The sequence below is a fragment of the Mobula birostris genome, chromosome 14 (genome assembly GCF_030028105.1).
Source record: "Mobula birostris isolate sMobBir1 chromosome 14, sMobBir1.hap1, whole genome shotgun sequence".
NCBI classification, from domain to species: domain Eukaryota; kingdom Metazoa; phylum Chordata; class Chondrichthyes; order Myliobatiformes; family Myliobatidae; genus Mobula; species Mobula birostris.
The window spans coordinates 89,422,106-89,710,463 of record NC_092383.1 but is presented as its reverse complement, the minus strand read 5'-3'; the positions used below and the strand labels follow the sequence as shown (position 1 = coordinate 89,710,463).

General features: G+C 43.1%; 2 protein-coding genes across 4 annotated transcripts; both read left to right on the top strand.

Annotated features, from left to right (window-relative positions):
• The first annotated feature begins 63,069 nt into the window (after positions 1-63,069).
• Positions 63,070-216,983, top strand: LOC140209543 (solute carrier family 26 member 9-like). Of its 3 annotated transcripts, none has more exons than XM_072277804.1 (21): positions 63,070-63,176; positions 117,343-117,483; positions 118,564-118,703; positions 125,609-125,719; positions 130,869-131,044; positions 133,929-134,093; positions 134,192-134,344; positions 138,108-138,190; positions 142,076-142,223; positions 144,453-144,566; positions 150,887-150,964; positions 153,551-153,646; positions 157,011-157,117; positions 169,520-169,589; positions 175,980-176,072; positions 178,250-178,360; positions 182,023-182,295; positions 187,824-187,878; positions 197,361-197,494; positions 209,665-209,742; positions 215,321-216,983. In XM_072277804.1, exons 2-21 carry the CDS (start codon positions 117,362-117,364, stop codon positions 215,372-215,374), a joined length of 2,361 nt encoding a protein of 786 aa, XP_072133905.1. In that variant the 5' UTR covers positions 63,070-63,176; positions 117,343-117,361; the 3' UTR covers positions 215,375-216,983. The 3 variants fall into 3 exon arrangements, with proteins under 3 accessions (XP_072133905.1, XP_072133906.1, XP_072133907.1); XM_072277805.1 differs by having other exon boundaries at positions 117,241-117,483; XM_072277806.1 differs by lacking the exon at positions 134,192-134,344.
• A 32,913-nt stretch (positions 216,984-249,896) lies between these two features.
• Positions 249,897-282,839, top strand: LOC140210079 (hyaluronidase PH-20-like). The gene is made up of 4 exons (XM_072278873.1): positions 249,897-250,016; positions 261,662-262,634; positions 276,681-276,770; positions 278,635-282,839. Exons 2-4 carry the CDS (start codon positions 261,684-261,686, stop codon positions 278,926-278,928), a joined length of 1,335 nt encoding a protein of 444 aa, XP_072134974.1. The 5' UTR covers positions 249,897-250,016; positions 261,662-261,683; the 3' UTR covers positions 278,929-282,839.
• The last annotated feature ends 5,519 nt before the right edge of the window (positions 282,840-288,358 follow it).

Below are 288,358 nucleotides of genomic sequence, written 5' to 3'. Positions count from 1 at the left end.
ATTCAGATCGGAAGGTTGGTCGCTGAAGTCAAAATTTGCTTTGTCTCTTAATCCCAAAAATGTCCTAACTGTCCTTCCTTTTGTCCATCCGGGACAAAATAAAATTATATCAGGAAAGGCCAATCTTTAGGAGGATCTACTCAAATAGGGCAGCAGAAATGTCCTGCTCAGAACCCTCCCAATTACTCTATTGGATCTATATCTGCTCTATCATCCCTAATGGCTACCAACAAAATGCTAAGCAAGGGGATTGTTCCAGAAATGTGAACAACAAGTCTTTAGAAAAGCAACATTATTCGAATGCCTGTTGGCTCTTTCCCTGCTGGCCGATTGCAGCTTAATCACATTCCTTGTCTTCACCCTTTCATTCTCTGGTAGCTAAAACTCTCCCTTTCCAGGGGCACCAGTATGGTTAACGTATTGGGCTCACAGGCCCTCTCATCGATGAACAGGAAGGGATTGAGGTGGTCTCTATTTGAATGACTGTAAGGACAACTCCCCAGCAGCACCCCCTTCCATTCAAACTGTCTAGTCAATTGGTGGCCTGACTGCTGAAAGGACCCAGCTCATTTGTATTCACTTCCCGTTCAGGCAGGGGGTGACTGCCTTCAGACTGCACGTGCAATCTTTCTCAGTCTGCTATGTCATCAAATTTGTGGAACCTGCTGTCCCTGCTTTAACTTAATCCCTCCCCAATATCTTTTCTATTCTATGCTATTCAACTAATTATCTACCTTCAGCAACAAGCCTTCATTACAGAGTACCGTTACCATTACACTTTACACGCTATTGACAGATTTCTGTCACACTCTTGGTGTCTTCTGCCTTCGTGTTTGCTGTGAGTCTATTTCCATACAACTGTAGTCAGGTCTGGTGTGGCCGGCTGGTGTTCATCTCTTGGGTTGTCTGTAATTACTAGGTGCACTTGATCCCCCACTCTGTCTGTGTGGGCAACAAGGTGGTGAGTCATACGGTTTAACCCGAGTCCAGTGCTTCCACTGGCTGCCTTGCCGAGTCTGCAAGTGGTGTTTGTTAAAAGTACCGTCTGTGGTTCTATCAATCTGAGAGCAAACCCTGCCTTTTCAGGCAGCACCCTCACCATGATTTAGTCACCCGGCTGTCTTTAGTCACCCATCTCCTTTCCCTGTGGCTCTGTGAACAGCAATGTGCCACTGTTGTTTTGCTCCACCCTGCACATCTCCGTGTAACCTTATTAAATTGGTGGTTGTAGTTTCTTCCCTCACACTTGTAATTTCTGTTGCTTCTTGTTCTTCTACTGCCCTCCTCACACTGATGTCTGCTCACTCGTTCTCTTTCTGTTCCTTCCTATCCCTTTCCTGGTGAGTCTTTACTGTAATCACTTCAGGCAGTTGTACTACTTTGAACAGCTCCTAACTGTGCTCGGTCCCTCCCCTTGGGACCTCATGATATGATTCCTGCACATCGGCTCGTTTCTCCTCCCTGCTTGAAGCTGCGGTCTCTCTGTGGGTCATGTTAGCCATTTTGCGGGTCTCACATGTTCGTCATCTCTGTCTTGTCCGAGTTATTTCTCCCTTTGCTGAATCTGTAATGGCCCCTGCTTCCCTTAGGATATCTATTCCAAGGATGGTACGTTCATTGTTTGGGCACACCCAGAAATCTACAGGAAGCTGCACTCCCTCAATCTCAAGTATCCAGGGCTGACTTCTCTCCACCTTCATTGTTTCACCTCCTGCACTGGTAATGTAAATCACCTCTCAATTGTGGCCAAGAGTAGACCAGTTATCAGTGCTGACGATCCCGTGTCCACTAACATTTTGCATTGCTGGCCCCCTGATAAGCCTCTTGTGTACGTCGGTGGATGACCACACTGGCAACAGAGACAGCTGTCAGCCGTTTGACTGACTTCACCAGCTCTACAATCTGCTCAGCAGCCAAATCAGAAAGAGAGGGCGCTTCTGTGGACTCTGCCGGCTTCAGTAAGTGATTTTTACCCTTCCCTTGTCTTTCAGAGCAACAGTTCCTTACTACATGCCCTGGCTGTTGGCACACAAAGCAAGTTTTCTGTGATGTCACAGCAACCTCATTTGCTGCAGCCACGTTACGTTTTCTCTTGCACTTCCTTTGGTCTGTCGCACTGACCCATGGAACTATCATGGAGTAGGTTGAGCCCACTGCTACCCCCAAATCTAAAACTTCCTGGTGGGCTGAGCTCAGGCCTTCCTTCAGCATTTTCAGGAAGACTGAGTCATCCCTCCCTGGATTATCTAAGCCTGATTACTCCTTATACGCCCGATAATTACATTCTCCTCAGGTCTTTGAATCACTGCTGGCATAATTTACATATTACTATTTAACTGTTTATGGTTTTATTAATATTTAATTATTTATGGTGCAATTGTAACGAAAACCAATTTCCCCCGGGATCAATAAAGTATGACTATGACTATGCTATTATCATTCCCCAATTACTCTCACCACCCTCCAGTTGCTGCCTCACTTCCCCTTCAAAAAGCGATATCTCTCTTCGTTGCTGGCATTTCAGGTAGTTGCCCATGTGCCATCCTGCACCCCCTGGGCCATACTGTCCCACATATCCCTTGGGCACTTCGCTTTTATCAACATATGTATTTCTTTAGGGTGCACCTGGTGAATTTCAACCATTTCCTTGATCTTGCGCCGGAATTCTGAATTCCCACATGCAACGTTAAGTGAGGCCAAATCTGTCAAAAAGCTCTGTTTCTTCCTGGGGGTGAAGGGCTTATGAATGGTGGTAATCAGGGTCAAGGGCTGGGATGGGGCTCCAGTGTTCTCGACCTGATGTTGCCTGACTTCAATAGGTGCAATCCTGGCAGATAAACCTGCATAACTTGCATCGTAATTACCCCGGGGTGCTCTCTTCAGTTACCTGATGAGGTAACTGTAGCCTTTGGACAGGATCAGATGTCATCAAGTGGTGCCCAACCTTCCAATTGGCGAGTAAAACCTCTCCCTGAAATATCTCCACACTAATTCTCACACAATACAAAATATAAATGATGGATACAAATTAAACAGTACGCACTTAAAACCACAGAGTATGTACTCTGAAGGTCTCAAAGCTATCCGCTTCTTTTTGCATTCCAGACCTAACCACTTCCCCTCTACCACCACTCTGCTCTGTCCAGTGGAATTAGTCCTTACTCTTAATAATCTCTCCTTTGGCTCCTCCCACTTCCTCCAAACCAAAGGTGTAGCCATGGGCACCCATATGGGTCCAAACTATGCCTGCCTTTTTGTTGGTTTTGTGGAACAATGTATGTTCCAAACCTATTCTGGTATCTGTCCCCCACTTTTCCTTCGCTACATTGATGACTGCATTGGCGCTGCTTCCTGCACGCATGCTGAGCTCATTGACTTCATTAACTTTGCCTCCGACTTTCACCCTGCCCTCAAGTTTACCTGATCCATTTCCGACACCTCCCTCCCCTTTCTAGATCTTTCTGTCTCTGTCTCTGGAGACAGCTTATCCACTGGTGTCTACTATAAACCTACTGACTCTCACAGCTATCTGGACTATTCCTCTTCTCACCCTGTCTCGTGTAAAAATGCCATCCCCTTCTCGCAATTCCTCCGTCTCCGCAGCATCTGCTCTCAGGATGAGGCTTTTCATTCCAGGACAAAGGAGATGTCCTCCTTTTTTAAAGAAAGGGGCTTCCCTTCCCCCACCATCAACTCTGCTCTCAAACACATCTCCCCCATTTCATGCACATCTGCTCTTACTCCATCCTCCTGCCACCCCACTAGGAATAGGGTTCCCCTTGTCCTCACCTACCACCCCACTAGCCTCCGGGTCCAACATATAATTCTCCGTAACTTCCGCCACCTCCAATGGGATCCCACCACTAAGCACGTCTCTCCCCCCCCCCCCCCCGCTTTCCGCAGGGATCACTCCCTACGCGACTCCCTTGTCTATTTGTACCCCCTCATCCCTTTCCACCGATCCCCCTCCTGGGACTTATCCTTGTAAGCGAAACAAGTGCTACACATGCCCTTACACTTCCTCCCTCACTACCATTCAGGGCCCCAGACAGTCCTTCCAGGTGAGGTGACACTTCACCTGTGAGTTGGCTGGGGTGATATACTGCGTCCGGTGCTCCCGATGTGGCCTTCTATATATTGGCAAGACCCGACACAGACTGGGAGATCATTTTGCTGAACACCTACACTCTGTCCGCCAGAGAAAGCAGGATCTCCCAGTGGCCACACATTTTAATTCCACATCCCATTCCCATTCTGATATGTCTATCCACGGCCTCCTCTACTGTCAAGATGAAGCCACACTCAAGTTGGAGGAACAACACCTTATATTCCGTCTGGGTAGCCTCCAACCTGATGACATGAACATCGACTTCTCAAACTTTCACTAATGCCCCACTTCCCCCTCGTACCCCATCCATTATTTATTTATATACACACATTCTTTTTCTCTCTCTCCTTTTTCTCCCTGGGCCTCCTGTCCCATGATCCTTTCATATCCCTTTTGCCAATCAACTGTCCAACTCTTGGCTCCATCCCTCCCCCTCCTGTCTTCTCCTATCATTTTGGATCTCCCCCTCCCCCTCCCACTTTCAAATTTCTTACTAGCTCTTCTTTCAGTCAGTCTTGACAAAGGGTCTCGGCCCGAAACGTCGACACACATAAAAGTTGCTGGTGAACACAGCAGGCCAGGCAGCATCTCAAGGAAGAGAAGCTGCCTGGTGTGCTGTGTTCACCAGCAACTTTTATGTGTGTTGCTTGTAATTCCAGCATCTGCAGATTTCCTCATGTTTATTCTGCAATCTGCCACTTTTGTGCATCTGAACTCATGATGCCTGCTGTATTCCCTTGCATCTAACTGTTAAACCAAAGTACACACAAACACACTCACAAATGCATACGCTAAAATACAGCTCCCGCAACGAGAATACGCACCTCCACTGGCATTCTGAACCTTCAATAATCACCCTTCACAACTGGTGGCCCCGTCTCACCAAATTAACACACTAAGTTTTGTCTCTTACATATTCACACTGCTTTTATATCTACCAATTCAGCTTTTTATGTTCGTGATACCTAGTGTTCCCATGTACCACTGCCCTGAACAGGTCCAAGTGTGAATGCTAATTTTAAAAATACTCACCCAGTTAGACTGCTAAGATCTCTGGCCACACAATGGGTCACAAAAAGGTATCCCACTCCTGACATCGAATGTTGTTGCATGAATGCAGACACCAGAGAGAAGTACTGGTAGACATGAAGCAGTCTCTGTATTCGAAAAAATATCACAAATAAACTGACAGCCTTTGGTGTCATGAGAGAGAGGGAGAGAGAGAAAGAGAGAGACCCTTTTGGAGGAAAGAAAGTCTGGATGGCTCAGCCCTACACAATATTTTATGTGCTAAAGGTCAAAGAGAAATTCAGGTAATTCCAAATAAATCCATATTTACAATGATTTCTTTGAACTACACACTACAATTTCATATTTACAATGCTTCCTTGGAACAACACACCTCTTTCAAACCTCCCTCCTTCATGCTTCGCACCCATATTACATACACAGAAAATTCACACAACTTAAATCAATGTTGTCTGGCCTTCGAATTAACTGTGGTGTCTTCCAATTAACTTTGTTCACGGTTTTTTAGGAACCTATTGTTCAGAGTTACATTTTAGATTTAATCTTCAATGCATATTCAGATCTGAAGGTTGGTGGCTGAAGTCAAAATTTGCTTTGTGTCCTAACCCTACTACACCCACAATCTTTGTGTCATCCGTAAACTTTCTGATCCAGTTAACTACGCTATCATCTAGATTGTTGATATAGATGACAAACTACAAAAGACCCAGCTCTGATTGCTGCAGTTTACCACTAGTCACTGGCCTCCAGTTAGAGGGCAACCATCCACTACCACTCTCTGGCTTCTCGCACAAAGACAATGTCTAATCCAATTTACGACCTCATCTTGAATGCCAAGTAACTGAACCTTCCTGACCAACCTTCCATACGGGACCTTGTCAAAGGCCTTGCTAAAGTCCATGTATACAATATCCACTGATCTCCCTTCGTCAACCTTCCTGGTAACTTCTCTGAAAAACTCTATAAAATTGTTCAGACATGACCTAGCATGTATGAAGCCGTGCTGACTATCAGTCCATGTCTATCCAAATATTTATATATTTAGTCCCTCAGAGTACCTTCTAATAACTTTCCTGCTACTGATGTCAGGCTCACCAGCCTATAAATTTCTGGTTTATTTTAGAGCCTTTCTTGAACAGCAGAACAACATTGACTATCCTCCAATCATTGGGTACCTCACCTGTCACTAAGGATGACTTAAATATCTCTGCTAGTGCCCCGGCAATTTCTGCACTTGCCCCCTGCAGGGTTCGAGGGAACACCTAGTCAGGCGCTGGGGTATTATCCATCTATAGACTCTGTGTCCATCTCCTGAATAAATACAGATACAAAAAAAATTATTTAAGATCTCCCCCATCTCTTTTGGTTCCACATATGGATTACCATTCTGCTCTTCCAGAGGACTAATTTTGTCCCATGCAATCCTTCTACTCTTAAAATACCTGCAGAATCTCTTCTCCTTCACTCTGTCTGCTAGGGAAACCTCATGCCTTGTTTTAGCCTTCTTGATTTCTTTCTTAAGTGTTGTCTTGCATTTCTAATACTTCATAAGCATCCCATTTGTTCCTACCTGCCTATACATGCACCTCACTCTTTTCTTAACCAGGACTTCAATAGTTCTTTAAAACCAAGGTTTCCTACACCTGGTACCATTACCTTGTATTCTGACAGACACAAACAAACTTTATACTCTCATAATTTCACTTTTGAAGGCTTCTCAATTACCAAGTACGCTTTTGCTGGAAGACAGCCTGTCCAAGTCCATACTTGCCAGATCCTTACTGATACCATCAAAATTGGTCTTTCTTCAATTTTAAAATCTCAAACCACGGACCAGACCTACCTTTTTGCATATTTACTTTGAAACAAATGTTGTCATGATCACTAAATGCAAAGTGTTCCCCTACAAAAATTTCTGACACCTGTCCTGTCTCATTCCTTAATAGTTGATTAAGTATTGCACACTCTCTCACTGGGACTTCTATGTACCGATTAAGGAAACTTTCCTGAACATATCTGACAAAACTTTATCCCATCTAGTCTTTTTACAGTATGGGAGTCCCAGTTAATATGTGGAAAGTTAAAATCACATGCTATAAGAAACTTCTGTTTCTTGCAACAGTCTGTGATCTCTCTGCAAATTTGTTCCTCTACCTTCCTTGGACTGTTGGGTGGTCTGTATTATGTCACAGATAGCCCCATTAACATGGTTATACCTTTCTTATTTCTCAGTTCCACCCATAATGCATAACTAGATTAGTTGTTCAGCCTATCCTGATTGAGCACTGCTGTGGTATTTTCCCTGACTAGCAACGTCATCCCTCCTCCTTTAATCTATCACGTCCAAAACAATGGAACCCTGGTATGTAACTCAATGGACCAGAGCACTGAATTATACAGCACTCTGTAACTCAATGGCCTAGTGTTAAATTGAATTGTACCGGCTATCTGTAACTCAACAGTCCACAGTAGAATTGAATTATACCATCTCACTGTAATTCAATAATCTGGGTATCTCTAGCTCAACAGTTTGAGTGGAATTGAATTATACGATCTCTCTGTGACTCATTGGTATGAGTGGCATTGAATTATACTGGCTCTTTAAGTCAATAGATTGGAGTATCAGTGAATTATACTGGCTCCCTATAAATCTATAGTCAGGAGTATTATGATTAAATCAGTTCTTTGTAGCTCAGTAGTCTGGAGTAATATTGAAATATAATGTAATTCTATGATCTGGGGTAGCATTGAATTATATCAGCTCCCTTAAGCTCTGTAGTCTGCAATAGTATTGAATTATACTGGCTCTCTGTAACTCAATAGACTGGAATAGTATTGAATTATACCGGCTCTCTAGTTCAATGGTGTGGAGTTGTACTGAATTGTACCAGATCAGCTCATTATCATTAAATGGTCTGGAGTAGCTTTGAATTATACCAGCTCTCTGTAATTTAATTGTCCATCATAGCATTGAATTATACAGGCACTCTGTACTTTGGTGGTCCAGATTAACATTGAATTATAGGGGCTCTCTGTAAATCAATGGTCCAGATTAACATCAAATTATACAGGCTCTCAGTAATTACCATATTATACTGGTTCTCAGTAACTCAATGTTCCGGTGTAGCGTTCAATTTTACTGTCTCTCTATAACTCAGTAGTATGTAGTGGTATTGCATTACACCAGCTGTTTGTAACTCATTGGTCCAGAGTAACACTGAATTATACTGATTCTTTGTAATTCAATAGTTTGGTGTATCAGTGAATTATACCGACTCTCTGTAACTCAATAGTCTGGAGTATTATTCAATTATATCACCTCGCTATAACTGAATATTCCAGAGTCTCATTGAATTATAGTGGTTCTTTGTAACTCAATGTTCTGGGGTGGTCTCAAGTTATACCAGCGTTCTGTATCTCAATAGTCTGGAGAAGTATCGAGTTATACCAGCTCTCTGTAACCCAGTGGTCTGGAGTAGCACTAAATTATACCGGAACTCGAATTCAGTTGTTCTGTGTAGCATTGGACTATTCAGGTACTCTGTAATTCAATAGTCCAAATTAGCAATGAATTATAACTACTCTCTGTAACTCAATAGTCTGGAGCAGGATCAAATTATACTGAATCAGCTCACTGTATTTAAATAGTGTGGATTGTCATCAAATTATACTGTCTCACAGCTACCTGGACTATACCTCTGGGCTCCTTCTGCCCCTCTTACCCTCAACACAGCTACCCCTCAGGGTTGTGTCCTAAGACCCCTCCTTTACTCCCTGTATATCCAAGACTGTGTCGCCACTCACAGCTTCAATCTTCTAATTAAATTTGCTGATGACACTACATTGATTGGCCTTAACCCAAATAATAATGAGGCAGCCTACAGAGAAGAAATCATCACCCTGACACGGTGGTGTCAAGAAAATAGCTTTTCCCTCAATGTCACAAAAACAGAGGAGCTGGTTGTGGATTATAGGAGGAATGGAGACAGGCTAACCCCTATTGACATCAATGGATCTGGCGTTGAGAGGGTGAACAGCTTTAAGTTCTTCAGCATACACATTACCGAGTATCTCATGTAGTCTATGCATACTGGCTGTATGGTGAAAAAAGCACATCAGTGCCTCTTTCACCTCAGACGGTTGAAGAGGCCCCCAAATCCTGAGGACTTTTTACAGGGGCACAATTGAGAGCATCCTGACTGGCTGCATCACTGCCTGGTATGGGAACTGTACTTCCCTCAATTGCAGGACTCTGCAGAGAGTGGTGCGGACAGCCCAGCGCCTCTGTAGATGTGAACTTACCACTATTCAGGACATCTACAGAGACAGATACATAAAAAGGGCCCAAAGGATCACTGCGGACCCAAGTCACCCCAACTACCAACTGCTCCAGCTGCTACCATTTGGGAAAAGGTATCACAGCATAAAAGCCAGGACCAACATGCTCCGGGACAGCTTCTTCCACCAGGCCATCAGACTGATTAATTCACGCTGATACAGTTGTATTTCTATGCTATATTGACTGTCCTGTTGTACATACTATTTATTGCAAATTACTATAAATTGTGATTTGCACATTTAGACGGAGACGTAACGTAAAGATTTTTACTCCTCATGTATGTGAAGGATGTAAGAAATCAAGTCAACTCAATTCAATTCCATTCACATCTTGTCAGTTGTAAAAATTCCATCCTTTCTCTCAGTTCCTCTATCTCTGCTGCATCTGCTTCTCAGAATGAGGCTTTTCATTCCAGAACTAATGAGAGGTCCTCCTTCTTCAAAGAAAGGGGCTCTCTTTCCTTCACCATCCATGCTGTCCTAACACCATCCTCCCGCCTCTGCACCAGGGAAAGGGTTCCTCATTGGCCTCACCTATCACCCCACTAGCCTTTATGTGCTACACATAACTTTCTGTAACTTCTGCCATCTCCAATGGGATCCCAACGCCAAGCACATCTTTTCCTCTCCCCCACTTCCTGCTTTCCATAGGGATCATTCCCTACGTGACTCCCTTGTCTATTCGTCCTTCCTCAATGATCGCCTATCTGATACTTATCCTTGTGAGTGGAACAAGTGCCACACCTGCCCCTACACCTCCTCCCTCACTACCAATCAGGGCCCCAAACAGTCCTTCCAGGTGAGGTGATGCTTCACCTGTGAGTCTGTTGGGGTCATCTACTGTATCCAGTGCTCCTATGTGGCCTCCTGTATATCAGGTGAGACCTGATATAGATTGGGAGACTCCTTTGCCAAGCACTTAGTCTCTGTCCGCCAGGAAAATTGAAATCTCACAGTGGCCTCCCATTTCAATTCCACTTCCCATTCCCATTCCGACATGTCAGTCCATAGCCTCCTCTTCTGCCGCGATGAGCCCACACTCAGCTTGGAGGAGCAACACCTTATATTAAGTCTGGGTACCCTCCAACCTGATAACATGAACATCGATTTCCCGAACTTCTGGTAATTTCTCCCACCCCAGATCTCCTTCACAATTCCCATTCCCATTTCTCTTCCCAACTCTTTAGTTCACCCCTCCCCCTCTCCCGGTATAACCTATCACCTACCAATTTGTACTACTTCTTCCTCTCCTCCACCAATTTCTTCATCTGACTTCTTATCATTTTTTCCGTAGCATTAAATTATACCTGCTCCCTGTAACTCAATAGACTGGAGTTGCATTGAATTTTACTGGCTCTCGGTAACTCAATAGTCTGGAGTTGTATTGAATGACACTAGCTCACTGTAAATCAATTTCCTGGATTAGTATTGAATTATACCAGCTCTCCATAACACAATAGTCTGAGCGGCATTGAATTACACCAGCACTCAGTAATTCAATACTCTCAAGTAGCGTTGATTTATACCAGCTCTCTGTAACTCATTAGTCTGGAGTAGCATTGAATTACAACAACTTTGTAATTCAATAGTCTGGTGTATCAGTGAATTCTCTGGAGTATTATTCTATTATAACAGCTCTCTGTAACTGAATATTCTGGAGTAGTTTTGAATTATACTGGTTCTTTGTCTTCAATTTTCTAGGGGTAGTATCAAGTTATACCAGCTCTCTGTATCTCAATAGTCTGAAGGAGTATTGAATTACACCAGCTCTCTGTATCTGAATGGTCTGGGCTAGCATTTAATCACACTGGTTCTCTGATTCTAAATGGTCCGGAGTGGCGTTGAATGTTAATGGCTCTGTATTATTCAATACATTGGAGTGGCATTCAATTCCACCAGCTCTCTGTTACTCAATGATCTGGAGTAGCATTGAATGAGACTGAATCTCGGTAATTCAGTTGTTCATTATTGCACTGAATCATACAGGCAGTCTGTAATTTAATGATCCAGAATAGCAATGAATTATAACTGCTTTCTGTAACCCAATAATCTGGAGCAGCATCAAATTATACTGGATCGAACGGTCTGGATTATCATCAAATTTTACCACTTCTCAGTAATTCAATAGTCCAGAGCCAAGTTGATTTATATCGATTCTCTATCTCAATAGTATGGAGTAGTATAGAATTATACCAGCTCTCTGTACCTCAATTGTCTAGAGAAGTATTAAATTACACCAACTCTCTGAAGCTCAATTGTCTGGAGTGGCATTAATTTCTACTGGATCTCTGTAATTTACTTGGCCAGAGTAACATTGAATTTTACAGCCAGTCTGTAATTCAGTGGTCTAGATTAGCAATGAACTAGTACTGCTCTCTGTAATTCAATGGTCTTGAGTTGCATTAAATGTAAACCAAATCTCTGTAACACAATGGTCTGGAGTAAGCATTGAATTATAGGGACTCTCTATAAATCAATAGTCTGGAGTAGCATCAAATTATACTGGATTTCTGCAACTCATTGTTTGGAGGAGCATTGAAATGTATGGTAATTTGTAATTTATTGGTCCAGTGAGCAATTAATTCTACTGCTTCTCTGTAACTCAATAGCTTGGAGTAGTATTAAATTATAACAGCACCTTGTAACTCAGTAATCTGCTGGAGTATTGAATTATATTGGTTCTCTATAATTCAATGTACCTTGTAACATTGAATTATTTCGGCTCTGTACAACTGAATGTTCTGGAGTAGCAATGGATTACACCATCACTCTGAAATTTGATAGTCCTGAGTAGTGTTGAATTATATCTGCTCTCTGTAACTCAATGATCCGGGGTAGCATTGAACTATGCCAGATCTCTGTAATTCAGTTGTCCAGTGCAGCATTGAATCATACATACTTTCTGTAATTCAATGGCCCAGATTAGCATTGAATTATAAAAACTTTCTGTAACTCAATGATTTCAAGCGGCATCAAAATATGCTGGAATGGTTCTCTGTAATTAAATGGTCTGGATTATCATTAAATTATACCAGCTCTCAGTAACTCAATGAGCTGGAGTAGCATTCAATTATACCAGTTTTTCTTAACTCAATGTTCTGGAGTAGTATCAAGTTATACCAGCTCTCTATAACTCAACAGTCTGCAGTACTATTCAATTATATTGGCTCTCCATAAATCAATAGACTAGAGAAGTATTAAACTACACCAGCTCTCTGAAGCTCAGTTCTCTGGACATGCGATTGATTTATACTGGATCTTTGTAATTTACTTGTCCAGAGTAACATTGAATTATACAGGCAGTCTGTAATTCAATGGACTAGATTAGTAATGAATTATTACTGCTCTCTGTAATTCAATGGACTTGAGTCGCATTAAAACTATATGGCTCTCCATAACACAATGGTCCAGAGTACCATTGAATTATAGGGGCTGTCTATATGTCAGTAGTCTGGAATAGCATCAAATTATGCCAGATCAGCTCTCTGTAATTATATGGTACAGATTAGTATAAAATTCTAGAGGCTTCAAAGGTCTGGAGTAGCATCAAATTATACTGGATTTCTGCAACTCAGTGTCTGGAAGAACACTGAATTTCCAACAATTTGTAACTTACTGATCCAATGAGTAATGAATTATACTGTCTTTCTGTAGCTCAATGGTCCAGAGTAGTATTGAATTATACTAGCTGTCTGTAATTGAGAGTTCTGGAGTAGCATTCACTCTCTGTAATTCGATAGACTGCAGTTGTATTGAATTATACTGGCATCACCTCTGATCTGGGCCGACATTTACAGCCGAGCGGCACCTAATTAATTAGCTTGTTTATTTCTGCTTTTTTCTTAAAGGTGTGCTGGGTGCGTCCCGGCTATCGCTGCATGCTTCACAGATCGGTATCGGTCGGTGACCTGGAGGTTGGGGTCCACTGCACCACCCCAACTTCTGACGACTCAGCCTAACACACCATCATCAGTGTGCTCGGCGCTGTCTTCTCAATTCTGGTAAGTGATACTACACTGTACATACATTATTTCTACTTTATATAGGCTGTGTAATTTTATGTGATATTTGGTATGATTTGGCAGCTTCATAGCTTAAAGGTTACTGGAAAGAGTGTTTCTGCCGAGAGCGCTTGTGTGAGATTTTCGCTACGGTTGGCAGTTTGGCAATGATTGTAGAAAAGTATTTCTACTCTATGTAGGCTATGTATTTATTATATCATTCGTGCTTTTACGATATGTTACTGTTATGTTAGGTTTTATGTGTTATTTGGCATGATAGGTTTTTTTTGGGTCTGTGAACGCTCACAAATTTTTCCCATATAAATAAATGGTAATTGCTTCTTCACTTTACGACATTCCGGCTTACGAACCATTTCATAGGAATGCTCTACCTTCGGATGGCAGGGGAAACCTGTATTCCATTGAACAGCTGCTGCTAAGTTAACAAATTTCATGACACATGCCGGTGATAATAAACCTGATTCTGATTTCTGATTGTCTGTGTAACAACTTGCCAATTAACTTTCCAGGTCTTAGCTCCATCCCTCCCCCTCCTGTCTTCTCCTATCATTTCGGACCTCCCCCTCCCCCTCCCACTTTCAAATCTCTTACTGTCTCTTCTTTCAGTTAGTCCTGACGTAGGGTTTCGGCCCGAAACGTCGACTGTACCTCTTCCTAGAGATCCTGCCTGGCCTGCTGCGTTCCACCAGCATTTTGTGTGTATTGCTTGAATTTCCAGCATCTGCAGATTTCCTCGTGTTTGTGGCATCAAAATATACTAGCTCCCTGCAATTTATGGAGTAGCAACAAATTATACTGGCATTCTGTAACTGAATAGACTGGAGTACAAGTAGTATTGAATTACACCAGATCTCCGTAACTCAATGGTCCAAGGTAGCATTGAATTATACCAGCTCTTGGTAACTTAATAGTCGGGATAGCTTTGAATTCTATCGGTTTTCTGTTACTCAAGGCTACAGAGTAGCATTAAATTATACCAACTCTCGGCAACTGAGTATTCTGGAGTAGCATTGCATAATAACAACTCTCTGTAGCTCAATGGTCCAGAGTAATATTGAACTATATGGGCTCTCTGTCACTGAATGATCCCGAGTTATATTGAACTATACTGGCTCTCCGTAACTCAATCAACTGGAGTAGCATTCTGTCCGCCAGAGAAAGCAGGATCTCCCAGTGGTCACACATTTTAATTCCACATCCCATTCCCACTCTGACATGTCTATCCACGGCCTCCTCTACTGTAAAGATGAAGCCACACTCAGGTTGGAGGAACAACACCTTATATTCCATCTGGGTAGCCTCCAACCTGATGGCATGAACATTGACTTCTCTAACTTCCGCTAATGCCCCACCTCCCCCTCGTACCCCATCCGTTATTCATGTTTATACACACATTCTTTCTCTCACTCTCCTTTTTCTCCCTCTGTCCCTCTGACTATACCCCTTGCCCATCCTCTGGATCCCCCCCCTTGTCTTTCTCCCCAGGCCTCCTGTCCCATGATCCTCTCATATCCCCTTTGCCTATCACCTGTCCAGCTCTTGGGTCCATCCCTCCCCCTCCCACTTTCAAATCTCTTACTCACTCTTCCTTCAGTTAGTCCTGACGAAGGGTCTCGGCCTGAAACGTGGTCTGTACCTCTTCCTAGAGATGCTGCCTGGCCTGCTGCGTTCACCAGCAACTCTGCTGTGTGTTGATTAGATTATTGCTGCTCTCTGTAACTCAATGTGCTGAAGTATTATTGAGTTACGTCATTTCTCTGAAATTTAAAGGTTCCGAGTTGCATTGAATTATGCCGGCTCTCTGTATCTCAATGGTCCGGAGTAGCATTGAACTAAAGGGGCTCTCTGTATGTCAAGTACTCTCTCTATATGTCAAGTAGTCTCTCTGTAGGACTGTAGTAGTATTGAATTATGCTACCTCGCTTTATCTGAATGGTCCAGATCTCCATTGAACTATACCGGCTCTCTGTATCTCAATGGTCTGGAGTAGTATTGAACTAAAGGGCTCGCTGTATGTCAAGAGACTGTAGTAGTATTGAATTATGCTAGCTTGTTGTATATGAATGGTCCAGAGTATCATTGAACTATACTGGCCCTCTGTAACCCACTGACCTGGAGTAGCATTGAGTTATACCAGCTCTCTGTCACTCAGTAGTCAGGAGTGACATCATGTTATAGTGGCTCTTTGTAACTCGATGATTTGGAGTAGCATTCAATTGTACTATTCCCTACAACATTATGGTCAGGAGTAGCATGAATTACACCGGCTCTGTAACTCAATGGTCCAGAGCAGCATTGGATTATTTCCTTTCTCTGTCTGAAAAACCTGGAGAAGCACTGGATTATTCCTGGTCCCCATAGTTCAATGTTTTAGGTAGTATTGAATTTCAATGGCACTCTGTCATTCAATGGTCCAGAGTAGCATTGAATTACACCGGATCTCTGTAATTCAATTGTCTGGAACAGCTTTGCATTTTACCAGCTCTCTGTGACACAATGGTCTGGAGTAGCAATGAATTACATCAGCTCTCTGTAACTCAGTGATTGGGGGAAGTATCAAATTATCAACACAAGAAATTCAACACAGAAAGTGCTGCAGTAACTCAGCACAGTGACTATTCATCATGAGGTCTAGGTTACGGAACTCACTACACAACTCTTAATTAATCAAATCTCCCGCTTTATTGTCTCTGCACAAACAATAACAGAACTTCTGTCTGTCATCAATATCTGGATGATAGTGTGATTAACTAATCAGCAAATTTGCGAATGACTCCAAGATTAGGGGTGTAGTGGACTGCAAGGAAGGCCATCATGGCTCGCAGCGGGCTGAAAATCTGGACCAGCTGGAAATGGGCTGAAAATGGTAGATAGAATTTAATTCAGACAAGTGCGAGGTGTTGCCTTGTGGTAGGACCAATCTGTCTTAGACAGTGAATGGCAGGGCACCAAGGAGTGTAATAGAACATGAGGATCTGGGAATAATCTTTCCTCTCCCTCTTCAGCTCTTCTTTTTCTCTCTCTAACTCTTCCCTACTCTTACACAATTCCTCAGTCAATTTCTGTTTTTCTCTCTTCACTTCAATTATTTCTTCCAGCATACATCAAAGTACATTTCAAGTACATTTACATTTATTATCAAAATATGTGTACATTATACAACCTAAGATCCATTGAACAGGCAGCCATGAAACAAAGAAACCCAAAAGAATCCGTATAAAAAAAGACCATTGAACACCCAATGTGCAGAGAAAATAAACATATCATGCAAGCAATAAGTGCAAGTAAATAGCGTTCCGAACTGAAGTCTGCAAAGAGTCCCACAGTTCAACACATAGCTGAGTTGTGCAGCGCCGTCTGAACCACCCCACCCAAAGCCCTGACACTCTGACCTTTTCAATCTGGCCCAGCACCTAAATTGACGTCAAAACACTGAGTTCCATCGCCTTGATAGGCTCTTGGGCCAGGACCTCACTGTCTTGATTCGGCCAGTATCTGTCCTTTCCGATTCGACCCTGCGTTTAAACCTCCATCCAAACAGTGAGTTCAGTCACCCTCACTACATAACTCTTAATTAATCAAAGCTTGCACTTTATTGTCTCTGCACAAACAGCAATGTAACTAGGTTGACCCCAGGCCAACAACTTAAAACATGAATTCTACTGTTCCCTCTGTACCAATACTCACTCAGACTACTTCTCCAGCTTATAACACCGAAATAGAAACCCCCCATTGGCCAGACAATTGATCCTTCTTCTCCCACCTCCTGACATGGTGTTCTTCTTTGCAGTAGTTAGTCTCTGGAGTTTTTACACTTTGCATTTGAAGCCCTTCCATTCTTAAAGGCTCTCGCTTCAGTTCAAATATTACGCTTCAATCTTGTTGGCTCAATGTCATCTGACTGACCTGTGACAGATTTTCATTGGATGTAGTCCAAGGCCAAGGGCTACACAACTTCATGACTTAGGTGCCTTCTTTTGTTCTATTGGATTCTGGTTCAAATTAATCAAACCAGGACACCCAGACACAGGGCCGAGATAACAAGATTACTTCCACAAACCTGCCATTCTATACAAAACACTGCTTATCTGAGAATGATCAATAATGTTCCACATTCAATTGCTCTGATTAAGTTATCCCAGAGCAAGAATCAGTTCAACAAACAGTTCAGAAAATGAAGGCTACAGAGCAGCTCCACAAAATAGCAGCCTCCATATCTTCAAACATGGCAAGAACAAAGAAAATTGGTTTGTGTACTTTCACTGTCCTTGACCTATTCAAGTCTGATGTTTTCTTCCATACTTTAATACCTTCACGGCCAACAAGCAGGTCAGGCAGCAACTATAGAAATTAATAAACAGTTGACATTTCAGACCAAAACCCTTCTTCAGGACTGGACAGGAAAGGAAAGGAAAGGATACAAGGACAAATTGTGGGTGCAGGTGAAAGACGATACTTAGGGAGTAGTAGAGGGAGGGTAGTTAGAAGGTGGTAGGTGAAGCCAGGTGGGTTGGAAAGTTAAAAGAGTCGAGAGGAAGCATTCTGATAGGAGAGGAGAGTGGACCATAGGAGAATGGGGAGGAGGGGACCTGGGAAGAGGTAGGGGAAAGTAAGAAGCCAGAATGGGAAATGGAAAAGAGGAGAGGGGAGAGGGACACTTTTTTTAACTGGAAGGAGAAATCAATATTCATGCCATCAGTTTGGAGACTACCCAGACAGAATATAAGGAGATGCTCTTTCACCCTGAGTGTGGCCTCATAATGGCACAAGAAGAGAGTATGGACTGACAAGTCAGAACAGAAAAGGAATTTGGAATTAAAATGCTTGGCCACCGGAACGTTTCAGTTTTGGCAGATGGAGCGAAGGTGCTCGACAAAGCGGTCTCCCAATTTATGAAGGGTCATTAAATTACTCATTACATAAAGCTAGCATCAAGTCATACCGGCTTGCTGTAACTCAATAGTCCAGAATGGCATTAAATTATTTATGTAACTTAAGGTCCAGAATGGTATTGAATTACACAAGCTCCATGTAACTCAATGGTCTGGAGTATCATTAAATAATACATGCTCTCTTTAACTCAATAGACTGGAGTAGAATTGAATTAGACTAGCACCTCTGTAAATCAATGGTCCGAAGTAGCATTGAATCATTTCGTATTTCTGTAACTCAATGGTCCATCTCTCTGTAACTCAAAGTTCTTGAGTAGCATTGAATTATATCGGCTCTCAATAACTCAATAGACAGAGTAGCATTGAAATAAAATGGCTCTCTGTAATTCAATGTTCCATAGTGCTGTTGAATTATACCAGCAGCTCTCTGTATTATAATTGTCTGGAGAAGCCTTGAATTTTACTGGCACTCGGTAACTCTAAAGACTGGAGTTGCATTGAATTATACTGGCTCTCTGTATGTCAATATATTGGAGCAGTATAGAATTATACCAGATCTCTCTACTCAATGATGTGGAGTTGTATTGAATCATCAACTTCTGCAATGCTGGAAATCCACAGCAACACACACAAAATGCTGGAGGAATTAAACAGGTCAGGCAGCAACTATGGAAATGAATAAATAGTTGATGTTTCACGAGGAGACCCTTCTTCAGAACAGGAAAGGAAGGGGGAAGACACAAGAATAAAAATTTGGGTGGAGCGGAAAGAGGATATCTACAAGGTGTGATAAGTGAAGCCAAGTGGGAAAGGGCTGGGGAAGAAGGAATCTGATAGGAGAGGAGAGTGGGCCCTAGGAGAATGGGGAAAAAGAGGGGACCCAGGAGGAAGTGATAGTCAGACGAGAAGAGGTAAAAGTGTAGAGTGGGGAATGAAAGACTAAGGGGAGGGGAAGGGATTTTTTTTGTTGGAAGGAGAAATCGATATTCAGGTTAGAGTCTGTCTAAACGGAATATAAGCTGTTGCTCCTCCACCCTAAGGGTGGCCTTATCATGGCACGAGGAGGCCATGGACTGACATTTCGGAATGGAGAAAGGGAATTTAGAATTAAAACTTTCCTCTTTTGGCGGATGGAATGGAGGTGCTCGGCGAAGCGGACTCCTAATTATTGACAGGCGATTAATTTACTAGTTACAGCGAACCGGAATTAAATTATACTGGCTCTCTCTAATTCAGTGGTCTCCCATTGCAGCAAATTATATCGGCTTTCTTTAACTCAATAGTCTAGCATAGCATTGAATTATATCAGCTCTCTGTAACTAAACGGTCTGGAATAGTATTCAATTGCACCATCTTCCTGTAACTCAACGGTTGGAAGTAACATTGATTTTGTATCGGCTCTCTGTAGCTTAATGCTCCGGAGCAGCATTGAATTATACCGACTCCATGTAATTCAATGGTCCGATGTAGTATTGAATTATACCTGCTCTTTGCAAATTAATGGGCTGGAGTACCATTGAAGTGTAGCTGTTCTCTGTAATTCAATATTCTGGAGTAGCTTTGATTTGTAGTGGATCTCTGTCACTGAATAGTCCAGGGCAGTATTGAATTATACCGGATTTCTATAACTCAAGTGTCCGGAGTAGTAATGAACTTTACCGGCTCTCTATACATCTACTACTACTACAACTACAACTACTACTACTACTACTACTACTACTACTACTACTACTACTATTACTACTATTACTACTACTACTACCATGTATATATCAATACATGGCAATAGTACTGAATTACACCAGCTCTCTGTATCTCAGGGTAGCATTGAATTATGGGGCTGTCTGAAATTCAATGGTCCCGATTAGCATTGCATTATACCGACTATATGTGACTCAATAGACTGGAGTAGCATTGAATTTTATTGGCAGTCTGCAATTCAATGGTTCGGTGTAGTACTGAATTATCCCAGATCTCTGTAACGGAATGGTCGGAGTAGCATTGAATTATACCGGGTGTCTGTAATCAATAGTCTGGATTGGTTTTGAATTACACCGGCTCCCTTAAACCGAATGGTCGGGAGTAGCCTTTAATCATACTGGCTCTAGGCAATTCAATGGTCCGGAGTAGTATTGAACTATGCCAGCACTCTGTAACTCAATGGTGCTGAGTAGAATTAAATTATACCGGCTCTCTGTAACTTAATAGTCCGGAGTAGTATTTAATTACACCAGCGCCGTGTAACTGAATGGTCTGGAGTCGCATTAAATTATACTAGCTCTCTGTAACTCAATGTTCCATAGTACCATTGAATTACACTGGCTGTCGGTATGCCAATAAACTGGAGTAGTATTGATTTACAACACCACTTTGTAAATCAATGGTCCGGAGTAGCCTTGAATCACACCGGCGCTCTGTAACTCCAGTGTCCGGAGTAGGTTGTTTTACACCGGCCCTCTGTATGTCAATAGACTGGAATAGTATTGAATTATGGCTGCAGTCAGTATCTCAATCGTCCAAAGCAGCACTGAGTTATATTGGTGCTCTGTAACACAATGGTCCGGAACAGTGATGAATTATACCGGCTCTCTGTTACTCAGTGTTCAGGAGTAGCAATGAATTATAACGACTCTCTGTAATTCAGTGTTATGGAGTTGCATTGAATTATGCCGGCTCTCTGTAACTCAATGATCTGTAGTAGTAGCAAATTATCATTAAGTGAAATTCTGCTGATGCTGGAAACCTAAAGCAACACACACAAAATGCTGAGGAAAATCAGCAGGTTAAGGAGCATCTACGGAAATTAATAAACAGTCGGAGTTTCGGGCCGAGAAACTTTTTCAGGACTGGAAAGGAAGTGGGGAGACACCAGAATAAGAACGTAGGCGGAGGGGAAAGAGGATTAGCTAGATGGTGATAGGTGAAACCAGTTGAATGGAAAGATAAAAGGCCGGAAAGGACGGGATCTGATAGCAGAGAGGATTGGACCATAGGAGAAAGGAAAGGAGGAACGGACCCAGGGGGAAGTGATAGGCGGGTATTGAGTTACGCCAGCTCTCTGTATCTCAATGGTCCAGAGTAGCGCTGAATTATTGCGGCTCTCCGTAATTCATTGGTCCGGATTAGCATTGAATTACACCGTCTGTCTGTAACTCAATAGTCTTGCGTAGCATTGATTTCATTGTGGCTCTCCAAAGAAATCAATGGGCTGGTCTAGCATTGACTCTCTGTAACTCAATATTCAGGGGTGGCGTTGAATTACACCAGCTTTCTGTAACCTTATGGTCCGGACTCGTATTGAATTATATTGGCTCTTTGTAACTTAACGGTCCGGAGTATTATTGAATTATCCCGTTTCCCTGTATCTCAATGATTCGGTATCGCATCGATTTAGATTAGATTATGAGAACACTCAGTCCTCCTTTATTGTCATTTAGAAATTTACACCGACCCTCTGTAACTCAATGTTCCGTAGCATCATTGAATTATACTGGCTGTCTATATGCCAATAAACTGAAGTAGTATTGATTTATACCAGCTCACTGTAAGTCAATGGTCCAGAGTAGGTCTGAATTATAGCGGTGCTTTGTGAGTCAATGCTATGAAGTGAGTCATCCTGCTGATGCTAGAAATCCAAAGCAACACACACACAAAATGCTGGAGGAGCTCAGCAGGTCGGGCAGCATCTATGGAAACGAAACACAGTCGACGTTTCAGGCTGAGACCCGTCTTCAGAACTGGAAAGGACGGGGGGGGGCGTGGGGGGGAGACGTCAGTAGAAAAAGTTGGGCAGAGCTGAAGGAGGATACCTGGAAGGAGACAGGTGAAGCCAGTTGGGTCGGAAAAGTCAAGGGTGGGGAGAAAGGAATCTGAGATGAGAAGGGAGTGGACTATGAGAGAAGGAGCAAGAGGAGGCGACCCGGGGGGGGGGGGGTGATAGGCAGCTAAAAAGAGGTATGAGGCCACAGTGGAGAATATGAGAGGGGGAGGGAGAACACGATATCCCAGCACCGGGTTTGAGGAATATAAAGTACTAGGGTGGTCATGCACCGCCAAGTCAGAACGGTAAAGAGAATTGGAATTAAAATGATCGTTCACAGGGGCATTCCAGTTTTGGGCGTATGGGGTAGAGGTGCTCGATGAAGCGGTCCCCCGGTTTACGACGGTTAATTAAATTACTCGTTACAGAGAGCCAGCATCAAATTATACTGGCTCTCTGTAATTCAATGGTCTGGAGTAGCATCAAGTTGTACCAGTGTTTCTAACTGAATGATCTGGAGGAGCAATGATTTATACCTGCTCTCTTTATCTCCAATAGATTGGAGTGGAATTGAATTACACGAGCGCTCTGGTCTGGAATAGCGCTGGGTTATACCGGCTCACTCTAATTCAATAGTCTGGAGTAGTATTGAAAGATACCGGCTCTCTGGCACTGAATACTGTGAGCGGCATTGAATTACGCCTGCTCTCTATAACTCAAATCATCTGTAGTAGCACTGAATTACACTGGCTCTCTATAATTCAATAGAATATGCAGTATCATTGAATTAGACCAACTTTTTGCAACTCAATTATCTGGTGTAGTATTGAATTAAACTCAGTGGTCCGGAATGGCATTGAGTTATACCAGCTCTCTGTAACTCAATGATCCGGAATGGCATTGAGTTATACCAGCTCTCTGTAACTCAATGATCCGGAATGGCATTGAGTTATACCGGCGCTCTGTAACTCAATGATCCGGAATGGCATTGAGTTATACCAGCTGTCTGTAACTCAATGATCTGAATAGCACTGAATTTTATTAGCCTTCTGTGACTTAATGTTCCGGAATAGCATTGATCTAAAACGGTTCTCTCTAATTTAATGGTCTGAAGTGGCGTCAAATTAAAGTAACTTATTAGAATGGAGTAGCATTCAATTATACCAGCTTTCTGTAATTAAGTGGTCTGGATTGGCATTGAATTATAACAGCTCGCCATAGCTCATTGGTCTGGAGTAGCACTGAGTTATATCTGCGATTTGTAATTCAATAGTCTGCAGTAGCATTGAATTACAGGGGCTCTCGGCAACTGGACAGACTGGAGTGGCAATGAATTATAAAGGTTTTCATTAGTTCAGTGGTCTGGAGTAACATCAAGTTCACACCAGGTTGCTGTAACTCAATAGACTGGTGAAGGATTGAATTATGCCGGCGCTCTGTAACTCTATGCTCCAGAGTAGTATTGATTTATACCAGCACTCTGTAATTCAGTTTTATTTTAGGAGGTTTGAGTTATATCGGATCTCTGAAATTCTATGGTCCAGAGAAGCAATGAATTACAACGACTCTCTGTAACACAATGATCTGGAGCAGCATTGAAGTATACAGGCTCTCTAACTCAATCGTCCAGAGTATCCTTGATTTATACTGCTCTCTGTAGCTTAATGGACAGGAGTAGCATTGAATTACACCTGCTCTCCGTAACTCAATGGTGCGGATTAGCATTGAATTATACCGGCTGTCTGCATAGAGTGGAGCTGCATTGAATTATAACGGCTCCTTGAAACTTAATGGTCCGACGTAGATTTGAATTATACCTGCGCTTTGTAACTCAATTGTCCGGAGTAACGTTGAACTATAGTGACTCTCAGTGTGTCAATAAACTGTAGCAGTATTGAATTACACAAGCTCTTGGTAACTCAATGATCCGGAGTGGTACTTAATTAAAGCCGATCTCTGAATTTCAATGACCCGGAGTGGCATTGAATTCTACCGCCTCTCTGAAACTCAATGATCCAAAGTATCATCAAACAATAAACACGAGAAGTTCTGCAGATGCTGGAAATTCTATGCAAAACACAGAAAATGCTGGAGGAATTTAGCAAGTTGCAATTCGCCTATCGCCACATAGGTCTGCAGCAGACGCGGTCCCAATGGCTCCTCACGCGGTCCTATATTACCCGGACAATACAAACACCGATGCCAAGATGCGTTCATTGACTATAGCTCAGCGTAGAACACCATCATTCCTACAGTCCTGATCGATAAGCTACGGTACCTGGGCGTCTATACTTCTCTCTGCAATTGGATCTTTGACTCCCTAACCAGAAAACCACAATCTGTGCGGATTGATATGTATCTCCTCGCTGACGATCAACACTGGGGCCCATTGCTCTACTCTCTCTATACCCACGACTTTGTGGCTCGGCATAGCTCAAATGCCATCTATTAATTTGCTGATGCCATTAATTTGATGCCATTATTGGCAGAATGTCAGATGCAGACGAGAGGGCGTACAGGAGAGAGATATACCAGATGGTTGGGCTGTGTCGCAGCAACAACTTTGAATTCAACGTCAGTAAGATCAAAGAGTTGATTGTGGATTTCAGAAAGGGTAGGATGAGGGAACACGAACAAATCCTCATAGAGGGATTAGAAGTGGAGAAAGTGGGCAATTTTAAGTTCCCAGGTGTCAAGATCTCTGAGGATCTAACCTAGTCCCAACATATCGAGGTAGCTATAAAGATGCCAAGACAGAAGCTATATTTCATTAGGAGTTTGAGGAGTTTTTTTTTGTCACCTAAAACACTCAAAAACGTTTACAGATATACCATGCAGAGCATGCTGACAGACATCACTGTCTGGTATGTGGGGAGGGGTTGGTTACTGCACAGGATCAAAAGAAACTATAGAAGTTGTAAAATTAGTCAGCTCCATCATGGGTACTGGTCTCTGTAGTATCCAATACATCTACAAGGATCGGTGCCTCAGAAAGGCGACATCCATTGTTAAGGACCCCATCACCCAGGACATGCCCTCTTCTCATTGTTACCATCAGGAAGGAGGTACAGAAACTTGAAGTCACAGATTCAGCGATTCAGGAACAGCTTCTTTCCTTCTGCCATCTGAATGCTAAATGGACATTGAACCCATGAATACTACCTCACGTTTTAAATTATTTCTGTTTTTGCTCTATTTTTAATTTATCTACTTAATATATGTACGTATATATACTTAATGTAATTTACTTATTTTCTCTGTATTATCGTGTATTGCTGCCACTAAGCTAACAAATTTCACGACATATACCAGTGTTATTAAACCGGATTCTGATTCCAAAGTCAGGCAGTATCTATGGAAATGAATAAGCAGTCAACATTTTGGGCTGAGACAAAATGGAAAGGACTGGAAAGGAAGGAGGAAAACATCAGTATAAACGGCTGGGTGGAGGGGATAAGAAAGTGATAAGAGAAGCCAGGTTGGTAGGAAGGAGTCTGATAGCGGAGGAGAGTGCACAATCTGAGAAAAGGAAGGAGATAACCAAGGAAGAGCTGATAGGCAGCTGACAAGATGTAAGAGGCCAGAGTGGGGATTAGAAGAATAGGGGATGTGAAGGGACTTCTTTTAACTGAAAGGAGAAATTGATATTCATGCCATCAGGTTGGAGGGTACCCTGATAGAATATGAGGTGTTGCTCCTCGGAAGGAGGAAGACGCCAGAGTAATAAGGTGGGGTGAGAGGAATAAGGATAACTAGAATTGATAGGTGAAGCCAGGAGGATCAGGAAAGTAAACGGCTGGAGAACAAGGAATCTGATAGGAGAGGAGTGTGGACCATAGAAGAGAGGGAAGGAGGAGGGCACCCAAGGGGGATGAAGTAGACAGCTAAGAAGCCAAATTGTGGAATACAGAAAGAGTGGTGGGAGAGTGGGAAATAGATATTCATACCATCAGGTTGGAGGCTACCCAGAGGGAATATAAGGTGCTGGTGATGAAGTTGGTAAGATAATAAGACCATAAGATATACAAACAGAATTAGGCCATTTGGTTCACCTCATCGAGTCTGTTCCATCATTTCATCGTGACTGATCTATTTTCCCACTCAGCCCCAATCTCCTGCCTTCTCCTTTTGCCCTGACTAATTAAGAATCTATCAATCTCTGCCTTAAATATACCCAATGACTTGGCCTCCACAGCCACCTGTGGCAACAAATTCCATAGATTCACCACTCTCTGATTTAAGAAATTTCTCCTTGTATCCATTCTAAAAGGTTACCCCTCTATTCTGAGGCTCTGTCCTCTGGTCTTCAACTCTCCCACCATAGGAAACAACCTCTCCACATCTACAGTATTGAAACATTTCAGCATTTGATAGGTTGTAGTGTGGACACCTCTCATTCTTTTGAATTCCAGTAAGTACAGGCCCAGAGCCATCAAATGCTCTTCATATGACAAGCCTTTCAATCTCAGAATCATTTTTGTGAACCTCCTTTGAACCCCCTCTGACATCACCACATCCTTTCTTAGATAAGGGGACCAAAACTGCTCACAATACTTCAAGCGAGGGCTCACCTGTGCCTTATAAAGCCTCGACATTACATCCTTGCTTTTATTTTCTAGTCCTCTTGAAATGAATGCCAACATCACATTTGCCTCCTCAGATAGACTCAACCTGCAAATTAACCTGTAAGGAATCCAGCACAAGGGTTCCCAAGTCCCTCTGTACCTCAGAGTCTTTAATTTTCTCTCCATTTAGAAAACAGTTTACCCTTCTATTTCTTCTACCAAAGTGCATGACCACATGCTTCCTGACACTATTCCATCTGTCACTTAGTTGCCCATTCTCCTAATCTGTCTAAATCTTTCTGTAGCCTCTCTACTTCCTCAAAACTACCTATTCCTCCGCCTATCTTTGTATCGTCCACATACTTGGTACAAATCCATCAATTCCATCATCCAAAGTATTGACATTTAACGTAAAAAGAAGTGGTCCCAACAGAGGCCCCTTTGAAGACCACTAGTCACCGGCAGCCAGCCAGAAAAGGCTCCCTTTATTCTCAGTTAACTTAAACTGCTCATTACAAAGAGCTGGCATCAAATTATACTGGTCCTCTGTAATTCAATAGGCTGTAGTATCATCAAATTATACCAATCTCTGTAACTCAATTATCTGGATTAGTATTGAATTACACCAGCTCTCTGCAAATCAAAAGTCTGGAGTAGTATTGAACTATATCAGCTACCTGTAGCTCATGGTCCTGAATCGCATTGACTTATACCACCCCTTTGTAACTCAAAGGCTCAGAGTATCATTTAATTCATCTCTCTCTCTGTAATTCAGTGCTCTGTTGTAGCATTGAATTATACCAGCTCTCTGTAACTCAATTGTTCTGGATTTGCATCAAGTTACACCAGCTCTCTGTGATACACTGTTCCAGAGTGCCATTGAATTATACTCCCTCTCTGTAAATCATTTGTCTTGAGCAGCATCAAATTATACCTCCTCTCCCTAACTCAATTGTCTGGAGTAGCATTGAATTATACTGGCTGTCTGTACCTCAATAAAAACTCTAGAAATTCTGCTGATGCTGGAAATCCAAAGCAATACACGCGCGCGCACACACACACACAAAATGCTGGAGGAAATTAGCAGGTCAGGAGTATCAATGGAAATGAAGAAAAGGTCGATGTTTCAGGACTGGAAAGAAAGGGGGAATATGCTAGAATAAAAATATGAAGGGAGGGGAAGGGGGATAGCTTGAAGTTGATAGGTGAAGCCAGGTGGGTAGGACAGGTAAAGGGCAGCATGGAATGAATCTGATAGGAAAGGAGAATGGACTATTAGAGAAAGGGAAGGAGAAGGGGAACCAGTAGGAGTAGTGATAGGCAGCTGATAGATAGATAGATCATAAGATCATAAGACAAAGGAGCAGAAGTAGGCCCTTCGGCCCATTGAGTCTGCTCCGCCATTTTATCATAAGCTGATCCATTTTCCTATTTAGTCCCACTCCCCCACCTTCTCACCATAACCCTTGATGCCCTGGCTACTCAGATACCTATCAATCTCTGCCTTAAATACACCCAATGACTTGGCCTCCACCGCTGCCCGTGGCAACAAATTCCATAGATTCACCACCCTCTGACTAAAAAAATTTCTTCGCATTTCTGTTCTGAAAGGGCGCCCTTCAATCCTTAAGTCATACCCTCTCGTACTAGACTCCCCCATCATGGGAAACAACTTTGCCACATCCACTCTGTCCATGCCTTTTAACATTCGAAATGTTTCTATGAGGTCTCCCCTCATTCTTCTAAACTCCAAGGAATACAGTCCAAGAGCGGACAAACCTTCCTCATATATTAACCCTCTCATTCCCAGAATCATTCTAGTGAATCTTCTCTGTACCCTCTCCAACGTCAGCACATCCTTTCTTAAATAAGGAGACCAAAACTGCCCACAGTACTCCAAGTGAGGTCTCACCGGCGCCTTATAGAGCCTCAACATCACATCCCTGCTCCTATACTCTATTCCTCTAGAAATGAATGCCAACATTGCATTCGCCTTCTTCACTACTGACTCAACCTGGAGGTTAACTTTAAGGGTATCCTGTACGAGGACTCCCAAATCCCATTGCATTTCAGAACTTTGAATTCTTTCCCCATTTAAATAATAGTCTGCCCGTTTATTTTTTCTGCCAAAGTGCATAACCATATACTTTCCAACATTGTACTTCATTTGCCACTTCTCTGCCCATTCTTCCAATCTATCCAAGTCTCTCTGCAGACTCTCCGTTTCCTCAGCACTACTGGCCCCTCCACCTATCTTCTTATCGTCAGCAAACTTAGCCACAAAGCCATCTATTCCATAATCCAAATCGTTGATGTACAATGTAAAAAGAAGCAGCCCCAACACTGATCCCTGTGGAACACCACTGGTAACCGGCAGCCAACCAGAATAGGATCCCTTTATTCCCACTCTCTGTTTCCTGCCAATCAGCCAACGCTCTATCCACGTATATAACTTTCCCGTAATTCCATGGGCTCTTATCTTGTTAAGTAGCCTCATGTGTGGCACCTTGTCAAAGGCCTTCTGAAAATCCAAATATACAACATCCACTGCACCTCCCTTGTCTAGCCTACTAGTAATTTCCTCAAAAAATTGTAATAGGTTTGTCAGGCAGAATTTTCCTTTAAGGAATCCATGCTGAGTTCTGCCTATCTTGTCATATGCCTCCAGGTACTCTGTAACCTCATCCTTGACAATCGACTCCAACAACTTCCCAACCACCGATGTCAAGCTAACAGGTCTATAATTTCCTTTTTGCTTCCTTGCCCCCTTCTTAAATAGCGGAGTGACATTTGCAATCTTCCAGTCTTCCGGAACCATGCCAGAATCTATCGACTTTTGAAAGATCATCGCTAATGCCTCCGCAATCTCCACAGCTACTTCCTTCAGAACACAAGGGTGCATTCCATCTGGTCCAGGAGATTTATCTACCTTTAGCCTATTCAGCTTCCTGAGTACTTTCTCTGTCGTAATTGTGACTGCGCACACTTCTCTTCCCTGCCACCCTTGAGTGTCCTGTATACTGCTGATGTCTTCCTCAGTGAAGACTGATGCAAAATACTCATTCAGTTCCTCTGCCATCTCCTTATCTCCCATTACAATTTCTCCAGCATCATTCTCTATCGGTCCTATATCTACTCTCACCTGTCTTTTACTCTTTATGTACTTGAAAAAGCTTTTAGTATCCTCTTTGATATTATTTGCTAGCTTCCTTTCATAGTTAATCTTTTCTCTCTTAATGACCTTCTTGGTTTCCTTTTGTAAGGTTTTAAAAACTTCCCAATCCTTTGTCTTCCCACTAATTTTTGTTTCCTTGTATACCCTCTCCTTTGCTTTAACTTTGGCTTTGACTTCTCTTGTCAACCATGGTTGCATCCTTTTTCTACTCGAAAATTTCTTCTTTTTTGGAATATACCTGTCTTGCACAGTCCTCATTTCTCGCATAAACTCCAGCCACTGCTGCTCTGCTGTCTTTCCCGCCGGTGTCCCTTTCCAGTCAACTTTGGCCAGTTCCTCTCTCATGCCACTGTAATTTCCTTTACTCCACTGAAATACCGACACATCAGATTTCGGCTTCTCTTTTTCTAATTTCAAAGTGAACTCAATCATGTTATGATCACTGTCTCCTAAGGGTTCCTTCACCTCAATCTCTCTAATCACCTCCGGTTCATTACACAGATAGATAGATAGACATACTTTATTGATCCCGAGGGAATTGGGTTTCGTTACAGTTGCACCAACCAAGAATAGAGTATAAATATAGCAATATAAAACAATAAATAATTAAATAATAATATGTAAATTATGCCAGATGAAAATAAGTCCAGGACCAGCCTATTGGCTCAGAGTATCTGACCCTCTAAGGGAGGAGTTGTAAAGTTTGATAGCCACAGGCAGGAATGACTTCCTATGACGCTCTGTGTTGCATCTCGGTGGAATGAGTCTCTGGCTGAATGTACTCCTGTGCCCAATCAGTACATTATGTAGTGGATGGGAGACATTGCCCAAGATTGTCTGAGAAAAATTAAGAGGCTAGAGTGGGGAAAAGAAGAAGAGAGGAGGGAGAAGGAAACTTTTTTGTACTGGAAGGAGGAATCGATATTCATGCCATCAGGTTGGAGGCTATCCAGACAGAATATAATGTGTTTTTCCTCCACCCTGAAGATGATGTCATCTTGCCACAAAAGGAGCACATGGACCAACATAGCAGAATGGGAATAGGAATTGGAATTAATATGCTTTGTCACTGGGAAGTTTAGTTTTTTTGTGGATGGAGTGGAGGTTCTCGACAAAGCAGTGCCCCAATTTATGTCAGGTCATTAAATGTCTCATTACAGAGATCTGGCATCAATTCGTACCACTTCTCTTTAACTCAATAGTCTGGTGTAGAATTGAATGATACCCGCTCTGTATCTCAATGGTCTGAAGTAGCATTATAGTATACCACCTCAATGTAACTCTAATTCTGGAGTAGCATCATATTTTACTAGCTCTGTGTAATTCACTTATCCAGAGTGGCATTGAATTATACTGGCTCTCTATAACACAATGGTCTGGAGTAGCATTGAATTATACCGGCTCTTCTGTAGCTGATTGGTCCAGAATATCATCAAATTATAAACACGAGAGGTTCTCCAGAAGCTGGAAATCTAAAGCAAACCAGGCAGTAGCTGCGGAAATGAATAAACAGCTGACGTTTCTGGCCAAGACACCTCTTCAGGAGTGGAAGGGAAGGGAGAAGATACCAAAATAAAAAAGTGGGGGAGGGGAAGGAGGGTAGCTAGAAGGTGATAGGTGAAGCCAGGTGGACGGGAAAGATAAAGGGCCGGAGAGCACAGTATGTGATAGGACAGCGGTATAGACCCAAGGAGTAAGGGAACAATGAGTGGACCAGGGGGAGGTGATAGGAAGGTGAGAAGCAGCAAGAAGCCAGAATGGGAAATAGAAGAAAGTGGGGGTGGGGGGGGGAGAAAACATTTAACTGGAAGGAGAAATTGATGTTCATGCCCTTTGTTGGAGACTAACCAGAGGGAATATAAGGTCACAAATGTGAGAAAATTTGCAAATGGTGGCAATCCAAAGCAACACACACAAAATGCTGGAGGAACTGAGCCGGCCAGGCAGCATCGATGGAAAAGAGTAAATAGTCGTCATTTCGAGAGAAGTCCCTTCATCAGGACTGGAAAAGAAGATGAAGTCGGAGTAAGAAGGTGGGGGAGGGGAGGAAGAAGTACAATGTGGTCGGTAATAGGTGATGGGGGGGTGAAGTAAAGAGCTGGGAGGTTAATTGGTGAAAGAGATATAGGGCTGGAGAAGGGGGAATCTTATAGGACAGGATAGAAGACCATGGAAGAAAGGGAAGGACAGCAGAGGGAGGTGGTGGGCAGGTAAGAAGAGAAGCTTTGAGAGAAAAGCAAGAATGAGGGAATGGTGAATGAGACGAGTGGGGAGGGCGTTTAACTACCGGAATTTCGAGAAATGGACGTTCATGCCATCGGGTTGAAGGCTACCCACTCGAAATAGAAGGTGTTGCTCCTCAAACCTGAGTATGGCCTCATCGTGGCAGTACAGGAGGCCATGACATCGGAACGGAACTGGGAAGTAGAATAGAAATGGGTAGCCACACTGAAATCCCGCTTTTTGTGACTAACGGAGCGAAGGGGCTCGGGAGAACGATGCCGGTGTAGGTTTGGAGCATGGACTGTTTCAGGTAGCCGACGAAAAGGCAGGCCTAGCTGCGACCCATGCGAATGCACATGGCTATATCTTGGGTTTGAACGAGGTGAGAGGAGCCGAAGGAGAAATTGTTGAGGGTGAGGATCAATTCCGCCAGACGGAGGAGAGTGGTAGTGGAGGGGAACTCGTTGGGTCTGTTCTCCAGAAAGAAGCGGAGAGCTTTAAGGCCCTCCTGATGGGGGAATAGAGACTGGGCATGAAGTGTTGTTCTTCCATCCTAACTGTGGTCTCATCGTGACACCGAAAGGAGGTCATGGACCGACATGTCGGAACGGGAGCGGGAATGGGAATTGGAATTAAAATGCTTTGACCCCGGAAGTTCCGCTTTTGGCGGATGGAGCAGAGGTGCGACGAAGCGGTCCTCCGATTCACGACGGGTAATTAAAGTACTCGTTACAGAGACCAAACATCAAATTATAGCGGCTGTCTGTAACTCAATGGTTCGGAATAAGGTTGAGTTATACCGGCTCTCTGTAACTCAATGGTCCGCAGTAGTACTGAATTATACCGGCTCTCGGTTACTCTATGGTCCGGCGTAATTTTGTTTTACACCAGCTCTTTGCAACTCAATGGTCGAGAACACTGAATTATTTATTTATCGTTTATTTATCGAGATACAGCGCGGAATAAGCCCTTCCGGCCCAACGAGGCACACCACCTCCAATTTAACCCTTGCCTAATCATGGGACAATTTACAGTGTCCAATTAATCTACCAACTGGTACGTCTTTGGACTGTGGGAGGAAACCGGAGCACCCGGAAGAAACTCACGTGGTCACGGGGAGAAAGTACAATCTCCTTATAAGCTGTGGCGGGAATTGAACCCGGGTCGTTGTGCTAACTACTACGACCCCAATTTACACCAGCTCTCTGTATGTAAATAAACTGGAGTAGTACTAAATTACATCCGCTCTCTGTAACTCAGTGGTTCGGAGTAACCTTGAATTATACGGACTCTCAGTAACTCCGTGATGCGAATCATACCAGCGATTTAATAGTGTGGAGCAGCACTGAATTATAACGGCTCGCTGTAACACAAATACCGGAGTAACACCGAAACATACCGGCTCTCTGTAACTCGATGGCCTGGAGTAGCATTCAATTATACCGACACTCTGTAACTCAATAGACTGGAGAAGCATTGAATTGCACCAGCTCTCTGTAATTCAATGATCGGGAGTAGTATTGAATTCTACTGGCTACCCGTTTCTCAATGGTCTGGAATCGCATTAAATTATACCGACCCTCTGTAACTAAAGCGTGCAGAGTAGTTCGAATTATACTGGCACTCTGTAGCTTAATGGTTAGAAGTATTTGAACCAAACCAGCTCTCTGACACAATAGACTTGAGTAGCGTTGAATTATACCGTCTCTCTGTAATTACAGTTTATTGTCCATCTGTGATTAAATGGTCTGCGGTGGCATTGAATTATACCGGCTCACGGTAACTCATTAGTCCGAATTATACTAGCTCTCTGAAACTAAGTACTCTGGAGGGACATTGCTTGTTGCTTGTAACTCTTTGGGCCGGAGCAGCATTGATTTATAATAGAAATCTGTAATTCAGTAGTCTGGAGTAGTATTGAATTGAAGCGCCCTGTAACTCAATGATCCGGAGTAGCATAAAGGCTGTCTGTAACTCAATAATCTGGGTGGTTTTGAATTATACAGGCTCGCTGTTCCTCAATTGACTAGAGTAGCAAAGAATAATAGCAGCTGTGTTTATCTAATTTGCATTGAAGTATAGAGAGAGATACTATATATATCCCTCCTGTAACTACGTGAGAGGGAGACCAGCAGCTCGCCGCCGTGATGTTACGCCGTGTCTCTTGTCCGAATTCCGCGACTCGAGGACCAACAGACTCTCACTCACAATCAAGGGAGAGAGAGAGAGAGAGAGATCGCTCGAGTGCAGGGGGCTTCACACAGCAGCGCATACCGCCTGCTGTATCGATGTTTCAATCTCCGGCGACACCGGTGAGGAATCGGGTCGCCCACGGGGCCGCACTCCGCAGACGAACACCTTCCAGGCCACACCTGGAGATGTTGAAACGCCGGGTCACGCGGCAATTCCAAGAACGAGAGGCCACCATCCGTGGAGAACCGTAGTCTGGAGTTGCATTGAATTGCACCAGCTCCCTATAATTCAACGGACCCGAGTAGTATTGAATTATACCAGCTCTCAGTAACTCGCTGGTCTGGAATGGCATCAAATTATACCTGTATTCTGTAATTCAATGATCTGAAGTAACCCCAAATTATATTGGCCGGCTCTCTGTGTTTTAGTAGACTGGAGTAGCATAGAATTATAACTGCTCTCCATATCTTAATGGTCCGAGTATCATTCAATTACATTAGCTCTCTTTAAATAAATGTTTAGGAGAAATATCGATCTATACCGCCTCACTAACTGAGTAGTCCCGAATTGCATTGACTGATACAGGCTCTTAGTAATTCAATAGTCTGAAGTAACATCAATTTATACAGGCTGTATGTACTCAATAGACTCGAGTAGCATTGAATTATACTAGCTCTCTGGGACTCAGAATTCTAGAGTAGTATTCCATTCTACCCGCTCTCGTAACTTAATGGTCTGGAGTAGAATTGAATTATATCGGCTCTCTGTAATACAATATTCTGGAGTAGCATTCTATTATACCAGCTCTCTGTAACACAATTGTGTGGAATAGAATTTAATTATACCAGCTCTCTGTAACTTAATGCTCTAGAGTTGAATTATACTGGCTGTCCGTAACTCAATGATCCGGAGTGGTATTGATTTATTCTAGCTCCGTATTACTCAATGGCCCAGAGCGCTTTGAATTATACCCACACTCTATAATTCAATGGTCAGAAGGAGCATCGGATTCTACCAACTCCCCGTAATTCAGTGGTTGCAAGCAGCATTGAATTGTATGGGCAATGTATACTTCAATGGTCTGGAGTAGCTTTTGCAGTATACCGGATTTCTGTTATTCCAATAGTCTGGTGAACCATTGAATTATACCGCTGTCAGTAATTCAATGGTCCGGATTAGCATTAAGTTATACTGCCCCGTGTAGTTCAATGGCCTGGTGTAGAATTTAATTATACCGGCTCTCTGAAGTTCAGTGGTCTGGACTAGCACATTTTGAAAGTTCAAAGTCAAAGTAAATCTTATTATGAAAGTACATATGTGTCACCATATACAACCCTGACATTCATTTTCCTGTGGGCAAACTCAGCAAATCTATAGAAGAGTATCTATAACACGACTACGATAGTCGATAGCAGAGGGATTTGGGGGTACATGTCCACAGATCCCTGAGAGTTGCCTCACAGGTAGATAGGGTAGTTAAGAAAGTTTATGGGGTGTTAGCTTTCATAAATCGAGGGATAGAGTTTGAGTCGCGATGTAATGATGCAGCTCTATAAAACTCTGGTTAGGCCACACTTGCAGTACTTTGTCCAGTTCTGGTCGCCTCACTATAGGAAGGATGTGGAAGCATTGGAAAGGGTACAGAGGAGATTTACCAGGATGCTGCCTGGTTTAGAGAGTATAGATTATGATCAGAGATTAAGGGAGCTAGGGCTTTACTCTTTGGAGAGAAGGAGGATGAGAGGAGACATGATAGAGGTGTACAAGATAATAAGAGGAATAGATAGAGTGGATAGCCAGCGCCTCTTCCCCAGGGCACCACTGCTCAATACAAGAGGACATGGCTTTAAGTTAAGAGGTGGGAAGTTCAAGGGGGATATTAGAGGAAGGTTTTTTTACTCAGAGAGTGGTTGGTGCGTGGAATGCACTGCCTAAGTCAGTGGTGGAGGCAGATACACTCGTGAAGTTTAAGAGACTACTAGACAGGTATATGGAGGAATTTAAGGTGGGGGGTTATATGGGAGGCAGGGTTTGAGGGTCGGCACAACATTGTGGGCTGAAGGGCCTGTACTGTGCTGTACTATTCTATGTTCTGTGTTCTATGTTCTAGGATCAATGAAAGATCAACCAGAGTGCAGAAGACAGCAGACTGTGCAAATGAAAAGAAAAGTGAATAGCAATAATTAACGAGAACATGAGGTAATGAGGTAAAGAGTCCTTGAAAGTGAGATCATTGTTTGTGGTAGCATTTCAATGATGGGGTAAGTGAGCCTGATTGTTGAGGAGCAGTAATGGTTCTTGAATCTGGTGGTGGAAGCTCTCAATAACATTACAGTCCAGAGTAGTATTAAATTATACTCGCTTTCTGCAACTCAGTGGTCCAGAATAGTACTGAATTACACCGTATGCCTGTAACTCAACATTTCAGAGTAGCGTTGAATTATACTGTCTCTCTGTTACTCAATAGTCAGGAGTAGCATTGAATTATATTGCCTCTCTGTCATTCTATAGTCTGGAGTAACATTGAATGATACCAGGAATGTGTTATTCAATACACTGGAATAGCCTTGAATTATACCAATCTCTGTAATTCAGTGGTTCAGATTAGCCTCAGGTTACACTGGCTGTCTGTAAATAAATGGTACAGATTAGCATTGAATCGTACTGACTCTCCGAAACTAATGTTCTAGAATAGCAAAAAATTATGGGCAAAGAAATGGCAGATGTCTGGAAATGTATGGTCATAGAGTCATAGAGAACTACTGCATAGAAACAAGGCCATCGACTCATCTAGTCCATGCCGAAACCATTTAAATCACTAATGGCCATCACTGGGACCATAGTCCTCCATATCCCTACCATCCATGTACTGTACCTATGCAAACATCTCTTAAACGTTGAAATTGAGCTCACATGGACCACTTGTGCTGGCTGCTCATTCCACACACTCATGACCCTCTGAGTGAAGAAGTTTCCCTTCATGTTCCCCTTAAACTTCTCACCTTTCACCCTTAAGACATGACCTCTGGTTGTAGTCCCATCCAACCTCAATGGAAAAAGCCTGTTTGCATTTACCCTATCTATACCCCTAATAATTTTGTATACCTCTATCAAATCTCCTCTCAATCTACTATTTTCTAAAGAATACAGTTCTAACCTATTCAATCTTTCCTTAAATCTCAGGTCCTCCAGACCTAGCAACATCCTTGTAAATTTTCTCTGTACTCTTTTAACCTCGTTTACATCTTTCCCATAGGTAGGTGACCAGAATTGCACACAATACTTCAAATTAGGCCTCACCAGCACCTTATACAACTTCAACATAACTTCCCATCTTCTGCACTCAATACATTGATTTATGAAGGCCAATGTGCCAAGAGATCTCTTTATGACCCTATCCACCTGTGAAGCCACTTTCAATGAATTATAGACCTGTATTCTCAGATCCCTTTTTTCTACCCAACTCCTAGTGCCCTACCATTCACTGTGTAAGATCTACCCTGGTTGGTCCTTTTAAATGCAAAACCTCACAGTTGTCTGCATTAAGTTCCATCAGCCATTTTTCAGCCCATTTTTCCAGCTAATGAAGGTCCCTCTGATAGCCTTCCTCATGGTCCACTACACCCCCAATCTTGGTGTCATCCACAAATTTGCTAATCCAGTTAACCAAATTATCATCCAGATCATTGATACAGATGACAAACAACAAAGGACTCAGGACTGATCCCTGCAGTAAACCCCAAGTCACAGGCCTCCAGTCAGAGAAGCAACCCTCTACTACCACTCTCTGGTTTCTCCCACAAAGCCAATGTCTAATCTAATTTACTACCTTATCCTGAATGCTGAGCGACAGAAACTTCTTCACCAGCCTCCCATGTGGAACCTTGTAAAAAGACTTGCTAAAGTCCATGTAGACAGCATCCACTGCCTTACCTTCATCCACTTTCCTGGTAACTTCCTCAAAAAACTCTATAAGATTGGTTAGAAATGATCTACCACGCACTAAACCATGCTGACTATCTTTAATCAGCCCATGTCTATCCAAATATTTATATATCTGGTCCCTTAGAATACCTTCCAATAACCTTCCTAAAACTGATGACACACTCACCAGCCTACAATTTCCTGGTTTCTGTTTAGGGCCATTTTTAAATAACAGAACAACATTGGTTATCCTTCAAACATCCGGTACCTCTTCGGAGAGGATGTTTTAAATATCTCTGCTAGGGCCCTGGCAATTTCTGTACTTGCCTCCCGTAGTGTCTGAGGGAACACCTTGTCAGGCCCTGGACATTTATCCACCCTGATTTGCTTCAGGCTACCAAACACCTCCTCCTCTGTAATCTTACTGGAAGTTATGCTACTTTGCCTCACTTCTATAGACTCTGTATCTCCCTCCTGAGTAAATACAGATGCAAAGAGTGCATTTAAGATCTCCCCCATCTATTTTGGCTCCACACATGGATTACCATTCTGGTCTTCCAGAAGACCAGTTTTGTCCCTAGCAATCCTTTTGCTCTTAACATACCTGTAGGAATCCCTTAAGATTCCCTTTCACCTTGTCTGCTAGAGCAAATTTGTGGCTTCTTTTAGACTTCTTGATTACTTAATCAAGAATTCTCTTGTATTTCTTGTACTCTATAAGTACCTCATTTGTTTCTATTTGCCTATATCTGCTATGCACCTCCTTTTTCCTTTTAAGCAAGGCCTCAATATTTCTTGAAAACCAAGGTTCCCTACCCTTATTATTTTTAACTTTTATTCTTAACAGCACATACAAGCTTTGTACTCTCAAAATTTCATTTTTGAAGGCCTCCCACTTTGCAAGTACACCTTAGCTAGAAATCAGCCTGCTCCAATCCACATTTACCAGATCATTTCTGATACCATCAAAACGGGCCTTTCTCCAATTTAGAATCTCAACCCACAGACCAGATCTATCTATGAGCATATTTATATTTTGAAGCTAATGGCAATGTGATCACTGGATACAAAATGTTCTCCTACACAAACTTCTTTCACCTGCCCTGCCTCATTCCCTAATAGCTGATGTAGTATCACATATTTTCTCATTGGGACTTCCACGAAGGAAACGTTCCTGAACACATTTGACGAAGTTGACAAATTTGACATTTGACATGCACTTTAGTAGAACAAATAAAAGTGTAGACTATTTTCTAAGTGGAGAGAAAATTCCAAAATATGAGGTGCAAAGGGACTTGGGAGTCCTTGCGCTGGATCCCTTCAAGGGTTAACTTGCATGTTGATTCAGTGGTGGGGAAGGCAAATACAATGTTAGCATTTGTTTTGAGAGGACTAGACTATAAAGGCAAAGGTTTAATGCTGAGGCTTTAAAGGCACTGGTGAGGCCTCACTTGGAGTATTGTGAGCAGCTTTGGGCCCTTTATCTAAAAAAAGATGTGCTGGCGTTGGAGAGAATTCACAGGAGGTTCACAAAATGATTCTGTGATTGAAAAGCTTATCATATAAGGAGAGTTAAAAGGCCTGAACAGATTAGATATGGCAAAGTTATTTCCCGTGGTAGGGGATTCTAGGACAAGAGGGCACGACTTCAGGATTGAAGGACATCCTTTTAGAACTGAGAGGCGGAGAAATTACTCTAGTCAGAGGGTGGTAAATCTGTGGAATTTTTTGCCACGAGCGGCTGTGGAGGCCAAGTCATTGGGTGTATTTAAGGCAGAGATAGATAGGTTCTTGATTAGCCAGGGCATCAAAGGGTATGGGGTGAAGGTAGGGGAGTGGGGATGACTGGAAGAATTGGATCAGCCCATGATTGAATGGTGGAGCAGACTCGATGGGCCAAAAGGCCTACTTCAGCTCCTATATCTTATGGTCTTATGGAGAGTTTGATAGCTCTGGGCCTATACTCACTGGAATTGAATTGAACCCTATCGAATGGTGAAAGGCCTCGGTAGAGTGGATGGGGAGAGGATGTTTTCTACGGTGGGGAAGTCTAAGACCAGAGGACACAGCCTCAGAATAGAGGGTCACCCTTTTACAATTGAGATGAGGAGGAATTTCTTTATCCAGTGAGTAGTGAATCTGTGGAATTCGTTGCCACAGGTAGCTGTGGAGGCTAAGTAATTGGGTATACTTAAGGCAGAGTTTGATAGATTCTTGATTAGTCAGGGCATGAAGTGAGACAGGGAGAAGGCAGGAGATTGGGGCTGAGAGAAAAATGGATTAGCCATGGTGAAATAGCGGAGCAGACTTGATGGCCTAAATCTGCTCCTAGATCTTATGGTCTTATACTGGCTCTCTGTAATTCAATGGTTGGAGTAGCTTTGAATTATTTTGCCTCTCTGTAATTCAATAGTCTGGAATAGCATTGAATTACACTGGCTCTCTGCTACTCGACATTCTGGAATAGCATTGATTTATACCGACTTGCTGTAACTCAATGGACAGGTATAGTACTGAATTATATTGGCTTCCTGTAACTCAATGGTCTGGAGTAGTATTGAATTATACTGTCTCGCTGTAACTTAATGTTCTGGAGTAGTTTTGAATTATACTGGCTCTCTGTAAATCAGTCTTCCAGATTAGCATTGAATTATGCTGCCTCTTTGAACTCAATGGTTCAGATACACCAACTCACAAATCTCAATGTTTTGAAGTAGTACAGAATTATACCAGCTCTCTGTAACTCAATGATGTGAAGTAGTATTGAATTATACCGCATCTCTGTAATTCAATAGTCTGGTGTAGCACTGATTTTTTTTCTGGCTCTCTGTATCTGAATGGTGCAAGGTAACATTGAATTTTATCAGCTCTCTGTAATTCAATAGACTGAAGTATTGATCAATTATACAGGCTCTCTTTAACCTAATGGTCTGGAATTGTTTTGTTGTTCCTCTTGTGACCTGTGGCACATCGGCTGGCAACTTTGCCGTTTCTTTAGCATTTCTCTGTTTTTTATGAAGCTGGGTTGCCAGCTCGACGCTCAACCCCCACGGATAGAAAGCGTGCAGGGAGCCAGCCAGATTCGAACTTGAGGCCATTTGCCTCGAAGTCTGGTATAGATGCCAATACACCACTGGCTGGCTTAATGGTCTGGAATAGCACTGAATTATATTGGCCCTCTGTAACTCAATGGACTGGAGTATCATTGAATTATACCAACTTTCTGTAACTTTGTGGTCTGGGGTAGCATTAAATTACAAACATGGGAAATTATGCAGGTGCTAGAAATCGAAAGCAACAAGTACAAAATGTTGGAGGAACTCAGCAGGTCAGGCAGCATCTATGGAAATGAATAAAGACTTAATATTTTGATCAGAGACTCTTCTTCAGGACTGAAAGGGAGGGGGATGACACCAGAGTAAAAAGGTCGGGGAGGGAAGTTGAAAGAGGATAGTTAGAAGGTGATAGGTGAAGCAAGATGAGTTGGAAAAGTAAACAGCTGGAGGGGAATGAATCAGGAGAGCGGACCATAGGAAAAAGGGGCAAAGGAGGGGTTGAAGGGGAAGGTAATAGGCAGCGAGGTGAGGGAAGGGGCCAGAGATGGAAATAGAAGCTGAGGTGAGGGAGAGGGAGAAATCGCTATTCATGCCATCAAGTTGGAAGTGTTGTTCCTCCACTCTGAGGGTGGCCTCATTGTGGCATGAGTGGAGGTCATGAACCAACATGCTGGAAATGGAAAAGTAATCGGAATTAAAACGTTTGGCCACTGGGAAGTTCAGCTTTTGGTGGATGAAGCAGAGGAGCTCGACCAAGCGGTCCCTCAACTTACGACAGGTAATTAAATTAGTCATTACAGAGAGCTGACTTCTCATTATAGCAGCTCGCTGTAGCTGAATGGCCTGGAGTAGCATTAAGTTATACCACCTATCTGTAATTCCATGGTCTTTTGTAGCATTGAATCTCCCTCACTATGGTCCCATGTAGCACTGATTTATACTGACTGTCTGCAACGCAATAGTCCACAGTGGCACTGAATTACACTGGCTTAGTGTAATTCAATAGACTGGAATATCATTGAATTAAACTGGCTGTCTATAATTCAATGGACTGGGATTAGCATTAAATTATACTGGTTCCCTGTAACTCTGGTCCAGAGTAGCATTGAATTATACTGCTTCCTGTAACTGGAGTCTTGATAAATGTTCCTATTCCGAAACGCTGACTGTTTACTCTTTTCCATAGATGCTGCTGGCCTGCTGAGTCCCTACAGCATTTTGTGTGTGGGCTGGTGTAGGATTCGATTATACCTGCTCTCTGTAGTTCAGTGGTCTGGAGTAGCACCATTTAAAAGTTCAAAGTCAAAGTAAATTTTTTATCAGAGTGCATATATGTCACGATTTTCAACCCTGAGATTTATCTTTCTGGGAGCACACTCAACAAATCGATAGACTAGTAACTATAACGGCAACAATGAAAGATCAACCAGAGTGCAGAAGACAACAAAGTCTGCAAATACAAAGAAAAATAACTAGCAATAAATTACCAGAACATGACATAATGAGGTAACGAGGCCTTGACATTGGTTGTGGGTATGTTTCAACAATGGGGCAAGTGAAGTTGAGTGTAGTTATCGTCTTTTGTTCAAGAGTCTGATGGTTGCGGAGTAGTGACTGTTCTTAAACCTGCTAGTGCGAGCTCACTGTAACATTGTGGTCTGTAGAAGTGTTGGATTAACCTGGCTCTCTGTAATTCAATGGTCCAGTGTAGAATTGAATTACACTGGGTTTGTAATTCAATGGTCTGGAATAGCATCAAATTATAATTGAATTATACCGGCTCTCTGTAACTCAATGGTCCAAAGTAGTATTGAATTGTATGAGCTGTCTGTAATTCAATAGTCTGGAGTAGCATTGAATTATACCAGTTCTCTTGAACTCAATGGACTGGAGTAATATTGAAATATACCAGTTCCTGTGCCTCACTGGTCCAGAGTAGCAGTGAATTGTACTGGCATTGTGAAACTCAATAATCTGGAGTAGCATGAAATTATACCAGCTCTCTGTAATTCAATGGTCTGATGTAGCTTCAAATTATACCACTCTCTTTAAGTCAATAGATGGGAGGGGCATTGAATCATATCAGTTCTCTGTAATTTAGTAGTATGAATAGCATTGACTTATACCATGACGATTAAATATTTTTTATATGTTTTTGAGAATTCACCATCACTGTTCATACTGTGACTGAATAGGTTTCTTGCAGGTGATCCAATTGCCTCCTTCATCCCAAAGAAATCTGGGTTGTTTGACTAATCGGCTAATGTAAATTGCCCTAGCGTGCAGGTGAGGGGTAAAATTTAGGGGGAATGAATGGAATTGTAAGGAGATTCAGAGTAAGAATCAATGTTATTATCACTCACTTAAATGAAATGAAATTTGTTGTTTTATAAAATAAGTAAGTGCAAAGGTATAGAATTACTATAAATTACAACAGCAGAGGAACAATGTGTTAGTGTTCATGGATTCATTAACTATGCAGAAATTTGATGGTGGAGGGGAAGAAGCTGTTGCTGAATTGTTGAGTGTGTGCTTTAGACTCCTGTACCTACTCTCCGATGGTAGTAACAAGAAAGTGCTATGTCCCAGATGGTGAAGGTCCTTCGTAATGGATGCTGCCTTCTTGAGGCACTGCCTCTTGAGGGTACCCTCAGTTATGGGGAAGGTTGTGCTGGAGATGGTGGAGCTGGCTGAGTCTACGACCTTCTACAGAATAAAATGTAATCAGTGTAGAATTCAAAGTTCAGAAGTTCAATGTTCAAAGTAAATTTATTGTCAAAATACATATATGACACCACATTCAACCCTGAGATTCATTTTCTTGAGGTCATACTCAATTAATCCAATAAGCACAATAGAATCAATTAAAGACTGCACGAACAGGGCAGACAACCAGTGTGCAAGAGACAACAAGCTGTGCGAATACAAAAGAAAAAACAGAAGTAATGATTATAAATAAATAAGCAATAAATATTGAGGACATGAGATGAATATACTCTCCACCATGCATCAATTGAAGTTTATCAAAGTTTTAGATGCCATACTGAATCTTCACAAATTACTGAGGAAGTAGAGGTGGTTTCTTCACAACTGGACTTAACGTATGGGGCCCAGGACAGGTCCTTTGAATTGATAATTCAGAAATTTAAAGTTGTAGACCCTCTCCACCTCTGATCCCCTAATAAGGACTTGCTCATGGACTTCCAGTTTCCTCCACCTGAAGTAAATAATTAGTTCCTTGGTCATGCTGACATTGAGTGAGATGTTGTTTTGGCACCGCTCAGCCAGATTTTCAATCTCCCTCCTATATTCTGATTCGTCACCACTTTTGATTCATTCAACAACAGTGGTGTCATCAGCAAGCTTAGATATGACATTGGAGCTGTGCTCAGCCACACAGTCATAAGTGTAAAGCACGTAGAGCAGGACCTCGTCGTGCAGATGAATGTTTTTAATGTCAGTGCGGAAGCTCTGTGAATCGGTGACTGCCACATCAGCTTTAATTGTCTGTTCTTCTTTGTCCTTGAATATTAGAAGTCGTTAAAGGTAATGACATGGAGCACATAAACTCACCTGGAAGTTCCAACATCACCTGATATTAAACATCGGAACAGTAATTGCAAGAAACCGCATTGAACCTGTAGAGATTTCAGCGTGAATGTAATATATAACCAGTGAAAAGGATTAGAAACCTTGGAAGGAGTCAATCTGTGAAGCACCATTACTGGAAATTCCTGGCAATGGAAAAAGGAGGAAAAGGTAGAGGAAGAAGCAGAAAACAGACCTGTTGGAGATCTGTTAGAAATTTTGTCAAAGCTGTCAACACTCAAGCAACAAAGACAAGATTTTCTTCAGTTTTAACAATTTTTGTCTCTCCGTTCATGTTCAGGACTAAGGGCTGCCATCTTCTTACCCACAATTTCCCCCCTACCCCTTGCATGTATGCCCATTACAGGGAAAGTGTGCATCTCAACTAAATGTTTCCATAGCCCAAATGAACAGAATTCAACAATGTTCCATCCCTTTTATGTCTATTGAAAAAAAATTAAAAAAAATAAAAATCAGTTTAAACGTCCATTAGGATATGGGAATTAGTTCTAACCTTTGATGTTGATACTATTCTTAAGGTACCAAATGCCTTGACTAAGTGCCTTCAGCAGCACAAGAGCTGGTGCTCCCTTCTTTGTGAAACAGTCATCCAGTTGTTCCTATGTAGCTGACCACAAGACGTGATGAATTTTCTGTGCTTGGCTGAGTTCCTTGAGGCTACTTATCTTTGGGTGAAGTGTCTTCCTTGTAACTGACTTGGTGGATTTGATGGCATCAACAAAAGAGTGGTTGTCTGTGACATAAGTTTTTTGAAAAGTGTTGTTCTTTGGGTCAGAATAGAGTGTGACCAGATAAACGGCATTGTCAATACCTTCAGACCTTGCAAGCGTTTCTCCTGCTAGCGTCCTACGTACAACTCTTCAGAACCTTTGATTGCAGCAGGGAGGTGAAAGTCTTTCCTCTTCTCCCATCAGTACAATAAAATGTCCCCCTTGAGTACCCTCATCGGGAAGATTTTGAAGTGAAACATCACTGAAGACAAGGAGCCTCAGTGAGTCATCTTTTCCAGGCTGTTTTAACTTCAAGAACACTTTTGCAGATAGAATTTTGCACACTGTCTTGTTTGCCTCGTGTGAAGTTTATACTAAAGCATTTTTGGTGCTGGATGCCAAGTTGCAGTCATCCAACATGCTGTCAAGTCTGCTCTGTCTTGCCAACCCTAGAACCTGACCTATCTTTGACCTGAGTTGCTCAGATTCAGCTTCAGTGAGGGGTGCATCCCGCTGTATGGCATGTGAGGATTCAATGCGCATCCCACTGTATGGCATGTGAGGGTTCCATGCGGATTGTCTGAAGATTCCTTATGTAGTCTTCCTTGATGCGTGCAGTGCTGAAGTATGTTTCCCAACTCATTCACTCCTTGCAGTGCCCTCTAGAGCAGGTAGCTTGTTAGCCAGTACAGAGAGAAGGTTTGAATTCTGGCCAACACAAGCTGATGTGGGCTATAGCCATGTACATTGTGCATGGTATTCTTCGCCATAAGGGCCCAGTCCAGGGCTGTGTTCCAATCACAGCCATTGCTTTTCTTTACCTTCAGCATTATTTCAGTAAGCATTTGATTGTGTCACTGCAGAAGACCATTACTTCAAGGACTATATGCCGTTGTTGCCTTTGTTTCAATGTTAAAGTTTTCTGCTATTTCTCTGAATATATCATTATTAAATTCGCCACCATTATCACTGAATACTTTCCAAAGTGGACCATGTATACTCATCTAGGAATGGATGAAGTTTTTCACTATCTCTGAGAGTTTCTTTGTGTTTACAATGCTACCGGCTCTGAAACATGTGAACTCAGCAATGACGTAGAGATAACATGCTCATTGCTCCAGTTCAAGTAGATCTACGGCTACTGTTTCATTGTATCTAGATGCTAGTGGCAGCCCAACCACAAGCTTGGGTTTGGGCTTTCCAAACTTTTGGCATGTCTCACAGCTGCCAGCTATCTTCTTTAGAATGGAAAAATAGCCTGCATCTTTGTTGCATGAACTCCTGGGCAGTTTTTGAAGTCTATCAGTTGAATCATGTCCAGACTGCTCATGAGGCTTGAGCAACACTTTGTGTTTCTCATATGTGGTCATGTTCTTTGTGACAGTCAGCACTTCATTCTCAGATTGATTCTCAGTAATGTTCTTATCTAGAATTTTCACACAGTAACGTCCAGAGCAGGTGAGCTCAAGAGGCATTGGCTGTTCAAACATTGTTGTCTGATCATTCTCCACATCCAGTGCTACCCCTGCTTTCTTTAGGGAAGTTTTATTCAGGAGTAATGGGATGTTCAATGGTACCACCTCTGTTTCAATGTAACATTTTGTCTGCCTTATTTTTGCAAGAATTTTCACTCTTTTGGTAAAATGTACAATCTTTCCCTCTCCAAATTTGAATGCTTCGTAATTGGGTGTATCTGTACTCACCAGTTTATGCACTTCATTCTGGTTGAGTTCACTTACAGAGCTTTCAAGCTATTTTTCTCCACACACTGTGTACGTACAGGTTGTATCAATAACAGCAGATGCTAGAGATTCTATCATCAAAATCTCTGCATCAGTTGTCTTTGCATTAGTATGTGATTCCTTTGCAAACAATGTGATATGGCACTCTTCTATACCTTCAGATTTAATATTTTCTTCATTTAGTCTAACTTGTTCAGTTCTTTTTGGACAGTTTCTTGCCCAGTGGTAAGTACTTTGACAAACTGCACATTTCAATCTCCTGCCACACTTGTTTAGTGAATTTATGCCACTTAACCTTATGCCTCATCTGGTCACTCTGAGACCTACACGTGCTTCACTCTCGTTTCTGCTCCGCGAAGTTTGCTGTTTCCTGACTCAAACTAATTCCAACTGTTGTCTTGGCAGCCTTTTCTCCAAAAATCTTCTTCGGTGCCAATTTCATATAAACAAATGTAAGTTCTGTAGATACAGTTAACACTAGCTGTCTGTCCTTTATGTCTAGACATGCAGTATCCAGCAATTTAAAAGCTTATACTGCATAAGGAAGTTCCATTTTATATTTACACATATGACTGTACTTTTGTTCAAAATCAATAACATAATCAGCCATATTTCTAGAACTGTCTGTGGAAGTTTGTTAAAGTCTGAGTATGTCTCATAAATCCGGTCCTCTTCTTCTTTTTGAAACACTGAGTCAAATGTGTTTATTACTGTATTGATACCATCACCTTTGATCAAATTTTCCACTGAAATTCCCATCCCAGTCTCTCTCGCTCATCCCAAAAATGACAATACAACTGCAAGGGCCTGCTTCTTCTTCTTGAGCTCTGTAATACGTCCATATTCCAATTTCATTTTTCCAGCTGTCGTCGAATGCTGGTGGGATCCTAAAGCTGGAAACCATCCTCTGCTATCACTGTTAATGCTCAAACAACAAAGTCAAGATTTTCACTCCTTTTAACAACTTCTCTCTCTCCGTTCACATTCAGTATGTAAAGGTTGCCATCTTTTTACCCACAATCCCCTTTGACCTTCGTACACATGCCCATAACAGGGAGAGTGCACATCCCAACTAAATTCTTACATAGCCAAGTGAACAGAACTCAACTGACTGATCTTCTTCTGACTGTTTTACCCATGGAGAGTCTGAACTCCCTTCCACACAAATAGGAGAAGCCTCGAGATCAACCTGCATAGAGATTTTTCAGGTAAATTAGGAAATATGCGAAATTGTCACCAAATGCTGGTGCTGGGAGAAACAGTAAGATGGATTCTTGACCTCACAATCTACCTGACTATGATACTGCACCTTATTGTCTGCCTGCAATACACTTTCTAAGTAGCTGCTGTACTTTATCTGCATTCTACTATTGACTTACTTGTTCTACCTCAATGCTCTGTGTAATGATTTGATCCATACGAATGCTATGCAAGATAAGCTTTTTATTGCATCTCAGTACATGTAACAATAATCAACCAATTCCAGTTCTATCACCACATATACTTCAGATGTTTCCTTGAGTCCCACAGAAGCCATGGCAAATGTGCCTCTTTGACAGCAGATCTACAGGTCCAGTGAGAGGTTCCACATTTATCAATTCAAAAAGAGCAGGAGTAATTTGCATATTTACTAATTTAATGAAAAACCTCCACACACATTGATCTACAGGAAACCCGTTGCAGTGTGAAATTATTCAGAAACAACTTCTTTCTCTCTGCGATCAGAACCCATGAAAATGACTTCATTATTCCTTTATCTGCACTATTATTTATTTTGGAATTTCTGGTTACTTTTGTATAGGTTGTTCTAGCCGGAGGTGGTAATGGGGATAAGCTCTCACTGCCTACTAAATGGTCCCAATGGTGTGCGCCTCAAATAGTCTCTGACAGTCAAGTTCGGCTCCTGGCCTTCAGAGGTGGCTTAGCAACCAAGACTGGTAGAGCCACTTCTAATGGCAAGAGAAGGGGCAAAGGCACTTTAAAACCAGTCACGTCAGGCAGGGCTTGTCAGCCATGGTAGGCAGGAAAACTCTGATCTCAAGCCTCCACTGCCTTGTGGCTATACCCACTCATGGGGAAGGCTTCAGGAGTAAACCCCAAGGGAAAAGTCTAGAGCAGCAGTCCCTAAGGCAGCCCTACATTGAGTTCAAAGTGGACTGGAAACTCCTGAGACAACACGGGTGCCAAACTGTATCGGTCTCTGGTTTTCCTTTGGGTTTCTCAGCTGCATGGAGAGGTGGAGTTTGCTACATGGCCAGCAGCTTGCTCTCTATATTGTACTGCCCTGGCTTGCATATCCAGACAGTTGGGGTGCAGCATCCATGGTTGACGGCAACCAACGGAGGCCAACACAAAAGTAATTTTTGTATTGTTGCTGCAAAAGAGCAAATTTCATGTTGTAAGGCAGTGATAGTAAATCTGATACTGATTCTAATTCAGATTTGGATTTAGATTTTGATTTTGATTCTGATTGTGAAAGGAAGCTCGGATCTGTCATGATTAAAGCAATTTGGTAGACACGTTTGAGCACTTCTCCAACAGTGCGTTACCTCCAATGCAACACACACAAAATGCCGGAGGAACTCAGTGGGTCAGGCAGCATCAATGGAAAAGAGTAAACAGCCGACATTTCAGGTCCCTGCTGACCCCATAGTGCGTTACCTGTAGTGAATTTGTTATATAGTTTGCAATGGGGCAGATTGACTTGGGTTTTTTCGTGGCTAGCATAGTTTGTCAGCTGTCTTTGCCACCTTGTCAGTCTATGCAATAAGACCATAAGACATGGGAGCAGAATTAGGCCATTTGGCTTATTGATAGATAGATAGACATACTTTATTGATCCCGAGGGAAATTGGGTTTCGTTACAGTTGCACCAACCAAGAATAGAGTATAAATATAGCAAAATAAAACCATAAATAATTAAATAATAATATGTAAATTATGCCAGATGGAAATAAGTCCAGGACCGGCCTATTGGCTCAGGGTATCTGATCCTCCAAGGGAGGAGTTGTAAAGTTTGATGGCCACAGGCAGGAATGACTTCCTATGACGCTCTGTGTTGCATCTCGGTGGAATGAGTCTCTGGCTGAATGTACTCCTGTGCCCAGCCAGTACATTATGTAGTGGATGGGAGACATTGTCCAAGATGGCATGCAACTTGGACAGCATCCTCTTTTCAGGCACCACCGTCAGAGAGTCCAGTTCCATGCCCACAACGTCACTGGCCTTACGAATGAGTTTGTTGATTTTGTTGGTGTCTGCTACCCTCAGCCTGCTGCCCCAGCACACAACAGCAAACATGATCACACTGGCCACCACAGACTCGTAGAACATCCTCAGCATCGTCCGACAGATGTTAAAGGACCTTAGTCCTTTATCAAGTCCTCTTCATTAATTCATCGTCCCCCTCAACCCCATTCTCCTGCCCTCTCCCTGTACCCTTTGACACCCTGATTAATTGAGAACCTATCAACTTACGTTTTAAATATACCCAATGACTTGGACTACACAGCACTCTGTGGCAATGAATTCCACATATTCACCATGCTCTGGCTAAGGACATTTTTCTCATCTCTGCTCTAAATGGACCTCTCTCAATTGTCTATTTGCCCCCGGTCCTAGACTCCTCCACTACAGGAAATCTCCCCACATCCATTCTATTTAGACCTTGCAAAATTCAATAGGCTTCAGCGAGATCTCCCCTCATTCTTTTAAACTCCAGCGATTACAGGCTCAGAGCCATCAAACGCTCCTCATATGTTATCCCTCCCATTAATGGCATCATTCTCGTGAAGCTCTTCTGGATCCTCTCCAATGCCAGCACACCCTTTCTTAGATAAGAGGCCCAAAACAGCGCACAATATTCCAAGTGCAGCCTGACCAATACCTTATAAAGCCTCAGCATTATATCCTTGTTTTTGTATTCTGGTCCTCTCAAAATGAATGCTAACATTGCATTTGCCTCCCTTATCTATGATTCTATGACCTCTGACTCAACCTACAAGTTAACCTTTAGGGAATCCTGCACAACGACTCCCAATGCCCTCTGCACCACTGATTTTTGAATTTTCTCCCCATTTAGAAAATGGTGCATGCCTTTTTTCCTTATGCCAAAGTACAAGACCATGTACTTCCCTACATTATATTCTATCTGCCACTTATTTGCTCGTTCACTAATCTAAGTCCTTTTGCAGACACCCAGGTTCTTCACCACTGCCTACATCTCTACTCATCTTCATATTGCCAACAAACTTGGTCACGAAGCCGTCAATTCCTTCATCCAAATCATTGACACATAATGTGAACAGAAGCGGTTCCAACACTGACCCCCATGGCCCACAACTAGTCATGGGCAGCTAATCAAAATAGGCCCCCTTTAATCCCATTCGTTGTCTCCTGCCAGTCAGCCAATCTTCTATCCATGCTAGCATCTTTCCTGCAATACCATGGATTCTTAGCTTGTTAAGCAACCTCATATGGTGCACCTAGTCAAAGGCCTTCTGAAAATCCAACTAAACTACATCAACCAACTCTCGTTTGTCTATCCTGCCAGTTATTTCCTCAAAGAATTCCAACAGGTTTGTCAGGCAAGATTTCCTCTTTAGAAAACCATGCTGACTGTGGCCGAATTTATCATGTGCCTCCAAGCACCCTGAAACCTCATCCTTAATAATAGATTACAAAATCTTTCCAACCATTGAAGTCATGCTAACTGGCCTATAATTTACCTTCTTCTGCCTCCCTCCCTCCGAAAAGGGCAGAGCGATGTTTACAAGTTTCCAGTCCTCAGGAACCATGCCAGGAACTATTGATTCCTGAAAGATCAATACCAATGCCTCCACAATCTCTTCAGCTACCTTCTACAGAAGGTGTTCAGAACCTGTGCATAGTCTATCTGGTCCAGATGACTTATCTATCTTTAGATCTAGCGGCTTCCCAAGCACCTTCTTAGTAATAGCAATGACTCTCACTTCTGCCCCCGACACTCTCTAATTTCTGGCATTCCATCATTGTATTCCACAGTGAAGACTGGCACAAAAAATTATTAAGTTCATTCGCCATTTCTTTGTCCCCTGTTACTACTTATCCAGCATCATTTTCCAGCAGGCTATTATCCACACTCACCTCTCTTTTACACTTTAAATATCTCAAAAATCTTTCTGTATCTTCTCTTATGTTATTGGTTAACTTACCTTCATATTTCATCTATTCTCTCTTTATGGCTTTTTAATTGCCTTCTGTTGGTTTTTTAAAGCTTCCCAGTCCTCCACTTTCCCAAACACGAGGAAATCTGCAGATGCTGGAGTTTCAAGCAACGCACATAAAAGTTGCTGGTGAACGCAGCAGGCCAGGCAGCATCTCTAGGAAGAGGCACAGTCGACGTTTCGGGCCGAGGGTCCTGACGAAGGGTCTCAGCCCGAAACGTCGACTGTACCTCTTCCTAGAGATGCTGCCTGGCCTGCTGTGTTCACCAGCAACTTTTATGTGTGTTGCTCCACTTTCCCATTATTTTTTGCTATCTTATATGCCCCCTCTTTTGTTTTTACACTGTCTTCAACTTCCCCTGTCAGCCACAATTACCTCATCCTCCCTTTAGAATATATCTTCATCTTTAGGATGTATCTTCCCTGCACCTTCTGAATTTCCCCAAGAAACATCAACCATTCCTTTTCTGCTGTCATTTCTTCTCGTGTCCCATTTCCAATCAACTTTGGCCAGCTCCTCCCTCATGCCCCTGTAATTTCCTTTACTCCACTATCATACTGATATATCTGACTTTATTTTCTCCCCTCAAAATGCAGGGTGAATTCGATCATATTATGATCACTGTCTTCTAAGGGTTTCCTTACGTTAACCTTCCTAATCAAATCGAGTCATTACTTAACACTCAATCCAGTATTGCCATTCCAGTAGTGGACTCTCTAAAAAGCCATTCTACAAATTTCCTTTCTTGGAATCTGGCAACAACCGGATTTTCCCAATCAACCTGCATATTGAAATCCTCCATGACCATTGAACCATTGCCCTTTTTAACATGCTTTTCCTATCTCCCATTGTAATTTATATCGTACATTCTGGCTACTGTTTGGAGACCTGTATGTAAGTCTCTTCAGTGTCTTTTTATCCTTGCAGTTTCCTAACTCTACCCACACAATTCTACATCTTCTGATCCAATGTCACCTCTTTCTAAGGATTTGATTTCAGTTTTTACCAACAGAACCACCCCAAGTCCCTTGCCACCTGCCTGTCCTTTCGATACAAGATGTATCCTTGGATGTTGAGCTCCCAACTATGATCTTCTTTCAGCCACAGCTCAGAGCTGCCCACAACATCATACCTGCCAACCTCTGACTACCCAACAGGATCATCTACCTTATTCTGTATGCTGTGTCCATTCAAACATAACACCTTCAGTCCTGTATTCGTCGCCCTATTTGATTTTGCCCTCTTGTTACACTCTAGCCCATTGTACTGACTGCAATTTTGCCCTATCATCTGCCTGTCAGTCCGCACAGTCTCACTACACACTGCTTCTACTTGTGTACCAACCTAACACTCTGATTTCCATCCCCCTGTCAATTTAGTTTAAACTCTCCCCAATAGCTCTTGCAAATCTGCCTGCAAGGATATTGGTCCCCCTCAGGTTTAGGTGTAACCCATCCCTTTTTTAACAGATCATACCTTCCCCAGAAAAGATCTCAAAAATCCAGAAATCCGAAACCCTGCCCCATTTACAAATTCCTCAGCCATGCATTCATCTGCCAGATCACCCAATTCTTATTCTCACTGGCATGTGGCACAACAGCAATCCAGAGATTACTACCCTGGAAGTCCTGCTTTTCAGCTTTCTGTCTAATTACCTGTTTTCTCTCTTCAGGGCCTTCTCCCTTATCCTACCAAAATGCAACATGATTTCCAGTTGTTCACCCTCCCCCTTTAGAATGCTGTGGACCTGATTTGAGACATCCCTGACACTGGCACCTGGGAGGCAACATATTATCTGGGTAATACACACACAAAATGCTGGAGGAACTCAGCAGGCCAGGCAGCATCTATGGGAAAAAGTACACTTGACGTTTCAGGACGAGACCCTTCGGTCCTTCGAAGGGTCTCGGCCCAAAACGTTGACTGTACTTTTGTCCATAGATGCTGCCTGGCCTGCTGAGTTCCTCCAGCATTTTGTGCGTATTGGTTAGCTTTCCAGCATCTGCAGATTTTGTTCAAAGTATATTTATTATCAAAGTATGTATACTATATAGAACCATGGCTGCCTGCAAGAAGACAAATCTCAAGGTTGTAGATAGTATGGATACTTTGATAATTTATACACTTTGAACTTTGATTATGGAATCCCCTATCATTACTGTACTCCTTTTCTTCCACCTTCCCTTCTGAGCCACAGAGCCAGAGACCTGCTTGCTGCAACTTTCCCTGGTGGGTCCCACCACCCAACAGTATCCGGAGTGGTATACTTGTTATTAAGGGGTACTCTGCACTGGCTGCCTATTCCCTTCCCCTCTCTTGACAGTCAGCCAGCTGGTAACTAACACAAGGTTGATTCAAACCCACTTGCAGGCAGAGAAGACCCAGCCAATCTCCCAGGGCACTGTTTTGAAGAGTTATCCACAATGACATGGACAAAATGTATTACTGTCATGCTTTCTTAAATAGGAGAGTACGTGGTTGTTTATACGATCTTTAATTAATTATTAGTTAATTGCCCATTACTCCACTGGCATTTAGGGCAACAATGAAGATCCTCCATCTGTCTGTCCTTGGCCACATAAAAGGAATCTTCATTGCTGTTTCTGTGACAGTTTCTTTTACCAGTCAGTGTTGTTAGTCCTGAGATGAACCCCCAAACCTGAAGCACCAGTGGAGCACTTTTAATCTAGTCTCTACGTTTTGACCTGCTTGGCATGGGTGACCCTACCAAGAGCCAAAGCATAAAGCCAACATTGCTTTCTGTGTCATTGAGGCATGATTGAGGCCTCCAAACCCTATGACAAGCTTGTGGTCCTCTTGGAGGTTATAGAATCTTAAACATAGAACATAGAATATAGAATACAGGCCCTTCGGCCCGCAATGTTGTGCCGACCCTCAAACCCTGCCTCCCATATAACCCCCCACCTTAGATTCCTCCATATACCTGTCTAGTAGTCTCTTAAACTTCACTAGTGTATCTGCCTCCACCATTGACTCAGGCAGTGTATTCCACGCACCAACCACTCTCTGAGTAAAAAACCTTGCTCTAATATCCCCCTTGAACTTCCCACCCATTACCTTAAAGTCATGTCCTCTTGTATTGAGCAGTGGTGCCCTGGGGAAGAGGCACTGGCTATCCACTCTATCTATTCCTCTTATTATCTTGTACACCTCCATCATGTCTCCTCCCATCTTGTGTGAAAATTGGTAACTCAGACTTGGTCATTACATTCAGAAATGTGTTACTAGATATAAAGCATGTTGCCAAGTCCTGAAAGTATTTTCTAATTACCTCATAGATATACAAAAGATCATAGGGAAACAGAGGCATGTATTGAATCTTAATAAATTTAACTCTTTAGATTTAACAGTGAGAGAGAGGAACTCAGCAGGTTGAGTAGCATCTAAGGGGCAAAAGAAATTGTCACAGTTTCAGGTAAAATCCCTACATCGGAAAGAATCGACAATTCCTTTCTTCCACAGATGCTGCTCGACCCGCTGAGTTCTTCCAGCAGATTGGATGGCGCTCCAGATTCCAGCATCTGCAGATTTTTATTTTCTCTAATTCACTGCAGTATTGGTTTATTCTAATCATTGACTCTGGGGGTGGGGTTGACTTGAGGAAAGAATAGAGGGGACACCTATTGCGATTCCCATTTCTGTTCTGACGTGTTGGCCGATGGCCTTCTCTTGGGCCAAGATAATGCCACACTCCGGATGTATGAGTAACACTTTATATCCTGTCTTTGTACTGTGCAACCTGACGGCATAAATATTGATCTCTCAGTCCAGTAACCAAATTACACCCCCCCCCATTCCTCTATTCTCCATTCTGACCTTCCTCCTCACCTGCCTATCACCTCTCCCTGGTGTCCCCTTTCTCCTATGGTCTACTCTCCTCTTTTATCAGATTCTTTCTTCTCCAGCTCTTTACTTTTCCTACCCACCTGGCTTCACCTATCACTTTCCAGCTAGCCACTTTCCTCTCACCCCTCCTTTTTTCCTGGTATTTTTCCCCTTCCTGTTCAGTCCTGAAGAAGGGTCTTGGCCCAAAACTTAGACTGTTTACTCATTTCCATAGATGCTGTTCCTCCAGTATTTTCTGTGTGTTGCTTTAGAACAGGGAGGTATTTCACAGGCATACAAGAGATTCTGCAAATGTTGGAAATCTTGAGCAACACACCCAAAGGCTGGGAGAGCTCAGCAAGTCAGGCAGCATCTATGGAGGGGGATAAAGAAACAGCTGATGTTTTGGGCCGGATCCTTCAACAGGATGAGAAAGGAAGGGGGCAGAAGCCAGAGTAAGGAGGTAGAGGGAGGGGGAAGCACAATCTGGCAGGTGACAGGTTAAACTAGGTGAGGTGTATGAGTGAGGGAGGGGTTATGATGTTTATTTTATTTAGAGGTGCAGCGCAGATCAGGACCTTCCAGCCGAATGAGCTGTGCTGTCCCAACAGCTTACCTATTTAACACGAGTCTAATAACAGACAATTTACAATGTCCAATTAACCTACTAACTGGCACGTCTTTATAAGAAGCTGTGAGGTGATAGGTGGAAGAGGTAAATGTCTGATGAAGAAGGAATCTGATTGGACAGGACAGTAGCCATGGAAGAAAGTAAAGGAGGAGGGGCACCAGATGGAGGTGGTGGGCAGGAGAAGAGAAAGAGTAAGAGAGGAGCCAGAATGGAGAGTGGGAAAAGTGAAAAAGGGGAGGGAGGAGAAGTTACGGAAAGCTGGATAAATCAATGTTCATGCTGTCAGTTTGGAGATTACCCAGATGAAGAATGAGGTGTTGCTCCTCCAACCTGAGAGTGGCCTCATCGTGGCAGAAGAGGAGGCCATGGATAGACATGTCACTATGGAAACGGGTATGCGCATAGGTAAAGGAATTTATATCTTGGTTTACTCTAATGGAAGAGGGCCTGTGATGTCATTCTATGTCTGTAGGCGAACAACTTTTGAGGAAAAAAATCCAAAATGCCAGCTGCTGAACATATAGGACTGTAATCAAGGTGTTTGAATTTTGGTGGGGCACATCTGTGAGCATAATTCTCACATACTCAAAACTGTGAAGTTCTATGACAAGTTTGTCTTTATAAATCCATTGGTGACATTTTGCTGGAACCCAAAATATATCATTCAGGTATTCCTTTAGAACTTCTGTAATAACTTTCAGCTCATGCATTTAATAAGTAGAATGCCCATGTTTTTAATGATACAATATATGACAAATAGAAGTGCGGGGACCATGGACAATCAACTCACAGATGGTATAAGGTATCATTACTTTTGGAGATATCCAGACTGGCTGTATCATGGTCTGGTGTGGCATTGAAAATGCATAGGAAGCTGAGTAGATCATGGACTCAGCCTGATAATCAAGATCACATTCCTCTTCATCATTGGTAGTATCAAAAGGAGGAGCTGCCACAAGAAGGCAACATCTATCATCAAAGACTCCCCCCCCCCCCACCCCCATCTGGGCCATCTTCTCATAGCTACCATTGGACAGGAGGTACAGAAGCCAGAAGTCACACCCCACCAGGTTTAAGAAGAGCTACTTCCCTTCAACCGTTTGCTTCTTGAAACATCCAGCACAACCCTAATCACTACAGTTAAGCATAACTATAACTACATTGATGACTTCGCAGTAAATTGCACTTTGTGATTTCTTTTTGTCTTCTTTCTTGTAAAATATCTGTATAATTTACATTTGCTTTAATTGTGAATGTTATTTATCTGATGATACATGCCTGTGATTGAAAGATGAGCTTTATTTGTCACATGCACACCGAAACATACATTGAAATGTGTCAATTTGCGTCAACAGCTGGGGATGTGCTGGGGGGCAGCCCGCAAGTGTCGCTACACTTCCGGCACCATCATAGCGTGCCCGCAACTCACTAACCTTAACTGTACGTCTTTGGAACGTGGGAGGAAACCGGAGCACCCGGAGGAAACCCATGCGGTCACAGTACAAACTCCTTATAGACAATGGGAGGAATCGAACCCTGATCGCTGATCACTAACGCTCTAAAGTGACCGTGCTCACCACTACGCTACCATGCCGCTCTAACCTTGCAGCTACCGTGTTGCTGCAGGTAAGTTTTGTTCATTGCAGCTGTGCATACACCTACTTGTGCATATGATAATAAACTCGACTCTGACCTAAAGCAGATTCAGAAAGGAAATTCCCTTCCCTAAGGAAAATTAGTGAACTAATCAGCATTTTTGACAACCCAGTGTCTGTCTCCCTCTACAGATTCATGACACAACACATCTGCTTAGTCAACACATCTTAGGCAACAAAAATGTTAATTGTCTGCAGTCAATCAAAGCTAATCAAATCTGAATACCAAAAGTTGATGGATAATGGACTTAAACCTGATACCTGATTAATGAAGAAATGTCATGTGTGTGCTTTTCTTAAATCTGTTCAAAGTTCAAATTACATCAAACCCCAGAACTATTTTATAATGCTTAAAAAGATTTTAAATGATTAGATTAGCTTTATTTGTCGCATTTACATTGAAACATACAGTGAAATGCGATGTTTGTGTCAAGGACCAACGCAGTCTGAGGATTGTGCCGGATTCAGCCCACAAGTGTTGCCATGCTTACGGTGCCAACTCAGCATGCCCACAACTTACTAACCCTTATCATCCTGTACATCTTTGAAATGTGGGAGGAAACTGGAGCACCTGGAGGAAACCCACACAATAACAGGGAGTGGCGAGAATTGACGGCCCAATCACTGATCGCTGGCGCTGTAAATGGTTGTGCTAACCACAACGCAACCGTGATGAACTTTAGATGTCCTAATCTCCCTTGCTGAGGATCTTGCACTATATTTGCCGACTATCACTGTACCATCTCTGTAATGGCAGCATTATTCTACCTTCCCTCAACACCTCCTTCCTTTTATTCTGCTCTGAGAATCCGTACCTTCAAGCCTTTTCACTTCCACCTATCATATCCCAGCTTCTGACATCATACCCATTCACCTGCCTATCACTCACTCACCTGGATCTACCAATCACCTGTCAGCTCAGAATCTAATACCTTGCCATGAAAAGACACCTGGATAGGCTAATGGACCCGTGTACCATGAACCCGCTGATGAAATTCTGAGCTTGTCCTGATTCATTCCACAGTTAGTAGGTGTCCTGATAACCTATGTCCTTAACAAGTTCTTCGACAGTTCTTGAGTAAACAAGAAAGCTGAGTGCAAACCCTTACAGTTCTCCCCTTGATGGCAGAGAGAAGAGAAAGGGCAGTAGCTGGGTGAGTTGCCTCCACTGAGTTCAAATCGTGAAACAGGAAGGCAGCAACAATCTGTACCACAAATAGGAGTGTTTCATTGACTAGATGCGTCAGTATCTGGTACAACAATTCAAAGGCACAGGAACGTAAGAAGCTGCAGAGAGCAGTGGACTCTACTCAATACGTCACAGGCACATCCTTCCCCACCATTAGCAGTATCTACAAGGAGGCGCTGCCTCAGATGGCTCCATAAAAGATCCCCACCATCCAGGTCATGCAGCTAGCATTGGCCAGGAGATAAAGAAGCCTGAAGTCACACACCACCAGGTTCAGGAGCACATACAGTACTTTTCTTCACCCATTCTGTTCCTGAGGCACCATTATAATCATTATCCTCGAATAGCAACACTATGAACACTTTGATTATGTTCCACAACTATAGACTTTTTTGTTCTAATTGTCTTCTTGCTTGTATAATTTATACTTCATTGGTATATTTCTTTCTTGTGAATGCTGCTTAAGTGATGATATGGGTCTGTGGGACGTGAAAGATTTTCACCCCACCCGTCCACACGTGAACTTCCGCAAATGACAACAAATTCAACTTTGACTCATCAGAGACAATGATAAATGGGTTTCAGCCCAGAACGTTGACTCTTTATCCCTCTCCGTAGATGCTACCTGACCTGCTGAGTTCCTTCATCATTTTGTGTGTGTTGCTCTGGATCTCTAGCAAATGCAGAACCTCTTGAGTTGACCATTATAACTGTGATGTTTTCCAATGGTTCCCAAACTTTTCTATGCCATTAAGCAAGGGGTCCATGGACCTTAGGCAGGGAACCCATGTAGCGGAGTTTTAGATATATATTTCCTGTAACATTAGTAATTATATAACCCAACTGTAACCCTGTTAACCTAGTGGAAATGTTACTTTTTCAGCCAGATGAGGTCCTGTACAATTTTTATCCTGCATCATCCCACAATCTCTTTTATCCCTTACCATCTTGTATCATAGCATTAGGACAAGGACTGTTAGGATGGGAAAAAGCTTCTTCCTTCAAGCCGGGAGACAAGTGAACTCCTTGCCACTACACAGGTCTCATCATGTTTGAAGTGCCAGTAGCATTATACTGTTTACTATTTCTCCTTCCCACCCTCCCCCCACCTTCTTTATGGGGCCTCTGCCCCTTCCCTCTTCACTCCTGACGAAGGGTTCTGGCCCGAAACGTTGACCGATCTTTTCCACGGATGCTGCCCGACCTGCTGAGTTCCTCCAGCGTGTTGTGAGTGTTGCTTTGACCCCAACATCTGCAGAGTATTTTGTGTTTACTGTTTACTATCTAACTTGTGTTTCAAATGCACCTTATGCTAGTCAATCTTCTGGAATGTATTTTATTATTTGTGGTTATATTACTTTGTGTGTTGTGTGTGAGTTATATGTACTATGTTGTGTACCAGAGGAATGTTCAAGTCAAGTCAAGTCACTTTTTATTGTCATTTCGACCATAACTGCTGGTACAGTACCCAGTAAAAACAAGACAACGTTTTTCCAGACCATGGTGCTACATGAAACAATACAAAAACTACACTGAACTACGTAAAACAACACAAAAACTACACTAGTCTACAGACCTATCCAGGACTGCATAAAGTGCACAAAACAGTACAGGCATTACAATAAATAATAAACAAGACAATAGGCACAGTAGAGGGTATAGTAGGTTGGTGTCAGTCCAGGCTCTGGGTATTGAGGAGTCTGATGGCTTGGGGGAAGAAACTGTTACATAGTCTGGTCGTGAGAGCCAGAATGCTTCGGTGCCTTTTGCCAGATGGCAGGAGGGAGAAGAGTTTATGTGAAGGGTGCGTGGGGTCCTTCATAATGCTGTTTGCTTTGCGGATGCAGTGTGTGGTGAAAATCTCTGTAATGGCGGGAAGAGAGACCCTGATGATCTTCTCAGCTGACCTCACTATCCGTTGCAGGGTCTTGCAATCCGAACTGGTGCAATTTCCGAACCAGGCAGTGATGCAGCTGCTCAAGATGCTCTCAATATGACCTCTGTAGAATGTGGTGAGGGTAGGGGGTGGGAGACGGACTGTTTCTTTTGGCGGTATACATGACAATAAACACGAACTTGATCGCACATCTCCTTGTTGTCACATCGCTCTCTGTGGCAGCTTGTGTACACAACATGGCTGCAATATTTCCCAGAATCCCATGTTGTCAGAACTTGGAAGCATGGTGGTTAGTGCAATCGTTTTATAGGGCCGATAATCAGTGATTGGGGTTCAATCCCCACTGCTGTCTGTACACTCTACCCGTGACCGCCTGGGTTTCCTACAGGTGCTCCAGTTTCCTTCCATGTATAACCATATAACCATATAACAATTGCAGCATGGTCCTTCTAGTCCACATCCCAAAGATGTATAAGTTATAGTTAGTGAGTCGTGGGCATGTTATGTTGGCGCCTGAAGCGTGGCGACATTTACAGGCTGACTCTGGCTGATTTGATTTGACGCAAATGATATGTTACACTGTATGTTTTGATTTACATGTGACAAATAAAGCTAATTTTTTCTCTTTATCTCTTTGCATTCTAAACCGAAACCTGGAATTCAAAAGCTGGCACTGGCCGCTTGATTATGATTAAACATCCCACTGACTTGTCATTAACCTTTATGGAACAAAATCTGTTTTCCTTATCTGTCCCTGTATTCATGATTCCAGCCTCGTATCAACTCAGTTCAGTCTTAACTCCTCTCTGATGTAGTTTGACCAACCCGGTAAGTCAGGTCCAACAGAAACTGACAAATGAACACCAGTCTGACAGTGACCCACACGCCAATGAATGCTTAAACAATGATACAAATTATTGGCAACATCCAAAAAAACCCATTCATCCATCTGTACATTCCTCATTGCTACATTTTGCATTTTACATATACTAAACCACTTACTCAAATGAATTATTAGAAATCATCTGTCATAGATAACGAGTACAATGTAGCTGGCATTCTTCATTGTCTTAAAATAGCCTGGAGCTTTCAAAATGATTTTTACTGGTTTTTACGGAACTCAGTTGAAAGAAATATACAGAGGCTGTGCTACTTCCCGACTCACAGGTCACCGAATGGCTTAGTCCTTTCCTCCTTAGTCCAATGCAGATCGTCATTTAAATAAAACAAGCAAATCATTTTCTAACTGCAGTATAAGCTACACTCTGACAGTGTACCTGATGACTCATTTCACTATTTAAGCAGTGATCAGCAGTCTGTGTGTTCCATTATACTGAGAGGTAATGCACGCTGATTTGTAACACCTGAGTACAAACATAGTCCACCAGAACTTGTTCATGTTTTGAGGTAAGTTAGTTCCTTGAGTATTTTTAAACTAATGGGATTTAATCCTGACTTAGTATGTATCTATTACATCTTTTATCAATAGTTCTTAAAGATATTGTTCAATCTACTTATAATAGCCATCAAAGTCAACTAGAATTCTATTTCTAAATTTTAAACCTCAGGGAATGAAACTTGATTCGTGGTTTTAAGCAAGCACATTGTATTTGTGTGTTGAATATTTATGCAAGACAGGTAAGAATTATATACTCCTGGCTCCTCGTTCTTGTGAATTGTTGGCATTGAAAGATTTATAGGGTTTGTGTTTTAATACTGAAACACGCTCTTATCCATTTTAACAATTGGAATATCCAAGGATAATCAGATTGCTTCATTTAATTCTATGTGTTATGGCACGATGGTAGATCATAAATCTGTGCTCTGCAGTGCTACCTGGCATTTGGCTGTTGTGTCTGAGAAGAAAAATGGGGTATTTGCATCTCAGGAGAAAATGTTTCAACTGGCGACGGTGCCAGCACAGTTCAAGCAACCCCTGACAGTCGTGAGACACCTGTCCTTCCAACTTATTTCTGCAGTCTCAATACTGACAATCAATTCAAAGAATGATCTGAAGAAAATACACACTCAGTAAGAGAACTTTGCAAAGTATTATGTCTGACTTTGAACAGGAAGGTATGGGAACAGCCACAGTTCCTCTCTCACTCTTTCTTTATAAAGACTTTTATTTATCAACTAAGAATTGGCAAGAGATACCTTTTTGCAAAGTCCTTTGAACAGGTCAAATGGAAAATACATACTATCGCACTTTTAAAAGTTTGCCAGTGTGTTTGTTCTTACTACAGGGAAAGGTTCTGCATTAGGAAATAAATCATTCATTCTACCTTCTGTCCGGTGAAGTTAACACAACTAATTGTACTGTGTAGTCCTTTGCACTCTGTTCCACCCATCAATTCCAGCTTCAAACGGCTGCCCCCTACTGCAACAATCAGATTGCCATAAATTAAGGTATTATATCCTGAGTGAGACTGGCAATGAATGTCTTAACATACAGATAGCTTTATTGCACCAAGTCCATGGAACAAGTATAATACCACCAAGCTTACTGCATGTAGGGTTCCTGTTGATAACAGAAATATGAGATTTGCAAATGACTGAGGCAACCACTCATCCATCAGGTTATAGGTAAGGTTTGATTCTAAGTTCCTTTATAGACATACAGTATTTGAAACAAGGTTGTACGATTCTAGGATTTCTACTGAGCGAAGGCTTTTGCAAACTCATTTAAAACTGTGCACGCTCCTTATTTAAGACATAATCGCAACAGTATGTTAGAATGGGAATTTTGTACCTCTGATCTCTTTTTTCTCCTTAAACATTTTTTCTTTCAACATTCTCCCATGGATGCTTGAGCATGTGTTAACATTACTTCATGAATTTTGCTTTGATGACTCACTCGGATGGCCATTGTTCAAGAATGAGAGTAAGTGATGAGTCAGTGTAGATTAACTATTTCTCCCATAGGAGTGTAATCATTGGCCATCTCCCATGTGCACATATTGTCCAACAGGGATCAGAAGACATATATCAACAAAGGTGAATAAGCAAAGTTTCTTCCTCCTAGTCCAGAGTTATTAGCGTCCAAAAATTATCCAGGTGTTGTGATATGAGTGCTGAGGAAAGTATAGTACCCATCAGATTTTGTACCAGAACAGCACATACGAAATGCTGGAAGTACTCAGCAGGTCAGGCAGCATCTGTGGAGGGGTTATAAATGAACGGCTGATGACTCTGGCCAAGACCCTTCATTGGGATTGGACACGAAGAAGGAAGAAGCCAGAAAAAGAAGTTGGAGAGGGGAAGGAGAACAAGCTCAGGGCATGTAGGGATACAGGGAGAAGGCAGGAGATTGGGGCTGAGAGGGAAATTGGATCAGCCATGATGAAATAGTGGAGAAAACTCGACGGGCCAAATGGCCTAGTTCTGTGTCTATATCTGATGGTGTTAAGCTGGCAAGTGAGAGGTAAGACCAGATGATGGGGAAGGCGGGAAGGTGGTGGAGAGGGGTTGAGTGTGAATCTGGGAGGTGACCATCCCTCCTTCCTCTCCCAGCTGGCTTACCTACCCCCTGCCAGCTTGCACTCCTCCCCCAACGACTTCTTATTCTGGCTTCTGTCCCTTTTCTTCTGAGTCCTGAGGAAGGGTCTCAGCCTAAAACTGGTGATTTTCTTCCACTGATACTGCCTGCCCTGCTGAGTTCCTCCTGCGTTCGTGTGCGCTGCTCTGGATTTCCAGCATCTGCAGAATCCCTGGTGTTTAACATTTGGTTCCCGTTCTTGCCCCAAAGCTTCCTGTTACCCTACACTTAAAACGTCCTCAGCATCCATTGCTCAGCTTCCTTCCTACTACAACATTGCCACTGCATGTATCCCTCAATGGCCTTACCTTCCTCTTCCAACGCCTCACTTCCAACTCTTAACTAATTCATTCTCACCCATGCTTGGGCACTTGGCAAATGAGCCAGGATGCCCCACATATTCAGCAGCCATCAACGTCTCTTCTCCTTTCTACTTTGCCACTTTGCATTGCTGCTCACAAGCATATTGCTCACTTTAAAATGATAACTTTGAGATAGATTTTGAAGTAAAAATCTCCCGGTGTGAGGTTTTACTTCAAAATTGTCTCAAAGTTGAGGCTATCTCAAAGCTTCATCAGTGGCCTCCTCCACCTTGGTGAGACCCAACATAGGTTGGGGAACTGCTTTGTTGAGCACCTTTGCTCTGTCCACCACAAAAGGCAGGACTTCCCAGTGGCCACCCATCATAATTCTTACTTCCAAATCCCATTCTGATATGTCAGTCCGTGTCTTCCTCTTCTACCACGTTGAGGCTGCTCTCGGGTTGGAGAGAAACACTTAATATTCTGTCTTGGTAGCCTCCAACCTGATGGCATGAACATTGATTTCTCTAACTTTTGGTAATTTCTCACCCTCCCCCTTCTCCCTTTATCCATTCCCTGTTCTGGTTCCCCTCTTCCGCCTTCTCTTCTCCTCACCTGCCCATCACCTCCCTCTGGTGTCCCTCCTCCTTCTCGTTCTCCTCAAGCCCACTGACCTCTCCTCTCCGATTCCTCCTTCTTCAGCCCTTTACCTCTTCCACCTATCACCTTCCAGCTTCTCACTTCTTCCCCTCTCTCCCGTGCATCCACCCTCCCCCTCATTTGGTCTTAATTAACACCTAGCAGCTTGTACTCCCTCCCCTCCTCCCACCCTCCCACCCCACTTCTTATCCTAGCTTTTTTTCTTGTTATCTCCCTTCCTTTCCAGTCCTGGGGTGAAGGGTCAGCTATTTATTTCCTTCCATAGATGGTGCCTGATCTGCTGAGCTTCTCCAACATTACGTGTGTGTTGGTCACAGTGTTACTAATAAACAGTTACCTCTACTTGGGCCATGACGTGGATAAATTTATGTTGCTGTCCAGCACATACAGGTCCTCTAAGAGCTGCTCAATAATGGTATCTCATCAAAAACTGGCCTTACAAATAACTGGGACAATGTGTTAGCATTACATGCTTGTTATATACACAATAAACACACCAAGAACAAATAGTCCAGTGCATTAGATACAGTCAAGCTATAAATCCACATTAACGTGTGATCTTGTAGGTTTTAACTGTTGCCAGAAATTTAAAAGATATAATTATTAACTATTGTGGAATTGGCTTAACCAATCAATGAAGAGGATGGGCGATGGAACATAAACAGGAAGTTGTGGGATGCAAGTGACCAGATTACATAGCAGGGATGATATGCAAATTTTGACGAACTTTAATATATCTCCTTCCTGAAGTCAGCACAACTCAACCTGGTGTCCTATCTTGCTCTATCATGCTGACAAATCACCAGCTGATATCCCCACCTCCAGCCGTGCCTTCTTGCAACTAGCATCGAACAGAAGCCTAAAGTCCCACACCACCAGGTTCAAGAACAAATAATTCCCCTCAACTATTCAGTTTATGTACTTATTTATTAACCACTAAGCTACCGTGCTGCTGTTCTTGAACCAACACATGCACCCTGAATCATTGCGATCACTTTGGTTGCTTTATACTAAAAGTAAGTTATTTTTTTTTCTTCTAATTGCGTTCTTTCTTGTAAAAATTGTGCATAATTTATGTTTTTCTTGTGAATGCTGCTTATCTGATGCTATGTGTCTGTGATGTTGCTGTAAGTTTTGAGTACACAGGTACTTGTGTAAATGACAATAACTTCAATTTTGACTTTAATATATCCCATAGACATTGAGACTTATGATGAGGAAAGGTGCAACAATAATGTTTCATTAGGAAATTCAGCCACGCAGACAGGAAAAAATGTTCGAAGTTCAAAGTAAATTTTATTCTCAAAGTACTCATGTGTCACCATTTACAACCCTGAGATTCATTTTCCTGTGGGCATACTCAGCAAATCTATAGAATAGTAACTATAGCAGGATCAATGAAAGATCAACCAGAGTGCAGAAGACAACAAACTGTGAAAATGCAATATAAAGAAATAGCAATAAATAATGAGAACATGAAGTAACAAGATAAAGAGCCCTTAATGTGAGATCATTGGTTGTGGGAACACCTCAATGGATGGGTAAGTGAGTGTAGTTATTAGCTTTGTTCAAGGGCCTGATGGTTGTGGGGTAGTAATTGTTCTTGAACCTGTTAGTGTGAATTCCAAGGCTCTTCTACCTTCTACCTGATGGCAGCAGCGAGAAAAGAGCATGGCTGGGTGATGGGAGTCTCTGATGATGGATGCTGCTTTCCCTCAACAACGTTTCATGTAGATACAGGTACAAGTACAAGTACAGATAGATGTCATTTCTAGTGAGCAAAAAAGCCAACTGAAGCATTATCATAAAAGAAAAAGAGATTCTGCAGATGCTATAAATCCAGATCAACTCACACGAAATGCTGGAGGAACTCAGCAGGTCAGATCTGATGAAAGGTCTTGGCCCAAAACATTGACTGTTTATTCCTCTCCATAGATGTTGCCTGACCTGCTGAGTTCCTCCAGTATTTTGTGTCTGTTAAATCTGTTATATGACTTTCTCTTATTGTCTCACTACTGGATATGTAACAGTAATTTAAGGAGTTAAGCTGAAGGTACTAAGCAAACGGGGATTTCTTGATATGTTATTTTTCTATACAAGACACCAGTCTTCCCCTCTTCCATTCCAGTCCTGCTGAAGGGTCTCGGCCTGAAATATCAATTGTATATTTCTTCCATATATTCTGCCTGACCTGCTGAATTCCTCTAGAATATTCTCTGTTCCTCAAGATTTCTAGCATCTGAAGAATCCCTTGTGTTTACCCTAAAAACATTTTTGTCCTTCTACAATGAATTAACAGTAATAAATCTAAGCTAAAATGAATAAGATGACTGTAGGGATGCAGGATTCTAGTCAATATACCTTCTAAATGGTGGGATATGAATTGTCCATCCTACAAAGAAGATGCTAGTGAAAAGTAATTTTTGTTGGTGCTATACGTTTCACTTCAGGGTGTTGAATGCATGTACAATGTATACCCTCATCGAAAGGAAGCTAATGAAACCCATTCTGGCTCTCAGTAGAGTAATTAGTCAATAGGAAGATATTGGGAAGGGCCTAATCATGACCCATGCTATTACGAATCTGGAGCAGATGATGGATGGGCTGGCATTTTCCTCGTCATTTTTCAGGATTCCAATTATAGAACCATGCAAGAAAGCAAGTACATTTAAACTGTTAAGATATAAAAATATATTTGAACCTTTCTTTAAAAAGGCTAATTAATATATGTTGCTAAAGTTCAAAGTTCAAAACAAATTCATTATCAATGTACATATGTTATCATATACTGTACCACCCTGATGTTAATTTTCTTGCAGCCATTCACAATAAATATAAAGAAGCACAATAGAAATAATTTAAAAAACACACGCAGCAAAGATGGACAAGCAAGCAATTTGCAAAAAAAAAAGCAATAGAATGTGTAAAAACAAAAAGAAAGAAAAAAATCATATTAAGTAAGCAATAAATATCGGGAACATGAGATGAAGAGTCCTTGAAAGTAAGTCCATAGAGTTTGGGAACAGTTCAGTGATGGAGTGAATGAAGTTATCTACTCTGGTTCAAGAGCCTGATGGTTGAGGGGTGATAACTGTTCCTGAACCTGGTATAAGCACCATTTCCAGATATTTGAAACTTTAGTTGATTTTAAATTATATTCAAATCAGCAAAATTAGGGAGCTTATTGCTTCTATAATGGCATGGAATTCACCTGAGATTTTCACCTTCCTCACCAGATCTGAGACACATTCCGTGCAGAGAAGAGTAAGCGGGACCAACAGCTAACAGAAGTAGTTCCTTTGACATAGAACATCCAATGTGGCAAAGTGCACAGAGTCACTTCATAGGAGTGATGTTAAATAGATGACAATATTATAGAGGGAAAAAATGGATCAGCCATGAAGAAATGACAGGGCAGACTCGATGGGCCAAATGGCCTAATTCTGCTCCTGTATCTTACGGTCTTATTGTAAATGAAGGTATGAGGATGGAAGAACAAATGTTCAGTCATAATGGGAGGTTGTGAACTTCTGGCAGTTTCTTCCTTGTTATTTTTTGGTATTCCAGAATCAGGTTTAATATCACCGGTATATGCATGCAAGAAAGCAGGACAATTTTAACTGTTAAGATATAAAGATATAATATTTGAAACTTTATTTATAGTGAGGGTCGTGGGGTGGAGATAAGTCTCTACCAAAGGAGGTGTAAGACGTTCCTTCCCTCCGTTAGCCTGCAAGTCACCCTTGGGCAAGGTGTAGCACCTGTTTAGCCCCCCGATCAGGGTCACATGAGTCATGGGAGCAGGTGGTGGATGGTCGTATGAGCAGCTGCTGGATATCACAAGTCCTGGTTATGTGACCACTGATGCCAGGCAGACAATCTCTGAAGAGTATTGATAATGACGGGGTCACCCATCTCGTAAAGGCACTGCCCAGAAGAAGGCAATGACAAATCACTCTGTACAAAAATTTGCCAGGAACAATCATGGTCATTGGAAGACCATGATCGCTCACGTCATATGACACGGCCCATAACAAATGATTGATTTATATATGTTGTTAGCATCATGTTAAGACATTTGAAACGTAGGTTGATTTTAACTTATGCAAAGTTAAGGAGCTTATACTTTCATAATGGCATAGAATTCACCTGAGGATTTTCACCTTCATTGTGATGACAATGACCTGAAATAATTCCTCCTGTGACCTTCCCTACCAGAGCTGAGACATGTTTCACTACTAATTCAGTTTAATTTTTATAAATACATATATTTTCATAATTTATAGTATATTTCATGTATCGTACCATACTGCTGCTGCAAAGCAACAAATTTCACCACATGTGTCAGTGATAATAAACTCGATTCTGATTAACTCAAAGATCACAAACAAAGCTACAACCCACAAGACTAGGAAACTGGAATTGTCTAAGTTGCGATTTCTGGCTAGAATGCTCACAACCGGCTGAATGGCCTCCTCCCGCGCCGCAAAATTCCCACGATTCTACGATTCTATGTTTTGTTCCACTGCCCTGTGGTGGGGGAAGGAGAGTTTCTGAATCCAGCTTTCTCGCTGGTGTATTTTACAACCAGCTGAGAGTTAAATAATTGTTTCCCAACTGAAGCACTTCTCTTTGAAGTGGGGTAGCAACAAACACAGATCAGGTAGCGTGTAATCTTTCAAGCATTGATTGTTTTCTTCAAAGCCCAATATAAACGTGTCAACAGAATGGAACTGTGAACACAAAGCTACGGGGAATGTGAAGTTTTCAAAATGTTGTTTTGATATACACACTTTAGAATAGATCTCAACTGAGCTGCCAGCAGATGTCATAGAAAAAACTGCAACAAGGGCATTGTATCTTTGCAGTATTAACCTGCTTCCTAGATTTCATTTCAAGAGGACTAGAATATAAAAAGCAAGGATGTAATGCTGAGGCTTTGTAAGAATCAAGCAGACAACATTTGGAGCATTGTGAGCAGTTTTGAGTACCTTACCTAAAAGAGGATGTGCTGGCATTGGAGAGGGTCCAGAGGAGGTTCATTGGAATGATCCTGGGAATGAAAGGGTTAACCTATTAGGAGCATCTGATGGCTCTGGGCCTGTGCTTACTGGAGTTAAGAATGAGGTGGGGTTCTCATTGAAGCCTAAAGGGCTAGATAGAGTGGACGTGGAGAGGATGCTTCCTACTGTGGGGGGAGTCCAAGACCAGAGGGCACGGCCTCACAATACAAGAATTCCCTTTAGAATAGAGATGAGGAGGAATTCCTTTAGCAAGAGGGTGGTGAATCTGTGGAATCCACTGCCACAGTCAGCTGTGGTGGCCAAGTCTTTGTGTATATTTAAAGTGGAGGTTTATAAATCCTTGATTAGTAAGGGTGTCAAAGTTCAAAGTAAATTTATTATCAAGTACCTAAATGGCATTATATACAACCCTGAGATTCATTTTCCTGAGGGCATTTACAGCAAAAACAAGAAGCACAATAGAATCAATGAAGGGCAAACAACCAATGTGCAAAAGGCAACAAACGGTGCAAATACAAAACGAAAAAAAAATTATTATTATTGAGCTGAGAAAATAATAAAAATAATAATTACTAGGCCATAATGCAACCGGTCAACATACTCTCCACCACACGTCAATAGAAGTTTGTCAAAGTTTTAGATGACATGCCGAATCGTTGCAAACTTCAAAGAAAGTAGAGGTGCTGCCGTGCTTTCTTCGTAATGGCACTTATGTCAAAGGTTAAGGGGGAGAACGCAGGAGAATGGTGTTCAGAGGGTTAATAAATCAGCCTTGATAGAATGGTGAAGCAGAATTGATGGGCCGAATGGCCTTTCTGCTCCTATGTCTTATGGTCTCATTTCTTCATTACTACCACAGCACTCTCCTGACAAAGAGCGGTTTGGGATATCCTAAAATTGTGAAAAGTGTGGCATTTAGGAATCGCTCTACCTCTCCATTGACTGTCTCCTGTTTCCACTGCCTCGGGAAAGCAGCCAACTTGATCACAGACCCCTCCCATCCCGGTCATTATTCTCTCCTCTCCCCTCTTGCATCAGGAAGAAACTACAAAGCATTGAGAACACACACTACTAGAATCAAGGACAGAATCCAAATCAAGTTTAATATGCAGTGAAATGTGCCGTTTTGTAGCTGCAGTACAGTGAAATAGATAAAAAGAAAAATTACTGAGGTAAAATAAGAAATATGGAAAATAAATAAGGGCAAAGACAGAGAGCGAAATAGTGAGGTGGTGTTCAAAGCTTCACAGACCATTCAGAAATCTGATGGTAGGGGGGCAAGTTGCTGTTCCGGGCACGGCACTGTGGCGAAGTGGTTAGCACAATGCTTTACAGTCCCAGCAACCCGGGTTCAATTCCTGCCACTGCCTGTAAGGAGCTTGTACGTTCTCCCCATGACCACGTGGGTTTCCTCCGGGTGCTCCAGTTTCCTCCCACAGTCCAGATATGTACTGTTTGGTAGGTTAGTTGGTCATTGTAAATTGTCTTGTGATTAGGCTAGGGTTATGGCTGGGGCTGCTGGGCAGCACGGCTTGAAGGGCCAGAAGGGCCTATTCTGCATTGTGTCTTAATAAATAAATAAATACAATGTTGAGGATGGGTCTTCAGGTACCTCCTCCCTGATGGTAGTAATGAGAACAGGCCATGTTCTGGGCAGTGAGGGTCCTGAATGATGGATGTCAGTCCTTTTGAAGATGTCCTCGATGGAGGGAGATGAGTGCCAATGCTGGAGCTGGCTGAGTTTACAACTGTCTATAGCGTCTTTTTCAACCCTGCGCAGCGGAGCCTCCACACCAGACGGTGATGCAACCAGTCAGAATACTCTCCAGGGTTCATCTGTGGAAATTTGCTAGAGTCTTTCGTCAAATTCTAAATTTACGCAGACTCCGAATGAAATGTAGCCACTGGCGTGCCCCCTTAATAATTGCATCAATATGTTGGGACCAGGATAGATCTTCAGAGGCGTTGATACCCAGGAACTTGAAGCTGCTCTCCATTTCCACTGATGAGGACTGGTGTGTGTGCCCTCAACTTCCCACTGTTATCAGACTGTTTGACAAATTTCTTTTGTGATGAACATGAACTCCTGGTCTCTCAATCGGCCTCACCATGCTCTAGCACTTTATTTGTCTGCCTGCCCTGCACTTTCTCTGCAACTGCAACACTTCCTTTTGCATGCTGTTACCGCTTTTCTTTTCGTAGGACCTCAGTGTGCTGAAGGGCCCTCCGTTGGTCAGGGTTGACCATGGAAGTTGTGACCCTGCTGTCTGCATAATACACAGGCTAGGGCAGTACAATATGGAGGGCACGCTGTCGCCCATGCAGCAGGCTTCTCCTCTCCACGCAGCTGATGAATCCAATGGGACGGCAGAGACCAATACAGTTTGGCACCAGTGGCATCGCAGGAGTTGCCAGTCAGCTTTGAACTCAATATAGGACTGTCTTAGGGACCACAGTGCCAGATTTTTCTCTCAGGGTTTACTCCTGAAGCCTTCCTCATGAGTGGGTATAGCTGCAAGGCAGCAGAGGTTTGAGAACAGAGCCCCCTTTCTCCTTGATGAGCTACCAACCATGGCTGACATGGCTTCCTCGTTTTAAGCTGCCAGTAACCCGCCTTTGGCCCTTTTCCTGTCAGTAGAAATGGTCCCACCAGGCTGAGTAACTAAGCCACACGTGAAGGCCAGGAGCTGGATTTGGTCGTCAGAGGCTATTTGAGACGCACACCATTGGGAACATTTAATAGGTAGTCGGAGCTTTGCCTCACCACCACTTCCGGCTATAACAACTTTAAGGAGTCAATGTACTGATTATTGGTTATGTGTCCACATGGCAAGCAATACAGAGCTTTCCCCAGCATCTCAGTATATGAGACAAAAATAAACCAGTTATTATTAACAATAATTACCAGTTATTACTTACAAATCCACTGGTAGGAGAAGTGAACCAATGTCATTTGTCCTTTCTCAGGCCAACATCCTCAGTACTGGGGCACTAGTTAACCCAGTTGGCTCTATTGGGTATGCCATGGTCACTTAACTCTGAACTCCTGAAATAGATACCCTTTTCCATGCCTTGTTGGTGAAGATAGATAGGAAGATTATACGATGTGCCCAAATCCTCTTCAAGAAATTTACCAACCCTCTGACTCCTGGTAATACACATAAAAATTGCTGGTGAACGCAGCAGGCCAGGCAGCATCTCCTGGTAATCTCCGGTCTTTGGCCATTCAGAATGGAGAAGGATAATTAAAAACCTCGAGGCCACACATCAGAAGAATACAGAAGCCCTGTTAAGTGACGAGAGAGAGAGAGACCACCTCACAAACCCCCCCCCACCCATCCCACCAGCCACCTCCTCCCCCATTTCATGAAGAGCTGAGGAACCCACATCGATAAAGATTTTTAAGAATAGCTTTATTTGACACATGTGCATTGAAACATATAATAAAATGTGTCATTCGTCAAATCAAATCAGCGAGGATTGTCCTGGTGGCAGCCAGGAAGTGTCTCCATGCTTCTGGTACCTCAACTCAGTAACCCTAACCATTCATCCTTGGAATGTGGGAGGAAAACGGAGCAGTCGGGACGAAACCCACGTGGTCACAGGGAGAACCAGGAAGTACAAACACTTTACAGACAGCGGCGGAAATTGAACCCCAATCTTCCTGCTCACACTCTAAAGCATTGCGCTAACCACTACACTACCATGGCACCCTGTATTGGTCTCATTAGCCTTCCACAAAACTGAAGTGGAAACAAGAGATCCTTGATTCTGATGGACTACCTAAGAAAGTTTTCGTGGGGAGAGCTAGGATGGTAACTGGTAACTTTTTATATTCAGTCCCCCGTGGTCAATCATTTAGGATAAGAATTATTCAGCAGGTTATTCTACGTTAGCTTCAAAGGAAGAGAACAGGTAAGAGCCCCTCAGAGGGTGATGCATGCACCATAAGGTGACACGGTAGTGTAGTGGTTAGCACAATGCTTTACAGTACAGGTGACCCAGGTTCAATTCCCGCTGCTGACTGTAAGGAGGTTGGACAATCTTCCCGTGACTGCGTGGGTTTCCTCCAGGTGCCCCGGTTTCCTCCCGCAGTCCAAAGACGTCCCGGCTGGTTGGTTAATTGCTCGTTGTAAATTGTCACATGACTAGGTCGGGATTAAATCGGGGAATTGCTGGGTGGCAGGGTTCGAAGGGCCAAAAGGGCCTACTCCGCGATTTAGCTCAATAAATAAATAAATAAATGTATTGTCCATCCTGAAGGAGGCAGGCAAGAGTCAATGACGTGGCTGAGTCTGGAGTCACATCTCGGATCAGAATCAGGTTTAATATCATTGGGATGTGCGGTGAAATTTGTTGATTTGTGGCACTAGCAATCGCTCTCACTGGAGGCTGGAACTACGCAGAGGTCTAAAAAGAGGAGAAGAGAAGCTGAGGCTTGCTGCTGAAGAAAAGTGCACTCATCAGAAAAACAGCACCAAGCCAACACTGGAGGGCAGCGCCATCAAGTGCAGTCGCTGCAGCCGAGACTGTCACTCCCGTGTGGGACTCTACAGCCACAACAGACGCTGCTCTAACACAGACTGAAGCAAGACTTTCCAGGCGCAGATCCATGGTCTCACAAGACTAATGGATGCCACCACACTGGTGGTTGTCCATCATGTCCAACAATAACAGGAACCCTGTGCGGGAGGGAGAGCTTTTAAAGTGGAAAAGCTGTTGCAATGGGGCAGTTCCACTTTCTTGTCCTCGGAATTCCAGGTACAGTGGTCTTCCTTGGTCGTAGTGGATGGCCATGATGTCTTCTGTGCCTTGTCATTTCCTTCGCTTTCCATGGAGCGTTGCAGTATCACCTTGCTAGCCATTGGATCTCACAGTAGATCTCATCCATCCAGTCCAGCAGAGCTGGCTTTGCGTGCTGGGACAGGCGTGTCCCTAACTCGCTGGGGTATGAGGCTGCCGGCTACCCTCACCTGCTTTAGTCCGCCTGTCGAAGTGGTGTGGCCACTGACACATGCAAACAGTTGCTAGGAGCCACAGGTGAGTGAGAGCCGAGTGTCTGGTGGGGATCAAAGGTGAGTGAGCTGCCTTGGAATGGACACAAGCCTCTTCATCAGAGGTGCTACCCCTCCCTGGACACACTATACAGGCCAATATATAATTTAAAAAAACTATAAATTACAATAAGAAATATATATATATATATATATATATAGTATTTTATAAATAAAATTAAGTCAGTAGTGTAAAAAGAGACCAAAAAAGAGAAAATTAGTGAGGTATTGTACATGGGTGCATTGTTCATGCATAAATCTGATGGTGGTAGGGAAGAAGTTGTACTTAAAACATTGAGCATGTGTTCTCAGGCTCTTGTACATCCTCCTTGATGGTAACAATCAGAAGAGGCCATGTACTGGGTGATCGGGGTCCTTAATGACGGATGCTGCCTTTTTTGAGGTATTGCCTATTGAAGATGTCCTCGATGCTGGGGTGGCTAGTGACCATGATGGAGCTGGTTGAGTTTGCAACCTTCTGCAGCTTTTTACAATCCTGTACAGTGGCCACTCCATAACAGATGGTGATACAACCAGTTAGAATGCTCTCCACGGTACACCTGTAGAAATTTGAGAGAGTCTTTGGTGACATACAAGTTTTCCTCAGCCTCCTAATGAAATATAGCTGCTGACTTGCCTTCCTTGAAATTACATCAATATGTTGGGCCCAGGATAGATAATCAGAGATGTTGACAACCAGGAACTTAAAGCTGTTCACCCTTTCTACTGCTGATCCCTCAATGGGGACTGGAGTGTGTTCAATCAACTTCCCCTTCCTGAATTCCACAATCAATTCCTTGGTCTTAATGACGTTGAGTACAAGGTTGTTTCAACACCACTCCACCAGCTGAAATATCTCACTCCTGTATGCCTCCTCGCCACCATCTGAAATTCTGCCAACAATAATAGTGTCATCGGCAAATTTATAGATGGTGTTTGAGCTGTGCCTAGCCACACAGTCATGGCTGCAGAGAGAGTAGAGTCGTGGGCTAAGCTTGAGGAGTGCCAGTGTTGATTGTCAGCAACCAGTTGGGGCAAGGGCTGTAGAATTCTTCTCTGAAAGATTCACGAGCTAGGGTTGCCATGACTACCTGATAGTTGCATGGTTACTGTTACTGAGATTTGTTTTCCTTTTAAATTCCAAACTGGGGTAACTTTTACAATGTGTTCCATGTGAATGAGGCAGGTACCTCATCATAAATGTGCTTTCTTGGAGTATTTTTTCAAAAATTTCCAATTAGTGGTCATGGTTTTTCATTGATTCGATTATGGTTATTGGATTTATTGCATATGCCTGCAAGAAAATTAAATTCAGTGTTGTATATGGTGACAAATATGTACTCTGATAATAAATTTACTTTGACCTTTGAGGTAACTAGCTCACCATTTGTTGCTTGACCCTAATTGCATCTAAGCCAATCTATTATTTCAAGGTCAATTACATATGGGTAAAGAGTCACACATGAGCCAAACCATGTAAAGTGACTTCCACTTCCCACCTTAGAATGCAAAATGTATCTTTAAATATATTTATAGCCATCATCGCTCATGTATATTGAATTAAATTGAGGATTATTAACTATTTTTTATTTTCATAGTTCCAGTGGTGGGATTTGAACTCAGATCCCTAGTTTGTTAGAAGCCCTTTATTGCCGATCCTGTGCCTTAACCACTACACCACTAATGTAAAGCAGGTTCTAACACAACTGGAATTCATTGCTTTTCCCAACTGAGTAATCAAAGATAAGTAAAAGGAAGATTTCCATTGCTCGGGAACTTTTCCCAGCATGGAATTGGAACTGGAATTGGTTTATTATTATCACGTGTATTGAGACGTGTATTATCCACAGTAGACAGACAAAGCTTACCATCCCAGTGCAATCCCTTGTTGAAGAGGTCAAGGTAGCCAAGGTGAGATCATTCTTGATGCCTCAAGACTCAGAAGACCCTGTCATCAAGAACACCCAGCCGGATGTGCAATCAGGCAGGAAGTGGTCTGCCCGTGTGGCAGTTGATGAGGCAGACTCTAGATTGAAGCACAAGGAGATGGTTGGAGCTATCCAGCTAGGCCGTCAGGGACGTAGATGGACAACCCACAAGTGGTGGTCATCTTCTATAGGTAAGGAGCGCCGTGAGCTTGTAACACAAGAAATACAAGAGGTAGAAGAGTAGGAGAGGTTAGCTAAAACAGCTGGCCTGGCCAAACAAGGGACTTGGACCTGGTGGGAAAGTGTTGAACAACGATACCTATCTTGGAATGTTCTGTGGCAGATGGAACCGCTCCACATTTCTTTTCTATGCAGAACAGCGTATGATCTGCTCCCAACACCTGCCAACCTCAGCACCTGGTATGAAGATAAGACAGACAGGTGTGCTGCTTGTGGTGAGAAGGGAACACTTCAACATATTTTGAGTGCATGCAAAGTCAATCTTTCCAGCGGCATGTACACTTGGAGACATAACAACGTTCTCAAAGTTGTAACAGAAGCGGTTAAGCAGAGAGTACTGCAGCACAAGTTATCTCATGCCCCATGCTGCACAGAACATCACATATCATTTGTGAAAGAAGGCTCCGAGTCAAGGGTGTACAGCGCAGGCTCACGATCAAGCATACTTTCTTCAGCCAATGATTGGTGTGTCAAGGCCGACTTGGATGGGAAAGGCAGTTTCCCGGAGCAAATAGCTTTCACCACATTGCGTCCAGATATAATTGTATGGTCTGACACCAGTAGAGAAGCGGTTATTGGTGAACTCACAGTCCCCTGGGAAGACAACACCGATGAAGCCCATGAGCGCAAGTTAACCAAGTATGCAGAATTAAGATCTGAGTGCAGAGACAGAGGGTGGAAGATCTCATGCTATCCATTCGAAGTAGGCTGCCGTGGGTTTATTGCGTTCACTTTCCCGAAGTGGCTGCACTAGAAGAGAGATCAAGTCAGCCAACAGGGTTGTAGCTGAGGCAGCAGAGACAGGATCAGCATTGGTGTGGACCAAGTACGTCCAGAGGGGCAGATAGTCGGACAGTGTATCTATCTTTTGCAAACCCTTCAGTAGTTGCATAGACACTGGAGAGTAGACTATCTGTTGGATGGAAGCGACCAACGACTCTGATGGAGGCAGTTGCCAAGTTTTTAAGCTCACCAGTGGGAGGTGGTGTTTTAGCACTGCTGGCCCACCACCTCGAGGGAGTCTTGATCATAAGCTGGCTAAAATTTCTGAAGACAGGCTGCAGATCAACTGATGATCCCACTGGTGATAGCACAGGACAGTTAACATCTTAGTCCACGTGTATTTTCAATTCTTTTATCAAGTGTATTGAGATACAGCTTGTCTTGCACACTATTCATACAGATTGAATTATCACAACAGTGCATTGAAGTAGAGCAAGCTAAAAAAAAATAACAGAATGCAGAATAAAGTGTAGCAGTTACAGAGAATGTGCAGTGCAGGCACGCAATGAGGTGCAAGATCATAACAAGGTAGATTGTAAGGTCAGGAGTCCATCTTATTGCATTCGAGGACCTCTCGATAGTCTTATAACAGAGGGCTAGAAACTGTGCTTGAACCTGGTGGTACACGATTTCAGGCTTTTGTAGACAGAGTTCATGGAGTTCTTTTAAAAATGCAAACAAGAGGAATTCTGCAGATGCTGGAAATTCAAGCAACACACATCAAAGACGCTGGGGAACGCAGCAGGTCAGGCAGCATCCCTAGGAAGAGGTACAGTTGACGTTTCAGGCCGGGACCCTTATTACTAGCTCTTCCTTCAGTTAGTCCTGACGAAGGGTCCCGGCCTGAAACGTCGACTGTACCTCTTCCTAGAGATGCTGCCTGGCCTGCTGCGTTCACCAGCAACTTTGATGTGTGTTTCATGGAGTTCTTTGTAGTTTCTTGTGCTCACGGGCAGAGCAGTTGTCACACCAAGCTGTGATATACCCATATAGGATACCTTCTATGGTATATTGATAAAAATTGGCAAGGGTTGACAGGGACATGTCAAATTTCTTTAGCCGCCTGATGAAGTAGAGGTGCTGTTGAGCTTTGTTGACCATTGCATCTATGTAGTTTGACCCAGACAGGCTATTTGTAATGTTCACCCCTAGGAACTTTCAGCCCTCTCAACCTCTACGCCATTCATGTAGGCAAAAGCATGCACACCATCCCCCTTCTTGAAGTCAATAACCAGCTCTTTTGTTTTGCTTGCATTGAGGGAAAGGTTGTTGTCATAACACCATGTCACTAAGCTCTCCATCTCCTTCCTCTGTTCTGACCCATTGTTATTTGAGATATGGCCCAGTACAGTCCACACTGAGGTGGGCCCCAAACCTTTCATAGCCAAAGAAGGGCAATTGAAATTGATGAACTCCTGCAATTTATAAAACACAGCAGCTAACTTGCACACACTAAATTCCAAAATAGTCTTGTTTTTGTGATGTTGATTGTGGGATAAATATTGGCAGGGCACCAAGGATAATTTTCCCATTCTCATTTGGAAGATTGCCCAAGAGATTTCTTGTGTCCACCTGAGAGAACAGACAGGCACTGGTTTAATGGGCCAGATCAACTTGGCATCAAGCTACACCTTACCCTCAACACCCTTCTTGCACTAATCTTCTGTGCCGAGTCCAGATCTTGGTGCTGTGAAAGAGACATGGATGGAGGTCTTCACACATTGTGTCTCAATCTAAGACCCTGACCCTTGTTGCCCTTTTGCCCGCTCATGGTGTCAAAGGCCCTGAAACAATGTCTAAATGTCTCTGATCATCAAAAGGACTTAACGTGAAAAGTTTTAGATAATTGTTCTATATTGTTTATTGCTATTGGTTTATTATTGTTACATGCACCATGATTCAGTGAAAAGCTTGATTGCATACTGTTTATACAGATCAAATCATCACACAGTGCATTGAGCTAGAATAAAGTAAAACAATAACAATGCAGAATAAAGTGCAAAAGCTGCTGAAAAAGTGCAGTGCAGGTAAAGGATAAAGTGCAAAATCATAGTGAGGGAGACTGTAAGGCCAAGAGTCAATCTTATCATGCAAGAGGTTCTTTCAAGAGTCCGGTAGCAGTGGGATAGAAGCTAGCCTTGAGCCTAGTGGTGTGAGTTTTCAGGTTTTTGTATCTTCTGCCCAAAGGGAAGAAAGTCTGCAGTGGACAGGGTCTTTGATTATGCTGGCTGATTCATCAAGGCAGAAGAACTATGGATGGAATCTATGGAGGGGGAGCCCATGGTTTAAGGACAATTAAGAAATGAAATCCGAGAAGAATTATCAGGAATCTATTTCCTCTGCTTTAAAAATATCCAGCCTTCATTCTCTTCCAGGAAGAGAATTCTGAAGGTTCATGATGCTCTAAAAGCCCCATCTCATTCAGCCTTAGTGTAAGTGACCCCTTAATTCTGAACAATCATAGCTTGTTCTAAGTTCTCCCAAGAGTGAAAATATCCTCCTATACACCCCATCCCACCCAAACCAAGACCTTTCAGGACCTTTTTCTTTTCAAGTTTCCTCTGCCTCTTCTGAGGGAGATTCTAATTTAATCAAAAACATTAATAATTTATTTTAAAAAGATGCAATAAGTACAGACCCGTTATCTATACAAACCTTTTCCAACCACATCAGTGCCACCATTTTAAGTAAATGGTTCTGTACTACAGCACTGGCATTACGCTAAGGATCCGGTTACAGAATGGATCCAGCGGGAATGAATTCTGCTCCTGCTCTCTGTGTTGTGCCATGGTGATCTTGGAGAAAAGATACATTAGCATTGACCTCCAGTCTTCTGCCGACCTCCGCCCAGCAGACACGGAAGGAATACACTGGCGGCGTTTGTCTACTGAACTGTTGTAAGAAGATAAGTGATTTTTGCCTCAATCTTTCATCCAGCTCCTTAAACAGTCTGGCACTCGCAGTACTGGGACACCACAAAGTGCAGAGTTTTGCACTGGACTGAGACACAATTACATAACATCCTGACCCGCAGCGAACACTTCATCAAAGTGTCACCTGTTCCGACAGCCTCACATTCCAGTAATTCAAACTCCTTAATTCAATAAAGACATAAGAATTGCTTGGCACAGGCTTGTCTTTCTCCATGTTTCATTGCAACAAAGAGGAGAGCAGTTCAACCCATCGAGACCATGCTAGCTCTCAGAGCATTCTCATAAGATACAGGAGCAGAATTAGGCTATTTGGCCCATTGAGTCTGCTCCGCCATTCTGTTATGGCTGATTTATTATCCCTCTCAACCCCATTTTCCCCCCTTCTCCCCATAGCCTTTGATGCCCTTACAAATCAAGAACCTATCAATCTCTGCTTTAAATATGCCCAATGATTTGGCCTCCTCAAACTTCTGTGGCAATGAATTCAACAGATTCACCACCCTCTGGCTAAAGAAATTCTCCCTCATCTCTGTTCTAAAGGCATGCACTTGCATTCGGAGGCTGTGCCCTCTGGTCCTAGACTCACCTACTATAGGAAACATCCTCTCCACTTCTACTCGATCTAGCCCTTTCAATAGGTTTCAATGAGATACCCCTCATTCTTCTATACTCCAGTGAGTACAGGCCTAGAACAATCAAACGCTCATCAATTCTATTCCCCCACATTGCCCTCTCACTGATTTCCTTTCCCCTATCCATCAGCTTCAGTCTGATTTGCCTACGGTAGACGATTCACTCACTAGCTCACACCTCTTTGCTATATGGAAGGAAATTAGGGCACCCGGAAGAATCCTCTGCAGTCACAGGGAGAATGTGCATACTTTACACACACACAACACCCAAGGTCAGGATTGAAATCGGCTGCTGGGGGTGTGAGGCAACAGCTCTCCCTGCTGTGTCACTGTATATCTCCTTGCTTTATACTGTTTGATACAGATAAATATAAAGCAGGGAGATGTGGTGAAAAGCAGCACCCATTCTCAGAGAGCCCCAACACCCAGGACATGCTCTCTTCTCACTGCTGCCATCAGGAAGAAGGAACAGGGGCCTCAGGACTCACACCACCATGGTCAGGAAGTTATTGCCCTTCAACCATCAGGCTTTTGAACCAGTGGGGATAACTTCACTCGCCCCCATCACTGAACTTTTTCCACAAAATATTGACTCACTTTCAAGTACTCTTCAGCTCTCGTTCTCAATATTTACTTATTTATTTTGTTTTTATTTTGTATTTGCACAGTTTGCTGCCTTTTGCACATTGGTTGTCCGTCCTGTTGGGTGTGATCTCTCATGGATTCTATTGTGTTTCTTGAATTTACTGTGTATGCCTGCAATAAAACAAATCTTAGGGTTGTATGTGGTGACATACATATATATATATATATATTGATAATAAATTTACTTTGAATTTTGAACTTTGAGCAAATTCTGAAAGAAGGTCATAAGGATTAAGGAACTTATAATAGGTCGTTCTGTCACTCACTCATCTTCTACCCAAGCACTACGGTAGAGTAGCAGTTAGTGTGGCTGTTTACAGTGGCAGTGATCAGAAGATTGGGATTCCATTCCTGTCACTGTCTGGAAGGAGCTTGTACGTTCTCCCTGTGACCACGTGGGCTTCCTCCCGATGTTCTGGATTCCTCCCACATTCCAAAGACACACGGGATAATGATATGTCAAAATGCTACATTGGCGCTGAAAGCGTGGCAACACTCACCAATTGTCCCCAACACATCCTTTAGAATGCATTGGTCGTGACTCATGAACGATGCATTTCACTGCATGCTTCAATGTTTTGATGTACGTGTGTCAGATAAAGCCAGACATCCCACCCTGCAAAAACTCATTTCATGGAGGTAGCACCGTCAATTTGCGGGAGACTTCCAGAACTTTCAGGAGAGGTGGGATGTCTGCAATAGAGTAGCTCCTTAGCAGCTGGCCAGCTAGCTTAAATAATGTTAGCTATGCTAATGAACGAATGACACCTGTTAAACTCACATCAACATGTCTTTTACAGACTTAACCCACCATGGGCCATAGAAAAGTCACTGTTGCAAACAGTGCCACAAGCAACACTGTCATTATTTTGACCCCTATTAGGCAGGCGTACACTTTAGTCTAGTTTGGGGTGACGTACTTTTTATATTTTCTTTTTTTGGAACACTGCCATGGTGCGCTCTCTCTCTCGCGCGCGTGCTTGCTCTCTTGCTCTCTCTCTCTCTCTCTCTCTCGTGGTCACTCTCACGCTCGCTCTCTCTTGCTCTCACACTCCCTTGCTCGCTCTCAAAAAAATTGATTTCCGGGATATTGTATATAATTTGCAGGCATCAGGGAGCCACTATCAATATGCGGAGACTCCCGGAACTTCCGGGAGAGGTGGGATGTCTGTAAAGCTAATTTTTAACTTTTATCTTTATTCTCATGCTTTAGCAACATATCCTTTGATCTGTTTTAATTTCCAGAAATCTATCAATCACAGTTGAATTCAGAAACTCCAAAACACTTTTGGACTAAGAATCCGAAAGATTCACCATCCTTAATTTGAAGAAATTTTTTGCTCCAGCTAAATATCACAGCCCTTGTTCAAGACTCACCCACGACAAGATTTGCATCTTGCCAGTCAGGCCCTCTCAGTGGTTTTTATGTCTCAATGATACCTCCCCTCACTCTTCTATGAGAATGTAAACAGGTCGAGTGTACCCCGTCTCTTCTTGTATGGCAGACTATTCATCCTAGAAAGCAGGTCTGATGAATTTTCACTGTGCTCGCAGGTCTTCACCCGTTTCCATCAGTGCTCCATTCCTGTCAACTGTTCGTAACCAAACAGTTTATAAGTCAGAAAGTTCCCACATGGCCAACCCACTGATCCCCAGACTTTCGTTAGTACTTTTGTAAGTTATGGTTTGTAATTTGGGGAGGACCTGTGTCTGCCAGTGGAGTACTACAGCACAGAAACAGGCTATTCGGCCCATCCAGACCATGCCGACCTGATCTTCTGGCTGGTGCCATCTACCCACACCTGGACCATATCCCTCCATACCTCTACCATCCATGAACCTATCCAATGTTGAAATCGAACCCACATCCACTTCTTCCATTGGCAGCTCATGCCACACTTGTACCTAACCTCTGAATGAAGAAGTTCCCCCTCAGATTTCCCTTGAATATTTCACCTTTCACCCTGAACCTATGACCTCTTGTTCTAGTCTCCTCCAGCCTGAGAGGGAAAAGTCTGCAAGCATCCACCCTATCGATACTCCTCATAATCTTTAGTCAACGAATCCTTCTTTAAGAGTGTACTGCGTATCTGAAGCAACTGTAAAACTGAGCTTCATTTTTTATTTGTTAATTCGTGGGATCTTAACATTGCTGGTAAGGTTAGCAGTTACGACCACCAGTCACTGGACTGAAAAGGCAGGGTGTCGGGACCGGAGGTGAGGGTTGGCTCTGCCATGTTTTGCTCTGCTGCGTGATGAACTGAGGCTGAGGCTGTGGGCCTGCTCTAGGCCGGCTGCCCCAGTCTTCCTGTGTCTATGGACTCACTGAGGCTGTGGGCCTGCTCCGGGCCGGCTGCCCCGGGCTTCCTGTGTCTACGGACTCACTGAGGCTGTGGGCCGGCTCCGGGTTGGCTGCCCTGGGCTTCGTGTGTCTACGGACTCACTGAGGCTGTGGGCCTGCTCCGGGTTGGCTGCCCTGGGCTTCATGTGTCTGTGGACTCACTGAGGCTGTGGGCCTACTCCGAGCCGGCTGCCCTGGACTTCATGTGGCTATGGACTCACTGAGGCTGTAGGCCTGCTCCGGGCCAGCTGCCCCAGGCTTCTCAGACACCCCACCTCTCCCGGAAGTTCCAGGAGTCTCCCACATATTGATAGTGGCTTCCTGATGCCCGCAACTTATATACAATATCCCGGAAATCGATTTTTTTTGAGAGCAAGCGAGCGAGCGAGTGAGCGCGCGAGAGAGAGAGAGCAAGAGAGAGTGCGAGAGAGAGAGAGAGAGCACCATGGCAGAGTGTTCCAAAAAAGAAAATATAAAACATACGTCACCCCAGACTGCACTAAAGTGTACCCCTGCCTAATAGGGGTCAAAAATAATGACAGTGTTGCTCGCTGAACTGTTTACAACAGTGACTTTTCTATGGCCCATGGTGGGTTAAAATGTTGAAGACATGTTGAGGTGAGTTTAACAGGTGTCATTCGTTCATTAGCATAGCTAACGTTATTTAAACTAGCTGGCTAGCTGCTAAAGAGCTACTCTATTGCAGACATCCCACCTGTCCCGGAAGTCTCCCATAAATTAATGGTGCTACCTCCCTGAAATGAGTTTTTGCAGGGTGGGATGTCTGGCTTCATGCGTCTATGGACTCACTGAGGCTGTGGGCCTGCTCCAGGCTTCTTGTGTCTATGGACTCACTTTCGTTCTGAACGCTGTTGGTTGCTTTTATTGTTTGAAAGATGTGTATTTTTTTTCTCTCTCTCTGCTCATTGGGTGTTTGTTGGCCCTTTTATTAAATGGGTTCTTTAGGGTTTCTTGTTTCGTGGCTGCCTGTAAGCAGACGAATCTCAACATCGTATAACTTATACATATTTAGGTAATAAACATACTTTGACCTTTGAACTGCTCATGGTGGTAGATTATAACTGCTAGCCTTAGAATCACATATAGGTCACTCAGGTAACTAATATATCCCTCTGTTATTGAACCAGCCAATGGTTTCTTGATACGCAAATAATAACACCATCATTATCACTGTTACTTAGTGTACTTTCTAGTTCTAGTTAGATCTGAACTTGTCAGGAACACTAACCCAGTACTTACACTTACACTTACTGGCCACTCACACAACGCAACGCAAAACACAAATACATTTATTGAAGTACTGGTTGCATTACAGTCTGGTCTGTACAGGATCGAAAAAGGCTGCAGAAAGTTGTAAACTCAGCCAGCTCCATCATGGGCACCAGCTCTTCCAGCATTGAGGACACCTTCGAAAGGCACTGCCCCAAGAAGGTGGAATCCATCATTAAGGACCCTGCATCACCCAGATGCCCTCTTCCCATTGCCACCATCACAGAGGGTGTACAGGAGCCTAAAGACACAACACTCAATGTTTCAGGAACAGCTTCTTCCCCTCCGCCATCAGATTTCTGAATGGACACTGCACCCATGAACTGTTCCTCACTATTTTCTTTTGCTTTTTCTTTGCACTACTTACTTAATTTAATATTATATAAATATGTCTTATTGTAATTTATTGTTTTTTATTAATTCGCATTGCACTGTATTGCTGCGGCAAAACAACAAATTTCACGACGTATGCCAGTGATACTAAACCTGATTTTGATTCTGTAACATGCAGAGGAGAGGATGTCATTGCTAATTTGGAGTCCAGGCGATTAAACAGATTAAGGGTGCAGGGTGCAGGTTCCCTGACCACAATTAAGACTTTGGCACTGCATGGAAAACCAGATTCAGAGGGGAGGGATATGGATAAGATGAAACAGGAATGCCCCCAAACCTGTTTTCTGGTTGTCTGGGTACAAATAGTAACAGGTGGAGGGGTTAGCCTCTGAGATTACACTTGTTCTCATATCACAGCTTCTTTTGAAGTTGGTCGCGGTTCAACATGTGTGTAGATATTGTGGAATTTATAAAGATAGCACTGGGTTGATAATAGTTTACCCACGAGCAATAAGGATTTCACTTCCAGCAGTCCCGCAGGGCTGCGAGGGAATGAGAGCAGGTTCAAAGCTCTTGGAGCAGCACTTACCTCAGGAAGGGTGCTTCAGGTAATTAAGTATTCTGATGCAACGTCACCACGAGCTGAATGCTACCTGTGTTTATAAAATAGAGAGCAGACAGGTAGCCAGCAGTAGAGGTGGGTCCTACAGTATTTATACTCCTGAAAGCAGTCCATTGAGGAAGGATTGGTGAAACTGGAAGGAGTCTCTGTCAAAAATTTAACACCGCATCCCATACGTAACAGGTAGGTGCCTTCTGTGTAACATTTCTCTCTTTTCTTTCTCGAGGCTCTTCGCCTTCAAATTGCTGAAAGCTGCTGACTGGTCGTCCTTTTATTTAACTTGTGTAAATACTTCCCTACCCTGGCCCGACCGGCACACCAAACACCTGTCTGCTCTCACTGTCTGAGGCTGCAATTGGTATTTTCTTTACAAAGATCTGGCTCTGCATTTGGTGTATTACAGTGGGTCGTGCGCAGTTTAATGGATCTTTTTTTGGCCGGCTTTGGACAAAGTTCAAGATCTTAGTTCAGAATTTACCCAGCAAAGTGTGTGAGATTGGCTGTGATGCAATGGTGGAGGTATGGGGGAGGGAGGGGTAATTGCTTTTACCCTGTATTGCAAATCCACAGACACTTTACAGTTAATCATGAGAACCATTCAAATTCAACTGTATGGAAAGAGACTCCTGTAATTTTCTGCTCAGGCAGAACTGCAGGGTTCTCACCCTGGTGGTCCACGGACCCCTTGGTTAATGGTAGGGGTCATGGCACAAAAAAGGTTGGGACCCCCTCATTTGGAGCAAACCTGTAAATTCTCAACACAGCAAAACCTTTTAGAATACTTAAGACTATTTAATCCTTTATCAATAAAATATTCCCTCATTAAACTCCACCAAACTTTACTATTATGTATTGGATGGAGCATCATGTTAATTTCAGTGGTGTGTGCAAATGGGACATTGGTAAATAAATTTAAACCATTCTTTTGCAGTCTAATTTCAACACTTTGGTGCTTCAAAAGTTTTGAAATTTAAACACAGGCTCTTAAAGAAATTGTATTTCAAAATATTATTTGGTTCAATTATATCTTGCGCTTTTTCATCTTCAAAGTTATATGTTATGGGAGATAATTGGAATTAAGTCTTTCTATCCTACTCTGACTGGATATGAAATAAAAAAAAGCAAATAGACACCATTCAGCCCATCTTGAACATACCAACTTTTGGAATGTGCCTTCCAATTTGACCCATTCCTCAGGTCTTACAACGGCCAAAAATCTTTTCCTTCTGGAATAATGTAATATTGTAATAATAGGGTAATAATGAAAAATTGTAATAGCATTCCTTGGCGAAGGGATATAATCTGCTCCAATGACACATTCAGGCAAAACCATTTATAACATTCCAGGAGAATTTTGTTGACCAATACTAATGTGTATTTTATCTGAATGTCCCTCTGATGCTGAGTTCAAGGTTGTGCTGTTGTTTGGATGTGAATTTCAGCTTTGCCCTGCTCCCCGTCTATCAAGTTTGTGTTCCACGAGTCAGTTACTTATTTTTAAATGTTATTTATCTTGCAGCCTGTGAGAAAACTCTCTTTCTTGCCAATACGTTAATATTCATAGATCTTAAGTGAAGGACCAGAGGAGAAGGTTGATCTTGGGCATTTGATAGGATGCATAACAACATTCATTGCAGAATCAGCAATAGCATTACCAGTAACTAAATGGGGATAAAAATGAAATTAAAGTGGTTAGTGGAAGGGAGCTGGAGAAAATACCACATATACCATTGCTCCACAGATCCTGCCAGTAACTACAGAATCTACATGACCTTTTGTTGTGTTCACAGTTTCTAAGGGGCAGATTTTCCCCTACAAACTTTCCATAATGCCCCACAGATTAATGAAGGGTCTTGGCCCGAAATGTCGACTCTTTATTCTTTTCTATTGATGCTGCCTGACCTGCTGGGTTCCTCCAGCATTCTCGCAGAGTACAACCTCTAGATAGTGTGGATCATGGCACGGGGGCTATTACAACATGATGTTGATCCATTATTTCTGGGGCACTCATCCCGGACATCGTCACTTCTCCCCACCCCACTCCTCCCATTGGCAGAAGATGTGAAAGCCTGACCGCTCACCACCAGGCTCAAGGACAGCTTCTAGTCTGCAATTTTGTGACTATTGAATGGTTTCCTAGTATGATGAAAAGGACTTTGACCTTACATCAATCTCACTTTGACCTTATACCTTACTACCTACCCGCACTGCATGTCCCTGTGACTGTAATAGTTCATTCTGCATTCTGTTATTCTTTTCCCTTCTTTTCTCAATGTAGTGTTGTTATGTATTGATATATATGGACAGTATACAAGTCAAATTTTTGACTGTGCCTCGGTACAAGTGAAAATCAGAAAGCAAGTTAGCAGTTTACTGATTTATTACAGTGTAATGTCAATCTCTTACAGACAGATGAATCAATGTTGATGCATTAGCACTTGGGAGGAGGCTGCTCACTTGAAAATATTGCTGTATTGGCATTGATGATTGGAGTAATCAATGGATTAATAGTAAGGTTTGGGATACTGGGTGTTGTTGATTCGTTAACAAGCTAGTCATGATAATATTCATAAATTAATACCAGGGAAACAGCAAGCACTAGATAATTTTGTGATGTTCATGTTGATTGGACATAGCAAACGCTGTGGGATATTGATGCTTGATATGGCCATGCCTGAGGTATATGGAAGTAGGTAAGATCAAGAACTTCAGGGCTATTGATCAAGGGTCGGCATGGTAGCGTAGTGGTCCCTGCAATTTTATTACAATGCCAGTGACCCGAGTTCAATTCCCGCCGGTGTCTCTGAGGAGTTTCTACATTCTCCCCATGACAGTATGGGATTCCTCTGGGTATTCCGGTTTCGTCCCACATTCCAAACGCTTGCAGGTTAGTAGGTTAATTGGTCACTTGGGTGTAATTGAGCGTCATGGGCTTGCTGGGCCGGAAGGGCCTTTTATCCTGGGGTATCTCTAAATAAAATAAAATTTAGAGAACATCAATGAGAGGGAGAGAGGATGGTTTGTTTGCTGGAACTTCCGTCATGAATCTGACGCATTTCCTCCAGTAGAAAAATCACCCCTTAAGATTTCCTGGTCTGAGTGGCCCAAAGACCTTGTCTTTCATGATAGTGCAGAAGGAGCCCAGTTTCTCCAACAGGGCACCAGTTCTTCCTGGTTTGGCATGGACAGATTATCAGCAGTTCCTCCTGGAGATTATCTCGCCCAGTCTCACATGGTCGAATCAGGTTTCTCTTCTATGAAAGAGCGAATCTGTCACGGGGTATGCTGCCATCTCACGGTGTTAGGTTCCAGCTTGCATACTAAGATATGTTTAGCTTTCACTAAGTATGCTCCATTGTCTTAATACTAACAGAGCTGCTGCTCACAGTTCCAGTGACCTGGGTTCATAAGAACATAAAGTCTCGGCCCAAAATGTCAAGTGTTTATTCCTTTCCATTAATGCTGCCTGGCCTGTTGAGTTCCTCCAGCATTTTGTGTGTGTTGCTTAAGAAAATAGGAACAAGAGTACAACACCCAGCCCCTCTAGTGTGCTTGACTATGCAATGAAATCATAGCTGATCTGTTCCAGGCCTCACCTCCTCTTCTAGGTCCGTTCCCCATTATCAAAAATCCGTTTACCTCCTCTTTCAATACCCTCAATGATACAATCTCCACAATCTCTCAACCTCAACTATCAGAATCATTTTCTATGTCTGTACCAATCGTAAATTGGTTCATTATTGCCATATGTATCAAGTTACAGATGTTGTGCTTACAATCCATACAGATCAATTCATTAGACAGTGCATTGGGGTGGTGCAAGGTAAAACAATAACAGTATGTAGATTAAAGTGAACAGGTACAGAAAATGTACAGTGCAGGTAGTCATTGGGGTGCAAGATCATGAGGGGGTAGATTGTGAGGTCAAAGGTCTATTTTATCATACTATGGAACTTTTCTATAATCTTATAACGGTGGTCATAGAGTTATAGAGCTATAAAGAGGTACAGCACAAAAACAGGCCTTTTGGCCCATCTAGTCTGTGCCAAAATGTTATTCTGTCTATTCCCATAAATAGCCCTCCGTACTTCTCCTGTCCATATACTTGTTAGTGAGAGAGAGCTTGTAGCATGTCGATCTGCTGGGTTAGGTAAATTATGCCAGTAAATTATGGACTGTAGTTTTTGATGGACTCTAGATTATGGTCTGCTTGGGGAGTTTTGCTAATGCCTATATGGTAGGTAGTGGGGGTCCTGATGCTTCCTACTGGAACAAGTTGGGGGAGGAAGGGGGGGGTTAATGCTTTGCTTCTGCTTGTGCGTGGGAGGGGGGAGATGAACTTTGGGGTTCTAACATTTTTCTGTCATTCACTCTGTGGGGTTTTCTTCTGTTTCGGGGATGTCTGTGAAGAGTAAGATTTTCAGGTTGTGCACTGTATACATTCTCTGATATTAAGTGGAACCATTGAACCAGTGAACCAATCCAAACTTCTCTTAAATATTGAAATCAATCCTGCATCCACCATTTCCGCTGACAGCTCATTCCACACCTGCGCCATTTTCTGAGTGATGATGCTCCCCTTAAACATTTCATCTTTCACTCTGAACCTATGACCTCTAGTTCTGGTCTCATTTTTCCTCAGTGGAAAAAGCCTGCTTGCATTTAACCTATCAGTACCCCTCATAACTTTGTGTACCTCTCAAATCTACCCTCATTCTCTTACCCTCCAGGGAATAAAGTCTTAACTTATTCAACATTTCCCTATAGCTCAGATCCTCAAGTCCCAGTGAATATTGATTCGCTAAATCATTAATACAGGACACAATTGCCCAAATTTAGGGACATACACATCATTCCAGTAAGTTATATTACCCCAATTTTTATTTTTGTTCATAGACTACTGCATCACTATTAAGGAAGTCAGTCATTTACATTTGCCGGAAATTCTGAGGCACAACAGGGAGAACAGTGGTGACGGGACAGTGCACAGTTCTGGTATATAGCTACTTCTCAATTACTGCAAGGATTAGAGGAGACATTTTTAAGCAGAGGATGATGAGGTCAGTCTTGAACTCTCTGCCGGAAAGGGTGGTGCTGACAAAAGCACTCACCACTACAAGAAGAGCAGGTTAAGAGGGAACATGACCGAAATGTGCAGAATTATAAAGGGCATAGATGGGGTAGACTGTAGGAATCTTTTCCTTTATCAGAGTTAGACAAAAACCAAGAGGACACAGATTTATGGCAAAGAGCAAGATGAAGGGTCTCAGCCCAAAATAACGACAGCTTACTCCCCTCAATAAATGCTGCCTGGCTTGTAAATTCCTCCAGTTATTTGTTTGTGTTGGTAGAGATTTAATAGACAGCACAGTACAGGTTCTTAGGCCCACAAAGTTTTGCTGACCTTTTAACCTACTGTAAGATCAATCCAATCCTTCCCTCCCACATAGCCCTCTGATTTTCTGTCATTCATGCACCAATTTATGAGCTTCTTAAATGTCCCGAGTGCATCTGCCTCCATCTCCATCCCTGGCAGGGTGTTCCATGCACTCACCACTCTGTGTAAAAGTACCTACCTCTGACATCGCTCATATACTTTCCTCCAATCACCTTAAAATTATGTCCCCTCGTATTAGCCATTTCCACCCTGGGGAAAAAAAAAATCTGGCTGTCCACTCTATCTGTGTCTCTTGTCATCTTTAGTGCCTGTATAAAGTCACCTCTCACCCGCCATCACCCCCCCACCCACTTCAAAGAGAAAAGCTGTAGCTTGCTCGAATTTTCCTCATTCGACATGTTCTCTAGTCCAGTCAGCATCCTGTTAAGAGGAGGAAACTTGAGGGGGACCTTTTTCACCTTGAGGGCACTGAATGCCTGGAACCCACTGCCAGAGAGAGCAGAGGAAGCAGTCAGTGACAGCATTCAATAGCACTTCATTTGCCAAGGCGGTGAAGTCTATGGCCAAGTGCTGGAAAACGGGATTAATGTGGGTGGGTGCTAACTGCTCTGTGTGGACGTGTAGGCCCAATGGTTTGTTTGCATGCTCAGAAGTTGTCTGCCAATTACTTATCTTGCCCTACAAAAGTATTTTTCAAATTAGTACTGTCGGGATGTAGAGACTGTTTTTCAAAGAATGTTTCAGTCAGATAAGGAAAGGTTATTGATAAGGTTTCTTTGAAGGGTAGGGAAATATCTCACAGTGATTGTTAAATAAAATGTTCCAGCAAAACTGAGGCAGAGAAGGAGTTAAGCAAAGACTCCAAGCAGCTCGTTTTACTGGATGAGTTTAGTTAAACAAAAGCTTTGTGGAGAAGTGATGGTTTGTCTAGTGTTGCACAAATGGAATCTCTCCAAGGTGGGAATAGGTGAGGAGGTTTCGTCTTTGACTAGTTCGGGAAATGAACGCAGAAAATGAGTTGAGGCCTACACAGATCAGCCATAGTCATCCTCCCTGGTAGTAGCAATGAGAAGAGGGCATGTCCTGGATGGAGGCAGTCCTCCTCTGCCACTCCAGGGAGGAGGTACAGGAGCCTGAAGACACACATTTGAAGTTTCAGAAACAAGTTCTTCTCCTCTGCCATCAGATTTCTGATGGTCCATGAACTCATGAACTCTGACTCATTATTTTTGCTCTCTGTTTGCACTAATTAAGTTTTTTATATACTCCTTATTATAATTTTTAGTATATTTTATGTATTGCACTGTACTGTTGCCCCAAAACAACAAACTTCATGACATATGCTAGTGATAACAAACCTGATTGTAAGCTTTTACTGATGCTGTGCACTGGCCCCGCCATACCAGTTAGCAATGAAACCAGCCAGAATGCTCTTCACAGTATATCTGTAGGGATTTGATAGAATCGTGGTGACGTACCAAATCTCCTCAAATTCCAAATGATATGTAGTCACTGGTGTAATTGCGTCAATATGTTGGGCCCAGGATAAATCTTCAGAGGTGTTGACACCCAGGAATTCCCAGTGATGTACACACCCTGTGGGTGGACACATTAGAAGTGTTGATATGGCACCTTTTGGAATGTTTCGCAGGGCACCACCAAAATTCAATTGCTTTTGGGTTCGTTCAAAGTGATGGGTTCAGGGAGGAGAGCAAAGAGCTGTGAGGTTTTAGGAATGAGTTCCAGAGATTGAGATTCAGGTGGTTGAAGTCACGGAGCAATGAATAGCACATTTGCATGAGGGGGCAGAATTAGAGGGGTGCAGATACCTAGTAGGGTGTGGGACGGGACCAGATTACAATGATAGGGAGGCTGACTCGATGGAGGAAAGGAAACGTTTAAATTATAGCAGTGCAAACAGTGAACGCTCTACATCTCGGCGCGGCACGGGACTGCACGGTAGCATTTACAGCACAGGCAACTGGGGTTCAAATCCCGCTGCTGCTTGTAAGGCGTTTGTGCGTTCTCCCTGTAACTGTGTGGAGTTTCTCCCACACAGTCCAAAGACCTACCAGTTGGTAGGTTTATTAGTCATTGTAAGTTCTCCCCTGATCAGGCTAGGATTAAATCGGGGAGTTACTGGGCAGCACGGCTCGGAGGGCTGGGAGGGCCTGGTCCACACTGTATCTCTATTTTAAAAAACTCATATTCTTCATATTTATTGCATATTTATTAATATTAACATTTTCTTTTTTTTTTGTAATTGCGCCGTTCGTTGTCTTTTGCACGTTGGTTGTCCGTATTTGTCATGCATGGTTTTTCATTAATTCTATTGTGTTTCTTGTATTTACTGTGAATGCCTGCAAGAAAATGAATCTCAGGGTGGTATACGGTGACATATATGTATTTTGATAATAAATTTACTTTGAACTTTGAACTTTTCACGTGAGACCCGGCTGACCCTGACTGGACCGAACAATGAACTGTGGGTTTGGGTTCAGGTTGGTTCAGGGATAAGTTTTGATAAAGTGCCTGGCTTTAGATCGCACCATGTTAGCCAGGCTATCAAGTAGAGTCACAGAGTCATACAGAACAGTAACAGACGCTCTGGCCCACATCATCCATACTAATTGGAACTTAAACTCGAATTAATTCATTGTTGTTACATGTACTGAACTACAGTGAAAAGCTTGTCTGGCTTACTGTTCATAGACAGTGCACTGAGGTAGCACAAGGTAAAACAATAACAGAATGCAGAATAAAGTACATCCACACTAGTCACTAATTTCTGATTCTGAATCTCATTTACCCACACTAGGCCTGATTCCTTCTGTGCCTTGTTTATTCCAGTGCCTGTTTAAATGTCTCTTAAAGGTAATGATTGTATCTGATTCCCTCACCACCTTTGGCAACATGTTCCAGATATCAGTCACTCGCAGTGTAAAAAATTTACCCTGACTGTCTCCTTTAAAACTCCCACCTCTCACCTTTAAACTCTGCCCTCTTGATTTTTGATACCCCTGCCATAGGGAAAAGATTCTGATGATCAACCCTATCGTCGCCTCTTGTAGATATATATACTTCTAACAGGACACCCCTCAGTCTCCATTGCTCTGAGGAAAACAAGCCCAGCTTGTCCAATCTCTCCCCATAGCTGAAATCCTGGTGAATCTCCTTCCCATATTCTCCACCACAGACACATCATACCTGTAGCATGATGACCAAAACTGTACACAATTATCCTATGCTTTGTAAAATTAGACTATAAGACCATAAGATAGAGGAGTAGAATTAGGCAACTTGGCCCGTCGAGTCTGCTCCACTATTTCGTCATGGCTGATCCATTTCCCTCTCAGTCCCAGTCTCCTGCCTTCTCCCCGTATCCCTTCATCCCCTGAGCAATTAAGAATCTATCAACCTCTGCCTTAAACATACCCAATGACCTGGCCTCCAGAGCCACCAGTGGCAATTGCTGCATAATCTCCCTGTTTTTACATTCTGTGCCGTGATCTATAAAGGCAAGCACGATATATGTTTCCTTTACCTTCCTTTCTACTTGGGTTGCCACTTTCAAAGAATTTCAAGGTCCCTCTATTCCTCAACATTCCTTAGCACTCCCCAAACCCATTTACTATATATGTCCTTATTGTTAGTCCCTCGAGTGCAGGAGAATGAGAGGAGATTTGATAGAGGTGTACATAATTATGAGGGACATAATTTACGGTAAATGTAAATGGATTAGATGGGGCGAAGGGCCTGTTTCTATGCTGTAGTGCTCTGTCTTTATGACTGTATGTCCTACCCCTAAATGCATCATCTCCCACTTCTGGGGATTAAATTCTCTGCCAACACTTTGCTCAACTTTCCGTCTGACTTATATCCTGCTGGAGCCTCAGACAATCTTCCTCACTTTATCCACAATCCCTCTAATTTTTGTGTTATTCACAAATCGAGGTAATTAATATACATATATCTCAAACAACCACAGTCCCTCTACTCATCCCCACAGTATATCACTGGTCTCGGACTTTCAATTAGTCAAGAGGCAGTACCCTCGGCTTCCTATGTCCAAGCCATATTTTGGATCTAGCTAGCCAGCTTGCTTTGGTTCCTGTGTGCCTTAACCTTCCAGGGGAGCCCTTCATGCAGGACTTTGTCGAAAGCCTTAATGAAGTCCATATAGCCAACTTCTGGGTGGTGAGATGGAGATACGTCCTTACCAAAGGAGGTGTAAGGTGTTCCTTTCCTCCACTAGCCTGCAGGTTACCCTTGGGCAAGATGCAGCACCTACGTATCCTCCCCAGTCAGGGTCACATTAAGCCATGGGAGCAGGTGGTGGATGGTTGTTTGAGCATCACAAGTCCTGGTTATGCGAGGCACACAATCTCTGAAGAGTACTGATAATGGCTGGGGTCACCCACCTTGTAAAGACACTGCCCAGAACAAGGCAATGGCAAACCAGTTCTGTAGAAAAATTTGCCAAGAGCAGTCATGGTCATTGAAAGACCACGATTGCCTATGTCATGCGACATGGCACATAAAGAATGAACGATTGATAATATTGACTGCCCTACCTTTATCAGTATTACCCATCACACAATCACTTTAATGAAATAATTGCTTTTCCTTTTCCTCACAGATGACTGCTATTATATAGGCAGTAAACTTTAGGTGGAATTAGAGTGCATCAGGATAGTGAAGAGAAAAAGAGAAGGCAGAAGAGTGTATTAATTACAGAGTAGACTATAAGACCATAAGACAAAGGAGTAGAAGTTGGCCATTCGGCCCATCGAGTCTGCTGCACCATTTTATCATAAGCTGATCCATTCTCCCATTTAGTCCCACTCCCCTGCCTTCTCACCATAACCTTTGATGCCCTGGCTACTCAGATACCTATCAATCTCTGCCTTAAATGCACCCAATGATTTGGCCTCCACTGCCGCCTGTGGCAACAAATTCCACAGCTTCACCACCCTCTGGCTAAAAAAATTTCTTCGCATCTCTGTTCTGAATGGGCGCCCTTCAATCCTTAAGTCATGCCCTCTCGTACTAGACTCTCCCATCATGGGAAACAATTTTGCCACATCCACTCTGTCCATGCCTTTCAACATTCAAAATGTTTCTATGAGGTCCCCCCTCATTCTTCTAAACTCCAAGGAATACAGTCCAAGAGCGGACAAATGTGCCTTATATGTTAACCCTCTCATTCCCGGAATCATTCTAGTGAATCTTCTCAAAACCCAACGCCAGCACATCCTTTCTTATATAAGGAGCCCAAAACTGCCCACAGTACTCCAAGTGAGGTCTTACCAGTGCCTTATAGAGCCTCAACATCACATCCCTGCTCCTATACTCTATTCCTCCAGAAATGAATGCTAACATTGCATTCGCCTTCCTCACCACCGACTCAACCTGGAGGTTAACCTTAAGGGTATCCTGCACGAGTACTCCCAAGTCCCGTTGCATCTCAGAACTTTGAATTCTCTCCCCATTTAAATAATAGTCTGCCTGTTTATTTCTCCTGCCAAAGTGCATAACCATACACTTTCCAACATTGTATTTCATTTGCCACTTCTTTGCCCATTCTCCCAATCTATCCAAGTCTCTCTGCAGACTCTCTGTTTCCTCAGCACATCCGGCCCCTCCACCTATCTTTGTATCATCAGCAAACTTAGCCACAAAGCCATCTATTCCATAATCCAAATCGTTGATGTACAATGTAAAAAGAAGCGGCCCCAACACGGACCCCTGTGGAACACCACTGGTAACCAGCAGCCAACCAGAATAGGATCCCTTTATTCCCACTCTCTGTTTCCTGCCAATCAGCCAACACTCTATCCACGTATGTAACTTTCCCATCTTATCTTGTTAAGCAGCCTCATGTGTGGCACCTTGTCAAAGGCCTTCTGAAAATCCAAATATACAACATCCACTGCATCTCCCTTGTCTAGCCTACTTGTAATTTCCTCAAAAAATTGCAATAGGTTTGTCAGGCAGGATTTTTCTTTAAGGAAACCATGCTGTGTTCTGCCTATCTTGTCATATGCCTCCAGGTACTCCGTAACCTCATCCTTGACAATTGACTCCAACAACTACCCAACTACCGATGTCAAGCTAACTGGTCTATAATTTTCCTTTTGCTTCCTTGCCCCTTCTTAAATAGCGGAGTGACATTTGCAATCTTCCAGTCCTCCGGAACCATGCCAGAATCTATTGACTTTTGAAAGATCATTGCTAATGCCTCTGCAATCTCCACAGCTACTTCTTTCAGAATACGAGTGTGCATTCCATCTGGTCCGGGACATTTATCTACCCTTAGACTATTCAGCTTCCTGAGTACTTTCTCTGTCATAATTGTGACTGCGCACACTTCTCTTCCCTGACACCCGGTATACTGCTGATGTCTTCCTCAATGAAGTACAGTGCAGCCAGACAAATACAATGTAGGGGCTACAATGTGATAGATTGGGATATCAAGAGTTCAACTCATGATAGCATAATGCTATCACATGGCCAGCGACCCAGGTTTAATTCCGCCACTGTCTGTAAGGCATTTGTATGTTCTCCTGTTGGTTTCCTCCAAGTGATCCTGTTTCCTCCCACATTCCAAAGATGCACAGATTAGCGAGTTAATTGGTCACATGGGTGTAATTAGGTGGCATGAGCTCGTTGGGACCAAAAGGGCCTGGTACCGTGCTGTATCTCCAAATAAAAGCTGTTGGCGTATGATAACAGTTGGATAGTTGCCCTTGAGTCTGATGGTTCTAATTGTCCTTTATAACTAACCTTTGATTCGATGCCAACAAAACAGTGACTCTAAATCAGCAAAGGTAATGGATGCCTCAAAAAAGTGACGTCCATCATTAAAGACCCAATCACTTAGGACATGCCCTCCACCCATTGCTAGGTCAAAGTGGAGGTACTGGAGCCTAAGGACACAGACTCAACTTATTCCCCTCCGCCATCAGATTTCTGAATGGACAATGAACCTGTGAACACAACCCCAGTCTTGCTCTCTTTTTGCACTCCTTACCTAATTAAACTGTTTAAACCTTGGAAATATATACTGTATATATCTATATAGATAGATCTCTTTCTCTCTCTTTCCCTATCTTTCTCTCTCTCTCTCTCTCTCTCCCTCTCTATAGGTATATAGATATAGATAGAGATATATCTGTATATCTATCAATAATATATTTCTTTTTATAGTTTATAGTATTATTTATGTATTGAGTGACAGTGCTGCCACAAAACAACAGATTTCACAAAATATATCACTGATAATAATTCTGATTCTGAGGTGCATCTGGGTTAATTTAGTTTACAACAGTCAGGTTTCCCCACCCCAAATGGAGATAAAAGTCAGGACTGAGGTATTTTTGAATATTCCTTTCTATTTTACATTACCGCGCAGACCCGAAGTCACTCCTTGGCGACCACCTCGCCTTTGCCTCTCCATAGTGTGTAAGGAGTAACTCCTGTCATCAGTATGAAGTGCTGGCACGTGGAGTTGGCCCTGCTAGACCAACCTGGAATTCTGCCTGGAGAAACAAACTAACGAGCTGTTTACTGGAGCTCACTGTGACCAAAGCCTAACATTGATCATGTGGCTTGTTCCATTACGTCTGATAAAGGAGAGGTGTCACCTTCAGGAACAAAGGGAAGGTCTGTGACAAGCTACAGATGAAGAAAAAAAATGCAGCTCTATGCTGTTATCATTCCTAAATGCCAGCTCAACATATATTTAAATAATAATGATAGTTTAAGATTAATCGAGGCTAGACTTGTGTATAGAAGATTAAGGTTGAGCCACCTGAAGTGCTTAAGAGATTAAAGGCTCAATAAATTAATGTTATAGAGCTGTAAAATGTTACACCATGAAAACAGGCCCTTTGGCCCATTTCGTCCATGCTGACCAGGATACTCATCCGAGCTGGCCCCCATTTGCCTGTATTTGGCATATATCCCTCTAAACCTTTCCTATCTATGTACCCATCCACGTGTATTTTAAATGTTGTTATTGAAACTGCCTCAACCATTTCCTCTGGCAGCTCATTCCCAGTAAAAAGGTTCTTATTAAATCTTTCCCGTCTCTTAGACAATAGACAACAGGTGCAGGAGTAGGCCACTCGGCCCTTCAAGCCAGCGCTGCCATTCACTGTGATCATGGCTGATCATCCACAATCAGTACCCCGTTCCTGCCGTCTCCCCATATCCCTTCTCTCCGCTATCATTAAGAGCTCTATCTAACTCTTTCTTGAAAGCATCCAGAGAATTGGCCTCCACTGCCTTCTGAGGCAGAGCATTCTACAGATCCACAACTCTCTGGGTGAAAAAGTTTTTCCTCAACTCCATTCTAAATGGCCTACCCCTTATTCTCAAATTGTGGCATCTGGTTCTGGACTCCCCCAACATCAGAAACATGTTTCCCGCCTCTAGTGTGTCCAGTCCCTTAATAATCTTATATGTCTCAATCAGATCCCCTCTCATCTTTCTAAATTCCAGTGTATACAAACCCAGTCACTCCAATCTTTCAATATATGACAGTCCCACCATCCCAGGAATTAACCTCATGAACCTCCGCTGCACTCCCTCAATAGCAAGAATGTCCTTCCTCAAATTTGGAGACCAAAACTGTACACAATACTCCAGGTGTGGTCTCACCAGGGCCCTGTACAACTGCAGAAGGACCTCTTTGCTGCTATACTCAACTCCCCATGTTATGAACATGCCATTAGCTTTCTTCACTGCCTGCTGTATCTGCATGCCTACTTTCAGTGACTGATGAACAAGGACACCTAGATCTTATTGTACTTCCCCTTTTCCTAACTTGACACCATTCAAATAGTAATCTGACTTCCTGTTCTTGCCACCAAAGTGGATAACCTCACATTTATCTACATTAAACTGCATCCGCCATGTATCTGCCCACTCACCCAACCTGTCCAAGTCATCCTGCATTATCTTAACATCCTCCGCACATTTCACACTGCCACCCAGCTTTGTGTCATCTGCAAATTTGCTAATGTTACTTTTAATCCCTTCACCTAAATCATTAATGCATATTATAAATAGCTGCGGTCCCAGCACCGAGCCTTGCGGTACCCCACTAGTCACCGCCTGCCATTCTGAAAGGGGCCCATTAATCCCTACTCTTTGTTTCCTGTCTGCCAACCAATTTTCTATCCATGTCAGTATCCCCAATACCACGTGCTCTAATTTTGCCCACTAATCTCCTATGTAGGACCTTATCAAAGGCTTTCTGAAAGTCCAGGTACACTACATCCACTGGCTCTCCCTTGTCCATTTTCATAGTTACAGCCTCAAAAAATGCCAGAAGATTAGTCAAACATGATTTCCCCTTCGTAAATCCATGCTGACTCTTTTGCCTGCATAGTAGGGTGGCATAGTAGCTTAGCAGTTAGCACAATGTTTGGCAGTACAGGTGACCCGGGTTCAATTCCCGCTGCTGCCTGTAAGGAGATTACACATTCTCCCCGTGACCGCGTGGTTTTCGCATGGGTGCTCCGGTTCCCTCCCACAGTCCAATGACATCCCGGTTGGTAGGTTAATGTTTCATTGTAAATTGTCCGGTGATTAGGCCAGGGGTTTTCTGGGAGGCACGGATCAAAGGCCCACTCCGCACTGTATCTCAATGAGTAAATAAATACAAAATAGTGGTGATTTTAAGCAATTACAGTGAATTCTCTGGACATAACATACTCAGGGTAAAAAGGTGGCCCCTCAGGTTCTTATTAATTTCTCCCCTCTTTTCTTTTACCTAGATCCCCTAATTCTTGATTTCTGAACCATGGGAAAAATTACTCTTCACATTGACCCTATCTATATTCTCCTGATTCTATAATCTCCATAAGATCACTTCTCAGACTCCTATACTCCAATGAATAAATGGCTTTCATCTACACCACTTCCTCACCTTATTCTCCTGCAAAAATACTATTCCCATTTCTCAGTTTCTTCACCTCTACCATATCTGTTCTCAGCGATGTCCTCCTTCTTTAAAGAATGGGGTTTCCCTCCCTCCACTATGTTGTTTCCCTCACCCGCGTCTCCTACATTTCCCGAACATCGGCACTTACCCCATCTTCCCACTGCCTTAATAGTAATGGAGTTCCTCTTGCCCTTACCTACCACCCCTTCAACCTCTGCGTTCAACACACTAACCTCCACAACTTCTGCCATTTCCAAAGGGATCTTATCACTAAACTTATCTTTACCTTCCTCCCACCCACCACTTTCTGCAGGGACTGCTCCCTCCCCAGTTCCTTTGTCTATTCGTCCCTCCCCTCTAATCTCCCTCCCAGCACTTATCCCTGCAAGTGGCTTGAGTGCTATACCTGCTCATACACCTCCTCCCTCACCTCCATTCCGGGCTTCAGGCAGTACTTCCAGGTGAGGCAACATTTCACCTGCAAATCTGCTGGGATCACATAATGTGTCCAGTGCTCCCAATGCGGCTTCTTCTATTTTGCTGAGATCTGTCATAAATTGAGGGACCACTTCATCAAGCAACCTCTGCACCATTCATCACAAGTGGGACTTCCTGGTGGCCAAACATTTTAATTCCAATTCCCATTCCCTTTCAATGTGCCAAGATGAGGTCACCTAAACTTATCTTCCATTTGGGTAGCCTCCAACTTGATGGCATGAGCATCGATTTCTCTTTCTGGTTAACAAATTCCCCCACTCTCCCACTTCTATCCCCCACTCTGAACTTTTACCTCTTTTCAACTGCCTGCTACTTCCTCCGGGGTCACCTCCTCCTTCTCTTTCTCCCATGGTTGGCTCTCCCCTCCTATCAGATTCCTTCTTCACCAGCCGTTGACCTTTCCCACCCACCTGATTCCACCAATCACCTTCCAGTTATCCTCCTTCTCCTCCAGCCTTCTATTTATTTTGGCACCTTCCCCCTTTCTTCTCAGTCCTGAAGAAGCATCTCGGCCTGAAACATTGACTATTCATTTCCAAAGATGCTGCCTACCCTGCTGAGTTCCTCCAGCAGTTTGTGTGTGTAGCTTTATCTTGGTAACTACTTCTTTCCATTATCTTAAAGGATGCCGTTAACCTTCACACTTACTACCATCTTAAATCCCCTGTTTTACTTCTTCTAATCTCAGCCTGTGGAAGGACCCCCATCACACAGGACATGCTCTTACTACCATCTGAGAGAATGTATAGGAAGACCCACATTCAACATTTTAGGAATTGCTACTTCCCCTCTGCTATCAGAACACTATCTCAATATTTATGTTCTCTTTTTGCACTAATTATTTAATATAATTTTTTATATATTTCTTATTGTAATTTATAGTTTTTTTATTATGTATTAGACCATAAGATATAGGAGCAGAATTAGGCTATTTTTCCCATCAAGTCTGCTCTGCCATTTCACCAAGGCTGATACATTTTCCCTCTTAGTCCCAATCTCCTGCTTTCTCCCTGTACCCCCTCGTACCCTGGCTAATCAAGAATCTATCAATCTCTGCCTTAAATATACCCAATTACTTGGCCTCCTGTGGGAATGAATTCCAGATTCACCACTCTCTGGGTAAAGAAATTCCTCCTTGTCTCTGTTCTAAATGGATGCCCCTCTATTCTGAGGGTCCATCCTCTGGTGTTAGACTCTCCCACCATAGAAAACATCCTCTTCACATCCACTCTACTGAAGCATTTCAACATTTGATAGGTTTCAATGAGGTCACCCCTCATTCTTCTGAATTCCAGTGAGTACAGCCCCAGAACCATCAAATGCTCCTCATATGACAAGCTTTTCAATCCTGGAATCATTTTCATGAACGTCCTTTGAAACCACTCCAATGTCACCACATCCTTTCTTAGATAAGGAGCTCAAAACTGCTCACAATATTCCAAGTGAGGCCTCACCTGTGCCTTATAAAGCCTCAGCATTACATCCTTGCTTTTATATTTTAGTCGTCTTGGAATGAATGCCAACATTGCATTTGCCTCCCTCACCATAGACTCAACCTGCAAATTAACCTTTAGGGAATCCAGCACAAGGATTGCTAAGTCCTTTGTGCTCAGATTTTTGAATTTTCTCTCCACTGAGAAAATTGTCTACCCTTTTATTTCTTCTAACAAAGTGCATGACCATACACTTCCCGACACTGGATTCCATCTGCCACTTCTTTGTCCACTTTCCTAATCTGTCTGAATCCTTCTGTAGACTCGTTTACTTCCTCAAAACTACCTGCTTCCCGCCACCCCACTTATCTTAGTGTCATCCGCAAACTTGGCCACAAAGCCATCAATTCTATCATCCAAGTCATTGACATATAATGTAAAAAATGCAGTCCCAATATAGTTCCCTGTGGAACACCACTGATCACTGTCAGCCAACTTTATTCCCACTCTTTGCCTCCTGCCAATCAAACACTGCTTTATCCATGCTAGAATCTTTCCTGTAATATCATGTATTCCACTGTACTGCTGCTGCAGAACAACACATTTCCGTGATAATAGACCTGATTCTGACTCTGACTTTGTTTGATGTCATGATCCAATGTCAACAACAGAGATTCAGCACAATTTGCTAAAGTTAATAAATGTTTCTGGTTCGTCTAGGGAGGATATTTGCATTACGCAACCTTGAAGTAAATTCCAGCATTTGCAGAATCTCTTGTGTTAGTGATGACTGAAGTGTATCTTCAGTGGCGGAGTTGTGGATGGTGTTGAAGGTTGTATTAGGTTTCATTTGGGCGTTGATAGGATACAGAACTAGGCTGTGAATTGGTAGATGTGTGTAGCTTTTCATTGATTCTATTGTAGTTCTTTGTTCTCCTGTGAGTGGCCGTAAGAAAATGAGTCTCGTGGTTTGATGACATTTCTGCAATTTGATAACAAACTTACTTTGAACTTTGAACTTTGAGATGGCATTCAATCCGGAGAGTGCGAAGTTATACTCTTTGGAAAGGTCGAACTTGAAGCCAGAGTACAGCGTTAATGGCAGGGTTCTTAGCAGTGTGGAGGAACAGAGAATTTTGCAACTTTATAAACCTCTACTTTGACCACAGTCTGGAATATTGTGTTTAGAAGGATATGAAACCTTCAGAGAGGGTGCAGAGGAGATTTACTAGGACGCTGCAAGATAATAGAGCATGTCTTATGATGAAAGGATAAGCAAGATAAGGAGCCACACACACAAAATGCTGGAGGAACTCAGCAGGCCAGGGAGCACTGATGAAGTGTCTTGGCCCGAAACGTCGACTGTTTACTCTTTTCCATAGATGCTGCCTGGCCTGCTGAGATCCTCCAGCATTTTGTGTGCACTGCTTGGATTTCTAGCATCTGCAGATTTTCTCATCTTTGAGCCAACTAAGGAGTCTGTCTTTGGCGCGAAGGAGGATAAGGAGTGACTTGATAAAGGTGTATAAAAGGCATAGACAGAGTGGACAACCAGCTCCATTTTCCCAGCATTGATTTAACTAATACCAGGAAGCATAGTTTAAAGCAATTGAGGAAAGTATTGGGGCGGGCGTCATGCCAGAGGTAGGTTTTTTAGATTAACTTTGGTGGAGACCTGATGAAGGGCCTTGGCCCAAAACGATGACTCTTCGTTCCTCTCCACAGATGTAGCTGGCATGATGAGTTCCTCCAGCATGAGGTATTATTCATGAACTGTTCAGAAACCTGATGGCAGAGGGGGAAAATACTGTCTCTGAACCTTTAGGCTACTGTACCTCCTCCCTGATGGTAGTGACAAGAGGAGGGCACGTCCCAGCTGGCGAGCGTCCTTAATAATGGGTGCTGTCTTCTTGAGGCACTGCCTCTCGAGGATGTCCTTGGAGGTGGGGAGGGAGCTGGCTGAGTTGACAACGCTCTGCAGCCTCTTGTGATCCCATGTCTTGGAGCTTCCCTACCAGGCTGTGATGAAACAAGTCAGAATGCTCGCTCCTGTACAGCTGTAGAAATTTGTAGGAGTTTTTAGTTACATACCGAATGTCCTCAGATTCCTAATGAAATATAGCCACTTGGTGTACCATTTTAATCACTCTGTTTTTCCTCATGTGCTGTCTGATTTGCATTGTATCTCCAGCTGTTTTTAATTAAGATTCCAGTCAGGTCCAATCTGACTAAAATGCAGTTCAGCTACTCCCACATCCCAATTCTTGGTCCATTACCCTTAGGCATTGTCTTTTTGAAATGCTTATCTAGATACTTGTTAAATAGAGTCATAGAGTCGAAGAGTACTACAGCACTGATACAGGCCCTTTGGCCCATCTAGTCCATGCTGAACTATTAGTCGGCCAAGTCCCAGTGACCTGCACCTGGACTATAGCCCTCTATATTCCTCCTATCCATGTATCTATCCAGATTTATCTTACATGTTGAAATCGAACCCCTATCCACCACTTCTGCTGGCAGTTCATTCCACGCTCTCACCACCCTCTGGGTGGAGGTTCCCCTTAAATCTGGCAATGATTTCTATTTCCACCACCCCGTCTGCTCTGCTAATAATGGAATGAAGGGATGAGAGAGTTCTGTTAAAAAGTAGCTGAGGTGTTCTCCTTGGAGCAGAGGACGTTGAGTGGAGACCTGTTAGACATGTATAAGATCATACCCAACTTATCCACATAAAGAGAAGGAAGATGCTCCCAAAGGACCAACAGGAATTGATTTAAAATTTTGGATGAAAGATGTAGGAGGCATGTGATTATACGCTTTTGTACAGAGAATATGTTTATGGACACTGAGAGAACACAGTGACATCGTTGTTAAGAAGGCGCACGGTGTACTGGCATTCATCAACCGTGGGATTGAGTTCAAGAGCCATGAGGTATATAAGACCTTGGTCAGACCCCACTTGGAGTACTGTGTTCAGTTCTGGTCACCTCACTACAGGAAGGATGTGGATTCTGTAGAAAGAGTCCAGAGGAGATTTACAAGGATGTTGCCTGGATTGGAGAGCATGCCTTATGAGATAGGTTGAGTGAACTCGGCCTTTTTTCCTTGGAGCGATGGATGATGAGAGGTGATCTGAAAGAGGTGTATAAGATGATTTGAGGCATTGATTGTGTGGATAGCCAGAGGCTTTTTCCCAGGGCTGAAATGCTAACACAGAGGAGCATAGTTTTAAGGTGCTTGGAAATAGGTACAGAGGGGATGTCAGGGGTAAGTTTTTTACACTGTGCATGGTGGGTACGTGGAATGCACTGCCGGCGATGGTGGTGGAGATGGATACAATAGAATCTTTTAAAAGACTCCTAGGTAGGTACATGGAGCTTAGAAAACTAGAGGGCTATGCGCTAGGGAAATTCTAGGCAGTTTCTAGATTAGGTTACATGGTTGGCACAATATTGTGGGCCAAAGGGCCTGTAATGTGCTGTAGATTTCTATGTCCTATGATCTATGTTCTATGTCTTAAAGTTTATATATAAATGCAGGATTCAGATGAAAGGTCATTGACCTAAATTTGAAATATGATACCTCTCCATCCCTTTATTTTTCCTACCCACTTGACTTCCTCTAACACCTTCTAGCTAGCCTCCTTCCCCTCCCCCACCTTTTTATTTCGGTGTCTTCCCCTTTCCTTTCCAGTTCTAATGAAGGGTCTCGGTCTGAAATGGTGACTGTTTATTCATTTCCATAGATGTTGCCTGACCTGCTGAGTTCCTCCAGCATTTTGTGTATGTTGCTTAGGGTTTCCAGCATCAGCAGAATCTCTTGTGTTTACAATATGATCTGTGATTCACTGCCCTGTTATTGGTATTGGTTTATTGTTGTCACATGCGCTAAGATACAGTGAAAAGCTTTGTTTTATATGTCACCAGTCAGATCATGCAATATGTAAGAACGTCAAGGTAATATAAAGAATATAATCCTCTCTATAGATGCTGCCTGACCTACTGAATTCCTCCAGCAGGAGGCAGTCATAGAGTTATAGGAAAGTACAGCACAGGGACAGGCCCTTCAGCCCATTTAGTCTATGCCAAACTACTTTAATTGACTTGCACCGGAACGATTGCCCTCCATTCCCCTACCATCCATGCACCTCTCTAAACTTCACTTAAAACATTGAAATCGAGCTCAAATCCATCACTTGTTCCACACTCTCATGACCCTCTGCGTGAAGAAGTTCTCCTTAAGCTTTTTACCTTCCATCCTTAACCCATGACCTCAAGTTGTAATCCCCTCCAACCTCAGTGGAAAAAGCCTGCTTGCGTTTACTCTATCTAGACCCTCGTAATTCTGTATAGCTCTTTTGAATCCCCTCTAATCTATGCTCCAAGGAATAAAGTCCTAACCTAGTTAATCTTTCTTGATAACTCAGGTCCCCCAGATTTGGCAACATCCTTGTAAATTTTCTCTGCACCCTTTCAATCTTATTTACATCTTTCTTGTAGGTAGATGACCAAAACTGCACACAATACTCCAAATTAGGCCTCACCAACATCTTATACAACTTCAACATAACATCCCATCTCTTGTACACAATACACTGATTTATGATGGCTATTGTGCCAACAGCTTTCTTTACAACCCTATCTACCTGTGAAGCCATTTACAATAAATTATGGACTTGTATTCCCAGATCCCTTTGTTCTACCGTACTCCCCAGTGCCCTACCATTCACTGTGTAAGACCTACCCTGATTGGTTCTTCCAAAGTGCAATACCTCACACTTGTCTGCATTGAATTCCATCTGGCCCATATCTCGCTGCAAGCCATGATAGCCTTCTTCGCTGTCTGCTGTACCCCCAGTCTTGGTATCTTCCACAAATTTGCTGATCCAGTTATACACATTATCAACCAGATCATTGACACAGATGCAAACAACAATGGACATAGCACCAATCCTGAGTTTGAAAGTGCTGTCATTTTACCAGAGGAAGATTGATTAGGCATGACCTACCTCGCACGAAGTCATCCTTAATCAGTCCATGTCTATCTAAATTTTTATATATCCGGTCCCTTAGAATACCTTCCAATAACTTTCCCAATACTGATGTCAGGCTCACTGGCCTACAATTTCCTGGTTTATTTTTAGAGCCTTTCTTAAACAGCAGAATAACACTGGCTATCTTCCAATCTGCTGGTACATCACCTGTTGCTACAGGTGATTTAAATATCGGAAACAGAACCAAGTTTAATATCACCTGCATATGTCGTGAAATTTTTTAACTTTGCTGCCGCAGAATAATGCAGTACATGATAAATATAGAAAACAAAACTAAATTATAGAATTTTTTATATATATATATTAAATAATTAAATTAAATAAGTAGTATAAAAACAGAAATTAAGATGTAGTGAGGCAGTGTTCATGGGTTCAATGTCCATTCAGAAATCGGATGGCAGAGGGGAAGAAACTGTTCCTGAATCGTTGAGTGTGTGCCTTCAGGCTCCTGTACCTCCTCCCTGATGGTAACAATGAGAAGAGTCCTGGGTGGTGGGGGTCCTTAATAATGGACACCGCCTTTTTGAGGCACCGTACCATGAAGATGTATTGGATACTGCGGAGGCTAGTATCCTAAATAGAGCTCACTAATCTTACAGCTCTCTGCAGCTTACTTCGATCTGTGCAGTAGCAACCCCCACCACCACCACCCCACCCCTCCCCACACCAGACGATGATGCAGCCAATCAGAATACCTCTGCAAGGGCCCCAGCAATTTCTGCACTTGCCTCCCACAGGGTCCGTGGAAACACCTTGTCAGGCTCTGGGGATTCATCCACCCTAATTTGCCTCTGGACAGCAAACACCTCCTCCTCTGCAATCTGTATATGATCCATGAAGCTGATGACACTTTGCTTCATTTCTATTGACTCTGTCCATGTCCTGAGTAAAAAAATGAATCCAAGAAATTTCAATCTATTTAGGCTCCTCACATGGATTACCATTCTGATGTTCCAGGGCACCAGTTTTTATCCCTTGCAATCCTTTTGCTGTTAAAATACCAATAAGTTTCAATAGGTACATTTAATGTCACATTATACATCTAGAAATTCTTTTTCTTTGCAGAGTATCTGTAGAATTCCTTAGGGTTCTCATTCACCTTGCCTAGCAGACAAGGTGAATGAGAACCCTAAGGAATTCTACAGATATCCTGCAAAGAGAAAGAATTCCATGCCTCATGCCTTCTTTTAGCCCTCCTGATTTCTTTCTTAAGTGTTTTCTTACATTCTGTATACTTCATAACCATCTCATTTGTTCCTACCTGCCTATACCTGCTATGCTCCTCCTCAATATGCCTTGTAAACCAAGGTTTCCTACACCTGTTATCCTTACCATTTATTCTGACAGGGACACACAAGTTTTGTACTCTCAAAATTTCACTTCTGAAAGTCTCCCATTTACCAAGTACTCCATTGTGTTCTTGGTGGTGTTCATGAACCATTCAGAGAAATGATGGTGGAGAGGAGAAGCTTTTTTCTGTAGCATCGAGTGTGTACCTTTACCTCCCTCCCAGCGGTGGTAACAAGAAGAGGGCATGTCCTAAGTGGTGAGCATCCTGAATGATGGATGCCGCCTTCATAAGAATGTATAAGCAATTTGAGGTAATTAAAAAGAATATAAAAATAAAATAATGCAGATTATAGTTCGAAGTTCAAAGTTAAATTTATTATCAAAGTACATATACAGTATGTCACCATGTGCAACCCTGAGTTTGTTTTTCTTGTGGGCATGCTCAGCAAATCTATAGAACAGTAACTGTAACAGGATCAATGAAAGATCAGCCAGAGTGCAGAAGACAACAAATTGTGCAAGTGCAAATAGACATAAACAGCAATCATCATCATCTTCAGGTGCCATGCCCAGTTTGAGCTTTGACTGCCATGGCCCACACACTCCTGTTTCGGGTCAAGTGGATCAATTCATTGGTATTCATTTCCAGTTCTCTGGTTGCTGTCTCCATCATCATTTGTCTTTGTCTTCCTCTTGCTCTCTTCCCTTCAATCTTTCCCATAATTACCGTGCATTCTAACTCTTCTTTCCTAATCACATGTCCAATGAAGTTACATTGCCTTTTCATGATCTCATACATTATTTCTCTTTTTGTGTTTGCTCTGTTCATGATATCCTGTTAGATATTCATTTTGTCCATGATATTCTTTGCATCCTCCTCAAAATCCATATTTTTACTACAACAATTCGTTTCCTCATGTCACTAGATATTGTTCAACATTCTGAGCCATATAAAATAACTGGATAAATGTAACATTTCAGTACTCCGAGGCGGGTTGTCATGCCTAGTTTAGTATTGGTCAATATACTCTTCATTCTCATGAAGGTGTCTTTTGCCATCCCTATTCTTCTTTTGATGTCCATGTCGCACCTGCCATCTGATCTCACCCAGCTTCCTAAGTAGCAAAAGTTCTGTTTTATGTCTTCCCCGTTTATTCTCAGCCTGCAGATAGGATTCTCCTTGTTTTTGGATATCAACACACATTCTGTCTTTTTGCAACTGATAGCGAGAACATAAAATAATGAGATAAAGTGTCCTTAAGGTGAGATCAGTGGTTGTGGGAGCATTTCAATGATGGGGCAAGTGAGTGTAGTTACCCCCTTTGTTCAAGAACCTAAGGGTTGAAAGATAGTAAGTGCTACAGTTACAGAGAAAGTGCAGTGCAGGTCAGAAAATAAAATGCAAAGACCACAACACGGTAAACTGGGAGATCAAGAGTTCATCTTTAGAGAATGAGAGGGCCACTTAAGAGCCTGATAACAGCGGGATCGAAGCTGTCCTTGAATCTGTTGGTGCATGTTCTCAAGCTTATGTAGCTTCTGTCTGATGGGAGGTGAAGAGAAGAGAGAATGAAGGGGGTGAGTCTAGTTTTCTATTATGTTAACTGTTTTCCTGACGCAGTCGGAAATGTCGGTGGAATCCATGGAGCAGAGGCTGGTATATGTGATGCGCTGAGCAGCAGTGATAACTCTCTGGAGATTCCCCTGGCCTCAGGCAGAGCAGTTGCCATACCAAGCCATGATGCATCCCAATAGGATGCTTCCTGTGGTACATCATACGTATAAATTTTGCATTTGCAGAAGAGAAACAAAACTTTCAGAAAGGAATTGTCTGGGATAGTTAGTAGGATGTAAGGTAGGGAAAGGGTCATGGGAATGTTGAGCTTTTGTGCCCGCATCAAGCATAGATCTGATAGGCTGAACTTATTTCAAAGCCGCCACAATGCTGGTTGGCAGCATTTTCTGTTTTTATTTTAGATTCAGAAATTCCTTAAGGTTGGATAGTTTCTATGGAGAGAGAATCAAATTTAGGTTCAATGAACTTTCAACAGAAACATTCCATTTGTATAGTGACCGATACCTTACGACAATCATAGAACATAGAAATCTACAGCATATTACAGGCCCTTCGGCCCACAATGTTGAGCCGACCATGTACAGTAACAGTAACCTATTATAGAAACTGCCTAGAATTTCCCTAGCGCATTGACCTGACGAGGTGGATAACTTCACTCACCTCAACTGAGTTGATTCTACGGCCTACAGACACGCTTTCAAGGACTCTACTACTCATGTTGTCAATATTTATTTATTTTTACTTTTTAATTATTTGAAAATTTGCACATTTAATCTTCTTTTACACATTGGTTGTTTGTTATCTTTATTTGTGTATAGTTTTTTTCATAAATTCTGTTGTATTTCTTTATTTTCCTGTTTATGCCTGAAAGAAAATTAATCTCAAGGTCGTATATGGTGACAAATATGTAATTGATAATACATTTACTTGACTTTAAATTTAATTTTGACTCCTGCATCCTCTGGCCATTCTATTGGAGATTGGAGCGACTGGGCTTGTATACTCTGGAATTCAGAAGGCTGAGAGGGGATCTTATTGAAACATATAAGATTATTAAGGGATTGGACACGCTGAAGGCAGGAAGCATGTTCCCGCTGATGGGTGAGTCCAGAACCAGAGGCCACGGTTTAAGAATAAGTGGTAGGCCATTTAGAACAGAGTTGAGGAAAAACTTTTTCACCCAGAGAGTGTTGGATATATGGAATACTGTGCCCCAGAAGGCTGTGGAGGCCAAGTCTCTGGATGCTTTCAAGAAAGAGATGGATAAAGCTCTTAAAGATAGTGGAATCAAAGGTTATGGGGATAAGGCAGGAACTGGATACTGATTGTGGATGTTCAGCCATGATCACAGTGAATGGCGGTGCTGGCTCGAAGGGCCCAATGGCCTACTCCTGCACCTATTGTCTATTGTCTATTCCACATTATAGAGACCAGAGGGCATGCATCGAAGGTGAGAGGTGGTAAGTTCAGGGGGGATGAGAGGGGTAAGTTTTTTTACTCAGAGAGTTGTGTATGCCTGGAATGCGCTGCCTGGTATAGAGACAAATACGTTCGAGGCTTTTGGATAGGCACATGGATGTTAGGAAGATGGAGGGATATGGAGATGGTGTAGGTAGGAGGGATTACTCTTCAGCTGTTTTTGATTTGCTTTTTATCTGGTTCGGCACAACACTGTGGACCGAATGACCTGTTTCTGTGCTTACTGTTCTATGTCCTATGTTTTACATAACACTTGAGTATTCTGAATCATTGGGTTTTATTACTAGTCCAATGCAGGGTTTCAACAACAATCATCGTCAATCACTTTTCCCCCACAGACAATGCTGGACCTGCTGAGTTCCTCACAAACTAGAGAAGATCTGCAGAGGTTGGAAATCCGAGCAACATGCACAAAATGCTGGAGGAACTCAGCAGGTCAGGTAGCATCTAGAAAAGGAGTACAGTCGATGTTTCAGCCTGAAATGTCGACTGTACTTTTTTCCATAGATACTGTCTGGCCTGCTGAGTTCCTCCAGCATTTTGTGTGTGTTTCTGCTGAGTTCCTCGAGCAGGTTATTTGTTGTTCCAGGTTCCAGCATCGGCAGTCTCTTGTATCTTTTACAGCGCACTGCAGAGTATAAACATTAAAAAATACAATTAGGCTAGAGATTTGCTAGTTCATTGAAACTGTCTGCAGAGATGAAGGTTTGTGTACAACACATTTCTCAGCTGTAAGGATGGAAAGAGTTATCGTAGGGCAGTCTCATCTGATCTTGGCTGGATATTGATCAGCAGAACCAGTTAATCACATGAAAAGCTTTCATTCCAAGACACCATGAGAAAGGTGTGCAAGTATTGTGGAGTACAAATCTTAGATATATTCCATGTAAGATCAACACATTATATCTTCGATCTGTAGCATTCAATACTATACCTAATTCAGACTCAGACCAGGTTTATTATCACTGACGCATGTGATAAATATTGTGGCAGCAGTACAGTTCAAAGTTCAGAGCGTGTAATCATTATACAACCTTGAGATTCGTCTCCTTACAGGCAGCCATGAAACGAAGAAACCCCCCAAAAAAACGTTTAAAAAAAGAGGACCATCAAACACCCAGGGAAAGTGCAGGGAAAAAAAATTTAAAAAGGCATCCATTAGTCTTACGAGACCATGGATCTGCACCTGGAAAGTCTTCACTCTCCAGGGCGCAGGACTGGGCAAGCTTGTATGGAAGACCAGCAGTTGCCCATGCTGCAAGTCTCCCCTCTCCATGACATCGATGTTGTCCAAGAGAAGGGCATTAGGACCCATACAGCTTGGCACCGGTGTCGTCGCAGAGCAATGCGTAGTTAAGTGCCTTGCTCAAGGACACAACACATTCCCTCGGCTGGGGCTCAAACTCACGACCTTCAGGTAGCTAGTCCAATGCTTGGCCAAGTGGTTAAAATAAACAAATCATGCAAACAATAAAAATAAGCAAATAGCATTCAGACCTGAAGTTTACGAAAGAAAGTCCATCCACAGGTATGAAGCTGCAGCCTCAGTTCAGCCGAGTAAACGCTGTGGAGCAGTGAGCTGAACTGGCCCGTCCCTTGCCTCTGGCCCTGACACCCTGAACTTTTCAGCCTGGCCTGGCGCTTAAGTGCAAGACGTACAAAAATTACTAGGTTACAATAAAAAATAAAATCAATAAATAGTGCAAATGAGGAATGGAGAGGTGGTGTTCATGGATTCATGGACCATTCATACATCTGATGGAGCAGGATAAGAAGGTGTTGCTCAGATGCTGGGTGTGCATCTGGGGTACCTCCTCCCTGATGGTAGTAATGAGAAGAGGGGATGTCCTGTCTGATTAGGGTCCTTAATGAAGGATGTCGCCTTTTTGGGGCATTGCCTTTTGAAGTTGTCTTCACTGGTCCATGATGGAGTGTGAAGTAGGGGACAAACAGGATTAGTATAGAACAGCATCATGTTCAGCACAGACAAGGTGAGCCAAAAGGCTGTATAGTTTGATGATTGTGCTGTAACATAGATCTCAAACCTTGCTGATCGAATTCCCATTACTTACTGTGTATTCATATTATTTATTACTTCCAGTAACTTTTCCCCCACCTTCTCCCTATATTGATTCCCCATTCTGGCTCCCCTATTACCTCTTCTCTTATCTGCAGCTGCCCATTACCCTCCCTTTGGTGCCCCTCTTCCTTCCCTTTTTCCCATAGCCAATTGTTCTCTCAGATCAGATTCCTTCTTCAGTCCTTTACCTTTACCACCAATCCCCTCCCAGCTTCTTTCTTCATGCCCCTCTCCCCCACCTATCACTCCTTCCCCCCTCACCTGGTCTCACCTTGTACTCCTCCCCCTCCCCTCCCCTCCCACGTTATTCTGGCTTCTACCCCCATCCTTTCCAGTTCTGATCAAGGGTCTTGGCCCAAAACATCTTCTGTTTATTCCCTTCCATAGATGCTGCCTGACCTACTGAGTTCCTCCAGCATTTTGTGTGTGTTGCTCTGGATTTCCAGCATCTGAAGAATGTCTTGTACTTCTATTTTGATTCCTCTCCAGTGATTAAGATATTGCCGTGATGCATATCCGTCCGCGTTACATTGTTGATCGATCAGCTTATTCCATTCCTGAATTTGATGAGGAGTACCAGAAGAAAATCAGGAGTTACCCCCACTCACAAAAATTACGGAAGTTCTTCAGGTAAACCTAAATTAATCTCCTTTTTCTTCTGGTGACTATTTTGAAGTTTTGAATTATCTGGCACTGTTGCTGAGGACTCCTCCATTGCTTGGGTCTGAGGTCCAAGTGAGTGTGTGCATTTTGTATGCTGATGTCTGTGAAAGCAAGGTACTGAACTGATTCAACAATCTGCTGGGTGGTCGTTGCCCTGGGCAGTATCCGACACCACATTCAGTAAAGGTTCGCTGGAGCAAGAACCAAACAGCTGGAAGAACTCAACAGGTCAGGCAGCATCTGTGCATGAAAGGTAAACACAAGAGATTACGCAGATTCTGGAAATCTTTTGCAACGCATGCAAAATGTTGGAGGAACACAGCAAGTCAGGTTCCTTCAAATTCCTCTCCGTAGCTGCTGCCAGACTTGCTCAGTTCTTCTGGCATTTTGTGTGTGCGTGAGAGGAAACGTCGACGTTTTTGGTTGTCGACCCTGAATCAAGACTCCTACAGTGGAAAGAACAAAGGGATCCCAGTCATGGAGTTTCTCTCTTCACAAAGACTGTCCAACTTGTTGAGTATTTCCAGCACTTTCTACTTTTGTTTCAGATTTCCAGCATCTATTAATAGTTTTTCATAAAATTGCTAAAAGCAGACAAATGTTTTTGATGAAAAGCCCTTCTGCAAGGATTAATCTGTAAAACTGAGCTGACTCCTTCCCTTGATATTTCCCAGCTGATATTTCCTAGAAATCTGGGTGGCACAGAGGTATAGCAGTTAATGTAACACTAATATAGCACTAGCTGTAAAATTGGGGTTCAATTCCTGCCATTGTCTGTAAAGAGATTGTATGTTCTCTCTGTAACCACGTGACTTTCTTCCACATGCTCTGGTTTCCTCCCCCAGTCCAAGGGCATACAGTGTACAGGTTAGAGTTGGTAAGCTGTGGGCATGCTATGTTTGTGCCAGAAGCATGGTAACACTTCTGGGCTGCCCCCAGTACGTCCTTGGACTGTGCTGGTCATCGACGCAAAATGATGCATTTCACTCTATGTTTTGATGGGCGTGAAGCAAATAAAGCTTATCTTTATCTCCTTCTTTCTTTCAGCTGTTCAACAACCCGTGTCAAGTCTATTATCCTTCAACTCTTCCCAATATTCTCATGGCTTCCAAAGTACAACTTCAAGAAGGCTTTCCTTTTCGATGTCATTGCTGGTATCAGTGGTGGGACTATTCAGGTACCTCAAGGTATGAAGCATTTTTAACCAGGGTAAACCCGGTAACCGTTCTAAACCAAGAACACCTTCTAAGGTAATGGCTTCAATTGTGAGAAAGTAAACTCGTAATGCTGAGCACAGTTCAACTCGTTTGTTCGTTCATGATGTAACGTGGATGTTGGTCATTCATGCATTATGTGCTGTGTCATATGACGTGGGTGACCATGCTCTTGACCATGATACTTCTTGGCATATTTTTCTACAAAATTGGTTTGCCATTACCACCTTCTGGGCAGCGTTTCAACATCGATGAAGCCCATTAGCGCAAGTTAACCAAGTATGCAGAATTAAGATCAGAGTGCAGAGACAGAGGGTGGAAGGTCTCATGCTATCCATTCGAAGTAGGCTGCCGTGGGTTTATTGCGTTCACTTTCCAGAAGTGGCTGCGTGACCTTGGCTTCACTAGAAGAGAGATCAAGTCAACCAGCAGGGCTGTAGCTGAGGCAGCAGAGAGAGGATCAGGGTGTGGACCAAGTATGTTACACAAAATACTGTGCAGATGCTGAGGTCAAAGCAACACTCACAACACTTCCGGTAATTCCCTCCCCCTCCCTTTCCCCTATCGCTATTTCACTCTGCCCCCTCCCCCAGCTGCCTATCACCTCCCTCATGGTTTCGCCTCCTTCTACTACCCATTGTGTTTTCCCCTATTCCTTCTTCACCTTTCCTGCCTATCACTTCCCTGCCTCCCCTCCCCCACCCCTTTATCTTTCCCCTTACTGGTTTTTCACCTGGAACCCACCAGCCTTCTCCTTCACACTCTCCCCCCACCTTATTTATAGGGCCTCTGCCCCTTCCGTCTTCAGTCCTGACGAAGGGTTCCGTACTGAAACGTTGACTGATCGTTTCCACGGATGCTGCCCGACCTGCTGAGTTCCTCCAGCGTGTTGTGACCAAATACGTCCTGAGGGGCAGATAGTCGGACAGTGTATACATCTTTTGCAAACCCTTCAGTAGTTGCATAGACACCTGAAGAGTAGACTATCTGTTGGATGGGAGCGACCAACAACTCTGATAGAGGCAGATGCCAAGTTTTTAAGCTCACCAGTAGGAGGTGGTGCTTTAGCACTGCTGGCCCACCACCTCAAGGGAGTCTTGATCATAAGCGGGCCGAAACTCCTGAAGACAGGTGGCAGATCAACTGATGATCCCACTGGTGATAGCACAGGACAGTTAACATCCTAGTCCACGTGTATTTTCAATTCTGAAGATGGATGAACCCAGCCACTATCAATACTCTTCAGAGATTGTCTGCCTGGCATCAATGGTCACATAACCAGAAAATTATGATAAGCACCAGCTGCTCATACAGCCATCCATTCATTACTTACCCCCATGGCTTCACATAACCCTGATTAGAGGCCTTAGCAGGTGCTACACCTTGCTGAAGGGCGACCTGCAGTACAGATACTCCTGTACCTAGCATTACCTAACATACATACAATAACTATGTATATATGCTAGTCTTATGTATTTATATTTATTATATTTTTATTGAGTTCTTTATGTTTAATGTGTTTTTGTTATGGTGCATCGGATCTGGAGAAAGAGTAATTTTGTTCTCCTTTACATTGGTGTGCTGATGAATAGACAATAAGCTGTCTTGAATCTTCAATTTATTTACAAATCAGGATGGTGAGCAAACTGGAGAGAAGCCAAATGTTCCCTTGTCCTACCAGGTGGTAGATTTGGGAAGTGCAGGTGAAGGAGCCTTGATATTTTGTGGCAGTTCACTTTATATCCACTACTAATGATGGGAGCATTATCTCACCAGCTCACTCAAATTCATCTTCAGGTGACAGACGATTACCATTTGTGTAATTTATCTCCAGAATTTAATGGAAAATTTACAAATTATATCAGAGGGTTGAAAGGAATTTTTCCTCTATCATACAAGTTAAGTAAATGATTATATTGGTGTGTTGGAGGACAGATCTTCAACCATCAGGCTCCTGAATCAGTATGGATAACGTCACTCATTTCAGCTCTGAACTGTTTCCTCAACCTATGGCTCACATTCAACGGCTCTACAACTCATGTTCTCAATACTGTATTAGTTATTCACTTATTTTCTTTTTTTTTTGTATTTGTACAGTTTTGCACATTGGTTGTTTGTCAGTCATTGTTCGTTTGCAGTTTTTGATTGATTCTATTTTTTTTTGATCTGCAGTGAATGCCCATAAGAAATTGCCCCATGATTAGGTCAGGAATAAATCAAGGCTTGCTGGGCGGTGTGGCTCGAAGGGCTGAAAGGGCCTATTCTGCACTGTATCTCAATAAATAAATGAACAAACAAACAAACATGTACATAGAATGATGTTAACTTATACAAACTTTGATAATACTTTGAACTTTGCTTCCAAAATTTGGTTGCATACAAGCCAACGCCTTTTGGAAGCAAAATACCGCATTATATATATTACTAAATCACCCAATTATCGCAATCCTAGTTTTTTTATTGTTATTAATTATAGAAAAGTACATATAGTGGAGGCAAGCTTATTAGAAGTAACTAAAGTGGAGGCATATAAGATAAGTGGATGGAGGGTTCTGGAGGATCTGACACAGCGCAGGGTCAGGGAATGAAGGTTGAGGTAGATCATCCATAATCATAGAAAGAAAGGGGATACAGTCATATAGCATGGAAACACTCCAATTGGTCCAACTGGCCCATGCCAACCAAGATGCCCATCTAGGGCAGTACAATTTGCTGGTAATTGACCCATATTCCTCTAAATCAGGGGTTCCCAACCGCAGTCCACAGACCCCTCAGATAATGGTAGGGGTCCATGGTATAAAAAACGTTGGGACCACTGCTCTAAACCTTTCCTATTCATGTATCTGGCCAACCGTTTTTTATGAGCTGTTGTTGTATCTGTCACAACAATGTCTGCTGGCACTTCATTCCATCTGCCCACCATCCTCTGCATGAACTCAGGCCTCTTCTAAATCTTTACCTCTTATTAATCTTAAGGTTACTTAAATCTTATGCCCTTTGGTTTTTGTTTCCCCAACCCTGGGAAAAAGACTGTGCATTTACTCTATATGTGCCCCTCATGACGTTACACACCTGTAGAAGGTCATCCCCTCAGTCTTTTACACTCCAAGGAATAGCCTGCCCAACCTCTCTCTGTAGCACAGACACTCGAATCCTAACAAGATTCTCATCAATCTTCTGTGTAATCTTTCCAGCTAAGTCAGCGGTCCCCAACCACCGGGCCACAAAGCATGTGCTACCGGGCTGTGAGGAAACGATATGAGTCAGCTGCACCTTTCCTCATTCCCTGTCACGCCCACTGTTGAACTTAGTCCTACTTTATTGATCCTGAGGGAAATTGGTTTTTGTTACAGTTGCACCATAAGTAATTAAATAGTAATAAAACCATAAATAATTAAATAGTAATATGTAAATTATGCCAGGAAATAAATCCAGGACCAGCCTATTGGCTCAGGGTGTCTGACCCTCCAAGAGAGGAGTTGTAAAGTTTGATGGCCACAGGCAGGAATGACTTCCTATGACGCTCTGTGTTGTATCTCGGTGGAATGAGTCTCTGGCTGAATGTACTCCTGTGCCCAACCAGTCCATTACGTAGTGGATGGGAGACATTGTCCAAGATGGCATGCAACTTGGACAGCATCCTCTTTTCAGACACCACCGTCAGAGAGTCCAGTTCCATCCCCTGAACATTACTGGCCTTACGAATGAGTTTGTTGATTCTGTTGGTACCTGCTGCCCTCAGCCTGCTGCCCCAGCACACAACAGCAAACATGATCGCATTGGCCACCACAGACTCGTAGAACATCCTCAGCATCGTCCGACCGATGTTAAAGGACCTCAGTCTCCTCAGGAAATAGAGACGGCTCTGACCCTTCTTGCAGACAGCCTCAGTATTCTTTGACCAGTCCAATTTATTGTCACTTCGTATCCCCAAGTATTTGTAATCCTCCACCATGTCCACACTGACCCCCTGGATGGAAACAGGGGCCATCGGTGCCTTAGCCCTCCTCAGGTCTACCACCAGCTCCTTAGTCTTTTTCACATTAAGCTGCAGATAATTCTGCTCACACCATGTGACAAAGTTTCCTACCGTAGCCCTGTACTCAGCCTCATCTCCCTTGCTGATGCATCCAACTATGGCAGAGTCATCCGAAAACTTCTGAAGATGACAAGACTCTGTGCAGTAGTTGAAGTCAGAACATAGGGTTGCCAACTGTCCCATATTTGCCGGGACATCCCGTATATTGGGCTAAATTGGTTTGTCCCATATGGGACCACTCTTGTCCCGTATTTCCCCCGCTAAGGTAGAGCGTTCCTATGAAACCTTTCGTGTGGAAATGGCGTGAAGCGAAGAAGCAATTACCATTAATTTATATGGGAAAAGTCTTTGAGCGTTCCCAGAACGAAAAAATAACTAACAAATCATACCATATGACACATAAAAATGAAAATAAATAACACTAACATTTAGTAAAAGCTGGAATGATATGATAGGTACACAGCCTATATAAAGTAGAAATAATGTATGTACAGTATAGTTGGGAAGATGGAAGGCAAAACCGATTTGTGGACAAAAAATCAGCACGTACGTACATGTGCACATCACATGCGCACGTGCACACAGGTGCCCGCGCAAGGCTTCATGGTCATGGTAGTCTTTCCTGGGGTAAAGTGTCCCGGGATGTGACTGCTACTTTTGTCCCTTATTTGGAAGTGAGAAAGTTGGCAACCCTATGTTCTGACTTCAACTACTGCACAGAGTGCAAAGACGTGTTGCGGTGAGCTTAACCCTACTTGAACAAACCCCCCCCCCCCCCCCACTGCCGGCTCCCCGGTCGGCCGGTCCGCAAGAATATTTTCAATATTAAACCGGTCCGCGGTACAAAAAAGGTTGGGGAGCCCTGAGCTAAGTGATATCTTTTACATAACAGGGTAACAAAATCTGTGCACAAGTTTGGTGGTGTTGTGGATAGTGTAGAAGATTGTTGTAGGTTGCAATGAGACATTGAAAGGAAGCAGAGCGGGGCTGAGAAGTGGCAGATGGAGTTCAACCTTGAAAAGTGTGAAGTGATACACTTTGGAAGGTTGAACTTAAAGGCAGCATGCAGGGTTAATGGCATGATTCTTAGCAGTATGGAGGAACGGAGAGATCTTTGGGTCTACATCCATAGGTCTCTCAAGGATGTTGTGCAAATTCCTAAGGTTGTCAAGAAGGAGTAAGACGTAGTGGTCTTCATTAGACAAGAGCTACGAGGTAATGTTGTAGCTCTATAAAACCCTGATTGGACCACACTTGGAGTATTGTGTTCAGTTCTTGTCACCTTATAGGAAGGATATGGATTTAGATGGAATAAAGATATTTGCCAGGATGCTGCCTGGATTGGAGAGCATGTCTCATCAGGGTAGTTCAAAGTACATTTATTATCAAAGTACGTATACTATATACTTACTTGAGATTCATCTCCTTACAGGCAGCCGCAAAACAAAGAAACCCAATAGAACCCATTAAAACAGAAGACCGTCATACACATAGTGTGCAAAAAAAATCATGTGAACAATAAAAATAAGCAAATAACATTCAGAACTGAAGTTCACAATATTGAGTCCAGAGCCATGAAGCCAGTCACGGCTGATCCAGCAGGCATTAGTTGCAGGCCACAGCCTCAGTTCAGCGCAGAGCTGAGTAAACCTCAGAGCAGTGAGCTGAACACTGGCCTGTTCCTTATTTCCAGCCCGACACCCTGACCTTTTCAATCTAACCCAGCACTTAAATCAGACAAACTGTGGGTCGTTCCTCGCTCTCAGACCCAGGCACTGCCGCTTCGATATGCTCTTGAGCCCAGGCTTTGCTGCCTCACCTCAGTTCTGCTGCTTCGCTCCATGAATAGGGCTTTTCTCTTCGGAGCAAAGAAGGCTGAGAGGTGACTTGGTAGAGCTGTACAGATGATAAGGTGCATAGATAGAGTGGACAACCAGACACTTTTTCCCAGGGCGGAAATGGCTAATATGAAGGGACGTAATTTTAAGGTGATTGGAGGAAAGTATAGTGCGTATGCCAGAGGTAAGTATTTTACACAGTGTGGTGTGTGTGCAGAATTCGCTGCTGGGGTGATGGTAGAGGCAGGTACATTCGGGAGGTATATGGGACTCTGGAATAGGCATATGGATGAAAGTAAAATGGGAGGCTATGTTGGAGGGAATGGTTAGATTGATCATGGGGTAGGTTAAAAGGTCAGCACATGGGCTGAAGGGTCTGTTCTACAATGTAGTGTTCTACGTTTTATGTTCTAATCCTCCTTGTGCAGCCTCAGTGATGTGTACAACTGCAATATAATATTTCAAAGTCCAAAAGTTCAAATTAAATGCATTATCAAAGTACATATACTGTAGGTCACAATACAACCCTGAGATTTGTTTGCTTGCGGGCATACTCAGTAAATCTAAGAACCACAAATAGAATCAGTGAAAGACCACACCCAGCAGGGCAGAGGAACAACCAAAGTGCAAAAGTCAACAACCCTGTGCAGACACTAAAAGATAGAAATAATAATCATAAATAAATAAATATTGAGAACCTGCAATGAAGAGTCCATGAAAGTGAGTCCATTGGTTTCCGGGAACATTTCAATGATGGGGCAAATGAAGTTATCCCCTTTGGTTCAAGAGTCTGGTGGTTGAGGCGTTGTAACTGTTCATGAACCAGTTCAACTCCTATGCTCTTCTCTGACTAATGACGGCCAGTGAGCCATATTGAATGGTGGGGCAGGCTTGAGGGGCTGACTTTGGCTCATATTTCTTGTGTGGTTCTGAAGGGGTGATTTATATTGCTTATAATTAGTAATAAGGAGCATTCCTGTATCATGTGTTTTATTTAACAGGCATGGCCTTTGCTCTGCTTGCCAGTCTTCCACCAGTCAATGGACTGTACTCCTCGTTCTTCCCTCTTATCATCTACTTCTTCCTTGGAAGCATACACCACATGGTCCCAGGTTAGTTCACCTTGCTTTCTCTCTTCTTTCTGTTCATGTTTAGCCATCCAATTGTTTTAGCCTTCATGTTTGCCAAAATGTCAATCTTTTATGACTTGTTTTACAAAAACTTGGTTGAGATTTATTTGTGCCTATATTTCTGTTGCCTTCATTTTGACAATGGGGCTCTTTGTCACAATGTCCTACAATTCCCTCAACCAACCAGTCAAGCCAGTAGGCAGTATTACGTACCCCGTAACTGGGTTGCCAAACCAGCAGAAATGAATCATTCAGTTGGAGTCTGGATTACTAGAACTAAGAAAGTTTTATTAAAGAAACAAGCAACACAGTAATCGAAAGGATAATAAATGCAACAGTTCAGCAATGATAACCACATGTGCACAGAATTAAGATAACAGCATCAATCAAGCTCTATCGTTGTCTAGGGATAAATGACCAATTTCAAAGTGACACAAAGTTCAGTCCAATTTAATAGTTCAGTTTGCAGTAATCGTTGCCATGGCGATGGACAACGTGGGGCGAGAGAGAGAGAGAGAGAGAGAGAGAACGGGAACGACTGATCATTCAGAAACGGCTTCCACTCACAGACCGGCAATAATTGCTCACAAGCAGCTTTTGGGCAGGTCCTTGGTGATGTCACCTGAGGTCACCAACTGTGACCCCTCCTCCAGATGCGGTCGATCCTCTGCAGTGAACTCGGCACCCAAGCAAGGGCGGACACACACCGGGTAACCGCTGATCGTACCTTTCCACCCTGTGCGTTGTCCGGTACTTCCCACCGACTCGTGAGAGGCGCACCGCTTCCAGGGTCTCGTTACCTCAGGTGTCGTGTGTCCTGCCTTAGCGAACCTGTCCCTTTTTATCTCCCTGCTGGGGTATCGCCTGTCCATCACTTCAAACAGTTCAGGATTCAAAGGGGGAGCCGCTCCAGACATACATATATATCTCTCTCTCTCTCTCTCTCTCTCTCTCTCTCTCTCTCTCTCTCTCTCTCTCTCTCTCTCTCTCTCTCTCTCGTCCCTTCATTACACATCTTCAGATCGCCTGTCCATCACTTCAAACAGTTCAGGGTTCAAAGGGGGAGCCGATCTTGGCAATACCCAGACTGATGGCTCCTTCATTAACATCTCCACATGCTGCTTCATTGTTCCTTATCTCTCCTTCCCCCTGAGGACAGGTGGCAGACCAACTGCTGATGCCACTGATGCTAACCCAGGCCAGCAAACATCTTAATTTTATGTGTATTCTCGTCACAGCAGTAAGACCCTTCACTGGCCTCACGAGTCAGCAAGGAAGTCATGAAAACAGCAGATACTAAAGTGACACTGTGAGCCAGTCAGCTCTAGTAGAGAAGATCAGGTGAAGAAACAGAAGAGATAGTGGTCCAAAAATTCTCCTGCATACCACTGTTCAGTAAAGGCAAAGATTCTAACTGAATGGGGGTCCAATTCCTGCAGCTGCCTGTAAGGAGTGCACTCGTTCTCCCTCTGACTGCGTGTTTTTTTTTTCTGGTGCTCCAATTTCAAAGGTATATGGTTAGGGTTCGTGAGTTGTGGGTATGCTATGTTGACACTGGAATTGTGGTGACACTTGAGGGCTTGTATTGTGACTGTGAATGACTTGAATAACTGTGTCATGATGCAATTGATGCATTTAGTCATAGTCATACTTTATTGATCCCGGGGGAAATTGGTTTTCATTACAGTTGCACCATAAATAATTAAATAGTAATAAAACCATAAATAGTTAAGTAGTAATATGTAAATTATGCCAGGAAATAAGTCCAGGACCAGCCTATTGGCTCAGGGTGTCTGACCCTCCAAGGGAGGAATTGTAAAGTTTGGTGGCCACAGGCAGGAATGACTTCCTATGACGCTCTGTGTTGCATCTCGGTGGAATGAGTCTCTGGTTGAATGTACTCCTGTGCCCACCCAGTACATTATGTAGTGGATGGGAGACATTGTCCAAGATGGCATGCAACTTGGACAGCATCCTCTATTCAGACACCACTGTCAGAGAGTCCAGTTTCATCCCCACAACATCACTGGCCTTACAAATGAGTTTGTTGATTCTGTTGGTGTCTGCTACCCTCAGCCTGCTGCCCCAGCACACAACAGCAAACATGATCACACTGGCCACCACAGACACGTAGAACATCCTCAGCATTGTCTGGCAGATGTTAAAGGACCTCAGTCTCCTCAGGAAATAGAGACGGCTCTGACCCTTCTTGTAGACAGCCTCAGTGTTCTTTGACCAGTCCAGTTTATTGTCAATTCGTATCCCCAGGTATCTGTAATCCTCCACCATGTCCACACTGACCCTCTGGATGGAAACAGGGGTCACCGGTGCCTTAGCTGTATGTTTCAATGTATATGTGACAAATTAAACTAATCTGAAAGAAATTGTCTTTGAGTATAGTCATCATCCCTCACCAGGAAACTATCTTCAGTTATGGTGTCATTGCAGGGTAGAAGAAGGTCACCTTGTCCCCCCCACCCCCGAGCCTGGGGCTCACAAAACTCCCTGTCACCATTTGGTATGAGAAGTTAGAAATGAGAACCAGTGTGGCAGATTTTTAATTGAGGTTACTGTTTGCCTTTGTGGGTAGTGATTTGGCTTGTGACTCTCTGGAACTTGCTGCCCCTCATGGTTATGGAGGCCAGAACTTTGAGGAGGTGTTAAAAGAAGAGATAGCTACAGTTTTGAAAGATCATTGGGAAACTGGCACAGATGAGGAGATAGTCCATCGAGACTATGTTGGTGCTCAGTCCCATCAATCTCATTCCTCCACTCCCTTCCCTGTAATCTATTGCCTTCTTACACACATCAATCAATTCCACACAATTCTTCTACCAACCCACAACTCTTTTGGGATTTGGGAGGAAACCATCCGGGGAAACCTACAGGGTGACTGAGAATGTGTGGATTCCACCTACACTCACTGCACTGGAGGTCAGGTCATTCCCCTTTATTCCCACAATAAATATGGAACACTTAGAACATTACAGCACAGCACAGGCCCTTCGGCCCAAGACTATTTAACCTACACTGTGATCACCCCGACATAGTCCTCCATTGTGCCTATCTTAATGCCCATAATGTATCTGACTCTACCACCACCCCTGGTAGATGGCTGTTGCTGGGACGACTCTTTGGAACTACTGCATAGACGGTTGTGGGTGTAGCTCAGCATATCACTAAAACCAGCCACCCCTCCGTGGGTTCTCTCTGCATTTCTTGCTGCCTCGGTAAATCAGCCAGCATATTAAACCGCGCCTCCCCCCCCCACTTTCCGGACATTCTCTCTTCTCCTCACCCCCCTCACTTCCATCAGATGAAAGATGCAAGTGCTTGACAACACACACTGCCAGGCCCAAAGGGAACTCATGTCCTGCTGTTATAAGACTACCGAAAGGACCTTTTGCGTGACTACTTTAAATTAAACTTGTCTATTATTATCACATATGCTGAAGTACAGAAAAAAAAACTTCCATGCCATTCATACGGATTATTTCATCACGTTAGTAGCTCAAGGTAATACAGGGGAAAACAATGACAGAATGCAGAATGAAGTGTAAACAGAGAAAGTACAGTGCAGACAGACAATAAGCTATAAAACCAGGACAGGGTAGATTGTAGAAGAGTCCATCTCATCATACAGATGACCTCATAAGATCATCATAAAGATGAACACTTATCTTCACAAACTATCTCATCATAACTCTTGCACCTTATTGTCTGACAGCATTGCTTTTCCTCTGAACTGTACAATACATCCTGCATTAAAAATTCAAAGGTCAAAGTAAATTTTATTATCAAAGAACATATATGTCATCATATACAACCCCAAGATTCATTTTCTTGTGGGTATACTCAACAAATCTATAGAATAATAACTATAACAGAATCAATGAAATTCTGCCCAACCAGGGTGTTCAACCAGAGAGCAGAAGACAACCAACTGTGCAAATGCAAAAAGAAGAAACAATAATAATAAAAATAAATAAATAAATATTGAGAACATGAGTTGAAGAGACCTTGAAAGAGAGTCCATAGGTTGTGGGAGCATTTCAGTGACGGGGCAAGTAAGGTTGAGTGAAGTTATCCCCTTTGGTTCAAGAGTCTGATGATTGAGGGGTAATAACTGTACCTGGGCCTGGTGGCGCAAGTCCTGAGGCTCTTGTACCTTCTTCCTGATGAGAAGAGAGCATGACCTGGGTGGTGGGGGTCCCTGTTGATGAGTGCTGCTTTCCTGCAACAGCCTTTCATGTCGATGTGTTCAATGGTAGGGAGAGCTTTACCTGTAATGGACTGGGCCGTATCTACTAATTTTTGTAGGCTTTTCTGTGCAAGGACATTGGTGTTTCCATACCAGGCTGTGATGCAGATAGTCTATATACTCTCCATCACACATCTATAGAAGTTTATCAAAGTTCTAGATGTCATGCTGAGTCTCTGCAGACTCCTGAGGAAGTAGAGGTGCTACCGTGCTTTCTTCAAAATTGCACTTTTTGCTGGCCCCAGGACAGGTCCTCAGAAATAATAATATGTAGGAATTTAAAATTGATGCCCCTCTCCACTTCCAATCCTCCAATGAGGAATGTCTCATGGACTTCTAGTTTCTTTCTCCTAAATCCTTATTCAGTTCCTTGGTCTTGCTGACCTTGTGCAAGAGGTTGCTGTTATGACACCAGTCAGCCAGGTTTTATGTCTCCCTTCTGTATGCTGATGCGTCACCACTTTTGATTTGGCCAACGATGGTGGTGTCGTCAGCAAACTTGCATATGGTATTGGAGCTGTGCTTAGCCACACAGTCACAAGTGTAAAGTGAATAGAGCAAGGGGGGGCTAACCACACAGCCTTGTGGTGCACCTTTGCTGATGGAAATCAATGAGGAAATGTGGTTGCCAATCCGAACTGGCTGTTTTCCTGTGGTAGTGCCTCAGTGTACTGAAGTTTAGAGATGATCAGCTGGATGGCATGCAAAACTAAGTTTCTCAGTGTATCTTGGGACCTATGACAATACTAAATCAATACCAACACCAACAGTGTACATGTGCTTGTAGGTCTGTGGAAATTATGAATGACAGACAGAAATCGTACTTCTGCAGCTCGATATGACTTTATGTCTGGTGCGGGTTTCTAACAGGTACATTTGCTGTGTTGAGCATCATTGTCGGGAATGTGGTTCAAACCCTGGCTCCAATCGAGAAGTTTCAACACTTCAATGAAACTCTGAATGAGACGGTGACGGACATCACTGCCATGAATGCTGAGCGCATGCACATATCAGGAACCCTGACGTGTTTAACAGCTATCATACAGGTAAAGAGTTCGTACAAGCCTCTGGCAGATAAACGTAAAGTGGAATGCAGTACAGATTTAACAAGCTCTTTAGGACAGTGTAGGAGAAAGATAACAAATTACTACAGCTCTAATGCAGCTGGAAGTTCATGGATAAGTTTGTGGATATTTGGGGAGGTTACTATGTAATCACTTGGACCAACCCACAGGGAGTATGTTGGGACCATTTATGATATATAGCTGTTGATTTCTGCTATGCTTTCCTTTCTGATAATCACTGGCATGTCAGGTTAGGAACCATAAACACAAGAGGTTCTGCAGGTGGTGGAAACCCAGAGCAACACACACAAAATGCCAGAGGAACTCAGCAGGTTAAGCAGCATCTGTGTGGGGAGGGGAATTGGAAATAGATGCTGACTGTTTATTCCACTCCATAAAAGCTGCCTTACTTGCCGAGTCCTCTAGTATTTTGTATTCTTGTTTATTTTATTAAGAGATACAGCATGGTAACAGGCCATCTTGGCCTGACAAACCTGTGCGCCCAATTACATCTGAATAACCAATGGGTTGCTCCTTACACACAAAATGCTGGCGGAACTCAGCAGGTCAGGCAGCATCTGTGGAGGGAAATAAGCAGTCAACATTTTGGGTCCTGTTGAAGCCTGAAAAATGCGTTTATTGTGATAGAGTCATTAACTCGCAGCTCCTGTGACCTGGTCTCCACCCTGACTGATCTCTGGGATGCTATATGGTGCCTGTACAAACTCAGCAGGTCAGGCAGCACCTATGAAGATGAGTCAAAAGTTGTTGTTTTGGGCCAAGATCCTTCATCAGGACTGGAAAGGAAGGGGATAGAAGCCAGAATAAGAAGTTGGGAGGGGAGGAGAAGGAGTACAAGCTGGCAGAGGAGAAGTGAGACTAGGTGAGGGGAAAGGTGGGAGGGTGGGGTAGGGGGAATGAAGTGAGAGGCTAGGAGGTGATAGGAGGAAGAGGTACAGGGCTGAAGAAGAAGGAATCTGATAGGAGAAGAGAGTGGACCGTGGGAAAAAGAAAAGTACGAGGGGCACAGAAGTTGGTAGGGAACAAGCTGGGAAATTTGTCCTGTTGTTTCAACCAAACCTGACCTTGTTGTGTTGAGCCACAGTTTGATTTATTTCCTTTTGCTGGTCCAACCTGCCATTCTTTGAAGAAAGGTCCTTGGGACTTTTCACATCAGCTGAAGGAATTGAGAGAGCCTCAGTTTAATGGCTTGTCAGAAGATGTCACCTCACTGGAATGCCTTGGATATAGGTTCCCTGATCTGAAATGAGTCTTGAATTCACAAAGTGAGGGTACAGTAACCTACTGTTCAAACAGCTGCTATGGCAGCTCCAGAACTGGACCATTAATCTAGTGACACCGATTCGAATCCCATCATGTTAACTAGGGAATTTAAATTCAATTAGAATCATAGTGCACTACAGCACAGAAACAGGCCCTACAACCCATCTTGTCCAAGCTGAACGATTATTCTGCTTAGTTCCATTGACCTGTGCCTGGTCTTTAGCCCTTCATACCCCTCCCATTCATGTACTTATCTAAACTTCTCTTAAATGTTGAAATCAAATCTGCATCCACCACTTCTGCCGGCGGCTCGTTCCACTCTCTCACCAACCTGTGAGTGAAAAAGTTCCCTCCCATGTTCCACTGAAACATTTCACCTTTTACCCTTAACCCATGACCTCTAATCTCACCCAACGTTGATGGGAAAAGACTGCTTGTATTTACCTATCTTATAATTTTATACACCTCTATTAAATCTCCCCTCATTCTCCTACACTCCAAGGCAAAAATCAAGAGTATTTTTTAAATGCAGGTATCAATGATAGTGGGCCAGAAGCCAGTGGGTTGTCATTAGTAAAATCATCTGATCTGTTAATGTCCTTTGGGGCTCATTCATTCACTATGTACCATGTCGTATGTCATGGGCGACCATGGACATACCCATGACCTTGATCGTTCTTGGCAATTTTTTCTGCAGAAGTGGTTTGCCATTGCCGCCTTCTGGGCAGTGTCTTTACAAGATGGGTGACCCCAGCCATTGTCAATACTCTTCAGAGATTGTTCGCCTGCCGTTAGTGCTCACATAACCAGGACTTGTGATATGCACCGGCTGCTTATACGACCATCCACCACCTGCACACACAGCCCTCATTGGGGGTGGGGGGGCTAAGCAGGTGCTACACCTTGCCCAAGGGTGACCTCTAGACTAGTGGAGGGAAGGAGTGCTTACACCTCCTATGGTAGAGATGTATCTCCACCCTGCCACCCACCCTTTGGGACTAAGGGGAGTAAATCTGTTCCCTTTATCAATTTTGGTCTCAATATCATTCCAGACCCATCAATATGCTTCTTACTGCTTCTCAGATGCCTCAATAAACGAAGTATTTTGAAAAAAATACATTGGGTCAGGCAGTATCTGAGAAAGGAAATGGGTAGTTGATGATTAGGTCAAGACCCTTCATCTGGCCAGGGATGATAGAGAGGAAATAGCAGAATAAAGATACTGAGATAAAGGGCGACACAAGAACCGACAAGTGATAGGTGGACTTAGGTAAGGAGGGGTGATAGGCAGAAGAGGGAGGATCTGGGTGGTGGGTAAATTATCCCTGGTGTAGGAAGTGGAAGGAGAATCAGGGTAGAGTTGATTGGCGCATGTCAGTCAATCTCAAGGGAACTCAAGGGAAATGTGTGGAGGAATAGGATTGATGAGATTGAAAGCCAACGTTGAACTAAAGGACCAAATGGCCTCTATTATATCAGGCTGTGAGCTCCTTGGTCAGAGGGACAGTTCAGAACTTCTCCTTGTTCATGCTCCATGATTCACTGTTAACACTTACCGACAATCTCTCTTGTTAATCAACAGATTTGTCTAGGCTTCGTTCAGTTTGGCTTTATTTCAATTTACCTCTCCGAATCATTTATCAGAGGATTCATGACGGCAGCCGGGCTGCAGATCTTGATCTCAGTGTTGAAGTATATATTTGGTCTGTCTATCCATGCCTACAGTGGTCCTTTGGCAATAATATATGTAAGTACAGGTCTGGCCGCCAATGAGTGCCTACGTATTTTGTCACCTGAGTTTTCCATGTTAACATTGCTCACCTTACTGTTGCTTGCTTTAACCAGACATTCATAGACATCTGCAAAAACCTTCCCAAAACCAATGTGGCTTCACTGATTTACGCTCTGATCAGCAGTGTGGTCTTATTCGCTGTGAAAGAGATCAACGTCAGATTTAAGCACAAACTTCCATTTCCCATCCCAATGGAAATCATCATTGTAAGTAATACGTTCCAACTCCATCCATTCCTTGACCTTGCTCTGAATCACAGTCATGACTATTCACTACACTGGACAACAAATTTTTTTTTTGGAAGTGTTGCTTCCTCAGAATTTTTCATTGTTTCTGGTAGACCACTTGAAGCTGAACACAAATATAATTTCAGACTACATGTATAACAAGGAACTTGGACAAACAACATATTAATTTTTATAAAATAGAATGGGTTTAATTGCATAACGGTGCTGTTGCTTTGCAACAGTTCAACTAAGCTGAAGATGTTTTGTGGATGATTTTCATTTGTACTCAGTGTCTGAGGCTTCTTGCTTAAGTGCCCAATAATAATCAGCCAGCATTGATGGATTCTATTTGGCCTGATGCTGTTTCACCATGACCGCAATGTCCTGGTGAAACGTTTCACCATGCTCATTGCTGACAGTGCCAAGATTTGCAGGGAAGAAATCTGAATGGGAATGCAGAGTTTGAATCTTGAGTGACGTGTTGCATTCATGGTTTTGTATGCTTGAAGTATGTTGTCCACCGGTAGTTTGGTGCTCTGTAGTTACCAAAAAAATTTTCAACAACATCCTTGAATGCCTTCCATGCGATGTTCTCTGGTGGCACTAGAAGTTCTTTGAATTGCCTGTCATTGATGACCTGTTTGATTTGTGGATCAAAAAAAGCCTTCCTTATTCTTTGCATCAGTTATTCTGACTTGAAATATGAATTGAAATAACAAATGTAGGTGATTTCAAAATAGAAATGGTGCCTGATAGGGAAACTTCATGACTTTCATGACCAGCTGCCCAAAATCCATAAGGTACATACAAAAGTATTCAGGAAGCAAAAGCTTTGTTGTTCAGTTACCCATCACTGTCAGGATCTGCATAGCTGCTGATGAGGGGTGAACCTCCCTGCTGAATGGGCCTCTTGTGCGATGGGATAACACAGTACAAGCCGATGGAGTTTTACTTCCCTGACGGAGACACATAAAGGCTTAGTGAGCCAATGATAAATTATTATTTCATTATTATTGTTGTCACATGGATTGAGGTACAGTGAACAATTTTATTTTGCATGCCATCCATGCAGATTAAGGATTCTAAGATTCAAAGTACATTTATTATCAAAGTATGCATATAGTATACAACCCTGAGATTCATCTTCCCCACAGCCAGCCATGAAACAACCATGCAACCCATTCAAGGAAAAACATCAAACCCCCTCCCCACACGCAAAGAAAAACAAATCATGCAAACAACAAAAAAGAGCGAGAAACACAGAATATAAAGCATAAAATCAAAAGATTCTAGACATATTCAGTTCAGTTCATTCTGGCACTGTGTTATTCATTATCTGCAGGCTGTCCGGATCAAAATTGCCCAAAATAGCAACAAGAAAAGAAGCAACACGCACAAAATGCTGGAGGAACTCAGCAGGCCAGGCAGCATCTATGGAAAAAAGCACAGTCAACGTTTTGGGCCGAAACCCTTAGGCAGACCATTTTATTGTAACAGTGCATTGAGGTAGTGCAGATGAAAGCAATAAGAGAGTAAAGTGTGAAGTGTTACAGTTACAGAGAGAGTGCATTGCAGTTAGACAAAGAGCAAGGTCATAACAATGTAGATTGTGAGGCCCAGAGTCCATCTTTAAGATAAAGATAAAGATAAAAGTTAGCTTTATTTGTCACATGTACATCAAAACATACAGTGGAATGTGTTGTTTCCATCACAGACCGAGGATGTGCCACCTAGCTTGCCCACAATTAGTAAACCCTTACTGACCTGTATGTCTTTGGAATGTGGGAGGAAACCAGAGTAACTGGAGGAAACCCACATGGTCACAGGAAGAATGTACAAACTCCTTATAGAGAGCATCAGGAATTGAACCCTGATCATCGGCGAAGTAAAACTCTTTAACTACTGTGTTATCCCATCGCACAAGAGGCCCATTCAACAGGGAATAGAAGCTGTCCTTGAACCTGGTTGTATGTGCTTTCAGGTGTAAGGGGGTGAATCGGCCATGATCGTATAGTGGTTAGTACTCTGTGTTGTGGCTGCAGCAACCTCGGGGACTCCTTCAACTCTCGCCACAGTCTCAGCAGCTACCGATCGAGGGAATGAGGAAGAATGTGGGGTCATCCACATAGCCCAACCAGTCCCGCAGACACACAACACACACATACACAGATACACACAGTGACAGTGCTCCCCAAAAAGTGGACCTTACGCCCGCCCCATGGGCGCTACATAGGCTAACCTATCTCGGAGCTTCTTAACCCTCCGAGACCTCCGTACCCCCTCACCTAAACCCAAAAGGCTCAGACACTACTAGGGATACCTTGGGCCTGCTTGCCAACTCCTCTCTCACTCAGGCCACCATTACAGCTCGGGGCCCCCTGTCCCGTGTCCGGGGCCCCACTTCTTTTCATTCCTCCTGATCCTGCCGTAACTCAGACTGCCCACAGCTAGCCCTCCCCACTACACCTGTCTCAGTGGAAGAAGGGCCAAAGGTCTCTTCCTCAATCACGGGTAAGTTAGCGAAAGGCAGCATGTACCACATGTCCAGCACATCATCCTTCAAATCCGTATTCTTCCTCATTCCCTCGATCGGTAGTTGCTGAGACTGTGGCGAGAGTTGAAGGAGTCCCTGAGGTTGCTGCGGCCACAACGCAGAGTACTAACCACTATACGATCACGGCCGATTCACTCCCTTACACAGGCTTTTATCCCTTCTGCCCAATGAGAGTGGGTAGGAGAGAGAATGTCTGGGGTGGGAGGGTCTTTGATGATGTTGCCTGCTTTACTGAGGCAGTGAGAAGTGCAGAGAGAGTCATGGAGAGGAGGCTGGTTTCTATAATTTTTTTTTGATGATGCATAACCCAAATCTTAATGCAACCTGAAACATTGACTATGCCTTTCCCTCTGGCATCTTGGATGCTGCCTGACCCACTGAGTTCCTCCTAAAGATAGCTCATGGTTCTAGATTCCAGCATTTGCCATCTAAAGTGTCTCCACACACAAGCCTGTGCTGCTTATGCTGGACTCAGGTGGGGAGGTAAACAGGGAGTTACATATTGGATTTTGTGGCTTCGTGAAATGGAGGTTACCAACTCAGACAACCTTGGTAGGGTCTCTGGAATCTCAAATAGAAACAGTCAGCGGGTCAGGCAGCACCTGAAAACAGAAACCGTGTTAATATTTCACTTCTGAGTTCAGAAAGGAAAATAGCCAAGCCCATTTTAAGTTAGTGAAAAAGAGGAGGAGGGGTGGTTAAAAAAGTGTTGCCACGGAGGCAAGACAATGAAGTAGTTCCCTGCAGGTCAGCGGACAGAGAAAAACTGAGTCCAACTTAGTCCAGAAATTTTGAGTTTTTTTTTATCAGTGTGTGTGAAAAATTTGGGTCATTTTTAAGTCTTACCCCTCTCACCGTAAACTATGCCTTCCTATGGAAAAAAGACTTTGCCTATTTATGCAATCTATGTCCTTTATAATTTTGTAAACCTCGATAAGTTCATCCCTCATTCACAAGCATCATCGCTATGTTTAATTTATGCTTTTTTCTTGTGAATATCACTTACCTGATGCTCTGTGCCTGTGATGCAACTGCAAGTAAGCTTTTCATTACACCTGTACATATCTGCAATTGTGCACATGACAAGAAACTTGTCTTTGATGTCAACCTCGGGTGGAGAGGGAGAAATAACTTCACTGCAAAGGGACTTGTTTAGGGAAAGGAATAACGCTCTTGCTTTGCTCTTAGGTTGTAGTTGCCACGGCGATCTCAGGGGGGCTGCACATGCCCAAAAAGTACAACATCGACATTGTGGGAGAGATTCCTTTAGGGTGAGTAAGAACGTCTATGGTTGTTGGATCCTGGTGCTTTTGCGATCCAAAGGTTCTTTGGAAGTTAAAATGAGGCATAAAGATCATTTTATACAGTGTTAAAAGAACAAAGAACAGTAGGGAAAAGAAACATGGTGAGAGACAAAAGAGGAAAAGAGAGAAAAGTGATCTGTTCTTCTTACTCCAGACCACATATTCCATTAAAATTCCAACAGATAACAGTTAACCAATTAATTAGCCATTCAAGTCATGTGACACCCAAACGTTCAAAGCAATTTTATTATCAAAGTATATATATGTCACCATATACTACTGTGAGATTTATTTTCCTAGACCATAAGATAGCGGAGCAGAATTAAACAAGTTAGCCCATCAAGTCTGCTCTGTCATTACATTGTAGCTGATCCATTTTCCCTCTCAGCCCCAATCTCCTGCATTCGCCCCATATCCCTTCATGCCCTGACTAATCAAGAACCTATCGAACTCTGTCTTACATATACCCAATGACTTTGCCCCCACAGCCACCTGTGCAATGAATTCCACAGATTCACCACTCTTTAGCTACAGAAATTTCTCCTCATCTCCGTACTAAATGGATGTCCTCTATTCTGAGGATATGCCCTCTGGTCCTAGACTCCCCCATTACTGTCCACATGCGTTCTTCTGAAATCCAGTGAGCACAGGCCCAGAAGAATCAACTTGTCCTCATATGGTAACCCTTTCATTGCTGGAATCATTCTCATGAACTGCCTCTGTACCCTCTCCAACGTCAGCGCATCCTTCCTTCGATAAGGGATCCAAAACTGTTCACAATACTGCAAGTGAGGTCTTACCAGTGCCTTATAAAGAATCAACATTACATCTTTTATATTCTAGTCCTCTTGGAATTAATGCTGACAACACATTTGCCTCCTTCACCATTAGCTCAGCCTGCAAAATAACCTTTAGGGAGTCCTGCACGAGGACTCCCAAGTCCCTTTGCACCCTAGATATTTGAATTTTCTCTGCATTTAGAAAATAATGTACACATATATTTTTCTACCAAAGTGCATGACCATACACTTCCTGACACTGTATTCCAATCTTCCACTTCTTTGTCCATTCTCCCACTCTGTCTCAGTCCTTCTGCAGCCTCCCTGCTTTCTTTCTTGCAGACATTCACACTAGATAAGAAGAAACACAATAGAATTAATGAAAATCTATACACAAAGATGGACAACCAATCAGTGTGCAAAAGACAACAAATTGTGCAAATTCAAAGAAGTTAAACAAAATAATAATACATAATAAATAATATTGAGAATGTGAGTTAAAAGTGCAAAAAATCACTATTTCCTATACAGTTCAAATGTACAGACTTAAGAGATTCTGCAGATGCTGGAATCCAGAGTAACACACACAAAATGCTTGAGGAACTCAGCAGTTCAGACAGCCTCTATGGAGAGGAATAAAGAGTCGATGTTTTGGACTGAGACCCTTCATCAGCATTGGAAAGGAAGATGGCATTAAGACTCCAGGACCAATTCAAGTAGAAGTGCACAGAAGCCCAGTGTTAATGGTGGAAGATATATGTCACCCCTTCTCTGACACCCATCTATCTCCTCTCACCTGTGGCAGGAGCAGCAGGTCCCACCTTGGGCTCATGGGCCAACATGACCTGAGAAGAAGCCAGTCATCATTGACCCTGAGGAGAATGCAGTTTGGTGGCTGCCTTATCTCCGTGTGACACCACTTGCGTGTCTTTAAAGATTTATCATCCTCAAGGTTAAAAATTGTGTTCTTTCATTTGAAGTGCATTTCAACCAACCCCTGCAATAAATAGAAAACCACTCGATGGTATTATCAGCAAAGTGGAAACATTTACCAGAAAAAGCTCAAAGCCTATTGTTCAGCACTTGGAATATATGACAAAGAAATACAATCCTGTTTGGAAATGATTTGATAGGGCAACATCCAGATACAAATCTTGGAACTAATAAATCCCTTCTCAAAAATCCAGGGGGAAAGATTGTGCATGACCTGACAATAGAACACATCAGACAAGTAGCCACAACTTAATACCATGGAGAGCATTCTGACTGGTTGCATCACAGTCTGGTATGGAGACGCCAATGCACTGGATCGGAAAAAAGTTGCAGAGGATCAGAACTCAGCCTGCTCCACCGTGAGCACTCGTATCCCCAGCATTGAGGACATCTTCAAAGAACAATGCCTCAAAAAGGTGATATCCATCATTAAGGACACCCCAGCACCGAGGACATGCACCCTTCATCAAGGAGTAGATACAGGAGCCTGAAGACACACAGTTAACATTTTAGGAACAGCTTCCTCCTCTCCACCATCAGATTTCTGAACAGAGCATGAACACAAGAAAAATACCTCAATACCTTTGTTTTCTTTTTGCACTACTTATTTCTGTTTAATATAAAGATTTCTTGTTGTTAGGTCATAGTATATTTTATTATTTCACTGTACCACCGCTGCAAAACGACAAATTTCATGCAATATGTCACTGATAATTACCCTGATTCTGATTATCTGGCATAAAGTCAGGGAGCATTTTTATTTTGAGTACAAGGTGTTGTAAAAGAAAATATTCCCGTTGATGAAGCCAGTCTTCCAAAAATTAGGCAAAATTAATGATATACCAATCTTGTTAGAGGAAGTTTTGTTTCATTTCTCCATTGAGATCCTTCGTCTCTTGTAAAAGATGAAAAGTCTAGAAACCCTCAGCAGATCTGTCAGTGTCTGTGTAGGGAGAAACTGGACCAAGAAGTCATTAACTGAAACATTAACCCTGCTTCTCTTTCCACAGATACTGCCTGGCCTGCTGAGTGTTTACCACATTTACCAGCTCAGCCACCAAGAATCAGAATCATTGACTTTGATGATGTGAAATTTGTTGTTTTGCAGCAACAGCGGAGAATGAAGATGTAAAAGTTACTACTAGTTACAATAAAAATGCAAAAATAAGGGAATAGTGAGGTAGAGGCACAAGAGATTCAAGATTCAACATGTTGTGCATTCAGAGATGCTCTTCTGCACACTACTGTTGAAGTGCTTGATTATTTGAGTTACTGTCACATTCCTGTCAGCTTGATCCAGTCGGGCAATTCTCCTCTGACCTCTCTCATTAACAAGGCATTTTTCACCCACAGAACTTCCGCTCCTTGGATTTTCTCTAAAAACTCCAGAGACATTTGTGCATGCAAATCCCAGATCTACAGTTTCTGAGATACTCGAACCACCCTATCTGGCACCAACAATCATTCCACAGTCAAAGTCACTTCGATCACATTTCTTCTCCATTCTGCTGCTTGGTCTGAGCAATATTTGAACCATGTCTGCATTCTTTTAAGGATTGAGTTGTTGCCACATGATTGGCTGTTTTAATATTTGCATTAATGAGCAGGTGCACCTAATAAAGTGGCCACTGAGTGTAAATCCTGGAACATCTTGCTCAATAGCTCTGAGGAATCTCCTTCACGAGAAGGAACACAACAGCTGAAGAAAGGGACTCACCACCATATTCTCTAGGACAGAAAGGGATGACCAACAGATGCTGGCCTTGTCTGTGGTTCCTGCAACCCACACAAATGAAGTAACAAAGTATCCAATATTTCATCTAAAAACTTTATAAATAAATTATTCAAAAATACATCAAAATCTGATTTCCATGTTGTCACTGTGATTGTTCTGTTAAAGTGTTCCAAAACACTGAAACTTTTTTCTCTCTCCAGAGATGCTGCTTGACCTGTTGAGTCTTTCCAACACTTTAATTTATTTTGGATCTTAGCAGTTTTGATTAACTAACTCGCAAATTTTATTTCCTCTGAGCAGTAAGTTAACATTAAACTTTTTTTTTCTCTCTCTCGTGCCTCGCAGGATGCCTGCCCCTCAAGCTCCCAGTGTCAGCCTATGGAGTGAAATGATTGGACCTGCTATCTCACTTGCTATTGTCGGCTATGTCATTAACTTAGCAGTAGGAAGGACAATTGCCACCAGGCACGGCTATGATGTAAACGCAAGCCAGGTATATGGAGAACTGGTTATTTCTTGCTGTTTGAAAATTAGCCACAAAATTTTACATCGCTGCACATCCAGTATAAGTCATTTGTTTCCGACTCCAGTCCCCCAAAATGAAACTAAAAACAAGGACAGGAGTAGTCCATTCAGCCTTTCTGCATCCATGATCTGGAGGTTGTCCGTCATGTCTGACAATGACAGAAAACTTGAGGGGGAGATGTTTTTAAAGTGGAAAAACTGTTGCACTGGGGCAGTTCCACTCTCTTGACCTAGAAGTCCAAGTCCAGTGGTACAAGCAAGCATCACAAACTGGGGTCTTCCTCAGTTGCAGTGGATGCCCATGACGTGTTCTGTGCCTTGTCATGCCCTTTGCTCTCCACAGAACGTCGCAGAACTGCCTTCCTGGCCGTTGGATCTCACTGTAGATCTCATCCGGCCAGTCCACCAGAGCTGACTTCACATGTCCCTAATTCACTGGGTTATAAGACCACCAGTTACCCTCACCTGGTTTAGCCCACCTGTCAAAGGGGTGTGGCCGCTGTCGCATGCAAACAGCTGCTTGGAGCTGCAGGTGAGAGCTGAGTTTCTGGTAGGGATCAAAAGAGAGTGAGCTGCCCAGAGAGGACACAACAAGCCCCTTCACCAGAGGTGCTGCCCCTCCCTGGACACCCCATACACCACCTTTCTACATCCATATTTTGTCTATCAAGATTCACATTTATAACGGAATGCATCGTTTGCATTAGCAACCAATCTAATCCCATAAAGGATCACAGATTATTTTATTGTACTATATACCAAGATTAAATGAAATTCCATGTTTACAGAGCAAACATATCTGTAATAAAACATCATCTTCATGATGTGCCTTGTCGTATGACGTGGGTAATTATGGTCTTCTGACCATGATTGTTCTTGGCAAATTTTTCCACAGAGGTGGTTTGACATTGCTCTCTTCTGGCTAGTGTCTTTACAAGACAGGTGACCCTAACCATTACCTGTACTCTTCAGAATGTCTGCCTGGTGTCAGTGGTTGCATAACCAGGATTTGTGATATGCACCAGCTGCCCATACAACAATCCACCACTTGCGCCCATCGCTTAACGTGATCCTGATCGGACGGGGCTAACTAGGTGCTACACCTTGCCCAAGGGTGACCTGCGGGCGAGGGAGGGAAGGAGCGCCTCACACCTCCTTTGGAAGAGACACATCTCCACCCCGTATAATAAACACAACAATAAATAGAGTGACAAGCATGAAACAACAGTGTAACGTGTGAGAGTACAATGTGAAACATTGCACAGGGAAATACTAGATGGACAATAAGAGAAGAGGTAGAATTCAGGTTTTGGGAATGTGGGAGCACCACTGGGAGGCTTATTTTTAGGAACTGAAGAAAACATTTTAGGAATAGCTTCTTCCCCTCTGCCATCAATCCATGACCACTACCTCACTATTTTTTCTCCCTTTTTCACCATTTACTAATTTTGTATGTATCCTTCTCGTAATTTATAGTCATGTTAATGCATTGCTGTAAAGCAACACGTTTCACGACTTTTGTCAGTGATAATAAACCTGATTCTGATGTTGAATCGCCATAAGGTTACCATAAGACAAAGGAGCAGATGTCGGCCATTCGGCCCATCGAGTCTGCTCCACCATTTTATCATGAGCTGATCCATTCTCCCATTTAGTCCCACTCCCCTGCCTTCACATTCTGATTCTGATTGGTTCAGGAGTCTGAAGGCAGTGGGGGAGGAGTTGTTCGTATAATCCGCAATGCCCAAAAATTTACCCCCTTCCCCAAGCAGGAATATACTCAATGACTATTCACGCCCAGCTCTCCAGAATAAACCGGTAAAATGGTCTATTAGTGCCACATGTAGTGAGAAACAGTGAAAATCCTTCTTTTGCAAGGTATCCATACAGAATACTTCATCACATCAATCCTTTGAGGTTGTACAAGGGAAAAATTAAATACCAGAATGCAGAATAATTGACAAACCAGTTATGTTCATCCCTCATCTGTCCTCCTTGTAATTTGAAAACTTTCAACAAATCTCCTGACCATTTCAATTTCCAGTTAGTACAATGTCTGGCTTGTGCAATCAGTCGGTACCAGTAAATACAAATTTCTTCCAGTACTTTTTCCAATCAGTTGCACAATTCTTTGGATTTTGACCCCCCCTACTTCTTGACTGATGCTATAACAGCTTCCGTTTCCCTTCTGTTCCAGGAAATGCTCGCACTGGGCTGTGGCAACTTTTTCGGAGCATTTTTCAACATCCACGTTATCTGTTGTGCACTGTCAGTTACTTTGGCTGTGGAAGGAGGTGGAGGGAGCTCGCAGGTAAATCAACAGGTTCCTCTGCCAACAATTGTTACAGAAGCAACAGACCAAAAAGATCAGTTGTGGTGTCATGGGAACGGACAACAAGGAATAAGACCCTTTGGCCCATCAAGTACCTGCCAACCACCAATCACTCATTTAAACCAACTCCACTCTACCCTTCCCATATTCTCATCAATTTCCCCCAGATTCTAATCCTTGCCTACACACAAAGGCCAGAATACAGTGACACCGAACGTACACACGAGGGCCAGTTTACAGTGACCACTCACCTACTCAGGAGGGTCGGTTTACAGTAAACACTCACCTACACACGAGAGCCATTTACACAGATCACTCCCCTACACAGGAGGGCCAGTTTACAGTGACGACTCACCTGCACACAAGGGTGAACTTACAGCGTACGCTCACTTACACACGATGGCCAGTTCAGTGATAACTCACCAACACATGATGGCCAGTTCGCAGTGTACACTCACCTACACAAAATGGTCAATTCACAGTGTATACTCACCTACACACAAGGGGCAGTTTTCAGAAATCACTCAGCTACATATGAACCCAAGTTACAGAGATCAACATCAACACGAGGAATTCTGCAGATGCTGGAAATTCAAGCAACACACATCAAAGTTGCTGGTGAATGCAGCAGGCCAGGCAGCATCTCTAGGAAGAGGTACAGTCGACATTTCGGGCTAAGACCCTTTGTCAGTACTAACTGAAGGAAGAGCTAGTAAGAGATTTGAAAGTGGGAGGGGGAGGAGGATATCCAAAATGATAGGAGAAGACAGGAGGGGGAGGGATGGAGCCAAGAGTTGGACAGGTGATTGGCAAAGGGGATATGAGAGGATCATGGGACAGGAGGCCCAGGGAGAAGGAAAAGGGAGGGGGGGGGGGAAACCTAGAGGGTGGGCAGGGGGTATAGTCAAAGGGACAGAGGGAGAAAAAGGAGAGAGAGAGAGAGAGAGAAAGATTGTGTGTGTATATAAATAAATAATGGATGGGGTACAAGCGGGAGGTGGGGCATTAGCGGAAGTTAGAGAAGTTAATGTTCATGCCATCAGGTTGGAGGCTACCCAGACGGAATATAAGGTGTTGTTCCTCCAACCTGAGTGTGGCTTCATCTGAACAGTAGAGGAGGCAGTGGATAGACATATCAGAATGGGAATGGGATGTTGAATTAAAATGTGTGGCCACTGGGAGATGACATATCAGAATGGGAATGGGATGTGGGACCCATCCTTGTAAGCGGAACAAGTGCTATACATGCCCTTACACTTCCTCCCTTACCACCATTCAGGGCCCCAGACAGCCCTTCCAGGTGAGGCGACACTTCACCTGTGAGTCGGCTGGGGTGATATACTGCGTCCGGTGCTCCCGATGTGGCCTTCTATATATTGGCAAGACCCGACGCAGACTGGGAGATCATTTTGCTGAGCACCTACGCTCTGTCCGCCAGAGAAAGCAGGATCTCCCAGTGGCCACACATTTTAATTCAACATCCCATTCCCATTCTGATATGTCTATCCACGGCCTCCTCTACTGTAAAGATGAAGCCACACTCAGGTTGGAGGAACAACACCTTATATTCCATCTGGGTAGCCTCCAACCCGATGGCATGAACATTGACTTCTCTAACTTCCGCTAATCCCCCACCTCCCCCTTGTACCCCATCCGTTATTTATTTATATACACACATTCTTTCTCTCTCTCTCTCTCTCTCTCTCTCTCTCTCCTTTTTCTCCCTTTGTCCCTCTGACTATACCCCTTGCCCATCCTCTGGGTTTTCCCCCCCCCCTCCCTTTTCCTTCTCCCTGGGCCTCCTGTCCCACGATCCTCTCATATCCCTTTTGCCAATCACCTGTCCAGCTCTTGGCTCCATCCCTCCCCCTCCTGTCTTCTCCTATCATTTTGGATCTCCCCCCTCCCACTTTCAAATCTCTTACTAGCTCTTCCTTCAGTAAGTCCTGACAAAGGGTCTCGGCCCAAAACGTCGACTGTACCTCTTCCTAGAGATGCTGCCTGGCCTGCTGCATTCAGCAGCAACTTTGATGTGTGTAATAGAGATCAATTAACCTACACACGATGGTCAGCGTACAGTGTTCACTCACCTTCACACAAGGTGACCACTCACCTGGACTTGAGGGTCAGTTTACAGTGACTAATTAACCCACCAACCCACACATCTCTGGAGACATTGGATGTCAGACTAAGAAGTAAGGACTAAATGCAAGGTTTTGAACTGAAAAATCAAAAATCGCTTCCCCAATCCCTTCACCCCCAACCTAGGAGTTGTTCAGCCAGCTGAATTCCTCCAGCAGTTGGTTTGTTACACACACCTTCCAAATATGGGAGGAAACTGGAGCAACCAGGAGAAAAATCCCCAGTGTCACATGGGGGGTGTGGAAACTCCATGAAGATTGCATTGGGGGGGGGGGGTCAGAATTGAAACAAGAAATCTGATTGGTGGAGTGGGATATGACATCATCTTCATTTGCATTTCTCACCATGTCTCCCAGAACCATTAGGGTGTTGCCTAGACATTAACCTTGGTCACCACACTATAAACATTTTAAACCAGTTTTTATAAAACTGTTTACATTGTAAGTACATGCTGGTATTTATGTATTTATGCACATTTTATTCCATCTCCAAACTTCAGCCTCGAACTTCATTTTTTATAGAGTTCTTTATTCTTATAATTGTAGAATATTAATGTTGTTTGTTGTATGTTGCTCCCTGACCAACACATCACAGCAAATTCCTAGTACATGTATATGTATATTGTAGAAAAAGAATTCAACCTTGATCCTTAATCCTTGATCTATGAACCTTAATTCTAGACCGGAGGACTTTACTTACGATGAGAGTCTGAATAAGCCGTGTCTGTTTTCCCTGGCGTGAAGGAGGTCAAGGGGTTACCTCATAGAGGTTTATAAAATTATAAACACAAGAGATCCTGCAGATGCTGGAAATCCAGAGTTACACATATAAAATACTGGAAGAGCTCAGCAGGTGTGGCAGCATCTATGGAGAGGGAAAAGGAGCCAATGTTTCTGGTTTCTTTCCCCTTCAATCCAGTCCTGACAAAGGGACACACCCTGAAAACATTGGCTCTTTATTCCTCCCCACAGATGTTCCCTGACCCGCTGAATTCCTCCAGCATTTTGTGTGTTATAAGATTTTAAGATGCATAACCAGTGTAGCTAATCAGAATCCTTTTTAGATTGGTTTAATTTAGATTAGATTCAACTTTATTGTCATTGTGCCGAGTACAGATACAAAGCCAATGATATGCAGTTAGCATCTGACCAGAAATGCAAAGAATAGTGTTATTTAGGAAATGGTAGGAAACTTTGTCACATGGTGTGAACAGAATTATCTGCAGCTTAATGTGAAAAAGACTAAGGAGCTGGTGGTAGACCTGAGGAGAGCTAAGGTACCGGTGACCCCTGTTTCCATCCAGGGGGTCAGTGTGGATATGGTGGAGGATTACAAATACCTGGGGATACGAATTGACAATAAACTGGACTGGTCAAAGAACACTGAGGCTGTCTACAAGAAGGGTCAGAGCGGTCTCTATTTCCTGAGGAGACTGAGGTCCTTTAACATCTGCCGGACGATGCTGAGGATGTTCTACGAGTCTGTGGTGGCCAGTGCGATCATATTTGCTGTTGTGTGCTGGGGCAGCAGGCTGAGGGTAGCAGACACCAACAGAATCAACAAACTCATTTGTAAGGCCAGTGATGTTGTGGGGATGGGACTGGACTCTCTCACTGTGGTGCCTGAAAAGAGGATGCTGCCGAAGTTGCATACCATCTTGGTCATAGTCATAGCCATATGAGTATGACTATGACTATTTACAAAATAACTGCAAATAAAAAGTAAGTGCTACAGCACACAAATATAAAAGTACTGAGACAGTACAATATGGGTGCAATGCGGCTTAGCACTGTGATGTGAGGTTCAGCAGGGTCACAGCCTCAGGAACGAAGCTCTTCCTGTTCCTGCTGGTGTGGGAGCGGAGTCTCCTGTAGCACCTACCGGATGGGAGGAGAGTAAAAAGTCCATGGTTAGGGTGAGATGCATCCTTGATAATGCTTTTCGCCCTGCCCAGGCAGCGTTTATGGTAGATGTTCTCAATGGTGGGCAATTGGGTGCCAATAATCCGCTGAGCAGTTTTCACTACTTGCTGGAGTGCTTTACGGTCCGATACGGGACAATTGCCATACTACATTTTTCCCATGGGAGGGGGATCATTTTCCCATAGGTTTAAGTTGAGAGGAAGGAGTTTTAAAGGGGTTCTGAGGGGTAAGGTATTTTTACACGGAGAGTGGTTGCTATCACTGTACAGAGTTTTGCCAAAGAGTCTACAAGCTACCTCTAGGGTCAACTGGTCATTTCAGTGTTTGGAAAACTCCAATAACGTAGAACCTTCCATGTAACAGTTACTTTGGTAGAACGTGGAAGAGCACAGCATAGGAACATGCCCTTCGGCCCACAATATTGCACTGAACTAATTAAATTAATGATGTCGAATTACACTAATCCTTACTGCCTATGCATCATTCATATCCCTATCCATTCTCTGTATATGCCTCTTAAGTGCCACTATAATATCTGTTCTCACCACCAATCCTGATGGTGTGTTCCAGGCACTGCCCCACATCCACTTTCACCCTTCCACCCTTCCACCCTTCATCCACTTTGAAATTTCCCCCTCTCATCCCTGCCCTCTAGTTTTTGACATTCCTTCCCTGGGAAAATGATTCTGATTCTCTATCCTACCTATGCCTAACATTACAAACTTGGGGTTGCACGGTAGCATAGCGATTACACTGGCGGCAGTCCAGGCTCAATTCCACTGCTGTCTCTAAGGAGTTTGGACGTTCTCCCTCTGACTGTGTGGGTTTCCTCCAGGTGCTCTGGTTTCCTCCCACATTCCAAAGATGTACGGGTTAATAGATTAATTAATCACATGGGTGTAATTGGGTGGCATGGGCTCGTTAAGCCAGAAGGGCCTGTTAGTACTTAAATTAAATTATACTAACCTAAACTTCTATCAGGTCTCCAATGCTCAAGAGGAAACAATTCAAGTTTGCTCAACTTCTTCTTCTACCACATTCCCTCAAATCCATACTGGTAAAACTCTTCTGCACCCTCTCCAAATCCTCCATATCCTTTCTGAAAAAGAGTGACCGGAGTTGCACACAGTACTCCAAGCAATAGTCTCCTGAAAATTTCACACACACACCAGTCCTGCTGCTCTGATATCATCGAAATATCAAGATCTAATGTTCATCCATGTCTATTCTGACTATTAAACTGTAAACCCGCCTGCACATGGTCCATATTCCTCCATTGCTTGCCTGTTCTTTTGCCTGTCTAAGTGCCTCTTAGACGTTGCTATTGTACCTGGATTCCACCATCTCCCATGGAAGCGTGTTCCAGATACTTGCCATTCCCTGTGTAAAAGACTTCCTGTGTTAATTTTCCTTCTCCCCTTAAAGCTATGTTCCCAAGTATTTGACAATTCCACATATTGTTTTTTCCTCTGGGGAAGAATATCCTGTCCAAGTTTCTCTTCATTTTATAAATGTCTATCAGGCCTCTCCTTATCTTCTAATGGTCCAGAGAAAACATTCCAGTTTGTCCAGCCTCTTCTTATGGCTTATACTCTTTAATCCAATCAGCATCCTGGTGAACCTCTTCTGCAGCCTCTCCAAAGCTTCCTGTAATGGGCTGACTAGAACCACATTTCAAGTTTTATAGAACTGCAACTTGACTTCACTCTTAAACTCTATGCCCTGCAAATGAAGGCAGGCTTGCCATACACCTTTGTTACCACTCTACCTGCTTGTGCTGCAGCTTTCAGGGGGCTAAGAGCTTGGACCTCAAGATTAGCTACAATGGCACCAGTCCATAACTCAAAAGCCATTCAGGTCTATGTTGAACTTTATTGGTGTAAAGTTTTGCAGCAAAGCCAGACACTACTTCTAGAGTCAACTGGTCCTTTCAATATGCTGGAGGAACTCACCAGGTCAGGTAGCATCTATGGAGGGGAATAAACAGTTAATGTTTCAGGCCAAGACCCTCCATAGTAGCTGCCTGATCTGCCGAGTACCTCAAGCACTTTGTATGTGTGTGTGTGTGTATAGCTCTGTATTTCCAGCATTTGCAGAATCTCTTGTGTTTATGATGCTTTCAATGTTTGGAATGCCCCATTAACTCAGAACCCTCACTTTTACTGAGCGGACAAAAACAATCATTCATCACTAATTAACGAGCGTGTGACATAATGTGTCCTTTCTTCTTTCCAGTTCGCCAGTCTCTTTGTGGTGATAGTGGTGCTTCTAGTATTTATGGTTTTGGGAGTGTACCTGCAACCACTTCCTAAGGTAAGAGCCCTTCCGGATGATGCTTATTATAGAAAGAATGACCTTGCATATTGAGATACAGGAGCCTGAAGGCTCACCCTTGACAAATTATGAACAGTTTTTGCCCTTCTACCATCAGATTTCTGAACAGTCTATGAACCCATGAATACTATCTCATTATTCCTTAGTTTTTCCACTGTTTGTTTTTGTAATTTGAAGATTTTTATGTCTTTGCACTGTACTGCTGCTGTACAACAACAAATTTGACATTATACTGTGTGTCAGAGTTAATAAACCTGATTCTCAATCTGAGACACGCCCTTCACATCTGCAGGGCAGCCCTAAGTGCTTCACTCTATAAGTAGTCACTGCTGGAACTCCACCACTTGAACTTCTGCCTCTGAGGTTGTGCCTTCAAGTCTTTCTCCTTGTACGTGAGAGGCTACACCCAGCCTCTTTTGAGAGGGTCATAGATGTAGAGTAATACAGCATGGAGACAACTCCATAGGTGCATTTAATCCACACCGTTTAGCAAGAGCAGATATCATCAAAGCAGGTAATCATTTACACTGATCCCCATTCTGTTCTTCCCACGTTCCTATCAATTGCCCCAAGTTTCTACCACCTACTACACACCAGAGGCAGTTTCATCTTCATCATTATGTGCCATGTCATATGACATGCGTGATCATGGTCTTTCCATGATCATGGTAGTTCTTGGCTAATTTTTCTACAGAAGTGGCTTGCTATCTCCTTTTTCTGGGCAGTGTCTGTACAAGACAGGTGGCCCCAACCATCTTCAGAGATTGCCTGGTGTCAGTGGTCACATAACCAGGACTTGTGATGTGCACCAGATGCTCATCAGACCATCCACCACTTGCTCCCATGCAGATATCATCAAAGCAGGTGACCTTTTACACTAATCACCATGGCTTCATGTGACCCTCATTGTGGGGTTTAAGCAGGTGCTACACATTGCCCAAGGGTGACCTGCAGGCTAGTGGAGGGAAGGAGCGTCTTACACCTCCTTTGGTAGAAATGTATCTCCACCCCGCCAATCACCCCACCAATCTGCGTGTTTGTGGGACGTAGCAGGGAACCGGAGCACCCGGAGGAAACCCACACGGTTACAGGGAGAAAATCATAACAAGAGCAGAATTAAGCTACTCGGTCCATCTATTCAATTACGACTGATTTATTTTCCCTCTCAACCTCATTCTAGTGCCTTCTCTCCGGAAGCTTTAACCTGCTTACTAATCTGGAATCAGGAATCAAGAAGCTCTTTAAACATTATTCTTTCTACCAATGTGCATGACCCTACAGTGCCCGACACTGTATTCCATGTGTCACTTACTTGCCCACTCTCTTGATCTGTCCAAATCTCTGGACAGATTCTGCTTTCCCCTTGATTCCTCAACTCTACCTGCACCTCCACTTATCTTTGTATTGTCTGCAAACTTGGCCTCAAAGCCATCAATTCTGTCATCCAGATCATTAATATATAAGATGAGAAGTAGTGGGCCCAACACCAAGCGCTTTTAATTTACACAGACTCACACAGACAGAGGCCGAGGTCAGGACTGAATCTAGCTGTGCCATTCTGCCACTCAGTGGGGTGGTGGGATTTCTAGGGATCTAGTAGGGGTGGCAGTTTCTTTATGGGGGGATGAGGGGACAAGGAGTTAGAGGAGTATTCAGATCCCCATCAGGCTTGCCATCCTGCTCTTTACTAGCACACTAAAAATCTGGTTGAGCGCTGCCACAACAACCACCTCACTCAATGTCAGCAAAACCAAAGAGCTGACTATTGACTAGAGGAAGGAGAAGCTAGATGTCCATGAGGGGATCAGAGGTGCAGAGGGTCGGTAACTGAGCTGGCATAGGTAACCTCAGTCAGCTTTACTTTGGACTGATCCCACAACCTACAGACTTTCTTTCAAGGATTCCTTACAACTCATACTCTCAATATTATTTTTAATTGCACAGCTTCTCCTTTTCACATTGGTTGTTTATCAATCTTTGCTTATGTATAGTTTTCTTTTCTAAATTCTATTCTTTCTTTATTTTTCCTCTGAATGCCTGCAAGAAAGTAGAATATGTATTTTGATAATAAATTTGTTTTGAACTTTTAACTTTGAACTTCAATACAGTCCCATCATTAAATGGAGGGGCTAAGTGGAAGGGAAGGGTTAGATCAGGAGCTCCCAACCTTTTTTTATGCCATGGACCCTTACCATTAACCGAGGGGGTCTGTGGACCCCAGGTTGGGAAACCCTGGTTTAGATCGACCTTGGAGCAAGTTAAAGGGTCACCATAACATTATAGGCCAAAGGACTTGTACAGAGCTGTACTACTCTATTTTCTTTGTTCATCAATGGCCCGTGTCGAACAGCACCAGATTCCAGCTTCAGCACACTGTTGCGTGGGAAATAGCCTTCAGCCGTGACCTAGTAATGGTCAATAGTGTGCATCAATCATGGACAAAGTCAATCTCCAGTTCCAGAAGACTGGAAGAAACAGCAAAGTGTGCTTGGTTTCACAGGCAGGAGATTTCCTCTGGTGTAGAGTAAGATATTACATAAAACCTCCCTCTGTTTCCGTCCCTAGTCTGTACTGGGAGCACTGATAGCCGTCAACTTGAAAAACACCTTGATGCAGATCACTGACCCCTTCTACCTGTGGAAGAAAAACAAACTGGATTGTGTGAGTGACATTTCCTGTTTATTATTGCGAGATGCTTGTGTAATGTTCAATCTAGGAAAGTGTGCAGTGATTCACTCTGTAGGTCGAACGTGAAGGCAGAGTACAAGATTAGTACCAGGATCCTTAGCAGTGTGGAGGAACAGAGGGATCCTGGGGTCCATGTCCGTTGATCTCTCAAAGTCACTGCACAAGCCGATATGATAACCTAGAAGACGTATGGCATGTTGGCCTTCATTAGTTTGGGAATTGATTTCAAGAGCTGTGAGATAATGTTGCAGCTCTATAAAACTCTGGTTAGACCATACTTAGAGTACTGTGTACTTTTCTGTTTGCCTCATTACAGGAAAGATGTGGAAGCTTTAGAGAGGGGGCAGAGGAGATTTACCAGAATGCTGCCTGGATTACAGAGCACAGAGTATCTTATGAGAATAGTTTGTGCATTTCTCTTTGGAGTGAAGGAGGATGAGAGGAGACTTGATAAGGGTGCATAAGCTGATAAGAGGAATATATAGGGCAGATAGGCAACACCTTTTTCCCAGGACAGGAAGGGCTAATATGAGAGGACGTAACTTTAAGGCGATGGGATGAAAGTACAGGTGGTGGTGGGGCGGGGGGGGAATGTCAGAAGTAGTGAGTGCCATCGGGGTGGTGATAGAGGCAGATTCACTAGGGACATGTAAGAGACTCTTAGATAAGCACATGGATGCGAGAAAAATGAAGGGACATGTAGGAGGCTTGATCTTGAAGTAGGTTAAAAGATTTACACAATATCATGGGCTGAAGAGCCTGTAGTATACTGTTCCATGTTTCAAATTCTATTTTCTAGCTGAAGTGAATTAAGATTCGGGCTTTTTGCCACAAACCTGTATTGTACTTTTTGAAGCTCAATATTTTTGCGTGAATTCTGTAAGTCTATGAAGCACAAAGAACTAATGGGATCTATTAGATATCTAGGACAACCTTATTAAGTGTTTTAATTCCAGGGTCTACTTCCTAAATTATTTGGAGTATTGTATTTAGCTGCCACTAGAACAAAATGCATTAACTTGCCGTTAATAGAGTACAGGACATCCCTGGGTAATGAATGTGTTCCCTTTTTATAGATGTCTGTGAGTTAATTGTGTCCTTAAGTCAGAAAATACACAAAAATTCGTGTAGTGACTATACTTCTACAGCATTGTAAAGAACGGTATCAATAGCATATAAGACTTATGCTAAAGGACATTTCCTAAATCACTAAAAGTAGGGAGAGAGGATATTGGTTCTTCTGTTCTTAACAATGAGCCATAAGCCAAACTTTTGAATTTTATAATGTTGTGGAAGTTTCATTGTTATGTCAGGGTACCCAAAAGTCAGGAGCTGGTTACCAAGAGACAGACTGTACAGAGCTCATTTTATGTGGGAATTCTCAGGGAGAACTGAACAGGACACCAAAGTGCACAGGAGGCTTGGACAAGATTTAAGGACCACATTAAAAGATAGAAGTGAGGTGGAAAATGGAAGAATTTAGGGAGAGAATTCCGGAATTTCTCCACACGGGTTGATGACAGGCTAAGCTGGGAATGTATGGGAAGCTGGTGTTAACCAAGCACAATGGGCAGGAGGAGAGAAGCCATAGAGCACAGGAGAGGAAAACACAACACATGAGCAGGTTTTAGAGCCCATGAAGTCTGTGCCAATCATATCGCCAATCCAAACTAATCCCATCTGCCCGCACATGGTCTGTATCCTGCCGTTCCCGGCCTGTTCATGCCTCTGTTTGACTGCCTTGCAAACATTACTTTCATATCTATTTCTACCATCTCTCCTGGGATCAATTCCACACACCTACCACTAAAATATCAGTTAGTCCTGACGAAGGGTCTCGGCCTGAAACATCGACTGTACATCTTCCTATAGATGTTGCCTGGCCTGCTGCGTTCACCAGCAATTTTTATACGCGTTGACTAAAATAATTTGCCTCTTAAGCTTCACCTTAAACCTATGTTCTCTGGTATCTGACATTTCCATACTGGAAAAAAGACCCTGACTAGCTACACTTCAAAACAGCACATCATATTCAGCCTGGGTAGTCTCCATCTTGATAGCGTGAATATTGACTTTGCAAACTTCAAGTAACTTCTTCCCATCTGTTCTCTCTTCTCCCTCCTTCTTATCCACAGGACTGCCATTCTCTTATCATTATCCCCCACCTCCTCCATTCTCCATCCTCTCCTTTAGCCCTTCATCCACACACTCCTCCCAGAAGTCTCTCCCTTTATTCCATGCTCCACCTTCCTTTCCTCTTCAGCCCTTTGTCGCTTCCACCTATCACCTCCCAGCCTCTGACATCATTCCCATTCTCTCCTCCCTCCCTCGTCTGCCTATCAGCTCCCTCACCTGGATCCACCCATCACTTTCCAGCTCTTGTCCCACCCCTTCTCTCCACCTTTCCACATCGGCTGACTCTCTCTTTCTTTCAGCCCTGGTGAAGGGTCTCAACCCGAAGAGTCGGCTGTCCATTCCCCTCCACAGCTGCTGTCTGACCAGCTGGGTTAAGACCATATGACACAGGAGCAGAAACAGGTTGTTTGGCCCATCGTGACTACTCCACTGTTCAATCGTGGATGATATATTATCTCTCTCAACCCCATACTCCTGCTTTCTCCCCATTCCTCCAGCGTCTCCTGTGTTGCTCCAGATTCCAGATTCATCTGTTGAGTCCTGATGAAGGGTCTTGGCCGGAAATGTCGAGGTTCATTCCCCTCCATAGATACTGCCTGAGCTGCTGAGTTCCTCCAGCATTCTGTGTGCGTTGTTCCGGTATCTGCAGCCACTTTTGTCTCTACTTTCTAACCCCAACCTGCTTCTGACTGCCATAGATTGATCCCTGAAGCGTAGGGTCAATGGGATAAGAGTGGGTTCTAAGCTGCCACAGCTGAGCAATCTGGGAAGACAGATGGAAACCAGGCACTCAGAAGAGATTCAAGCAAACACTCACCAACAAGTGTGTGTTAGACCATAAGACATTGGAGCAGAATTAGGCCATTCAGCCCATCGAGTCTGCTCTGCCAATTCATCATGTTGCCCACGGTAGAGAGAGATGTGAGCAACACAGTAAGAATTTTGGGATGAGGTAAGCAGTGTGGAAGAGGGATTATGACAGGGAAATCAACAGGAAAACTAGAGGTCTACATGAAATTCCCATTGCTAGAATCTGAAGGACCACCAGTGTTCAGCTTCACACTTTCATCCTGAACTTTGAAAGTGCTGTTAAGCAACATCTCACGCAGACCTTCTCAGAAGAAATACCTATTTTTGTTTTCTGCGGTGAGTGTGTACCTTAGTGAGGTCAACCTGACTCAACCCCTCTCTCTGCCCTTAGAGCGTGTGGGTGGTAAGCTTCCTGTCAGCGTTCCTGCTTGGTTTGCCCTACGGGGTGGCAGTCGGCGTGGGATTCTCGGCACTAGTTGTGGTGTTCCAAACACAATTGTGAGTATGTCACTTTCTTTAACTGTCTCCGAAAGCTCATGTTATGTGAAGGGAAGGCATGTAAGGTCAGCTGAAAGATCTTGAAAAATAAATAAATTTATAGTGCAATGAAAAGGCAAAATAGTGAGATAGTGTTCAAGGGTTTATGGACCATTCAGAAATCTGATGGTGGGAAGCTGTTCGAACAGTTAAAATCACAATCAAGTTTATTATCATTGACATATGTCATAAAATTTGTTGCTCTAGGCAGCAGTACAGTGTAATACATATTTATCTACAAACTTAAAATGAAATATGTATCAAAGCAAGCTAAATAAGCAGTGCAAAAAGAGCAAAAATTGTGAGAATAATATAAATGAATCCATCGCTGTCTGTAAGGAGTTTGTACATTCTCCTCATGACAATGTGGGTTTCCTCCAGGTGCTCTGGTTTCCTCCCACATTCCAAACCCATATCAATTAGTAGATTAATTGGTCATTTTAAATTTTCCCATGATTAGGCTAGGGTTAAATTGAGGGATTGCTGGACAGCGTGGCTGAAAGGACCAGAAGGGACTATTCCGCACTGTATCTCAATCAATCAATAAATAAATAAGAATAATGAAGAATATCAATATGTGAAGAAAAGTCGTTCAAGATCAGCTCCAAGTAGATCAAAGGTCTTAAAATAGGGGCAGGAATTGGCCTTTCTGTCCTTAAGACTTGTTCCATTAACTGAATCTCTCATCCACTGGCCTGTAATAAAGTCAAATTCTCAAAGTAAATTTATTATTCAAAGTGCATATGTTTCCATACACCAATTTGAGGTTCATTTTCTTGCAGGCATTTACAGGAATATAAAGAAATACAATAGAATTTATGAAAAGCTATACAAAAACAAAGACTGACAAACAACAAGTAACCCCAATGTCTCCCTAGCAACCAAAAATTCAACAGCTCAGAGAAACATTTCCCACCATCCAGGCCCCTCAAAAGGTTTATGCTTCAGTTTGATCATTCTTCTAATCACCTAGGAATACAGAGCTAGGTTTCTCAAAGAGACTTCAGATGCTGGAATCTGGAGCAAAGTCCAGATGAAAGATTTCAATCCAAAATGGCGTCTGTCCATTTCCCTTCAAAGGTTATCTCCAGTACTTTGCTTGTTGCTTCTAGTCTTCTCAGTCTGTTCACCTAAGATAATCTCTTCAGTCCTGGAAATCATTCAATGAAAATCCACATTCTGCAAAATAATAAAACAAAAATATATCCATAATCTAGTTACTCCTGTAATTATCCCATTATGTGATACCAGTACTCCTCGGACTATTAGACTGATACAATTATCCTGTATCTATTATTATTCTTCCAGATGATAAAATATCCCATGAATACTATTGCTAATATTAGTCCAGTTGTTACATTTATTATTCCTGTACTTGGTCAGGAACCTTCCCAATACTCCACCTTCCTCTCCTATCAGATTTGCCAACTGCATCTCTTTGTCACCATAATCTTAACCCCCCTCCCCCAGCTTCTGTCACTATTCTTACTCTTCTCTCCTTACCTGGATCCATCCACCTCCTGCCAGCGCTTGCCCCATCCTTTCATTCACTTCGTTACCTTCCCTCTATATTTCAGTCCAGATGAAGGGTCTTGACCCAAAGCACCAACTACCCATTTCTCTCAGTGGATGCTGCTTGACTCACTGAGCTCCTCCAGCATTTATAGAGAAGCAAGCCATTTGACCCACCATTTCTCTGTCAACCAGTGGGCATCCAACTACATTAATTGGCCCATCGTCTTCTATGCCTGGGTGATCCAATTACTTGTCTAGACACTGCTTATATGCTGTCTGTAACTCTCTGGCAGTGCTCACCATCTCTAAGTGAAAGAAATTTGCTCTCAAATCTTCTCCAATATTTTACCCTTGCTCTGAATGTTTTCCCTCTTCTTTCTACTCTGGAGAATTGTTTACTGCAGTCTACCCTTCCTATACTATTCATAATTTTATCTACCCCAGTCATGTCTCTTCCTGTCTGTGAGTCCACGAGTTCACTGCAGGCTGGAGGCCCGGAGGCGTCCTGTTCTGGGGTTGGAACACTATCTGTGTGTGGGTGGTTAGAAAAGAGGATTGTTTTACTGTTGTTGTTGTTGTTGGTGCTGTTCTGCTGAACACTGTGGGCATGCAATGTTGGCGCCAGAATGTGCAGCGACCCTTACTGGCTGCCCCCAGCACATCCTTGTCAACGCAAACAACACATTCCACTGAATGTTTCAATGTGTATGTGATAAATAAATGGATATGGATCTCAATCGGAATCTGAATCCGGGTCTGGTTCTGAATCCGAACCAAAGTCTTAACCTCTTCTGCTGCAGGGAGAACAGACATGCCTCTCTGGCCTCTTCAGTCTCTTATTATAACAGGAACACTCCATCCTATTCAATTCATTTATTGAACCATTCCTTCCCCACTTGTTTAACACCTATAACTGGCCCATTTCTTTCCTTACACAATTTTTTTCTTCCACTGACTCTGTTTCTCACACATTCAGTTATCCACCATCCATATTTTCTCATCAGACATTTACACTTTTGTCCCCAGCTGACAATGCCCAGAAACAAAAGACGCAAATTACGTAAGATTGCAGGTGATGCAAAAGATTGGTGGTGTTGTGGCTGGCATGGAAGACTGGAAAAGAATACAGCAGGATATAGATCAGTTGCAGATATGGGCAAAGAAATGGAAAATGGAGTTTAACTCAGCCAAACATGAAGTATTGCACCTTGGTAGGTCAAGACCCTTAATGTTGTTGATGAGCAGAGGGACCTTGGAATCCAAGTTCATTACTCCTTAAAAGTGGCTACGTGGGTTGATAGGGTGGTGAAGAAGGCATGTGACCTGCTTGCCTTTATTAGTTGAGGCACTGAGTTCAAAAGTCAGGAAGTTATTTTGCAGCTTTATAAAACTCCAGTTAGACTACATCTGGAGTATTGCATACAGTTCTGGTCATCCCATTATAGGACGTACTGTACGTCGGGGCTTTGGAGAGGATGCAGAAGAGGTTTCCCAGGACGTTGTCTGGATTAGAGGGCATGAACTATATCGAGAGGCTGGACAAACTTGGCTTGTTTCTCTGGGGCGGCAGAGGCTGAGGGGAGATCTGATAGAGATTTATAAGATTGTGAGAGGCATTAATACAGTAGACAAGACAGTATGTTTTTCCTAGGGTTGAAATGTCTAATACCAAAAGGAATGCATTTAATTCAGAGGCAGTAATTTCAAAGAAGACGTGAGGAGAAATTTTTTTACACAGGGAGAGGTAGGTGCTTGGAATGCACTGCCTGGGGTGGTGGTCGAGGCAGAAACCTTAGGGCTTTTAAGAGATGTTTGGATAGGCACCAGAATGTGAGGGAAATGGAAGAATATGAACAATGTGGAGGCACAAGAGATTAGGTTAGTTGGCCATTTGATTACTAATTTAATTGGTTTGGCACAACCAATTGTCAATGATGGTGATAGGAAATTGATACGATGCTGATATAAGATATGATATTTTATATGATGGTGAAAAAGCCCGAAGGGTTGCATGGTAGTGTGGTTTTTATTGCAATACTTTGCAACACCAGCTACCCAGGTTTTATTCACTGTTTTCTGCAAGGAGTTTGTACGTTCTCCCCATGACTGCATGGGTTTCCTCCGGGTGCTCCAGTTTCCTCCTAGATTCCAAAGGCATACGGGTTAGTAGACTATTTGATCACATGGATATAATTGGGCAGCGTGGGCTGATTGGGCCGGAAAAGCCTGTTTCCCTGCTGTATCTCTATCAAAAAGACATCGCTTTTCTCGGGTTGTAACTACATCAAAAGCCATGCGTTCTGACATTGGCTCCACCTGTGGGAACAAGTTGGAGGCGTCTTTGGCATCTTTGATAGAAATGGACATGAGCCCAGATCCTTTTCAATCTGGACTCTTGCTTTCACTGATGATGGACTTAGTTTGCTTATGAAGTGGAATTCTGTGGGGTGAAAGGGCTCAGGAGGTCCCTGGCAGAGATTGTACCAAACTCTAGCGGATTTATTATAAAATCGCATGAGACCATAAAAAATGCAAAAAAAAAATAGAGGCAGGAGAAGACATACTTGCTCCCAACTGATCTATTTGCTCTAAGCACAATCCACGTACTTTGATTTCAATGATATCCAAACATCTTCATCTTAAATATAATAAGCAACCAAGCTTCCGCAAGATTTCCAAAGAATCACTGTCCTCTGGTGAAAAAAAATTATAACGATAAAGATAAAGATAAAGATTAGCTTTATTATCATATGTACATTGATATTTTTATTGGCATGACATCTAAAACTTTGACAAACTTCTATAGATGTGTAGTGGAGTATACATTGACTGGCTGCATCACGGCCTGGTGTGGAAACACCAAGGGTTTTGAATGCAAAATCCTACAAAAATAGTGGATTCATCCCAATACATCATGGGTAAAGCCCTCCCAACCATTGAGCACATCTACATGAAACACCGTCATAGGAAAGCTCATGCTCGCCTCTCGCTGCAGCCATTAGCAAACCTCAGGACTTGTATCACCAGGTTGGAGAAAGGCTTTTGAATAAAAGGGGATAGCTACACTCACTTGCCCCATCATTGAAATATTCCTGCAACCATTGATCTCACTTTAAGGACTCATATCTCATGTTCTCGTTATTTATTGCTATTTATTTATATTTGCATTTGCACAGTTTGTTGTCATCTGCACTCTGGATGATCTTTCATTGATCCTGTTATAGTTACTATTCTATAGATGCCCGAAAGCACATGAATCTCAGGGTTGTATGTGGTGACATGTATGTACTTTGATAATAACATTTACTTTTCTTTATATTGAAACATACGGTGAAATGTGTTGTTTCTGTCAAATCAAATCAACAAGGATTATTCTGGCCACATTTTCAGTGCCAACATTGCAAGCCGAAACACACTTTTCTGTATGTCTTTGGAATCTGGGAGGAAACCAGAGCACCCAGAGGAAATAACAGAGGATGTATAAACTCCTTACAGACAGCGTAACTTCCTTCCTTTCTTAAGATATTTCTTATTTCAGTCTTAAGTTTCAGCTCCTTTACTTTGACACTGTAACCCCTCCTGGGGAAGCAGCTTCCCCATATCTACTCCATTGTCTCATGGGGGTTGGTGTGTTTTAATGAGATCACTGCTCGCTCCTCTAAAGTCCAGAGATCACAGCTCTACTCTGCCTAATCTCTCTTGATAGGACATATATTGGAATGTTGGAGACAGAGATGTGACAATATAGAGTTGTCTAAAATCATGAAGGACACAGACAGATGAATGCACACAGACTTTTTCCAAAGAAAAGGGCACCAAAAACTAGAGGGCATCGGTTTAAGGTGAGGGGTGAAAGATTTAGAAAGGATTTAAATGCAACTTCTTCACACAGAGGGTGGTGGGTATGAAATGAGTGAATGAAGACTCCATCAGTCAGTGTCACCCATAGATGTTGCATCCTAGCTGTTTAGATACGCAAGCCATGGGAGTATGATATGAAGAGCTGCTCTCTATGCAGCAAGTTCCCCCTGTCCACACATCTGATGAACCCAAAAGAATGGCAGGGACTGTGACAGATTGAACTAGCGATGTTGCAGGAATTGCCAGTCAGCATTGAACTCAATGTAGGACTGCCTTAGGACTCCAGCTCTGGATTTTTTCCTCAGGGTTTACTCCAGAAGCCTTCCCCATGAATGAATATAGGCACAAGGCAGCAGAGATTTGAGATCAGAGTTTTCCTTCTCCTCGATGAACTGCCAACCATGACTGAAGAGCTTCATCTGCCTGAAGCAGTTGGTTCTAAGACGCCAGTAACCCCCCTTTACCCCTTCTACTGTCAGTAGAGATGGGTCCGCTGGGCTTAGTAGCTAAGCCACATGTGAAAGCCAATATCTGCTCATGGTTGTCAGAGGCTATTGGAGATGCAAGCCATTGGGAATATTTAATAGGTAGTGGGAGCTTATCGCCACTACCTTTCCCAGCTATGACAATCTTATATGAAATGAGCTGCCAGAGAAAGTGGCGGGTGCAATAAAAACAGCTTTTGGATAAGTACATAGACAGGAAAGATTTAAAGGAATATGGGTCAAGCAAGAACAAATGAGACCAGAGTAGCACACACAAAATGCTGGAAGAACTCAGCAGGTCAGGCAGCATCTATGAAGATGAACAAACAAGACCTTACAGGCTGAGACCCTTCTTCGGGACTGAAAAGGAAGGGAGAGAGACAGGAGGATTGATTGGTCAAAACATGTTGCTATGTATCCAAGTACTCAAGGGATTCTGCAGATGCTGAAAATCCAGAGTAATAAATGCAATATGCTGGAGCAAATCAGCAGGTTCTGATGAAGGATCTCAACCCAAAACGTCAACTGTTTATTCTTCTCCTTAGATGCTGCCTGACCTGCTGAGTGCTTTCAATATTTTGTGTGTGTTACTCTGAATGTTGAGTACCTGCAGAATCTCTTGTGCAAATGAGTCTAGCTTAACTGGGCACTTTTGTCAGCATGGTTAAGTTGGGCCAGAGAGCCAGCTTACTCTTTGACCAGAGCACAACATAACTAGTCTCAACAGGGCTCCATATATAACACAGGAAGAGGCCATTCAATCCACTCTGCCCAATCAGCTCCACTTATATTCAAAGTTCAGAAGCTCAGAGTTTAAAGTTATGTTTGTTATCACAGTGCATACATGTCACCACATACAACCCTGAGGTTCTTTTTTAGCAGGTAAATTTAGATTGTCATAGCTGGGAAATCTAGAGAACAATTACTTAAACTGTAACGTCATGAGCTGTTAACTGTAAATAAGCTGTGCAAGTGCAGATATAAGTAAATAGCAATGAATAATGAGCATGAAGTAACAAGATAAAAAAAATCGCTAAATGAGTGTAGCTATCCCCTTTTGTTCAAGATGCTGAGTTTTGAGAGGAGTACCTGTCCTTGAACCTGGTGGTGTGAGTCCTAAGGTACTTGTACCTTCTATCTGATGGCAGCAGCCAGAAAAGAGCATGGCCTGGGTAGTGAGGATCTTTGATGATTGATGCTGCTTTTCAATGGCAACATTTCATGTAGATGTGCTCAATGGTTGGGAGGGCTTTACCCATGATGTACTGGGCCAAATCCACTACCTTTTGTAGGGTTTTCCGCCCAAAGGCATTGGTGTCCCCATACCAGGCTGTAATGCAGCCAGTCAGCACACTTTCCACCACACATTTATAGAAGTTTTGCCAAGGTTTTCAATGACAAGGACTTATGTCATCAAAAAGGATTTATGTGTCCTGTTCGAGAAATACTGCAAAAACTTTCTCTGTTGAAATGTATCTGCCCTCCTCACCCTCTTAGTCATTGCTTTCCTAATCCTAACAACCCGTCAGGCTGAATAAAAAGGTCTGTGATTCCCTCATTCTTCCAATATCTTGACACTGGGCCTCAATGGTATGTGTCCATCTGGACAGTTACAATGGCCAGGGAGCAGCATTAATGCTCGGCTTTCTTTCTGAAGCCAGCAAATGCAAAATAAATGAATTCACTAAGGGAAATTATATATTTTTAAGACCCGTTGCCCAGTCTGCAGCTACAGCAAGGTGCAGTCCATCATAAACAGTAGCTAATGTTATTGCCAGAGAGATTAAATAAATAAAAGTCAGAATCTCAACGGAATTTGGAATGAGAGCTGAGTTCTCAACTAATTGTCCCTGCACTTTGAATCCATTTCCAAACTAAATGAACCTGTTTCATGCACTTTACTGCTGCTTTGATATTGAGGGAGTTATTAGGCAAAAACAGCTAGTAGGTTATGACGGGATATTTTTTCTTGGGTTAAAAACAATTTCTGGATAACGTTATGAAGAAATAATGGAAACTTTGTAAGAAACCACAAGAGAGGTTTCATTTCTGTTTTTTTTAAGCTTGTTTGGCTTTAGATAGTTCAGCTACAGTTCATTGTTGTTGCTCCTGCAGAAGACCCAAACTGAGTTCTGAGACATTGGTTTGATGCCTGGTGGGAACTGTAGTACAGGATAAGCTCACTCTCGGTTGACTGAACCGTCGGCAAAATCTTTAGAAGGTGATGCCTCAAAAGCATCCATCCATCGAATGTTGAAAGGCATGGACAGAGTAGATGTGGCAAAATTGTTTCCCAGGATGGGAGAGTCTAGTACGAGAGGGCATGACTTAAGGATTGAAGGGCGCCCATTCAGAACAGACATGCGAAGAAATTTTTTTAGTCAGAGGGTGGTGAATCTATAGAATTTGTTGCCACGGGCAGCAGTGGAGGCCAAGTCATTGGGTGTATTTAAGGCAAAGATTGATAGGTATCTGAGTAGCCAGGGCATCAAAGGTTATGATGAGAAGGTGGGGGAGTGGGACTAAATGGGAGAATGGATCAGCTCATGATAAAATGGTGGAGCAGACTTGATGGGCCGAATGGCCGACTTCTGCTCCTTTGTTTTATGGTCTTATGGTCTTATTAAAGAGCCCCATCACCCAGGACATACCCTTTTTACAGGGAGGAGGTACAGGAGCCTAAAAACACCCACTCAATGATTTAGGCACAGCTTCTTCCCCATTGCGATCAGATTTCCGAATGGTCCATGAACACCGCCACAATATTTTGCTCTCCTTTTGCGCTACTTTTTTAATATATTTCTTATTGTAACTTATAGTAATACTTTTTATGTGTGCTGCGGCAAAACAACAAATTTCACGACATATGTTAGTGATAACAAACCTGGTTCTGAGATTCCTCTCCAGGATGTTTGACAACATTGACAAGGGAGGCATTTCATAATCAGCATGGAAACAAACTCTTCAGCCTATCGAGTCCATGCTGAGCTAGCAATCAGGTCTCCTTAACTCCAGTAGATAAAAGCCTAACTTATTCAACCTTTTCTTATGAGACATCCAATCCCTTCAATATAGCGGTCTAATGAGCATTCTCAGAAGTAATTCCAATCCGTTTACATACTTTCTTAACTAAGAATAATATTGTATACGCACTCCAGATATGTTCTAATCAATTCCCAATATTACAAAAGGAACATTTTTCCTCAGGATATATCAACTATCTTTTTGTTCCCACGGATATATTTACTATTTAATATTATTATTATTTTTAAGGTGTTTTTCCTCAGCTCAAGCTGATAAAACTTGAGGTACGGGCATACCCAAGCACACTCACTTCTCAATTGCAAGGAGCTGTCGGACTATTCTAGTGGTAAAAACATAGAAACATAGAAAACCTACAGCACAATACAGGCCCTTCGGTCCACAAAGCTGTGCCAAACATGTCCCTACCTTAGAACTACCTAGGCTTTACCCATAGCCCTCTATTTTTCTAAGCTCCACGTAGCCATCCAGAAGTCTCTTAAAAGACCCTATCTTTTCCGCCTCCACACCGCTGCCGGCAGCCCATTCCACGCACTCACCACTCTCTGCGTAAAAAAAAAACTTACCCCGACATCTCCTCTGTACCTACTTCCAAGCACCTTAAAACTATGCCCTCTCATGCTAACCACTTCAGCCCTGGGAAAAAGCCTCTGACTATCCTCACAATCAATTCCTCTCATCATCTTGTACACCTCTATCAGGTTACCTCTCATCCTCCATCGCTACAAGGAGAAAAGGCCGAGTTCACTCAACCTATTCTCATAAAGCATGCTCCCCAATACAGGCAGCATCCTTGTAAATCTCCTCTGCACCCTTTCTGTAGTTTCCACGTCCTTCCTGTAGTGAGGCAACCAGAATTGAGCACAGTACTCCAAGTGGGGTCTGACCAGGGTCCTATATAGCTGCAACATTACCTCTCAACTCTTAAACCCAATCCCATGATTGATGAAGGCCAATACACCGTATGCCTTCTTAACCACAGAATCAACCTGCACAGCAGCTTTGAGTATCCTATGGACTCGGCCCCCATGATCACTCTGATCCTCCACACTGCCAAGAGTCTTACCATTAATGCTAAATACTGCCATTATATTTGACCTACCAAAATGAACCACCTCACACTTATCTAGGTTGAACTCCATCTGCCACTTCTCAGCCCAGTTTTGCATCCTATCAATGTCCCGGTGTAACCTCTGACTGCCCAGGTGTTTAGTATTGTGGCTGTCTGGAGATTTACATAGATATTGCTGTGTACACCTAATTGTTTGAGGAAATAGCAAGCAGCATAGACAAAGGGGAATCAGCAGATGTTGTATATTTGGATTTTCAAAAGACATTTGATAAGGTGCCACGCATAAGGCTGCTTAGCAAGATAAGAGCCCGTGGTATTACAGGAAAGATACAAGCATGAATAGAGCATTGGATAATTGGCAGGGGGCAAAGAGTAGGAATAAGAGATTTTTTTCTGATTGGCTGCGGGTGACTAGAGGTGTTCTGCAGAGGTCGATGTTGGAACCACTTATTTTTACCCTGTTTGTCAATGATTTGGCTGACAGAATTGAGGACATTGTGGCCAAGTTTGTGGACAAAATGAAGATAGGTGGAGGGCATGTAGTGTTGAGGAAGCAGGGAGTCTGCAGAGGGATGTGGACAGATAGGAGAATGGGCAAAGAACTGGCAGATGGAATACATTGTGAGGAAGTGTATGGTCATGCACTTTGGTAGAAGAAACAAAAGCATAGACTATTTTCTAAATGGAGAAAAAATTCAAAAATCTGAAATGCGAAGGGACTTGGAGTCGTTGTGCAGGATTCCCTAAAGGTTAATGTGCAGGTTGAGTCAGGGATGAGGAATGCAACTGCAATGTTAGCATTCATTTTGAGAGTTCTACAATATAAAAACAAGGATATAGCACTGAGGCTTTATAAGGCATTGGTGAGGCCTCACTTGGAGTATTGTGAGTAGTTTTGGGCCCCTTTATCTAAGAAAGAATGTGCTGACGTTGGAAAGGGTTCAAAGGAGGTTCACGATTCTGAGATTGAAAGGCTTATCATATGAGGAGCTTTTGATGGCTCTGGACTTGTACTCACTGGAATTTAAAAGAATGAGGGGAGAACTCACTGAAATTTATTGAATGTTGAAAGGCCTTGATAGAGAATGTGGAGAGGATGTTTCCTATGGTGGGGAAGTCTTGGACCAAAGGGCACAGTGTCAGAATACAGGGACATCCATTTAGAAAGGAGATGAAGAGGATTTTTTTTATCCAGTGGGTGGTGAATCTGTGGAATCTGTTGCCAAGGATGGCTGTGGAGGCCAGGTCATTAAGTATATTTAAGGCAGTGGTTGATGGATAGATTCTTTTCAAGTCAGGGCCTAAAAGTTCATGGGGAAAGGACAGGAGAATGGGGTTGAAAGGGAAACAGACCAGCCATGATAAAATGGCGGATCAAACTTGATGGGACTAATGGCCTGATTCTGCTCCAATGTCTTATGCTTCATTGTTCATTCGGAAATCTGATGGAGGAGGGGAAGAAGCTGTTCCTCATATTTTGTGTGGGAGCAAACCTGTGAAGGGAGAGTCCTGATGAAGACTTTCAACCCAAAACATCAACAATTCCTTTTCCTCCATAAATACTGCTCGATACGCAGAGTTCATGCAGTGGTTTGTTTTTTTTTGCTTGTAGACAGAGATTGAGTGCAAATGTCGGCCCTGTTTACAATGATGTTCAAAGGGATTTTGATTGCATCCACACAGCAAACTGCCTTTTTCCAATAGCTCCCTTATGGAAAGCACAACAGGGCTATTAATAAAAAAATCTCATGCCATCTTAAAAGTTTCTTCCACCAGGCAGTTCATCTGATTAACCATTCTAGTTAGCTCCCCACCCCCTTCTATCTATTACCCCATCGATCACTGTACTTAAAACCACTGTTTATAATGCTGTTTACATTGTAAATACATGCTGGTATTTATATATTTATGCACATTTTATTCTATATCTGTACTTTAATCTTTGCATTTAGTTTTTATATATTTCTTTATTCTTATAATTGTTGAAGGTCGTTTTTTTGTTGCATGTCATAGCACTGCAGATTTCTAATACCTGTAAATGGGGCGGCATGGTAGCGGAGTAGTTAGTACAACACCTTACAGTACAGGCAACCCAGGTTCAGTCCCGGCCGCTACCTGTAAAGAGTTTGTACGTTTGTGCGTGGGTTTCCTCCGGATGTACCGTTTCCTCCTACAGTCCAAAGGTGTACCGGATGGTAGATCTATTGATCTATCATTGTAAGTTGTCCCATGATTAGGTTAGGGTTAAGTCGGGGAATTGCTGGGCGGCGAGGCTCGAAGGGCCGGAGAGCCTATTCCGCGCTGTATCTCAATAAATAGAAACATGTATATGTCGAAAACAGGTGATCCTTTTCCTTAAATGTTTTCCTCTGTCTTTGTCACCCTCAGTCGGAATGGCAACCTGGTGGGACAGATTGCAGCTAGCGACATTTATAAAAACCCCAAGGTCTTTGAAAAGGTAAGGACCAAAGTCAAAGTCAAGTTTATAGGCATGTGAACAAGTACATGAATTGGGAACTTACTTTCAGCTGCATCACAGACTCAGAGAATCAGATACACAACATTCACAAGAAAAAACATCAACATAAATTGTTCACAGTTTTTTACAAGAAAGAACACCATTAGAATTTCAAAAATAATCCAATTTAGTGCAAAATGATCGAAGTGGTCATAGCATTCCTAAACTCCAGTGATCTTGTACTGGCTGGTTCAAGAACCAAATGGTTGAAGGGATGTAGCTGATCTTGAACCTGGTGATATGGGGCTTCAAGCTTCTGTATCTCCTGCCCAAAGGTGGCTGTGAGAAGGGGGTATGCCCCAAATGATGGGCATGGGAGTGTAGCAGTTAATGCAACGCTTTTCGGTGCCAGCGGTCACTAATTGGTGTCATATTCCTACTGCAGTTTGTAAGGAGTTTGTACATTCTCCTGAGACTGTGTGGGTTTACTCTCACCTTCCAAAAGACGTACGAGTCAGGGATAGGGTCTGAATATTGTGGGCATGCTGCGTAGGTGTCTGAAGCATGGCGACCTTTACAGGATGCCCCCGGCATACCTTCGGACTGTGTTGGTCGTTGATACAAAATGACCCATTTCACTGTATGTTTTGATTTTTCGATGTACATGTGACAAATAATGTTAATCTTTAAATCTTTGATAGATGTTGCCTTTTTGAGGCAGCACCTCCAGTAGATACTACCAATAGTGGACAGGTATATGCCCGTGACCCTGTGACATATTGGATGCCAATGAACCCAGTGTTACTTAGGGCAGATAATTTATATCTACGTCAGTGTGTCACTTTACCTTGATATTGAATAGCTCCCTATTGCTCCTATTTTCCTGATTCTATGCTTCCTGATTCCCAGTGCTCCTATCAGGCTTCAGCATTATTCCCAGAGACCCCATTCCAGTCCAAAGTTAAGTCCAGCTCATTCCAGATATCCACCCCCCACCCCCGCGTGAGGAGCTCACCCCTCAGATCCTCTTTAAGTCTCTCCCCGCTCACATTAAACCTGTGCCCTCTGGTTCTAGACTCATTTATTAGACAGGATTTCCTTATAGGCTGAAATCCATCAATAGAGAGCAGTGATTATGTGGAATGAGTCACCCAGAGGAAGTTCAGAGGTGGTTACGATTTCAGCATTTTGGACAGATGCCCGAACAGGATGTGCAGAGAGGGATTTCGGCTTAAAGCAGACAAGCGGGATTGGTATAGATAAGAATGGACGAGGTAGGACAAAGGCCACATTATTGGGTTGTATGCCTCCATAACTCTAAGAAGGTGTCAGTGGATGCTTAAGGATTGATCTAAAAGTCCGAAAATGCTGGAAATCCTCAGCAGATCAGGGAACCATCAGCAGGGAGGGTGAAATGGAATTATCATTTCATCTCCCTTTCCCCCCTCCAGTGTTGCTGCCAGACTTGTGAAGTGGTTGAGCCTTGTATGCTTCCATTTCAGCAGTCCCACATCTGCAGTATTTTTGCCTTTAAATACGGGTTTGATTGTTTTGGATTGGATTACAAAAGGTCTCCACTCAAACGGGGATAAAATGTTAAATGTCAGCTGTTGGAGTCTGCAGTAACTTCTCAATTTCTCCCACTTGGAGGACTTGAATTTCCCAACCTAGAAAATGTTCTTGTAAATATTATGGGTGGAACTTATCCCCATGGCAACCATCTGGCTGTTGTTCTAGCTTTAACTGTTTAAAAGAATATTAATGCCCACAGCACAGGCATTATGACCTGAGTAAGATGCACACTTGCCCACTAACATCAGCTGTCAATTCCCAAGCTTGTCACCACGGTGATAAGAAAAAATCCTGAATACTCAGAATCTGGGGGAGAAAGATCCCACAGGGTCAGAACAGAGATGAAGAATTTCTTTAGTCAGAGAGTGGTGAATCTGCAGAGAATTCGTTGCCACAGGTGGCTGTGGAGGCCAAGTCACTGGGTATACTTAAAGCAGAGGTTGTTAGATTCTTTATTAGTAAGGGTGTCAAAGGTTACGGAGAGAAGGCAGGAGAATGGGGTTGAGGCCTAATTTGGTGTCATGGTAGTTTGACTCTTATTACAGCTCAGGCATTCCGGAGTTTGGAGCTCAGTAACTGCGTCATCCATAGGGGATCTGTACGTTCCCCCCGTGAACATGTGGGTTTCCTCCCACAGTTAAAAGACATACTGATTAGTAGGTTAATTGGTCATTGTAAATTGTCCTGTGGTTAGGCGCAGGTTAAAAAGGTGGGTTGTTGGGCAGTGCAGCTTGTTAAGCCGGAAGGGGCTATTCCGTGCTGATCAGGAGAATGTCCAAAAAAGTGGCAGATGGAACATAGTTCATAGAACATAGAATAGTACAGCACAGTACAGGCCCTTCGGCCCACAATGTTGTGCTGACCCTCAAACCCTGCCTCCCATATAAGCCCCCACCTTAGATTCCTCCATATACCTGTCTAGTAGTCTCTTAAACTTCACTAGTGTATCTACCTCCAGTACTGACTCAGGCAGTGCATTCCATGCACCAACCACTCTCTGAGTAAAAAACCTTCCTCTAATATCCCCCTTGAACTTCCCACCCCTTACCTTAAAGCCATGTCCTCTTGTATTGAGCAGTGGTGCCCTGGGGAAGAGGCACTGGCTATCCACTCTATCTATTCCTCTTATTATCTTGTACACCTCTATCATATCTCCTCTCATCCTCCTTCTCTCCAAAGAGTAAAGCCCTAGCTCCCTTAATCTCTGATCATAATGCATACTCTCTAAACCAGGCAGCATCCTGGTAAATATCCTCTGTACCCTTTCCAATGCTTCCACATCCTTCCTATAGTGAGGTGACCAGAAATGGACACAGTACTCCAAGTGTGGCCTAACCAGAGTTTTATAGAGCTGCATCATTACATTGTGACTCTTAAGCTCTATCCCTCGACTTGTGCAGGGAAATGTATGGTCATGCACTTTGGTAGAAGAAGTAAAAGCATAGACTATTCTCTAAATGGAGAGCAAATTCAGAAATCAAAGGTGCAAAGGGACTTGGGAGTACTCGTCCAGGATTCCCTAAAGGTTAACATGCAGGTTGAGTCAGTCGTGAGGACGGCAAATGCAATGTCAGGATTCATTTCAAGAGGAATAGAATATAAATGCAAGGATGAGGTTTATATTCATGCTATCTTTAGACTGTTGTCAGTAATCTTGGGCCCTTGACTAACAGAGGATGTAATGGCAATGGAGAGGATCCAAAGGAGGTTCATGAGAATTATCCTGGGAATGAAAGGTTTAATGTATGAGGAGCATTTGACAGCTGTATTAGATTTTAGAAGAATGAGGGGGACCTCAATGAAACCTATCAAATATTGAAAGCCTATGTAGAGAGGATATGGAGAGGATGTTTCCTATAGTGGGGGAGTCTAGGAACAAAGGGCACAGTCTCTCAATACAAGGACTCCCCTTTAGAATGGAGATAAGGTAAAAGACCCTATTGTATCCGCTTCCACCACCGCCACTGGCAGTACGTTCCACACACTCACCACAACTCTGTGTGAAAAACCTACCCCTGACATCCCCTCGGAAACTATTTCCAAGCACCTTAAAACTATGCCCCCTCATGTTAATCATTCCAGCCCTGGGAAAAAGCCTCTGGCTATCCACACGATCAGTGCCTCTCATCATCTTATACACTCCTATCAGGTCACCTCTCATCCTCCGCCGTGCCAAGGAAAAAAGACCAAGTACACTCAAGTTATTCTCATGAGGTACACCCTCCAAACCAGGCAACATCCTCATAAAAGGATCTTAGGCTAAGGGGAGACCTGATAGGACTGTATAAAATTATGAGAGGTATAGTTTGAATAGACAGTTAAAGTCTTTTCTCCCCAGAGTAGAAATGCCAAAGATATTCAGGGTGAGGTTTTCACACAGATGTAGGCAGGTGCCTGGAAAGAGCAGCCAGGGCTGGTGGGGGAAGCAGACACAAAGGTGGAATTTTAAAGGCACCTGGGACATGCACATGCTGGAAATGGAGGGATATGGATGATGTGCAGGCAGGCAGGTTTATATAGAACAGGGAACATATATTATTACAGGATCAGAATCAGGATCAGGCTTAGTATCACCGGCATGAGTCGTGAGATCTGTTAACTTTACAGCGGCAGTACTGTACAATGAAATGCATTATAAATATCAAAAAAAAGGTACAGTATGTATATTAAATAGTAAGGGTAAAATAAGCAGTGAACAAACAGAAATTTTAAAAAAGTAGTAAGGTAGTGTTCCTGGGTTCAATGTCCATTTAGAAAGTGGATGGCAGAGAGGAAGAAGCTGTTTCTGAATCGCTGAGTATAGATCCTGCAGCCCATGATGTTGTGCTGACATTTTAACCTACTTTAAGATTAATCTAACCCTCCGCTCCTACATAACCCTCCATTTTCTATCATCCATGTGCCTGTCTTAAATGCCCTAGAGTGTCAGCCTCTACTACCAGGCTTTGGAGAAACAATTCTAGCTTGTCAGCCTCTCCTGAGAGGTAACGCACTCTAATTCCATCCTCATAATGCTTGCTTTGGGAAGCCTGAGGAGCATAATATCATACAACAGTCAAAGAAAACTTCAAGCCTGTTCCAAATTCAATAAGATGCACTCAGTCTGCTTCCCAGGAAAAAGGAGTCATAAAGTCGGAACCAGATATTTAAGGTGAGACGGGAAGTTTTACGGGGAACTTGTGGGGCAACGTCTTCACGTGGAGGGTGGTCCGTGTATTGAATGAGCTGCCAGAAGAACTGGTTGAGGCAGGTGTGTTAACAGCACTTATAAGATGGTGGGACAGGTAGGGATAGAAAAAGTTTAGAGGAATAGAGGCACGTTCAGGCTTTTGTCTCTTTTACCTGATTGGAGAAGGTAGAAGAGGGAATGTTCGGAATGTAGGGGGCCTTTGATTATGATGACTGTTTTACTGATGCAGTGGGAATCAGAATCAGGTTTAATAACACTGGCTTACATCGTGAAATTTGTTGTTGCTATGTAGCTGCAGTCATTGCAATACATAATCATAAAAACTGAATTACAGTAAGAAGTGACCTATATGTTAAATTAAAATGTAGTGCAAAAAAGTAGTGAGGTAATGTTCATGGGTTCAATGTTCATTCAGAAATCAGATGGCAGAGGGGAAGAAGCTGTTCCTGAATTGCTGAGTGTGTGCCTTCAGGCTTCTGTACCACCTTCCTGATGGTAGCAATGAGAACAGGGCATGATCTGGGTGATGAGAGTCCTTAATGATGGATGGCGCCTTTTTAGGGCATCGCTCCTTGAAGATGTCCTGGCTACTGTGGGGCCTAGTACCCATGATGGAGCTGGCTGAGTTTACAACTTTCGGCAGTTTATTTCACCAGATGTTGATGCAGCTGATTAGAATGCCCTCTGCGGTACATCTATAGAAATTTACGAGCGTCTTTGGTGACATACCAAATCCCCTAAAGCTCCTAATGAAATACAGCCTCTGTCATGTAGACAATGTCCATGGAAGGGAGGCCTCTAAGTTACAAGCTATGGGAAGGCGTATTACAGCTCAGCATTACAGCTATGGGAAAGAATGGATATGTGGAATTAAAATGGGATCAGTCAAGATCTTATAGAATAGCAGAAGAGGCTGGAGGTTAGATGGGCCAAAACATGTTCTAATGTAATCCTACATTACATACAATTAGGAATTCTACAGATGCTGGAAATCCAGAGTAGCACTAACAAAATACTGGAGGAACTCAGCAGGTCTATGGAGAAGAATAAACAGTCAACGTTTGGGGCCGACATCCTCATCAGCACCTAATGGAGGATCTCGACCTGAAACATCATTGGTTTATTCTCCTCCACAGGTGCTGTTCGACCTGCTGAGTTCCTCCAACATTTTGTGTGTGTTGCTGTGTAAGCAATGTACCATCTCAAAGAAGCTACAGAAACCGGAAGACCCACACTCAATGATTCAGAAACAGCTTCATCAGGAATACTGAGGAACACTACCTCAGTATTCCTTTTAGCACTGTTTATTTCCTTTTTGAAACTTATAGTAATTTCCTGTCTTTGCACTCTACTGCTGCTGCAAAACAAATTTCACACCAACTAAGTGAGAGACAGTAAATCTGATTCTGATTCCAATGAATGTAGAGTAAACATGTATAAAAGAATAAAGGCTGACTTGGAGCAAGGTATGCTTGTTTTTAGTATGGGTTTCGGATCCAACAATATTATTTATTTGCCACATATGTTCTATTAAAGACATTTACAACTGTATCGTTGAACTGCTCACTGTTAAAAACCAAACAAACATCTTCAATAAGTAACTGAATCATCATTGTGTTTCATTCCAGGCTAAAGAAATCAGTGGAATAAAAATTATAACTTACTGTTCCCCGCTGTATTTTGCAAATGTGGAGTTTTTCCGGAAGAAAGTGATTAAGAAGGTAATATATCACTGACTTGGAACTTGTAAGGAGCAGCAGAGAAAGTCCAATGATCTGTCATCAGATTCTTCATCAATCCTGATGTTCAACATCTGGTTCACCCGTTAGTTCAGTGTGTGCGATAGGACTCGGCAATGCCAAATGTGCATGTGGTCGGAGCCAGCAGCAATGCTGGGGACTACATGTGGATTCATAGAGTCATGCAGTACAAGAACAGGCCCTTTGGCTCAACTGGTCAAGACTAACCAAGATTCCCATCTGAGCTAGACCCATTTGCCCATAACTCTCTAAACCTCTCCTATCCAAATGCTCTTAATGGACCTGCCTCCACCACTTCCTCCGAGAGCTCATTCCATATACTGACCTCACTCTGGCCCTCAAGTTCCTATTAAAACTTTTTCCCTCTCTTAAGCCTATGTCCTCTGGTTCTTGATTGCCCAACACTAGAAAAAAGTCTGTGTGCATGTAGCCTAAGTCTTCCATTCATAATTTAAAACATACTTCTTAAAAATTTTATTTTTACTTTGAGATACAGTGAAGCCCTATCAGCCCAACGAGCCCATGCTGCCCAAATACACCCATGTGACCAATTAACCTACTAACCCATACTTTCTTGGGATGTGGGAGGAAACTAGAGCACCCAGAGGAAACCTACGCAGTCACGGGGAGAGTGTACAAACTCCTTACAGGCAGCAGCGGGAATCGAACCTGGGTCGCTGGTACTGTAATAGTGTTACACAAACCGCTGTGCTACCGTGCTAACCCTTGGTAAACTGAAACACATTTCTAGAAGTTTCCACTCCCTTTAACTCAGATGTAAGGAAGTAAGATCAAAGTTGGTTGTGGTATTAATAGGAGTAATATCCACTCTACATTGACTTGATAGATGTATACAAGATGATAAGAGGCACAGATAGAATGGACAGCCAGAGATGTTTTTTTCCCAGGGTAGAATGGCTAATACAAGAGGACATGACCTTAAGGTGTCTGGGAGTAGGGGTGATGTAAGAGGCAGGATTTTTACGCCATGCGGTTGAGTGCATGGTGTTAGAGGTAGATACGTTAGGGACATTTAAGATACTCTTAGGCACATGGATGAATGGAAAATAGAAGGTTATGTAGGAGGGAAGGTGTAGATTGATCTTAGGGTAGGTTATAAGGTTGCCGCAATGTCGTGGGCTGAAGCACTGTACTGTGCTGTAGTGTTCAACATTCTGTGTTAACCAACGTACAAAATATGCAAAACAAATAAATAATACTGAAAATATGAGTTGTAGAGCCCTTGAAAGTGAGTCTGTAGGTTGTGGTATCAGTTCACGGCTGGGGTGAGTGAAGTTATCCACACTGGTTCAAGAGCCTGATGGTTGAAGGTTAATAACGTTCCTGAACCTGGTGGTGTGGGACCTAAGACTTCTGCACCTCCTGTCCAACGGTTGTAGCAAGAAGTGGGTATGGCCTAGACAGGGTGTCCTTGTGGCAACGCTTCTTGTAGATGTCCTCAGCGGTGGGTAGGATGGACTGTGATGGACTTGGCTGGATCCACTACTTTCTATAGTCTTTTTCCATTCCAATACCTGCTGGTAACTCAGTGACTATTGACGTTTCTACTATCTCTTTGATGGAGTATCAGCAGACACTTTAACCTTGGAAGGATCACATTAGAGCTCTCTTTCTTCTTCATCCTATGTACCTAGAGATGGTAGCTGACCATTCACTCTATTGACTCGATTGTGACAGGGGCTAGAATGAGATGGAAACCAGTTTATGGAAAGAAACACCTGCATATTGTTTCTGGGGCATGGTAGTGTGGCAGTATAATATTATACAGTGCCAGTGATACAAGTTCAATTCCCACCGCTGTCTGTAAGGAGTTTGTATGTTCTCCCTGTGGCGGTGCTGGTTTCCTCTGAGTGCTACGGTTTCCTCCCATATTCCAAAGTCATACTGTTTGGAATATCTCTGTTACAGGCATGCTAAGCTGGCGCTGGAAGCATGGTAACACTTGCAGGCTATTCTCAGCACATCCTTGGACTGCGTTAGATGATGACATAAATGCCGCATTTGACTGCATGTTTTGATGTTTCAATGCACATGTGACAAATAAAACTAATCTTTACTTCAGGTGTTTAGAAAAACACAGTGATATTCACAGCTAAGCAACTCTTTCTTTCTTGCAGTCGGGATTTGACCCGGTAAAAGTTCTAATAGCCAAGAAAAGGTACCTCAAAGCTGCCAAGAAAGAGGAACAGGAAATAGATGCAGGAAGACCAAGTAATCTCTTCAATAAGGTATGATGATCTATTGGAACTAGTTTACTATTGTCACAGGTCAGCAGGGGTCATTGATGATTAATGCAGTGAAAAGATGTCGGTCCATGGCCTCCTCCTGTGCCAAGTTAAAGCCACCCTCAGGGTGAAGGAGCATCACCTGTATTCTGTCTGGGTAGCCTCCAGCGTGATGGCATAAATATCAATTTCTCCTTCCAGTAAAAAAAATGTTTCCCTCCCCCTCGCCTCTTCTCCTATTTCCCACTGGCCTTTTATCTCTTCTCACCTGCCTATCACTGGGTGCCCTTCTCCTTCCCCTGTTCCTTGATCCTCTCTCCTCTCCTATCAGATTCCTTCTTCTCCAGCCCTTTATCTTTCCCACCCACCTGGCTTCACTATCACCTTCCAACTAGCCTCATTCCCCTTCCACCCCCCCCCCGCTTCTTTGTTCTGAATTTCCTTTCCAGTTCTGAATTAGGGTTTCAACCCAAAGCGTTGTCTCTTTATTGTTTTCCATAGATGCCACATGACCTGCTGAGCTCCTCCAGCGTTTTGTGTGTGTTGCTTAGGATTTCCAGCGTCTGCAAAATTTCTCATGGGTAGATTATACTGTTCATACAGATCAGATCATTACCCAGTAGAACAAGGTAGAACAGCAACAGACCGCAGAATAAAGTACAATAGCTGCAGAGAAAGTGCAGTGCAGGTAGACAATAAGGTGCAAGATCCTAATTATGTAGCTAGTGAAAAAGAAGTCTGTGATAGCTTCATGGTGGTTGTATATCCACTGCACCAGCCCACTGTGTTCAAGCAGGCTTGCATGGTCAAATGCACAACAGATCCAGTGTCTACAAAGGCTATCCCTTTCAGAACGTTGCTTGCCTAAATGATGTACCGTTTTTTTTAAATGTAGAAAGCTATTTAACTCATCAAGTCTATGCTAGCCACCAAGTAATCTAATCAATCCCATTCCGCCACTTATTTCCCGCTAGCCTAGTCACAAGTGCATCCTCATCCCACCTGTCTATAGTAGAGGTCACTTATGGTGGACAATCCAACTACCAACCACCACACTCACAACATGCTGGAGGAACTCAGCAGGTCGGGCAGCATCCGTGGAAAAGATCGGTCGACGTTTCGGGCCGGAACCCTTCATCAGGACTCTAGGGGGAAGGGGCAGAGGCCCTATAAAGAAGGTGGGGGGAGGGTGGGAAGGAGAAGGCTGGTAGGTTCCAGGTGAAAAACCAGTAAGGGGAAAGATAAAGGAGTGGGGGAGGGGAAGCAGGGAGGTGATAGGCAGGAAAGGTGAAGAAGGAATAGGGGAAAACACAATGGGTAGTAGAAGGAGGCGGAACCATGAGGGAGGTGATAGGCAGTTGGGGGAGGGGGCAGAGTGACATAGGGATAGAGGAAGGGAAGGGGAGGGAATTACCGGAGGTTGGGAAATTCTATATTCATACCAAGGAGCTGGATACTACCTAGATGGCTTCCCCTCCCTCCGCCGCCCTTTATCTTCCCCTTACTGTTTTTCAACCTGGAGCTTCCCCTCCCCCACCCCTTTGTCTTTCCCCTTACTGGTTTTTCACCTGGAACCTACCAGCCTTTTTCTTCCCACCCTCCCCCCACCTTCTTTATAGGGCCTCTGCCCCTTCCCTCTTCAGTCCTGACAAAGGGATCTGGCTCGAAACGTTGACCGATCTCTTCCACGGATGCTGCCCGACCTGCTGAGTTCCTCCAGCGTGTTGTGAGTGTTGCTTTAACCCTAGCATCTGCAGATTATTTTGTGTTTACCAACCACCACACTTGTGGGGCATGAGGAGGGCCTGATGGACCCGGGGCAAACGTACATGGCCACAGGGAGAACGTGCAGATTCTGCGCAGGTCTGATTGATTTTGGCTTTGCTGGGGCTGCAAGGTGGCAGCACTAAATGTAACGCCAACCCAAGTAATGATCGGTCATATTTATATCACGTCTTAGCCTTATTCTCTGGAAGTGTTGGCTCTCCTTGTAGGTCAGTCCTCATCACAGGGATGAGTCGAGGGGATCAAAGCTACACTGACTCTGAGATAACTGCATTCATTCATAAATCTATTGCATTGTACAGCTCAGAAACAGGCCCTTCTGTTTTTCTCACATGTGGGGAGGTGAAGTTTGATGTTTTTCTTTGAACGGATTCCATGGTTTTTCTTTGTTTCGTGGCTGCCTGTGGGGAGATGAATCTCAGGGTGGGTTGCATACTGCATACACACTTTATAGTCATAGTCATACTTTATTGATCCCAAGGGAAACTGGTTTTCATTACAGTTGCACCAACCAAGAATAGAGTATAAATATAGCAATATAAAACCATAAATAATTAAATAGTAATATGTAAATTATGCCAGGAAATAAGTCCAGGACCAGCCTATTGGCTCAGGGTGTCTGACCCTCCAAGGGAGGAGTTGTAAAGTTTGATTAAATGTACTTTGAATCTTTGAACGTTCACCTGGATGCTTATCTGAGCTAACCAACTTTGCCTGCACTTGGCCCTTGTCCTCCAAAACTCGTCTGTGGAGGCCAAGTCACTGGGTTTATTTAAAGTGGAGGTTGATAGGTTCTTGATTAGTAAGGGTGACAAAGGTTACGGGGAGAAGGCAGGAGAATGAGGTTGAAAGGGATAATAAACCAGCCACGATGGAATGGTGGAACAGAATCAATGGGCTAAATGGTCTAATTCTGCTCTAATGTTTTTTGGTCTTATGATCTAAACCCTTCCTATTCAGATACCTGCCCAAGTGCATTTTGAACAGTGTAATTGTAAACACAAGACATTTCACAGATACTGTAAATCTTGAGGAACACACATAGAATGCTGGGAGGAACTCAGCAGGTCAGGCAGCATCCATGCAGAGGAGTAAACAGTTGACCATTCCAGCTGAGACCCTTCATCAGGACTGGAGAGGAAGGGGGCAGAAGTCAGAATAAGAAGAAGGTGAGGGGGATGGGAAGGAGTACATGCTGAAAGGTAATACACACAAAACCCTGAAGGAACTGAGCAGGTCAGGTAGCATCTTTGGGAAAGAATAAACAGTCGATGTTTCGGGCCGAGACCCTTCTTCAGGACTGAGAAGGAAGGGAGAAGATGGCAGAATGAAAAAGGTGGGGTGATGGGAAAGAAGTTAGCTGGAAGGTGATAGGTGAAGCCAGGTGGGTGGGAAATGTCAAGGGCTGGAGAAGAGTGAAAGGAATTGTTTATTGGAAGGTGAAATGGATATTTATGCCATCAGGTTGGCAGGTACCCAGGCAGAATATAAGTTGTTGCTCCTTTACCCTGAGGAGGCCATGGAGCGACACGTCAGAATGGGAATGAGAATCAGAATTATAATGTTTGGCCACCGGGAAATCCTGCTTGTGGCGGATGGTGCGGGGGTGCTTGATGAAGCAGTCCCCCAGTTTGGTGGAGGGAGGGAAAAGAGGCAAGCGGAAATGTGAGAGGTGGAACAAAGTGAGGGGAATGTGGGTCAGTGGGGGAGGGGGGATGTAGTAGAAAACTGAAAAGTGATGGGAGAAGAAATAAAGGGCTGAAGAAACACTCCCGACCTATCAATCTATCCCAATAACTCAGGACCTCAAGTCCCAGCAATATCCTTGTAAATTTTCAAGTGCTTCGTTCCAATGAGTTTATTTCTCCTTTCTATTGCAGCAAGTATCCTTACAGGAGCTGGTTAAGGAGGTGGAAGCAGAGGTGTCCATGGACTGCAATAATAACTCTGTAAATGAAGGCCCCCGAATCTCCTATATCACAGTCAACACCCCGAATGGGTTGCACGAGAGGATGGAGAAGTCTACACTGGAGCGGGAGAATCCTGAAGATCCCATTAAACTTGCACATCCCATCATTGACATCCACACGCTCATCCTGGATATGAGCGGAGTCTGTTTCGTAGATCTCATGGGGATCAAAGTTCTGGGAAAGGTAAAGAGTAACCTTTTCAGTTGAATCTCCTGCATGCTACCACTGGAATCACACAGGGAAAGGTGACCTTTGCTTCGGAAGGTAGGAAAGGCACAGAATTATAGACATGAGAGAATCTGCAGATGCTGGAAATCCAAAGCAATTGGCTGGAGGAACTCAGCAGATCAGGCAGCATCTGTGGAAATGAATGGACAGTCGACAATTCGAGCCGAGGCCCTTCTTCAGGGACAGAAAAGGAGGCAGAAAATCGGACATACAAAGGCAATGGGAGAGAGGCAGAGTAACGTCAAAAAGCCAAGGGAGGGATTGCTGTAGTCGGCATGAACCAACAGAGCCGAAGGGACTGATTCCCTCTTGTGTTTGTCTATGTATTGTAATCATAAATGTAATTTTCTGAATGAGAGAACTCTAACTAGTCTAAAAAAACACTGAAGTTGTGAATATAAGGGAGAATTCTCTTCTGGAGAGATGATTGCTTAGAGCAGGGGTTCCTAACCTTTTTTATAACATGGACCCCTACACTTAACCAAGGCGTACATGGATTCCAGTTTGGGAATCCCTGGTTTGAAGCATGTATCTCTCACAAGGCTATTTCCAACCCTTGAGCATAAAGTAAGTGTGTATGCAACAGGAAGGAGCCCAAAGTCAGGAGAGTAAGCTTCCTGCCCCACTAGCTACAACAGAACTAAGGTGGCAAGTAAAGGTGTGTCATAGCTGCAGGGCATTTTGACAGTAACTTGGCCAATAATCTTTCAGATCTTTTAGGACGATTCCGCACAGGAGCAGGCTCTTTATCACATGGTTTTGTGCCAAACTAACTGAGCAAATAAAACCTAGCTACATCAATCCCTTCTGCCCACACATGATTCATATTCCTCATTCTCTGCATATTCCTATATCACAGAGTCTCTTAATCAAACCTGCCTCCACCACCACCCCTGGCAGCACATTCAAGCACTACCCCGCCCTGCACTCCCTATGTAAAAAACCTTACCCTGCACACCTCAGTTGAACTTTTTGCCTCTTACCTTAAATACATGCCCTCTCGTATTAAACATTTTGACACTGGTGTAAAGATACCTGCTAGGTGTAACACAAGAGATTCTGCAGATGCTGGAAATCCTGTGCAGCACACACAAAATACTGGAGGAACTCAGCAGGTCAGTCAGGCAGTATCTACGGAGAGGAATAAACAGTTGACTTTTTTACCATTTTTTTAATTTATTGAGGTACAACGCAGGGTAGGCCCTTCCAACCCTTCGAGCCACACCGTGCAGCAATTCTCCAATTTAATCCTAGCCTAATAATGGGACAATTTACAATGACCAATTAACCTACCAACTGGTATGTCTTTGGACTGTGGGAGGAAACCAGAGCACCCGGCGGAAACCCACGCAGTCACGGGGAGAATGTACAAACTTCTACAGACAGCGGTGGGAATTGAACCCAGGTCACCGGCACTGTGAAACGTTGTGCTAATCACTATGCTACCATGCCGCCCTATCTATGCCTCTCATAATTTTATAAACGTCTATTGACAATGGCTGTTTAATTCCAATAAGGGGGGGTTTGCCTCTTCTCATTACTCTTATCAGGGCAGAGGTTCAGGAGCCTAAAGACACACACTCAACATTTTAGGAACAGCTTCTTTGCCTCCACCATCAGATTTCTGAATGGTCCATGAACACTACGTCAATATTTTGATCTCTTTTTGTACTTAATTACTTTTTAAACATATTTCTTATTTTAACAAAGTAGTTTGCTTGTATTTCCCTGCACTACTGCCACAAAACAACAAATTTCATGACACATGTCAGTAATTCTGATTCTAATTGCCTTCTATGGACCCAGCACAAACACTCTGTCTCTGATAGGGAAAAGGGGAACAGTATTATGTTCAGGCAGATAGAATTAGTTTCATTCGGCATTGTGTTCAACACAGACTTTCTGGGCCGAAGGCCATGTTCCTGTGCTGGACGTTTCTACGTACTATATTCTGTGACACCATGCTCTCCAAGTTCCAGTCGGCGTCTCAGAAAGGCCCCATGCCTCGTTTTGGGTATGATGAGTAACAGGGAGTAAGTTTGCCCATTTTCAATCTGAACAAATGGTGTTATCTCTGGGAAGTACAGAATGAAACAACTGAGGCAGTTTTATTTTCATCTAACTGAGGGCCACAGTGTTAGACCGTTCCTCCTTCCTTTATAAAACTTTGCTTAGGCTCTGTCTGGAGTTTTGCATTCATTTCTGGTCACCCCATTACAAGAAGGATGCGGAGGCTTTGGAGAGGGTAGAGGAGTTTCACCAGGATGCTGCCAGGGTTAGAGGGCGTGTGCCATGAGAAGTGTTTGGACAACCTTAGGTTGTTTTCTCTGGAGTGGTGGAGGCTGTGAGGAAACCTGATAGAAATTTATAAAATCATGAGAGGCAAGGAGAGGATTAAAACCCAAGAGGGAAGGGAACCAAAAACTAGAAGGCATTACTTACAAGTTAGAATGGAAAGACTTACAAGGTACTGGAGGGGCAATTTACTCATGCAGAGGAATGAGTTGCCAGGGGAAGTGTTTGAGGCAGGTGCAATAACAACATCTAAAAGATATTTGTTATAAATTCAGAGATTGGGAAGGTTTAGCCCTATATGAGCCAAACATGGTAAAATGGGTCTATCCTCGCTGGATATCTTGGTTAGTGTTGGGTAATTGGAGCCGAGGGGCCTGTTTTCATGTGGCACGGTAGCATAGTGGTTAGCACAACAGTTTACAGCACCAGTGACACAGGTTCAATTCCCGCCTCTGCCCGTAAGGAGTTTGTACGTTCTCCCCGTCACCACATGGGTTTCCTCCGGGTGCTCTGGTTTCCTCCCACAGTCTAAAGACGTACCGGTTGGTAGGTTAATTGGTCATTGTAAATTGTCCTGTGATTAGACTGGGATTAAGTTGGGGGATTGCTGGATGGTATGGCTCGAAAGGCCGGAAGGGCCTGTTCCACACCGAATCTCAATAAATAAACAAATCAGCTCCACGATTCTATGACATAAAAGACTCCTTTGTCTGTTATGTTGGATTTAGTGTACTGTGTTAATCTTTTTTCCAAGCAAAAGGAGATCTTGAGGCTTCTCAACCGACTCTGCAGATGTTTCTTTTCAACTTTTTAACTTTTAACTTTAATCAGCATATACATTTAAATGTATCCGGAATTTGCCATGGTGAGCTGGCATTGCATGCAACCAGAGACAACAACATTCTATAACTATAAAGAATTACATAAAGATAAAGTTAGATGTGCAGTTATGGAATATAATGTGCATTAATACATAAATACCAGCATGTACTTACAATGTAAACAGTATTGTAAAGACTGGTTTAAAGTGTGGTTGTAAAAACTGACTGGTTAATAGATAGAGGGGCGTGTGGTTTAATTTCAAACAAGCTTTAAAATTAGTAACACACACAAAAATGCTGGAGGAACTCAGCCGGTCAGTTGAGCCATGGCTGTGGGTGGATTGTCCTCATGGTTCTGAGGGAGTGAATTCTGATTGATACAGTATGACAATCCAGTGTGCTATTTCAGCGTGGTGCTGGGAGAGTGCTGTACCTTCTGCATTCAGTCCAGCATTGTCCACAGAGAGAGAGAGAAAAAAAACACTAAAGGGGTCCACTTCTGCTAAGTTCCATTCCGGCTTCTTCCCCCTTCCTTTCCAGTTCTGATGAAGGATTTCAGCTCGAAACATCAACTGCTTATGATGCTGCCTGGCTTGACCCGCTGACTTCCTCCAGCATTTTATGTATGTTACTTTGGATTTCCAGCATCTGCAGAACCTCTTGTGTTTAAAATTAGTCCTCCTTGGGTGGACAGAACATTAAACATTGAACAGTACAGCACAGTACAAGCTCTTCGGCCCATGCTGTTGTGTCGGCTTTTTTAGCTTACCGTATGATCAACCAAACCCTTCCCTCACACATAACCGTCCATTTTTCCTTCATCCATGTGCCTGTCTAAGAATCTATCAAATGCCCCTAACACCACCCCGGCAGCACGTTCCATTCACCCACCACTTTCTGTGTAAACGACTTACCTCTAACCGCTTCCCCCCACCCCATACTTTCCACCGATCACCTTAAAATTATGCCTTCTTGTATTAGTCAGTTCTTGCCTTGGCTATCCATTTGACCTATGCCTCTCATCGTATTGTTCACGTCTTCAAGGTCACCTTTCATCCTCCTTCACTGCAAAGAGAAGAGCCCTAGCCCATTTAAACGTTCCTAGCCCTAGCTTGTTCAACCTTTCCTCATAAGATATGCACTCTAATCTAGGCAGCATCCTGTTAAATCTCCTCTGCACTCTCTCTAAAGTTTTCACATCTTTCCTATGATGAAATGACCAGAGCCAAACACAATAATTCAAGTGAAGTCTAACCATATAATAAGTGTGTATTTATACTCAATGGCCACTTTATGCCTATACACTTGCTTGTTAATGCAAATATCTAATTAGGCAATCATGTGGTGGCAACTCAGTGCACAAAAGCATGCAGACATTGTCAAAGGGTTCAGTTGTTCAGACCAAACATCAGAATGGGGAAGAAATATGATCGAAGTGACTTTGACTGTAGAATGATTGTTGGTGCCAGATGGGGTGGTTTGAGTTCTCAGTAATGATCTTCTGGGATTTTCACCCAAAACATTATCTTGAGTTTACAGAGAATGGTGCGATAAGCAAAAAGCATCCAGTGAGCAATAGTTCTGTGGGCAAAAATGCCTTGTTAATGAGAGAGGTCAGAGGGGAATGGCCTGACAGGTTCAAGCTGACAGGAAGGCGACAGTAACTGAAGTAACCAGACATTACAAAAGTAGTGTGCAGAAGAGCATCTCTGAATGTGCAGCACATTGAACCTTGAAGTGGATGGACTACAGGAGCAGAAGACCACAAATATACACTCAGTGGGCACTTTATTACGCAGAGGAGGTACCTCATCAAGTGACCACTGAGTGTATTTCAGAGAAGGGAAGGGAGATATCCCTGGTGTACAGGCTAATAGCTAGACCTTAATCAACACTGAAAGCGAGATGAGTTGGTGTCACCATGGCACTATTAGCTGGGTCCCCATTGGCTGCTGTATTTCTGAGGGATTATGCTTCAAGACACTTGACTGGCTGTACCATTCTTTAACATTAAGTAAGGTATTTAATAAGCAATTTTCTATTTCAATATGGACATTAGACATATGGTCATTTATATTGGTCTTCAACATCTGTCAAAACAATTTGTATTCAATTTTGAGATGGAATGAATGCCATTTTGATAAATGGAGCCGACATTTTGTCTACAGCATGACTCCGACAAAATGTTACCATGATTAGTGGTCAGTTCTTTTCTCAATATAATTGGATGCATTTGGAATAAGCAGAAAGAGCAAAGCAATAATGAAAACGGCACAGATTCGTTCAATGTCCAGTGTGTTCTTTGTGTTCACCGGCTTTTCATTAGATCTGCTCTTCTAATTGCTGTTTTTATAACTGTTTACACAGATGTGTTCAAGCTACAAGAAGATTGGCGTGAACGTCTATCTGACTGGCATACGAGGTAAGAATATTCAGACTGTCGTCTTTTCTCAAATTTAATGCAGTCAGAATATTGTTCAGTATCTGTCTGGCTGAGGGACAGAACGCTCTCAATCTGAGTGTTCAATCCCATTATCTATTGACTCGCCACTCAGGTTATCATGATGCTAACCTTCAGTGATTGTATGCCGGTTGCTACAAGAGCCAAATGGTTGAAGGGAAGTAGCTGTTTTTAAACCTGGTGGTGTGGAACTTCAGGCTTCTATACCTCCTACCTGATGGCAGCTGAGACAAGTTGGCATGGTTCAGATGGTAGAGGTGTTTGATGACGGATGTTGGCTTCTTGAAGCAGCAGTTCCTGTAGATACTACTGATAGTGGGGAGGGATGTGCCCTTGAAGTATTGGGCTGAGTCCACTACTCTGCAGCTTCTTACATTCCTGTGCATTCACATTGGCAGGATATTTAAAGATGTAGACAGCAGTGATGGCTTTTGTTTTGGTTAAATGTACATCTGCAAACCGGGAGATCGTGGAGTGAGTTGGAGACAGTTCCCTGTGGACCTTACGTGCCAGTTTTAAAAAGCGAACATGGCCTGTCAGGACTTGTCTGAAGAGCAGGAGATTACTTGGGTTAATAATAAATTGGGTTAATTAGCAAAGGCCAATAAATAGGAACAGGGTTTGAATGGAGCAGCCATTGTTAGAGTGGCTATTGTTTGAGTGGACAGTGTTAGAGTGGTCTGGCTTTGGCTCAACAGGCTTGAGTGAGAAACTGTACAGGTTAGAGTTTAAGTCTGAGAAGCTAGAGGCATAATAGAGCAGGCAGGCTGTTTGTTCAGGTAGTAAAATATTCCTCCTGTGCAATGAGGAATTTCAGGGTACCTAAGAGTCTTCCTGATTACCACATCTGCAGGAAATGCACCCAACTTCAGTTCCTGACTAAACTGGAGCTGTATGCACTCAGGACTATTTGGGAGGTTGAAATGTTCATAGATGAGTCTTTTACTGAGGTGATCACACCCAGAGTGCAGGCTTCAGACAGTAGGTGGGTGGCCACCAAGAGCAGTAAGGTGAGTAAGCAGTCATTGCACGGTTACCCTGTTGCCATTCCCCTCAGCAACAAGTATAGCCCTTTAGATACTGTTGGGGGGAGATAAACGATTACAGCTCAGCAGCAGCAGCCAGGCCAGAGGCACTGTGGCCGGCTTTAAGGCTCAGCAAGGAGGGGTAAAGTCAGAAAAAGCAATAGTGATAGGAGTCCCGATAGTTAGGGGAATGGACAAGGGATTCTGTGGCTACAGAGGAGAAGCCAGCATAGTTTCCCCAAAAAGAGATCTTGTCTGCCAAATCTGTTGGAATTCTTTAAGGAACTAACAGGCAGGGTAGACAAAGGAGAGTCATGTGGATGTTGTTTACTCGGATTTTCAAAATCCACACATGAAGCCGCTTAACAATATAAGAACCCATGATATTACAGGAAAGATACTAGCATGGATAGAAGATTGGCTGATTGGCAGGAGGCAAAGAGTCAGAATAAAGGGAGCCTATTTTGTTTGGATGTCATTGACAAGTGGTGTTCCGCTGGGGTCACTATTGAAACCCCTTCTTTTCATGTTATATGTCAATGATTTGGATGAAGCAATTGATGGTTTTGCCAAGTTTGCAGATAATACAAAGACAGGTGAAGGGGCAGAGTTGATGAAGCAAGGAGTCTGCAGAAGGACTCGGGCAGATTGGGAGAAGGGGCAAAGAAGTGGCAGATGGAATCTAGCGCAGGGAAGGATATGGTCATGCACTTCGGTAGAAGAAATAAAGGCATAGACTATTTTCCAATCAGAGAGAAAATTCAAAAATCAGAGATGCAAAAAGACTTGGGAGAACTCATGTGGAATTGCTTAAAGCTTAACTTGCAGATTGAGTCAGTGGTAAGGAAGGCAAATGAAATGTCAGCATTCATTTCAAGACATCTAGACTATAAGGACAAGGATGTACTGCTGAGGCTTTATAAGGCATTGATCAGACTGCACTTGGAGTATTGTAAGCAGTTTTGAGCTCCTTATCTAAGAAAAGATGTGCTAGCATCGGATAGGGTCCAAGAACGATTCTGGGAATAGACTAAACTAAACAAAACTAAAACAAAGTTGGGGCTAACATATTACATTGGATACAATCATTAATGTCGTTAAATCCACTCCTCTATCTGTATATTTTTAGTTAAAAAAAAGGATTCGAAAAAGGTCAAACTACATCATATGAAAATATTGAATAAATGGTCTCCAAGTTTCTTCAAATTTAACCAAAGGATCAGAGGTGCCACTTCTGATTTTCTCTAAATTTAAGCAAGATATAGTTTGATGGCTCTGGTCCTATACACGCTAGTGTTTAGAAAAAATGAGAGGGGATCTCATTGAAACCTATCGAATATTGAAAGGCATAAACAGAGTGAATGTGGAGAGCAACACACATAAAAAATGCTGGTGAACGCAGCAGGACAGGTAGCATCTATAGGAAGAGGTACAGTCGATGTTTTGGGCCGAGACCCTTCGTCAGTCCTGTAGATCTTCCTATAGATGCTGCCTGGCCTGCTGCATTCACCAGCGTTTTCTATGTGTGTTGCTTGAATTTCCAGCATCTGCAGATTCCCTCGTGTTTGCGTGAATGTGGAGAGAATGTTCCTTTTAGTGGATTAGTCGAGGAACAGAGGGCACAGCCTTACAATAGAGGGACATCAATCTAGAAGAGGTGAGCAGAAATTTCTTCAGCCAGAGGATGATGAGTCTGTGGAATTCATTACCATGCATGGCCACGGACGCCAAGTCATTGAGTATATTTAAAGCAGGGTTGATAGGTTCTTGGTCAGTCACGGCATCAAGGGTTATGTGGAGAAGACAGGAAAATGAGGTTGAAAGGTGTAATAAATCAGCCATGATGGAATGGTGGAGTAGACTCAATGGGGATTGGCCTAATTCTGCTCCTATCTCTTATGGTCTTATGGTGTTATATACCAAGAAAGAGTGGAAAACTGTACTTGTATACTGTTCATACAGTTCATTACACAGTGCATGAGGTAGGAGAAGGCAGAGCAATAACTATTCAGAATAAACTGTAAAATCTGTCGGTAATGTGCAGTGTAGGTAAACAATAAAGTGCAAGCTCACAACGAGGTAGATTATGCGTGCATTTTATCATACAAGAGGTCCATCGAAGAGTCTAATAACACTGACAGAAGCTGTTCTTGAGCCTGATGTTAGGTGCTTTTAGGTTTTTGGATCTTCTGCCCAACGGGACAAGGGAAAAGAAAGAATCTCTGGGGTGGGTGGGGTCTTTGGTTATGCTGGCTGTTTTACTGTGGCAGTGGGTAATATGGACACAGTGCATAGCAGGCAGGCTGGTTCCTGTGATGCGCTGAGTTTTGTCCACAACTTTCTGCAGTTTCCTTGCAGTCACATGCAGAGCTGTTTCCATACCAAGACATCATACATCCAGGCAGAATGTTTTATCTGTGGTGCATCGATAAAAATTGGGAAGACTTGCCAAATTTATAAATGATGGTAAGGGAAATAAAGGCCAATGAAGGCGTATCTGTAAGAAATGTATTTCAGAGGAGAGAAATTACATCTCAAATTCCGTTACCCCACCACTCATCTCTTCCTCGGTCTCTGTGTAGTGCAAATAAAGGAACAGGACATATAAGCTGTGAAATGCAGGATGAAATTATCACAATGAAGAACAAAGCCCTCAGGACAATTGAATGAGAGGTGGCTTACCACACAGAGGAAATGATAGTCATCTCATTTTCTTAAATCAAGTTCAATTTCAAGGTTATTGTCATCTGACTGTATATACATACAACCAAATGAAATAACGTTCCTCCTGACCACGGTGCACCCACAAAACATATATCACACACACAGCACAAAAACCAAACTATTACCACAAATAAGATAATAAAATATCATTCAAAATTGCAGGTAAAGCAGGCAGTGCAGGTAAACAGTAAACAGGAAATAGCTCACTAACCGGTAGCATGGTAGTGTAGTGGTCAGTACAACACTTTACAGTACAAACCCAGGTCCGTTTCCCACCGCTGCCTGTAAGGAGTTTGTACGTTTTCCCCGTGACCGTGTGGATTGCCTCCAGGTGCTCCGGTTTCCTCCCACAGTCCAAAGACGTACGGGTCAGCGCGGTAATCGCCATTGTAAATTATCCTGTGATTAGGCTGGCATTAAATTGGTGGGGGAGGGGTGGGATTGCAGGGCAGTGTGGCTTGAAGGGCTGGAAAGGCCCTCATCTCAATAAAAAAATAAATATTCTAGTGACAAGACCTTGGTGGTGACAGGCTGTTGAATTGAATTGAATATTCAATTCACAAAATGGGCATTATGCATTTATGTATTGCATTTTAATTCAAGACCAATCATAATGCAAGAAGAGAATTATACTGTTCAATGAAACATCATTCACTCCTTTGATATTCAGGGATTGATGACACATCAACTTTCTTTTAGTTTAAGCTTTCACATTATGAAGTTGCAGTTTTAAATGTTAAAAATAATACAATAGCAGTTACTACTATTTATCAGAGGACACCTCAGCAATAAATAGCAACTGCACTTTGATTTGATACCTTTGACCTCTGTTTAAGTGTGGGTGGGTTTTATTGTCTTGTTTATATCTTATATTACTTATTAAATACTGATAATAGAATATTGATTGCACATTATGTGACAAGTGCGGTGGTATGACATCTTGTTTTTATAGTAAATTAAATCCAAAATTTAAAACTGCAGTTGCTAGGTATCTGAAATGAAAACAAAATGCTGGAAAGACTCAGCAGATCCAGTAGCATCCGTGGAGGGTGAAGATGCTTCAGGTCAAAGTCTCAAATATCCATGCAAGTGGCCCTCATGTTACACCTGCCCTTTCACCTCGTCCCTCGCTGCCATTCAGGGTCCCAAACAGTCTTTGCAGATGAGGCAACATTTCAATCTGCTGGGGCAGATTTTCCTCCCCCTCCCCTCTCCTATTCCCCACTCTGGCATTTTACCTCTCCTCACCTGCCTATCACTTCCCCCTGGGTCCCCTGTTCCTTCCCTTTCTCCTATCAGATTCCTTCTTTGCCACCCTTTTACCTGTCCCAACCTGGCTTCACCTATCACCTTCAGGCTCTCCTCCTTCCCTTCCCCCCACCTTTTTTATTCTGGCGTCTTCCCCCTTCCATTTCAGCCCTGAAGAATGGTTTCAGCCTGAAATATTGACTGCTTTTCATTTCCATAGATGCTGCCTAAGCTGCTGAGTTCCCTCAGTATTTTGTGTGTCATAAATATTAACCCTTTTCCCCCTTTCCACGGATATTACCGACCTACTGAGAGCTTCCAGCATTTTCTGACTTTATCCTATCTCCCTAAACTCGCTTTAAAACTCTAATTCATTTGAACAAAAGAAATTCTTCGCAAAGAGCGACCTGAGGAATGCCTAGTACATCGCATACTCTTTGATATACCTCTTGGCAGAGTCGTCGTAATTCAGCCGCTGCCAAATCATTGGTCAGCTCAACCCAGTGAGAAATACATTCTCGGCAGAATTATATTCTTACTTTCCATTATGTCGGGTCTGAGCCATGAACAATGGAATTCCACAAGAGCTAACCACCCGAAACAAAGACGAGAGCATGCTCTTTACTAGAACAGGAAAGAAATTTATGGCCTTGATGGCTTTAATTGTGTTAATTTTTGCGAGAAGCTGATGTTTAAATTAAATTGCAGAGTTGGTTTATTATTGTCACGTGTACTAAGGAAAATAGGGATTGGTCAGTGGAACAAGAAAATCTGCAGATACTGGAAATCCAGAGTAACACACACAAAATGCTGTAAGAACTCAGCAGATCAGGCAGCAGATCATGGAAAGGAATAAAGAGTCATTTTGGGCCAAGACCATTTTTGGTCAGGAATATGAGCTTGATTTTGAGGAATAACAGAGGCAGCCTGAGAGGACTATTCCTGCCTGCATTTATAAAAGACCCTAGCAAGGTAGAGAGCGGGAGAGAGAAAGAGAGGGGCAGAGAGCGAGAGAGAAGCAGAACATTGTAGAAAGAGAGAGAGAGTGTGACAGAGAGAGAGATGCCCAACTGGCCATGACACCAAATTAAACTAAACCCACCTACCAATATTGCTCCATTCCTTCCCTGTTTAAATGCCTCTTAAGTGTCCCAATCGTGTCTGCTTCCACTATCAACCCTGATCAACCCTGGCAACCCATTCAGGAACCCTCCACTCTCTGTGTAAAAAAATGAAACCAGCACATCTCCTTTGAACTTCTCTCTCTCATGCTAAGGGTATATACAGTGTCATGCAAACGTTTGGGCAACCCTGGTCAAAATTTCTGTTACTGTGAATAGTTAAGTGAGTAGAAGATGAACTGATCTCCAAAAGTCATAAAGTTAAAGATGAAACATTCTTTTCAACATTTTAAGCAAGATTAGTGTATTATTTTTGTTTTGTACAATTTTAGAGTGAAAAAAAGGAAAAGAGCACAATGCAAAAGTTTGGGCACCCAAGACATCTGAGCTCTCAGATAACTTTTACCAAGGTCTCAGATCTTAATTAGCTTGTTAGGGCTATGGCTTGTTCACAATCATCATTAGGAAAGGCCAGGTGATGCAAATTTCAAAGCTTTATAAATACTCTGACTCCTCAAACTTTGTCCCAACAATCAGCAGCCATGGGCTCCTCTAAGTAGCTGCTTAGCACTCTGAAAATTAAAATAATTGATGCCCACAAAGCAGGAGAAGGCTAAAAGAAGATAGCAAAGCGTTTCTAGGTATCCATTTCCTCAGTTTGTAATGTAATTAAGAAATGGCAGTTAATAGGAACGGTGGAGGACAAGTTCAGGTCTGGAAGACCAAGGAAACTTCCAAGAGGACTGCTCGTAGGATTGCTAGAAAGGCAAATCAAAACCCCTGTTTGACTGCAAAAGACCTTCAGGAAGATTTAGCAGACTCTGGAGTGGTGGTACGCTGTTCTACTGTGCAGCGACACCTGCACAAGTATGACCTTCATGGAAGAGTCATCAGAAGAAAACCTTTCCTGAGTCCTCACCACAAAATTCAGCATCAGAAGTTTGCAAAGGAACATCTAAACAAGCCTGATGCATTTTGGAAACATGTCCTGTGGACTGATATAGTTAAAATAGAACTTTTTGGCCGCAATGAGCAAAGGTAAGTTTGGAGAAAAAAGGGTGCAGAATTTCATGAAAAGAACATCTCTCCAACTATTAAGCACAGGGGTGGATCGATCATGCTTTGGGCTTGTGTTGCAGCCAGTGGCACGGGGAACATTTCACTGGTAGAGGGAAGAATGAATTCAATTAAATACCAGCAAATTCTGGAAGTAAACATCACACCATCTGTAGAAAAGCTAAAGATGAAAAGAGCAAACATGAGGAATTCTGCAGATGCTGGAATTTCAAGCAACACACACAAAAATGCTGGTGAATGCAGCATTTGAAGATGAAAAGAGGATGGCTTCTACAAAAGGATAATGATTCTAAACACTCCTCAAAATCCACAAAAGACTACCTCAAGAGGAGCAAGCTGAAGGTTTTGCCATGGCCCTCACAGTCCCCTGACCTAAACATCATCGAAAATCTGTGGATAGACCCCAAAAGAGCAGTGCATGCAAGACAGCCCAAGAATCTCACAGAGCTAGAAGTCTTTTGCAAGGAAGAATGGATGAAAATCCCTCAAACAACAATTGAAAGGCTCTTATCTGGCTACAAAAAGTGTTTACAAGCTGTGATACTTGCCAAAGGGGGTGTCACTAAGTACTGACCATGCAGGGTGCCCAAACTTCTGTTTTGGGCCCTTTTTGTTTTTTGTCATTTTGAAACTGTAAAAGATGGAAATGAAAAAGTAATCTTGCTTAAAAATAATAAAGAAATATGCCATTTTTAACGTTATGCCTTTTGGAAGTCTGGTCATCTTTTACTCACTTAGCTATTCAGAGTAACAGAAATTTTGACCAGGGGTGCCCAAACTGTTTGCATGCCATTGTATTCTACTGTTTTGCATCTCTACCCTGAGAAAAAAGACAATTTATGCTAACTAATGTTCCCATCATTTTATAAACTTCAATCAGGGCTCCTCTTAGCCTCCAAATCTCTATATACAGGTTCAAATTGCATTTATTATCAAAGTACATATACTCTATACAACCTTGAGATTTCTCTCCCTGCAGGCAGCAACAAAACAAAGACACCCAATAGAACTTATTAAAAAAATAAGAAGACCGCCATATACCCAAATGTCCAGGGGAAAAAAACAAATCATGCAAACAGCAAAAGCAAGCAAACAACTGAAATTGATGAAAGTGAGTCCACAGCTGAGAACCCAGTCATCACTGCAGCCAATCCAGTAGCCTGGTACTTGCAGGCCACAGCCTCAGTTCAGCCAAGCCTCTTTCTATAGCTAATAATTTTTATAATATCCTTAATTTTGATACATTTTAATATAATATTTTAACACAGATTTTTAAAAATTATTAAAATATTCTTAACTTTGATACTTTTTATTTTTATATTTTAAATCTTTTTTTTAAGTTATTTCCTTCAGCGAAAAATCTGAAACTCAAAATCTGTCAGCATTTTCTTTTTTTGCCTGGTCACTCCTATCCTGTTGTTTGGCAACAGAGCCCAGCATGTTTAAACCTTTAATTGGTCCGTTGTGCTAAGTTCGTAGTCTTGTGACCTGCTCCTAAAATTTGGTTCCATTAAAGTCAATCAGCAGAGCCAAACTTCAGATGTGAAGCCAGAAGACAGTCACTACTACACTGACCAACATCTGGGAACGTTGTAGGCTTTGGCTGCTTTGTAGCAACTAGGATTAAGTGGGAAGTAGCATTTTCTATAGGGTCAGACAGGTGAGGTTTGCCTCTCGCAAGCCGTCAGCTCCTATTCCAAGTCCACTTAACACAAGGTTTATTGAAATATGCACTGCTGCTTAAACACAACTGCTAAACAAAGGACAGATGTGCAGACACCTGCCACAGTTAATTCTGTTGCTGATATCAAAAGGGTTCCAGGCTATAAAAGGAAATTGGAATGACTTTTAAATATCAAGTGATTACTGATGATTTTGGTGAGATATTGGGTTGCTCCTTCCTTCTGACTGTTGACCTGTTCTATTTATAAAGGAGGTGTTATCTAATCAGTATTAACCTTCAACAATTTCTTTATTGATCATAGAACATAGGACATTAAGCACAGGAACAAGTACTTTGGCCCATGATAATGCACCAAACTAATTAAAATAGTAATTAAACATCTGACTAAACTAGTCCCTTTGGCCCACATAATGTTCATATCTCTCTGTTCTCTGCATATGCCTAAGATCCCGACCCATATGGACTATTTAGAACTTTACAATTCACTTTTTACTCTGTTTAACAAAGATTTGTTCCATGGGCATTCACTGCTTCTGATCATGTTGTTTAATATTTGCCCAACAGATCAAGTGTTTGAAGATATCGAGAACGGCGGTATGTTCGAAGAGAGTGGACTGGCACGTAACTGCCTCTTCCTCTCAGTCCACGATGCGGTTCTTTACTCACTGGCCAGCAGGCAGGATACAACCAAGGAAAAGGTAGCAACTTTTAAGAGAATGTTACTTGCTATTTAAAATATGAAAGGAAGCCTTGACCTTTGTGTCAGAACTAGCAGATCAGCTGGTAATTCAGAATAGAGTCACAGCTAATTCCAGAGTATTTATTCGTCTGCCTTACATTTCAGTAGTCTTTTGTAAATGTTTATCTGTATGAGATAATCTTAATAGTTTCTCTCAGGCGGGATTTAATCCCTGACATGTTGCTCCATGGCCTCATCTACTGTCTTGATGAGGACGCTCTCAGGTTGCAGGGGCAACATCTCATATTCCTTCTGGGTAGCCTCCAACCTGATGGCATGAACATTGATTTCTCTAACTTCTATAATTTCTCTTCCTCCCCATGCCTCCTTCTTCCATTCCCCTCTCTTTGGCTCCCCTCTTACCTCTCTTCTCCTCACCTGCCTGTCTTCTCCCACAGTGCTCCTTCTCCTTCCCTTTCTCCATGATCTACTTTCTTTTCCTATCATAATCCTCCTTCTTTAGCCCATTACCTTTTCCACCTATCACCTCCCAGCCTCTTAATTCAACTCCTCCGCCACCCACCTGGCTTCAGCTATCACCTTCCTCACCCCACACCTTCGTATTCTGGCATTCCGCCCCCCCCCCCCCGCCTTCCTTTCCAGTCCTGATGAAGGGTATTAGTGCAAAAAGTCGACTGTTTATTCATTTCCATAGACGCTCCCTGATCTGCTGAGTTCCTGCAGTATTTTATGTGTGTTACTCCGGAGTTCCAGCATCTGCAGAATCTCTTATGTTTAAACAATAATTTTACTTTAAGTAAATTTTTTTATTTCATTATCAGAGAATTGAGTGAACAGTTCTGCAAATCTGCCAAATGCTGGAAATCTGGAATGAACAGTATATCCCTAATGCCCTGACATGTGGACAGAACTCTGGGAATTATTAGAAAGCCAGATCTGTGAGTTTGCTCTGACACAAGCGTCTCTGAGTCCAGCTTCCCTGCCAGGGAATTGTCACCAGGACCCTCCATGGGGGGTCGGTTCAGAGTCCCAACGGTTTCAATAGGAAGTGGAGGGCTTTGGAGACTGAGGCAAATAACTTAGAACATAGAACACTACAGCAAAATAGTGCAGTGTCTTGTGGCCATGTGCATAGCAGTTGCCATAGCAACTGTGATGCATCCAGATAGGGTGCTTTCTGTGGCTTTCAGAAATATTTACAAACCGCTGACATGTATGACAACATTCACAGCCTGCAAGTTGCTACGCCCAGCCTTGCCAGCTGTCAAAGGAAGTCTGGTTTATTCTGGAGGTGTGTTTTCCGCCCTGTTCCACCTACAGTCCAATCACCACTCAGCCTCTGGTGGATGGTGGCATGCTGTGGCGTCAGCAACACCCGACACCCACTCCCCTCCTCATTCCTCCAAGGCAAGCAAAGATGTGGGAAAATCTTAATGAGATCTAGCCAACAAGATCCAGCCCTCAGTGGCAGACAATGGCACAGTCCTATGGCTGGGAGAGCTGCTGCCTCACAGCCCCAGTGTCCTGGGTTCAATCCTAACCTCGGATACTGCCCGTGCAGAGTTTGCACATTTGTGGGTTTACTCCCTGCTGCCCCAGTTTCCTCCCACATCCCAAAGACATTCAGGAAAGTTAATTGCCTCTTGTATCTAAGTGAGAGGTCAAGTCCAATTGATAGGAATAGGGGGAGAATACAATGAGATTAGTGTTAAGGAATGATTGACGCTAGCATGGCCTGCATGGGCCAAAGGGCCTGTTTCCATGCCCTTTGAACCTATGGCAAGAAAGCTACGGTAGTTTAGGACTGCTGTAACAGTGCAATTGTTTCCCCTTCCTAAATCAGAATTGAGGAAGTGGGATTGTCTTTAGAAAAGCACCTTAGTGGAACTGGTGGGAGGAGACAATGAGTACAGATTTAAATTGGTCATTGTGACTACCTCTACTAAATGTTGCAGATCTCAAACCAGAATGTGAATCAAAATTTGGAATATTTTCTAAGCAACCTTATAATTGAAATTATGAGAGACTTAGATAAGGTGGATGGTAACGCTCTTTCCCCCAAGGTAGACCTGTCCAATTCTCGGGTTTAGGGTGAGGGGAAAAGATATAGAAGAGACCTGAGAGATGTCTTTTTCACATGAAGGATGATGAGTATATGGAACAAACTGCCAGAGGAAATAAGACCATAAGATACAGGAGCAGAATTAGGCTATTTGGCCCATCGAGTCTGCTCCACCATTTCATCATGGCTGATCCATGTTCTTCTCAGTTCCAATCTCCTGCCTTCTCCCCAAATCCCTTTACATCTTGAATAATCAAGAATCTGTCAACCACTGCCTTAAATATACCCATTGACTTGGCTTCCACAGCCATCTATGGCAATAAATTCCACAGATTCTGTGTACAAGAAGGGCCAGGGGAGACTGAGGTCCTTTGGAGTATGCAGACCTCTACTTCACATATTGTACCAGTCTGTTGTCATCAGTACAATCTTCTATATGGTGGGGGCAATGGCATCAATGTGGGTGATGCCAACAGGCTCCATAAACTGATTAGAAAGGCTGGCTCTGTTATAGGGATCAAACCGGACACAGTGGAGGCTGTGGTAGAACAAAGGACCTTACGGAAAGTCCTGGCAATTCTGGACAATGTTTCTCACCCTCTGCATGCCACCTTGGCTGAACAGAGGAGCACTTTTAGTAATAGACTGAGAGAACCGCGCTGCTCCAAGAGTGCTGTACGAGATCATTCTTACCCTCGGCCATTAGGCTCTATAATGAATCAACCTATAGCTGGGGAAGTAATGACCCCCTCCTATTAGACTGTTTGAGGTAACTTATTTTTTCTTCTTTCTTACTTCTCTTCTAATATTTATATACTGTATCTGTTCACTTGTAATGCTACAATGACACTGTAATTTCCTTTGGGATCAATAAAGTATCTATCTATCTATCTCCCTGGCTAAAGAAGTTCCTCCTCATCTCTGTTCTAAGTAGATATCCCTTACCCTAAGGCTGTGTCCTCCTGTCTTAGACTCCTCTGTCGTAGGAAACATCCTCCCCACATCCAAACTGTTGAGACCTTTCAACATTCAATAGGTTTCACAGAGAAATGGTTGAGGCAGGTACAATAGTATCATTTAAGAAGCACTTGGATAGGTATACAGATAGACATGGCTTAGAGGGAGAAGGACAGAGTGCATGAAATTGGGACTAGCTGGGTAGGCACCAGGGTTGACATGGACTTGTTGGGCCGAAGGGCCTGTACCCCTGCTATGTTGCTCGATGACCCAAAATTTTCCAGTCCTGAACTTTCCACTTGGACATTCTCCTACATTCTGCTTCCCAAACCATCACCAGATCTTTTCTGCCATCCCTTCAGTATCATAACTCTCAGATTCTCGCTGCTAAGGCTACTGTGACAGCACCTCCTGCATCTGCAGCCAAGGGTAACAAGCATGTGGCACCATCAGACCCAGCAGGCTCCTCCCTAGTTCATAAACACAAGGGAGTCTGCTGGAAATCGGGAGCAACACGCACACAGTGCTGGTGGAACTCGGCAGGTCAGGCAGCATCTATGGAGGAGAATAAACAGATGATGTTTCAGGCCTAGACCACTTATTAGAACCGGAAAGGAAGGGGGAAGAAGTCAGAATAGGAAGGTGGAGGGGGGGGGGGTAATGAGTGCAAGCTGGAAGTTGATAGGTGAGGGGGAAGCTGGCTGGGTGGGGGAATGGTGGTGAAGTGAGTATTGGGACATGACAGATGGAAAAGATAAAGGGCTGAAGAAGAAGCAATCTGATAAGGAGAGTGGACCACGGGAGAAAGGGAAAGAGGAGGGGCACCAGATGGGGTGGATGTGGGGTGATAGGCAGATGACCTTCTAGAGGACCAATTCTGTCCCTTGCCATCCTTTTGCTCTTAATATATCTGTAGAATCCCTTAGGATTCTCCTTCACCTTGTCTGCTAGGGCAACCTCATGCCTTTTTTTTTAGCCCTCATGATTTCCTTCTTAAGAGTTCTCTTTCACTTCTTATACTCGTCATGGACCTCATTTGTTCCTGCCTGCCTATACCTGCTATGCACTGCCACCCTCTTCTTAACCAGGGCCTTAACATCTCCTGAAAAACAAGATTCACTAAAGTGCTTATCTTTGCCCTTTATTCTGGCAGGAACATACAAACTCTGTACTCTCAAAAATTTACTTTTGAAGGCCTCCCACTTACCAAGTACACTCTTGCCAGAAAACAACCTGTCCAAGTCCACACTTGCCAGGTCCTTTTCGATACCATCAAAATTGGCCTTTCTCCAATTTAGAATCTCAAAGCGATAGCCAGACATACTGTATCATTTTCCTTAATTAACTTGAAACTAACGACATTATGATCACGAGATGCAAAGTGTTCCCCTACGCAAACTTCTGTCAGCTGCCCTGTCTCATTCTCTAATTGGAGATCTAGTATCCCACTCTCTCTCTGGGGCTACTATGTACAGAACTGATTAAGTGTTTTTAATCAGTTTGCCAAGCGCCTAATTATGCACAATCCAATGTCTCCTCAGGAACCATGGCACGCAAAATATGCCGGTGACCCCCGCTCACTCTTTTTAAACTCTCTCTCCCTCTAAACAATCCAATGTCTCCTCAGGAACTGTGGTATGCAAAATGTGTCAACTGCTCCCACTCACTTCTCTTAAACTCTCTTACCCTCCACACAATCCAATGTCTGCTCAGGACCTGTGACACCATACATGTGTCGACTGCCCCCACTCTCTCCTTTTAAACTTTCTCTCCCCCTACACAATTTGGTGTCTCCTCCGGAACTGCGGCACACAAAGTGCAGTACATATGGTTCAAAGCTACTCAGAATACTCCAAGTGTGATCTGACCAATGCCTTTTAAAGCCTCAGCATTACATGTTGCTTGTATATGATTGGAGCTTTGTGATCTAATGACGGTAAGCAAACAATGTACAGCTGTGTGCATCACACGGTACAACAGGGCAGAACAAACACTAGCTTTGGTATGCGGATAGAAACTCAGCATTCAGATGACCTCAGTGGCCTGAACTTGATCACTCTGTGCCTCGTGGCAATATGTTTGCTGTCTGGGAAACGTAATGAAAGCTTAGATCAAACTGAAGACCAATATAAATGGAACAACACACACAAAATGCCGGAGGAACTCAGCAGGTCAGGCAGCATCTATGGAAATTAATTAACAGTCAGTGTTTCAGGCTGAGACCCTTCATCGGGACTGGAAAGGAAGGGGGAAGAAGCCAGAATATGAAGGTGGAAGGAATACCAGATAGCAGATGATAGGTGAGACCGGCTGAGGGGGGAAGGTGAACGGGTGGGGAGGGAGGATGAAGTGAGAAGCTGGGAGGGGATATGTAGTTGAATTAAAGGGTTGAAGAAGAAGGAATCGGATAGGAGGGGAGAGTGGACCATGGGAGTAAAGGGAAGAAGGAGGAGAACCAGAGGGAGGTGATGGACAAGTGAGGAGAAGACAGCGAGTGAGATGATAACCAGAATGGGGATTGCAAAAGTAAGAAGGGGAAGATGGAAAAATTATTGAAAATTAGAGAAGTTGGTGTTCATTGTAAATAGAATTTGAGAAAATGTGTTTTTGAGCTGAACAATTCAACACGGAGACTCTGTGAGGGAGCTGCTTGTAAGCTCTACTCTCACACCCCCTTTTCTTCAATCTGCCTTATCTGGATCCAGCTGACTGTCTATCCTGGACCGTAGTGACAAGCCCCCACTGTCCCCCAACCCCCACACCCCACTCTTTTATTCTGACTGTCTCCCCTCTTTCTCTCCAGCCCTGTTGAAGGGTCTCGACCTAAAACGCTAACTGTGCATTTCCCACCCCTGATGTTGCCTGACTGGCTGAGTGCCTCCAGATTTTTGTGTTTTGCTCTCCATTGTGAGTGCCCCTGCCCACTAACTTCCTCTGCAAGGCTCAGGTCTGCCACCTGTCAAAGCTGTCCAGCCCTTCCAGTGCCTCCACAGGTCCCAGACTTGCAGAAAGTTTTAAAAACAATTTGAAATCATAGTAAGAACTATCTTTGGAAGAAAATAAAGAGTTGATATTTTTATTGCCATCCCTAGTCCTTATGAAGGGTCTGAAATATCGAATGTTTATTCCTCTCTGCCTGACCTGCTGAGTTCCTCCAGCATTTTGTATGTTTTGGATGGTGGTGAATATTGGTAGCGCGGGTTGAGGTTATGGAGTTCGCCGAGCTTGGCAATTAGCTTGCAGACGTTTCGTCACCAGTCAAGGTGACATCCTCAGCAGACAGTTGTTGGTGTTTCTCTCTGGGAGTGCTCACATTTATATAGGCTCCCATTTGCGTGTGTGTGTAACAAACAGAGTACAGAGTTAAATGTTAAAGTTAGAGCGAGATGCAGTGCAGGTCAAAAATAAGGCACAAGGGCCATGGCGAGATAGATTGTGAAGTCAAGGGTTCATTTTTAACATTCAAAATATCTGTTAAAGAGTATGGCATGGTAGCGAAGAGTAAACACGATGCTTTACAGTGCCAGCGATGTGGGTTCGATTCCCACCACTGCCTGTAAGGAGTTTGTACGTTCTCCCTGTGACCGCATGAGTTTCCTCCGGGTACTCCAATTTCCTCCCACATTCCAAGGATGTACGGGTTAGGGTTTTGTGGGATTGCTATGTTGCTACAGCACTTATGGGCTGCCCCCCACCCCCCAGCACTTCCTTGGACTGTGTTGGTTGGTGACGCAAATGACACATTTCACTGCATGTTTTGACCTACATGGACCAACAAAGGTAATCTTAGAAGATTAGTTTAACCTTCAAACAGCGATACTGAAGTTGTCCCTCAGCACTTCAGCAACTTTACAAATGCAGATTAGGCTGCATGTATAGTGTGCAGTTGAGGTTGTTACACCATGGGAGGGATGTATTGGACAGAGTGCCAAGGAGATCCACTGGGACGTTGCCTGGAATAGAAGGCTTTATTTATAGAGAGAGATTGGAAAAGATTTGCCATAGAAGCTATTGGGTATATTTAAATCGGAGGTTGATAGATTCTTGATTGGTAAGGGCATCAAAGTTTACAGAGAGAAGGCAGGAGGTGAGATTGTGAGGGAAAATAAAGCAGCCACAATGGAATGGAAGAACAGACTTGATGGGCCAAGGGGCCCAATTCTGCTCCTCTATCTTATGGTCTTATATCATGGAGCGATACAGCAGTGAAACAGGCTATTTGGCCCATTATATCAACGTGGACCACTCATCCATATTAATCCCATCTTTCAGTACTTGACCTGTACCCTTCAACATCTGGTTGATTCAATTGCTCGCCAACACACTTTCCATATACTGTCCCATCCTGTGAGCCAATTCAGGGTTTCAAAGGCGTCCCACCACTTGACTGCTGCCAACTGGCAGGAAGTGGAAGGACAAGTTCTCATTTATTTTTCCCTTTCTTCCCAAACTCTGAGCAGGCCCGCCACAGGACTTGATAGCTGGTCTGTACTTGCGGGTGGATATGCAGTACTAGGGAGGAGAGCAGGGGATTATCTCCCCCTGTCATGTTTCAGCAACAGTTATCCTTAACCAGACCACCCAGGGGGAAAGAAATTATCTGGTCATCATTACAGAATCACACAAAGCAGGTCAGTCAGCATCTGTGGAGGGGAATGGACAGCTGACATTTTGGGCAGCGACCCTTCATCAGGACTGGAAAGGATAGGAACAGAAGCCAGAATAAGAAGGTGGGTGGAGGGTGGGAGGAGGGAGGTGGGTAAGGAGTATAAGCTACACACACAAAATACTGGAGGAACTCAGCAGGCCAGGCAGCATCAATGGAAAAGAGTACAGTCAACATTTCAGGCCACAACCCTTTGTGTGTGTGTGTGTGTGTGTTGTTTGGATTTCCAGCATCTTCAGATTTTCTCTTGTTTGTGGAAGGATTACAAGTTGGCAGGTGATAGGTGAGACCAGGTGAGGGGGAAGGTGGGTGGTTGGGGGAGGGGGATGGTGTGAGAAGCTGGGAGGTGATAGGTGGAAGAGATGAGGAGAAGAGAAGGGGTGAGAGGGAAGGAAGCCAAAATGTCCATTGGAAAAAGAGAGAAGGAGGGAGGGGAAGCTTTTTATGCAGAAACATGCTCTGGCAGTCTCTCCATCACCACAGGGACAACAGTTGAAACATTTACCAGACTGAAAATAGGCTTGGGGAGGGGTATCTCAAGGACCTAAAGCAAATGCTTGTATTTCTTTTGGGAGCATTGTTAGTCCCAGATTTGTAAATTTAAAGGAGCCTACTTCCTTTCTGTGGGTGGCAGAGTAGAAATACATCTCTATAAAAGGAGGTGTAAAGCACTCCTCCCCTCCACTAGCCTGCAGGTCACCCTTGGGCAAGGTATAGCAATTGCTTAGCCCGCCCGATCAGGGTCATCTGAAGCCATGGAAGCAGGTGGCGGATGGTCGTATGAGCAGCTGCTGCACATCACAAGTCCTGGTTATGCGACCACTGACGCCAGGTAGACAATCTCTGAAGAGTATTGATAACGGCTGGAGGTCACCTGTCTCGTAAAGACACTGCCCAGAAGCAGGCAGTGGCAAACCACTTCTGTAGAAAGATTTGCCAAGAACAATTACGATCAAAGACATGATTGCCCACGTCATACGACACAGCACATATTGAACAAACAAACTTTCTTTCTGAGGTGGGAGCACTAGTGGAGATTGAGAAAGTGTCGGTTACACAGTAGATTTCAACCCTACTGGTTGGGAGTAGTCCTCCTGTGACTCAAGAATGGGGCAGGACTTGAATTCCTTCCCCACTGACCACTTCAAAGTCAAAGTAAATTTATTATCAAAGTACATATGTCACCATACACTACTTTGTTCCTTACAGGCATTCACAGGAAAATAAATAGATGTAATAACACTTATGAAAAATTATACATAAACTAAGACTGTCAAACAACCAATGTACAAAAGAAGACAAATTATGCCAATAATAAAATAAAAGTAAATAATATTGAGAACTTGACTTGAAGAGACCTTGAAAATGAGGCTATAGTTTGCAGAATCAGTTCAGTGTTGAGATGAGTGAAAGTATTCATGCTGGTTCGGGAGTCTGATGGTTGAAGGTTAATAACTGTTCCTGATCCTGGTGGTGTGGGACCTAGGGTTCCTGTACTTCCTTCCTGGTAGGAGCAGCAAAAGAGAGAGTGTGGTCTGAATGATGGGGTCCATGACGATGATGGATGTTGCTCCTTATAAATGTAAACTTCCTGTAATTGTAAACATCAAGTGAAGGGTAATATTATTTCCACTTCAAAGCAACACAAGTCGGCAGTGCTGCCCTCTCTCATAAGACCATAAGACATAGGAGCAGAAATAGACCATTCAGCCCATCGAGTCTGCTTCGCCATTTCATCATGGCTGATCCCGGATCCCGTTCAACCTCATACACCTGCCCTCTCACCATATCCCGACCAATCATGAACCTATCAACTTCTGCTCTAAATATACCCACGGACTTGGCCTCCACTGCAGTCTGTGGCACAGATTCACCAGTTTTTGGCTTAAAAAAAATTCCTCCATACATCTGTTCTAAAAGGTCACCTTTCAATTTTGAAGCTGTCCCCTCTCGTGCTGGATACCCCCACCAGAGGAAACATCCTCACATCGTCCACCTTATCTAGTCCTTTCAACATTCAGTAGGTTTCGATGGGATCTCCACGGATTCTTCTAAATTCCAGTGAGTACAGGCCCAAAGCTGCCAGACACTCCTCATATGTTAACCCCTTCATCCTGGAATCATCCTCGTGAACCTCCTCTGGGATCTCTCCAGTGAAATTACATCCTTTCTGAAATATGGGGTCCAAAATTGTTGACAGTACTTCAAGTGCGGCCTGACTGGTGTCATATAAAGCTTCAGCATAATCTCCTTGTTTCGTGTTGTCATTCAGCAGGGAACTAAGCTCTTCCTTCCATCATGTATCAGGCTTTTCGGCCCATCATGTCCAGGATAACCATCGAGTATCATTTATACTAAACCTCCGCTCACTTTATTCTCCCCAAATTCCCTGTAGCCCTCTCCCCTCCACGCATGCAGACACGCACAGACACACGCACACACAGATTCTACCTATGCACTGGGGTTGATTCACAGCAGCGAGTTAACCCACCAAACCACACGTCTTTGGGGTGTGGGAGGAAGCCTGTGCACCCAAGGTAATCTCACACAGTCACAGGGAAAACATGCAAACTCCATATAGACAGTGTCAAAGGTCAGAATTAAACCTGGGGCTATGAGATAGCATCTCCTCTTGTTGCATCAATGTTATTTACACGTGATAGAAACATAGAAAATAGGTGCAGGAGTAGGCCATTTGGCCCTTCGAACCTACACCGCCATTCAGTACAATCATGGCTGATCATCCAACTCAGAACCCTATACCTGTCTTCTCTCCATACCCCCTGATCCCTTTAGCCACAAGGGCCTTATCTAACTCCGTCTTAAATATAGCCAATGAACTGGCCTCAACTGTTTCCTGTGGCAGAGAATTCCACAGATTCGCCACTCTCTGTGTGAAGTAGTTTTTTCTCATCTCGGTCCTAAAAGGCTTCCCCTTTATCCTCAAACTGTGACCCCTCATTCTGGACTTCCCCAACATCGGGAACAATCTTCCTGCATCTAGCCTGTCCAATCCCTTTAGGATTTTATACGTTTCAATCAGATCCCCCCTCAATCTTCTAAATTCCAGAGAGTATAAGCCTAGTCGATCCAGTCTTTCATCATATGAAAGTCCTGCCATCCCAGGAATCAACCTGGTGAACCTTCTTAGTACTCCCTCTATGGCAAGGATGTCTTTCCTCAGACCTCAGATTAGGTGATCTATTCCACCCACCGCTCAGGATATTTCCAGCCCTTTATCAGGGAAGTAATGTGATATTTCCCAGCGCTTGTGTTAATGTGAAATTATTAGGTCTAACAGCCCAAGACAAGGGTGAGTAAAAGTTAGATTACTGTTTTGATGGCTGATCTGGATTTCTATTGTAATGCTTACAAAATTCTGCGGATCACGAGTCAGCAGCTCTATCTTGCAAATTTATGTGCTTTTCAGGGAGTGCGGTCTGTAGAAAGCAAGATTGGAAAACGCAGGTAGTGGAAGCTTGTACTGCTTGAGGGAACGTAGTCAGTGGTAGAGAGGGGCAGAGGTCAAATGAGAGAATGCTATAGGGTAGCCGAAAGCCTGGACTTCATCAGAGGTGGCAGAAGAAATCAAACGTGCAGAAGGTGTCAGAGTGCAGAGTTCAAGGAGGGTTGTAGGGCTGGAAGATGTCGGACAGAGTAGGAAGCCAGCAGATATGAAAAGTCAAATATTGGTTTATTATGGTTGCTACATGTACCAAAGTACAGCAGAAACCTTGTCTTGCATACTATTCGTACAAATCATTTTATTACAGCAGTTGAACAAAGTAAAACAATAACAATGCAGAATAAAGTATAACAGCTGCAGAGAAGGTGCAGTGCAGGTAGACAATAAAGTGCAAGATCATAACAAGGTAGCTTGTGAGTTCAAGCGTCTATCTTATCATACAAGAGCACAATAGCAGTGGGATAGAAGCTGTTTCTTGCCATCATGGGCAGAGCAAATGCCATACCAAGTATGATAAATCCAGAAGTTGCTTCCGATGGTTCTTTGATAAAAGTTGCTGAGGGTCAATGCAGATGTGGAAAATTCCTCTCGCCTCCTGAGGAAGTAGAAGTGTTGGTGAGCACTTTCTTGACAATGTAATCTCTGGTTGGGCTAGGACAGACGACTGGTAATGGTCCCTTATAGGACCTTGAAGCTCTCGATCAACCCAACTTCTGCCCAATTGATGTAGACAGGAGAGTGCGCACCACAGTAGACCTTATCAACGCTGCCCCTGAATCTTAAATATCCCAGCTCTCAGTTAGTCATCCCATCCAAATAACAGTGCCGTCTGGTCCATAAGTCAGCCTAACTTTCTGAGTTCCACTCTCAGGAGTGGACTTGGTCCCCAGAGTCTTGTGACTCAAGAGGTGAGAGTGCTACTCATTGAATTATAACTGGTAACTCAACCATAGCTACACAACTACCATTATATTTCACCCACACGTCTAAAAGCTCTGCTCTGTTGCTGCCCTCCAGGTTCCGGGTTCTGCAGCGATCTATGTGAACGAGGATGTGTCAAGCGATGAAAACGATAACAACCAGGATTTGGAGCAGGTAAGAACCAGTGATACTTTCTGCTCCCACTGTTTATTCAGCATCAACTTACCTTCCCCACAAGAGTGCAGAGACTGTCCTTACCATGTACAACACTGACCACTTAGACATCACACTTCCAGAATTTGGAATTGTAAATTGGGATTGATCTATTAATGTCTGGAGTGTTCACTGAGGTCTGTAACCTCTCGCTTCGGCAGTCTGAGGTATCTGCCTGCTTCAAGCGGACTTCAATTATACCAGTGTCCAAGAAGAACGTGGTAGCCTGCCTCAATAACTATTATCCAGTAGCACTTACGTCCACTGTGATGAAGTGTTTTGAGAGGTTGGTGATGAAACATATCGACTCCTGCTTGAGAAACGACTTGGATCTGCTCCAATTTGCCTACCAGCACAACAGGTTCATAGCAGATGCAAGTAAATTGGCTTCTCACCCAACCCTGGAACATCTGGACAGCAAAGATGCATACTTCAGGGTGCTCTTTATCGCCTACAGATCAGCATTCAACACTATCATTCCTCAAAACTATCAAAAAACTTCAAGACCTTGGCCTCAATACCTCCTTGTGCAATTGGAACTTCAATTTCCTTACTTGCAGACCTCAGTCAGTTTGGATTGGCAACATCTCAATAATCTCCGTCAACGCAGATGCACAAGGCTTAGACCCGCTCTACTTGCATTACACTTATGACTGTGTGGCTAAGCACAGCTCCAATGCCATACTTAAGACTGCTGACAACAACTGTCATAGGCCAAACCAAAGGTAGTGACGCATCAGCATATAGGAGGGAGACTGAAAATCTGGCTGCATGGTGCCACAACATCAACCTCTCACTCAGTATCAGCAAGACCAAAGAGCTGATTACCAGTCCTAATTGGGGGATCAGAGGTGGAGAGGGTCAGCAACTTAAAATTCCTCCGTGATATCAGTTCAGAGGACCTGTCCTGGGCCCAGCACGTAAGTGTAATCATGAAGAAAGCACTCCAGTGTATCTACTTCCTTAGGAGTTTGTGAGGATTGAACATGGCATCTAAAACTTTGACAAACTTCTATAGATATGTGGTGGAGAGAAGATTAACTGCTTGCACTCCAGCCTGGTATGGAAACACCAATATCTTTTAATGGAAAATCCTACATAAAGTAATGGATACAGCACAGTCCATCACAGGTGAAGCCCTCCCCACCATTGAGCACATCTACATGGATCACTGTCACAGGAAACCAACATCCATCATCGGGAACTCCCGCCACCCAGCTCACACTTTCTTCTCACTGCTGCCATTGGGAAGGAGGTAAAGAAGCCTCAGGACTCACACCACCAGGTTCAGGAATAATTATTGCCCCTGAATCATCAGGCTCTTGAATCAGAGGGGATAACTTTGCTTAACTTCACTTGCCCAATCACTGGACCGATCCCACCACCAATGGACTTACTTCCAAGGACTCATCATCTCATGTTCTTGATATTTATTGCTTCTTTATTTATTATTATTATTTCTTTCTGTTTGTATTTGCTCAGTTTGTTGTCTTTTGCTCACTGGTTGAGTGCCCTTTTGGTGTGATCTTTCATTGATTATACTGTGGTTACCAGATTTATTGAGTATGCCCACAAGAAAATGAATCTTATATGTGGTGACATACTGTATGTACGTTGATAATAAATTTACTTTGAACCTTGAGTTTTGAAATTTGATGTATCAAGATAGAGTGAAAAGTTTGTCTTTCAAATTATTCCTACAAATCAAATCTTTGTATTAAGGTAGACAATATCAATGTAGAAAAAAGTGTAAAAGCTCCAGAGAAAGTGCAGTGCAGGTAAACAATAAGGTGTAAGTCCATGATGAGCTAGATCATGAGGTCAGGAGTTTATTTTATTGGAAAATATGGTTAGGGTTCAAAGTTTAAATTTGAAAGTTCAAAGTAAGTTCATCATCAAAGTATTTATATATTCAATAGTCACTTTATGAGGTACACATGTATATCTGCTCATTAGTTCAAATATCCAATCAGCCAATCATGTTGTAGGAACTCAATGCATAAAGGTATGCAGACATGGTCCAGAGGTTCACTTGTTCTAACCAAACATCAAACTGGGGAAGAAATATGATCTAAGTCACTTTCGCTGTGGAACGATTGTTGGTGCCAGATGGGGAGGTTTGAGTATCTCAGAAACTGCTGATCTGCTGGGATTTTCACAAACAACAGATTCTAGAGTTTATAGAGAATGGTGTGAAAACCAAAAATCATCTAGTGAGCAGCAGTTTTGTGGGCGAAAATGCCTTTTTACTGAGAGAGGTCAGAGGAGAATGGCCAGACTGGTTCAAGCTGACAGGAAGGCAACAGTAACTCAAATAAACACACATTACAAAAATAGTGTGCAGAAAAGCATCTCGGAATGCACATTACAACCACAGAAAACCATAAAGTTCTCAGTGACCACTTTATTAGGTACAGAAGGTACTTCATGAAGTAGCCACTGAGTGTATGTCACCGTGTACCATATACTACTCTGAGATTCATTTTCAACATGCATTTTCATTTTATGGATTAGAATTCAATTCAATCTTCTTCCTCTCACCTTCATCTATGCTCCTTGGTTTTATTACCTGTACCAATGGCAAAAGCTTCTGACTATCCATGCCTTTCATAATATTGACAATCTGTTAGGTCGCTCTTTAGCTTCCTTCAGAAAAAAATAACCCAGCCTATCTGATTTATCACATTAGCTAACAATCACTAATTCAGAAAATATTCTGGTGAATCTCCTCTGCAACCTTTCCAGCATAACCACATCTTTCCTTTAGTGCAGTGACCAGGACTGTGCACGGTGCTCCAAGTGCAGACCACGTGTTTTGTAAAGTTGCAACGAAACATGCCAGTATTTGTATTTTTATTCCTGTGAAGGCAAGCGTATGATTTGCTTTCTTCACCAATCTATCTAGCCCTCAAAGTGGAGATTATTGTCATATACACAACTGCGTGTATGTGTAGGTGCAATGAAAATCCTACAGCAGCATCACACGCATTCATGGCATCAGATAAGCAGCATTCACAAGAAAAGCATAAATTAAAAACAACTTTTTTTACAAGAAAGAACACTATTAGGATAAAAAAAACCCTATTTTAGTGCAAAGTTATCAAAGTGGAACAGTGTTGTCAAATACTATTAGGGTATTACTAGTTGGTTCAGAACCGAATGGTTGAAGGGAAGTAGCCGTTTTTGAACCTGGTAGTGTAAGACTTCAGGCTTCTGTACCTCCTGCCTGTTGACAAAATATCAAGAAAAGAATGCATGGCCCAGATGGTGGGGATCTTTGATGATTTTGTGTTGCCACTTTCAAGGAACTATGGACTTGAACCTGAAGATCATCAACACTCCTTGGTGCCCTGCCATTTGCTGTGCATGGTCTACTGTTATTTGACTTCCCAAAATTTGCCACCTCTTGCTTGTTAGGATTAAATTCCATCTGCTAAAGCTCTCCAATTTATGACTTTCTATTTCTGGGTTGAAGGCAATTCAGTTTTGGGGAATGGATAGTTTTCCTTCAGGGAGTTGGTGTTATTTTTGGCATTTCCAATCAAACTTAACACAGTTAAACTTAATTATTTTACTGTTTAACCCAACACCAACTTGAAAATGCTTACCCTTTCCACCTTTGACCGCTCAGTGAGGACCGGTGTGTTTTCTCCAAACCTCCCCTTGAAGAAGTCCACAATATGTTCCTTGATCTGGTTGAGTGCGAGCTTACTGTAGTAATACTACTCAGCTTGGCAATCTACCTCACTCCTCTCTGTTTCCTTGTCACCTTTGGAATCTTTACAAAGAAAAGGACCACTTACCAATGAAAAAAAAATACCCGGATTCACCAGTCCTATTGATGGTGTCCTTGTGTTATGAAGAGAGATTGAGTAGATTGACGCAAACACAAGGAAATCTGCAGATGCTGGAATTTCAAGCAAGACACATAAAAGTTGCTGGTGAACGCAGCAGGCCAGGCAGCATCTCTAGGAAGAGGTACAGTCGACATTTCGGGCCGAGACCCTTTGTCCTGAAGTCTTGGCAACTTTTATGTGTGTTGCTTGAGTAGATTGAAACTGTATTCTCTGGAGTTTAGAAAAATGAGAGAATATCCCATTGAAATTTCCGAAACTATTACAGAATCCAACATTCTAAGGGTGAGGCAATTTTTTTCTCCTGGCCCTGGATTCTAGAACTAGGGGTCACAGATTCAGAATAAGAGATAAGGCTGTGGGGATTGAAGTGAAAAGGTATTTTTCATACACAGTAAATGTAATGAGGATTTATACACACCAAGAATAACTGCTGGTAGACTGTGGATCACCACTGCAGGACTTGTATATGTTTAGTACACAAAGAAACGGGCAGGAAAAAATTATTGCAGACTCTACCCTCCCAACAAAATGCCTTTTCCAAAAGCTCCTTTCCGGAAAGCACTAGAGGACTAACAAAAACTTCACACTTTTTCAACAGTTTCTTCCTCCAGGCAGTTAATCAGATCGGCTGTTGTAGTTAGCCCCCACCCCCCTCTATCTATTACCAATCACTGCACTGTAAACACTTTAAACCAGTTTTTATAAAGCTGTTTACATTGAAAATACATGCTGGTATTTATGTATTTAAGCACATTTTATTCCATATCCATACTTCTAGCTATATTTTATATGATTATCTACTCTTTATAATTGTTAACTGTTGTTGTTGCATGTCACACCCTGACCAACACAGCACAGCAAATTCCTAATATGCTTAAATGTGTATGAATAAAGTTGTTCCTTGTTCCTTCATCTTCCATCCTTGATCTTTGATCCTTGATCCTTGATTTAATTTGATAAACTATCTGATATTGATTCACAGGGAGAAGGTTGTTGATTAGTCAGGGCATCAATGATTACAAGGAGAAGGCAGGAAAATGGGGTTGAGAGGGATAATAAATCAGCCATGATGTAATGATGGAGCAGACCTGATGGGCTAAATGGCCTAATTCTCCTCCTATATCTTATGGACTTCTGTCTTATACTACTTTAGTTATATACGAAACAGTGCTAATTTTGACAAGAGGTTATTAAGGTATATTTTTTTCTCCACTTCGACAAAGGGAAACAATAAGTAGCAGATTTACTAGTGTAACACACGCTAAATTCTGGAGGACCATAGCAGGTCAGGCTGCATCTATGGAACGGAATGAAGAGTCAACATTCTGGGCTGAGATCCTTCATCAGGAGTGTAAAAGAAGAGGACAGTATTTTGACATTTTGAGCCAAGACCCTTGATTAAGATGGTTCTTTTTCCTCTCCCTGCACTTTATTATTCTGGCTTCTGCCCTCTTCTGTTCCACTCCTGCTGAAGCAACTTGGCCCGAAACGTTGACTCTTTATTCTTCCCATAAATGCTGCCTGATCTGCAGAGTTCCTCTGACACTTTGTGTGTGTTACCCTTGATTTCTGGCATCTGTAAAATCTCTTGTGTTTATGTAGCAGAACTCATTGTACCTTTTGGAGAGGGTCAGACTGCAATGAACAGTTTGCTTTCAAGGTCTTTCTCCTTCTTCCCACAGGTCATGTTTGGAACCATGTTCGACAGCAGCATTGCGGATCATACAATTCTGTGAACATGTCTGGAAACCCTGAAGATCAAATGCAAGTGATTGGAATTCGAAGCCAAAAGTGCTTTTGGATCAAATAACTTGTTAAATGTGTATTGTAAAGTGCTTTGCACTGGCTTCTGATACACAGGGCGATACGGAAAAGGGTAGAATGTGCAGGCACCAGTTGTTAGTTAAAGACTCTTTCTTGGTTGTAGTAGCTATTTCTTATTTAACGCACAAGGAATGGACAAGTCTTCCCCATGCTTGTGTGAAACCTTCTAATTTGACACGTGTGAAAATACGATGCTATTGTACTTGGTTGATATCCTGTGTGCCTGGTATCTCTCTTTGCCATGTAGAGATGCCAGAGGTCTTACGTCTTTCTCTTAGTCAGTTCCTCAGGTTCGAGAATGACTTGCTCCCGCTGAAGGTTCTGAGATGGCCAGTCAGGCCAATGCGGAACTCCTCATGGTCTCTGCCGCAGGTGGGGCAGGAGGTGCTTGATTGGGAGGGCAAGTGGATAGATTGGGAGATGGTCCACCCCTTCCACCCTCTATGCAGGGGCTTCGATGAAGAGACTCCAGGTATCGTCTCCTGAGATCCTACTCCATGTCGAGCGGTCATTGGGCCGGAGATCCTCAGGAATCAGTGGGGTTGATAGATTCTTGATAAATAAGGGCGTCAAAGGTTTCGGGGAGAAGGCAGGAGAACGGGGTTGAGAGGGATAATAAATCAGCCATGATGGAATAGCAGAGCAGACTCGATGGCTGAATGGCCTAATGCTGCTCCTATGTCTTATGGTCTTACGGGTTGATGTACAGGAAGATTGGGCTCCCACTTTAAATGCCAGTACTTTAGGAAGAGTGTGTTCAAAATACTTCAGCCGAAGGTCACTTGTGACATGAAGGCTTACAAAAGAGTTGAAGGTGTTCATTAAAGCACTGCACATGGGCAGTGTCCACAGGCAAAATGGCAATGAAGAAGTGCAAACACAACAGATCCTGATGCTTACCACCCAATGGAGAGCATTAATGATGGCAGTCCCAGATGTTGTATGTCCTTGCCTAGCCCGGACAGGTCAGGTGGAATGCTCTGACTGCGATCGAGCAACTCCAGACATTTGAAATGGCGATGAATACAGCACAAGAGAGAACCCATCCTCCAAGCTACTTAGAAGAGCATTAAAAGATGGTGAAGTTGAAATGATTTAATTTATTCCATGCCCTTCTTTCCCTGCCCCCTCCCTCCCCACCCCAGTAGTAACTTGGGGCAACGCACATCCAGTGGAATACAGGGTTGGTGAAGTAAACTTCAACGTGTGCCTTCCTTAAACCTTATGTGGCTGTTATACAGAAGGTCCCCAATTAAGCACCATAGTTGTTGTCCCCTAGTCACTGTCTAACCTTAGAGCAAAACCCTCTCCTGTGTCATTCTCTCATTTTTAGTCATATGTCCAGTTAATTCATGGCTACGTCATCTCAAAGTAAGCTAAACTGACGAAACAGGAAATGGGTAGGGCTTATCATACTCATAATTATGAAGTATATCATTATTGAAGTAATAATGTAATGTTTTGCTGCACTCCAATGTGAAATACATGCAACTGTTATTTAACTGATAAATACTATTATATGCTAATGAAATAATAATAAATATAATATATTACCAGAATCCCGTGTGTCGTTATTTTGTGAAGTAATAGCTGGAGGTCACATTCAAGAGTCAAATTTATTGTACGTGTAAGCACAAGGATAATGAAAAACATCTTGCTGAAGCATCATATGCACATAGCCTCAAGCACACAACATTCCCAAGAAACCATAAACAAGAATTCTTTACTTTTCATGAGGATTATGGTACAACAGAGCTGTCTGGGAATACAGGTCCATGATTCCTTGAAAGTGGTGTTGCAGGTAGACAGGATAATAAAGAGCACAATGGCCTTCATAAATCAATGATTCAGGAACAGTTTCTTCCTACCTGCCATCTGATTTCTCAATGGACATTGAACCCATGAATCAGAAACAAAATCAGGTTTGGTTTGTCACTTAAAACACTCAAAAACTTCAATAGACGTACTGTGGAGAGCATTCTGACAGGCTGTATCACAGTCCGGTATGGGGGGGGGGGGGGCTGCTATTACACAGGATCGAAAGAAGCTACATAAAGTTCTACAATTATTCAGCTCCATTTTGAGTACTAGCCTCCATAGTATCCAAGACATCGTCAAAGAGTGGTGACTCAGAAAGTCGGCGTCCATCACTCAGGACCCCCTTCATCCAGGACATACCCTCTTCTCATTGTTACCATCAGGGAGGAGGTACAGAAGCCTGAAGGCACACACTCGGTGATTCAAGATCAGCTTCTTCCCCTCTGCCCTCTGATTCCTAAATGGACATTGAACCCTTGGACACTACCTCACTTTTATTATTTCTGTTTTTGCACTATATTTAATTTAACTACAAGTACTTAATATACATATATATACTGTAATTGATTGATTTATCTTTTTCTATATTATCAAGTATTGCATTGTACTGCTGCTGCAAAGTTAACAAATTTCATAGAGTATGCTGGTGATATTAAATCTAATTTTGATTCCGATTCTGTACTGAGGACATCAGTTGGGATGTAATGTTGAATTTGTGTAAGACGTTGGTGAGGCCTAACTTAGAGCATTGTGTGCAGTCCTGGTCACCTACTTACAGGAAAGATACCAATAAGATCAAAAAAGTGAAGAGAAAATTAACAAGGATGTTGCCGGGACTTGAGGACTTGGAATGTGGAGTAAGATTGAATAGGTTAGGATTTTATCAGAATCAGAAGAATCAGAATCAGGTTTATTATCACTGGCATTTGTCATGAAATTTGTTGTAATGCTGCAGCAGTATATTGTAATACATAATAATAAAAACTGAGATTATTTATATATATATATATATATGTAATCTATTATATATATTTTATTCCTTGGAGTGGAGAAGATTGAGAGGAGATTTGATAGAGGTATACAAAATTATGAAGAGTATAGATAGAGTAAGTTCAAGCAGGCTTTTTCCACTCAGGTTGGGTGAGACGAACTAGATATCATAGGTTAAGGGTGAAAGGTGAAATATTTACGATATTTAAGTGGAACCTAAGGCGGAGCTTCTTCACTCAGTGTGAAACAAACTGCTGGTGCAAGTGGTGAATTTTTGTGTTTGATTTCAACATTGAAGAGAAGTTTGGATAAGTGGATAAGTACATGGATGGACGGGCAAGGAGGTCCACAGTGCAGGTTGATGGAATGAGCAGCGTAAAAGTTCAGCACGGACTAGGTGATCCAAAGAGCCTCTTTCTGTGCTGTTGTGCTCCATGACTCTAGGTCCTCATAATCTTTCCTCGTGTGACTTGTCAAGCCCAACATACTACATGAACTTTTTTGAATTACCTGCAACTATAAAATTAGACAAACAGGGATCGGAAGAGCAAACAAACAAACCTAGGAACAGCATTAAAAATCAATCAGAGAATCAAAAAAAAAACGTTGTTTGAACAAAGTATTGCCCTGGTGCACAGAACAGCCTGTACAGCTCGACAGAGTGCAAATCACATCTGAGCATCTGAACAGGCTGCAGGGGGAACTCAGTGGATCAGAAAGCATCTGTGCAGCAGAGCAGAAGGAATTCTCGGCCATCCCCCCTGCCTCCAGCGCCGCTGCATGATGAAATCCAGACGGAGGGTCTCGATTCGAAATGCTGACTTTCCACTTCCCTTCGGAGATGCTCCCTGACCTGCCGAGTTCCTGCCGCGTCTGGTATTTGGCTCAAGATTCCAGCATCTTCAGTCCATTGTGGCTCCAGCAGTTTATTTTTTTGCACCATATTACACGACCTGCAGTGCTTGACGCTTGATTAGTCACAAGAGTTGCCATGCTTCTGACGCCAACAGAGCATGCCCACAAGGTTCAGCAGAACAACACGCAGCCGACATGCAACAAGATAGACACAGCAACAGCAAAACAAACCTTTTCCTATGCCCTCCGCCCTCCATTGAGGATCTCTGGCCCTCTCCACAGACTCCAAAGAAAGTAGAGGCACTGTTATGCTTTCTTTGTAATTGCACTGACATGCTGGGACCAGGATAAGTCCTCTAAAATGCTAACTCAGAGGAATTTAACATTGCTGACCCTCTCCACCTCTGATTCTTCGATGAGGACTGGCCCATGGACCTCTGGTTTCCTCCTCCTGAAATCAATAATCAGCTCCTTGGTCTTGCTGACGTTGAGTGAGAGGTTGTCATTGTGGTACCACTCAGCCAGATTTTCAGTCTCTGTCCTAACTGCTGACGTTACCACCTTTGATATGGACTACGACAGTGGTGTCATCAGCAAACTTAAATATGGCGTTGGAGCTGAGCTTAACCGCACAGTCATAAGTGTAAAGGAACCAAATTATGGGGGCTAAGCACATAGCCTTGTGGTGCACCAGTGCTGATGGAGATTGTGGAGGAGATGTTATTGCCAGTCCAAACTGACTGGGGTTTGCAAGTCAGGAAATCCAGGATCCAGTTGCTCAAGGAGGTAGTGAGGCCAAGGTCTTGGAGCTCATTGATTAGTTTTGAGAAGATGATGGCATTGAATGCTGAGCTATAGTCAATAAAAGGCATCCTGAGGTAGTCATCTTTGCTGTACAGATGTTCCAGAGTTCAATGAAGAGCCAATGAAATGACATCTGCTGTAGATCTGTTGTGCCAGGAGCAAACTGAAGCAAGACCAAGTATCAGAGAGGAGTTGATATCAAAACACTTCAAGACACAAGTGGACTTACACAGCCAAACAGCCTCCTTCTCTGTCACATGAAAATGTGAGACTAAAAATGAGAACCTTATAAATAGTTCCCATTTCTACAGACAAAATGATGGAGGAACTCAGCAGGTCAGGCAGCATCTATGGAAGGGAATAAAGGGCCAACATTTTGGGCTGAAACCCTTCATCAGGACTGGAAAGGAAGGGGAAAGAAACCAGAATAAGACAGTGGGGAAAGGAAGGAGAACAGTCCTATCAAAGATCTCAGGCCAAAATGTCAAAATTTGGCCCCTTCTTTTCCAGTCCTGATGAAGCATCTCAGCCTGAAACATCAAAATTCTGCCCTTTTCCTTTCTGGTCCTGATGAAGGGTCTCAACCTGAAATGTTGACTGTTTATTCCCCTCCATAGATGCTGCCTGACCTGCTGAGTTCCTCCAGTATTTGCTGTGTATTACTCAAGATTTCCTGCAACTCCTGCATTTATGAACGTCTGATTTGGTTTGTTCCTTTCACTGGATAAGAATGAATGAAGGGTTTATTGAAAGAACCTGGTTGCTGTCTGGAAGACCATGTGATTGAAACCATGAACGTTTCCTTCACTATGAAACTGTTCCACTGTTGAGCACACAACCCTGCCCAGCGCGGATTGCCTGGAGTCAAATCAAATGCACAGAGAGATTTTATGTGTGCATGAACTGAAACTGATAACAGCTGGAACAGAAAGTAAACAGTGTCTCAAATGCCAGAGATGGGTCCCTTTATAACCTCAGCCAAAATGGATCTTCAGAACCATTCTGTAAACATCACAGAAGCAATTTGGTTTAACAACCTCATATTTCCCCATCACTTACTCACCCAGATTTTTGTCTGTTATCCATGTTGTCTTCTAGGAAAATTTGTAGGGGTTTCCCAGTGTTAAGATCCTGTGATTTTTCTCTCACCCCCTGGAAGTGATTACTCATCAATACTCATTTCCTATGTTCTCCTTTTTGTGAGAAAAGCCCATAGCTAAAATTAGTTTGAGCAACATTTCTAACCACACACTCAAGATTGAAAGTTTCATTTGGGAAATGAAAATTGTGAACATTCATTACATTATCTAAAGACATAACACCTGTCACGCCTATCCAAAAATTGTTCATTGATTTCAGTGACTGGGCATCAGGTTGTTTCTGAATCTGAAGCTACGTGCAATGCTCCACCTTGGCATAATGTTATTGTTATATGCAGTTTAAAAATAAAATGTTATAATAATGCTGTGTATAGAATCAGCCCTCAGCCCTGACAATGCTGGCAAGTTGCCTAATTTATTTATTTAGAGATACAGCACGGAACAGGCTCTTCCAGCCCAACGAGCCCGTGCCACCCAGGTGACCAATTAACATTGGTAGCCTCCAACCTGATGGCATGAACATCAGTTTCTCTCATTACCAGTAATGCCTCCCCTCCTCCGCCCGGCCCTCTCCTTCACCAATCCCCAATCCCCTTTTCCTTCTCTCACCTTCTCTCCTTGCCTGCCCACTGCCTCTCTCTGGCGCTCCTCTCCTCCCCCCCCCAATCTTTTCTTTCCTCCACTGTCTTCTCTCCCCACTTATCAGACTCTTCCTTCTCCAGCCCTGTATCTCTTCCACCAATCAACTTCCCAACTACCTCATCCCGGAATCACCTATCGCCTCGTGTTTCTCTCTCCCCTCCCCCAACCTTTTAACACTACCCCTCATCTTTTTTTTTCTCTCCAGTCCCGCTGAAGGGTCTCGGACCAAAAACGTCGACTCTACTTTTTTCCGTAGATGCTGCCTGGCCTGCTGAATTCCTCCAGTATTTTGTTTGCATTGCTTGGATTTGCAGATTCTCTCTTGTTTGTGACCAGTTAACATAATAACCGGTGTGTCTTTGGAATGCGATAGAAACCAGAGCAGCCGAAGGAAACCCACACGGTCACAGGGAGAACGTACAAACTCCTTCCAAACAGCGGCAGAACTGAATCCCGATCACTGGTGCCGTAATGGTGTTATTCCAGCCGCTATGCTACCATGGGCTGGGAGATCAATGTGGAAGGATCAAACTGGGAATTCTCTTTGAGTTATCCTCTTTCCTCCCACTCACTTTAACCGCAGTCCTCAAAACTGCATCCGCTTGATTGTGAGGTTAGTCGACTGCAGTCTGGATGAAGGGTCTTGACCCAAATCGTCAACAGACCATCTTGCTTATGAGGCAGGAGTTGTGAGTGGAAGAGGCCAGCGGGTGGCTTGTGATGTGGTCTCCTACTTCCGCCATTAGTACAACTCCTCAGTGTGACCCTAGAGCCTCTCAGCTCCATCCTGAACTCTCTTTCTTCACTTTGAGTTGTTGTAGGCTGGAATAAGTGAGAATGCTGTATTAGATACTCTCAGGAGTAGGTGAGAATGCGATGTTACTTCAAGAAAGTTTTGAGCACATCTTTGAATTTTAGCAAACATCCAATGTTAGCATTCATTTCAAGAGGAGTACAATATGAAAGCAAAGGTGTAATGTTACATTAAACGTTGCCTAGGAAAGCAGCATCTGTAATCAGAGATCTCCACCACACACATCATGCTGTCTTCTCGCTGCTGCCATCGGGTAGAAGGTATGAGAGGCTCTGAACTAGAAATTTATTTATATTTGCATTTGCACAGTTTGTTGTCTTCTGCACTCTGGTTGATCTTTGATTAATCCTGTTATAGTTACTATCCTATAAATTTGCTGAATGAGGAAAAAGAATCACAGCATTGTGTATGGTGACGTATATGTACTCTGATAATAAAATTTACTTTGAACTTATCAGATCACATTTGGAATATTATGAGCAGTTTTGGTCCCCTTATTTTAGAAGTGGATACATCTCTACCAAAGGGGGTGTAAGGTGCTCCTTCCCTCCGCTAGCCTGCAAGTCACCCTTAGGCAAGGTGTAGCACCTGCTTAAACCCCTCCCCCCCCCAATCTGGGTTACATGAAGCCGTGAGAGCAGGTGGTGGATGGTTGTATGATCAGCTGATTAGGTGACCACTGACACCAGGCAGACGATCTCTGAAGAGTATTGATAATGGCTGGGCTCACCCATCTTGTAAAGACACTGCCCAGAAGAAGGTAATGGCATGCTACTTCTGCAGAAAAATTTACCAAGTACAATCATGGTTATGCAAAGACCATGATTGCCCAGCATATAAATATAAGTACGAAGAAAGCACGATAGCACCTGTACTTCCTCAGGAATCTGTGGAGATTCGGCATGTCATCAAAAACCTTGGCAAGTTTCTGTAGATGTGTATTGGAAACTGTGCTGACTGGCTGCATTTTGGTTTGTAAGAGAACATTGAGCAGGAAATCCTACATAAGGTAATAGATTCAGCCCAGTACATCACAGCTAAAATCCTCCCAACCATTGAGCACATCTACATGAAACGTTGCTGTAGAAAAGCAGTATCCATCATCAGAGATCCTCACTACCCAGACCATGCTCTCTTCCCATTGCTGACATCGGCTGGAAGATACAGGAGCCTCAGGACTCACACCATCAGGTTCAAGAACAGTTACTACCCCTCAACCATCAGGCTCTTGAACAAAAGGGGACAGTTACACTCATTCTAAGTCTGGCGTTCCCACAAATGATGGTCTCACTTAAAGGACTCTTTATCTTATTATTTTATGCTCATTATTTATTGCTATTTATTTATATTTCCTTTCCAATATTTTTATTAATTTATATATATAAGAATACAGAGTGCAGGAAAAAAAATATGTCAATACATTAAACCAAATCACATATAAAGACTCCTTAGCCTATATTCGTACAAGTCAATCAGTTCGTAACATTGAAAAATAATAATTTTATTATATTAAAAAATCTAACCCACTGCAAAGACCAAAGCTGATTAGTAGAAAAAAAAAGAAAAAAAAGACTGTGAGACATCATCTGTGCTTTAACAGCAAATCAAAGGTTTTGAAAATAATTCAGAAAAGGTCCCACAATGTTTGAAAGTCTTGATTAGATTCAAAGATTGAACATCGAATCTTCTCTAAATTTAAACATGACATCACATCACGTAACCATTGGGCATGAATAGGAGGGGCCACATCTTTCTACTTAAGCAAAAGCGTCCTTCTGGCCATAGGGACCTAAAAGCCAAAATGTGCAAATCAGATGGCTCCAAAATAATATCCTTTACTCCAACAATACCAAATAAAGCAGTCGAAGCATTAGGCTTGAAATTTACATTAAAAAGTATCGAAAAGGTTTGAAATACTTCTTTCCAATATTTTCCAAGACTTGGACATGTCCAAAACATATGAGATAAGAGATTTTTTACGGTCTCAAATAAGTACATATCCTAAAAGTCCTGATAAGAATCTACTAGATGCAATCTTTAATCTGAAACCTTTTTATAATGAATCTATATCTAATATTTATAATATGCTGTTGGGAATGAGAAGTGTTCCTTCAGATAAAATCAAAAATCTTTGGGAACAAGGTTTACAGACTTCAATTTCTGAGGAAACTTGGAATCAAATTTTTAAATTGGTCAACACTTCATCGTTAAGTGCCCGACACTCTCTCCTTCAACTTAAAGCGGTCTATAGGGTCCATATGACTAAGGATAAATTGTCCCATTTTTATTTAGATATATCTCCGTATTGTGATAAATGTAATAATGGAGAAACTTCACTCATTTATTTATACTTCCATTTGCACAGTTTGTTGTTCATTGATCCTACTTACAGTTACTGTTCAATAGATTTGTTAAGTATGTTACCACAGGGCTGTATATTGTGACATGTATGTACTCTGGTAATAAATTTTACTTTGAAGTTTGAACTTTTTGAACTTTAATTGCCTATTAAAACATGGCACGTAATGATGATGATGATGATGATGACATCTTAGAAAGGATGGGCTGGTATTGGAGTGGGTCTGGAGGTTCATGAGACTGTTACTGGGTAGAAGGAATGGTCCACAAATCTGGTGTCTCTGGGTGATCAGCAGCAGCAGAGTTGGATGAAGAAGTGGTGTCCGGTATATGGTAGTTCCAATGTTTCCATGTCTTCATTCCTTCAACATCTTCAAAACGCCATGCCTCAAGATGGCACCATCCATCATGGAAGACCCCCAGCATCCAGAACAAGCCCTCATCTCATTACTGCCATCAAGAAGGAAGGACAGAAGCCTGAAGAGACACGATCAACATTCCAGGAACAGTTTCTTCCCCTCTTCCATCAGATCTCTGAGTGGCCCATGAACACTACCTCAATATTTTGCTCAGTTTTGCACTGCATCTTTATTTGTTTATATTCATCATTATAACTTCTTCTTTTAGGCATCCGTTAGTCTCATGAGACCATGGATTTGCGCCTTGGAAGGTTTCCAGGGGGCAGGCCTGGGCAAGGCTGTATGGAAGACCAACAGTTGCCCATGCTGCAAGTCTCCCCTCTCCACGTCACCGATGTTGTCCAAGGGAAGGGCTTTAGGACCCATACAGCTTGGCACCAGTGTCGTCGCAGAGCAATGTCTGGTAAAGTGCCTTGCTCAGGGACACAACATGCTGCCTCAGCCAAGGCTTGAATTAGTGACGTTTGAATCACTGGACGAACGCCTTAACCACTTGGCCACGCGCCAACATAATTATAACTTACAAAAATGTTTTATGTATTGCAATGTACCACTGTCACAAAACAACAAACTTCACCACACAGTGATAATAAACCTGACTCTGATTCAAAAATTAAGCATTGCACCATGGTGCCAGGATATAAAATAGTTCACAGGTTCATAGAATTGTACAGCACAGGAACAGGCCCTTCAGCCCATCTAGTTCATGCACAGCCTCGTGGAAACAAATTGTTGTATGCGTGGAATCTACACATTCTGCTTCTGACTAAATGGGAGCTCCTGTTTCCTACCCCGTGTGCAGTTTCTTGGGGTAACAATTCACTGTAAATTGTCCTCAGTGTGTGGGAAGGGGAGCTTATGAAAATGTTAAGAGCATGAAAAGAATGGGGTCTGTGCACAATTAATGTAAGATATCTGCTCGATGGCTGTCACGTTCTTGGTGGGCTGAATGTCCTGTTCCCATGTTATCTGTGTCTATGACCAGCAGCAACGTTAATGAATGGCAGAGCCGTATTCAATAGTCTTTTCATCATTCTCCACTTTGTTGGTCAAAACTGGACGCTAATCAGAATCAGAATCAGGTTTATTATCACCAGTTTCACCCTGACTGAGGGAGAGAGAGTCAAGCACGTGCCAGATGTTGGTGAACGGAAAAAGAAAAATCATATGAAATATTTTTGTGGACGCATATATACTTTTCAAGTTTGGTGGGTCCTTCATACGGCTGGAATAGAAACCATTGTTTCCACAAGTCGCTGACCAACCTGTTTGCTTCACAGTTGGTGGGCATTATATTTATTGAACTACTTGGCTCGAGTTCTACAGTGCTGACAGGAGCATGCCGTGGGTTTATTCTTATGGGTGCATCCGCAGGCCACGCGCTAACCAGTGAGTGAGGAAGCCAGGGCTGGGTGGGTGAACGCGGGAGGACAGACTTCTGCAGAAAGGTGGTGGGTTGGGCGGAGGGAGATTTATTCATTTATATATTGAGATACAGTGCAGAGTAGACCCGTCCAGCCCTTCGAGGCACGCTGCCCAGCTATCCCTGATTTAACCCTAGCCTAACCTACAATGACCAATTAACCTACCAACTGGTAGGTCTTTGGACTGTGGGAGGAAACTAGAGCGGTCAGGGGAGAACGTACAAGCTCCTTACAGGCAGTGGCGGAAAGTGAACCTGGGTCACTGGTGCTGTGAAGCATTGTGCTAACCATTACATCACTGTGCCACCTGGCAGGCTAATGTGATGCTAGAGGAGACGAGAGATAAGAGACAAAGTAATCGCTGGTTGTGCTTCCAGCTAATGGTATCTGTTTAGAAGTCAAATATAAGTCCTTGTGGGTAAACCTTTGTAACATGCAAATGCTGGAGGAGCTCAGCAGGTCAGGCAGTGTCTACAGAAGGGAATTAACAGTTGACGTTTCAGGCTGAGACCCTTCATCAGGACTGGAAAGGAAAGTGGAAGAAGCCTGTATAAGAAAGTGGGAGGGAGTACAAGCTGGCAGCTGATAGGTGCAGTCAGATGAGGGCGAAAGTGGGTGGAGGAGGGAGCAGGGGCGCAGTGCTAGCGCTTCCCGCACATCTTTAAGAAAAAAGCCAAAATAAACAAGCTAATTAATGAGGTGCCGCCCAGGGTGATTTGAGTACCTCAGAAACTACTGATCTCCTGGGATTTTTACGCAGAACAGTCTCTGGAGTTTACAAAGAATGGTGCTAAAAACAAAAAAAAAACAGTGGGTGGCTGTTCTATGAGCAAAAACATCTTGTTAAGTCCACCCGCTGGAGTTTTTTTTTATTTTTGGCACCATTCTTTGTAAATTCCCCAGTCTGATGTGTGTAAAAATCCCAGAAGATCAGCAGTTTCTGAGATACTCAAACCACCCTGGGCGGCACCTCATTAATTAGCTTGTTTATTTCGGCTTTTTTCTTAAAGATGAGCAGGACGCGCACCGGTGCGCTCCGGCTAGCACTGCACCACTGGGGGAGGGGGGGTGGAAAATAAAGTGAGAAGCTGGGAGGTGAGAGGTGGGAAAGGGAAATGTCAGAAGATGGAATCTGATAGGAGAGGAGAGTGGACCATGGAAGAAAAGGAGGGAGGAGGGCCACCAGAGGGAGGTGATGGGCAGGTGAGGAGAAGAGAAGGGTGTAAGAAGGGAGCCAGAATTAAGAAAAGGAGAAAGAGGAGGGAGAAAAATGACCAGGGGTTAGAGAAATCAATGTTCATCAGATAAATCTTCCTAGAGATGCTGCCTGGCCTGCTGCGTTCACCAGCAACTTTGATGTGTGTTGCTTGAATTTCCAGCATCTGCAGAATTCCTCATGTTTACTCCTCCCCTCCTGTCTTCTCCTATCATTTTGGATCTTCCCCTCCCCCTCCCACTTTCAAATCTCTTACTATCTCTTCTTTCAGTTAGTCCTGATGAAGGGTCTCGGCCCGAAACGTCAACCGTACCTCTTCCTAGAGATGCTGCCTGGCCTGCTGCGTTCACCAGCATTTTGATGTGTGTTGCTTGAATTTCCAGCATCTGCAAAATTCCTCGTGTTCAGGTAAATCATTGTCATTTGGAAATGCTACGCAGCCTGAGCGAGAGCAGCTTCACGAGCACTCAGTAAGCTCAACATTATACAAGATATAACACATTTGTCACCTATCCATGACCACTCACTCACTCCAGCACCAACACACAGCAGAATCGCCGTGTACCATCCGCAGGATACACTGCAGTAGCTCACCGAGACTCCTCAGACAGTACCTTCCAACACCCCACCACCTCTCCCAGTCAAAGGGGGTATTTAAAACACAGGGAGCACCACCACCAAGTCACACACCATCCTGACTTAGAAATATATCGCTGATCCTTCACCGTCACTGGGTCAGAATCCTGGAACCCTCTCTCCCTGACAGCCCAGTTGAGGCAGTTCAAGAAGGCAACTCACTGTCACCTTCTTAAGGACGACTAGGGGCAGACAATTAAATGCTGGCTCAGCCCATGTGCCTTTAATAATATATCTCTTTTGTTATATATTAATATACATAAATATTCATCTCTTAATTACATATTAATATATTAATATGAGGAGAGAGGCCATTTGCTCTATTAGGATTGTACTAACTCTCTATAGAGCAATACTGCTAGTTTCATTCCCCCCTCAATTTTTATCATCTTGCAGATTATTTTCTCACAAGCCCTGACACTGTCGCTCTTTGAGGGCCCTGGTTGGATCTGTTTCCATCACTATACAGTTGAGAGTTCCACCAGATTATCATCTCTCCCTCTGTAAAAAGAAAGAAGACTTTTCTACCTGCATCACTTTCCCATCATGTTGAATCTGAGAAAAACAAAAATAAGAGCTGGAAACGTAAAATAAAAATCAAAATTGCTGGGGGAAAAAAACCCAAGAAAGATTTGAAACAGAAACAGTAATGTTTCAGTTGTAAGCCCCCTCGTTAGAACTGGGGAAGAAAGATTTTTAAAGATGTGAAAAATAAAAATGAATACAGCAGATGTTGAAAACCTGAACTAAAAATAGTTGAAGTCTACAAGAAGGGTCAGAGCCGTCTCTATTTCCTAAGGTGACTGAGGTCCTTTAACATCTGCCGGACGATGCTGAGGATGTTCTACGAGTCTGTGGTGGCCAGTGCTATCATGTTTGCTGTTGTGTGCTGGGGCAGCAGGCTGAGGGTAGCAGACACCAACAGAATCAACAAACTCATTCGTAAGGCCAGTGACGTTGTAGGGATGGAACTGGACTCTCTCACGGTGGTGTCTGAAAAGAGGATGCTGTCCAAGTTGCATGCCATCTTGGTCAATGTCTCCCATTCACTACATAATGTACTGGGTGGGCACAGGAGTACATTCAGCCAGAGACTCATTCCACCGAGATGCAACACAGAGCGTCATAGGAAGTCATCCCTGCCTGTGGCCATCAAACTTTACAACTCCTCCCTTGGAGAGTCAGACACCCTGAACCAATAGGCTGGTCCTGGACTTATTTCATAATATCCTGGCATAATTTACATATTGCTATTTAACTATTTATGTATAATACTATTTATTATGTATGGGCAACTGTAACAAAAACCAATTTCCCCCCGGGATCAATAAAGTATGACTATGGCTATGACTATGACTATGACTATGAATGTTGGGGAAAAAAAACAGGTCAGGCAGCACCTGTGGAGACAGATAATGAGAACCTTCAAGGAACTAAGAAAAAGCTCAAATGAGAATGACTAATGCTCCAGCTCTCTTTCACAGCTCTGATAAAGAGTCTTTGACCTGAAACGTTAAGACCATAAGATAATAGGAACAGAATTAAGCTATTTGGCCCATCGAGTCTGCTCCATCATTTCATCATAGCTGATCCATTTCCACTCTCAGTCTCAATCTCCTGTCTTCTTATCGTATTCCTTCATGTCCTGACTAAACAAGAATCTATCAACCTCTGCTTTAAATATACTCAATGACTTCAATTCCACAGCTGCCTGTGGCAACAAATTCCACCGATTCACCACTGTCTGGCTAACAAAATTCCTCCTCATCTCCGTTCTAAATGGACATCCTTCTATTCTAAGACTGTGCCCTCTGGTCTTGGACTCTCCACCATAGGAAACATCCTCTTCACGTCCACTCTGTTGAGGCCGTGCAACATTTCAATGGGGTCATCCTTCATTCTTCGAAATACCAGCGAGTAGAGGCCCAGAGCCATCAAATGCTCTGATTTTCTCTCCACAGATGCTGCCTGACCTACTGAGTGCTTCTGAGTGCCCCCCCCTCACCATTTATTGATGGGAGCAGGTTCTCTCTAGCTCTTCTGCTGAAACCCATCATGATCCAATTCCAGTGGAAATGAAAATAACAAAATCAGGAGAGCTGGGTGGTTCAAGGATGCAAATAAGCTACGATCAGTCTAAGTACCAAAACAAAAAAAATCCAGCAAGTGGACTTAACAAGATGTTTTCGCCCACAGAACAGACACTCGCTGAATTTTTTTTGTTTTTGGCACCATTCTTTGTAAGCTCCAGAGCCTGTTGTGCGTAAAAATTCCAGGAGATCAGCAGTTTCTGAAGTACTCTGACAGGGATTGATGAAGCGACAAAATGTCTCTGGGTAAGGGGAACTCCTCTGGGTAGCAGTAGGACTTTGAAGTGGCCGTTCATCTCAATGGTACCAGAGGCTGTGACCACTGACCTCTGTCCTCGGCAAAGACACATCCTGAAACCATTAAAATACATCATGATTGACACAAGTTAATGACGCAAAAAGTCGTTTTCAACAGGTTCTGAAAGCCAATGTCCGGAAATAAGCTTTACTTAATGTGTCCAGTTAAAAGGCGTATTTCATATGCATCCTTAACCAAGCACATTTAACCTGTGTGACTTGGCACAGCAGCTTAGAGTCCAAAATCTGCTCCGTAAACTGTATTTCAAGTTCTGAAAAAATTATTTTGCAAACAGGGATGAAAGGCTGGATCAAGTCATGCACTTCATTGCGTGGGAAGGCAATATTTATCCCATGTGTTTCCTGGGCAGAGTGAGTATTTCCAATCAGCCGAAGAAAGTGGAACGTGGAGAATTCTGCAGAGAAAAATGCAGAGTTGGAGTCAGCACAATGCCCGTTGGCTAGAAACCTTTTACCTCAGCAATGAAGGCATAAAAAGAGAGGGGGGAAGCGATAGGGTGAGAGAGAGGGAGGGGGGAGAGAGAGAGAGAGAGAGAGAGAAACAGAGGAGGGGTAGAAAGAGAGGGAGAAGAAGTGGGTGAGGGAGGGGGAGGGGGAGAGAGAGAGTTGAGGGGGAAAGAGAGGGAGAAGAAACGGTCAGGGTTAAGGAGAGAGGGAGGGGAGAGAGAGGGAGGGAGGGAGAGAGAGAGAAAGAGAGACAGAGAATATAATCAGTATAATACACAGCAAGGGGTAGTTCATCTACTTTGTAGTGAGGACCCAGGATATTGGTACCACACCAGCTCTATTAATGAAATATATGGAAAACTTTTGCCTATTAAACTTGTAACTAGTGCTCAAAATCATTGATTTCTGCCTGTACTCTATATATCCAGGAAGTGGTGGGTACACCAGCCAAGTCCATCACTAGCAAAGTCCTCCCCACCAACGAGTACACTTTTAGGTGGAGTGCTGCCATTAGAAAGCAGCATCCATCATCAAAAGCCATCACCATCCAGCCCATGCCCTCTTCTCCTATTAGGAAGGAGGTACAGAAGCCTTGGAGCGCACACTACCAGTTTCAGAAACAGAGATTACCCCACAACCAACAGGACCCTGAACCAGTATGCATAATGTCATTCACCACAACGTCAAACTGATTCTGGCCAGGCAGCATCTATGGGTCTTCAACTGAAAAGCTGACTGTTCATTCCCCTCCATAGATGCTTCCTGACTTGCTGAGTTCCTCCAGCATTTTGTGTGTGTGTGTGTGTTGCTCTGGATTTCCAGCATCCCACACAAAGCTGGGTGGCAGTGTGAAATGTGAGGAGGATGTTATGAGAATGCAGGGTGACTTGGACAGGCTGGGTGAGTGGGCAGATGCATGGCAGATGCAGTTTAATGTGGATAAATGTGAGGTTATCCACTTTGGTGGTAAGAACAGGAAGGCAGATTATTATCTAAATGGAATCAAGTTAGGAAAAGGGGAAGCACAACGAGATCTAGGTGTTCTTGTACATCAGTCACTGAAAACAAGCATGCAAGTACAGCAGGCAGTGAAGAAAAACTTTTTCACCCAGAGAGTGGTGGATATATGGAATGCTCTGCCCCAGAAGGCTGTGGAGGCCAAGTCTCTGGATGCTTTCAAAAAAGAGATGGATAGAGCTCTTAAAGATAGCGGAATCAAAGGTTATGGGGATAAGGCAGGAACTGGATACTGATTGTGGATGATCAGCCATGATCACAGTGAATGGTGGTGCTGGCTCAAAGGGCCGAATGACCTACTCCTGCACCTATTGTCTATTGTCTGTGTCTGAACAGAATCTACCTCCTCACTTTTAAGCACACTTCACAACCCATGTTCTCAATATTATTTTTAATGTGAACAGTTTGTCTTCTTCTGCACATTGGATGTTTATTTATTTATCATTTAGGGATACAGCACAGTAACAGGTCCTTCCAGTCCACTGATCCCACACCTTCCAATTACACCCATGTAACCAATTAACCTCCTAACCTGTATGTCTTTAGAATGTGGGAGGAAACAGTAGCATCCAGAGGAAACCCATCCTGTCACGGGAAGAATGTACAGACTCCTTACAAGCAGCAGCTGGTACTGTGCCATCCCTAAATGTATAGTTTTTTGTAATTTCTATTCTATTTTTCTTTTTGTAAATGCCTGCACAAAATTAATCTCAAAGTAGTATATGGTGACATACATACTTTGATAATAAATTTATTTGAACATTAATCTTTTGTAGTTTGAACTACCAGCAAGTTTCAGAAGTTTGGTTTGGTCAGGTCCTTCTAGACCACTGGGACAACCTTTTCTAGTCTGAGGCTGATAGTGTGTTTGTGCAGATTCTTAGGCCTGATTGTCACTGTATTTCCAAATGGAGGGGCCACAGCAAAAGTCACTCACTGCAACCAACCAATGCTCCAACGTGGACATGGAAAAATTATGGCAGTGAAATTTGTAGAAGATATCAAAATTGGAGGTGTAGTGGACAGCCAGGAAGACTATGCAGGCTTGCAGTGGGATCTGGACCAGCTGGAAAAACGGCAGTGGGCTTTAATGCAGACAAGTGTGAGTGGTTGCACTTTGGGAGGGCAGACCAGGGTAGCACTTACACAGGGAACTGTAGGGCACTGAGGAGTGTGGTAGAACAGAGGGATCTATAATTACTTGAAAGTGATGTCACAGGTAGATAGGGTCTTCAAGAAAACTTTTGGCACATTGGCCTTCATAAATCAATGTATTGAAGACAAGAGTTGGATGTTATGTTGAAATTGTTTAAGACATTGGTCAGGCCTAATTTAGAGTATTGTGTCCAGATTTGGTCACCTACCTTTAGGAAAGATGTAAGTAAGACTGAAAGAGTGCAGAGAAAATTTACATGGATGTTGCTGGAACTTGAGGATCTGAGTTATAAGGAATGGTGGAATTGGTTCGGACTTCATTCCCTAGAACATAGAAGATTGAGGAGAGATTTGAAGGAGGTATACAAAATTATGAACAGTATAGATAGGGTAAATGCAAGCAGGCTTTTTCCACTGAGGTTGGGTGAGACTGACTAGAAGTCATAGGTCAAGGGTGAAAGGTGAACTGCTTAAGGCAAGGAACCCTACTATTAACTGAGAAGTCTGGGGTCTCCAGGTTGGGAAACCCTGGTTTAAAGGGATCACAAGGGAGAACTTCTTTGCTCAGAGGGTGGTGAGTGTGTGGAACAAGCTGCCAGCAAAAGTGGTGGATGTGGGTTTAATTTCAACATTGAAGAGAAATTTGCATAGGAACATGGATGGGAGGAGGATGGGTGCTGATCGATGGGACTGGGCAGATTTATGGTTCGGCATGGACTAGATGAGTCAACAAGCCTGTTTCTATGCTGTAATGACTGTATGACTAAACTCGTGAGGCGAAGATCCAAGTTGTACAAACCTGGGTTGTTTTCTCTGACATGGCAGAGGCTGAGGAGAGAAATGAGAGAGGTTTATAAGATTATGAGAGGCATAGATAGAGTAGAGAGCCAGTACCTTTTTCCCAGGGTTGAAATGTCTAATACCAGAGGGCATGAGAGGGGATTAAGTTCAAAGGAGATGTGTTGGGCAACAGAGAGTGGTGAAAACCTGGAATGTATTGTCAGGAATGTCAGCGGAGACATCTGGGAGGCTCTTAGGTAGGAACACGACTGTGTAGAAGACAGAAGGACAGAAAGGACAGAGGAATAAAAGGATAGCCCTGATGAAAGGTATTGTCCCAAAACGTCAACTGCTAATTCTCTCCCTTCACCCCCCACCATAGAGGCTGCCAGACCTGCTGAGTTTTATGTGTGTTGCTCAAGATTTCCTTTATCTGCAAAATCCTTTGTGCTTAGGAGACATAACTACATTGTACAAGCAGAAAGGTTTGGATTATTGGGCATTTGAGTGCTAATTTATTTAGATCAGCAAGACATTGTGAGCAGAAGGACCTGTTCCTGTTCTGTGCTGTTCTCAGTTATTATTCAAATGATTACTCTCTTACACTGCTCTGTTAGTCCATACAGAATACTCAGATCAACATCAGAATCAGGTTTAATATCACCAGCATATGCCCTGAAATGAGTTAACTTTCTGACAGCAGTACAATGCAATACGTCATACTATAGGGAAAAGCTGTGAATTACAGTAAATGTGTATATATAGAGAGTTAAATGAAATAAGTAGTGCAAAAAAATAGGAAATTAAAAAGTAGTGTTCATGGGTTCAATGTCCATTCAGAAATTGGATGAGAGGGAAAGAAGCTGTTCCTGAATCGTTGAGTGTGTGCCTTCAGGGTTCTGTCCCTCCTACCCGATGGTAGAAATGAGAAGAGGGCATGACCTGGATGATGGGGGTCATTAATGATGGACGCCACCTTTCTGAGGCACCGCTCTTTGAAGAGGTCCTGGACCTTACAGATGACCATGATGGAGCTGGCTAATTGTGAGCACATTATCAAGCTGAAAGGTTGCTGCAACCTTAGAGAAGTTACCTCAGAAATACCAAAGAAGTCAAAGTGGACATTAGTTTATACTGCTAAAATTCTTATTAGTCATTTTCACAATGTGTTTTTCTTGGAAACGACAGGAACTAGATCAACAAATAAATCTCAGCACAGGCCAAAACAGACATCAATGCACAAGCATTCACATTTCCCTCCCCTCAGGAGCTCGTTAATGGATGTTCAGCATAAAATTGTCAGCTGTAAGAGCAACTCAGATTATAAAAAAAAATAAATAACATTAAAAAATAGTAAAAACAGCAAAAATATTCAGGCAGAAAAGTGGAATCAAACAAAAAACACTGACTAAGTCAATACAGCAACTCCAATTAAAGTGCAATTTTGTGTACCACCTCATTTGATTTTCCTAAGCCTATCTATCACTTATAAACGTCCTTTTAAAGTAGAGTTTTTGAAGCAAAATGTTTTGTAATGTAAAATATGTGACTTCACTGTCTTGATATCAAGGCAACTGGACTTGCTGTGTTGTCTAGTAGACGTTTTGCCACTCATCCGAGACGCTTCTTCAGTTCTGATCCATGGTGGGTAGTTTTCCGGCTTATAAACTCTGTGAATTGTTTAAAGGTTCTAGACAGCACAGTAGGGGTAGTTGCCTTGATTTACTACTGCTTGAGATACAATGACCTGGATGACTGAGAACCTTCATAGACGTATTTTCACTGGCTTGATTTCAGCCCTGGGACTGAAGTGAAATCTCAACACGTTGTCCATTAACAAACGAGTAACATACAATGGGCAGAGGCACAATAGCATAGTGGTTAGTGCACCAGCAAGCACTGATAAAGATTCGATTCCAGCTGCTATCTGTAAGGAGTTTGTACCGTGTGGGTTTCCTTCGAATGAAGACATTTGGGTTAGTAAGTTGTGGGCATGCTATGTTGGCACTGGAAACACTTGTGGGCTGCCCCCAGCACAATTCTCAGACTGTGTTGGTTGTTGACACAAATTACACATGTAAGGGGTTTCTGTTTTTTTAATGTCACTGCGTAGTCTAATTAAAATGGCTTCTTTGTTATGTTATAATTGAAAAGGCTTCTTTGTTATGTTAACTGCTGAGAGAGTCCTCCCACTAGCAGTTTGATTGGATCACGTTACTGATAAGAAGATCTTATGAACCAATTGGGATAGTTGTTATGCTTTTGGTGTGTCTGTAAGATATTGTATGTGTGGGGTTTTGGGGCAGAAGGTGGGAGAGACAGAGGATGGACCAGGTACTGTGAGTCCGCTAATGGGGTCGGACCCCGAGCGGGCATTCGGCGAGGAGAGGAGACAGAGACGGACTCGTGTGGAGCGTCTGGTCGACCACCGTTGTTGGGCCCAGGCGGCTGGTCGAGGTGGTCCGAGGGGTCACAGGGTGAAGAAGAAGGGTCCAGAGCTCCAACTGTTTGTGCACAAAGGATTGAACTTTGATAAGTGTGGCGCCTTTTATTTTCCTTTTATATTTTATTCTCTATTAATTATATAGTTCCAGTAATATCTATAAACTGTATATCATTTAATTGCATCTGGTGCATTGTCTGTTATTTGGGCGGGGTGGGGTACCTCACACAGCATCCACACAAACTGATTCCCCAGTTTGGCAGGGCCGAGGCTGTTTCCCTAGACGACAGCGAGCCGAGCGACCCTGAGGCTGGCCGGGGGGACTACACACACTTCTCTGTATGTTTCGATGTTTTTGACATATATATGGCACTCAGGTAATCCTCGTTATGACTGAAAGTTAAAATCCGTCTTGACTACAGCCCTATTGTTTTGTAAGATTAGCGTTATATGTCTCCGTACATCAAAACTTCGAAACATACAGTGAGATGCAATGGTTACATCACAATTTTTTTTGGCGACACGCTGGGGGTAGCTCACAAATGTCATCACGCTTCTGGCACCAATGCAGCGCGCCCCAACACACTAATCCAAACTGTACATCTTTTTGCAGTAAACGGGAGCACCCAGAGGAAACCCGAGCAGTCACAGTGAGAATGTACAATGCTCCATCAAAATTTACTATATATTTACAGTTATTTTACTTTTAAATTTAGAGATACAGCACAGAACAGGCCCTTCCGGCCCAACAAGCCACACTGCCCGGCAACTCACATGAACTCTAACCTAATCACAAGACAATTTGCATGACGAATTAACCTACTAACCACTACAGCTTTGAACGTGGGAGGAAACTGGAATTCCCAGGGGAAAACCAAGCACTCACAGGGAGGAACATCCAAACTCCTTTCAGATTATGTTGGATTTGAACTCTGAACTCTGTAGCCCCAAACTGTAATAGCGTCACGCTAACCACTATACTACCGAGGCGTCTAATTCCTGCTAACTATTGGAGGTTGATTGTATAACCCTAACAAAATAATTGCATTTTTCATTTTTTCTCAGTTCTTTCCATATGCCTTCATTACCAATCCCCTGGGTAGACTGCCTGAGCATACAATAGGTACAAAAGCCTGGATTACTACACCAGCTGAATCAGCTACTGACCCTCAACAACCAGGCTGCTGAATCAACTCGCACAACCCAACCCTCCCTCAGCAAAGCACATACCAACTCTTACGTTACCATGGACTTGTCTCTGATTGTGCCTTTTTTACATCAAGGTCTCGATTCTGCACAGTGTCGTTTTTAGGCTGTATGGGATCATTTTCAAAGTCGAAGTCAAGTTTCAAAGTTGAGTCTGTAGTCATAGGCACAAGCACATGTAAGGACAGGCGCTGCGACAAACTTATTTGCTTTAACATGACAGGCACGTAACATCATATCAGCAGATTCACAAGAAAAACATAAACTAAACATTATTTACAAGAATTACAATTAGAGCAAAAAAAATCTCTTTTAGTTTGAAGTGATCAGAGTGTCGAAGTATTGCTAACCTGTAGTGATTCGGGTTAGAGTCACAGAGAAATACCACACAGACATAGGCTGTTCTGCCTATTTAGTCTATGTTGACCATAGTGCCCACACAGCTAGTCCCAATCTCCTATACTCAGCCCATATCCCTCTAACCCCCATCCCTCCATGTACCCATCCAAGGGCTTCTTAGGAACGTCGACTCAGACCATGAGAGGCTTGCGTCGGGCATTTTCATGCCTTACAAGGCGCTGATTGGAAGTCTGTGTGGGGCGCTACTCCTCGTACAGACTAGAGCAATGTGTGGTTAAGTGCCTTGCTCAAGGGCACAAACACGCTGCCACAACTGAGGCTCGAACTAGCGACCTTGAGACAACTAGACAAATGCCTTAACCACTTGGGCACGTGCCCAACACAAATGACCCGATATAGCCAATGGCTTGGCCTCAACAGCCATCTGTAGCAATGAATTCCACAGATTCGCCACCCTCTGGCAAATGGAACTCCTCATCAGCTCTGCTCTAAGAGGATGTCCTTGCTTTCTGAGATTGTGCCCAACCTTGGTCCTAGACTCCCCCGCCCCCCCCCCGCCCCGATTGCAAACATCCTCTTCACACCCACTCTATTTCTATCTAGGCCTTCCAATATTCGATAGGTTTCAATGATATCCACCCCTCATTCTTCTAAACTCCAGCAGTACTGTCCCATAGTGAGAGAACTTTTCATAAAGTTTTTGAGTTTTTGCCACATTGGCCTTTATAAGTCAAAGTAATGAGTATAGGAGTTGAGATGATATGTTGAAGTTGTATAAGATGTTGGTGACGCCTAATTTGAAGTATTGTGTACATTTCTGGTCTCCTACCTACAGAAAACATATCAATAACATTGAAAAAGTACAGAGAAAATTTACAAGGATGCTACTAAGACTTGAAGACGCAAGTTATAGGGAAAGGTTGAATATTCCCGGGAGCATAGCAGAATGAGGGGAGATTATACAAAATTATAAGGGGTATAGGAAGGGAAATGTAAGCAGACTGTTTCTACTTAGGTTGGGTCAGAGGTTAAGGTGAAAAGTGAAATATTTAAGAGGAGTTTCTTCACTCAGAGGCTGATGAGAGTGTGGAATGAAGGGGAGGATGCAGGTTTGATATCAACATTTAAGAGCAGTTTGGATAAGTACATAGCTGGCAGGGGTATGGAGGGCTATGGTCCAGGCAATTTGATGAGCAGGGTTGATTGGTACTTTGGCACGGATCAGGTGGACTGAAGGACCTGTTTTGATGCTGTAGTGTTCTATGATTCCATAACTCTAAAACTCTCTGCTATGGCCACTCTGGAGATGGACCTCTGAACTATGAGGATTCATGAGGTTAACCACAGAGGATAAATACAAGACTTCCAGAAAGGTGAGGAACTTGTTAGAGGAGATGTATCAGGGCTCATTGGATTGCGGCATGATACTGAAGTCTTACTCCTAGTTTCTGGGAAAAGACTAGACTTTTCATTGTAAGTTGGACAGATTTGCCAATAACATGGTTGAAAGAGCAACGAACCAGAAGAAACAACCGACAGGCAGAGAACAAGTGCTTGTAAAGTGCGTTTTCCATAAATAAACATAAATGCTGAAAACAACATCTTTCCATCTGAGTTATACTTGGCTCCATATTAGTGAGGCGGCTTTGGTCTGCTGGAAGTGCCAATCAGAACCCATTAGGAAGTGCATCACTTACTAGAAGCAGAATCGGGAGTGGGAGTCCAGAAGCTGGCAAAGTCTTCAACATTCCTGTTATGTTTTTCACATTTGAATGGACTAAGCATTATTCTGAGAAAGAAAAGTTTACATTGCCTGTAAGCTGTGTAGCACTTTAATTTTTTGTAATATTCACATCAAGCAACACAAACCACAACTCACAACACAAGAAAACAATGTCAGACAGTCAGCACAACTGGCAAAAGTAAAATGTTTCGACTAGACGGTGACAGCGTTCAGTCTTTATTCTGTGTTTATTGTTCCAATTTGTAACAGTGTTGTAGCTTGAAATGCTGACAATATAAATATGTTGAAGCTCTAAAATGTTTCAAAACAAAGGTTGTGGTACATTTATTATTTAGAAAAATTATGGATTATATTCATTAGCACAATTCATTAACAGGGTAGTTCACAATTATATTAACATAGATTTCAAAATTATATTAGAATTATGTAAAAGAAAATGCAGCTATGCAGCAACAAAGTCTATGTGCACAGGAGCATTTTGGTTACTTCATTGCCAGGCACTCACAAAGCTTAGAGGGACCGATTTCTCACACTATGTTCATGGCAGAATCCGTCCAAGGCCATTACCATTTGGTCTACTCTATAGCAGAATATCCACCTGCCATATCCAACATTACAGAGTGACGGAGTTGTAAAGCACAGAAGCAGGCCACTCGGCCCACTACATCCATGCCAACCCTTTTGCCCACCTTCACTAGTCCCAATTGCCTGCATTCAAACCGCATTCTTCTAAGCCTTGCTCATTTAAATTCCTGCCTTAACATTTTATGAACATAGTGCTTACAACTGATTCAGCTGTCTCATCTGGCAGCTTATTGTTCATACCAATTATTCTCCGTGTACAAGATCTGTGCTTATAGCTCTGTGCTGTTTACATCTGTTTATGAACAAAATGAAGACCTCTGATGACCCTGTTATGAGCCCTGATGAAGGGTCTGGTTGTGAAATGTTAACTATCCATCTCCCTTCTCAGATGCTGCCTGATACACTAAGTTCTTCCAAATGTTTTATCTGATGCGGATTGAGTATAGGAGTTGGGATGTTATGGCGAGGTTGTATAAGACATTGGTGAGGCCAAATTCAGAATATTGTATGCAGTTCTGGTCACCTAACTATAGGAGTATATCAGTAAGATTGAAAGTGTGCAGAGAAGTTTACTAGGATGTTGTCAGGTCTTCAGGAGTTGACTTACAGGGAAAGATTGAACAGATTAGGACTTTATTCCTTGGAGCGTAGAAGAATGAGGGGGGGATTTGATAGAGGTTTACAAAATTATGAGGGGTACAGACAGAGTAAATGCGAGTAGGCTCTTTCCGCTTAGTTTAGGAGAGATAAACATGAGAGGACATGGCTTTAGGGTGAAAGGGGAAAGATTTAAGGGGAACATTAAGGGGAATTTCTTCACTCAGAGAGTGGTGGGAGTGTGGAACGAGCTGCCATCTGACGTGGTAAATGTGGGCTCACTCTTAAGTTTTAAGAACAAATTGGATAGATACATGGATGGGTGAAGTCTGGAGGGTTTTGGACTGAGTGCGGGTCACTGGAACTAGCGGAATAAAGTTTCGGCACAGACTAGAAGGGCCGAATGGCCTGTTTTCTGTGCTGTAGTGTTCTATGGTTCTATGGTTCTATGATGCTGTGATGGTGTCCAGATAATTTCTTTTCCCTGGTGGTCTAGTTATGGGTAAAGATAAAGATTAACTTTATTTGTCACGTGTACATCAAAGCACACAGTGAAATGTGTTGCCTGCATCAACAACCAACTCAGTCCGAGGATGTTCTGGGGGCACCCTGCGGGTGTCATCACATTTCTGGTGCCAACATAACATGCCCGTAACTTGATATCCAGGACACGCTGGGGGGATTAATTTCCCTGCTCTCCTCCAAAGTACTGTGTCAGTACCTGGCAGTACAAAGCAGTTATCAAGTCGTGTGGTGGGCCTGCTCAGAGCTTGAAGTGAAAGGGAAAAGTAAACGGGAATTTGCCCTTCCACCTTCTGCCAGTTGGTGGCAGTCAAGTGGTGGGACATCTACATCACCCTGGATTAATTCTTCTGTGTGTTGATTCAGATTCAGATTTATGTATCCCATCTACATCGAAACATACAACAAAATGCATTGTCTATGTTAACAACCAATGCAGTGTAAAGACGTTCTAGGGGCAGCCTGGAAATGTCATTCCGGCAACCACACACACACTTCTCCAACTCTAGCCTCCACTGGGCTCACGACTCATGAACACACAGATATCAGGCCTCCAACTTCCCCAGTGGACTTGTAGACATAGGGTTTCGGCCATTGGGCCTCAAATTCCAGACTTCCGGTCGACCTTCCACCTTCGATCTTTGGTATCGAACCCCAGAATGTTCCGATGTCAACGAATGAGGATCCTGGATGAGGACTCCGAACTCCAGGTCTCAACTCCAGACTCACTGGTAACCAGGACCCCAGACACTAGGCCTCAACCCCAGTCAGGATGAGTTTTCTTTTCCTCTTGCTTCCGATACTTTATACTTCATACTTCATTGTCGTCAAACAATTGGTACTAAAATGTACAATCATCACAGTGATATTTGATTCTGCGCTTCACACTCCCTGGATTACAAATATTAAATATTAAAGATATTAAAAACAGTTAAAATTAATAAATATTAAAATTTTAAATTATAAATTATAAATAGAAAATAGAAAAATGAGAAGTAAGGTAGTGCAAAAAAACCGAGAGGCAGGTCCGGATATTTGGAGGGTACGGCCCAGATCCGGGTCAGGATCCGTTCAGCAGTCTTATCATAGTTGGAAAGAAGCTGTTCCCAGATCTGGCCATATGAGTCTTCAAGCTCCTGAGCCTTCTCCCGGAGGGAAGAGGGACGAAAAGTGTGTTGGCTGGGTGGGTCATGCCTTGATTATCCTGGCAGCACTGCTCCGACAGCGTGCGGTGTAAAGTGAGTCCACGGACAGAAGATTGGTTTGTGCAATGTGCTGCGCCGTGTTCATGATCTTCTACTGCTTAGTGGTGGTACAATCACCTACGTTTGGGACTGAAAAGTTGACACCAACACAAATCAAGAGAAGGTCTTTGAGCAACAACTGTGCATACACTTTCTCGATGAGCACTCCAAAATGGTCCTTGAGAAGGGACTCTGCAACTGGATACAGTACCTCCATATTGGGTGAGAAGTGGAAAGCAGGAGATCCAACCGGGAGTCAGGCAGAGCCACACACTCTCCCACGGTCTTGCCTGTCTGTTGCTGAGCCCATGAGAAAGGACTTGGGCATAAGGGGTGTAACAATCTCAGGAACAGAGAGTTGTCGGGTCACAGCCTCCTTGCACTTGGACAACATCACCATCTCCTGCTCACTCCCACTGCCAGCCTGTGGAGTGGTGAGCATCTGTGACTAGTGCTTGAACAGGCCAATTGAAGGTCCTGGCACCACGGCTAGAAGGAGATAGGACACACCAAAAGTGCTGCATGGATTTGTAGCTAAAGTGAAAAGGGAACTTGAAATATTGGGGAGACATTTCTACTGGGTGGGACCCCCTTCACCCAGAACATTCTCTCTTCTCATTGCTACAATTAAGGAGGAGGTACAGGAACATGAAGACATGCACTCCATGTTTTAGGAACAGCTTCTTTCCCTCTGCCACCAGTTTTCTGAACCCATGTACTCAGTATTTTTCGCAAACACGAGGAAACCTGCAGATGCTGGAAATTCAAGCAACACACACAAAAAATGCTGGTGAACGCAGCAGGCCAAGCAGCATCTATAGGAAGAGGTGAAGTCAACGTTTTGGGCCAAGACCCTTCGTCAGGACACAGTATTTTTGCCCTCTGTTTGCACTACTAATTTTATTTATTTATAAATATATTTCTTACTGTAATTTATAGGTTTATTTTACTATTATGTATTGCAATGTACTGCTGCCACAAACAACAAATTTCATAACATATGCCAGTGATATTAAACCTGATTCTGACTTGATTCCAGCAAAGCGCCTGGTCGTTAGGTCCAAAGTATTCTTGTTGTTCAAAGGTATGGTTCATACACCGCCTTTGTTCCATTGCAGTCAACCATGAGCAGTCAGCTCACACTTAATCGAGAGATCAAAACTAGACCTTGTCAGCAGGGACACGATGTTTAAGTCTCCAGGCACGGGAAGAAAGGCGGTGCAGTAGCACAGCAGTTAGTGTGGCACTCCGCAGTACTTGTGATCGCGACCAGGGTTCAATTCCCGCTGCTGTCGGTAAGAAGCTTGTACCTTCTCTCCGTAGCCGCGTGGGGTTTCTCTGGGTGCTCAGTTTCCTCCCGCATTCCAAAGATCCATGTTTTTGGAATGAAGGAGGAAACTGGAGCACCTGGAGGTTGGTAGGTTAATTGATCACGTGGATATAATGGAGCCTATGGGCTCATTGGGCCAAAGGGCCTGTTACCACGGAATATCACTAAATAATACTTCAAAAAGATGGCCACAGCAGCCACTCTGGTGAATGATATCTGTTATCTGTCAAGTACGGTGCCCTGCACAATCCAGATTTGATGGAGACAGATGTGAGAGCATGGAGGAACATCTGGGGAAACTTCTCAAATGCCAGCTTCACTGCTGCTGCTACTGTGTGATCCAGAATCTCCGGAGGAGAAGGCCCCGAGTCCTCGGTTTTGCTTGTTGCTCGGCAGCTGGGGCAGGGTCGAAGCGCTCGGCAGAGGATGGTGCTCGGGAGGCTGTATCGGAGGGGCGGGTCGGAGGCTCGAAGTTTTCGGATGGACTCAGAGTGGGCTGCGATCGGGTGCTTCCAATGCATCGGCAGTTGTCGGCGCCTGGAGGTTTATGGCAGGGAGAGATTCTCCCTTTTGCTATCGGGACTATCGGGAGTCGATCAGAACTTTGAGGTTTGTTTTTACCGTGCCCATGGTCTGCTCTTTATCAAATTATGGTATTGCTGTAACTATATGTTATAATTATGTGGTCTTGTCCGTGTTAGTCTTTGGTTTGTCTTGTTTTTTTTTGTGATATCACTCTGGAGGAACATTGTATCATTTCTTAATGCATGCATTTCTAAATGACAATAAACGAGGACTGAGTATCCTCATAATCTAAAGTATCACACAGGAACATTTTGTTTTGTTTCACTGTAAGATCTCCAGAAAAAAAAACATATTGCGTTGTAAAATGAAGTTCCATGAATGGACAAAAAATGAGATAATATTGATTCTGGAGAAGTAAAAGATCCCTTGTTTCATTTAAAACTTAATAATGTGCCAGGTAAGCAGTACTAAAATAGCAATTGAAAGGTGAGGTGCGAAAATCTGGTAGGGAATTCAACAACTCTTCCTTAAAAAAGTGCATTCAGAACGTGAAAACAGAGTGTCATCCACAACTCAAAGCCTTAAACACGGCAAGCATTTCTAGGTTCAAATGGGAACTCTGGAACAAACATTATATTGTCATTCAGGCAAGCAAAGAATATTTCTGACATTGGTTCCACAGGACCATAAGACATTGGCCCATCAAGCTCCACCATTGCATCATGGCTCATTTGTCATCCCTCTCTACCCCATTCTCCTGCCTCCTCTCCCCCTAACCTTTGATGTTTATACCAATCAAGAACCTATCAACCTCACTTTAAATATACCCAATGACTTGGCCTCCACAGCTGTTGGTAACAATGCATTCCACAGATTCACCACTCCCAAGCAAATAAATTCCTCCTCATCTCTTTTATAAAGCTATGTCCTTCTATTCTGAGGCTGTACCCTCTGGTCCTAGACTCTCCCAATTTAGGAACAACCTCTCAATGTCCACTCTATCTAGGCCTTTCTGTAGTTGGTAGGTTTCAATGAGATCCCTCCCATTCTTCTAAACTCCAGCAAGTACAACCTCTACTTTCAATATACCCAATGACTTAGTTGAATGGTAAAGCACTCCGTTCGAAGTCTGATTGCGCATTCAGCTCCACCTTAAAGTCTCAACCATGTAATCTGTTGATGCTTCAACATAATATTGAGAGGAACCAAATGCCATGAAGGAGATAACTTGAAGAAAAGCAAGTAATCTCTCTGGGAGTAATAATCACAAATCAGATTCTTGCATATATGGAAACGTAGAAACATATTTTTGTAAAAAATGTCTAACCTGTAAATATTGCAAGAAATGTGTGTGAGAGAGAGAATATTTGCTAATTAACTCTTCAAAAGACATCAATTGACCATCACCAAATAAATCTGCAAAAGAACAAATCCCCTTATTTCTCCATAAAAGAAAGATGGGATCAGTAATTGAAGGTTTAAACAGCAAGTTTCGAAATACAGGACTAGACAATTTAAATTGTTTAAAATTAAAAGAGTTGCGAAACTGAAACCAAATCAGGGTATTTCATTTTCAAACCAACATGTAATTGCATTCACTACATTATTGGCAAGAAGGGCTATTTTATTGAAGTGGAAAGATACTTCTGCTCCTACACTAATTCAATGGTTTTCCTAAGTAATGTTATGTCTTGGTTTGGAAAAAATTAGAAGTAGAACTTTTGATCCCCAATTTGATTTTGAGAGAAGGTGGGGCTCTTTTGCCAAGTATTATCATTTAATTTGAATTAATTTACATGGTTTCCTTCCAATTTTATGTTATATAAATGTGATTTGGCAGTTGTTGTTTTCTTTTTCTTCTTTTATATATATAAATGATTGTAAGACGTATTGCTCCGGGAGTTGGTTCCTAATGGGTTTTTTCCCCTCTTTTTTTTGTTTTATAGTTAGTGGGGGTTTTTTTTAGTTAGCTGGGGTTCTCTTTTTTCCTTTTTCATTTATTAAATTTTTTTTTCATTGGCATATATAAGTTTTTTTCTTCAGCTTTATTAATTATATATATACTAATTTGTTGAATTTCTGTATTTTATAGCTGTAGAAGATTATATATCAATAAAAAGATTTAAAAATGAAATAATAATCACCATTCACCCCACAGACAATCACTCTAAAATTGATAAATGTTCTCAATCTCGTTTACACTCAGTGGCCACTTCATTAGGTACAGGAGTGAAACCCGTTATGATCATCTGCTGCTGTGGTCTATCCACCTCAATGTTCGATGTGTTCTGCATTCAGAGACGCTGGGGCCAGCACATTTTTTCTTAGATGAGGAGCCCAGAACTGTTCATAGAACATGCACACGTCACCATATACTACCCTGTGATACGTTTTCTTACAGCCATTCACAGTAGAACAAAGAAATGCAATCAAATCAGTGAAAAGCTACACACAAAGACTGGCAAACAAACCAATGTGCAAAAAAAAAGCCAATCTGTCCAAATAAAAACAAATAAATAATACTGAGAATATGAGTTGTAGAGCTCTTGAAAGTGAATCCATAGGTAGTGTTCAGTGATCAGTTCCGTGTGGAGGTGAATGAAGCTTTCCTCACTGGTCCAGGAGTCTGATCAGAATTGGAACCGGGTTTAATATCACTGGCATTTGTTGAAGTTATTTCTTTTGTCACAGAAGTACATTGCAATACCTAATAATAAAATCTATAATGTCAATCAGAACTATATATATATAAATTAAAGGCATCCGTTAGTCTTGCGAGACCATGGACCTGCGCCTGGAAAGTCTTCACTCTGGCTGTATGGAAGACTGGCAGTTGCCCATGCTGCAAATCTTCCCTCTCCACGACACCGATGTTTTCCAAGGGAAGGGCAAGGGCTGATACAGCTTGGCACCAGTGTCGTCGCAGAGCAATGTGTAATTAAGTGCCTTGCTCAAGGACACAACACACTACCTAGGCTGGGGCTCGAACTCACAACCTTCAGATCGCCAGTCGAATGCCTTAACCACTTGGCCACGTGCCCACACTATATATAAGTACTGAAGTAGTGTTCATAGGTTAATTGTCCATTCAGGAATTGATGGTGGAGGGGAAGAAACTGTTCCTGAAATGTTGAGTGTGTGTTTTCAGGCTCCTGGATCTTCTCTCCGATAGTAGCAATGAGAAGAGGCATACCTTAGATGATGGGGGTCCTTAATGGTGAATACCATCTTTTTGAGGCATTGCCTTTTGAAGATGTCCTGGATGCAAGGGATTCTGGTGCCCATGATGGAGCTGGATGAGTTAGTAACTTTCTGCAGCCGTTTCCAATCCTGTGCAGTTGCCCCTCCATAGCAGATGGCGATGCAACCAGTTAGAATGCTCTTCGTGGTACATCTTTGATGACATTCCAAATCTCTTCAAACTCCCAATGAAATATAGCCGCTGACATGCCTTCTTTTTAATTGCATCAGTATGTTGGGCCCAGGATAGATGCTCAGAGATGTTAACACCCAGGAACTTGAAATTGCTCACCCTTTCCACTTCAGATCCTTCTATGAGGTCTGGTGTGTGTTCCCTCGAGCTACTCTTCCTAAAGTCCACAACCAATTCCTTGGTCTTACTGATGGTGAATGCAAGGGTTGTTGCTACAACACCACTCAACCAACTGGTCTATCTTGCTCCTGAATCCCTCCTCATCACCATCTGAAACTCTGCCAACAACTGTTGTTCATTGGCAAATTTGTAGACGGTGTTTGAGCAATGCCAAGACTAGCTAGTTGAAGTGTAATATTTGTTCCTGTGTGGGATCTAATTTCCCCAACCCGCCCCCACCTTTTAATTCAGGCACCTCCCGCCTTCCTTCTCAGTCCTGAAGTAGAGTCTTGGCCTGAAATGTGGACTGTTTACTCTTTTCCATGGATGCTGCCTGGCCTGCTGAGTTCCTCCAGCATTTTCTGTGAATTGCCTTGTACCACCTTCCTGATGGCAGCAGTGAGAAGAGAGCATGTCCTGGATGGTGGGGTCTTGGTGACGGACGCTGCTTTCTTGTGGTAGCACTCCATGTAGATGTGCTCAGTGTTGGAGAGGGCTTTTCCTGCAATGGACTGGAATGTATCCACTACTTTTTGTAAAGGTGAACTGGTAAAAGCGGTGCTGTAAATAGAATTTTTTCAATACAGATCTTGGACTCTGGAGTACGGGAGAAGCAAAACCCCACTAAAATAATTTCAGATCAGGTAGATGCTCCACTAAATACACATCGGAGTCAGGCTTTCTCATCCGTAACTCATGTATTCTGATTGACAAATATCGTTAAGGTGTGAAGATAGTTGGTGATCATTGGTGAATTAATTGCTGAATTTCTTGAGCTAAGCAGACAGACCGTTTGGGAGTATTTTTCTCATTTGTTACTTCAATACTCTCACACTTTGTGTCCTTCAGCTTTTACTACAAACGTATAGAGTGTTTTCAGAAGCTCTAAGAAGCATGGGTAAGATGAACTGCCATTCAGGCTTAAATATCAGCTCTTGCCAGTTGTCGTTTTTAACTGTGATGGATATCCAAATCAAATCCAGTTTCAAATGAAGATTTAGAACAAAGGGCACTGCAGCTTGGAAGGGAGAGAATCATTTACAGTTATGAACATTTTTTTTCTGATGTTGAAAGGTTTGTCTTCTGATTGCAGTTCTCTTCTAAACCACTGGGAACATAATCATTGGAATGTTGTTGCCCAAATAAATTCCAGAGAAGCCTCAGTCATGAACTCAAGGAGCTGCTCCCAGCTGCACAAACTTGTGAAACAACACTGATTAACAACGTCAAGAAGTTTTACAAACAATCCCTGAAGCAAAACATGAAAAAATGGGGTCTAATTTTAGAAATTTGATCTTTCACAACAGTTGCTGCCAAACACCACTAATGGTTAACAGGTTTATATCCACACCACACAACTGTCTTTGGCAATTTCATGTTCATTGTATGAAGTCACTTGATTTCCAATGTAATCTGACTCAGGTCGGAATTATAAAAGCATGGTTACAACCAGGCTGGAACTCAGACTAACCTGAAGCAGGTCAACGGGGTGTTTTGGAAGAGAACTCCCAACAAGCTGAAAGGTAATTTTCAGGTTTAAATTGATGGTTTAGCTCTTCAACTTTATGAGATATGGTACTTAAGTATCCATCTAATATAAAACTTAGTTTATATTCTGGAGGATGCAATTTTGCATATGTTAGTCAGAGTCATCTTATGTACAGACACTTTGTACCTAGTGTCACTTGACTGCATGAATGCAAAATCAACCTATGTGTATAAGCTATCATGTATTTATACTTATTGTGTTTTTTTTTAATTTTTCTGTTCTTTATTTTGTTATGTTTTTTGTGCTACATTAGATCTGGAATAACAACAATTTTGTTCTCCTTTACACTTGTGTACTGGAAATGACATTACACAATCTTGAATCTAGGATGCAAGGAACATGCTTCAATCCTCGACATACATAGTGCATGGTCTGTCTCCACAATGCTGACAACTAGTTTATTGATTTGGTGATCAAAAGTTCCAGTTTCCTGTTTCTTGTTGATCTCGGGTCATTTGGATTTTAACTCACCTCAGTTAGAAGAGTTCCTAATGCGGTCTCAGGACTCTAGCAGGGCATTGCCAAGGCAGTGTTTTGCTGGGCGATGAAGCACGGGCAGATGCATTATTATACAGCATAGTCTGAACCATCCTGTATCTACTGAAGTCATCTCTCATAGTGGTGTCCTCATGTGAATTGGTTTACAGCATCTTTGTCAGAATATTTTTGCCAGTTTATTTTAGCCAAATAACAGTATGTTTCTTGTCATATACTAAACCTAATTAGTTCTGGAAATGAGAATACGTTTTCTTCAGAAATTGATTATAGCTTAACTAATAAAATAAATGATTAAAATGGCAATAGAACTGATTTGGATAGCTCTTTCAAAGGCTAGCATCAGTATGAAGAACCAAATAGTCTCTCCCTTTGCTATATAACTATCTGATGATGATACTAACAGTTCCATTCTGAGACAGAGAAAATAGGCTGGACAGATTTTCAGTGTCCTAGACAACACACACATAATGCTGAAGGAACTCGCCAGGCCAGGCAGCATTTATGGAAATGAGCAGTCGAAGTTTCGGGCCGAGACCCTTCTTCAGGGCTGGAAAGGAAGGGGGAAAATGGGAGAATAAAAAGGTAGGGGGAGGGGAGGGAAGATAGCTAGAAGTTCATATTACAGTGTCCTATTCTGTTCTATTGGTGGTGCCGTAATACTGTTATGCTAACCACTACACAACCGGTGCCACCCTATATAGAACCATCTAACCTGCAGTTTTTACATGCTGTTAAAACTGTATGTTTTACATTGGTCATGCAGTATGTGCCATGTCAAATGATTAGATTAGATTAGATTCTACTTTGTTGTCATTGTGCCAAGTACAGATACAAAGCCAATGAAATGCAGTTAGCATCTAACCAGAAATGCAAAGAATAGTGTTATTTACAAAATAACGGCGAATAAAAAGTAAGTTCTACAGCACACAAATATAAAAGTACTGAGACAGTACAATATGGGTGCAATACTGCTTAACGCTGTGATGTGAGGTTCAGCAGGGTCACAGCCTCAGGGAAGAAGCTCTTCCTGTGCCTGCTGGTGCGGGAGCGGAGGCTCCTGTAGCGCCTACCGGACAGGAGGAGAGTAAAAAGTCCATGGTTAGGGTGAGATGCATCCTTAATAATGCTTTTCGCCCTGCCCAGGCAGCGTTTATGGTAGATGTCCTCAATGGTTGGCAATTGGGTGCCGATAATCCGCTGGGCAGTTTTCACCACACGCTGGAGTGCTTTGCGGTCTGATACGGGACAGTTGCCATACCACACTGAGACGCAGTTGGTGAGTATGCTCTCAATGGTACAGCAGTAAAAGTCCGTCAGTATCCTGGGACAGAGGTGAGCTTTCTTGATGCTCAGCAGGAAGTAAAGGCGCTGTTGTGCCTTTTTGATCAGGATGGAGGAGTTCAGGGACCAGGTGAGATCCTCAGAAATGTGGACACCAAGGAATTTGAAGCTCGATACACGCTCCACTACAGTTCCGTTGATGTAGATGGGGACATGAGTGTGGCTCCTAGCATGCCTGAAGTCCACAATGATCTCCTTGGTCTTCTGGGTGTTAAGGGCCAGGTTGTTGTCAGCACACCACGTGGCCAGGTGCTGGACCTCGTCCCTGTAGGCCGTCTCGTCATCCCCTCTGATCAGACCAACCACTCTGGTGTCTTCTACGAACTTGATTATGGAGTTAGAATCATGTACAGGAGTGCAGTCATAGGTGAAAAGAGAGTACAGAAGAGGGCTCAGCACACAGCCTTGAGGCACGCTGGTGTTCAGGGTGAGAGTGGAGGAGGAGAGGTTGTCTAACTTAACTGATTGGGGTCTGTTAGTCAGAAAGTCCAAAGTTCAATTGCAGAGGGTTGAGCTGATACCAAGCTGGTGAAGTTTGGCAATTAGCTTGGAGGGGATCACAGTATTGAATGCCTAATGATGTGGGAGATCATGTTCTTGACCATGATTGTTCTTGGCAAACTTTTCAACAGAAGTAGTTTGCTGTTGCCTTCTTCTGGGCAGTGTCTTTACAAGACTGGTGACTCCAGCCATTATCAATATTCTTCAGAGATTGTCTGCCTGGTATCAGTGGTCGCATAACCAGGACTTGTGACATCCACCAGCGGTCCATACGACCATCCACCATCTGCTCCCATGGCTTCATGTGACCCTGATCCAGGTGGGGGGGGGGGAGCTAAGCAGGTGCTACCCCTTGCCCAAGGGTGACCCGCAGGCTAGTGGAGGGAAGGAGCACCTTACACCGCCTTTGATAGAGATGTTATCTCCACCCTACTACCCACTTACATTGTTAGTTATCTTTAAATTAAACTGGGTTAGTTCACACTGGTTGTAGCTTGAAAATCAAACAATGGGAGATTAATTTAAATGGAATTCTAGGAACTAAAAAATACATTAATCCATCTTCTCCTTGACAAAATGGATTCCATCTTCTCATTTTAAACCAAATAGCTGAAAGCTGCATTATAATACAGAACTGTTCCTTTCATTTGGATGGCATGCCAGCGTAGTGGTTAGCATAACACTTTATAACACCGAAGTTCAAAGTAAGTTTTATTGTCAATGTCACCATATTCATTTTCCTGTGAGCATACTTAACAAACCTATAGAATGATAACCATAACAGAATTAATGAAAGACCACCCGACTACGGTGTTCAACCAGAGACAACAAACAATGCAAATGCAAGAAAGAAACAATGATATAAATAAATAAGCAATAAATATGGAAAACATGAGATGCCACTGTCTGAAAGGAGTTTGTACCTTCTCCCCATGACCCACGTCAGTTTCCTCCCACATCCCAAAGATACATGGGTTAGTGAGGTAACTGGTCACATGGGTATAATATGGAGCAGCAGACTCATTGAGCCAGAAGGAATAAGATTAAATAAATTTGGAAAGTCGTGTAATCTCTCCACCATATACAAAAGGAGAGAGAGGGAACTTGGAGAATTAGAGACTAGTTATTTTGCTGTTTATTGTTAGGATGATACCTAAGTCTATATTAAAGTGTGAATGACAACTCATTCATTGTTTTTAGAAAATTAGTGGAGTTGCAATAAGCAGGTCACGCGTAAGAGTTTTGAATAGGTTCTTGAAGATTTTGAGTAACTTCTTATTTGACTGCAGATTTCTGCAGCATACATGGACTCAGGGTTTGGACTTTTTTTATGTGGCTGTATTTTACCGATACCTCACATGTGCTTGCCATCTTGTATGTGCTCTGTGTGCTTTGTGCTGTGTGTGACTGTTGGAACTGTGTTTTGTACCTTGACCCCGTAGTAATGCTGTCTCATTTGACTGTATTCATGGGTATTCATGTATGGTTGAATAATAATTAAACTTGAATTGTCTTGTCTTGTCCATACTACGGGCTATAAACGTGCAGGAGCAATGTGTGGTTAAGTGCCTTGCTCAAGGACACAACATGCTGCCTCGGCTGAGGCTCGAACTCGCGACCTTCAGATCACTAGTCCAACGCCCTAACCACTTGGCCATGCGCCAACACAACCCTGAATTGAATTGGAAAAGGTGATTAAAGAAGTGGGTAGCAATGTCAACAATTTATGCTTACCTGGATTCTCCATAACTTTGATGACTCTGTGCTAATGTTAAGAGTCTGAATTGAGGGTAAATTATTGATGTACGTAAGTAATTGGCAAAGCAAGATTTAGTAAATCCCCATCCCCAGGCTCAGGGGCACACACCCGAGCCTGGATAAGCCTTGTGTTGGTGCTGACATCAACGGAGTTAGGACTGGCCCCATTGTGAAGAGGATTTCAGCCTAGGCTGTCCGGTCAAGCGCTGAACTCAAGTCTGCATGAAAATATTCTTTCCTCAAACCTTAGTGAACCCTAGCAGCCATCTTCAATGAACACTCCTGGTCTGTGAAGGCAAATAGACCCTTCCCATTCACACTGCCAGGGTCCCTTTTCTTTTATACACTAGAGGTAAATATCTCTCGGGTGACTTTCGATCCAGAGGAAGCAACTCCAGTGAAGTCTGGGGCAGGAGTGAGACCAATGACCGTGGATGCTGCGATGGCTGTAACCCTGCCCAGGCAGTACCGCGTGGACAGCATGGTAGCGCAGCAGACATCATAGTGCTTTACAGCACTAGTGATCGGGGTTCAATTCCCAACGGTGCCAGTAAGGAGTTTATACTTTCTCGCCGCGACTGTGTGGGTCTCCTTCAGGAGCTCCAGTTTCCTCCCACAGTCCAAAGACCTATGGGTTAGGGTTAGTAACTTCTGGGGAGGCTATGTTGACACTGGAGGCGTGGCAACACTGGCAGGCTGCTCCCTCCACTGCGCCCCCCCCCCCGACATCCGCGGACTTTGTTGGCCATCGATGCAAAATTAAGCTTTTCACTGTATGTTTCAATGTTTCACTGTACACGTGACAAATAAAGCCAATCTTTATCTTCACCCTATCAGTCGTACCCTGCGGATCAGTCTGTTACGAGTGACTGAAACTCAAGTTCAAGTTCATTGCTGTCATTGGCATTCAGAGTACAAATACCATGAAAACCAGCATTTTTCAGCAACAGCACTGTCCATGACAGACACAACAAGTAATCATGTAAACTTACATTCACATTATTGGTGAATAATGTACACTCGGTGGCCACTTCACTAGTCACCTCCTGTACCTAATAAAGTGGCCACTGAGTGTATGTCCATAGTCTTCTGCTGCTGTAGCCCATCCACTTCAACTTTTGATGTATTATGTATTCAGAGACGCTCTTCTGCACACCATTGTTGTAACACGTGGTCATTTGAGTGACTGTCATCTTCCTGTCAGCTTGAACCAGTCGGACCATTCTCACCTGACCTCTCTCATTAACAATGCATTTTTTCCCACAGACTGCTGCTCACTGGATTTTTTTGTTTTGCTTTTCACACCATTCTCTGGAAACTCTAGAGATTTTTGTGTGTGAAAATCCCAGGAGATCATCAGCTTCTGAGTTACACAAACCACCCCATCTGGCACCAACGACTATTCCATGGTGAAAGTCACTTAAAGCATATTTCTTCCCCATTCTGATGTTTGATCTGAGCCAGTGAACCTCTTGACCATGTCTGCATGCTTTTATGCACTGAGTTCTTGCCATATGATTGGCTGATTAGATATTTTTATTAAGGAGCAGGTGTACCTAAGAAAGAGGCCACTGTGTGTGACACAATGTCTGGTACAACTGCGATATAACATTTCAAAGTTCAAAAGGTTAATGTAAATTTATTATCAAAGTACCTATACATCACTGTATACAACCCTGAGATTTGTTTTCTTGCAGGTATACAATGTAAATTGTATACCCGTGCACTGAGAGCGGTAAGCGTAAAGGAGTTGGGTGCTTACTGTTCTGGTTAACAACAGTTGGTGCAATCCTGGTCATATTACGATTGAGGAACGTGTTTGTAGACAGGATATTGAACTTTTTACTGTTGGACTTCGGCCATATTCCACCGAGATGCAACACTGGGCGGCATGGGAGGTCGTTCCTGCCTGTGGCCATCGAACTTGCAGCTCCTCCCGTGGAGGGTCAGACACTCTGAGCCAATAGACTGGTCCTGGACTTATTTTCCATCTGGCATAGTTTGCATTTTGTTGTTTGATTGTCTGTGGTTTTTGTATTGCTATATTTACGCTCTATTCTTGGTTGGTGCGGCTGTAACGAAACCCAATTTCCCTCGGGATTAATAAAATATATCTATCTATCTATCTAAATCCAAGAAACACAACAGAATCAATGAAAGCCTGTACCCAACAGACAAACAACCAATGTGCAAAAGACAAAAAACAAAAAATAAAATAATAATAATAAAAATAATAATATAATAAATAAGCAATAAATATTAAGAACATGAGATGAAGAGTCCTTCAAAGTGAGTCCATAGGTTGTGGGACCATTCAGTGATGGGCAAATGAAGTTGAGTGAAGTTATCCCCTCTGTTTCAAAAGCTTGATGGTTGAGGGGTAATAACTGTTCCTGAGCCCGGTGCTGTAGGTCCTGAGGCTCCTGTACCTTCTTCCTGATGGTAGCAGTGAGAAGAGAGTATGGTCTGGGTGGTGGGGGTCCTTGATGATAGATGCTGCTTTCTTACGACAGCACTCAATGGTGCAGATGTGCTCAATAGTGGGCAAGGCTTTTCCAGTGATGGACTGGACTAGTTTTTGTAGGATTTTACATTCAATGGCATTGACTTAAGCATTATATATTTGCATTAATGAGTGTGTACCTAAGGTGTACAGGTGTACCTAATAAAGTGGCCAATGTGGGTATATTTAACTATCCTCCACTCATTGCATTGTTTTTCAGAACATTATTGCTCTTACTGGGAGAGGATGCTACCTTTTTTCTTGTTAGTTTCAAAAATATAAACTTACAAAGTAAATGGAAACTATTAATCATAAGTCCACTCTACTCTATTTTATAATTATTCACTGGACCAGTACTGGCAAGAACTTCCTAAATTATGAATTCTAAGTTTAAGTTGGACTTCAATAGAATTGAATTTCAGAAGCAAAATACAATGCACAGCTACACCTTTAAATATTTCATATTTAACGAAAAAAGCTGAGGAAGAATTTCTTTCCATTGCATTGATCCAATCTTTAACTAACACTTTTTAGTATTAATGAAGGCTTACCGGAACACAAGTTTTGGCAATTAATCTTTAATTCACACCATACAGTTTTAGAACAGTAGGGCACAGACCTCTCCCTCAACGTTGCAAAAATAAAGGAGCTGGTTGTGGACGACAGGAGGAATGGACACAGCTAATATCTATAGACATCAATGGATCTGGGGTTGAGAGGGTGAACAGCTTTAAGTTCCTCGGCATTAACATCATCAATGATCAAACGCGGTCTGTATATACCAGCTGTGTGGTGAAAAAGGCGCAACAGTGCCTCTTTCACCTCAGACAGTTGAAGAAGTTTGGTATGGGCCCCCAAATTAAGAACTTTCTACAGGGGCACAATTGAGAACATTCTGACCGGCTGCATCACTGCCTGCTGTGGGAACTGTACTTCCCTCAATCGCAGGGCTCTGTAGAGAGTGGTGCAGACAGCCCAGTGCACCTGTAGATGTGAACTTCCCACTATTCAGGACATTTACAAGGACAGGTAAGTAAAAAGGGCCCAAAGGATCATTGGGGACACAAGTCACCCCAAACTGTTCCAGCTGCTACCATCTGGGAAATGATGCCACAGCATAAAAGCCAGGACCATCAGGCTCCGGGACAGCTTCTTCCACCAGGCCATTAGACTGATTAATTCACGCTGACACAACTGTATTTCCATGTTATATTGACTGTCCTGTTGTATATACTATTTATTATAAATTACTATGATTGCACATTGCACATTTGAATGGAGACGTAACGTAAAGATTTTTACTACTCATGTATATGAAGGATGTAAATAATAAACTCAATTCAATTCAGTTCAATTTTCATCCCATTTCATCCATGCCAACTGTGACCAAGTACTCAAAGTGTTATATCTCAGTGCATAGAATATAGGAAATAAGGTGGATGATCTTGTTGCACTATTACAAATTGTTGCGTACGATGTTGTGGCCATCACTGAGTCATGGCTGAAGGATGGTTGTATTTAGGAGCTGAATGTCCAAGGTTACACGTTATATCGGAGAGATAGGAAGGTAGGTAGAGGGGATGGCTGGTAAGGAATGGCATCAAATTAGTAAAAAGATGTGACATAGGATCGGAAGATGTTGAATCCCTGTGAGTTGAGTTACGAAACTGCAAGGACCCAGATGGCAGTTATAAACAGGCCTCCCAAGGGTAACTGAGATGTGGACCACAGATTACAATAGGACATAGAAAAGGCATTTCAAAAGCGCAATGTTATGATAGTTACGGGAGATTTCAACATGCAGGTCGATTTGGAAAATCAGGTTGGTAATGGATCTCAAGAGAGTGAGTTTGTTAAATGCCTACAAGATGGCTTTTTTAGAGCAGTTTGTGATTGAGCCTTCTTAGGGATTAGCTATATTGGATTGAGTGTTATGTAATTAACTGGAGGTAATTAGGGAGTTTATGATAAAAGAACACTTAGGAGACAGTGATCACAATATCAAAGTTGCTTGAATTTCCAGCATCTGCAGAATTCCTCGTGTTTGAGTGATCACAATATGATTGAGTTCAACTTCAAATTTGCTGGGAAGAAAGTGAAGTCTGACATAGCAGTATTTTAGTGGAGTAAAGGAAGTTACAGTGGTATGAGAGAGGAGTTAGCCAAAGTTAATTGGAAGGAGATGCTGGCAGAGATGACAGCAGCACGGCAATGGTGTGAGTTTCTGGCAAAAAATGAGGAAGGTGCAGGATAGATGTATTCCAAAAGCAAAGAAATACTCAAATGGCAAAATAGTGCAACTATGGCTGACAAGGGAAGTCAAAGCTAATGTAAAAGCAAAAGATAGGGCATAAAACAAAGCAAAAAATTAGTAAAAAAATAGAGGATCAAAAACCTACAGAGAGCAACTAAAAGAAACATTGGGTGGGAAAAGATGAAATATGAAAGCAAATTAGCAAATAATGTCAAAGTGGATAGTAAAAGCTTTTTAAGTATGAATAAAATAAAAGAAAGGTGACAATGGATATAGAACCATTAGCAAATGGGGCTGGAGAAATAAGATGGCAGATGAACTGAATGAGTAGTTTGCATCAGTCCTTACTGTAGAAGACATTGGCAGTATGCCAGATGTTGAAGGGTATGAGGGAAGAGAAGTGAGTGCAGTTACTATAAAAGGGGAGAAGGGGCTCAAAAAGCAAAAAGACCCAAGGGTACATAAATCACCCAGACCAGATAAACTGCACACTAGGGTTTTGAAAGAGGTAGAGATGTGGAGGCATTAGTAATGACTTTTCAAAAATCATTGGAATCCGGCATGGTGCTAGAGCTAGAACCACAAGGCACAACCTCAAAATTGAGGGGCAACATTTTAGAACAGAGGTAAGGAAGAATTTTTTTCACCAGAGGGTAGTAAATCTGTAAAATGTTTTGCCACTGACTGCGGTGGAAGCCTAATCCACGGGTATATTTAAGGCAGAAGTTGAATCATTTCCTGATTGGTCAAGGCATCAAAGGATACAGGAAGGAGACCGGTGTATGGATTTGAGTAGGATTTGGGATGAGCCATGATGGAATGGTAGAGCAGATTCGATGGGCTGAATGGCCTAATTCTGCACCTATATCTTATGGTCTTATGGTCTTATGAACTGGAAAAATTCAAATGTCACTCCACTCCTTAAGAAAGGAGGAAGGCAGCAGAAAAGAAACTATAGACCAGTTAGCCTGACCTCAGTGGTTGGGAAGATGTTGGAGTCAATTGTTGAGGATGAGGTTATGGAGTACTTGGTAACACAGGACAAGATAGGACAAAGTCAGCATGGTTTCCTTAAGGGAAAATATTGCCTGGCGAATATGTTAGAATTATTTGAGGAGATTAGAAGTAGGATAGATAAAGAGGATGTAGTGGATGTTATATATTTGGATTTTCAGAAGAACTTTGACAAGTGCCACACATGAGGTTGCTTACCAAGTTAAGAGCCCATGGTATTGCAGGAGAGTTACTAACATAGTTAGAGCATTGGCTGATTGGTAGGAGGCAGTGAGTGGGAATAAAAGGATCCTTTACTGATTGTGGTGACTAGTGGTGTTCCACAGGGGTCAGTGTTTTTATGCTGTATATCAATGATTTAGATGATGGAATAGATGGCTTTGCAGGTGATATGAAGATTGGTGGAGAAGCAGGTAGTGTTGAGGAAACAGGCTGCAGAAGGACTTAGACAGATTAGGAGAATGGACATGAAAGTGACAAATGAAATACAACTTTGGAAAATGCATTGTCATGCACTTTGGTTGTAGAAATAAATGTGCAGACTATTTTCTAAGTGGGGAGAGAATCCAAAACTCTGAGATGCAAAGGGACTTGAGAGTCCTTGTGCAGAACATCCTAAAGGTCTAGTCAGTGGAGAGGAAGACAAATGCAATATTAGCATTCATTTCAAGAGGGATAGAGTACAAAATAGGGATGTGATGCTGAGGCTTTATAATGCACTGGTGTGGCCTTACCTTGAGTATTGTGAACAGTTTTGGGTTCCTCACCTAAAGAAAGATATGCTGGCTTTAGAGAGGGTTCAGTGGAGGTGCACAAGGATGATTCCGGGAATAAAAGGGTTATCATACGGGAAACATTGGATAGTTCTGGGTCTGTACTCGCTGGAATTTAGAAGGATGGGTGGGGGAGTCTCAGACAAGAGGGCACAGCCTCAGGCTGGTGGGACGACCATTTACAACAGAGATGTGGAGAAATTTCTTTGGTGGTGAACTTGTGGAATTTGTTACCACAGGCAGCTGTGGAGGCAGGTCATTGGGTGCACTTAAAGCAGAGCTTTATAGGTTCTTGATTGAACACTGCATCAAAGGTTATGAGGAGAAGGCCAGGCAGTGGGGCTGAGGAGGGGAAAAGAGAATCAGCCATGGTTGAATGGCAGAATAGACTCGATGGGCCAAATGGCCTAATTCTGCTCTTATGTCTTATGATCTTACGGTGTTATGATGCCGATCTACTCTAATCCCATTTGCCCGCATTAGACACATATCCCCGTGTGTCTTTCCCTCCAAGTTCCTGCCCAAATGCCCTTTGAATATTATAACTATCAATATATCTCAATGTCAAACTTGATAGATTTACTAGGTTAACACACACAAAATGCTGGAGGAACTCAGCAGGTTGGGCAGCAGCTTTGGAAATGAATAAAGGTTAGATGTTTCCGGTTGAGACCTTCATCAGAGCGATGATGAGTGTTGACCCAATACCTCAACTCTTTATTCCTCTCCATAGATGCTGCCTGACCTGCTGAGTTCCTCCAGCATTTTGTGAGTGTTACTCTGGATTTCCAGCATCTGCAGAATCTCTTCTGTTTATCATAGATTTACTGTTGGTTGGTTTAAAAAGAATCATGTTTCTCTGGGGTGCTGTTGGGCATGCTAAGTTCTTTGTTTCACACTGGATTTAAATGCTAAGACATTTTACTGAATATGTTTCCAAGTGAAAGAAGTTTGTTTCCTCCTCTTTATTTTCTTAGAGGCTGGGATCTCATTGCCGGGATGGATGTATCCAATCGTTTGGGAAGTAGCAGCGTTAAAATCCTGGTCATTCTTTGGCACCTCACACTTGTTCCAGGATCCCCCAGCCGGTCGCATCTCAAAACCACATCTCCCTTAAGGCAGGGTTTCCCATTCCTCGGGATATGGAATGCGCCGTCAGAACTATGCACAAACAAATTCGGAATCACATTCAACCTAACGTCATTTCCAATGGTATCAACCACACGGAGAAGCCCGTTCCAGCAGGACATCCGGATATTCTTCAGTCGAATGCTTGGACACTACCCTCACTACAATGAGCTAACTGGTCAGGAATTCAACGGTGGGATTCCACAGCAAGTTAACATGGCTGAGCATTTGAAAAAATCTGAGCAGGATATTCAGATGCTAATCCCATCCACCACATCCAAGGGCCTGGCTGTTATTGACTGGGAGAACTGGAGACCCCTCTGGAGTAGGAACTGGAACCATATGTACATCTACCAGCGCCAATCCATTGAGCTGGTGCAGCAGAGGGATTTATCCCTAATGCGGGAAAATGCAACGGCAATTGCCAAGGCCGAATTCGAGGAGGCTGCAAAAACATTGCTGATCAAGACTCTGCAGCTCGGCAAGAAATTAAGACCCAATCAACTCTGGGGTTATTACCTGTTCCCCAATTGTTATAACAGCTGGCACAAGGACAGGAATAGAATGTACACGGGGAAGTGCCCCCAGCGGGCAGTATCACGCAACAACAAACTCCTTTGGCTCTGGCGGGAGAGCACAGCACTTTTCCCTAGTATCTACCTGCCCAAAGTTTTCAAGTCTTCCTACAAGACAAAGCTGTTTGTGCGCAATCAAGTGCAGGAGGCCATGAGGGTCGCTGCTCTTTCCAAAGAACACGCTCTCCCAGTTTACGTTTATACCAGAGCAATGTATCGCAACACTTTTAACCAATCCCTCTCGGAGGTAAGGAGAATTGAGAATCAGAATCGAGAATCAGAATCAGGTTGCGAAATTTGTTGCTTAGTGGCAGCAGTACAATGCAATACATAAAATATACTATAAATTACTATATATATATATAGTTATTATATTTTATAACATATTTAATTCTTAGAATTATTAAATAGTAATTATAATAACCCTGCAGGCATGTACTATAATGGGACTTTTTACATTGGAGCATAGACAAACTAGAGGTGATCTTATAGCGATGTGAAAATTATGAGGTGCATAGACAAGGTGAAGGTGCACCTTGGCTGGGGAATCAAGGACTAGAGGGCATGAGTTTAAGGTAAGAGGGAAAGGATTCAATAGGAACACACATAAAAGTTGCTGGTGAACGCAGCAGGCCAGGCAGCATCTATTAGAAGAGGTACATTCGACGTTTTGGGCCGAGACCCTTCGTCAGGACTAACCGAAAGAAGAGCAAGTAAGAGATTTAAAAGTGGGAGGGGGAGGGGGAGATCCGAAATGACAGGAGAAGACAGGAGGGGGAGGGATGGAGCCAAGAGCTGGACAGGTGATTGGCAAAGGGATATGAGAGGATCATGGGACAGGAGGCCCAGGGAGAAAGAAAAGGGGGAGGGGGTGGAAGAAGCCCAGAGGATGGGCAAGGGGTATAGTGAGAGGGACAGAAGGAGAAAAAGGAGAGAGAGAAAAAGAACGTGTGCATATAAATAAATAACGGATGGGGTATGAGGGGGAGGTGGGGCATTAGCGGAAGTTAGAGAAGTCGATGTTCGTGCCATCAGGTTGGAGGCTACCCAGACGGAATATAAGGTGTTGTTCCTCCAACCTGAGTGTGGCTTCATCTTTACAGTAGAGGAGGCCGTGGATAGACATGTCAGAATGGGAATGGGATGTGGAATTAAAATGTGTGGCCACTGGGAGATCCTGCTTTCTCTGGCAGACAGAGCGATTCAATAGGGACACTTTACACCCAGAGAGTGCTTTTGCTTTTTCAACAAGCTGCCAGAAGAAGTAGTTGAAGCAGTTCCATTAACTACATTTAAAAGGTACTTGGATAAGAAAGGTTTAGAGAAATGTGGACCAAATGCAGGCAGACAGGACTAGCTTAGATGAGAATTTCAACTGGCATGGACAATCTGAGCCAAAGGTCCTGATGCCTTGCCGTACGACTCCACGACTATATGAGTTCTTGGAGGGTCTCTAGTAAATAGAATGTAAGATGAGGATATTTTGTGGAACTTGCATGTCTTGTAGAGTAGCTGTGTACTTAAATATTTTGCAATGGGGAGCTCAAAAATAACCCAGAATATGAGACATAGATAATTGGTGATTGGTTTAATAGTGACGCATGTATTGAGATAAAGTGGACAGCTTTCGTTTGTGTGGTACCATGTAGTTCATTCCATAGGGAAATACATTAAGGTAGTACAAAGTGCAGACAAAAACAGAATGCAATAGTGTTGTAGTGATATGCTATATATATAGATAGATAGATATTGCAATTTTCTATAGATTTCACGTGCATTTTCTCAAAGCCCTTGCATTGTATCTGTATCTATCAATAGAGAAGGCAGTGAGACCTGGAATTAGCAATGGGAAAAGACAGATGACAATCAGATTCACAAGGCAAGACAATGCAGTACCAGTGGACTGTGACAGATTCTATCACTGCCCAAGGTCCACATCCGGTGCCTAGCCATGTCTAACAATGACCAGGGGAAACACCTGCTGGCACGGTTAGCATAACGCTTCACAGCACCAGCTGTATCAGACCAAGGTTTGATTCCTGCCACTGTACAATCCCTGTAACCGCATGGGTTTCCTTCGGGTGCTCTAGGTTTCCTCTCACATTACAAAGACGTATGGTTAGGGTTAGTGAGTTATGGGCATGCTATGTTGGCACTGGAAGCATGGCGATACCTGCAGGCTGCCCCTGGCACAATTCTCACTGAATTAATTTACATGTGATAATTAAGGTAATCTTTCTTTCTTTGACTGTTAACAATTCAAGTTTTATGATAGCCGTGTTTTATTTCTGCAAATAGACGCTGCTATCCATAACTGGGAAATCAGGCACTCACTTGGCACTACATAATAAAGGCTTTGAAGAGGTCTATCCCCTATAATTATACTGGGTAGGGAGTCTCAGCCAGCCTTTGGTTTTCACTCTCTCCTTCCCCGATCTCTCCCCCTCCAAATAAAGTTCACATCATCGCACATGTAATAGTGGTTAAAGGATTAATTTTCTTTTTTTGGCTCGCACTCAGCTTACATATTGATGGCGTGTGTTGCTTTTGCCAGTTTTGGCAAATATTATTCTTCTGGGGAAATATTATTCTTCTAAGTCCTTTGACCGCAGAGTAACTGAATTCACGAGTCACTGCTTTACTCGCTTGAGTAGCAGAATAGCGCAGTGGAAGTGTGCTTGGCTCATAAACCAGAGGTTGTGGATTGAAACAATCCTCCGCTATACCCCATGTTGGCAACAACATTTATCCATCAGGGTATTAAGGGGTGGCACAAATGCGTAGCCATTAATGTAACATTATTACAAGCACCAGTGACCCGGGTTGATTTCCACCACTGTCCGTAATAAGTTATACGTTCTCCCTGTAACCAAGTGGGTTTCCTTCGATGCCCTGTTTCCTCCCACAATCCAAAGACATACGGTTAGTGGGTTAATTGGTCACATGAGTGTAATTGGGCAGTGTGGGATCATTGGGCCAGAATGACCAGGTACTGCACTGTAGTGCTAAATAAAAAATACATTAAAAATGAGTCAGAAAGCAGTATCATTGGAGAAAGTTTGAAATGCTTGCACTTTATAAAAAGCGGTCGAGATAATGTCAGCATAGTTTGTTGAGATTTGCCTTATTTGTTAATGGCCACCATGGAACTTGGAAGAATATCAGAGCTCAGCACTGAGAAAAGTCATTGCAAAACCTGGTAGTTGTGGTGAGACTTCCCAGTTCATCCCACTGGATGTAATGGATTTCAGTTGGACAGATGTGGTTTTCCAAAAGTAAATACAACATTTTGTGGCTCATGTAACGGTCCAGATAAACCAGCCTGCTGTGACTCGTATCACTGGAGGCATTCTTTGTGGCATGGTGGTCAGAACACAGACAGGTCTCTGTCTCTTTTAGGATTTCTGGAGTTGTTCCGAGAGGGATGTGGGATGCTTCTGCCCAGATATTGAGATTGGCTTTTGTGCAGACGTAGCAGAAGGGACCCACTGCTTGATTTCACTGCTGCATGCTGGGAAGTTCCACTGATGTAGGGGTACCACAAGGCCTAACTTAGTAAATTGGTTTATTATTGTCATATGTATTAAGATACAGTGAGATACTTTGTTTATATGCCATCCATACAGATCATTTCATCACATCAGTGTATTGAGGGAAAACAAGAAGAGAATACAGAATAATGTTAAATGTGCAGAGAAAATGCAGTGAAGGCAGCCAATAAGATGCGAGGCCATAATGAGGTAGATTGTGAGGCCAAGAGTCCATTTTATCATACGTGGGGACCATTCAATAGTTTTATAACTGTGGGATAGAAACCAAAGCTTGGTGGTACATGCTTTCAGGCTACATCTGCACAACAACCAACGCGAGGAGGAAAAGGGAGAAATTCTGGTGTGGTTGTGGTCTTAGATTATTTTGGCTGTTGTAATGAGGTAGTAAGTGTAGAGTCCATAGAGGTGAGGCTGGCTTCATGATGCACTGAGCTGTGTCCACAAGTCTCCGCAGTTTCTTGCAGCTAGGGCAGAGCAGTTTCCATACTCCATCTCCCAAGACTGCAGCAAATTTCTACACAGGTACCGCGGAGAGCATTCTGACTGGTTGCATCACCGTCTGGTATGGAGGGGCCACCACACAGGATCAGAAAAAGCTGCAGAGGGTTGTAAAATCAGCCAGCTCCATCATAGGCATTAGCCTCCCCAACATCGAGGACATCTTTAAAAGGCTTCTTCCTCAAAATGGTGGTATCTGTCATTAAGGACTCCATCACCCAGGAGGGGGGAGAGGAGCCTAAAGACACATTCAATATTTTAGTAACAGAGTAAAACATCCCGAAGAACCTTCCACCGTCAGATTTCTGAATGGACATTGAACCCATGTCCTCTGCCTCTCTTTATTTTTGCCTTTTTTTTGCTTTCTTTTTGCACCACCTATTTAATTTAATTATAAATATATATTTTGGGTAGATGGGGCTTGTCAGCCGTGGTTGGCAGTTCATCTAGGAAAAGGAAATCTCTGATCCCAAACCCCTGCTGCCTTGCGGCTATATGCACTCATGGGGAAGGCTTCAGGAGTGAACCCCGAGGAAAAATCTGGAGCTGGCGTCCCTAAGGCAGTCCTATGTTGAGTTTGACGCTGACTGGCAACTCCTGCAATGCCGCTGGGTGCCAAACTGTATCAGTCTCTGCCGTTCCTCTGGATTCATCAACTGCATGGAGAGGGGATGCCTACGACATGGACAACAGCTTGCTCTCCATATCATACTGCCCTGGCTCGTGTACTGGCTTGCATATCATGTAGACAGGTGGCACGTAACATCCATGGATGACCTGGTTGGTGAGGATCAAAGGGGACATGGCAAATTTCTTTTGCCTCCCAAGTAAGGAGAGGTACTGGTGCTACCTTGGTCCTTGACCATAATCCCAGATCAAAGGAGCTGAGAGAGCCTGCCAAATGAGAACTTTAAAAAAGGCAAACAATCTATTAGTTGGTCCTCTGCTAACCTACACAGAGACTTGCTGGCTGTTGCTTTAGGCCATTACCCAGTCACCCTCACAGTTTGTCAATCGTCAGAATTACTGGGGCTCTCAGAGCAGTTCGTTTAACAAGCTGTGGGAAGGGCACAAAGAGCACACAAAGGCATGTGGGTAGGTTAAGTGAGAAGCTAACAGATGGAGTACAGTGAGGGGTTATGTAATTTGGAAGGAAAAAGGAAAATGCAATTAAAGAAATGCACAGAAACAGCCCCTTCATTCAACCAGTCCATGCTCACCTAGCTGCCCAGCTAACCTAGACCCATTTACCAATGTTTCACCCTCATCCCTCTACACCAGAGTTCCCAACGTAGGGTCCACAGACACCTCGGTTAAGAGTAGGGGACCATGTTATAAAGAAGTTGGGAACCCCAGCTCTATCTATGTGCTTGTCTATGCACCTTTTGAATGAGGTTATTTCATCTCCCTCAGCCACTTCCTCTGGCAGCTCACTCAAGTTCAAGTTTAATTCTCATTCAACCATACACATGTTCAGCCAAATGAAACAATGTTCCTCTGGAGCCAAGGCGTGAAACACAGTACCGACAGTCACACACAGCACAGCGCAGAGCGCATACAGCACATATAATTACAATGGCAAAAAAAACAGCCACAAAAAATAGTATGGCCCCAGTCCCTGATTGGTGCCCGGGATGTTGTCCACATACGGGGCCATGCTCTAGGTGAAAGAATTCCTATTAGATCTCACCCTTCTCACCTTAAACCCATGCCCTCTAGTTTTTGATTCTCCAACACTGGGAATAAGACTGTGTGCATTCTCAATATCTATGCCCTTCATGATTTTATATTCGTGAGACACTAAAGATTTGGGATGAACACTACCGTGCAAATATATAGCGAGGCTGTTTAAAACTTTTGCACAGTATTGTATTTGTTAACATGGAGTGGAGAGCGAGTTTGTAAATCTGGCAGGAGCAAAGGATGTTGAGAATGGCGAGGGTGGAGCGACGCGGGAGGGATGTGGGACAGGTGACAGAGAAAGAGTGTAAGAGACAGGGTTGGTGTGGGTGCAGACACATCCATCCCTGAGACACCAGGCAAGATCATTTGATTCCAAACAATTGGTTTATTGATCATTACAGAGTGTCACTCTGATGCTTCCTCCCCTCTCCCTTCCTCTTTTCCTCAAACATGATTCCTGTCTCCCTTCCCCTTCCCACTTTCAGTCCACAATAGAGACCCATGTCAGAATCAAGTTTATCATCACTCACATATGTCATGAAATCTGTTTTTTCTGTGTGGCAAAGTACAGTGCAATACATAAAATTACTACAGTACTGTGCAAAACTCTTAGACATCCTAGCTATATAGAAACCATAGAAACCATAGAAACTACAGCACAGAAACAGGCCCTTTGGCCCTTCTTGGCTGTGCCAAACCATTTTCTGCCTAGTCCCACTGACCTGCACACGGACCATATCCCTCCATACACCTCCCATCCATGTATCTGTCCAATTTATTCTTAAATGTTAAAAAAGAACCCGCATTTACCACCTCGTCTGGCAGCTCATTCCATACTCCCACCACTCTCTGTGTGAAGAAGCCCCCACTAATGTTCCCTTTAAACTTTTCCCCCCTCACCCTTAACCCATGTCCTCTGGTTTTTTTCTCCCCTTGCCTCAGTGGAAAAAGCCTGCTTGCATTCACTCTATCTATACCCATCATAATTTTATATACCTCTATCAAATCTCCCCTCATTCTTCTACGCTCCAGGGAATAAAGTCCTAACCTATTCAACCTTTCTCTGTAACTGAGTTTCTCAAGTCCCGGCAACATCCTTGTAACCCTTCTCTGCACTCTTTCAACCTTATTTATATCCTTCCTGTAATTTGGTGACCAAAACTGAACACAATACTCCAGATTCGGCCTCACCAATGCCTTATACAACCTCATCATAACATTCCAGCTCTTATACTCAATACTTCGATTAATAAAGGCCAATGTACCAAAAGCTCTCTTTACGACCCTATCTACCTGTGATGACACTTTTAGGGAATTTTGTATCTGTATTCCCAGATCCCTCTGTTCCACTGCACTCTTCAGTGCCTTACCATTAACCCTGTATGTTCTACGTTGGTTTGTCCTTCCAACGTGCAATACCTCACACTTGTCAGTATTAAACTCCATCTGCCATTTTTCAGCCCATTTTTCCAGCTGGTCCAAGTCCCTCTGCAGGCTCTGAAAACCTTCCTCACTGTCTACTACACCTCCAATCTTTATACCATCAGCAAACTTGCTGATCCAATTTACCACATTATCATCCAGATCATTGATATAGATGACAAATAACAATGGACCCAGCACTGATCCCTGTGGCACACTACTAGTCACAGGCCTCCACTCAGAGAAGCAATTCTCTACCACCACTCTCTGGCTTCTTTCATCGAGCCAATGTCTAATCCAATTTACCACCTCTCCATGTATACCTAGCGACTGAATTTTCCTAACTAACCTCCCATGCGGGACCTTGTCAAAGGCCTTACTTAGATATATATATGTATCTAAGACTTTTGCACATACTATAGTGACAGCAAGAAATAAGAAATATTGGCTTACATTGGAAGAGTTCCCAAGTATAACTGCAGGGATATTTTGATACCGTTTTACAGGGTAGTGGGGAGACCACACTTGGAGTAGCACAGACCGTTTTGGAATCCATATTTGTGGAAGTCTATATTAACCTTGGAAGCAGCATAGAGAAGCTTAACCAGGTTGATTCCAGGAATGACGGATCTGACATATGAGGAGACGCTGAGCAGGCTAGGCATACATCTTCAGAGTTTAGCAGAACTTAGTCGTGTAACATTCCAATGGGGAATGGTAGAGTGGATCCTGAGGTGAGTTCCCCAGCGGGAGCATCTGGAGCTAGAGGGCATGGCTTCAGAATAAGGGATTGCTTGTTGAAGAAGGAGATGAAGAGGGATTTCTTCTCTCAGAAGGTGATGCCTCATTGGAATTCTATAATGAAAGAGCTGTGGAGAGTATCAAGATGTACATGGAAAAGGCAGGAAAGTGGGTTTGAGGGATTGATTAGGATAGCTCTTTCAGCTACAATGAGGGATGTCTGATCATTTTTCGGCTGAGCAGGCTGGAGGGGCTGAATGTCACTCCCATTATCCTTTCACATGATGAGGTGAAGTCATTGAACATAGTCAAGGTGGAGACTGACATTTAAACTGCAAAGGGAAATGAAGAGACCAGGAAAATGGTGCTAAGACCAAGACTGGGTCAGGCAGACAGATTTGAGAGCTGAATAGTGGCACTGATTTGAATCTCGAAGCATATATGGATTCTTTATTTATTGTCATAGACACAAGTACCTGTATGCAAAGGTGCAATGAAAAACTTTCTTGGAGTAGCGTCACAGGCACGTTGCATCAAAAAAGCAGCATCCGCAATGAACTCATGCACAGGGCACAGTTTTTACAAGAAACAACAGAATTAGAACAAATAAAATCTAAGTCCACTTTATTGCAAAAGTATCAAGTGATCATAGTGTTGCTGTACTGAGGTAGTGACTAGGAACTGTGCAATTATTCATGACATGAATGAACCTTGAACCCGGTGGTAGGGGATGTTGGGCTTCAGTACCTCCTGCCCTGTGGTAGCTGTGAGAAGATGATAGATGTTGCCTTCCTGAAGCAGCACCTGCTGGAAAGGCCTGAGTTATTGCCGGCAAGCTCAAGAACAGAAATGTTGACGGGGAGTAGCTGTTCTTGAACTTGTTGATGTGGGACTTCAGGCTCTGAACGTCCTGTCTAATGGTAGTCATGGAAAGATGGAATGGCCTGGATGGTGGGGATTTTCGATGATAGACATCGCCTTCTTGAGCAAGCACCTCCCGTAGATACTACCGATGGTGGAGATGGATATACCCATGATTGGGCTGAGCCCACTACTCTCTGAAGCTTTTTGCCTTCCTAAACATTCACATTGCCGTACTAGACCATGATGCAACCTATCAAGATACTTTCCATCTGTGGTGTGTTCACAGTAATGTACACTTAATGCATAATGGTAGCTCAGTGATCACATTCTTACCTACAAATTCAAGTCTATCTCAAGACCTCTGAGTACAAAATTCACAAAGGACTTGAAGACACAAGAGACCGCAGGTGCTGGAATCTGGAGCAATAGGCAATCTGCTGGAGAAACTCGGCTGGTTGAGCAGTATCTGGGTGGGGAAAGGATGGGTTGAAGTCCTGCACCATGACTGAGAGTGAAGTAGAAGGTACCCAGTGTAAAACCTTTTCACCCAAAGTCAAATCATTAGTTGCTTCAGATTCCAGGCATCAGCAATCTCTTAAGTCTTCTTATGACCCGCTCATGAATTTCTGAAACGTTGGAACCATCACCTTTCGCATGAGATGTTAGGCCCAGGTTCTGCCTGCCCACTCAGCTGGATATAAAACATTCCTCGCACATGATGACAAGGGAGAGTGGACAGGGTGTCTCTGGTGATGGAGAATGTTTACCCTTCAAGCAACATCAGACAAAAACTGCCGTGGGAACTTGATGTGTACTACCATTTCTGTCTTGCAGCACATAAAGAGCACAGCACTGACTGTAATTTATTTATTTAGAGATACAGTGTGGAACAGGCCCTTTCAGCTCAACAAACCATGTCATCCAGCAACCCATCTACTTGACCTGAGCCCAATCACAGGGCAATTTACAGTGACCAATTCATAGTATGTCTTTGGACTGTGTGAGGAAACCGGGGCATACAGAGGAAACCCACGCGCTCACAGGAAGAACGTACAAACTTTCTTACAGAGAATACCGGAATTGACCTGCCAACTCCTACGCCCCGAGCTGTAATATACGCCACCGTGGCACCCTTAATGTATTAAGGGATGATGTGAGATGCAGGCCGTCAAAGGCCAGGGGGCATGGAAACTAAAGTAAATGAAGATTATCTTTAACTGTCACATGTACATCGAAGCAAACAGTAAAATGTGTCACTTACCCCAACAACTAACGCAATCTGAAGATGTGCTGGGGACAGTCCGCAAATGCCACCATGCTTATGGCGACAACATAGCATGCCCACAACTTACTGACCCTAACCCATACGCCTTTGGAATATGGGAGGAAGCCAGAACTACCCGGAGGAAGTGTACGCAGTCACGGAGACAACGTATAAAGTCCTTACAGGCAATGGCGGGAATTGAACCCCAATCTTCCAATCACCAGTGCTATAAAGTGTTACATTAACTGCAATGCTTTGTCACCCAGGGGGTGGGGGGGGTGACTGGAAGTCTTGGCCCGCAAGAGTGGTGGAAGCAGAAAGCCTCCTCACACTTGGATGCCATGGAGTCAGACAGCTCAGGAACAGGCCCTTCGGCCCACCATATACATGCTGACCACCAGGTCCTATCTTTACTGACAGGACGACTACCTGGTATGGAAGTTGTCCAAGACCGGAAGAAGCTGCAGAAGATTGTGAACACGGCGCAGCACATCACACAAACCAATCTTCCGTCCTTGGACTCACTTTACACCGCACGCTGTCGGAGCAGTGCTGCCAGGATAATCAAGGACACGACCCACCCAGCCAACACACTTTTCGTCCCTCTTCCCTCCGGGAGAAGGCTCAGGAGCTTGAAGACTTGTATGGCCAGATTTGGGAACAGCTTCTTTCCAACTGTGATAAGACTGCTGAAGGGATCCTGACCCGGATCTGGGCCGTACCTTCCAAATATCCGGACCTGCCTCTCGGTTTTTTTTCACTACCTTACTTTCCCTTTTTCTATTTTCTATTTATGATTTATAATTTAAATTTTTAATATTTACTATCTATCTGTAATCCAGGGAGCGGGAAGCGCAGAATCAAATATCGCTGTGATGATTGTACGTTCTAGTATCAATTGTTTGGCGATAATAAAGTATGAAGTATAAAGTACTATTTCTATTTACTAACATGTAGTCTTTGGCTTGCTGTGCCTTGGCAATTCAAACACTCATATAAATGCTTCTTATATTTAATTACTATTTATTTATTTATCAAGAAACAGTGCAGAATAGGCCCTTCCGGCTTTTTGAGCAATCCACTGATTTAATTCCAACCTAAACACGAGACAATTTACAATGACCAGTTAACTTACCAACCGGTACATCTTTGGACTGTGATGCCATGCAAGTAGGTGAAGAGTCCTGAACAGTAGGGCTACAGACATACTGAGATAAGGTTGGGCAGTGCTAAATTGGTAAATTGGTTTATTGTTGTCACAAGTAACAAGTACTACTACTACGTCGACTCAGGCCTAGGGGGCCAGCGTCGGGCACAATGACGGACTCTCCACTTCTCCCTCTCCCTCATCAGTGTGTTCAGTTCATCTACATTAGCCGCGCCACTGTCTTCTAGGAGCGTGTTGACCATAGTCTTGGGAGGGCGCGCAAGGTTCATTCTCCCGTGCTTGGGCTCTCATATGATGACTAGGCTGGCAGGTAGCTCGGGGTGGCTTAGACAGTGCCCCGCTAGTTGCAGTCTTCTCACCTTCGATTTCAGTGGTGAGCATTGGTGGGTCGTTATAGAGCTCGACGTCCATCATGTGCTGTTGCCAACACATGTCAAGAGCCATCTGGAGCATTCGTGTATAGCAACCATCTAAAGACTTTCGCATAGTAAGTATGCGAAAGTAACAGGATATAGTGAAAAACTTTGTCTCACATGCCATGCCCATAGATTATTTCTTTACAACAGTGCATCAAGATAGTACACGGGAAGAGCAATAACAGAATGCAGAATTCCTCCCACATTCCAAAGACATATGGACCTGCTCCAAAATTTCTTAATTAGGGGATTTTAACTGGATAAAGGAAAGGAAAGGTACGTCGCATCCGGAGTTTCTCCGGTTAGTGGACGATTTCCCTCCACGCCTCTCTGACGTAGTGGGGAACCGCGTACGAGGCAAGTTACAGCAATGGTTTGCCATTGCCTTCTGCTGGGTGAGTTTCCAAAGAGATCACCAGCTCGTAACCCAGCACGGATGGAAAGTGTGCAGGGAAGCCGGCTGGACTCGAACTCGGGACCTTTCGTCCCAAAGTCCGGCACTGATGCCACTATGCCACCAGCCGGGACTTAATTAAATAAATTTTGAAATGCCCAGAATCATAATCATGTTTATTATCACTGACCTATGTTGTGAAAATTGTTTTGCTGTACAGTTTAATACATAAAAAGTACTATTAAATTACACTAATAAAAATATACTTACATAAAGAAAAAATACAAAAAAAAATAAATAAGTAATGCAAAAAAGAGCAATATTAGTGAGGTAGTGTCCATGGGTTCGTTATTCATTCAGAAATCTGATGGCGGATACGCATGATAAAAGTGATTTCTCCCCACAGAAACATTCCATATGGATGTACAGAAACATTGTCTGCATACTTCACAAACAACAGGGCAATCAGTTCAGTGACCAAAACAACTGCAGAACCTAAAGTTTCCAGCTGCATTACCAGAAGGCACAAGGTTTCCACGTCGGAAGGAACAGACACAGAATGATGGCAGGAAACAGTGGGAACAAAGTAAATTCCTAATTTAATTTGGCCTTCCGCCACTTTATTTTGGCCCTCACTTAGCTGGAGGATGACATTTGATGTCTATTTCAAAGATTAAAGATTAGCTTTATTTGTTACATCAGAATCAGAATAATATTTTTGTAAATTGTCCTGTGATTGGTCTAGGAATTCATCACAGGTTGCTAGGCAGCACTGCTTGAAGAGCCGAAAGGACCTATATCACTGTACCTCAAAAATATTTTTAAAAGGCAATAAATTGATTGTGGTTTGGTGCCTTAACTCTCTCTCCATCTCTGATTCCTCAATGAGGACTGATGCGTTCCCATGTCTCAATCTTTCTGAAGACCAAAGAACTGACTTCAGGAAGGGTAAGATGAGGGAACACACACCAGTCCTCATAGAGGGATCAGAAGAGGAGAGGGTGAGAAATTTCAAGTTCCTAGCTGTCAATATCTCTGAAGACATAACCTGCACCCAACATCTTGATGCAGCTATAAAGAAGGCAAGACAGCGGCTATATTTCATTAGGAGTTTGAGGAGATTTGGTTTGTCACCAAAAATAATCACAGATTTCTACAGATGTACTGTGGAGAACATTCTGACTGGCTGCATCAGTGTCTGGTACGGCGGTGGAACTACTGCTCACAACTGAAGTAAGCCGCAGAGATTGGTAAAATTAGTCAGCTCCATCATGTGTACTAGCCTCTGTAGTGTCCAGGACATCTTCAATGAGCGATGCCTCAGAAATGTGGTGTCCATCATTAAGGACTCCTTCCATCCAGGATATGCCCTCTTCTCATTATTACCATCAGGAAGGTACACACACTCAACGATTCTGGAACGGCTTCTTTCCTTCTGCCATCTGATTTCTGAATGGACGTTGAACCCATGAACATTACTTCACTACTTTTTAATTTCTATTTTTATTTTGTACTACTTACTTAATTTAACTATTTTATATACTTACTGTAATTGACAGATTTTTTCACTATATTATCATGTATTGCATTGTACTGCTGCTGCAAAGTTAACAAATTTCACCACATATTAAACCTGATTCTGATTCCAAACAAACAACACAATAACAATGAACAATTCACAAGACAATAGTGCAAACAGCCATAAGCAATCGACAGTTAGCACAATGCACAGACGTCAATAATCAAACTTAAATAAATGTGAACATATGAACAGTCTCAATAATTGTCGATGGAACAAGGAGAGCAGGAAAGATCAGGTAATGGATGTTGTGTGGGGACGGCCAGGGTATTACACCTGAGTGAGTTTTGATGAGAAGCTGGATAGTTACAGGAAGGAAGCTACATCTACAGGGATAGCTACATGTACTTCGTAACATTGACGCATAAAATGATATGCATCATTTGTTTCAAATCAAATCAGTGAAGACTGAGCTGGGAGCTGCACACATGCATCACCGTGCTTCCAGTGCCCTAACCCGTAAGTCTTTGGAAGGTGGGAGGAAATCAGGGCACCTGGAGGAAATCCACCGGGTGCAGGGAGAACGTACAAACGGCTTGCAAACAGCGGTGTGATTTGAACCCCAATCGGTGATTGCCAGCGCTGTATAACAATGGAGCTAACCGCTGCACTACCACGCTGTCCCGGTTGAGATGAAATGCATTAAACACATTAACTTAAGCAGCTCTGAGTCCTCGGATTTATAACCTTTGATACATTTGTTCTTCCCTCAGGCCGATCTGGTCAGTACAATCGGTGAAAGTGCGGCCCTTGGAGCAGCGGGCATAGTGCTTTGGGAAAGCACAACTACAACTATCAATAAAGTAAGATTTGCCATTCATGCTTATCAAAGTCATAGACAGTTGAGTTCTCTTTTCCATAGCACATGGTGCGAGCCCCTCAGCCCATGGTGTTAGGCTGACCTTTTAACCAGCTCTGCGATCAATCTAACCCCTGCCTCCCACATAGCCCTTCATTTTCCTTTCATCCATGCTCCTATTAAATGTCTCTACCACCACCCCTGGCAGCACATTCCATGCACCCACCACTCTCTGTTAAAAAAAAATTACCTCTGACATCCTCCCTATACTTTCCTCCAGTCACCAGAAAATTAGGCCCCATTATGTTAGCCATTTCCATCCTGGGAGAAAGTCTCTAGCTGCCCACTGTATCTATGCCTCTTATCATCTTGTACACCTCTATCAAGTCACCTCTCATTATCCTTTGCTCCAGAGAGAAAAGCCCTAGCTCACTCCTACTATTTGTATAGGACTTGCTCTCTGTCACAGCCGGCATAATTCACTAACTCTGACCCGTACGTCATTGCAATGCGGGTGGAAACTGGAGCACCCGGAGCACTGAGTCCAACAACACCAGATTCAGGAACAGTTATTACCCTCCAACCATCAGTCTCCAGTACCAACATGATAACATCTCAACGCTGAACTGATTCTGCAACCTACAGACTCACTGTCACAGATTCTACCACTCATGTTTGTAGTATTATTATTTTTAATTATTTGCACATCTTGTCTTCTTTTGCACAATCGTTGCTTACAAGTCTTTGTTTATGTATAGTTTTTTTCCACACATTCTATAGTCTATTTTTGCTGTAAATGCCGACAAGAAAATGAATCTCAGGGTAGTTTATGGTGCCATACTTTAATAATAAATATACTTTGGATTTACATTTGACTTTGACTTTCCACATCCCATCATTCACTTTGAACTTTAAAACGCACGTGGTCATGGCGAGAACATACAATCTCTTTTGTGGTGGGGGTTGAACCCTGATTGCTAGCACTGTAAAGCATTACATTAACCGCTATGCAACTGTGGCACCCTTTAGGCTGATTTATACTTGTGCGTCAAATGGACGCCGTAACCTACGCAAGTGGCCTACCCACATTGTGAGCATTTTTCCTTGTGCGCCGATGTGTCTGCGTCACTCTGCAATTCGGGTACGTCACGCATGCGCACACACCTGCCCATCCAAGGCTTCATGGTCATGGTAGTCTCTCTCGGGATAAACAAGTTTAAAGCAAGCGTCTTTTTTCGTGAAAGCAAAATGCGTCCTCCATAATTTTGGAGGTCTGTAAAGCTTCCTTCCCTGCCCCTCAGTCGCCCAATAGGAAGCTATTGTAGCATAGAGGAAATGTGATGCTACCAAACAGACCAATCACAGTTGTTGCGGTTTGCGTTGCCATGACGCATAGTTACACTTTGGAAGAGGTGCGTGTCAGGCTACGGCGTAGGGATCCGCGTGGACTCTGCGTAGGGTTCGCGGCGACGCCGTACCTACGGCGTCGAGTTGATGCACAAGTATAAATCAGCCTTTATTCTCATACATATCCTCACTCAGCGTTATTAATTATTCATTATTAATTTGTTTTTCTTTTTTGGATTTGCATATTTGGTTGTCTTTTGCACGTTGCTGTCTGTCTGTCTTTGCTGTGTGTAGCTTTTCATTGACTCTATCGTGCTCCTTTGTACTTGTTGTGAAATGTCTGCAAGAAAATGAATCTCTGGGCAGTATATGGTGACTTATAGGTACTTTGATAATAAATGAATTTACATATGTACTTGTGCGTATGACAATAAACTTGACATTGATGTCCACATCCCATCAGTGCTGCGGAATACTGGAGTTGTACCACTGCTCACACAACTCTTCCTTCTCTCCCACAGCATACCTGCAACGTATTGCAGAGTCACGTCCAGGGCCTCCTGAACCATTACGTCTTGAACGTGACCCATGCTGCAAGGCTGTGCAGCAAGAAGCTGTGTGACAACAATGGCCGATGCCTGAGAAAACACTGGGACTCCGACAGCTACCTCCACCTGAACCCCAGCAACTTCAAGATCCACAGGGAGGCAAATGGCCACCTGGTGGCAAGGGGCCAGGCCTCCGTGGAGGATCTGCGCTACCTCTCAGAGAAGTTCACCTGTCAGTGTTACGCTGGGAAAGCTTGCAACTTTTAGTAACACTGACAGTGCTCCAACATGTTTGTCCATGGCCTTCTCTACTATCAGGATGAGGCCACACTCAGATTGGAGAAGTAGAACCTCCTATTTCTAGGTAGCCTCTAATCTGATGGCATAAATATCAATTCCTCAAACTTCTGGTAATTTCTCCACTCTTCCTCTTCTCTCTTTTACCGTTCCCATCATTTCCATTCTGGTTCCCTCTCACCTCCTCTCTTCTTCTTACCTGCCTATCACCACCCTTCTTCCCTTTCTCCCCTGGTCCATAAGAACATAAGTAATAGGAGCAGGAGTAGGCCATCTGCTCAACCATCCAATAAGATTGATCTGGCCATCGAAATCATCTCTATCTACTTTTTCCCCATAACCCTTAATTCCCCAACTATGCAAAATACTATCCATTCTTCTGGGGGATCCACTCTCCTCTCCTATAAGATTCCTTCTTCTTCAGTACTTTACCTCTTCTACCTATTAACTCCCAACGCCTCACTTCTTCACCCCCTCCCCCACCCACCTTCCCCTTCACCTGCATATGTACTCCTTCCCCTCCCCCACCTTCTTATTCTGGCTTTGGCCCCCTTCCCTTCCAGTCCTGAAGACGGGTTTCGGCCCAAAACGTTGACTGTTTATTCCCTTCCAGCTGCCTGACTGGCTGAGCTCCTCCAGTGTTTTGTGTGTCTTGCAGAGGAATATTGCTAAAGGTCATACATTCCCCAAGAAACACACTTCAGCAAAATGTTACAAGTAACACAGGAAATGCTGGGGGTAGTCAGCAGGTCAGGCTGCGCCTATGGAGAGGAAAACAACATCAATGCTTCAGGTCATCAGAAATACACTGTAGCAGGGGCTCTCAACTCATTCTATGCCATGGAGCCTTACCATTAACCGAGGGTGCGCAGACCTCAGGGTGGGGACTCCTGCATTATAAGGATAAAAAGACCTTTAAGCTGTGGAGTAATCCTGAGACACGAGAATAGAGAGATCAGAAGGAAGAATCTACAACAGGGTAAAGCTCTGGAAAGACTGAATGACAGGAGAGAGTGAGAGGGCAAACGGTGAATATTGGTGATTAATAAAAGGTGTATCTGGGAAGTAAAGACCAAATCCCATTAAATGAGATTTGGCAGAAATTATTCAATCTTGGGGAAAAGCTTTGAAATATTTAAGAATCCATGGTATAAATGTTAAGATCATGAGATCATAAGGCATAGGAGCAGAATTAGGCCATTCAGCCCATTTAGTCTACTTCACCATTCCATCATGGGTGATTTATTTTCCCTCTCAACCCCATTTAAAGGCATTTCCTTCTGGTGAAGTTAGGAAACATTTCTACACGCAATGGTTGATAGAAATTTAGAAGTCCCTTTCACAAAGGCTAATTGTTCATGTAAAATTTGATATTGATGTAATTTCATAGCCAAAGGGACTGTTGACATGATTATCGGAACACCCATAATCTAAAGAATTAACTGAAGGTAATGAACGTCCTGCACCTCCTATTCCTCTTCTCTAGTGTGTAGAAAGGGACCATATGGCCCATTGAATACATGCCAGCTCTTGGAACTATCTCACAATTTCCCCATTAATTTCCCTGGAAGTCATTCTCTGAGACAGACTCATTAACTCTCCCATCATTCTCCTGCCATCCAATTTACAGCGACCAAGTAACCTATCAACCAGCCCGCCTTTAGGACGTAGGAGGGAAACGTAGCTCCTGGACACAATCCACAGAGTGAGAGGGAGTAACTGGAAGCTCCACGCAAGGGCACTGCGGTCGGTATTGAACCTGAATCATGGGAGCTGTGACAACATGAGGCTACTTAGCAAGCTGAGGACACGTGGTATTACATGAAAGATACTAGCCTGGATAGAGCATTGACTGATTGGCAGGAGGCAAAGAGTGGGAATAAAGGGAGCCTTTTCTGGATGGCTGCCAGTGACTAGTGGTGTTCCACAGGGATCTATGTTGGGACTGCTTCCTTTTATGTTCTATGTTAATGATTTGGATGATGGAATTGATAGTTATGGTCTTATAGTCTAACTTTACTTACACACCAGAAGGCAGGAGAATGGGGTTGATGCAGACCCAATGGGCTGAATAGTCTAATTCTGCTCCTATGTCTTAAGGTCTTACTATTGAACTAAGCAGTCCAATGTAGCATGGAGCCAAATTCACCCGGGAAAAGCAGCATCAGTCCCCAGTCCTTGCTGTTTTATGATCCTCGTTTCCCAGTACTATCTGTGTACCTAACTCATGGACAGAGCACCACTCATGGCTGACTGCGTGGGGGTGTGTACAGGACAGCAAGCACACAGGAGATGGGTGAATAGGTCTTGGTATGAGTCAGGACACAGCCAGTAAAGCATTGTATTCAAAGAACACTGTATACAACACAAGAACAGATTCTGATATTAGTTCTTAAAAAAAAACATGTTGCTAGAGGAACCCAGTGGGTCATTCAGCCTCTATGGAGAAAGATGGACAGTCGACATTTAGGGTCGGGACCATTCATCCACACAGACTTTGGTCTTAACCCAAAAGGTTGCACTTTCATTTACCTCCACAGATACTGCCTGACCAGCTGAGTTCCTCCAACAGCTCATTTTATTGATCTGGACTACTGAGTCCGCATTCTGTATCTCTGGAAGGCATGGGATCTCTTGGATATGTATCTCCAGTGGTTTCCTTGATCTCCAAGGGGCATTTTATTATGACAGGCATTATGTAAACATTATTACTATTAATTTGTTGTATTGTATGTTGAAAAATCAATTTCAGAGTGATTTCTAAATGATTCCCTGCAATCTTATGGTATCACGTTAGAACATCAGAACCAAGGTCAGGCCATTCACCCTCCAGTACCAATTCTGCCATTCAATAAGATCAATTCTGATCTTTTACCTCCTATCCTTCCTGCACCATCCCATTATCTACTGATTTCCTCAATATTTCACCACCCATTGATCTCGGTTTTGAGAGTACTACATACTGAGCCTCCACCAGGTGATAAAATTTCACTCCATTCAACGAATCAATGTTGTAGCCCCTCCGATGCGCTCCTGGGGCATTGGCTCTGAGCTGGCAGCTCCTTCGCTCGTTCTGTCAGGTATTAATGAGGGAACTGGGAGGTGTTGGCCTAAAGATTAAAGGTTAGCTTTATTTGTCACACGTACATCGGAATATACAGAGAAGTGCATCAATTGCGCCAACGACCAGCACAGTCTGAAGATGGGCTGGGGGCAGCCCTTCAAGTGTCTCCATGCTCTCAATGCCTACAATTTACTAACCCCTATGGAATGTGGGAGGAAACTGGAGCACCTGGAGGAAACCTACATAGTCGTGGGGAGAATGTACAAACTCCTTACGGACAGTGACAGGTGTTGAACTCCAGTGCTATAAAGCGTTACGCTAGCCTCTACGCTATCATCATGGTACAGCCTGGGCAGGGTTCTGGCCACGTCAGCGTCCACGGTCATTGGGTCACACTCTGTGTGAATGACGATTGTTTTACTCTCATTCGCAACATCTCTGCATCAGACGTCAACAAGTTCAAAGCCATTATGGTTGCATTAATTTATTTAGTTTTATTTTTATATGAAGAAATTTTATATTTAAATGATTCAAACTACATTTATTATCAAAAGAATGTATAAATTATACAACTTTAAGAATTGTTCGCTGACAAGTAGCCACAAAGCAAGAAACCAGAAAGGACCCAGTCAAAGATAAACAAATAAATGTAAAGACCAACACCCGATGTGCAAGAGAAAGGGGAAAAAAGACAAATCATGCAAACAATTGAAGCAAATGATGGTGTATATTACAAATGATATTTTTATGCACAAATGCATATTTTGGAGAAATCAATGTACTGATTTTCAATCTATCTTGGACCAAGTAAAATATTTGTCAAATAGTTTTCAAATCTGTCTGAGTTATTGCTCCTGATTGAGAAACAGTTGCATAAGCACTTGATGGAAGTATCCATTGTTAAGGACCCCATCGCCCAGAGTATGCCCTCTTCTCATTACCACCATCAGGGAGGAAGTACAGGAACCTGAAGGCACACACACACATTCAAAGTTTAAGAACAGCTTCTTCCCCTCCATCATCAGATTTCTGAATGGACAGTGAATCTGTGTACATCACCTCACCTTTCTCTCTATCTTAGCTTTCTTTTTGCGCCTCTTATTTTAGATTATGAGAACACTCAGTCCTCTTTTATTGTCATTTAGAAATGCATACATGCATTAAGAAATGATACAATGTTTCTCCGGAGTGATAGAAACATAGAAACATAGAAAATAGGTGCAGGAGTAGGCCATTCGGCCCTTTGAGCCTGCACCACCATTTATTATGATCATGGCTGATCATCCAACTCAGAACCCCACCCCAGCCTTCCCTTCATACCCCCTGACCCCTGTAGCCACAAGGGCCATATCTAACTCCCTCTTAAATATAGCCAATGAACTGGCCTCAACTGTTTCCTGTGGCAGAGAATTCCACAGATTCACCACTCTCTGTGTGAAGAAGTTTTTCCTAATCTCGGTCCTAAAAGGCTTCCCCTCTATCCTCAAACTGTGGCCCCTCATTCTGGACTTCCCCAACATCGGGAACAATCTTCCTGCATCTAGCCTGTCCAATCCCTTTAGGATCTTATACGTTTCAATCAGATCCCCCCTCAATCTTCTAAATTCCAACGAGTACAAGCCCAGTTCATCCAGTCTTTCTTCATATGAAAGTCCTGCCATCCCAGGAATCAATCTGGTGAACCTTCCTTGTACTCCCTCTATGGCAAGGATGTCTTTCCTCAGATTAGGAGACCAAAACTGCACACAATACTCCAGTTGTGGTCTCACCAAGGCATTGTACAACTGCAGTAGTACCTCCCTGCTCCTGTACTCGAATCCTCTCGCTATAAATGCCAGCATACCATTCGCCTTTTTCACCGCCTGCTGTACCTGCATGCCCACTTTCAATGACTGGTGTATAATGACACCCAGGTCTCGTTGCACCTCCCCTTTTCCTAATCGGCCACCATTCAGATAATAATCTATTTTCCTATTTTTGCCACCAAAGTGGATAACTTCACATTTATCCACATTAAATTGCATCTGCCATGAATTTGCCCACTCACCCAACCTATCCAAGTCACCCTGCATCCTCTTAGCATCCTCCTCACAGCTAACACTGCCACCCAGCTTCGTGTCATCCGCAAACTTGGAGATGCTGCATTTAATTCCCTCATCCAAGTCATTAATATCACAGAAAACAAGACAGACCAAAGACTAACACTGACAGAACCACATAATTATACCATATAGTTACAGCAGTGCAAAGCAATACAATAATTTGATGAAGAACAGTCCATAGGCACAGTAAAAAAAAAGTCTCAAAGTCCCTGAGTTGATCGACTCCCGAGTCCCCGATAGCAGGCGGCAAAAGAGAGAAACTCCCTGCCATAAACTTCCAGGCACCGTCAACTTGCCAATACCTTGGAAGCAGCCGACCACAGCCGACACTGAGTCCATCCGTCCGAAAACTCCGAGCTTCCGGGCAGCCTCTCCGATACAGCCTCCCGAGCGCCATCCTCTGCCGAGCGCCTTCGACCTTTCCCCAGCCGCTGAAATACGCAAAGCCGAGGATTTCGGGGCCTTCTGCTCCGGAGATTCCGGTTACCACACAGTAGCAGCGACAGCGAAGCGGGCATTTCAGATGTTTTCCAGATGTTCCGTTATGCACTCACGTCTGTCTCCATCAAATCAGGAATTGTGCATGGTCCCCTACTTGACAGATAATAGGTATTCATCACCGGAGAGGCCGCGCGCACTGTCGTCACGCTGCCATCTTCTCCCTTATTTAATTTCATTTTTTTAACTGTAATTTCTATTTTTCTACATTATGGATGGCATGGTAACGTAATGGTTAGCACAGCACTTTACAGTACGAGCGACCCACATTCAATTCCCACCACTGCCTGTAAGGAATTTGTGCGTTCTTACCATGATTGCTTAGGTTTCCCCCAGGCGCTCTGGTTTCTTCCCACAGTACAGACATACCGATTGATAGGTTATAAATTGTCACATGATTAGGCTGGGATTAAGTCAGGGGATTCCTGGGCAGTGTGGCTCAAAGGGCCAGAAAGGCCTATTCTGTGCTGATATTCCATACATGATATTCATTCATTCATTCAGGTGCCACGCCATATGGCGTGGGCAATCATGTCTCTCCATCCATCACGGTCCCTGACCCTCCGAATTGTAGTTGTTGCCTCCCCTGTTTCTAACCACGATGTTATTCCATCTCGCAAACAACAGGAATTCTGCAGATGCTGGAAATTCAAGCAACTCACCAGCAACTTTTATGTGTGTTGCTTGTTATTCCATCTATCATTTTCATTCTCTGTCTGCCTCTGCTTCTTTCCCTTCCAGCTTTCCAGTTGTAGCTAAATGTTCTAATGTCTCTCTTCGCATGGTGTGTCTGAAGAACTTGACATGATATGTACCAGTGATATTAAACCTGATTCCAATTCTGCGAATTGTAGAGTCATGCTGACCAGAAACAGGCCCTTCTGCCCACCTAATCTGTTCTGACCAGTTTGCTCACCTAAGCTAGACCCACTTCCTCTCCTTCAACCTATATCCCTCTAAACCTGAACTGTCCAAATGTCTTTTAAATGTTGTTATTATACCTACTTAAACCACTTCCCCTAGCAGCCTCTTTCATAAAAGCATCACACTCTGTGTGAAGAAGTTGCCCCTCAAATCCCTTTTAAATCTTTCCCCTCTCTCCTGAAAACTATGCCCTCTAATTTTTGATTCCCTTTTCCTGGGAGAAAAAAAAAGATTGTGTTACTTCACGCTGTCTATGCAGTCATGGTTTTATACACCTCTATACAATCTCTTCTCAGTCTCCTATACTCCAAGACAGTCCTAGCCTGGCCAACCTCTCCATATAACTTTGTCTCTCCAGTCTTTGCATAATGATGCCTTTTCCTGTAATCATTATCATCACCATGTGCCATGTCATATGACCGTGATCACAGTCCCATGACCATGATTGTTCTTGGCAAATTTTTCTACAGGAGTGGTTTGTCAACGCCTTCTTCTGGGGCAGCATCTTTACAAGATGGGTGACCCCAGTGTCTATCAATACTCTTCAGAGATTGTCTGCCTGGCGTCAGTGGTCACATAACCAAGACTTGTGATATGCACCAGCTGCTCATACGACCATCCACCACCTGCTCCCATGGCTTCTCATGACCCTGATCAGGGGGCTAAGCAGATGTGACACCTTGCCCAAGGGTGACCAGCAGGCTAGAGGAGGGAAGAAACACCTTACACTTCCTTTGGTAGAGACATATCTCCACCTTGCCACCATTTTTCTGAAATAGAGTAACCAAAACTAGCACAATCTCCAGATGCAATTTCACCAATGCCTGCTACAACTGCAATGTATTGTCCAAACTTCTATATTTAATGCCCTGATGAAGATCAGCATGGAAAACTTCATCTTCACTATTATATGTACCCATGATGGTACTTTCTCTCCTGGGTTGTTCGGACCTAGGTTGATCGTAAGAAGATGGCAGAGCGGCAGAGAAAGAGCAGGGGAGCTGGACTAGTTAGAATTATAGAGGCATAGAACACTACAGCACAAAAGCAAACCATTTGGTCCATCTAGTCTGTGCCAAACTGTTTTTCTGTCCATTTTGGCCACTCACTTTAACTCTATTTTCCATTCCAACATGTCGGTCTATGGCCTCATCTACTGTCACGATGAGGGAGCTCTCAGGTTGGGGGAGTAGCACTTCTATTTTGTCTGGGTAGACTCCAACATGACCGCATGAACATCAATTTCTCTAACTTCTGGTAATTTCTACCCCCTCCCCTTCTCTCTTTTGCAATTCCCATTCTAGCCCCTCTTTAATCCCTTCTCCTCTCCTCACCTTCCCATCACCTCCCTCTTTCACTTTCCTCCATGATCCTCTGTCGAGTCCAATCAGATTCCTTCTTTTTCAGCCCTTTTACCTCTTCCACCTATCGATTCACAGTTTCTCATTTCATCCCCCACTGACCCACCTTTCCCTCTGACCTGGTCTCACCTGTCACCTGCCAGCTTGTACTCCTTCCCCTCCCCCACCTCCGTATCCTGTCTTCCATCCCTTTCATTTCCAGTCCCAATGAATGGTCTTAGCCTGAAACGTTGACTGTTTATTCCTCCGTAGATGCTGCCTGGCCTGCTGAGTTCCTCTGGCATATTGTGTGTGTTGCTTTGGATTTCCAGCACCTGCAGAATCTCCTGTGTTTATGTTATCTTGCCAAGTCCCGTTGAGTCGGAAGATGCTGAAGAACCCATACAGACACAGTCACCCAAATTACCTCCTCCATACCAAATAATTTCATCTCCTGTTTGTTTAGACAGTTAAACCTATTCCAGTGAAAAGATCATTATTAACACAAATCCTCAGATAGTGGAATTGTAAAATGAAAAAGTTGGGGACACTCAGCAGGTCAGGCAGCATCAGAATACTTTCATTATGGAGAAAGAATCAGACTACTACAGGTCATAGACCATTAGAACTGGGGAGGTGAGAGAACGGACAAGTTTTAAACTGAAGATAAGGGAATGGGAGGAAAAGAAAAAGGGGTTGTCTGTGATAGAACAGAGATCAAATTTGTCAGGTAGACAGTATTGCAATCTAAGAGAGGGAAATTAATTCTTGTTAAACATTGCTGATCTGTGCTTCATCATCATTGTCATCATTATTATGTGCCATGTCATATGGCCTAGGCAATCATTGTCCTTCCATGATCATGATTGTTCTTGGCTAACTTTTCTACAGAAGTGGTTTTCCATTGCCTTCTTCCGGGCAGCGACTTTACAAGATGGGTGACCCCAGCCATTATCAATACTCTTCAGAGATTGTCTGCCTGGTGTCAGTGGTCGCAAAATCAGGACTTGTGATTTGCACCAGTTGCTCTTATGACCATCCATCACCTGCTCCTACGGCTTCACGTGACCCTGATCAGGGGTCTAAGCAGGGGCTACACCTTGCCCACGGGTGACCTGCAGGCTACTGGAGGGAAGGAGCACCTCACACCTCCTCTGGTAGGGACGTATCTCCACCCCACCACCCTAGATCTGAGTTTAGGAGATGTAAGTACAGGGAGATAAATGAGATGCAACAATTAATCTGCTAGAGGAACTCAGCAGGTGAAGCAGCATTTGTGAAGGTTAAGGAGTTTTGGGTCAAAACCCTGCATCAGCACTGAGAGCAGAGGGGGAAATGGACAGTATAAAGAGGAGAGAGAGAGAGAGTGGTGATTGATGGATTGAAGAGGGGTGAAGGATGTCAGATAGTTTGAGCTTGTGTAGAGGAGGGGAGGGTGAATTTGATTAGCTTTATTGTTATATGTGTATTGA

Coding starts and splice junctions, on each gene's coding strand:
- LOC140209543 (XM_072277804.1), top strand. CDS start 117,362: ATGCATATCCGTCCGCGTTACATTGTTGATCGATCAGCTTATTCCATT. Junction 134,345..138,107: donor TCCCAATGGAAATCATCATT/GTAAGTAATACG, acceptor CTTTGCTCTTAG/GTTGTAGTTGCCACGGCGAT. Junction 178,361..182,022: donor CAAGTAATCTCTTCAATAAG/GTATGATGATCT, acceptor TTTCTATTGCAG/CAAGTATCCTTACAGGAGCT.
- LOC140210079 (XM_072278873.1), top strand. CDS start 261,684: ATGGATGTATCCAATCGTTTGGGAAGTAGCAGCGTTAAAATCCTGGTC. Junction 262,635..276,680: donor TTAACCAATCCCTCTCGGAG/GTAAGGAGAATT, acceptor TTCTTCCCTCAG/GCCGATCTGGTCAGTACAAT. Junction 276,771..278,634: donor CAACTACAACTATCAATAAA/GTAAGATTTGCC, acceptor TCTCTCCCACAG/CATACCTGCAACGTATTGCA.